The 272,246-nt window shown below is 38.7% G+C and overlaps 1 protein-coding gene across 1 annotated transcript; it reads left to right on the top strand.

The window, feature by feature from the left end:
• The first annotated feature begins 47,470 nt into the window (after window positions 1-47,470).
• DISP1 (dispatched RND transporter family member 1) lies at window positions 47,471-253,561 on the top strand. Its single transcript, XM_059997946.1, has 8 exons — window positions 47,471-47,571; window positions 202,451-202,976; window positions 233,743-233,772; window positions 240,312-240,435; window positions 241,250-241,377; window positions 241,723-241,820; window positions 243,823-243,920; window positions 249,950-253,561. The coding sequence occupies exons 2-8, from the start codon at window positions 202,468-202,470 to the stop codon at window positions 253,559-253,561; spliced, it is 4,599 nt and encodes a 1,532-aa protein (XP_059853929.1). The 5' UTR covers window positions 47,471-47,571; window positions 202,451-202,467.
• The last annotated feature ends 18,685 nt before the right edge of the window (window positions 253,562-272,246 follow it).

The following is a 272,246-nucleotide window of genomic DNA, read 5'->3' as shown; positions in this document are numbered from 1 at the left end:
GGACTAACTGGTCAACCAGTCCCCTTCAGACTTGCCGCCTGAAGAGACCCCAGGCTTCTCCTGCAAAACTATAGCTCTCGTGTCTCTTATTAGAGGACACACCCGTCCCCCACCCGCCCCCCACCGCCGGCCTGCCCTTGGCCGTGCAGTCCAGTATCCTCCAGCTCTGCCTTCAAGGGGAATATGCGCATTTGTGTAGATTAAGCCTTGTCCCTGGACATTCTACTGTCGTAACCTGGCCTCTCCTAACCCTTACAGTGTCCCAGATCCCTGGCCATCCCGAACTGCTCGGCACCCGCATGCGCAGTACGCATGCCGTCCGCAGACCTGGGACGGCGGGGGCGTCCAGGTCTGCGGAGGTCTGCACAGTCACCACAGCAACCCCTCACCCCCATCACTCTGAGTGGGCAGAAGCAAGTTGGCGACAGTCCACATTTGAGCTTGCTGCCTGATTGGCTCCGGGCTTCTCCTGCAACCAGGACTCCGGGGTGACTCTTAACTGGAGGATTCCCTGGCCTGCCCGCCGGCCCCGCCCCTCCCCACCCCACAAGGCATTCGGGTAAGCTTGAGCTCTATTCCCCATTGGGGAGGCTAGGGTTTGCTATTAGGCGTACGACTTGTCCCCCAAGAGTCCCCTCCTGTGTCCCAGCCTCTCCAGACCCCTTTCCTGTTCCAGATCCCTGGCTATCCGGAACCACACAGCAGGTGCCTGGGCAGTACACACCTTTTCAGGAGGCCTTGGGAAGCTGGGGCCCTTCAGGCCTCTGATAGCATAGCCTGGCCTAACCACCCGGATATACACCTCTTTGGAGGCGGCCCACTTGAAATGCATTTGATACTGGGCTGCAAAGGTAGCAACAGTAATTCCCTAATTTGGTTTTGTGGCTGATGGGGCGCTGGGCCTCTCCAGGAACAAGGGATCCCCCATTGCATGTCATTCCTGGAAGCTCTGCTCCCATCAATCTAGACTTGAGAGTTCCTGGGATGAATGGCTTCAGGTTAATGGGAGGCTTGTGCGGGAGCTGCACACTGACAGGGTTTTTTTAGATGATCTTCCTCCAGCCCTAGTATGACTGCAGCTTCAGCCAACGACAGCTGCCTGCAACCTCACCAGATATTCTGAGCCCGAATCTTGCAGCTAAGCCACTCCTGGGTTCCTGCCTCAGAGAAACTGTGACATAATAAATGTTTGTTTTTTTGAGCTGCTAATACTGGGGGAATTTTTTTACATAGCAATGAATAACTAATAGGTTTTTTTATTCCTAAATATGCATAAGGACTCCAAAGTTACTCATCCAAGAATCACAGTGCTCCCAGAGGGCCAGAATTTGGCCTTACTCCTCAAGGCTAGGCTGATCTTGCTGAGCTGTATCAGTTATTCCTCCTGTCGTATTGTGTTGTGTTGGGGCTCATCCAGGCAACCGGCTCCTGCAAGTTTAGTCTGGCTGTTTCATTTGCCACCACTGTTCGTTCCTATATTTTCCACCTGGTTATTTACCCAGGTGGATCTTCAGTAGACCAGGAAAACACTTCTCTGATATATTAGTCATGAGCATCCCCAGCACAAAAAAAAAAAAAAAAAAGGAGCCTCCTAGAAAGTACAACTCTTTAGTGATATTACAGACCCATAGCCATTTTCCCCAAAGCACAATCATAATGTCAAATTGACTTAGTAGGAAGGGATTCTACCATTAGCCATACTCTATACCCAGAACACTCCCCGCCAACAATCTAGACAAAGATATAATGCTTGTCAGCAGTCCGGACCTCCCCCGCTTGTATAGCGGGTTTCCTCTTGGGCCTTTATTGTCCTTTCATGCCACCTAAGCTTGGTCGGTATCATCTCTGTTCATTCTACCCCATGTTTTTAACTTTGAACCTTGGAGAAGGAGTGCCAATCCTAGTCCTTTTCCTCCCAGGAGGCATCTTTGCCTTTTGTAGATTTATGAATGCTAAACAGTATGTGGAGGAACAGTAGTGCCCAGTTCTATCTGGCAGCTTCCACGATCCAATGATACGTTGGGGAAGGGCTAACTAACTTCCCCTTCCGATGATATTTAAACCCTAAATTCTTGCCAGCCAAAAATATCCTCAATTAACAAATTATGTAGCAAAAGCCTGTTGATTTAATCAATAAACTAAATTTAAATGATTCTCCTGATTCTTGATGTTTTAGGTTATTACCACCACACTTCCTTGTGCGTAATGTAGGCAAATTAAAGTTAATTTTATTATTTTTCTTTTCTAATAATGGAGTCACCCTAAACCTTAACCTTTAGTGTGGAAATTCAAGAAGTCTGAAGTGATCAGGGAAGCTCTCTGGCAAATGCACACAGGCATTTATCTCCATATCTCCAAACATCATTTGAGCATCTTCCCGTGGATGAACAGCCTGCCAAGAATTGTTTGGGTCTTTTTCATCTTTGCAGGCTTGTTGGTGATGATACCTTTCAGTTATTCCTGTAAAAGTTTCTGCCCTCTGCCAAATTGGACCATCTCCAACCACAAGATATAATTATTTCTTATACCTACAGCAAAATGAAATCAATCACACCTTTAACCATTTTGATTCTCAGGCAAATTATGCAGGCTTGCCAAGAGCTAGCAAACACGATAGTCAGCTTTTCAGACAAAAGACGGGAAAAAAATGCTGAAATCTCTTTAGGGAAAATCTTCTGCGTACGATTTCATTTATGTTGGGGACAAAGTGGGAGTGACATCAGTCTGAATTTAATTTGGGTGGACAGTATTTACACTGAGAAAAAGAAGATTAAGGTCCCCCAACAAATCATTTGAAAGGAAATGGATACAATTTACCTGACACATTTAGTTTGTCATCTTCAAGGCTGCCTCCGGCTGACCAGCTGTATAAATCAGGGCAAAGTGGTAGAAACGACATTCTATCCAGAATTGAGTGAATTTCTGTATAAGTGACAGAGCAAGATGACCCCAAGAACAAGATGGCTCCCAAGAATGTGTTGATGGTGGGATTCAAATTCTAAGAAAGGTAGCTCTTGAAACTTTATATACGAACTTTATTAATGTTAATTTTAGGCAATTGATTGAAATGTCAGTCTTCCTCATTGGCTCATGTGATGGTTAGTTTTATGTGTCAACTTAGCCAGGCTCTAATGCCCAGTTATTTAATCAAGCATTAATCCAGGTGTTTCTACGAAGGTATCCTGCAGATGTGGTTAACATCTAAAAATCAGTTGACTTTACGTAAAGGAAATTACTCTCAATAATGTGGATGTGCCTCATCCAGTTGGTTGAAAGGCCAGAAGAGAACAAACTGGGGTTCCTCAAAGAGGAAGGAATTCTGCCTCACGACTGCAGCATCAAATGCAACCTGAGTTTCCAGCCTGCCGGCCTGCCCTACGGACTGTGGACCTGCCAGCTTCCACCATTGAGTAAGACAATCCTTTGAAAAAAAATCCCTTCCATCCTCTTTCGCTGGAGAACCTTGACTGATACATCTAGTATCCAACATACATTTAGGAAGCTACTGCTACCGTATTTAGCTAACTATAACACCGCCAGTTGGTCGGTGTTTCCATTATGCAATGTGCAGGAACGGCTCTCTTCTCTGCTTCATGTTGTTTCATGCAGTCCCAATTTAAACACACTTAAACGTTTACATTTTTATGCAGAAAACTGTCATCTTGGCTCCCCGTTGCTTCCAAATGAAGTTCAGCATCCTAATATTTATGAAGAAGTACCTGGGCTGGAGTTCACTCCGCTCACAGATTCACTGTGATCACGTAGAACTGCATAACTGAGAACCAAAAGTCCTCCATTCCGTTGACTGGGGCACAATGCGTGGATGAAATACCCAGCGGATCCCAACAGAGGCTTAAAGCTAATGGGAAGGGAGCATATCTTGGTGTTTAAAAGGAAAGCTTAGTGAGTATTCAAGAGCCAGGAACCCTAGATTTCAATTCCGGTTTCTCCAGTCATTAGCTGTAGCCATAGACAGGCCAAGCATCAGGCTTGTCCTCAAAATGAGGATAATAAAAAACCACCCACCCCCAAGAATGGTGAGAATCAATTGATATCCGAACTTGAGCTGCAAAAGTGTTCCAGGAACGGGGACCCGTGCCAGGGCCCAAGAGTGGGCTCTTGTCTAACACTCAGAAATGAATTGTCTGAGAGACACACGTACTGACAAAGCAAAAGACATTATTGGAAAGGGGCGCCTGGGTGGAGAGCAGCCGGGTAAGGGACCCCAGGAGAACTGCTCTGCCACGTGGCTCACAGTCTAAGGTTTTATGGTAATGGGGTTAGTTTCTGGGTTGTCTCTGGCCAATCATCTTGCTTGGCCCATATTCAGTCTGACTCAGGGTCCTTCCTGGTGGTGCTCGCATCTCTCAGCCAAGATGGATTCCAGTGAAAAGGATTCTGGGAGGTTGGTAGGACATATTATAGACTGGCATCTCCTCCCTCCTTTCGGCCCCTCCCAAATTCTCCTGATTAGTTTTCGGTGGCAGCACCGTGTTCCTTATGGGGACCTCTTGCTGCGAGAAAACTCATGTGAGTGGTTATCGTTGTGCCTGGCTAAGGCGGGTGGTTTCAGTCAACGCTTCCCTAACAAAAGCACCATTCAAAGTTCTATTCATAAGCTTCCATCAGTGTTACCTTATTCCCTTTGGTCCCCTCAACCCCTGTGGGATAATACCCAGAAGCAGAAAACTGTACAGTGAGAATGTATACTAAAGGTTATTCCTATGCTCTCCTCTGCTTTAGTTCCTGCTAGAGTTATGACTCTATGGAAAAGGGAATATTGTATATTTAACACCTCCAGACACACACATTTATATGCAGCCATGGATGGTTCAATTTAGCTGCTATCTACTGAGATGTGTCATTGTGTGGAAAACAGAAATATGACCCCAGTTGCTGCCCTCAGGAAAGTGGGATCTTGTTGAGATAGATGGTACAATTCTATACCAAGGGTAGCTAAGCTGAGGGACCTGGCCAAGAATGTGCTCCCAGGAGCTGCGCTCAGAAAGCTGTCAATGTGCAGGTCCTTGCCTGCTGGGATCAGACTCCACGTGAAGGAGGGAGACAGTACCAACAATGAAAGAGGATTTGTCCAGAGAGCAATGAGCCCAAGGAGATGGATGAGGGGATATTCTTAACTTTGAAAGGAACAGTCATGGTTTCACAAAAGAATGGATTAGGAACTCCATTCTGAGTCAGAGTAAAATGGAGAGGTTTCCTCTCAACTGGTTCCCAAGCACTCAGCAACTTTTATCTTTCCCTAGAAAGATAGGAAGGGAAGGTAGAAAGGGAAGTTAAGCTCTCCACCCCCTGTGATATTGCAATTTATAATAAGAAATATATATTTTGTCTTTGTCCCCATTTCTGGCACAGAGATCCTAAAACCCTTGGAATTTCCTGTGATGAGAGGGATAAAGGCGCCTTGTGTTATATTAACAAGGTGGCTTTTGGACCCACCTAAGTATGGGGCCTGGCTACCAGAAGGACCAGTCATGTGATTAGAGGATTGGAACTTTCAGCCCCACCACATACCCTTTGCTTCCACACCGCACCTGAGACTCCCAGGGAGGGGAGAGTTCAATCACCAATGCCCAATGATTTAATCAATCTTGCCTATGTAATGCAGCCTCCCTAAAAACTCCTGATCTACAGGGTTCAGAGAGCTGCGACATTGTGAACACGCGGAGATACGGGGAGAGTGACAAGCTCAGAGAGCATGCAAGCTACACGCCCTTCCCCATAGCTTAACCTGTGCATCTCGTCCATCTGGCTGTTCCTGAGTTAGACTTTTATAATAAACCAGTAATCTGGTAAGTAAAAATGTTTCTCTGGGTTCTGTGAGCCGCTCTACCAAATTAATGGAACCCAAGAAGGGGGTCATTGGAACCTCCCACCTATAGCCAGTTAGAAGCACAGAGAACAAGCAGCAGAAACTGGGTGGGCAATCTTGTAGGACTAAAGCCCTTAAGCTGTGGGATCTGACGCCATCTCCAGGTGGACAGTGTCAGAAGTGAGTTGAATTGTAGGACAACCAGCTGGTGTCAGAGAATTGCTTAGTGTGGGGAAAAAAACCCATATGCTGGAGTTGCATGCAGAATCATACCACTCCTTGGGGGTGTGAAGGAGCCTCCTGCCTGAGGTGGGAGGAGATCTGAGAGAAGAGGGCATGATTAGACATATGGAGTCTTTTTTTTTTTTTTGCGGTTACGCGGGCCTCTCACTGTTGTGGCCTCTCCCGCTGCGGAGCACAGGCTCTGGACGCGCAGGCTCAGCGGCCATGGCTCACGGGCCCAGCCGCTCCGCGGCATGTGGGATCTTCCCGGACCGGGGCACGAACCCGCATCCCCTGCATCGGCAGGCGGACTCCCAACCACTGCGCCACCCGACATATGGAGTCTTAAACCCTCTGGCTGATTCTAGTTTAGGAAAGATACACAAATCACCTGCGTATGAATTAGAAACCCATATTTGGTCTGACTCAGGGTTCTTCCTGGTTGCGCACACATCTCTCAGCCAAGGCGCATCTCTCAACCAGGGTGGATTCCAGCGAGGATTCTGGGAGGTTGGTAGCACATATTATGGGCTGGCGTCTCCTCCCTCCTTTTGGCCCCTCCCTAATTCTCCCCGTTAGTTTTCAGCGGCAGCACTGTGTTCCTTATGGGGACCTCTTGTTGCGAGACAACTCATGTGAGTGATCATCATTGGGCCTGGCCGAGGTGGGCGGTTTCAGTCAATGCTTCCCTAACATCTCTGGGCCTGGTTTTCTAATCTATGAAGTGAGGAGTTTGGACTAAGTTAGGTTTGGGGGAAAAAAAACGTTCTTCTGAATATTAATAAATTTTATATTTAAGAAAGGTCTGAGAAACTTAATTTAAGAAAATGAAGGAACGTTCTCTCCTGCAGAAGGTGCCTTGTCAAGGTGTTTAATATGTTACTGTGCATTGTGAAGCGCCAAAAGGCAGATATAGTATACAGTATTTCCCAAGGGATTTGCTCATAAAATCACATGTGCATGGAGCCTTTCAATCAGTAGCAATCTGAGGAACTTACTTTGAGAAACACTAAACTAGATAATCTGTAAAGTGTCTTTTAATTCTAATATTCTTTTTTTTTTAACATCTTCACTGGAGTATAATTGCTTTACACTGTTCTGTTAGTTTCTGTTGTATAACAAAGTGAATCAGCTGTATGTATACATAGATCCCCATATCTCCTCCCTCTTGCGTCTCCCTCCCACCCTCCCTATCCCACCCTTCTAGATGGTCACAAAGCACCAGCTGATCTCCCTGTGCTGTGCGGCTGCTTCCCACTAGCTATTTATTTTACATTTGGTAGTGTGTATATGTCCATGCCTCTCTCTCACTTTGTCTTATTGTATCAAGCTGGAATGGGATGAAGAAAATGGGCCTGTGTCAGGTACATTAATGACATGCTAAAGTGGGAAACATGTTTCATATTTACCAGTATCTTCTTTAGACTTTTTTCTCTTTCTAATGGCAACACCATTCTCACTGTCAGCCCAGCTGGAAACTTCAGTACTTAACAGGCAACCTTGACTCTCAGCTGTCAGTCTATCCATTGCTAAATCCTGATAATTCATCCTTGGTGTTATCTCTGAAACTCATTTCCAAGTCAGTAACCATGCCCCCAGGCTTTACTCACGGACCTGTTTCTTGATTGTTGCTTCACTGGTAGAAACACTGAAAATCTCTGTAACTTATGAGGGCATGAAAAATCTCCTTCTCTCTGCTTGTCTATTCTTTACCACGAAGCCAGAGATTTTTCTTCTAAACCATGAATCTAATCAGGTTACTCACCTTCTCAGAAATCTTCAAAGGTCCCACAGTTGTTACAGAATAAAATTTGAAATTCTTCAAGGTCATTCATGCTCTAGCCCTAACTTACCCTACATTTCCTATCTCTACGAGCCAAGTTCACTCCTCCTTAAAAACATCTTATTTCATGCCTTTTCGACTCTGTTAATATAATTTTCTCTCTTGGGATTCCCACCTCTCTTCTCTTGTTATCAAAACATTTGTCTCCCATAAAATATTAGTATGATTCAAGACAGTTCTATCGCCGCCTCTTCTTTGAAACTTCCCCTGAGCCCTTATTTAGCCATGCACTCTCCCTTCTCCATATGTGGTTAGAACCTCCTTTATCTAATGAGTCCCCCGCCGGTATTATAGTGATTTGTAAACTCATGCTAATCATTTTTCAAAGCTTTTTTTAAAGCTCTGCCTCCAGTTCCATTATACCTGATCCCATTCATTTGCTCGCTCATTCAACAACTATTTATTGTGTACCAGGCACTGTGGAATATAAACAGGGGTAAGATCCTGCAACCAGTCCCTTTGTTCCCCGCAGGACAGCTCCAGGTGTTTGAGGGGAGGCTCCAGCGGGCAGCCCATCAACGATCTCCCACGTCCTTCCCAAGCAGCTATGAGCAGAGCGCACTGCGCAAGCCCCGAATACCGCGCTGTGATTGCTCCTTTGGCCAAGGTGGTAAGATTCTCTCCTTTGAGATCCTTAATGATCCTTAGAACTCAACATTAAAAAAACACCTGTCCTTTGATCAAACCTCCAAAGCCTCATTTTCAGATTCATCCTATTAAGGCTCTGAAACAAGCCTATACTCAACACGCTGCAAATCCTCGCGCACTTACTAGAGTATTATTTACTGTAAAAGTGTGCGATAAACACACAGAAGTCCCCAAAGCTGAAGGCTGGAAAGATGCAGTAGGAAGATAAATAAGCTTTGATGATGATTTCAATGGATGGTAATTTCTTGCTTCCACGGATACTCCACAAACACAGCTGTCAGAAGTGCGCTGTGTAAATCAGATGCTAATTAAATTAAATTCCCACTAGAATTAAGGCAGCAAAGCATTTTGTCTTGTTTTCTTGCAACCAGGGCTCTCAATCAAGACAGCTGGGGCACTGGCATTTCAGGTCCGTGGAGGAGACAGCTGCCATGAAGCAAAGCAACTGCGCTCATAGTTAAATTGCCATCGGTAACAGGAAAGTAGATGACATTTTTGACAACACTAGTAACGTTTAAAACGTGAACCAACTAGTGGAAACAGGGCTGGTCTAGGAAAGAAGGGACCTGGGTTCTGATGCAAGTTTTGGCAAAATCATTTTACAACTCTAGCTTCAGTTACCTGCTTCCTGGCCCCCACCTCCCATCCGCCCGTCCTTCCTTCTTTCCTTCTACTGAATATTTATTGAGTGAAAACTACTGACAGGCCATGTAGTGGGTCCTGGACATACAACAATACAAAAGACACTCGCTGTCCTCTGGATGCTCCTGGCCTTTTTGAAGAATTAGGAAGTGGAATTCTGTGATCTCAGCATCTTCTGGGACTTAGAGCTTATCATTCCAAATATGATCTTTAAGAAACAAACAAAAAAATATGATCTTTCATTCAACCAGCATTTAGGTAATATCAACTCTGTTTTTCAGAGTTCCATCCCATCTCTTTGTTGAAGGATACGGAAGACACATCCCTGCCCTTGCCTTTAGTTTTTAGAGTATGGTTAGAAATAAAAGCACGCATGATTGAAACAACATTTGAAATATTCCACAGCTACAGATAAGCAGATATAAGAAAAATATTACATATATTATGTAGAGAAGTATTGAGGCTAAAGCTTGGGCAAGGAGTCATTCAGTGAATGCTTTTTTTCACTCATTTATTCATTCATGAAACATTTACTAAATACCTACTATGTGTCAGATTCTGGGCTGTGTGCTGGGGACACCAAAGAGACAGTCTCTGCCTTCAAGGAGCTTCTAGTTAATTGGAGAGGCAAATACATAAAAAGTTAATTATAATAAAATGTGGTTACAGCAATGATAGAATCATTCGAATAGGATGCACAGGGAAGATAAGTTTTCTTTAAAAACAAACAAACTCAAAGGACTATTGAAAGTATTTCAACTCCTCCATACTTTCAATTGCCTCTAGATTTTGTGTTCCACAAATCACTCCCCATCAATACTCTAAGACAAAATTCTGGTGGAAGGTAACCATGTATGGTATATTTACAAGAAAGACCCCAGGATAGGGTAGCAATCTCCCTCCCAAACACAGTCTGATACAAATATTAATATTTACTTATTCAAGAATACATAATGTTACAACAATAGAAAAATGGAAAATCAAACTGGGATATTCATAAAATGGAATACAACCCAGCGATCAAAAGGGATGAACTGCTGATATACACAACAAAATTGAATCTCAAAAATATTGTGCTGAGTGCAGCAAGCCTTAAACAAAGAGTACGTACTATGTGATTCCATTATTATAAAATTTATTTTATAATATTATTATGTAAAATATTTTTATATAATTTTTTATTATTTTTATTTGTTTTTTATTATTTTTATTTATTTTTAAATAATTTTATTACAAAAATCACATACTATGTGATTCCATTATTATAAAAATCTAGAACAGGCAAAACTGATCTATGGTGGAAAAAAATTAGAATGGTGGTTGCCTCTGGGAAGTAGGAGAGGGGATTGATTGGGAAGGGGCATGAGGAACCCGGAGCGGGGGTGTCATGGTAATGTTCTGTACCTTGATAGTGGGTTAGATCATGTACACAGGTGGAGTCATTGGATTACACAATACATAATTAAGATTTGTATTACCCTAGATGGAATAAACCAATATTGAACTCGAGGTAATGATCTGCATGCTGAAGTATTTAGAGGGACGAGTGCTGATGTCTGCACTTTACTTTCAAATGCATCAGAAGTAAGATGGATTAATGGATCGATAGAGGAGTGAATAGGTGGATAGAAATAAAGCAAGTCTAGTAAAATATTAATGGTACAATCTAGCCAGTGGATATCAGGGTATTCACTTATAATATTCTTTCAACTTGACTGTATTTCATAATAAAATTTGGGAGGTGGAAAGGATACATGATGTTCTCAAAGAGTGGGAGTGACAGCTGTTTGGCACTCTCTTCTAGAAACCGTGCATCTCCCTAGAGTCCTGGTATAGGATCGAGCCCCTGGACTCCTGTGAGGCAGTGGTTCTTAATCCTAGGAGCATATTCCTACCGCACAGGAGAATCCCCTGTGGGAGTTTAAAAAAATCCATATATCAGGGGCACACCCTTGGAATTCTGATTTCAAGAGGTCTGGAGTGGGGACCCAGATACCTTTGTCTTTAAAATCTCCCTGGATAAGTTTTATAGGAACCCCAGGTTCCTTCCACCACAAGGAATGAAATTCTCTGTCCACTGTCCACCAAAGGGGTCCCCAAATAGAAAGCATCCATCACAATGGCTTTCTTAAGCCTCCTCTGGGGCCCTTCCTTGCTTAGTAGTTACCACGCTGAGAAAATAACTAGACAGAGTGATGGAGGTGATGGTGTGATGGCTCCCGCCAGGAGCGTGGGAACAGGCAAGTCAGAGGAGGTGAAGAATGATGATGTTGTGGTATCTCTTTCAGCTCAGGATGCCTAATTCCATGTGAAAGGCAGTGCTTAAGGCTGGAGATGAAAAGAGGAGAACTTGTGTGAGAAGTTTAACCAGCTCTAGGTTTTTGGTGGCTTATTTATATTCCCTGACTTCTAAGTGGAAGTAAATTCTTCAAGTTCCCCTTCTTGTTTTCGTTTCTCTTTCCCCATCCACTGTTCCTTCACCCCTCCTCCTTTCTCCTCTATCACTTTAAAATGCAAACACAAAGACATTACTTATATAGCTATGTTGATGTCTGCTTTCTGTCCCTTTCCCTCCCACTCAGGCTCTGGAAAGTTATCCTGCTCTGTTCATGCTTATAGCATCCATAACCTCTAGCACAAGACCTATGCAAATAGCAGGTGTATGAAAGAATTTAATTCAAAGAAAGGTTGGAGGTGAAAAGTAGGTGGGGACTATTTTCTACCTTGTTTAAAGATGGAATGAAAGTTTTGACAGCTTCCCTGAATGTCCTACCATAAATCAATTCTTTATCATCAGGAGCTATTTTTTTTCCTTTTTGCCACATATTTTTGAAATATAACCACTCGGAAATTATCCAGTAGTGACATCTAGTGAGCTGACTTTAACTATTATGTAGAGTTGAGAGCTTTCTTCAAATACTGTCTTTCTTAGTTCCCAAAAAGGCTGAAAAAAATATTGCTCTGAGTTGGTATTTCTGCAGGGAGAAACTGAAAATGGTCCACATTACTCGAAAGGAAAAAACAACATACAGATCTACCTGTGAAACCCATTTCCAATGGTTAGTGTGACTCCATACCTCTCACCCCAGTCCACTTAAGAAGTGTGTTATAATGTTTGTCTTTGCCTAGGAACTCAAGCTACAAAAATATTACACACCATTTCACTGGAAGCTGCCACAGACTGATTCCTGAGGTGAACATCTGGACATGTGTTCCAGAACTGATGGGGAAAAAACCTTCCATGGGCCATAGCAGAAACAAAGATGAAAATCTTAGACTGGGTGGTTATACATTAGAGAGTGAATAATAATGTAGTGTGTAAAAGGATGAAAAAAAAAAGTGGATTTAGAGAAAGGTGAGCTACTTCCAAGAAACAGCAGAATAAGTGACTCCCCAAATTCATAGAATATTGTGACTAACTTGGCATTTCCTATTGCATGATCAAAGCAAGAGAAAACTTTGTCTCTTGGTTTATAAGCCAACATATCTTTTTTTTATATTTTAAATCTTAGTTCTATGATTCTTGATGCATGAAGAGCAAAAAATAAAACTAGAACAAAACTGCCACCTATGGTATAAAAATGATAACTCAGAGGAGAGACTAAGAGACACAATCTGAAGGAAAAGCAGACTCTCAGGATTCTGGGCTTTGAGCATAATGAAGGAAATGCTGTCACTGCAGACACTGATTGATAAGCTGGCTTTTGTTAAGAGCCTACTATGTGCAGGCAGAATGCACAGCGCTAGGAGTTTTCACTGTTGAATTATCACACTATAATCCATTTTCCAAAAGTCTGTGGAGCAAACAATGTACAAGTGTTCTATTCCTTACCATTTCAGTGTTTTATTTCTCCATGAGAAAGATGCATCTGAAAAGGTAGTTATCTATTTCAGAGTTCCTCAGTATCAGGGTCAGGACTCAATAAATTGTGAAATTGATTAAATGAGTCTTAAACATAAATTTTTTAAAAAGAAATGAAGTGGAGTAAAAAAGAAAATATCAGAGAGCAGGTAATAAAAATAGGTAGTCTCATGAAATTTTTGTTTTAGTTTTATAGATATGTGTATATACTGGATCTCAGTGAAAGATGTGTTTCTTTCTGTGGATCAAGCTTAAAAAGTTTGAAGAACACTGATCTAGTTCATTGCTCTGAAATGTACAATGGTTTCCATCCAGTGGACAAATCAAGAGTGAATTTTGTGTAAGAATAAAAATCAACTACAAGAAAAGAACAGCAAAAAGCACAAACATGGGGAGGCTAAACAGTATGCTACAAAACAACCAATGGATCTCTGGAAGAAATCAAAGAAGAAATTAAAAAATACCTGGAGACAAATGAAAACAAAAACACAACGATCCAAAACTTACGGGATGTAGCAAAAGCCATTCTAAGAAGGAAGTTTATAGAGATACAAGCCTACCTCAGGAAATAAGAAAAATCTCAATTACACAACGTAACTTTACACCTAATGGAACTAGAAAAAGAAGAACAAACATAACCCAAAGTTAGAAGGAAAGAAATCATAAAGATCAGAGCAGAAATAAATGAAACAGAGGCTAAAGAAACAATAGAAAAGATCAACAAAACCAAGATTCTTTGAAAAGATATATAAACTCATTTATTTAGCCAAACTTGTCAAAAAAAGAGAGCCCATATCAATAAAATCAGAAATGAAGGCAAAATTATAACTAACACCATAGAAATACAAAGGATCATAAGAGATTACTACCAACAATTATACACCAATAAAATGGACAACCTAGAAGAAATGGAAAAATTCCTAGGAAGTTATACTCTTCCAAGACTGAGCCAGGAAGAAATAGAAAATATGAACAGACCAATTGCCAGTAATGAAATTTAATCAGTAATTTTAAAACTCCCAGCAAACAAAAGTCCAGGACCAGATGGCTTCACAGGTGAATTCTACCAAACATTTAGAGAAGAGTTAACACCTATCATTCTCAAACTATTCCAAAACATTTCAGAGGAAGGAACACTTCTGAATTTATTTTATGAGGCCAGCATCACCCTGATACCAAAACCAGACAAAGATATCACACAAAAAGAAAATTACAGGCCAGTGTCACTGATGAATATAGATGTAAAAATCCTCAACAAAATATTAGCAAACTGAATTCAACAATAAGTTAAAAGGATCATGCACCATGATCAAGTGGGATTTATTCCAGGGATGCAGTGATGGTTCAATATCAGCAAATCAATCAGTGTGATACACCACATTAACAAACTGAAGAATAAAAATTATATGAACATCTCAAGAGATTCAGAAAAAGTTTTTGACAAAATTTGACATCCACTTATGATTAAAAAAAAAACTCAAAGTGGGTATAGAGGGAACATAACTCAACAATATAAATGCTATGTATGATAAACCCACAGCTAAGATCATACTTAATGGTGAAAAGCTGAAAGCATTTCCTCTAAGATTAGGAATGAGAAAAGGATGCCCATTCTTACAACTTTTATTCAACATTTTTGGAAGTCCTAGCCACAGCAATCGGACAAGAAAAAGAAATAAAAGAAATCCAAATTGGAAAGAAAGAAGTTAAACTGTCACTATTTGCAGATGACATGTTACTCTACACAGAAAATCCTAAAGACACCACAGAAAGACTACTAGAGCTCATCAATGAATTTGGTAAAGTTGCAGGGTAAAATATTACTATACAGAAATCTGTTGAATTTCTATACTAACAATGAGCTAACAAAAGAGAAATTAAGAAGACAATCCCATTTACCATTGCATCAAAAAGAATAAAATACCTAGGGATAACTCTAAGGAGGTAAAAGACCTGTACTCGGAAAGCTACAAGACACTGATGAATGAAATTGAAGATGACAAAAGTAGTTGGAAAGATATACTGTGTTCTTGGAAGAATTAATATTGTTAAAATGACCATTCTATCCAAGGCAATCTACAGATTCAGTGCAACTCCTATCAAAATTCTAATGGCATTTTTCACAGAACTAGAACAAATAATTCTAAAATTTGTATGGAAACACAAAACACCCTGAATAGCCAAAACAATATTGAGAAAGAAGAACAAAACTGGAGGAGTCATGCTCTCTGACTTCAGACTATACTACAAAGCAACAGTCATCAAAACAATATGGTACCAGCACAAAAACAGACATATAGATCAATGGAAGAGAATAGAGAGCCTAGAAATAAACCAATGCACTTACAGTCAATAAGTTACAACAAAGGAGGCAAGAATATACAATGGGGAAAAGATAGTCTCTTCAATAATTGGTGCTGGGACAAACTGGACAGCTACATGTAAAAGAATGAAATTAGAATATTTTCTCATACTATACACAAAAATAAACAAAATGGATTAAAGACCTAAGTGTAAGACCAGAAACCATAAAACTCCTAGAAGAAAATCCATGGCGAACACCCTTTGACATAAATCATAACAATATTTTTTTTGAATCTGTCTCCTGAAGCAAAGGAAACAAAAGCAAAAGTAAACAATTGAGGCCTAATTAAACTGAAAAGCTTTTGCACAGCAAAGGAAACCACTGACAAAATGAAAAGACAGCCTACTGAATGGGACAAAGTATTTGCATATGATATGACCAATAAGTGGTTAATATCTAAAAAATATAAACAACACATACAACTCAACATCCAAAAAACAAACAACCCAATTTAAAAATGGGCAGAAGACATGAATAGATATTTTTCCAAAGAAGACCTACAGATGGCCAACAGGTACATGAAAAAATGTTCAACATCACTAAACATCAGAGAAATATAAATCAAAACCACAATGAGATATCATGTCACACCTCTCAGAATGGCTATCATCAAAAATACCACAAATAACAAATATTGGTGAAGACGTAGAGAAAAGAGAACACTTATACACTGTTGGTGGGAATGTAAATTGGTGCAGCCACTATGGAAAACAGTATGAATGTTCCTCAAAAAACTAAAAATAGAACTACCATATCATCCAGCATGTCCACTCCTGGGTATATATCCAAAGAAAGGGAAAACCCTAATTTGTAAAGATACATGCACCCTAATGTTCATAGCAGCATTATTTATGATAGCCAAGATATGGAAGCCAACCTGAGTGTCCATCAACACATGAATGGATAAAGAAGATGTGGTATATACATATAATGCAATACTATTCAGTCATAAAAAATGAAATTTTGCTATTTGCAACAACATGGATGGACCTGGAGGGTACCATGCTTAGTGAAATAAGTCAGACAAAGAAAGGCAAATACTGTATGTTATTACTTATATGTGGAATCTAGAAACTAAAAAAAGGAATGTATATAACAAAACAGAAACAGACTCACAGACATAGAGAAAAAACTAGTGGTTACCAGTGTGTAGGGGAAGGGGGGAGGGGTAAAATAGGGGTTGGGATTAAGAGGTACAAACTACTATGTATAAAATAAGTTACAAGAATATATTGTACAGCATAGGGAATATAGCCAATATTTTATAATAACTTTAAGTGGAGTATAATCTATAAAAATTTTGAATCAAGATTTTATACATCTGAAACGAATATAATATTGTAAATCAATTATACCTCAATAAAAAACAGAGTGAATTGTGTGTAATAAAATCTTGTTGAAAGGAGGGATTATCTGGTATATTTCTTTAGGGATATTTTCAAAGATACTCTCAGAACAAATAGATGGTAAAGAATAAGTAGACTGAAAGATTTCTGATCCAACTGAGTTTCCCTAAATAATCACTTTCCTGAACGGTGCATATCACGTGCCAGTTGTTGAAGCTCAGAGTAAACTTTTTGTTCAAGCATATAGCTTTTCTTCACTAAGTACACCCATCCTTATGTCATTTATTACATCACTAGTTATAAACCACCTTCTTCCTCTTCTCTCAAAAGAACCCTTGCTGTATTTCTTAAGCCCACATGCAATTATCCGAAAACACATTTTGTAAATCTCTGGAGTGAGGAATATGGTTGTAACAGATGACAGAATTGTGTTATGAATTATTTAAGGCAGCATACATCACGAGTGCCTAAAATGAGAATTCAATGGGTAATTGAAAACCAAAATCCCAAGAAACGTAAAACATAAAGCATGATACGATTCCTGCGTGTGGTATTTTCAAATATACTGCTGACCAGCTTGTTTGTATAAATCATTTTCCAACACAGGAAAGCAACAGAATCTTGCAGAGTGGGCAGAACGATTTCCTAATCTTTTGGTATGTGTCTTTTGATTAGAAGAATGGTACTTCTATAACTTCAAAACAGATTTTCAAGACCTTGTGTCCTCTGGAAGCTCCAAGATGCAGAAATGAATAGGCCATCAGTAAAGTGAGTGGAAGGTCTCAAACTGCCAAAATCTCAGAGGAAGGATGGTAAGCCAGAAACCCAATAGTTTTTGTTTTCTTCGTCTCCCAACTTTTAATTCCAAAATATATTAAACCTACAGAAAAATTGAAAGAATAGCACAATGAGCATCTCTATAGCCTTCATCTATCTTGGTTCGCTAATTGTTAACCTTTTGCCATGTATTTACTTTCTCCTATAACTAGCTAGCTAGATATATTTGATACAGATATAGATATATAGACATACATATACAAAGATATAAATATATACTAAGTTGCAGACATCATGACAATTTACCCCTAAACACTTCAACAACTGTCTCCTAAAAAAAAATTATACTCTCCTATATAAGCATAATATTTAACACTGAATCAGTAACACCTCCTAGTACACAGCCCAATCTAAATTTTTCCAGTTGTTCTGGCACCTGGTATTCTTGATCCTGTGCCGAGATTCTATTCCTCAGCCCTGACAATTCTCAGAACAAGCAGTTCACGTAAATCCACAGCATAGCTTCCTTACCCCACGCAAGGACCAAGCCCCATAGCCAGGACTATACATTATTAGTCAACACCCCAACCCCCATCAGAGTCAAAGGATGGAAGGACCGTGAGTGACATAATGGGGAGGAGCTGTTACTGGTCAGGAAGGCCTCTTGAGAGGGCAATGTTCTCCTCTAACTTTACAATGATGAACCAGGGAGCTTTGAGGTGTGGGATTTTCTTTCCAAACAAGCCCCGAGGTGAAAGGTCTGATGTGTTTGGGGGATGTTTACACCTAATGCTGAGGCCAAGCCCACCCCCGCTTCCCTGCCCCTACTATGGCATACAAGGCCCTTCATGAATGGGCTTCTGTTTATCTCTCCAGTCGCCTCTCCTTCCATCGCCTACTCTCCATCCGCCCCTAAAAAATGAACTCCCCTCTGACATCTAGGCCACTGCAACGAGTTTCTTCTGCCCAGATGGGGATTTCTCCCATTTCACCCCCAGTCTCCTCCAAGAACCCCTGGCTTCCTGCGTCTGAGTAAGCTGTTCCTCCTCTATGCTCCCAGAGCTCCTGGCGTCTCCTTTCTGAAGCACGGTACTCAGCTATCATTGCCCATTTATTGTCTGTGCCTTCCCATCAGTAAGCACCACGTGGGCAGAGCTGTCTCCTCCATCGCTATCGCAGGGCCAGCCATAGTAAGTCTCAAGCAGTATTTTTTTTCAGTTTTAATATTGCTTCAATTGAAGTATAGTTGACGTACAATTTCTCCTGCACAGCAAAGGGACTCAGTTATACATATATATACATTCTTTAAAAAAAAATTCTTTTCCATTATGGTTTATCATAGGATATTGAGCTTAGTCCTCTGCGCTATACAGTAGGACCTTGTTGTTGATCCATTCTATATATAATAGCTTACGTCTGGTAACCCCAACCTCCCACTCCACCCCTCCCCCAACCCCCTCCCTCTTGGCAACCACCAGTCTGTTCTCTATGCCCATGATTCTGTTTCTGTTTCATAGATGAGTTCATTCATGTCATATTTTAGATTCCACATATAAGTGATATCATATGATTTTTGTCCTTCTCTTTCTGACTTACTTCACTTAGTATGACAATCTCTAGTTGCATCCATGTTGCTGCAAATGGCATTATTTCATTCTTTTTTATGGCTGTGTAGTATTCCATTTTATATGTGTACCACATCTTCTTTATCCATTCATCTCTCAGTGAACATTTAGGATGTTGCTGTGTCTTGGCAACTATGAATAGTGCTGCTATGAACATAGGGGTGCAAGTATCTTTTGAATAATACTTTTGTCTGGGTACATGCCCAGGAGTGGGATTGATGGATCATATGGTAATTCTATTTTTAGTTTTCTGAGGAAACTCCATATCAAGCAATGTTTATTAAGTGGGTTTATTACATGTTGCTTGAACTCTCCTTATCAAGGAATTAGGCCCTGTGGTTTATGCATTCCTTCACACCCTATTTCATGCTAGGTGCTCAATGGATAGTAAGTATTATATGATGGGATCCTTATCCTCAGGGAGCGATGCTCTAGATAGGGAAGCAAATCTGGTACACACAAAAGGCTGAATAGTAGTCCTAGAAAACTGGGTGAGAAATGGCTGACACTGTTGCTTTCCAGATCTTAATGTGCATCAGTCACCCAAGGAGACTTGCTAAAAAACATGGATCCCTGGATGATTGGTTCAAGATGGTGGAGTAGAAGGACGTGCGCTCACTCCCTCTTGTGAGCGCACCAGAATCACAACTAACTGCTGAACAATCATCGACAGGAAGACACTGGAACTCACCAAAAAAGATACCCCACATCAAAAGACAAAGGAGAAGCCACAATGAGGCAGTAGGAGGGGCGCAATCACAATAAAATCAAATCCCATAACTGTTGTGTGGGTGACTCACAAACTGGAGAACACTTATACCACAGAAGTCCACCCACTGGAGGGAAGGTTCTCAGCCCCACGTCAGACTTCCCAACCTGGGGGTCCAGCAACGGGAGAAGGAATTACTAGAGAAACAGACTTTGAAGGCTAGCGGGATTTGATTGCAGGGCTTCGACAGGACTGAGGGAAACAGAGACTCGACTCTTGGAGGACACACACAAAGTAGTGTGAGCATCAGGACGTAGGGAAAGGAGCAGTGACCCCATAGGAGACTGAACCAGACCTACCTCCTAGTGTTGGAGGGTCTCCTGAAGAGGTGGGGGGCAGCTGTGGCTTACTGTGAGGACAAGGACACTGGTAGCAGAAGTTCTGGGAAGTACTCCTTGGTGTGAGTCCTCCCAGGGTCCGCCATTAGCCCCACCAAAGAGCTGAGTAGGCACCAGTGCTGAGTCGTCTCAGGCCAAACAACCAACAGGGAGGGAACCCAGCCCCACCCATCAGCAGACAAGCAGATTAAAGTTTTACTGAGCTCTGCCCACCAGAGCAACACCCAGCTCTACCCACCACCCGTCCCTCCCATCAAGAAAATTATACAAACCTCTTAGATAGCCTCATCCACCAGAGGGCAGACAGCAGAAGCAAGAAGAACTACAGTCCTGCAGCCTGTGGAACAAAAACCACATTCACAGAAAGATAGACAAGATGAATAGGCAGAGAGGGCTATGTATCAGATGAAAGAACAAAATAAAGCCCCAGAAAAACAACTAAATGAAGTGGAGATAGGAAACCTTCCAGAAAAAGAATTCAGAATAATGATAGTGAAGATGATCCAGGACCTTGGAAAAAGAATGGAGGCAAAGATTAAGATGCAAGAAATGTGTAACAAAGACCTAGAAAAATTAAAGGACAAACAGCTAGAAGAATTAAAGAACAAACAGAGATGAATAATACAATAACTGAAATGAAAAATACACTAGAAAGAATGAATAGGAGAATAACTGAGGCAGAGTAACAGAGAAGTGACCTGAAAGACAGAATGGTGGAATTCACTGCCACAGAACAGAATAAAGAAAAAAGAATGAAAAGAAATGAAGACAGCCGAAGAGACCTCTGTGACGACATTAAATGCAACAACGTTCACATTATAGGGGTCCCAGAAGGAGAAGAGAGAGAGAAAGGACCTGAGAAAATATTTGAAGCAATTATGGTTGAAAACTTCCCTAATATGGGAAAGGAAATAGCCACCCAAGTCCAGGAAGCACAGAGAGTCCCAGGCAGGAGAAACCCAAGGAAAAACACGCCGAGACAAATAGTAATCAAATTGACAAAAATTAAAGACAAAGAAAAATTATTAAAGGCAACAAGGGAAAAATGACAAATAACATACAAGGGAACTCCCATAAGTTTAACCCCTGATTTCTCAGCAGAAACTCTACAAGCCAGAAGGGAGTGGCACAATATATTTAAAGTGATGAAAGGGTTGTAGGTACAACCAAGGTTTCTCTATCGGGCAAGGATCTCATTCAGATTTGACAGAGAAATCAAAAGGTTTACAGACAAGCAAAACTAAGAGAATTCAGCACCACTAAACCAGCTCTACAACAAATGCTAAAGGAACTTCTCTAAGTGGGAAACACAAGAGAAGAAAAGGACCTACGAAAACAAACCCATAACAATTAAGAAAATGGTCATAGGAAAATACATATCTATAATTACCTTAAACGTGAATGGATTAAATGCTCCAACTAAAAGACACAGGCTCACTGAATGGATACAAAAACAAGACCCATATATATTCTGTTTACAAGAGACCCACTTCAGACTTAGGGACACATACAGACTGAAAGTGAGCGGATGGAAAATGGTGTTTCATACAAATGGAAATCAAAAGAAAGCTGGAGTAGCAATACTCATATCAGATAAATAGACTTTAAAATAAAGAATGTTACAAGAGACAAGGAAAGACACTATGTAATGATCAAGGGATCAATCCAAGAAGAAGATATAACAATTATAAATATATATGCACCGAACATAGGTGCACCTCAATACATAAGGCAACTGCTAACAGCTATAAAAGAGGAAATTGACAGTAACACAATAATAGTGGGGGACTTTAACACCTCATTTACACCAATGGACAGATCATCCAGACAGAAAATTAATAAGGAAACACAAGCTTAAAATGATGCAATAGACCAGATAGATTTAATTGATATTTATAAGACATTCCATCCAAAATCAGCAGATTACACTGTCTTCTCAAGAGCACATGGAACATTCTCCAGGATAGATCACATCTTGGGTCACAAACCATGCCTCAGTAAATTTAAGAAAATTGAAATCATATCAAGCATCTTTTCTGACCACAACTCTATGAGATTAGTAATCAATTACAGGGAAAGAAAACATAAAAAACACAAACACATGGAGGCTAAACAATATGTCACTAAATAACCAAGAGATCAGTGAAGAAATCAAAGAGGAAATAAAAAATACGTACAGACAAATGACAACGAAAACATGACGATCTAAAACCTATGGGATGCAGCAAAAGCAGTTCTAAGAGGGAAGTTTATAGTAATACAAGCCTACCTCAAGAAACAAGAAAAATCTCAAATAAACAATCTAACCTTACACCTAAAGGAACTAGAGAAAGAAGAACAAACAAAACTCAAAGTTAGCAGAAGGAAAGAAATCATAAAGATCAGAGCTGAAATAAATGAAATAGAAATAAATAAATCAATAGCAAAGATCAATAAAACTAAAAGCTGGTTCTTTGAGAAGATAAACAAAATTGACAAACCATTAGCCAGACTCATCAAGAAAAAGAGGGAGAGGACTCAAATCAATAAAATTAGAAACGAAAAAGGAGAAGTTACAACAGACACCGCAGAAATACAAAACATCCTAAGAGACTACTACAAGAAACTCTATGCCAGTAAAATGGACAACCTAGAAGAAATGGACAAATTATTAGAAAGGTATAACCTTGAAGACTGAACCAGGAAGAAATAGAAAATATGAAGAGACCAATCACAAGTAATGAAATTAAAACTGTGATTAAAAATCTTCCAACAAACAAAAGTCCAGGACCAGATGGCTTCACAGGTGAATTCCATCAAACATTTAGAGAAGAGCTAACACCCATCCTTTTCAAACTCTTCCAAAAAATTACAGAGGAAGGAACACTCCCAAACTCATTCTATGAGGCCACCATCACCCTGATACCAAAACCAAAGATACTACCAATAAAGTAAATTAGAAACCAATATCACTGATGAATATAGATGTAAAAATCCTCAACAAAATACTAGCAAACAGAATCCAGCAACACGTTAAAAGGATCATACACCATGATCAAGTGGGATTTATCCCAGGGATGCAAGGATTCTTCAGTATATGCAAATCAATCAATGTGATACACCATATTAACAAATTGAAGAATAAAAACCATATGATCATCTCAATAGATGCAGAAAAAGCTTTTGACAAAATTCAACACCCATTTATGATAAAAACTCTCCAGAAAGCGGGCATAGAGGAAACCTACCTCAACATACTAAAGGCCATATATGACAAACCAACAGCAAACATCATTCTCAATGGTGAAAAACTGAAAGTATTTCCTCTAAGATCAGGAACAAAACAAGGATGTCCACTCTTGCCACTATTATACACGATAGTTTTAGAAGTCCTAGCCATGGCGATCAGAGAAGAAAAAGAAAAGGAGTACAAGTTGGAGAAGAAGAAGTGAAACAGTCACTCTTTGCGGATGACATGATACTATACATAGAGAATCCTAAAGATGCCACCAGAAAACTATTAGAGCTAATCAATGAATTTGGTAAAGTTGCAGAATACAAAATTAATGCACAGAAATCTCTTGCATTCCTATACACTAATGATGAAAAATCTGAAAGAGAAATTAAGGAAACACTCCCATTTACAATTGCAACAAAAAGAATTAAATACCTAGAAATAAACCTACCTAAGGAGGTAAAAGACCTGTACTCAGAAAACTATAAGACACTGATGAAAGAAATCAAAGATGACACAAACAGATGGAGAGACATAACATGTTCTTGGATTGGAAGAATCAATATTGTGAAAATGACTATACGACTCAAAGCAATCTACAGATTCAATGCAATCCCTATCAAATTACCAATGGCATTTTTTACAGAACTAGAACAAAAAATTTCACAATTTTTATGGAAACCCAAAAGACCCTGAATAGCCAAAGCAGTCTTGAGGGAAAAAACGGAGCTGGAGGAATCAGACTCCCTGACTTCAGACTATACTACAAAGCTACAGTAATCAAGACAATATGATACTAGCACAAAAACAGAAATATAGATCCATGGAGCAGGATAGAAAGCCCAGAGATAAACCCATGCACCTGTGGTCAACTAATCTATGACAAAGGAGGCAAGGATATACAATGGAGAAAAGACAGTCTCTTCAATAAGTGGTGCTGGGAAAACTGGACTGCTACATGTAAAGAATGAAATTAGAACACTCCCTAACTCCATCTTCATCAGAATCGTCACCTGATGAAAACAAGGTGTAAAGAATCTGACAACACTGTGATCATTACCTAGAAAAATGAGGAGTGGGAGATCTTTTCAGCCAGAGGGAACAGCATTGCAGAGGCCCTGAAGTGGCAAACAGTAGGACATGAAAAGAAGACAAGTATGGCTGGAGCTAGGGAGCAGGAGGTAAGGTGACTATATAATTTTGTCCAAATAGGGACACTTTTGATCATGAAAGTATGTGTTATTAACAATTATGCCAGGACAGTCCTGGGAAAACTGGGATGCATATTAGCAACACACAGAGTAGTGTCCAGTGATTTGGGGCATGAAGATAGAGGCCGCACCATGCAGGGTCTATGGCCCATGGGAAGGAGCTTGGATTTTATTCTAAGTGCAAAGGGGAGAAAGCCTTTGGTGGGTTTTAAGCAAGGCAATGTCGTGTTATTTTCCAATTTATGCATGTATGGGATTCTCAGGTGAGTGCACAAAGGGTAAAATTTCACAGGCCGGTGTATGATGCTTTGATATTCATCACTGCCTTATTCTGGATGCCCCTGAAGTAGTATGTAAGCACTTGCTCACATCTCTTCAAAGTGTTCCATAGCTGCACATAAGGAGGTAAAATAAATCAGGGTCATTACAGTATATCTTGGCATCTCAGAACATGTAAGAACATTTGGCTTGTCAAGTGAATCCCAAGAAACACAGAAACCACAGAAAAGCAATGAATCAAACACTATTATTTGCCTTAAGCCTCCCACTTCAAGGCCACCAAACCTTGGGCTGTGGCCACCCAACCGAGGGAGATGATTCCAGATGTGAGATCCTCCAGTTAGCTTAGCAGGCAGCACATGTTTGCAACACTGTAAAAAGAGTATCTGTACTGACATGAACTTCTACAAGGCCCCAGGAGTCAAACACTGGGTCACTGGCTGTCACAGATGGAATATTTGTGATCCCCCACCCGTTGCCCAGAAATTCAAGGGTTGAAACCAAACCTCTAGGGTGATAGTATTAGGTATGGGAACTTTGGGAGGTGATTAGATCATGAGAGTGGAGCCCTCATGAACCGAACTAGTGCCCTTATATAAAGACTACTCCACAGAGCTCCCTAGACCCTTCTGCCACGTAAGGACACAGCAAAAATATGGCCACCTGTGAACCAGGAAGCCCTCATCGGAAACCAAATCTGCTGGCACGTTTGATCTTGGGCTCCCCAGCCTCCAGAAGCTTGAAAAATAGATTTCTACTCTTTATAAACCACCCAGTCTATGGTATTCTGTTGCAGCAGCCTGAAGGGACTAAGACACAGGCTAACCAACTAGCCATTTTCCAAAGAAGTGAATCCTAGTGAGGCAAAGCTCCCTAAGCATTTCCCAGATGTTCAAGGCATTTATGGGTATCTACGAAGTACAGGCACGATGCTTGGTGCTGAGGGTGAACTACAAAGATGAACAAATCATGGTACCTGCCCTCAGGAGATAAAAATATAGTAAAGAGAAAACTCCACATAAGCCAAATGACGTGCTAACGACTCCAAAGAAGTTTCAGATGCAATGCTTTTGGCAACAGAAAGAGGAAGAAACTAATCTACAGGGGAGGACTGGCCAAGGCTTAATGGGCTAAGTGGAATTTATCCTGAGCATTGAAAAAGAGGTAGGATTTTGACAGGTAAATAAGGCTGGAAAAGACATTGCTGGAATCTTGGCTCTGTGACCAATTAGCTGTGCAAACTTAGGCAAATCACTTAACCTCTCTAAGCTTTAATTTCTTTATCAGTAAACCTAGGAAAATGATGATGCAAAGTGGTTGTGAGTGAAAAATGAAATGATGTGCATGAAAGCGCCCACCATAGCATCCAACACCTAAAAGGTGTACCCAGCCATCTATTCTGCTGATACTATGTTAAGAGGAGGAAATAAGGTGAGTGACCTGAAGACTTTTGGGGCAAATGATAAACAGCCCCATTTGAAAGGAAGGTAGCGTGAATGGAGAACACGGCTGGAAGCTGGTCTAGGCTTAAGTGAGAGTAGCTCAGGGCAGAGAAATCTGAGGAATTTGCCTTTCATTTGCCATGTAGTGGTGGGCGTAACTGTCAGAATCCAGTCAGGACACTGTGACCAACCAATCTGAATATTCCATAACTAAAGATTAAGTTGTAAAGCTTACCTCCCTCAAAATTAATCTCCAACAAAAATTAACCACAACAGTTCCTTTAAGAGCAACGACTTAATACAAAGAATTATTAAGTAGGAATTGGGGAACTAAAAAAGAACTAAAGTAACACAAAGGGAGCAGAGTTTGGAGTTACTGAAACTTGGAAGTTTGGGACAGTGTGTTGTTCCTTAAATAATTGAAAAGAGAATTACCATATGATTCAGCAATTCTACTTCTGGGTATATGCCCCAAAGAAATTGAAAGCAAGGTCCCAAAGAGATACCTGTACACCCATGTTCATAGCAGCACTATTCCCAATAGCCAAAATGTGGAAGCAAACCAAGTGTCCATCGATGCATGAATGGATAAACAACATGTGCTACATCCATACAATGGAATATTATTCAGTCCTAAAAAGAAAGGAAATTCTGACACATGCTTCAGCATGCATGAACCTTAAGGATATTATGCTCAGTGCAATAAGCCAGTCACAAAAGAATAAATACCGTATGATTCCACTTATATCAGGGACCTAAGAGTAGTCAAATTCATAGAAACAAAGTAGAATGGTGGATGCCAGGGGCTGGGAGGAGGGATATATGGGGAGTAATTGTTTAACGGGTATAGAATTTTACTTTTGCAAGATAAAAAGAGTTCTGGAGATCGGTTGCACTGATAATTTGAATGTTCTTAACACTGTGGAATTGTACACTTAAAAATGGTTAAGATGGTAAATTCTATGTTATGTGTATTTTACCAAAATTAAAAACAAACCAACAACAAAAACACACTTAGAAATTTGGAAGAGGACCCTGCAGAATTAAAACTCAGACCACTGAGGGTTGGTGTCTCTGAGCTCAGAGGAAGGGCCCTGTGGCCCTGGGCCCTGGACATCTGAGAAGGGGGCAGTGACCAGCTGGTGCTGGTGTCTCTAAAGGGGTCACAATGAAGCTGGTGCTTCGTGTTGGAAAAAACTGCAAACTGATATCAAGTGGTGATACTGGAATGAAAGGAACCAAGGGAACTGCTGGTGCTGGTGAAGAAGGGTTGCGGTGGTGACACTGACAGAAACAGGAAGCGGAAAGGAGAAATCCCTTTTCTTCTTTAGCGGTTCAGTCTCCCTCTAGCGCCCTCTCTTGGCGGAGCCTAACTTGGCGCCATCTGGCGAGCAGAGAAGCTGTTTGCAGAGTCCCAGTCCCAGCAGCACAAAGCTGAGGATAGAAGGGTGGTTTGAAGATGAGGCGGTGGCAGCCACAGCAGCTACTGAACGTTTTTGAGCAAGCAAGTGGCATAATCAGACTTTTAGAAAGCTAACTATGGTGGCTGTGCGAGAATGAATTAACACCAGGAGAGACTTAGGAGACCATTGAATCTGTCCAGGAAAGATACAGGGATAATCCAGTGTTGGGTTTGCTCCAATTCTGACATCAAGTTTTTCTGCCCTATTCCTGACTCCTGAATCCTGTTTCCCTCTTTATCCTTTGTTCTAGTAAATGGATCCCTTTCCAGTTTCCTGTTTCTTCTCTTGACTTTTCAGCCCACCCAAGACTGCCCAAACTCAAAAGCTGGGGACAGCTCAGAACCCTAGACTGGAGAGCCTGGCTGGATCGCCTAATATAATCTGCCTTAAGTATTGTCAGGGAGGAAACTTTTTTCCTTTACCTATCTTAGGTTCTTGGCTGGGGCTCTGTAATAAACACAGGTTAGCAAGAGAAAAACAAAAGTTTATTAATATCAACATGTAGATCTCACATATATGTGGGAGAAACTAAGGGAAGAGTAACTCAAAGAGGTGGCTTAGAATTCAGGCTTATATGGTATCTTTAACAAAGAACAATAAAGTTGTAGAGAAGTGACAGGACAAAGGAAAATGGTTTTAGACTTCCAAAAAAGGAAATTGTGGGAAGGTAAATATATGGGAGGAAACTAATGGTAGATAAGTATAGTCGGTAACGTTCGTTATGTAGATTTTGCTAGTGCCATCTCCAGACTGAGTCTAAAGTTGCCTCCCATGATTCCCTTTTGTCTTTTCTGATAGAGAGGGAGGAGAGACACCTTTGAAAATTTATGTCCTGCCTTTAGTCAAACAGGGGAAAAGCAAGGAATTTTTCCAGTATCTTCTTCTTCTTGACTGCCTTCAGTTCAAAATAATCCTCATGGCAAAGTGGCATATTTTGAGGTGATATATTTTGATTTCCTTCAATATCATCATGTTCTACAAAACTGTTCAGATATCCTGCTACTCCTCTGAAATCCCAGAGACTAACGGCTTACCTTGACCTACTACATCCATACGTGTTAGGGTTTCAGAGACAAACAAAACTCTACACTCGAGGAAACCAGGCCAGGAGAAGAGAAAGAAAATGTAAATAAATAATTACAAACTAGTGATTAAAAAATAGAAGCTAACACTTATTATAAGATAGGCATGTTTAAGGGCTTGAGATACATTAACTCATTTAAACCCCACAACTAGACTTCGAGGTATGTTCTGTGATTATTCCCAATGTATAGATGGTGAAACTGAGACACAGAGAGATTAAGCAACCAAGTTCATGCAGCAAGGAAGTGCTGGAATTGACATTCAAACCCCAGAGCAGCCTGGCTCTGGAGTTCAGGGCTTTAGGGTTGAAAAGGTTTAGAAAGATTGCTGAGGGAAATTCAAGTGGAAATCAACAGAGGGCTTGAAAAACTGGATTCAGTTTCCACCTGAGATTAAAGGGAAAAAAATGTGTATGTGTGTATGTGTGTGTGTGTGTGTGTGTGTGTGCATATGTGTATGTGTGTGCCTGTGAGTATGCAAGCACATGGTGGGCATGCAGTTGTGTGTGTGTGTGTGCGCGTTTGTGTATGTAGCTGTTTGGCTCTCCATGGAGCTATTTATTCCAATAGTGGTGAGGGATTGCTGTGAGTCATCCCCTTTCTCCTGTCTGCCACTTCTTATCATGCATCATTTCTGTGACAGAGAGCAGAGGGTATTCAGCCATGCCAAGCAGCCCAGACCCCAATCCTCTTCTCTACATCAGCCTCAATTTTTATTCAACAATATCTATCTCAATTACCAAATGAGATAATGTATAGGAGAGTGTTTTGCAAATTATTAAGTACCATACAAATATTAGTTATTATTGTCACTACCACCAGCAGAGCTGGTCAATTACTGTAACTTTCCTTCCCCACATGGGAAAGTGCTGCAAAAATCCTCACGAAGAAACTCATTGAAAAGTCCTCATGTTGTTTTTGGAACTGGTCACTAGGTGTTGCTATTTGTTAAGATAACGTATTACTAACCTTTTCCCCCGGGCTACAAAATGCCTTTTGGTAGAGGTACTGAGATTGCTTTTCTCTATGTGATTTTGAGAATAACCCATTGTGTTTCCCATAATTTACAGTGTGATAATTCAAACTCAAGTGAGGGAGATTAAATGTCCTTAGACTTTACTTCTTTTTCCTCCGTTCATGCCGTTGGTTTCAACAATGATTTGTCTGACTGCAATGCCTGCAAGGTAGATCACTCCTCAATCCCCATTTCAGTCATTCAACAAATATGTATTGAGCATTAGATATAGGCCAGACATTGAACCAGGAGCTGCAGAAACAAAAATTAAAGAAAGTTGTATCCATCATGCAGCTTACTCTGCTATCTCTTTCTCAGACAACAGACCCACATTTCCAACTTTCTGTTGGGAAACAAACTAAACAAATGCACATGTCTTTCTAGTTCCTGCATTGAAACTCTCCCACAGTAGCATCCACGTAGCTCACCTGCAACTCAAACTCACTGTGTTCAGCTTGAGTACCACCTCTTGACTTGAATGGAACTATGCTTTTCTGTCATCAAGCTCAAAAACTTCACTTTTCTCCTTTTTTCCCCTCTCGCTTCAAATTGATTGTCACGTCCAAGCTTTGAAACAGGTTTTCCCCTCATCTCCTTCCCCAAAGCCCCTAGCATTCAAATCTTCGGTCCCCCTTGCCTGGGCCACAGTGAAAGACTCCTAATTGACTTTCCACTCTCCTTTTCCTCTTACCTACAACAAATCCTCTACTGTTGACAGAGTGATTTTCTTGAAGAGTGCTTCATTGTATAGCTCCGACCTTCATTCTTTATTCTAAACTATTTAAACCTCTCTTTAGCGTCTAAAGCTCTTCTCCATCGTCTGACTTCAGCCTATATAATCTGCACTCTACCCCTAAATTAACAAAAAGTGGGTGAAAAAATATTTATGTGTCAGCATTGGGTTAAGGCACGTGGAGTAGAGAGATGAACAAAACCAGACCCCTTTTCTCAGGCTAAGCAGAAGAAGGTTATTAAATAAGTGTTAAGGACTGAACTGTGCCCAACCCACCGCCTCCCCCTGCCCCCGACTCCTATGATGAAACCCTAACCCTCTGTGCCTTAAAACGTGACTGTATTTAAAGATAGGGCCTTTAAGAGAGGTGATTAAGGATAAATGAGGTCATATGTGTGGCCCTAATCCATTATGACTGGTGTACTTATAAGAAGAGGGAGTGACACCAGGGAGGTGCCCACACAGAGAAAAGGTCATGTGAAGACATAGCAAGAAGGCAGCCATCAGCAAGTCAAGAGGAGAGACTTTGGGAGAAGCCAAACCTGCTGACGCCTTGATCTTGGATTTCTAGTCTCCAAAACTATGAGAAAATAAATTTTTGTTGTTTAAGCCATCCCGTCTGTGATATTTTATTACGACAGTGCTAGCAAACTAATATAAGTAAATACAAAATATTTTTGGAAAAAGATTACTGGCCTGTATACGGGACTACAAGGAGGAAGTAGTTAACTAATTTCACTTTTATAAGCCCAGTGGTGCATTATTCTTTGTTATATTATTTATTGCTCTCCTAATACGTCCAACTTTATCCAGTCTCCATGGCTTTGCCCTTGATATTTTTTTTCACTTGGTACACTCTCCTTTCCATCCTATCTCTGCTATCAAAATTTTACTCATCCTTGAAGGCCAATGCCATTATCAACACTTCCACAAAGTCCTTCCTCTGTTCTGAACTTGATTTGATTTGCCTTTCCTTTTGGCTTCTTTACTATTTGGGGGGTATCTTTCCGATAGTCTTCATCTTCCAAAGATTTATTTATGAATCTGTCATTTGACTTATCTATTCTTCCCAATTATAAGTGCCCTGATAGAAGGAAATGTCTCTCACTTATTTTTATATTCCTTATGGGACTTACTGCTGTGACTTGCACACAGTAGATGCTCAATAAATATTTATTTAATTTGAACAAGAGGGGAATTCTGCTAGAATAGAGAGAATGATACATTTTTGCTTGACATTTTAATGAAGATATATTGTTTGTTCTTTTTCTGTAAAAAACAAAAATAAAAACAAACCTACAGCTTCTTTTCTGTTCTCTTGATCTCCTGAAGGAAGATTCAGCCACCTTGTTGGTTCTGCAGCTTCATCAGTTTCTCAGTGTGTTCCCTCTCCTGATGATATTGGTGAAGAAAATATTTGGCCAAGGTCTTCAAAGCCATGTCATCATGGTCAAAGTAGTAAGATTTAAAGATTTAAAGGGAATGATTCAGCTGAAGCTGTTTCCAAAGCAAGCCTACTTTGGATAAAGCTGACTATGCAAATTTCTAAGTCTTGAATTGTCAGTTTATCCAAATCTAGTTAAAGTTTGGATTAAACATACAAACTCAGGGGCTACCCTGGTGGCGCAGTGGTTGAGAGTCCACCTGCTGATGCAGGGGACACGGGTTCGTGCCCCGGTCTGGGAAGATCCCACATGCCGCGGAGCGGCTGGGCCCGTGAGCCATGGCCGCTGAGCCTGCGCGTCTGGAGCCTGTGCTCCGCAACGGGAGAGGCCACAACACTGAGAGGCCTGCGTGCCGCAAAAAAAAAAAAAAAAAAAAAAATACAAATTCAGAACTGATCTTCGGCACACTACTCTGTGAGTATGATCTCTAAGATCTAAACAACAGTTGATATTGAAGTTACCTTGGAAGTTTAGCTTCTGGAGAATGAGAACTCTTACCTAGAAGTTGAACTCTTTCTTTTCTCCTAGCCTCTAAAATTATGACCTCTGCTTCTGAGGACCTTTTCTTCTACTTCTTTTGCCAAAATTTCTTAAGATCTAACCTCCACCTTAAAAGACTGCAGGGAGTCCAGAGAAGAGCTTCCGAATTCCCTCACTTAGTCTCAATCAAAAACAAGTAATCTTAACCCTAAATGTTTTCTTCTTCTTTTCTATCTTTTAGCTAATCCTTAACAAAAGTGTAATTAAAATATCCCTAAAGAACTTCAGAAACTCAAGCATGAGTAATCCTGGAATTAAATAGGAAAAAAAGCTATCTGTTTTGCTCTGTTGTGCTGTGAACACAATAATCTTCATATAAAACTAAGCTAGGGAATCTTGTTCTCATTAACTCAATGAAATTCTATACTACAATGAAAAGGAATGAACTAAAGTTACTCCCAACCATTTAGATGAATCTCACAGACGTAATGTTGAGTGAAAGAAGCTACTAAAAGAGTACAGACTGTATTATTCCATTATTACAAAGTTCAAGAATAGGCAAAGTGAATCTCTAGTTATTGCGAGGGTTAACTGAGCAGATGCGTGCAAAGTCCTTGGAACAGTACATTAATTGAAATTGATCAATAAATGTGAGTCACTTTTATTATAATGGGGGACAGTCACTAAAACCTCTCTGAGATAAATTGTACTCATTAAAGGGTTTTAATGAAGAGCCTTAAAGTTCCCTGATGAAAGAATGACAAATGAGCCTCCACTAAGGTTAAGTACTCAGAAGCAGAGTATCCAGACTTGAAGGCAGAGGTGATGCTAGCAGTGAAATGAGGCTCATTGTAAGACAGGGGGCAGAGAGGGGTTGGGGAATAAAGATCAACGGGAAGCCTTGCCTGGCTCAGGCAAGGGGTGGAAGGAGGGTGGCTAGCAAGTTATTTCTGAGAGAAGAATGGGGAGGGTGGGAGAAGCAGGAAAGCTTGTGTAGGAGAAGCTCCAGAGAGAGATTTAGAGGACCGTCACACCAGAGCGCCATCAGCCTTCCCCCAGCTACTCCAAATAAGTACAATCTAGGACCAGCACTTTTTATAGCTAAAAAAACCAAAACCAACACAAAACAAAAAACCCCCACAGGCTTGCTTTGGAAACAGCTTCAGGAAAAGTCCTCTAGCGCTAACCTAACCAGATCACTGCCAGAGCCTCCCTCCTTTAAACAGAATCCTGGATCCCTCATTCCATAAGGCATCAGCCTACTCACTCATCCTGCCTCCAATGCTCTGATGAGGCTGATGTGATGGATAGGACTGCAGCCCTTCATCTGGTTCCATTTATGTTCCACAGCTGTATGCTCCATTGTACTCAGGCTGGCTACATACTGAGCCCTCAAATACATTGCTCAAGGTTGGGTCCCTTTTCATGTTCTTTAGGAAGACTATGCATGCTCAGAAATGTTGCATAACAAAAATACCATTTTTTTTTAAGTTGGAACATTTCTCCCTACTTATTGTTCTCCTTTTCCACCTACTCTCCTTTTACTCAGGAATTTTCAGGCTCAAAGAAACTAAAATACTGGTTTGGGGGTTTATAATGCTATCAAGAAGGCTTTGAAAGTGCTTTTTAAAGTACTACATTCCTAAAAAGAAAAATACTACATTCCTTATACTTATATTTCAATAATATAAATGTAAAAATGTCTCCATAATGTGCCAAACTGCACTTAAACTGTCATTGTCAACTTAATGGACAATCGTAATCCAAAAGTAATTATAATCTTCAGTAATTATCATGGCACCATTAAGTTCTTCACATATCAAGATTTGTTCTACATGAGAATAATTGTAACTCAATTATCCTTCAACAACCTGGGCCATTACATAATCGCACTCTGAAACTCGTGACTGGTGACACCACAGATATTTAACAAATACGATTTGATATTCTTATCCCGATCATGTTTCCTTCTTCCTCACCTCTAAAAAAAAGTGTGATGCAGGGGGAGAGTATGGGCTTGCAGAAGGAAGAATAAGCTATTCAGGAAATTTTTCAAAAGAAAGGACGAATTCAAACTATGTTTTGGTAATAGAAATGGAGCCTTAGGCAAAAATCTGTAGAGTGGTTGGCGTTCCTGTATCTAAAATAAGTGAGATCTGAATCTTTCACTCCGTAAACCTTGAAAATAGGCTAAGGTGAGCAGACATCTTGGGTTGGCTCAGACGGAGTGGGTTTCTGAAGACTAATCTCACAAAACTTGCCCCCCTAATAAACAGCTGTGTTGAACCATACATTTCAAAGACTTCATAAATGCAGGGTATTCTTTGTCTCTAATATATTGGGTCAACTTTGTCTATATAAAGTTTCTGAAAATAAGACCCAAACCACAGGACTGTCCATGAGCACACACAAATTGTGTATTAAATTGTGTGTGCGTACACGCGTGCACACTAACGCTTTGTCTTGTGGGAAGAGGTGTACATTTTTCATCATGTTCTCGGAAGGGGCCGTGACTGAAATAAGGTTGAGAATCACTGGCCTCTGGTGAGGTCCAGAAAAAACAATAACAAGCAGCCCCAAAGCAAAGGATGCTCCTACAGAGACAGCTGAAGGGGTGGCAACCGCACAGCCACTGGTCCTGCAGCATTAAACTGGAAATAGCTGACCAGGAGCAGAGCCACTGGCCCTCCAAAACAGAATTTGTATATTTTAAATACTCTGAGCTCAATTTGCCAGAATCAATTTTTTTTTTTTTTTTTGGTCAGGCTCACACAAATTATTCGGGTCAAGACTCTCCACCCAAGCCCTTTGGAGAAAGAGAAAATGCCTGCTGTGGACCGTGGGCAGGTAAACACTTCAGCAAACATGGATGAGGGGGAGATGGCCTGGCGGAATTCACAAGCTTAGACCTTAACCAGGAATGGGATAAGGGGCTCGTTGTATAGATTGATCATTTCAGGTCTTTTGGATTTATGATCTGGACAGAGGCCATCGTTCTTCAAAGTTCCACATCTTTTTTTTAGGCATCCAGTCTCAGGTAGGAGCTTAAGATACATGGTGACACTGGAACAGCTGCGGGAACTTGGGGGCGGGGGAGGGAGGAGAGGACAGAGGGAAAAGGGAGGTTGGCAGAGGGATACTGCAGTATGGAACTTCACACCTCCTGCTGGGAAGGATGGAAAGGCCTGGGACTGTAGCGCTATTCTGGTAAACTGTATGAGCCCGCTGTTACAGCTTCGTTTATTTATTTCCTGAAGTCATTTTTTAAAAAGAAATATTTTTTCAGGGAAATAAAAATATCCCTGGGAGGATCACTGTTTAAGACTTCTTCAGCTAACACCTCAATTATGAGTGAATACAGTAACAAGGGCTGGAAACAGGGAGGAAAAATGGGAGGGCTGACAAGTATGTTTCATAATTGAGCCTAAGGAATCCATCTCTCTCAGAATTCTTGTTCCAGCAACATTAAAATTATTAGTGGCCTAAATGTCAAGCGTTCAGTGATCATATTTTTGAAATAAAAATTTCCTCAAGTGATCTGACAAGTCTAAGTATACTTACATGGATAATGGGATAGGATATTTGAGATTAGAGTGAACTTTAGCCAAAGGTGGCTGACTCCCATTTAGTTTACAGGGTTACACCCTTCCCAGCCTACAATTAGATCTGCTGGCTGGAGGCCACATGAACTGTAAGACAGGAACTTTTCCTCCGCTTGAAAATTGTAGGAAAATTACTGCTTTAAAATTTGGAATAATATTATACTTTTTATTTGGGCACTCCTGTTGAAAGACTTTCATTGAAAAAAAATTCTATTTTATTTTCATATAATTCAAAAATTCAATTAAATTAAATGGGTATATTTCAAGAAAAAGTTATGACCGGCTGTAATAAATTCATCTGAGCCGCTAAGGATGAACTCTTAAAGAAGGTTCAGTGGATTGTTCTTGTTGTTTTGAAGGACATGTGAAGGCCTGGAGTTCTGGGAGAATCCTGAAGCAAGTCCAGTTTTCAGAGAAACGGATGGTTTCTGAGGTATAGAAAGAATGTTATCTACCTCTGTAAATTGAGATCTCTTTGGGACCTTGAAAAGAAAAAAAGCGGGAAAGTTTATCTTTCTCTTTAGTCTATGAATAAACAGGAAGAGAAAAGTGAAAACTGAGTTAACTGGGTAACCTAATATTTTAAGTGTGTCAAGTTGATGTGGCCAAAACAGTCTATTATTTTTGTTAATTAAAAAAAAAAGCTACATTTCACATCATGGCTGAATGCTTTTAATATTTTAAACATTCACTTGTTTTGTTAAAGTCACTATGAGTGATTGTATTTTCAGGCTTATTCTTTAATGTCTGCGTTTTACAAAATGATTTGTGTCACGCTTGTATGGAAAGTCCTCCACTCTGAAAAAGGGAGTAACTTCTTAAATGAAAAGAGGTATTTTTCAAGCTATGTATACTGTATATCAAGGCAAAACTGCTAGTGTTTTTACTGCTTGGCTTTTCTCATTTTATGTATTATTTAAATAAACTCATTAATTTTAGATTTGGAACTGTTTGACAGCTAGCTTTTCTGAGTCATCTAGAGTCACTCACTGTACACCTTACTGTTGAGTGTCTATTTTTTCTTGTAGTCCCACTGGCAGTTCCTTAACTCTCTCCTTGTAGCACCTACGTTCTTCACCTACCATTTTATCATTCTTCTCTCTCTGTATTTGACTTTCTTTAGTAATAGGAAGGGATTAAATTTGCATTTTTCAGATCTTCCAGTTGGAAGAATGATCCCTTGTGTGTAATACAAGTAAAGTTGAACTCTTCCTTCTGTGAACTTCTGCAAAATTCGTTAGCTTGAAAACCGTGGGAATTCCCTGGTGGTCCAGTGGTTGGGACTCTGCGATTTCATTGCCAAGGGCTTGGGTTCAATCCCTGGTCAGGGAACTAGGATCCCAGAAGCTGCACAGCACAGCTAAAAAGAAGAAGAAAAAAAAGAAAACCAATTTTTGGTATATTGTACATATATACACATTTCTTTTTAGTTTAAAAATTGAGTGACAAGATGAAATGCTAATATTAGAGTCCAGTTTGAGTTCATTTACATCAAGCAAAATATATTCACACATACACACACAAACTTTTCCCTGGATTCCTCTTAGAATCTTAGGCTCAGAAGTTAGGTTATCTGGTTCAAACTCTCACCCACTTCTCATTAAAGTAATGTGGCAGATGGTCACTCAGCTTCTACTTGAAGGCTTCAAGTAATGGGCAACTCCTTCTGCCTGTTTTGAGTTGTATTTCATTGTTGCACTTATTTGTTCATTTATTCATCATTTATTGAACACATACTATGTCAATCACTGTGTTACGGCACTGCTGTGAAAAAGATTTTCATCCTTTTTGGTATATTTCCTGCCCCCCAGGAAGTCTGAATTCCTGTGAGGAGAGACACATATGCAGATGTGTGAGATGGCATATAGTGTGGTCCTTAAGTCTTCAGAGATATGAAGCCCTTTAGTGACAGGAATCATTACCTCTTCTTGGAGGGCATTGGGAAGCTTCAGAGTGTGACATTTGGGATGGTCTTGAAGGTTGAGTGGGTGCGTGTCAGTTGAAGAAGAGGCAGAAGGAGGACATTCCAGGTACAGAGGAAAACACACGCAAAGACATTCAAAAGAAAAGATTGGAAAGAGTGGCGGTGGTAGTGGTAATAGTGGTGGTTAGAGGTTCATCTCATGGAACCTTCTAGCAGGAAAGAAGGTTTTGTCAGAGGGGATGAAGAGACAGGTAATTACAGGGGAAAGTAGAGAGGAGGAAGGTGGAGGATGAATCTGGAAAGAGAGCTGGATGTTCTGAGTAGGAAAACCCATATCTGCTTATGAACTGAATTTTAACCCGTAAGCAACAGGAAGCCAACTATGTTTTCAAGTGTGGTAATAGTCTCTATCACCTATATTGCAGTTTCAATGTGCTAGGCATTGTCTTTTTAGATTCGTTAACTTATTTAGACCTTATACCAATCCTGTGAGGTAGGTACTGTTATTATCCCCATTTTAAGCTGATGAAACCAAGAACAGAGAGGTTAATCAAGTTACCTAAGGCCACACAGCTGGGATATGACAAAGCTGAAATTCGAATTAAGTAAGGGAGCTTCGGAAAAATAACTAAGAGCAACGTGGACTGTGGTCCAGGGTTAGTGGCAAGAAGTCCAGTCTGGAGGCTATTATAATAAATCAAAAAAGAGAGTTTATACTGAGACAATGGCTGGGATGGAAAAGTACATCAAAAGGATTCTGTGCCAAATTCTCTCTCACATGCTAGTTATGGGATCTAAAGCACTCTGAGTTCTCCAGGATGATTTCATCCTAGATTACAACCTTGATGAAGAGTCTCATTAGAAGAATTTAACAACTATGTATTACATGCTTGCTATGTGCAAGGCCCTGGGCAACTTTGTTTTACTTTCAGGTATCATTTGCTTCATTTTTCTTACAACTAAATTTCCTTGCAGGAACATAGTCTAGCATTTAAAACGTGGCATGGTATTTCCTCAGTGCACAAGTATTCCTAGAGAGATGTTCTTTTATATTTTAGGACCAAACTAAAATAAGCTGTTCAGTATCTTGCTATGAATTCCTGTCAGAAAGTGGCTAGGGTTTTGGCAGGGTTTTGGTGGGCAGTAGACCAAACACTAATGCTTTTGGTAAATAATTTTAACCCAAACACACTCTTCTTGTTTCAAAATCTCCCTGGGCTAGCGGTAGCCTAAGGACTGATTGTTCCTGACTGCATTCTCCGCCCATGCCCTCTTCATTCTGCACAAACTCCCTCTGCGTAGGGGATGGGAGTGGGAGGTGGGTGTTTCTGCTCACATCGCCACCCTGCAGATGGTCTACTTCGGCAAGACAGACCAAGGCAATTTTCTGAATACTTAAGGGGATAGCTGGGTTTGGGTGTCACGTGTCCAGGCATTGGTCTCAATTTACTTTGTCAGTGAGTGGATATGATATTTGTTTGTTATTCTTTCAACAAACTTTGATTGAGCACTATTATATGCTAGGTTTTGTGCTAAGTGCTTGGAGTCAGAGGTGAATAAAAACATGGTTTGTGACTTCCGGAAAGTTACATTCCAGCTCCCTTATCAGTCAAGTTCCAGTCAGGAAAAAGAAACCATGCAAGTTATCTTAACAGAGAGAATTTAGTATTGTGAATTCATTAAATGGGTGATGGACTGCTGGAAAGGGAAAAGGGAGCATTGAAGTCATAGGGAGACAGTAGCTGCAGGAAGCAGCTCATGACTTTAGGGCTGTGGAAACAAAGAGAGAAGCAGAGTCTACAGAAGTGAAGCCTGCACTCAGAGGTGAGGCTGCATTTCTGTGGCAGATACTGTGAGGGGCCTGATGAGGCTGGCTTTGGGAGTCGGGTTAAAGGTGGTAACTTGTCGTAACAGCCATTTCCAAGGTGAAGGGCCATCATAAATGATGCTGACAGGAAACAGGAAATAGACAGGAAGGAATAAGTCCCTTTCCTGCCTCTGGGCTTCCAATCTCCCTTTAATGCCCCCTACTGGCAAAACCTAACAGAGAGCAACCGCCAAAGGAGAAATTCTGTGGGGACATATTTATACACGTGGCGACAGAAATGCAAACAAATCAGTCATTCTAGCAGGGAGTCCAGGGTGAGCCTAAGCTGGAATTGAGCATGTTGGAGCATGTTGCAGGCTTGAGAGTTGGATTTCCAGAATTTTATTTCCGTGCTCTGGCCTCAGGGCCTTTGCCCTGGCTATTCTTTCTGTCTCTGTATACTTTTCCCCAGACATGACTTTTTTTCGCTTTTTTCAAGCCTCTGCCCCAATGTCACTTCTTTTTTTTTTTTTTTTTTTTTTTTTGTGGTATGCGGGCCTCTCACTGTTGTGGCCTCTCCCGTTGCGGAGCACAGGCTCCGACGCGCAGGCTCAGCGGCCAAGGCTCACGGGCCCAGCCGCTCCGCGGCATGTGGGATCTTCCCGGACCGGGGCACGAACCCATGTCCCCTGCATCGGCAGGCGGACTCTCAACCACTGCGCCACCAGGGAAGCCCCCAATGTCACTTCTTGATGATTGTAATTGCAATCCCCACCTTTTTATTGGGCCCTGTTTTTTTCCTAAGGTATTTATCACCATGTTAAACAAGCATGTTAGATTACATTAAACATTTATCATCGTGTTAAATTAATATGTTAAATTGTAATAAATTTAACATTTATTTATTGCTTTATTGTTGATTTCCTTCTCCCCAACCGCCCCCCCCCAACCCTGCCACCTTCCCATGAGAATGCAAGCTCCACAAGGGTAGGAATTGTTGTCTCTTCTGTTTACCAGTGGATCTCTGGATATTTGTTGAATGAACAAATGAATGGATGTATGCTTAGTTGAGGAAGAGTAAGAAAGTTGTGTGGGACCAAAGGCTAATAAGACTGATTTAAAAAGACTAATAAGGACAGGTATGGTGAATTAGATATGTTGATTTCTCTTCCATGTGGAAAGAGGAGTTGCAGGAAGAAGATGAAGATGGTGTTTGACGAACTGTATTTGCAAGATGGTTTTCAGCAGTTCTCTTTTGTGTTCAGGGGATAGAGCAAGACCTGGGTGGGGAGAGGACGTGGGCAAGTACCTCCACATTGAAGCCTCAAGGCCTGGCATCTTAGATGATAGATGTAGGCAGGTTCCTTGGGCCAGGGCAGCAGCGATGTCTCAGAAACTATATGCAGTTTGTCTCTGTTGGAGCGAATGTGGAGGCAGAGAGGTCAGCAGAGTCCATATCTATTTGTTAATGGAGTCTCACTGTTCCATTTTCCAAAAGTGCCACATAAATTTCTCCAGCATTCTTTGGGCTATACTCCTCTAATACCAAATTTCTACTTGATTGCCAAAAGAAAAAAAAGAATAAAAAATATAGAACATGACTCAAAAACCAAACAAATAAACAACCAAACCCACCCTAAAGAAAAGTACTTTAAAAGTAACTACAGTGAAAAGACTAGTCTGGTTCAATAGCACGTGTCCACTCTGTGCTCAGGTAAACTCCTAGACTCACATACTAAATAACAACCAATCCATGAGTTATTACCTTATAACCACAGGGAGATCAGATCAGTTTCTCTGATTCAGTCTTACATATTTTCCATTTAATTTTTAACAATATCCATCACAGATCTTTGGTCTTGCTTCTCTTTTTTTATTGTAAAATATTAAGAAGGATACAAAGGTGAATAGTTGTCATGTAGTACATCAACAGTCCAATGTTCTATTCATACTTTGGTGGGAGAAAAGCTTTGATGTATTTAAGAAATCTTTCCTTTAGAAATATTTAATGAATCTTGCTTGTGTGCCATAGGGTTACCAGATTTAGCAAATAAAAATACAGAATACTCAGTTAAATTTGAATTTCAGATAAGCAATAAATAATTTCTTATTAGAAGTATGCCCCATGCAATATTTGGGGACATATTTATACGAAAAAATCTGAAACTCAAATTTAAGTGGGTGTCCTGTATTTTATCTGACAACACTATGTTCAGGGTAGTTTCTTGGGCAGTAAGTATTTGCAGTGGAGAAGATCTGTCTCAGGATGAAAGACCAGAGGACTCAGAAATAACCCTCTATGATTCTGTCATGTCTACTCAAGGCAGATATATCCAACCTGTACAGTATTGTTTGATTTTTAAAGTTTTTAAGAGAATGTTAAAAATAAAGGAAGTGACTTCTTACTAATTAATCAGGATTCTTTTGTAGAGAAGGCATATTCCTCTTTAAGACATAACATCAATTGTTTTCACAGGGAAAGTTTTGCCTCAATCTTCCCAGCCTGTAGCTAATTTCTTCTTTGGAAATAGTTTGTATCATTGAAGCTCAGAGCTGAAAATTCAGTCTACCTAGTGGTGAGATTTTCAAGTTAGGAGAGGAAATGTGTGCCTATTTCAGTTACCAAACTGGGGAGTGAAATCATTATTGAAGAGGAAAGGCTTGTTTTCCTAGTCCTGTTGGAATTTAGCAGGTGAAGCTTTCTCTGGCAGGAGCATTCCTGCTTAGTTGTGATTTTTTGGGGAAGAAAACAAAGTGTGGTTTGTGCCCCAGTCAGATCTGCGGAATGCCCATTGCTTTTGCAGAAAGAAAAACAAGGATTGGAGTTTAAGATCATTAACTGTATAAAACTCCTTCCAAACACACCCACCCAAGCTTTCTGTTAATGAGTATCATGTCAAGTTTCCCTGGTGTGTTTCTCTTTTACACATGGAATTCCCATTGGTGTGGGTTTTAAAGAGGTAGAAATATCTGATCATTATACAATGTGTCCCTGTGGAAATCACGTTTCATTTAAATTCCACAAGGGAAAAGAGGTGAATAAGACACTATTTTATTTCTATTTATAAATATGTTTACCTCAAGAGGGTATGAATCAGTGTTGAAAATATTTTAATGGGATATACAAACCTATAAAATTGACCAAAATTAGACTTAAGAAGGAATGGGGAGTTATTGTTTAATGGGTACAGAGTTTCCTTTTGGGAAGAGGCAAAAGTTCTGGAGATGAATGGGGGTGATGATTATTCAACATTTTGAATGCACTTAATGATGCAGAAGTGTGTACTTAAAAGTGGCTAAAATGGGACATTTTATGTTTTATATATTTTACCACAATAAAAAATTTAGACCAAAATATCGAAAGTCATGATTTTAAATATTTCAATTGAATTGAAACATTCCTGGGGCAGCTCCCGCTTTAGGAAGAAAACACCACCCTCAATGTAATAAGAGTCATGTTTCACTTTAGCCTAAGCGATGTTTTCGGATCACAGAAGATTGAGATCTTCATAGAAAATACCTTGCTTTTGGTACCCTGCAGTAGAGTTGGGAATTATTAACTGGAGAGCCCTGGATGACCTTAATTCTCACTGATTCATAATCTTTTACTAATATAATTTTACACCAGACTATTTATACCCCAGGGAACATGCTGTTGTGATTACCTCCAATTATAGACTAGTTTATTTTTCCACAAATGACTAAACTACTGCATTAGTGTAAAGGGAAGAGGATGTAGTTTTAGATGTAATGGCTACTGATGTTGTTGTTTATGTTGGTGGTCAAAAGAATAAATAAAGATAAGAAAAACACTCATGTATGAAATAAAGCAAATGTAGAATGTGTAAGTAAACTTTTTAAACATCTAACCTTATTAGCTCTGTTAATTAACCCCTCTATCTGTCTGAACCAGTCAGTGAGTACTGAAAAAATAAGTAGGAAATTTTGCCTTAAAAATGTTCTCTCCTGGTTCACAGGAACATGTCTATTACCCACTGTTACTCACAAGTGTCTCCTGAATAGTTGTCATGGTTCTGCAGTCAGGCTGATATCATTATATAGATATGGGTAAACTCCAAAGGCCAGGAGGGAGGTGGGGAGGAAGCTGGGTAGTAGTACAATTTTAAGGATTTCACAATAGCCTCTTGGGGGTATCGGCCTCTATCCACACCAGATAATCAGGTAACTGTACTGGGAGAGAGAAGATTTTGAACTAGTCCTGTCTCTGGGACCATTGAACTATTAGACCTTAGAGAAACCACTATGTCTAGCTGGACTTTAGCTCCTGCCTCTGTAGGATGAAGAATTTGAAATACTAGTTTCTAAAATCTCCCACCATATTTGTATATTGATGGTATGATTTGCCTCATCCATCAACCCCATGGTAACTCTGACAGTTTTCCTGTAGGGACCAGGTAGCAGTGGAGGTGTGAAAATCTTCCTCCTGCCATTGGCCTGGAGAGAGAAGCTGACTCCAAAGTTCTGGTGAGAAGACAGTGATGCAGAAAAGAGAATGCGCAGGCAACCTTGCGTCTTGTGAATTGATGTCTTGGTGTTTCATTGCTAGGAATAGAAACCTACTAACACTAACCCAAGTCAAATGGGAAATTTACTTGAAGGACATAGAATTTTCATAGAATTTAAGGACAGAAAGTTTAGCTGGACCACATGAGGGATTGGAATAAAAAACTGGAAAGATGGGAGCTAAGGTGACCCTCTCTGAGATAATTCTGTCTTCTCTTTCTGCTTCTTTATCTCTTCCTTATCCTTTCCCTCTCCTCTTCCCTCTAGTTCCCCTAGCTGTTTTTTCTCTACCTGCATGGGATACCTTGCTCATGCCTAACTCAATCCTAGGCTTACCTGACATTTCTATTTCAACATGAAAGAGAGACCAATTGGAGTGCTGTATGTCAACTCTAAAATCCATGCATGAGAGACCAACTTAGCCTATTTGGGTTGTGTCTACATCCACTTCAGTTTGCTGTGGCAATGAGGACGGATCATTTGGCTCAGGGGCTCTGGGAGCAGATTATCTTAAGCAAGATTACTTTGGTTGCAAGTAGCAGAAATCTTTGGCTAGTCAGGCAAAAAAAAAAAAAGTTTTGGAAGTACACAGGGATATCTCCTGTAATCAAAGAAAACAGGGCAGGTCCTGGGTCCTTCGTAATGGGTGTTAATAGATCTTTTCTTTAGGGCACTGCCATTTATGTGACTCAGCTCTTATGGCCATCTTCTGTGTTTCCCTATGCAGTGTTTAAAATTCCCTGAGGGAAGAGTCTAAATGCCCTAGTTTAGGATGTGTTCATATCTGGATTAATCTGTTTACAGGGGACATGATAGTGCGACCAGTTTTCCCAGGACTATTCCAGTTTAAGCACCAAAAGTTCAGCGTCCTGGGATGCCCCTAAATCCTGGGCAAACCCTAGAACATGATCACTTGTGCATGAATATATGGCCCTTTAAGGGATTGGCCTATGTATTGGGGCCATTCCTACAAAAAGAGGAATGGTGGTGAGCTACAGGGAAACATCTCATGGAGTGTCTATTATATTTTATTTCTTGGTGGCCCAGCACACACACACACACACACACACACACACACACACACAGACACAGACACACCCTCACCCACACAAACCCCACATACATCACACCACACATACATACTCTCTTCTTCCCTTTCTTTCAAAGACACACCTCTCTACTATATGATTCAGTTATTTCACGTACCACCACAAATGGACTGCTAACCTTCCCAGAGGGAGAATGCTCAAAGCTGTGTCTTTCTACTCCATCCACAGGTGATACTGTGCCTTCTAAGTACAGACTTTCTACATGATGTCCAGTCTTCCTTTTATTTTACCATAATCCTATCTCCATATATTGCAATATAGTTTGTTGCTGGCAAAAGGAAAAGAATTGGAAAAAACTAATATGCCATTTCTTTCCTTTTCTTTTCTTTTCTTTGGCGGTATGCGGGCCTCTCACTGTTGTGGCCTCTCCCTTTGCGGAGTACAGGCTCCGGACGCGCAGGCTCAGCGGCCATGGCTCACGGGCCCAGCCGCTCCGCGGCATGTGGGATCTTCCCGGACCGGGTCACGAACTCGTGTCCCCTGCATCGGCAGGTGGACTCTCAACCACTGCGCCACCAGGGAAGCCCCCATTTCTTTTTAAAAAGGAAAAATGGGCTCAGTGTGCAAGAGGGTATTTATTAAACAGTAGTAGCAAGCAAGGAAATAGAGGCAACGGCTCTCATTACTGTAGCTGGTAATGAACTTTCTTCCTCCTTGGCCCATTGATTCCATGGTTCCCTAAGGCTTCAGCTGGCAACTCAGTTGGTTGGGGTGATTTGCCCAATGGGCAACCCCAGGGGTCTGAGCCCTGGTGGTCCTGCCTTTATAGAGTTGTAATCATCCATTGTTTTTAACATCTGGGTATGACAGTTTGAGAAAGCACCCTCACTGGTAAAATGTTCTCTCCACGATTTTTCAAGTTCTTGTTTTTCTTTGATGACTAGGTCAATCATCCTAGTCAACCCCATAACTCAGTATTTTGTCTGTTCCCCTAGAGATACGCACTGATTCCCTGTTACATGGAGTCTAAAGTCCAAATCTCTTAGCATAATACACAACAGTCTTCCTGATCTGGGCTTGCCTCCTTTCCTTATGCTTCCTCCTGCCTCTCTGACCGCAGACCTTGCTAAATTAACTGTACCCTCCTCCAGCTCCCTGATTCAGCCAAGCTCTCTCTGGCATCCTTCTCCTCTGCATGCCCTTCCCCACCTTGTCTGACCTTTAACTCTTATTCATCATTCATTTCGGTCTCAACGGAGGAGCCATTATCTTTAGAGTCTTGGGTCTGCCCAGCTCCCTGCACCACGCGACTGCCTGCAGCACGGCCATAGCTCCTCTGATGCTCGATGGTTTCATTGCACTTGTTTGCCCATATATCTGTCCCTGTACTACCTTAAGCTTCCCGAGGAACAGGTAGTTGTTTGATTTATTCTCTGCCTGGTTCATTGCCGTTAGTGCCTCCCTCGCTCCATAAGATAGGGGCTTTCGTCTGTTTACAGCCTACTTGTTTAATGAGTGATATATAGCAGGTGATAAAAATTTGGATTAAGGAATGAAGCAATACTGCCTTGCGGTGTGATTAACCTCTGTTTATATTTTTGTCAACTTTCAACTAGATTGTGAGGGCAGGGGTCAGTGTCTGAGTCATCTTGCTCCTCCAGGTGCGTGAACACAGGAGACCCTTGATCAACCGACTGCAGGTCGGTTGGCTGATCCGCTGGAAAGAGAAGCAGCAGGGAGAAAGACTTTTGGCGCCTCGGCCCTTCAGGGTAAGCCCTTCTGCTCCCGGCCGACTGCCGGCAAACCCCTCTCTCCTCCACGAATCCTCTCTGCGATCTAGTGAGACCCCGCTGCCTCGGCAGGCAGAGCGCTCGCGGGGCGGGACTTCCGGTCCCGCTCGCGAATGCCTTCCGGCGCGAGGCGGAAGCCCGGCTCCGGGTCCTGATCGGAGCCGGAGAGTCCCAGGCACTTGTCTCCTCAGTGGATGCCTCTCCGCCCCGCCGCCGCCCCGCGCCGCGGGACGGGGGAGACCGGGTAGGGACGGGAGAGTCGGGACACCTCGCGCGGGCAGAGGGAGAACCGGGACCCCAGGTTTGAGGGAGGGGACCAGGATTGGGGGTCGGGGGACGGGGGCAGCCCTGAGGGCAGCCGTGAGGGGCTGAGGAGGGAGGCACCGGGGACACTGAGGCCGAAGAGGCCCTGAGGAGGGGAGGAGGGTGGCGGGTGACACTGTGCAGGAGGCATCTCGGAGGAGAGCAGTCCCACTTGGGGGAGTGTCCCGGCACTTGGCAGATTGTCTGTGAGGGTGGCACGAGTTGGCGAAGGTTGACTTCCAGGGGAGGTTGGAGAGGAGGGAGGCAGTCCTTCTCTGAGGGTCGTAGATGAGAAGGACGTCTTGACCTAACGGATCAGAAAGATGACCAGCCATCTACGGGATGCTGAACTCGTATTGCCTCCTTTGCAATTAATACTGGCTTTTTGATGTGCCTTTTATTTATTTATTTATTTATTTTAACCTGTGTGGATTTCGGGGAAGAATTTACATTCCCAGGGAAAACTTGAACTCTTCCTCACCCAGGTCCAACTTATGCTGCATTTCTTTGTGAAACAGATAGTGCTTTAAAGTTGTCTTCATACCAGCAAACCAACCAAAGTTTTCCTTTTGGAATCTTCTCTACCTTGCGGAGTTTAAGTTATTTCCTTTGTCGTGGAATGAACTTGTAAATGCGTTTGGAATTACAGTGATAATTACATGGAAAGCCAGTGCCGTCACGTTTGCAGTTACTATTCATTGTTTTTCTGCCTAACTTTCTAATATAGTTTTACTAAAAGTTATCCTGTTGTATTTAGTTTTTGAGTTTAACCAGTAAAGGCAATTTTAGATTAGGGTGCAGCCAATTACTAGCAATTCCTGTGGATTTACTGTTACTTTTTATTTCTGCTACAAAGAAAACGTATATATTTGCCATTGGTAGATTGTTAAAAAGTATTGATAACCCATGTTCTGTTGTTATATACACATTAGCATATTTAGTTTTCCTCATTGGCCATCGTGTACTATGTGGGCTCACCTTTATCATTACCAGAGGTTATTATTAATTTTAGTTATTGTCTACATTTTATTCATGTTTTATTTACTTGCAATTAATATGTACTTCCTAATCTACATCATATAGTATCTCACTTCTGCATAATTACAAAGACTGTTTTAGCTTTAGATAGATGGCAAATTTGTATTTTTGTCACAAATGGGGTGAGGTACCTAGGGAGAGCCCTAACATTGTCATTGGTGGACGGTGATATCTGATGGTTGAATCTTTTGCTTGTTTCAAGTGTTTCATATTTCAAGTGTTAACATTTTTTATTTTTAAAACTACTGTATTCGTACAGGTATCTTTTAGATCTGATTTGGTGGTCTGTCTTGCTCTAATTCAAGTAGACTAGAACAGTTTATGTTTATTGATGGCTTGGTGTCTTGCTAGCTTGTAAACTTTTTTCCCCTAGCTTTAATGAGACATAATTGACAAATCAAAATTGCATATATTTAAGGTGTACAACGTGATGATTTGATATACGCATATATTGTGAAATGATTACCACAATCAAGCTAATTAACAAACCATCACTTCACATAGTTACTAATTTCTCTCTTTTTCTTTTTGTGGTGAGAACACTTAAGATCTACTGTCTTAACAAATTTAAAATATACAACATAGTATTATTAACTATAGCTTATAAACTCTTGATGGCCTTGAAAATTTATGCTTGAGTAAGATCATTTCCTTATGTTTAGGGGCACAGCTGATACTTAAAAGTGGAAAGCATCGCCTAAACATAAACAATGCTGTAACATGGAAGTGAGCAAATTGAATAGTTTTTCAAATTAGAAAGTGAAAAGATGACACTGACCTTTAAAGTTATTCAATTAACTGCTATGTAGATTTCTATATGTCTTAATCTTATTTCTTTAAAGTAGACAATACTGTTTTTCTGAAAGGTTGATCTGATTTTTCTATATAATCTTGATTTAAAAATGTGTTCTTCCCCCTTTTCCCTTGGTTTTGGGAGAAAGCCTGTAGGCCATTAGATGTTAGTTCATAGGAGAGGATGTGATCATGTTGAAACACAAGAGCCCTGCATTCTGTGGCAAGTTTCTAATTATATATCTGAGTAGTATGTTTGAAATTTGATTGCCTTGTGTTCTGGATAATCTTTGGAATTTTTGTTATTTGTTCTAATTGTTGAGTACATTTCTTAGCCTTCTCTAGATAAATTCTGTTTATTCTGTAGGATTTAGATGTATTTAACAGTTTAACCAAGGGTGGCATTTTTTTTATCAGGGTGCAGCAAATTACTAGTTATTCTTATGGATTTACTATTTCTTTTTATTTCTGCTGCAGTGAAATATGTATCTGTGTATTGGAAGAACGATTAAAACAGCTGTAGTCAAAAGTGTCTTCATATACACATACTAGCACATTTTGTTTTCTTTAATAACCCGTTTGTAATATGTGAAGTAACTTGCTATATTGAGTTTTTGGTTCTGTACTCTCTGAATATCAATTTTATTGTTATCTAGTCCATTTTCAGTTATCTGCATACCCTAGTGAGAAAGGCATTCCCTGCCTTTTGATAGAATCGGGAGGATTTGTTACAGCTGAGGAATACAGCTGGACAGGGAGATACCAAGCAGAGTGCTGTCGATCTGCTGATTTACCATCCAGCTCCTGCATTGCCTTTGATGCAAGATGGCCCTCAACAAGATTGGCCGAGACATAGTCGATCCCTTCTTTTAGTATCTCTTTTTGTCCTTTTCCTTTCGCTGAGTTAGACCTTTTTTCTCATAGTGTCTAGGATGACCTGGCCCTCAAAGTGTGATGCAGGGCGATTAGAGCAGCCATAAAGGACTGCAGTTATGTTAGTAGAGCCTTGTCTATTCTGCTGAGTCTGATCCCATAAGTCTTGGCAAATTTTCCAGCCTCCAGGCATTAAGTGATGGCTGTGAACCATTTGTTTACATTACTGTCGTTTGAAAAATAGTATTAATACTAAATCGTAATTGATCTGGATTATATAAATGGACTCTACTTAGTTTTGTTTTGAGTGAGGCATCACATTAAATTATATATGAGCTTTTCTATTAAAGTGATAATGATATACCTCACAATTACCAATACTGTAGATAATACACTGATTACCTTTAGTCTTTGTTGTTGTTATTATTAGTTTTTGTTTTGTTTTTAATTTGAGATCCTGAGGAAAAGAAAAACTATTGGATAAAAGATTTTGGCAGAGGTTGGGAAGGCTGACCATTACTGGTGACATATTAAGGGGTGATGTTTGGAGCTGTCTGCAATGGTTGGAAGGAGTGTCTCAACACTAAGGTTGTTTCTAATTGCCAGTGCCTGGTGATGATAAAAGGCAGAAAGACTTTTAGTTGCTTTTATTATTGTTTTAAAATACCCTACAGACAATGTGCTCCCTCTTTGCCTGCAGCTGGCTGGGAAAGAAATCCCTCCCACCTCTCCCACCTCCTTGAGAATGACCTGGCAGAGGCTGGGAAGTCAAAGTTTATACGGTTATTAGGAGTCTTGGAGAGGTTTGAGGGAAAGGTTGAAATGTGAATAAAAAACAAATACTGAAGTTTATTTTCAAAATTGAGAGGATGAAGGCATGGAGATTGATGAGAACATTGTATATGTGAGAAAACCAACCACTGTATATGCGTGAAGGTGTCTTAATTACAGCAGAGGAGGGAGGGCAGGCCCTAGGAAGTGATACATAATCAAGTTCTAGACTTCCCCATAAGCACTAGTAAGATAAGAAGTATCATTCAACTCCTAATATTTTAAACCTAAATGATGACTATTTCACAGTAATTGAATAAAGTTGCAAAAATCAAGATAGTACAGGGAACCACCTGTATACCCTTTATTCAGATTCACCTATTTTTAACATTTTATCTCATTTGCTTTATCACTTAAGAATAAGAGCACTTCTTTTTTTTTTTTAACATCTTTATTGGAGTATAATTGCTTTACAATGGTGTGTTAGTTTCTGCTTTATAACAAAGTGAATCAGCTATACATATACATATATCCCCATATCTCCTCCCTCTTGCATCTCCCTCCCACCCTCCCTTTCCCACCCCTCTAGGTGGGAGATATGGGGATATATGTATATATCAGCACCAGCTGATCTCCCTGTGCTATGCGGCTGCTTCCCACTAGCTATCTATTTTACGTTTGGTAATGTATATATGTCCACGCCACTCTCTCACTTCATCCCAGCTTACCCTTCCCCCTCCCTGTGTCCTCAAGTCCATTCTCTACATATGTGTCTTTATTCCTGTCCTGCCCCTGGGTTCTTCAGAACCTTTTTTTTTTTTAGATTCCATATATATGTGTTAGCATATGGTATTTGTTTTTCTCTTTCTGACTTCACTCTGTATGACAGATTCTAGGTCCATCCACCTCACTACAAATAACTCAATTTCGTTTCTTTTTATGGCTGGGTAATATTCCATTGTATATATGTGCCACATCTTCTTTATCCATTCATTTGTTGATGGACACTTAGGTAGGTTGCTTCCATGTCCTGGCTATTATAAATAGAGCTGCAGTGAACATTGTGATACATGACTAATAAGAGCACTTTTGATTAAAGTAGAAAGCTCATATAAAATATACTCCCAAGTTCAACTGCTAACTTTATTTCTTTTCCTAATAAACAGTTATTTATTGGTTCTAATTCTCTGAGTTCTAGTGCTGGAAAGGACCTCGGGAGACAATGTGATTTGACTCCCTTAAGGCTAGTAAATGTTGACCAATCCAGGACAGGTAGGTTTTGAATTCTAAATGTCCATAGCCTCTTCCAGGGTCTTATCATCTTGATAGGTAGGATTCCTTTGTCTTTTTGTTGCTTTGTGGCTTATACATTTTCATTTGATGAAAACAAGTATGTAAAATGTTATTCCCTAGACCTAACTGAAATCTCCCTTGCATTCATTTAATTCCACCTCTTCTCATTCTGAATCTTATTTCTTCTTCCTGTAGAAAACAACTGAACATCCTTTTTAAGAACACACAACCTATTCTATAATAAATACCTTTTACCTTTCCTTGGGTAAGACTTTTTTTCATGAGGATTTCTACCTAAAACATGCTTTCTATCTCTTTAGTCAAGTTACAAGGCTTTATCTTGGTTGATCTATTAGGATTCTAGGTTTTTCATATCCTTTTTCTTTTAAATTTAATTTATTATTATTTTTTTATACAGCAGGTCCTTATTAGTTATCTGTTTTATACAAATTAGTGTGTATATGTCAATCCCAATCTCCCAATTCATCCCCCCAACCACCACCACTTTCCCCCCTTGGTGTCCATACATTTGTTCTCTACAGCTGTGTCTCTATTTCTGCCTTGCAAACTGGTTCATCTGTACCATTTTTCTAGATTCCACATATATGTGTTAATATATGATATTTGTTTTTCTCTTCTGACTTACTTCCCTCTGTATGACAGTTTCTAGGTCCATACACATCTCTGCAAATGACTCAATTTAGTTCCTTTTTGTGGTAGAGTAATATTCCAATGTATATATGTACCACATCATCTTTATCCATTCATCTGTCTGTGGACATTTAGATTGCTTCCACGACCTGGCTATTGTCAGTAGTGCCGCAATGAACATTGGGGTGCATGTGTCTTTTTGAATTACGGATTTCTCTGGGTATATGCCCAGTAGTGGGATTGTTGGGTCATATGGTAATTCTATTTTTAGTTTTTAAGGAAACTGCGTATTGTTCTCCATAGTGGCTATATCAATTTACATTCCCACCAGCAGTGCAAGAGGGTTCCCTTTTCTCCACATCCTCTCCAGCATTTGTTGTTTGTAGATTTTCTGATGATGCCCATTCTGACCGGTGTGAGGTGATGCCTCCTTGTAGTTTTGATTTGCATTTCTGTAATAATTAGTGATGTCGAGCAGCTTTTTGTGTGCTTCTTAGCCATCTGTACATCTTCTTTGGAGAAATGTCTATTTAGGTCTTCTGCCCATTTTTTGATTGGGTTTTTTTTTTTTATATTGAGCTGCATGAGCTGTTTATATATTTTGGAGATTAATCTTTTGTCCATTGATTCGTTTGCAAATATTTTCTCCCATTCTGAGAGTTGTCTTTTCATCTTGTTTATAGTTTACAGAAAGTTGTTAAACTTTCTTTTAAGTTTCATGAGGTCACATTAGTTTATTTTTGTTTTTCTTTCCATTACTCTAGAAGGTGGATCAAAAAAGATCTTGCTGTGATTTATGTCAAAGAGTGTTCTTCCTATGTTTTCCTCTAAGAGTTTTATAGTGTCCTTTGTTACATTTAGGTCTTTATTCCATTTTGAGTTTATTTTTGTGTATGGTGTTAGGGAGTGTTCTAATTTCATTCTTTTACATGTAGCTGTCCAGTTTTCCCAACACCACTTATTGAAGAGGCTGTCTTTTCTCCATTATATATCCTTGCCTCCTTTGTCATAGATTAGTTGACCGTAGATGCGTAGGTTTATCTCTGGGCTTTCTATCCTCTTCCATTGATCTATCTTTCTGTTTTTGTGCCAGTACCATGTTGTCTTGATTACTGTAGCTTTGTAGTATAGTCTGAAGTCATGGAGTCTGATTCCTCCAGCTCCATTTTTTTCCCTCAAGATTGCTTTGGCTATTCAGGGTCTTTTGTGTCTCCATACAAATTTTAAGATTTTTTTGTTCTAGTTCTGTAAAAAATGCCATTGGTAATTTGGTAGGGATTGCATTGAATCTGTAGATTGCTTTGGGTAGTATAGTCATTTTCACAAGATTGAGTCTTCCAATTCAAGAACATGGTATATCTCTCCATCCGTTTGTTTCATCTTTGATTTCTTTTTTTTTTTTTTTTTTGCGGTACACAGGGCTCTCACTGTTGCGGCCTCTCCCATTGCGGAGCACAGGTTCCAGACATGCAGGCTCAGCAGCCGTGACTCACGGGCCCAGCCGCTCCGCGGCATGTGGGATATTCCCGGACCGGGTCACGAACCCATGTCCCCTGCATCGGCAGGTGGACTCTCAACCACTGCGCCACCAGGGAAGCCCTCATCTTTGATTTCTTTCATCAGTGTCTTATAGTTTTCTGAGTACAGGTCTTTTACCTCCTTAGGTAGGTTTATTCCTAGGTATTTTATTCTTTTTGTTGCAATGGTGAATGGGATTGTTTCTTTAATTCCTCTTTCTGCTCTTTTGTTGTTAGTATATAGGAATGCCAGAGATTTCTGTGCATTAATTTTGTATCCTGCAACTTTACCAAATTCATTGATTAGCTCTAGTAGTTTTCTGGTGGCGTCTTTAGGATTATCTATGTATAGTATCATGTCATCTGCAAATAGTGACAGTTTTACTTCTTCTTTTCCAATTTATATTCCTTTTGTTTCTTTTTCTTCTCTGATTGCCGTGGCTAGGACTTTCAAAACTGTGTAGAATAATAGTGGTGAGAGTGGACGTCTTTGGCTTGTTCCTGATCTTAGAGGAAATGCTTTCTGTTTTTCACCATTGAGAATGATGCATGCTCTAGATTTGTCATATATGGCCTTTATTATGTTGAGGTAGGTTCCCTCTCTGCCCGCTTTCTGGAGAGTTTTTATCATAAATGGGTATTGAATTTTGTCAAAAGCTTTTTCTGCATCTATTGAGATGATCATGTGGTTTTTATTCTTCAATTTGTTAATATGGTGTATCACATTGATTGATTTGCATATATTGAAGAATCCTTGGATTCCCTGGGATTAATCCCACTTGATCATGGTGTATGATCCTTTTAATGTGTTGGATTCTGTTTGCTAGTATTTTGTTTCATATCCTTTTTAAAGTTTGGTGAACAGAGCTTAGAAGACTCTGATCAATGTAGAATAATAACAATGGTAATTTATGTATAAATTATTTAGTCAGTGTGTTTCTTATACAGTCATCTGATCCTTAGGGCAAGACAGGTGGTATCCCTATTTCTGAGGTGGAAAAACCTGAACTACAGAAGGGTTCAGTGACTTGGCCTACATCCTGTAGAGCTAGGCTGGGTTGGAACTGGGATGCAACCTTAGTCTTCTAACCCTAAATCCAGTGCCCTTTTCCACTGCATCTCACTTTGAGTTCCTTATGTACCATGTACTTTTAAATGTACCTTAGAATCACTTTGGCCCTCTCAATTCTTTTCCCCTTTTACCAGCATAACTTGCTATCAGGGAAATAAAGTGTTTGTTGACTTAACTTGTACTTTTTCTTCCGCCCTTAAAATGATATCATTGCAGAATTGGAGTGAACCTGTAGCAGTCTCTTAATCCAATCTTCTACCTGATTTGGGTACCCTCATAACACTTCTTATCCTAGAGGACTTTAGGCCCTTGCCTGAATACATAGAGAAACAAGGTGTTCACTTCCTTTTTATACAACCTTGATTTGTTGTTGGGTGGCTCAAGTTATAAGGTTATTCTTTTATTTATAACAGATCCAAATTACCTGTTGCGGTTTTTTTTATCCATTGGTTTTAGTTATATCAGCCAGAGAAACATGGAAGATCTATTTTTTCTTTTCTATTTAAAATTTTGTCACATATTTAAAAAACTGTCTCTTATTATCTCTTCTTCAGGTTAAATAATGCCAATACCTCGATCTCTCACTATCCTGATTGTCTTATGGATGCTCTAGGTTGTCAGTATTGTGAAAATATGGCTTCTGTAATTGTCTGCACTATTTTAGATGTCTGATCAAGGCAGCAAATAGTGGGACTATTACTTCCTGTAAGGTGGACACCATACTCTTTCTATTACTGTATATTCAATATTATTGAAGTCCAAAATTGCATTAATATTTAAGCAGACATATCTTGCTCTTATAGTAAGCATTTGGTAAGCCAAAGCTCCCCAGATTTTTGCAGGAACTCTCTGTTAGTCTGGTCCCTGTACTTGTATGGCTGATTTTTAAATTGAAATATATGACCTTACACCTACTCTGTATTAAAGTTTTCCTGCCTGTTTTTCAGCAGTCCAGCATTTTAGCCTGTAGAGATGTATTTTGTTCTTAATGTTCTTGTTTGCTTCTTAGCCATCCTTTTCAGCTGTGTCTTCTTCATTTATAATACTTATCCCTTAAAGCTTGTGTTGAGTTGGGGCTGGCTTTGGGCTGATTATAGCTAAATAGCTAATGCGCCTTGTAGGGTTTAGAAGCAGATCATTTGTGGATAATTTTATACAAAGTTTTCTGCAGAGAAGTGTGACAAGTGCTAGTTCTCTGGACCTGGTTGCCTTATTCCCTGGGAGACCCAAGAGTTACTTATAGGCCATTTCAAAGCCTTTATTTTATTTATTTATTTATTTTTGCTCCCTACCACTCACTTTTACATGCATGTCTCTGAAGAATAGAAAAAGTAAATCATTAGAATTATGTTCCAATATACCTGTCTCTCTTAGCTCTTAAAACTAAATGTCACCACTTAACCTAGAATAGTTGAAAACTTGATTTAAAGAAAGTTTCTGGGACCTGACCTTGCTTATGTTTATGGTTTTGCTTTGGAGTTTAGTCTTTGAACTATATATAGACTCTTATCGACACTCTCTAAAGACTTAAAAACTGCCATGAACTATAAAAAGGTTTTAAAAAAAGACTTATAGAGGGAAACAGTAATTAGTATTCTTGGAAGCTAGGTTTGCCAATGGCTTTAGTCAATTAATATATGTGTGTATGTATATAACATATATATATAAAATAGATAGACTTATGTGGAGATTATTTCCACTTTTAGTCAATGTCAAACCTTTAAGTTTTAAACTAGTAGTCTCTTATATAGACAGTGCAGATATTGAACATTTCTGCCCTCTTGGAAAATGGACTCTCAGTAGGAGCTTTGTGTCTGTTGCTGAAGGGCAGTTGCTTCAGTGATGACTGGGTTCTTTCATTGACTCTGTTAATCACTGCCAGTTCTCTTCACAATTGGGTAGAAGTAATCACAGCGACAGCTCCAGTGTACTGGAGGACTTAGAGGTCCTAAGCACTTGGCTTTCACAGTCATTTCTTGTATATTTTATAGAGAAGGGAAAAGGAGATATGGAAGCTGCACCTATATTGAGAGATCTAGTGTTTTTCTGTAAAAATGGCTTCAGATAGCCAGTTAAAGTTGTGTTTGAACCCTTGAAGCACATTAGATTTGTTTCCAAATTTTGGGCAAGATTTGTGTCTGTGTTAACGCAATTTGGTCAAAAAGGCTTCATTAGTTTAGATTAGTGGTTCTTAACCTGTCAGAGCCAACACTCTATTTTTATAACAAATGTTTTATAGTCCCTCCTTTACTATCCTGAAATGAATTCATAGATATACTGTAACTACTTGCAAACCTGACTGCAAAGAAATGAATATAATGTTCTAACTGTAATATAAAGGAGAAATAAAAATAAAGTCATTAAATACACTTTTTAATATGTATATGCTCTACACATACCAAGCGGTTAACTTTTTGTACCTGTGTCTAGAATTACTGTGATGGAAATCATTACAAATGCAGGCTTATTCAGATAAATTGTACTTACATACACTGAATTATATTGCTGTCATTGAGACGATTTTCCAAAATGGTGACTAACTCTTGGCAAAATTCAGAGAAAAGTTAAGTACAGTCTTACTTTGACTTTCAGAGCAGTTACATTTTGGGAGAACTTAGTGATTATTAAAAATGTGAAAAAGAGAATTCCTGTTTATGTGTTAAATTGAGTTACAGTCTAGGCTTAGATAATTTAAACAGTTTTTCATCCACATCTATTTCTAGTGGGATATTAAAACATCATGGGGGATGTAGGATAATCCTCTGTTGTGCTGTACTGTCCCTAGTGTTGCAGGACACGTGTCATTCCTCAGTACACCAAGTGCCTTCAGTGTCCTCAGTCATTGTCACAACCAAGAAATATTTTCACAAACTTTCAAAACATGCCTTAGGGTTTAAAATTAAACCATATTATTTTTCAGCTTTGTAAACTTAAAGGAAGCCAGTTTCTTTTCAGAGAGTGTGTGTAGAACTATCCTTTTAGATTAGGGATAACAAATATGTTTTAACATCACAATTCTGATTCATTGGAGATGGTTGTCTTGAGTGTTGTGTTAAAAAATTCTGAGGCAAAGGCCAGCCTCACTAGGAAAGAGTATCTGATTGATTAGTCATGTCTGCCATAGGTAGAAGGGGCAATGGCTGCATGGGACAGTTGCCACATATCCCACCTCAGTATAGCTCAATATATCTTAACCCATTGGGTACCAGTACCCCTACCCTATGGGATTTGGGAATATGTGGGGAAAGTTTTGGTTGTCATAGTGATAGGTGTATATTTGTGTAGGTAGCATTTACTCTTCAGGAACCAGGAATGCTAAATGACCCACAGTGCTCTGGTTAGTTCCACACTGTGGGAAAATATCCCATCCTTGAAATCCCTCATTGAGGAATAACCAATCTAGCTTGGAAAACAGTCTGTTTATGAAACTGTTCTGAGCCAGATGGTCACTGGCACTGGATATAGAGGTGTTTTGGCATTGAATGGGAGCGTACCATATGACCTCCAGGGTCTTTTCCAGCTCCATGATTTCATGAGTCAGAGGTCAGCAAACTATGGCCCAGAGGCCAAAGCTGGTCTGTTTTAGTAAATAAAGTTTTATTGGAATATAGCCATACTCATTCATTTACGTACTGTCATTGGCTGCTTTGGGGCTACAATGGCAGAGTTGAGTAGTTGCCAAAGAGACCTTATGGCCTACAAGGCCTAAATACTACTGACCCTTTATAGAAAAAGTTTGTAGGTACCTGGTATCAGTAATACTTTTTGAATGGAACCAGCATGTGAACACTATTGAATACTAAATATGTCATTCTTATGTCCTTAATAGTTTCTGTGTATGTTGTGATTCTAGAATATTTTTCTATGTCAGTGTAGCATGGAGGACTAACTAATTGATGGGTCAACAATAAAACTTAGAGTTGGAGAATTTCCAGCTTGGTTTTGCAGATGTCACTCGATAAAGTAGAGCAAAGTCTACTACTTCTCTTTGTCTGGTTCCTTAATCTTTAAAATTGGGCTGATAAGTGACTTTCTTCATAGTCATGTTATAGTAATGGCTAGTTATGAAACACTTTGAAAGCCATGAAAATGAGAAAAAAAATGAATCTCAGAATCTTCTGAAATCAGTTTTGGAGTTTAAAAATTCCATGTGGAAAACACCACTTTTTTTTTTCTCCCTATGTATTTTAATAAAGAAGAGCACAGTGAGCTGATAGCGTCGCTAATTTGTTGGCATTGTGTAGGAAATACTAACTTAAAAAATAACATTCCGGTTACATATTTAAAATGCTTTAATATTTTAAAGAGGTTACAAGAAACAGACATCTATCTGTTAATCCTCACTTAAAAAAGAACAAAATACCAGTCTGAGTATTCAGTATGTTAGTGTATCAGTCAGGGTTCTCCAGAAAAACAAAACCAATATCATTTGTATATGTGTGTGTTTTTTAAAAGAGATTTGTTTTCATGAATTGGCTCACGACATTGTGAGGGGCAATTCCAAAATTTGTAGGGCAGGCTGGCAGGCTTAAGGTCAGGTTGATGCTTCAGTCTTGAGGCAGGATTCCTTCTTCTCTGGGAAACCTCAGTTTTTGCTCTTAAGCCCTTCAACCGATTAGATGTGTCCCACCCACATTATCAAGGGTAATCTCCTTTACTTAAAGTCAACTTACTGTAGATACTAACCATATCTACAAAATACCTTTACAGCAACACCTAGATTAATGTTTGATTAAGTAACTGGGTACTATAACCTAGCCAAGTTGACAGATAAAACTAATCATCACAGGTAGTATTTAGAATGCTTTTTGTATATTAAACAAATATGTGGTATTTGAAATATTGCATAGTGATTAGTTAATAGGAGAGTGTGTATATTCATAGCCTAGTAGTCTTTTAAGGGATTACCTGGGTTTTCAGTCATGTGTCAAATAAAGAATGGAAAATGGACAATTTAATCAACCTTGTCACCCTTTGAAGTTTAAAAGTTTTTCTCTGTTTTTGTTTTAATATGTTGTGTATTAATTTTTAAAAATCTAAGGTGCCTTAAGTAATTTAAAAAATTTATAACAATTTTTACATTTTTATAAGTTAAGGCTTTTGGTAATCTTTTTGCCTAAAAAAACTTGTAGATCTGGGAATTAGTCTTGAGCTTATTTAGTCTAATTCCCCTTGTTTATGGTTGAGAACTAGTCCTAGAAAGGTGGAGTGATTTGCCCAGGTATCATATCAAGTAGACGAACCAAGATTAGAAGCCAGATCTGGTTTCCAATCCAGGGCCTTTCTGCTACAAGAATAATTACAGTTAAATGATGCTAATCACGGGCAGGTTTTCTGAAGAGAGAGGGATTTTGAGTCTCTATTTAAGGGAGTGAATATGAATTAATAGTTAAGAGAATAGAGGTGAAATTCATGCCATTCAATGACACTGTGGGGAGGGAGAGGGCAGAGATATGACATGGGATACCCCTGGGGCTTGAAGAGATTTTGCTGGTAAATACAAGTGAGCCATTGGATGATTCACAGGGGATATTCCAGAGGACCTTAAGAGTAGGGGACACATGGACCAAGAGAAGTTACTGAGAGAGCTTTCTTTGTTGAGAGGTTATGAATAGAGAAACGTGTAGCTGTTGAAACTCAGGTGCTCTCTGTAAGCAGCATAGGGCAAGAGTTTGGAAATCCTCTAGGAGAGGATTTTAAGGACATAAGGCATAGAGAAAATGTTATTGGATGTAAATGGATCCATTTTAGAAGGTTGCCAGGTTTCAGGTGTAATCTGGGCTGCCTTACCTGTAAAATAAGTGTAATAATACCCAATGTACAGAGCTGTCATAGGGAGTAAAGGCGATAGTTTATATAATGTGCTTAACATAATGCCTGGCACACAGTACTCAATAAGCAATAGGATTTATTTTATTATTATTACATCATGGCAGTTGGCTGAGGGTCTTATAGAAGCTATCACTAGAATAAGATCCATTTTTTCCCACTTCCCTTTCCCTTATTCTTTACGTCACCTCCACAGCTCTTTATCATACTTTTTTTCCCCTCTCAACTATTTTTTATTATCCCCCCAGCAAAGGAGAAAATTATATTAAAAGACAGAAATGAGACACTAGGGAACTTTTCAGCATGCTTGTTGCTTCAGGTTTGTTGCTTGTTGCTTCCAGGCAGGTGCATATCTCTGACTCTGTATAGTACTTCTCTAACTCTATGATCCTCAAGCCAGCTCTTTTTTGAATAAACTGTGCACCTTTTGGGGGGCCATATTTCAACTGCAAAATTCCGTTGCATCAAACTGAAAGGATGTACTTTACTACAGCAGTATCTCCAATTAACTTTATTGCTCCTGTCCTCCTCCGCTACACACACTTTGGAATTTAACTATGAAGATATGGTTGGAAAGGAAAATGGAGAGTACAAGATTTTGAAGTAACTTCTCCCTTTCCTCTTCAGAGGGTTATTCCCTTTAGGTTTAAGGAAAAAAAAATATTTGATGGATGTCAACTCCAAAGATAACTGGTTAAACAAAATGATGTTTTCTATGATAATTGTATCTTAAGATACGAAAACACTTAAGAATGGAGACTCAGTGGTAATCAAGTGACAAATTGTTTTCGGTGTATGGACTCAAGGTTGTTGGTTTTTTTTGGCCACGCTGTGTGGCATGAGGGATCTTAGTTCTCTGACCAAGGATCGAACCCATGTCCCCTGCAGTGGAAGCACAGAGTCTTAACCACTGGACCTCCAGGGAAGTCCCATGGGCTCAGGATCCAATAGTGAGATTACTAGATATGAAGCATAGAGTATCTGTCTCAACTTTGCTGTGACTATTTCTGAACCAGACCTGGAAACCATTTTCACTTGTGTTCAGAAGGCTGGTAGAGTTTGCAATTGACTCAGACTGACTTAGTGTGTTTAGTTATCATTCTAAGGAGCCTTTGCAGTGCTTGAAGATCTGTTAAAGAAGGTTCTTTCTTGAAACCTTAAAGCTGAAAGAGGGCTTCTCTGCACAATTTTGTATGTTAGGGTTTTTTTTCCCCAATTTTATTTATTTAGTTTTGGTTGCATTGGCTCTCCCTTGCTGTGCGCAGGCTTTCTCTAGTTGTGGCAAGCGGGGCTACTCTTCATGGCGGTGCATGGGCTTCTCATTGCGGTGGCTTCTCTTGTTGCGGAACATGGGCTCTAGGCACGCGGGCTTGAGTAGTTGTGGCTCGCGGGCTTGAGTAGTTGTGTCTCACGGGCTTGAGTAGTTGTGGCTTACTGGCTTCAGTAGTTGTGGCTCGTGGGCTCTAGAGCGCAAGTTCAGTAGTTGTGGCACACGGGCTTAGTTGCTCTGCGACATGTGGGATCTTCCTGGATCAGGGCTCGAACCCATGTCCCCTGCATTAGCAGGCTGATTCTTAACCACTGTGCCACCAGGGAAGCCCCTGTATGCTAGGTTTTAAATTTAAATTGAGAAATTTGTGTATGTCTACATTCATAAGCAAAGGAGTTCAGAAAAGCTTGAAAGAGGCCTGTAAGAAGTGAATTTGAATGTTTCTTTCTGGTGATCCTTATTTTTTCCAAAGATGCAATTAAATAAACATTACTTTTTGAGTGATAATGATTTTTCTATAGTTTGATCAGAAGATAGGACAACTTCATATTTTCAGACCCCAGTGTTTCAAAGTATGTGGTATTCTGTTTCACAGTCCTACAGTTGATAAGTATTGGTAGTCTATAGTAGCATTTGGTCTTCAGTAAGACACGCTGGCAATTACTGTCTTTAAGAAAAAACAAGGGACTTCCCTGGTGGCTCAGTGGTTAAGAATCCGCCTGCCGATGCAGGGGACACGGGTTCGAGCCCTGGTCTGGGAAGATCCCACATGCTGTGGAGCAGCTAAGCCCGTGCATCACAACTACTGAGCCTGCACTCTAGAACCCATGAGCCACAACTACTGAGCCCGCGTGCCACAACTACTGAGCCCGCGTGCCACAACTACTGAAGTCTGTGCGCCTAGAGCCCGTGCTCTGCAACAAGAGAAGCTGCAGCAATGAGAAGCCCGTGCACCGCAATGAAGAGTAGCCCCCTCTCACTGCAACTAGAGAAAGCCCATGCACAGCAATAAAGACCCAATGCAGCCAAAATTAATTAATTAATTAATTAATTAATTATAAAAACAAAACAAAACAAAAAAACAAGTAAGTGGTGTGTTGATCATTAGTGTTTGTTCTCTGGTGCTTGGTGCACTCTCCTGCAATCTCTTCCTTTCCCGGCTGTTATTTCCTGCATTGGATAATGATGCTTTCTCATCTCACAAGTGCCCCTTGCATTAAAATCACTCATTTCTCTCTTTTGTCCCTTAATTTCTCCTCCAGATGAAATCCATTTCTCTCATAACTGATAGCTAATCCATAATTATTTGATTAAGTTAATTCAGAGTAAGGGTGGAATGACTGATAGACCTAATCCCAAGGTACATTATGTAAGTTATATGTATTTTAAAGTGAAAAAATATGTAAAACTAAACAAAAAAACCTGTTGACTCAAAGAATTAGCAGGTGGTTTAATATATAGAGATTGCTTGTTTGCCTTGTTACTAAGAGAACATATTTCTTCCTTAGAGGAGTTGAGAAGAGGAGAAAGAATAAGGGGAAGAGACAGGACCTTTTCAATTTGACAAATAGGTATAGCTACTTCTTGACTTTTTTCCTTCTCCAGGTCTTCCCTCCATAATCTCACTATGTATTTTTTGTTTGTTTGTTTAAATACTCTTCTTGTGAAATGTAACTCATTTCTTAGTTGAAGGTTCCTATCTCCCAACCTGCTAAAAGAAATTCTCCTAATTTATATGTTGTTAAATTACATGTTTTTTTTATGAAACTTACGATTTTACTTTGTTTTTCAGAATGGTTATAAGTTCTATTGACACAATGGATTTTTTCCATCAAGGAGTAAGAGTCACTACTAAATGTGTCCTGTTGTTGAAAATGTCTCTAATAATACTAGTCTCTATCTCTTGATAATATACTATATGCCAGGCACTGTACTGGGCATTTAATATACATTATATTCAGTTCTCACAACAACCCTTATATAAGGTAAATATTTATATTTCCCTTTTAGAGATGAGGAACCTTCAGAGAGAGTAAATGATTTGTCTAAGTTTATACTACTTATAAATGGTGGAACTAATTTTAAAGCCCATCTGCTTTTGATTATACACTGTTTTCCTCTGCATTTCAAAAGCACCTTAAATATTTTGGTGCCTATACCTACAGTGCTTTTTAGAGAGTGAGCAGCATGTTGAGTCTAGAATTTTTTTGTTTTGTATATGTGCGTACTCCTAAAAGTGTTTTATGATTCATTTATTCCACTTCAAACTTTGATTAATGCAGTCAGTTTATTATTGGTGAATGTTTTTTTTCAAGGATGGTGCTATGTAGCATCTAGCATAAAGTAGTAGATGCCTAATATTGGCCGCATGGATAGAAACAACAACAAAAAAAGAGGTGACAGATAATGTAGGGGGTATTCACATAAAAATTCATTTATTTGGGAATGTGAGGCAGGAATGTTCCTCATATTACAGCATGCTGCAGGGCAGGGTTAGAATGCAAACTTTGATTAAAATCACCCAAAATCTTTTATTTCTTTGCTTTACAACCACAAGTTTTTGCCAGCTGAAAAGAATAATGGAGACTAATGATGAACGCATTTCCATCTGCTGCAAAAAAAACCCCAAAACAACATTTAGACAATTTCATTCTTTTTAAACCTGGATAAAAAGGGTGCTTTGAAATGAAGAGTAAATTAGTGGCTAGCTAGTAAGTAGTTATTAGATTCCTGGGCTAGAAGCCTGTTCAGGTGATACTGACAGTGGTAGCTGCCAGTTAACAGCTCAGTCGCAAATAGTTTCTCCCTGGGGGATAGTATAAGCATTCAGGCATTCTTGGCAGTCTTTCCTTTTCACCCCCAACTGAGAGGTTTTAGTTAAAGGTGTTACTTTCCCTGAACTGCTTAGGTTTTCTTAGGCTGTCAAGGTCAAAAGCAAACCAAACTTTTAGAATTATCTGCAGTAGATCCTTTTACTCATTGGGACATGAGAGAACTAAGGTGTTTTTTTTTGTTTTGTTTTGTTTTTTTTGCTGTACGCAGGCCTCTCACTGCTGTGGCCTCTCCCGTTGCGGAGCACAGGCTCCGGACGCGCAGGCTCAGCGGTGGCTCACGGGCCTAGACGCTCCGTGGCATGTGGGATCTTCCCGGACCGGGGCACGAACCCCTGTCCCCTGCATCGGCAGGCAGACTCTCAACCACTGTGCCACCAGGGAAGCCCCTAAGGTGTTTTTAATAGCTAATATCTCGAATATATTGCCCTCCCTGCCAGCTGCTAAAGCTGGAGGATGGGGGGGAAGATTGAATTGCTGTGTTTACAGAATAGTTTACAGAATAGTTTACAGAATAGTTGATGGTTTTTGATTCTTTTTGACATTGTTATGGTTTTTCATGGTTGCCCCTCAAGATTGATTTCGGGTGGCCTTGGCCTGCAGCGGCTTGAAGCAGGGTGTCGGTTCCTGGCCAGAGATTGAAGTCAGGCTGCAGCAGTGAGAGCGCTGAATCCTAGCCACTAGACCAGTGACCAGTGACAAGGCCCTGGACCTTCTTCAGCTTTGTAGAAATGAATTCCCACAAAGACAGAAAGAAGTGAAACAAGTAAAGTGTTTATTAGGAGGAAAAAGAGTATGTGTGAATAGGCACACACAGGTGGGCTCAGAGAGAGTCCCACCCTCATGGTAGTTTGAATCACTTAAATGGGGCATTTCTTCTAGGTTTCCTCTGGCCAATCATCTTGCTTTGTCTGGTTCTGAGTCCATATTTGGTTTATCTCAGGGTCCTCCCACATGTGTGCACGCATCTCTTAGCCAAGGTGGATTCTAGCGAAGAGGCCTATGGGTAGGTTGACATCACTCCCTTTTTGGCCCAAGGAGCCTTTCTGTGCATGTACAGTCAGGAAGTTCTCCTTGACTTCGAGAATGAGAAATATGTGGTCTCTATCTGTTATCTGGGCAGAGCTCAGCTCTTCTCTTACTCCTGCTGTTTTGGAGTATCTGTCCACAGGGGACAAACTCCAGCTGCCCAGCCTGGGGTCCATTTATCCCCTGCCTCAAGATCACTTCAGCAGCAATATAGTATAGAAGAATTTCATTAGTCCCTTAATACTGTAATCTAATTATTAGTAATTAGATCTCTGGGCTCAAGTGAGTAGATTAGTAGTAACCTATATGCCTTACTAATTTTTAATGATTTAATTTGTGGTTCTTTGGTGTTGGCGTCCAGGTTATTATATTTGTGGAATGTTGTATGATGGGCATTAGGATTATCTACTTTCATCAGGGAGTGAGAACATAATTTCTTTCTTTAACTACTTAAGGTGATTTTGGACACTTCTGCTAGTGTGGTGTTATAAAAAAACTTCAGAAAGAGGATAATAATCATACAAGTAGCTAATAAATACTAAGTATTTACTGTGTGCCAATCATTGTGCTAAGTGCTTTACATCTGTTATCTAATTTAATCCTCATTGCAATCTTATTAAGGGCCATTATTATGCCAACTTCACAGATCCAGAAACCGAGGTATATGGAGGCTAAATAGCTTGCCTAAGTTACACAGTAAGTAGAGCTGGGATTTGAATGGGAGCAACCTGACTTCAGGGCTATAGCCCTTAACTGCTCTGCTATACATCAAACTGATGCTTTCTGTTTTATACATAATATAGCTCTATTATTAAGATTTCCACTCAAAATTCTCCCATGTAGTTTCCTGTTAGAGTCTGTGTGTATAGATTTTCCATTTCTATTCTCATAAAACTTTCATCTTTAGTTTTAGATTCTTGCCAGTTGGTTTCTTGCAAAACTTTTAAAGCTTTTACCATTTTTATTCCAGCTAAGAGGATCGTGTCACCTTGCTGACAATTTAACATATGTGCTTTAAAGTTGAGGGTAGTCAATCCTTCGTTTCGGTAGACATGAGCAGTTAAAGCATTTATACTTTATTTTGGATTATATTATAAGTTTTTGGGCAGATTTGCCACTTGAAGTTTATCTTAGACACATATAGAAATTAATTTTTATTCTGTAAATGTGCAGATGGGGAAATTCTGGAAGCATCCTGTGCAGAAGAGAAAAAAATCCACTCAGAGTTTAAGATAGGTCATGCAGAATTTACAAGGTGGGTGGGGGTATGGATAATCCATATATAGGCTGTTGAATTAGAAGTTTTTTACATTTTTTTGTCCTTAGAGTCAACCTTTATATCACTGTTATTGGGAAATATCTGACTAACTAAGCTTTTACTGAACACTTTAATTCTGGGAGCACAATATCTAAATCCATGAAATAATCTTCATACAACAAGATGTTATTTTATTGTATTTGGGGATTACATGCTCATTCTGAATTTCGACAAATTGTGATTAACTAAACTGAGTTACACATCTTTGAGGTGACATAATTAATAGTCATTTTTTTTTCCCCTAGCAAGTAGTGGATAGGAAGAGTAGGTAACTATTTAATAAAGCAGCCACTGGGTTTTCTTTATCTTATATGAAGTGTTAACCTTTGTGTTTTGCTATGGAAGGGGCATTTGCTTCAGATCGAACTTAATCTTTCTTCTGGAAACCTAAATATGTTTAAGCATAGTTTGGGAGCAATAATAAGCTGGAGGTACTACACATAATATAATTTTATTTAGAAGCTTTTTAGTCCTGAATAAGGAAGGAATATAATAGAAAGCCAAGGAGGCAAGTATGACTGAATTCTATGTAATAGTTGTGGAACTCATGATTAAATGTCTCATTCAGCCTAAAACAATGACCTGCTTATTAGTGAATGTGCTTCAGTGTCATGAAAAGAAGGGAAAGGAGAAAGGTATTTGTGCATCTTTGTGGCAGGCACTGTGCTACTATTGTGTTTGCACGTTAACTCAAGTCCTAGGTTAAAAACTTTGTGTTATTGTCTCTTTTTTTTGAAGATGAGGAAACTGAATTTTAAAAAGCAGATGACTTGTCTGTGGTTAGAACTAATACTTGCAGAGCTGGGACTTGAACCCAGGAATATCTTACTCTAAGGCCTGAATTCATATCCTATGCTTTCTGTCTTCTTTTGGATTTTCTTCTTATTCCATTTTTACCCTTTAACTTTGTTGGAAGTTTTCAGTTTTATTTCTTTTCTTTTAGTGGTTACCCTAAGAAATATTAATATGTATACTTAACAAAGTCTAAATGTAAATAGTATCTTTACCCTCTTCCTGAACAGTAAGATCAACCTCCTTCTGATATAAACTATTTTTATTAGATGTTATAGTTCCAGGACTTGATCTTTTAACCCCAGAAATAACAGAATGACAGTGTTTACATTTACCTATATGCATTTATCATTTCTTTTTTCCTTCTGATCATTTGCACATTCCTTCATGCGTATCACCTGTAAAATGAATTGGTTTTTAGCCATCCCCCCTCCCTGCCTCCCCCTTCCCCACCCCATGGGGCTTTGTGTGGGAGGGCCTCTGCTCTGGCTCTTTACCTTGCATAGGCCCTTAGTTTTGCCTCCTGTTACTGTATTTCATATGGCTTCCATTCTCACCCCAATCGAGTTCTTACCATCAGGACTATGCAGACGCCCCTAGGGCATGCTGGCTTCAGAACTAACTCACCTCTCTAGATTTGTGCTTTCTTATCATTCCTGCCCTGGGAGCATTCCTTTTACTTTATTTATAGCTAGCTCTGCCATACATTTTAAAAAGAATTTTAAAATATTTAATGTAGCATTTTTAGGTGATCTCCACCCATCGGGTTGCCAGAAATAGAAGTTCATATTGTCATTGTGCTTGATTGGAGTGTTTTGCATTGGCCCTGGGAGGTAGGGAGAGGATTTTTGATTTATTTTAGTCTACTGTGCCCATTCCTAGTAACTGGCAAAATTCTTTCATTGAGAGCATAAGAAATAAACTGTTTGAAGGAGAATGATGGCGTTCAGGACATGTTACCCCCCAAATATGGCACCTTGACCTATTGAATATTTTAAGCTGAAGGAATTTGAGAAATGTCAGGTACAGGTCCTGACCTTCCCCTAAGCAGGTCATAAGACACCTCAATGTATGAGGTGTCCTCCCAGTACACTGAGGAAAAGAGCATCCTTATCTCCTAAGACAGAGTAATGACAGAGGAATCTGAATGAACAGTTCTTGCTAAGTTTCCCCCAGTTTACTACTCTTAGCTCATACACATTTTTGTCCTATCATATTTTCCCATGACTCTACTCTTCATCAAACTTGGTATGAAAAGACTCAGGTTTAACTATTTCTTTGGTCTTTATTTCCTTATGAAGGCTCCTGTGTCACTTAAAACTTACATTAAATCAATTTGTATGCTTTTCTTTTGTTAATCTGTCTTTTGTTACAGAGACCCAGCTGAGAATTTAGAAGGGTAGAGGTATTTTTCCTCCCCTACAGTTTCTGGTGACCATGAAGGGATGGCTGGGACACCCCACTCGCTCCAGAAGCTGCATTTGGGATCTTGGGAAAACTGACAAAAGTCAATGAAATATCAGAATTCTTACCAAAGTCAGTTCTTCCAGGTCTCTGTCTATAGTGCTCAGTCAAGAGAGGAAGGTAAAAATTCTTTTGTCCATTCTTTTCCAAATTCAGATTAGCAGGAGAAAAACAGTTGTAAAAATTAGCTCTTTGAAGTTTGACTCTTGTGAATTTGGTTTCTGGTAGCTATTGATTATTAATTCTTTCCCTCCCAGGGACAGCTGTTGTTCTCTTCCTTGTCTCCTGTGTGTCCTTGAGAACTTGACTTGGCTTTCCGCCTGCTGGGGCATTCAGGTTATTAAACCTGTATGTGTGGGTGGTGACCTGTCAGATTGGAGGCACCTAGAATATGGCTGGACAGAAATGTGGGTTGCACCCCATTTGTGGCTAACGTCCCACCCACCACTGCCAGTTCTCGGGTGGGGTAGGGAGTTGTCTAAATCTTTCTTTCTTTCTGCTATCTTTGGGAGTGGCTCTGGATCTTGGGTGGGGTAGGGAGTTGTCTAAGTCTTTCTTTCTTTCTGCTATCTTTGGGAGTGGCTCTGGATCTTGGGTGGGGTAGGGAGTTGTCTAAGTCTTTCTTTCTTTCTGCTATCTTTGGGAGTGGCTCTGGATCTTGGGAGGGCTATATCTTCTGTACCCTCTTTGGGAAAGCCTCTTGTATCCATGATTGAGCCATAAAAGGCTCATTGGTTTTAAGTCCTAAAAAGCTTAATAGTTTTGAGTCAATTAAAATAGGCATACCTTTGGTTTTAAAAAAAAAACAACTTGCAAATATTTACTGTTTGCCTTGTGTTGAAACCTGATGATAAGATATTTGAAAGGATGTATTTTTTCCAAGAGCTCTATGGTCAGAAGTTGGCATAATTGGAAGCTGATATTCAGCACTTTATAGGAGTTTTTGTTTGTTTGCTTGTTTTTTAAAGTCCTCTCTGTTCTTCTTTGGTCCTGCTCCTCCCATGGGAACTTTTCTAAATTGACTAAAACTCCCTTCTGGAACTCTTGCTGACTATATGTTCCAGCAACTCTGTTTCCTTCACTTCTGATTGGCATAATTTTGCTGAGGATAATTTGGAACTTCATTCGCTTCTTTGGGAGACTTAAGATCTCCAACTGGCTCCTCTAGACCTCTTTCTTCCATTGCTTATGCTCCCATTTTCTCCTTTTGCCACCCTTGATCTTCCATTCAATTTCCTTGACTCCTTGGATAGGTCCCTCTTCAAGCCCCTGTCTCTTCCACCCTCTTCATCTCTGCCACACCTTTTCCACTCCAGCACCTCAGTTACGTGAACTTTAGGCTCCTGCTCTCAGGGGACCCAGCGTCCCCACAAAATAGCTATCTGAGGTTGAAGAGGAAGAAGCCTAATTGGATGGAATATTTTATGTACTCAGAAGAGCTTTAGAGACATCCAGCTGCTAGATGTCTCCTCAGTCACTTGCCTAAAATATAGTTCACAGCCTCCATAAGAGTATGTATATCAAGGAAAGTGAAAATTTAAAAAGTCTTCTCCACAAATATTGGTAGAAAGCATTAGCCTCATATTGAGTAAGTTACCTCAACTGGTCCCATTTGACAGAAACACGATTCAGATAAAGATATAAATAAAGTGGATAAAATCCAGTGATTTTGTATTACTGTGTTTTACTGACATATGGCTAAAATTTTAGAATGAAAGCTATAAAATCTTTGTTTGCATTTATCTGTATGTATGTGTATGTCTGTGTATGCATGTTATGTATATGTGCTGTTTTTCTATCTCTGGAAGGTATTACCAAATTAATTTATAAAATCCCTTAAAGGAGTTCTGTTCAAATTGGCTTGGAGATAAATGAGCATTTATATAAATCAAGTATTCCTAAAATTCTCAGGAATATAGAAATTAACCCAAACTTTTTTTAAGTTCACATTATCTGGGCTAAACTTTGGTAAATAAAGCTAGTTTTAATATTCTTCATAAAATAAAAACAGGTATGCCTTCAGAGTTGTCATTATTAAATATATGCAGACATGCCATTTTTTTTTTCTACCTAGGCTTACTAGTCAAACAAGCTTATATTGTCTCTAATAGATATTTAAGATTATGAAACTATAAGTCCAACCTAAGAACAAAATGTGTAATAAAAATAAATTGCTTGATGTATGTCAAGCACAACAGTAAAAAAGAAAAAAACAAAAACGAACAAACAAAATAATCAGGTGGGGAGAATCATGTTTAACTTTTTAGATTCTTTGCATTTGTGATATTTTTTATACTTGCCTGATTTGTCAACAAGAAAAATAACCTAAAATGATGGCTAGCTTTGTTTAATGTCTCATGAAATTTTCATGAGTAAGTCAGGCATAATTGTTAAGAATAAGTGAATTAATTTAAGTAGGATAAAAGTTTATAAGCGAACTTTTCAACAATAATTATATTTTGTAATATGTCTACTTAAAGATAATTTCCAAAATCTTTCTGGTAACTTGAAATATACTAAGTTATGTTAGAATGATAGATATTCATTGAATATCTAGATCATTTCCAAATAAGATAAAATACTGAAACATTAATTTGCTGAACAAAACTTATCTTCTTCTGGCTTCCTAAATTTTGTAGAGACCAAAGATATTTGGTTCTGTTAGCAAACATGTTCTGTGCCACACCAAAAAGCTATACTAAGAGGAAGCGTATGCCTCTAGAAATTGTGAAATGGTGTATTTATAAATTTGCGAAGCTACGACAGAATGTTAGTATGTAGTAGGCATTCACAATTGCATGCTTCCTAGTTTTCACTGAAAATTAGGGTTACTAAAGATTAAGGATTCTTACCAATTATGTCAGTGAAACTACTAGGAATAATGAGGACAAAGAAAAAAAACCTCTGTATCCAAAGTATACAAGGAAAATAGGATGTGTTTCTGGTAAGGAAAAGTATACACAGTATGAAGAATGTGTTTTTGTTAAGGGAAAAAGAAAGTAATATTATCCTAAAATAGAACGACTGGCTGTTCCACAGTGAGAAAGAGGAAAAGTGTGGGACAAAAACAGAGTGTATATAGAAAAAAGGGGGGGATGTAAAAGGTTTGAGGAAAAGGAATTGTATGTGTGGTCAAGCTTCTAAGATTGAATAGATTTATTTATAAGTTAAAGAAAAAAAAGATGAGCCTTAATATCAAAAGTATACTGTGTGTAACTAGAATGACAGAGTTTTCTTGGATTATTGGTTTCTCTTATTAAGAAATTGTAAAAAGGTTTTTCCTTATCTTTCAAGTAATCTGTTTGCAGAACCAAATTTTGTGTCTTATCAGAATGATTTCCTGTACTTCACAGTTGTCTTTACCAGATCTTTGATTACTTAAGATTAAACAAGCTAAGGGTTTGTAAACACCTGTATAATCTTCTATAATCTGCCTTTAAGATTTTTTGTCACTTTGGTTAAGTAGACAATTAAGTATTATTTTATAATCATCTGTGATCCTATTTAATCAACTGCTCAAACATGTTGACATTTTTGACAAACTTCCCTAAATCAAATTCTAAATAAAGTCTTTTTTTTACTTAAACTAACTTTGGGGTTTCCCAGAGGGTCCTCAGAAAATCTCAAAAGATTTGTCTCCTACCTTGTAAAAGAGAAATGTTAAACTAATTAGGTTTATTTGATATATTAAACTGCATGGGAAGAGTTATCAAAGTGATGATAAATCTTCTTTAGGTTTTATTTGTATGGGGACATGTTATTAATATAAGTATTTCAGAAATGGTATGAAGTTGATAGAATTGTCAATACTTGATGTTCAGCATTATGTTATCAGTCAAAATTCTGGTTGTTGTGTTAAAACATTGTATGTCACTGAAATAAACAAATTTCCTTGTCAATTACATTATAATGACATCTCATCAGATCTTTAACCATGGCCATTTCAAAGTCTTTTGTCATTCACAGACAGGTGTGTTTCACTCCTGATTCTTCCCTGAAAGTGTTTACAGTCAGCTACAAGGGAGACAGCTCCATGATGCCATCACTTGAATAACTTTGAGACCAGGCCAATGGACTGAGTAAGAATTTTCTGAAGTAATGAAGAAGTTCATGGATTCATAAAACTGCTAACTCAAGATCAAACAGAACAAGTATTAATTACATGAGATTGAATGAATTGATGGGAATAATTGTAATTTTTTTAATGACTTTTGTTTGAAACATTGCTGCTTCTTTAATGTTTTGTTTTTCTCTTTTAAGCTATCTATAAGTTACAGAAATTTGGTAAAGTATACCTTTGTGAACAAAGATGAAATGATTACTTTTCTCCCTACCTGATCCTTCCAGAATTCAGAAACTCTTATTGAATATTTTTATTTTCATGGCATTATAGTTATTTGCATAAGTCCAATAAGAATCTGTTTTCCTTGTAATAGGACATAATAAAAACACTGATTGTATTACCAAGGCTTTAACTGGAATGTTATATTGGAGAATGATATATAAAATTATATGTGACCAGACAGATTTAAGGAACTAAGGTGGTCTTTATGGAGCTAATGCTTATAAACCCTCTTGGAAAAAAACCCAAAACCCCCAAAAAACCTGGCCTGGTACCTGGTTTACAGGGTACTCAGCATTATAGGTAAGTGAGGAAGGTCACTTCCAGGGAGACACAAGTACCTTAAAATATTTTGGGAACTCAAGAAGAGAGACATTCAGCCAAGTCTATATGTATTGAAGGCAAAGTCTGGTGGCAAGTTTCTGGCTTGGGTACCCAGCCTTGAGAGGCTTTTAAAAGTCTAATTTGAGATTCCTTATTTAAAGGTCTGGCCAAGCAAACTTAAAAAAGGTCTATATGGTCAATCACTATTCTTGCTGCACTTATGTAAATATCAGGCCAAATTGAACAAGACGGCTTATTTTGCAAACAAATTAGTCATTTATTATCTTTGCTAGAAATGGGGGTGACTATAGAGAGAAAAATAATGTTTCAGTAGGAAGCTATAGCACACCCTTATGGGTCTGAAGTTCTAGTCCTGTTCATTGTCTTTAAGGTTTTATCTACCTGTTAATGTGACTGGATCCTGAATTCTTCTAGTTTCCTCCAGTATTTGGCTACAACTCTCTAAATTAACATTTCCAGTTTTTCTCCCACCCTTCTGACTTGGAATCACTGAGAACTAAAACTGTCCTTTCCTGAAGCCCGGAAGCTGAGGCTGGCTGACTTGATTTAAACTTCAGAGAAATCACTACAACAGATCATACATGGGCAACCTTCATGCCTGTTGCTGTGTGGGCCACTCAGAAAGTTCATGGAACACCTGATGACCTCACCAGAGACATTTTAAACTGCAAACCAGGAAAATCCATCAGATTGCTACTGCCTGTCCTCACTGTATCACCTAAAGATGCTTTAAGCCCAACATCTAGAAGTCTTAACTGACTGCCTTCTGGACTCAAAAACTGAGTTTATGTTTGTTCTAACCATCAACCTTTGTGGGGTTTTTTTGTTTCCATAGAAATGCCCCTTATTAAATGCTTGATTACTCACACCATATACTCCTACCTATACCACCACCTCCTGAAATGAGACACAACTGTTTGAATGGACTGACCAATTTCCAGGACTGAGGTTGATTCAGCGGGTTATGGGACATTCTGCCAACTCAGTTTCTGGACTATGAAGCTTCTTGGGGAAGTTTCATATGGAGAATGACAGGGTTTAGGACATGCTACTCCAAAATATGACACCTTGGCATGTTGACTAATTTAAGGTGAAGGAATTTGAGAAATGGCAGGTGCAGGACTTTCTGACCCTGAAGCATGCCATAAGACCCTCATGTGAGTGATGCCGTACCTATGCCCAAAGGAAAAGGGTTAGATGGATGGACATTGAGAAGAATTTGAACAAAGTGGCCTTGCTAAGTTTCCCTGTTTACTACTCTTAGCTCATACTCCTCTTTGTCCTATCATATTTTTCCATGACTCTCTACTCTTCATCAAACCTAGTATAAAAACGCTCAGACTTAACCATTTCTTTGGTCTTTATTTCCTTATGAAGTTTGCTGTGTCACATAAAATTTATATTAAGTAAATTTGTATGCTTTTTTCTTGTTAATCTATCTTTTGTTTTGGCGACCTAGCTGAGAACTTGGAGGGGTTCCTCTCCTACAAGACCAAATGGTTTCCACCAAACCACTTTCCAAAAAACTTTAAAAAAACTCCCTTTACTGGAGGCTTATATTGACTGCCCTCTGGAGGAAGAAAAAAAAAATCTGAAAACAAATCTTTTAATGGGACATTAAGTATTGTTTTCTTTTGCATCTTATTCTGAGGTAAACATGAACTAAGGATTACTTGATACGAGCATGGATTGCCACTTGTAAAGCTCAGGTAGGAGCATATACTCTAAGAAGATTTATAACATTAGTCTGAAATTACACTGAACATGTAAAAACTTTTTTGTATTGGAATTTTGCAGAGTTTGTTCTGTGGACTTCTTCAAGGGCCTCAGTAATCTTCAAAGAGATGATAACCATACTTTATCAGCTCTCTTTATACATTTTAGGATCAAAAATAGTTTTTCCTTTTTTATAAAATATTTATACAAGAGAAATTTTTCTCATGTGTGTTTTAATTGATCGTCAAGTGAGAAAATCATGCATTGTGAAAAATAGTGCCTGTACTATTTTTTACTTGTTCTCCTTATTTAGCAATAAATATTAGGAGGACATCTAGAAGTAGAAAATAACTTTAGAGCAGTGTTTTCTATATTCTTGTCTTTCGTATAAACTTGTGATATGATTATCTATTTAAGATGTATGTGTTTTCCTTTGCTCACTAGATAAACACTGTAAAAATAATATTTTAATTGAAAAGATGCTTAACCCATATTTTTTTAATGGGTTAAGATTAAGTTATTTCTGTAGTGGGCGGTGTTAATTTAGTGTTTTTGGCAGTGACTTTGTTAGTGCTAATAGAAAAGATGAGCATTCAAAGGGAAACAGTTGCTTGCTTTGAGTGGTGATGTTGAGTAATGACTAAGTACATTCATTTGCACAGCCAGTATAAACTCCAGACAGATATTTCCGTGCATTTTCCTCAATGGGAAAAGTGATTTAATCAATGGGTCATGTGATTTGGTGTTTATCACTGACTTGAGTATCTTCAAGTCTTACAGATCACATAACTTGACCATGAAGTGAAGCGGCTGTTTCAAAGGACTCTTTGCAAGTAGATTTCATTTTTTATTTTTTGGGCCATTGCCATGAAAGGAAGATTGTACAATTTGTGTATGCATATTGGAACTTATTTCCCTCCTTCCTTTCCTTTCTTCCTTTCTTCCTCTTTCTTTAAAGCAAGTTTCGATGGAAAGATTTCTATAGTACTTTTTGGTTGGTCTTCCCCTCATGGTCCCTGCCATTAGCAGATTTAGCTTTGTTCCATGGCTATTAGGCCGTTACATTTTTATAAATCTAATAGCGTGTATGGTAATTGGCGGCTGTCTGTTAGAGATGACCGTAAGTCAGCATCTGTGAGACTGCAACCTCTGCATTTTATTTAGATCTGCTCCCTGTCCTTTTGTTTTAGGGTTGATGGAGAAGGAGCCTAATCCCTAAAGAATGGTATCTGAGTTTGTGAAGAACCTGCCAAGGTTGTTGTGGTGACATGTGACTGATGAACCTCTTGGATTTAGATACCTGCAGTGTTTTCAACATATGTTTAGTATTAAAATCGTTCGTGGGTCCTTTCTCTTGCAGGATATGTATACATACTTGTTGTATAGAATCTTTAATACGCTGACCTTTGATTGTACTAAAGTGAAATGCTTCTCTGATGATAATTCCCTTAAAAACTAGGTGATTTCTTTTTTCTTTTTTTTTTTGTCCGAGTTGCTCAGCTTCCGGGATCTTTGTTCCCAGACCAGGGATCGAACCCATTCCCCCCTGCAGTGGAAGCGCAGAATCCTAACCACTGGACTGCCAGGGAATTCCCTAGGTTATTTCAACATTGAGAATTTCAGCATTATTATCTGGTAAAAGCTACTACTCAATTTTAAGTATTACACAGTTTGGCATTTATATATACACATACATATATGGAATTGTGAATTAAAGTTAGGTAAAAAAATGGGAAGATTATATCAGAGGCAGTGGGGTTTTTTTTGATAATAAATGTATCTTAAATTTAACAGATGTATGCTAAATGCCCATATAGACTGTTTGATGCTAGATAGAATTTATAAACAGCCATAACTTCTTCTCCCTTATCCTTAAAGACCCCACAGCTGTACTTGATGAATGTAAGTGTTGTAGTAGTTCAGATGAGAGAGGAATTATCACAGGACAAAGAGATTAGAGAAAACTTTATGGATATAATGACCTGGGCTGGGATTTGAAGATAGGATTTGGAGAGGCATAGGTGTAGAGGAGGAAATACCCAGTAGAGGGAGCTGGGGTGAAGGTGGGACATTGCAGGTGTGTTTAGTGTATGGGACACATGTTTAGGGAATAGGGAAGATAAGATTGGAGCTGGGACATGTAGGACACCGAGTACCATCCTGAGGAAACTCTAAATCTTGTGAAACTGTGAGATGATTGATCATCCATTCATTAACTAACCAACAGAATAGGGTAATGGGTAAGAGCCCAGACCCTGGAAGGCCTAAACTTCCAGGTTTGAGTCCTGATTTACTACTCAATGGCTTAGTAATTTTGCACAGGTGTCTGGACCCGCTCTGACAGGGCTTGGTTGGTTTGTGATGACAAATTTGCTAAATCACTGTGTCATTGATTTTATCAAATTTTCTGATGTTTAAGGTCTTAATAGTTCTTATAAGAAAGAACCTGCATTTTGGGTTACTGATCATAAAATATATAGAAAACTACCTTCTCATCACTAACAAAAATTTTATTATTTTACTTAGCAGTTTTTCAGTTGAGGATTTTTTAAATGAAGGATTGTTTTATATAATTTTGCTTTCTTTTGGATACTGTTGAATTAATTTTAAGTTAAATTTAAAGTGAAAATAAACACAAGATAAATTAGATTAAAATTTTAAGTTTAAATTTAAATAAGTTAAAGATAAAATCGAAAAGCACCCCAGAGGAATCACAGTTAATCCGAACAGTCTTGTACCCATTCAAGGAGTGGAATGGAAACATCGAGGGCTCTGTGTTTGACAACCCTACCCGTACCACATGTAGTGGGGGATAATTTTCACAAAGACAAGGTGGATTGATGTCTGTTTGTTTTGTCATTGCTGTTGTTTTCTTAATCATAAAAGTGAGTTTGGAAAGCGTGCTGGACAGCCAGAATCATAGCCTCAACAGCCCAATACAGACTGAAAGTGGAATAGATCCCTGTCTTTGAGAATAAACCTTTAATGAAGTGGTATGGATAGTTGAGATAAGTCACAAGTACAACCTCGCAGCAGCAGATATTAGAGTGGCAAAAGTGTGGGTATTATGTAGGTCCTTCCAGACTATCTCCTTTTTTGTTCAGGGACACTTCATGGGCTCTGATCTTGGGTTCACAGTATTTAATGTTTGGATAGCCCACAACTACTCTCTTGTACCTTGCTTATTATGACCATAATAATGGTCATACTTTTTGATCTTTAACACTGTTGTTGGACAGTTTAGTTACGTATTCAAACTGCGTGGCGAGACTTGTAACGGAGAGTGGTAAACGGGGTTTGGCCCGCGGAGAAGGGAGTAGGAAAGGCTCAGGCCTGCTGCTGTGCCTCAGTCTTTAGAATTTGTGTCCCTTTGGTTCCTGACCGCTTTCCTCATAAGACCACTGCTTTGCCATGACCGTGTGAAACTATGATATGATGTTGGGGTATTAGGCATTCATTTCATGTTATGAATTGGGGTCTAAATTCACTTGACAGAAACCAGACTCCTCCTCAGAGACCTTAGTGAAGTAGAATTGGAGCCAGAGGACCTGGGCTTGATTCTTGGCTCCTCCTCTTACTATCGGTGTCACTATGTGCAGAACATGTTGTTGTTCTTAATCTATTTTCTCTTTAATAACGGGAAGGATAGTTATTTCTATTTCAGGTTGTTGCAGTGAAACTTAAATAAGATGCTAAGAGAGGATTTTATAAAGTTCTAAAGAGCTATTGAAATGTGAAGTGTCATTGGTAGATTGTGAGTCTTTGGAGGCAGGCAGTGTGTCACAAGTACCCACAATGCTAAGGCACAGGTCTTGAAGTTGTGAGCTCTGTGAGGGCAGGACCTTGTTTGTTGCAGCACTGTGTACCCAGCATTTTTATACAGTTGTGCTTATCTCGTGTTCTCTAAGTGTAAGAACTTTTACCATTTTTTTTTCTGTTTCCCTGTTTCCTCAGAAGTTTGATTATTCCTTCTCCATCTTAGGAAAAAATGATAACAGAGCATAGCACCCTATTCTATGGCTGGATAGATAAGCTAACTAACTCATTGTGGGCTAATCCCTAAAGTAGAGAGGTGGGAAGTTAACAACAGGTTCTCTGTCTGCCTCAGATAAAAAGGAGGAAGATAGTAGATGGGAATCTGGAGGACACACATATTGAAAAGAAAAATGTTAGGGTAAAAGCTAGGCAGACACAGACAGGCTTAGCAGTTCAGCGGAGAATCCAGAAAAGGAGTTTGGTTTGGGTCCAGGAAAGATAACCTAGATCATAACGGGGTACACGAGGCTTTACTGTGGAGACATTCTGTCACAGCCACGTAGTGCAGACTTTGCTTACACATCTGACGTGTCATCCAGGCTGCATGCTTTCAAAATGCTACCCTCTTTGTATTTTTATGTATGTTTACAGTGTTTGTATACTGATAGTTAAGACTTTATATTTTTAAAAACATGCTCCTATGACTCTTTTTAGTAAGCTAAGTATATCCTTCAGGTTAGTTTTCCTAAAAGTGAACTATTGACTCATATCCTGGCTCTGTTACATGTGAGCTATGTGATATTTGGCAAGTTAGTCAATTTCTTTTGAATCTTTTATCAGCTGTAAAATAGAAAAATACCTTGCAAAATTGTTGGGGTGGAGAAATATTTAAAGTGCCAAATACAGTGCCAGGTGCACAGCAGGGATTCAGTTAGTGATGGGTAGTATTTTTTGATCTAGGCTTAACGTCTAACTATTTGTATATCATTTGGCAGTACATTCCATTAATATAATATGAGCGCTAACTCATATGAGTGTCACTCTTGGGAGTTTCAATATTTATTTTTCGATTAAATATATACTGTGTTCTTTCCTAGATTTGTGAGAGAGCGAGACACCATATTAGTTGTGTTGAATTATTTGCAGTAACTCAAAAGGTATATATTAGCTCTCATAAGCAGCTTCATTGAAAAAAAGATAATTTCAAATTTTGAAAGGGTCATTTATTCTTTAATTTTACTTGGGTTATATTTGTATCCCTGACAAAGATAACTAATAGTCCTCTCCAACTAAATTGGAGTCAGGCTATAAGATATACCAGTTATATCATCTTCTCTCTGTACTGGAGTTGTCATCTACTTCCCCCACCCCCTGCCCATCTTTGGTAATACAGTTGATTTTCCAACCCTAATGATCACTACTGTGCTTGATGATGTGGACAAAGTAAGTAAGTTGTTGCCTTGCAAATATTAAAATTTTTTTCCCAAACTATTTAAAATATATTTTGTTTAAAAACAAAACGTCAGATACATTTGGAAACATCTCAGTGCGGACTTTGTTACTAGGGTGGGAAGAAGATAAACTTGAAAGAAATGGTGTGCAGTTGTAAATTTTATACTTCTTTTAGGTAACTTTGGCATCTATTTAGAAATTTAGCTTAATTCAGCAGGCATTATGGATTTCTATTTTGTATTTAGGATAGTAGCAAAAAGTATCAAATAAAGCAAATAGAGCTTGTAGTTAAGTATGAATAATTTTGACTCTTGAGATAGAAGGAATATGGTGTTTCATTCTCTGAGCACCAACTTGGTACTGGGAAATTTTAGTGACCATGAAGGTAAACACAACTGGGAAAAAAAAATCAGGCTTAAATTCTTCTATTCTAATGACGTAAGTGAGCACACTAGAGTTTAGAAATATTAGTACAGGGAAACTACTGTGACAGTGAAGGTTTCCTTCTTTAGCTTTATGTTGGTAAGATAACATTGCTTGATGAATTCTCAGTAAATGTAGAGAAGTAGTAATGTGTGACCAAACTTTAGGATTTACTTGGGACTAAAGCTTTGTTATCACTTGAAAGAAAAAATTATTGTTTAAACCGTTTAACATCTGGGAATGATTGTAATTGTGACAGGACAAACCTTACTTTCACTGGAAGATAGAATAGGATTAGTGAAAAGAGCACTGGAATGGAAGTCCGAAGTCTAGAATCTCTACTTACCTTGTGTATCTCTACTTACCTTGACAATGGTGTGTTGCTGTGCATGCCCAACTTTAGGGCTTGATGGGTCAGATAACACTCAGTTCATGATGGGCAGCTGAAGTCTCTTGGTAACTTGGTAGCCCATGGTCAAGCATTTGGTTTCTACTAAGGCCCAGTAGCAGGCCAAAAATTGTCTTGTAAAGGGAGAATGGTTATCTGAAGATGATGTAGGATCTTGCTCCAAAATCCTAAAGGCCTGTTCTGTGATTCACTGTGGGGACCTGCAAAGGCTCACACAGCATCCCTACCTGCCAGTGACCCTTCAGGCACCATGGGATCTGCTGGATCATTTGCCCCAAGTGGCAGAGCAGTTTGCACAGCAGCCTAAACCTGTTGTAAAGCTTCTCTGGTTCTGGGCTCCCCCCTCAAACCAGCAGCTGTTTCAGCCGCTTGGTAAATGGGCAGGAGTAACACACCCCAGTGAGGACTGTGTTGCCTCCAGAATCCACACTGGCTCCCTAAACGTTGTACCTCTTTCTTGGTTGTGGGAGGGGCCAGATGTTGCAACCTATCTTTCACCTCAGGAGGGATATCTTGACATGCCTCACACCACTGGCCCCTAGAAATTTCACTGAGGTAGAAGGCCCCTGAATTTTAGTTGGATTTATTTCTTGCCTTCTGATATGCAAATGTCTGACCAATTAGTCTAGAGTAGTTGCTGCTTCTCACTCACTAGTCCAGTCAGTGTCAGGTCATCAGTGTAATGGACCAGTGTAATATATTGTGGAAGGGAAAGACAACTGTTAAGATCCCTGTGAAGTAAACTATGACCTGGAGAGTTGATATACCCTTGAGGTAAGACAGTGGAGATGTATCACTGGTCTTACCAGCTGAAAGCAAACTGCTTCTGGTGGGCCTTACGGACAGTCTGGAGAAAAAGGCATTTGCCAGATCAATAGCTGCATATCATGTACCAGGGGATGTATTAACTTACTCAAGCAATGAAACCACATCTAGTACAGCCGCTGCAATTGGAGTCACCGCTTGGTTAAACTTACCATAATCCATCATTCTCCAAGATCCATCTGTCTTCTGCACAGGCCAGATAGGAGAGTTGAATAGGGAGTGGTGGGAATCACAACCTCTGCATCTTTCAAGTCCTTGATGGTGGCCTGATCTCTATAGTCCCACCAGGGATGTGGTATTGCTTTTGATCCACTGTTTTCCTAGGTAGAGACAGCTTTAATGGCTTCCGCCTTTCCCAACGTGATAACCTTCACTCCACAGGTCAGGGAGGAGCCAATGTGGGAATTCTGCCATCTGCTAAGTATGTGTAATGCAATTATGCATTCTGGAACTGGGGAACCCACAGGATGGGTTTGGGGACCCACTAGGCCCTCTGTGAAATGGACCTGAGCTAAAAACTCCATTGGTAACCTGTCCTCCATAAGCCCTTACTGTTGCTGGAGGGCCGTAGTTTTGGGTCTTTCGGAATCAGTGTCAGTTCGGTGTCCATTAGTCCCTGAGAGGTCTCATTATTTTCTTTTCCACCGTCCATAGTTACCCTGGTAAAAGGCTGTAGGTCCCTTTGGGAAGGCTGGGAGAATGATTAACAGTATACATTTTTGTAGTGTATTGGGGTCCTTTCTCAAGGGAACCAGGCTCCCTTTCATTTAAGGGGTTTGGGTCTGTAAACTGGCTCAAGTCTAGGAATTGATTGAGGGGCCATGACTCTGTTTTTATGATTTGAGTTAGAATTTTGTTCCTTTGACAGACTTTTTTGCTTATTCAGATCAAGTAAGAAGTTAGTAAGCTTTCTGTCTATTTCACTTCTAGCAATACCATGATTAGCCAACACCGTAGGTCTGTATGAATCATACTGTTCTAATCGCTGCTTTGACTCTGTTGTCATTACGGTAACTATGCCCACCTTGCCTTTGGCAGCTGAGTGCTGCCACTTGGCCCCTGCCACTCTGGGACCCAATTACTCCCATTACATTTAGGTTTTCTGGTTGAATGGTTGCAGTTCCCAGTGTAAGGTCTGGCTTACAGAGAAGGGTAATCAGAAAGCTCTTCAAGGATGCTGGGGCTCCTCTCACAAATTTATTTCTCAGAGTATTGGTGAAAGGTGTGTCTTCTGGACCCTCCCATTGTGTGTGAGTAGGTCTTATTTGACAATTCACTCTAACATTCCAGTTTCCCTAAGCCTTTGAGTCCCTTGTGCATTAAATCAAAGGGGACCCAGGGGTCAGGTATTTTAAATTTGCTCATGGTGGGCCATCTTTTGATGTTTCAGCCAACCAATCAAACTATTAGAGCCCTTTCTAATGCCCCCAGCTGCAACATTAGATGCAGAATCTTTGCTTAGTGAGCCCATATCAAGAAATTCAGCCTGATTCAACTTTATGTTCCTTGTACTATTATCCCACACCCTTAAATATCCATTCCCAGACATGTTCCATGGGTTTCTGCTTGCATACATTAGAAAACCCAAATAGTTCTTTCGGAGTGCATGTAGCACACCTCCTCATGGGTCACACTTTGTACCTCACCTTTAGGGACCTGCTAGGACTTGAGTCTAGTTATAAATCTAGAAGAAAAGAGGGGTGGTGGAGGTGAGTCAGCATTGTCTTACATGGCAGCTCCCTCTGGGGAGACCATTACTGTTTCATTAGGCAGAGTGGGGTTAATCCCCTCAGAGGTGGAAAGGCTGATACCAATGTGGGTGGAGAGGCTGCTACTGCTGGACACCCAGGACTATTTGGTTAGAACCAATCCAGTTCTGTCACATTTAGCAAGAAATTTTACAATATATATGCATTCCTATTGTTATTTAACATGATTTAGTGGAAATAGTATAGGATCAAGATGGAGTTGAATCCTGGCTTAATTATTTTTAGCTATGTGGCCTTAGGCAAATAGTTCTGATTTTCAGTTTCTATGTTTATAAAGTAGAGATTATAATACATACCTGTGACAAAGACTGCCAACTATGCCCTAAGAGCCATTCTTTTTTTTTTTTTTTTCTTATTTTGAGAAATGGAATCCCCAGTTCCGCCCCAAGTTTTAGCCAGCCATGACCACCGAACTACAGCTGCATTTCTCAGCTAGATGCACCTAAAAGGGGCCCTGTGACTAAGTTTGGGACATTAGGATGTTAAAGGAAGAGAAGTGGACAACTTTTTGGGTCATCTTCTTAAAGAGAAGGTCATTTGCCCTGGATGTCCTCTTTGGGAAATGACAAGAATTGAAGCAGAAGCCTTGGATCCAGAGATGGACGCCAGTTGATGAAGATGGCACAACCGACTGGCTAGTCTGGGTTCCCTGGGGCAGAGCTGTTTACCTGCCCTAGATTGCTCACTTACCTTCAAACTGTTATGTGAGAGAGAAATAAACTTCTATCTTATTTAAACCCTTGTATTTTTGTTTTCCTTTGTTACAGCTGTTAACAGTTTGTTACAGTCTGCCTAAACACTGCCTTAAAGAGCTGTGAAGACTGGAGATTATAAATTGCCTAAGTGTGTGACACATAGTAAGTGCTCTGTCAGTGTTTTCTATAATTTGTTAAATATTTACTTTCTACCTGTTGTGGTGAGGCACAATGCTAAATATAAAGATCATGAAAATGATTTCTATTATCAATGGGTTTAAGAAAATTAAAAACAAGGGGCCTTTCAATTAAAAAGATGTAAAATAACTAGCAGCAACCAGTTAGAGAACAAAATTTTTGTGGTGTAATTCATAATAGTAACCAAAAATATACTTTATCTAGAATGAAATAATAAGAAATGGGCGAGAGGACCTGTATGAGAAAAATTTACAATTTAAGATATAAACGAATGTAAAAATGAATGGAGAGATTAAAATATTTAGTATTAAAGTGTTTCCATTCTTTTATGTTACTTAATGTTATAAAATGTTGTCTCTTACGATGGTTAGTTTGTAAGTTTAACTAATGTTAAAGACTCAAGTAATGAGGTAAAGTGTGTAATGAAAAACATTGATCCTTGGCTAACTCCTTCTCAACCTTGGGTTGTTATCCCCAGAGGCAACTATTTTTAATTCTCTTTTAGCACTTTCTTCTGGTATTTACTTCCATATTTTTCAATGTTACTTATGATCTCATTTCTTAATTTTTCAATTTTAGTCACTCTGTGTTGACTTTTTAATAAGGCAAATGAAGATTTAGCTCTTTTATACCCACCCCCCCACCATCAGTTCTTTCCCTCTCCCCCTCAACTTTCTTCTCCCATAATAGTACAATTTTTGGTTAGTCACTGTCTTCATTATTATAATTATGTATCATTCATAGCTGAGCCACAAAGTGATTATTATGGTTACATTCACTTTTCCCCATAACTTATTTTTCTTGGAATTTATGGGAAATTTTCTTTTATTATATCTTTGATGATATCTTCTGCTCCTTTTTCTGTCTTCTAGAATTTCTGTAGTCTAATATTGGATCTCCTGGATTTTGATCTAATTTTCTAGTGTCTGGGAGATTTCCTCAGCTTTATTTTCAGTCTTACTGTTATATATATATATTAAGTTTCTGCTCTCATTTAAAATTTTCAAAAGCTTTTTCTTGTTTTCTGAGTTTTTCTTTAGGCAATCCCCTGTTCTTGTTTTATGGATACAATTTCATCTCATCTCACTGAATTTTAGATTTTAAAAAACGGTTTCTTTGTGTACTGTATAATTTTTTTTTGTTTTTCTATCTGATTTGGTTTCTTTTTTTTAATGATAGAATCATTTCTCAATTGTTCCTCAAATGTTTAATTAATGCTGAAAATCTTAGTGGAAACTCTGTGTGCGTGGGTTTCACTCTAGGGCTGTTAGTTGAAGACCAGATTCATTTTATTGAGACATCTCTGATTCTTAAAACTAACAACCTTTTCTCTTCGATTGATTTGTCTTCCCAAGGAGGAATCCTTGTCTCCTCCGTAGACAATAAAAGGCTGGCCATCAGTTTATGGCAGTTGAGTAGGAGAAGAGAGCTGGGGAGTAGGGGTTCATCTCTCTGCTTAGTATGTATTTACTCTCCTTGTTTTCAGTACAGTATTTACTCTCCTTGTTTGTATTTACTCTCCTTGTTTTCAGTACAGTATCTTATCCTCACACTCAGTGCCTTTAGTCCCTAAGTCAAGTCTGTCAGATTCAGTTTTACCAGAGAGTAAGTGCTTTTCTCTTGCCAGAGTGAGAGTTAGTTGGAGAATTGGAAAGGAGTGTCTAACTGTTCCTTATGCGAACTTTCTGTCATCCTCCTGATTTTAGCCCCACTCATAACTGCTCCATTCTATGCCTTTCTAGATTCTTTATTGTGAATTATTTTCTTGTTGGCATCCTTCTCTTAACTACAGATAGTTAGGTTTCAATTTTATCTGTTCTGCTAAGTCAGAAAATATTCACCCCTTTGCTTTCCATCTTCCAAAATTTTATTAATTTCTTTTGTCTTTAATTTCCTCCTGTTTTTATCCTAAGTATTTAATACTTAAGCGTTTTTTCCTTTACTGTCTTTTTAGTGGAGTTTTGGGAGCGAGTGGAGATAAATGTATGTATTATCTTTTAACCAGAAATCTTTCAGTTTTTAAAAATAGTAAACAAAGTTTAAATAAAATAGCATAAAAACAAAAAGACTGGTAAGAGGAAGTAGTTTGATGCTCTCTGGGTTTCTTCAGAGGCAAACCTCATTTAAGAATGTCTTGTTTTCTCTCTGGCTCCAGCATCTTTACCCTTTTCTACACAATTGTGTTAGCACATGCAGGACCTCTGGTGTTTGGAATGCTCAGTTTTCCTGGCTCTTGCAAATTGCATTCTTGCGACTACTAAAACTCTCCCATGTCAAGCATATTCTTATTTTTTTTTCCTAAGCCATTTCTGTATGACGTCTTAAATTTCTAGTCTAAAACTTGTATTGAGTCTAAATCAGTGGAAATTTTAGTGATAAATAGTGCTTTAACCTTATATCCTATATATCAGATAATGTTTCTAGTTGCAAATAACAGAAAACCTAACTAGCTAAAACAAAGGGGATTTCTTTCATTTACTTAACTGGAGAGTTTAGAGATAGGTCAGTCTTCAGGTGCTATTTGATCAAGACTCTGGCTCTGTTTCTCTGTAGTTCTCTCAGCTCTGCTCTAATCTTCATGCTGATTTTGTTTTTAGGCTGGCTTTCGTCATGGTTGCAAAATGGCTGTAGCAGTTCTAGGCGTCATATTTCATACCACATCATACAGAGGAGGAGAGGTGTTCTTTCCCAGAAGTTCCCAGAAAACATCTCCAGACGTCAGGGTGAAGTGGGGGATATTACACTGAACACCTTGCACCTGAGTCTTATGCCTTATTGCTAGAGTGAGGGTGGTTGTATTCACTCCAAACATATAGGTTGTGTGAGGCAGGAGTAGTACTACCAAAGCAAAGTAGGGGCCATGGTCATTGGGAAGGCAACCACAGTATCCATTACTGTGTTTAGTTTTAATCTCCCTGCTTTGATCAGTATATAATCATTTTTATATTTTATATCATGCTTTTTATAAATTAATTTCCCATAATTTTTCAAATTTCACTAGTCTTACCCATGAACAAACCATCTTTGTCTTCATCCTAGAGGCTTTTCTTGAGAATTTGTTTCATACAAATTCTTCTGCCAATAATTCTTTCGTCTTTAGAGACTTTTTTATTCTACCTTTTTTTAAAAAATTCTACCTTTTTTATTCTACCTATTCTATTTTAGTCTCTTCTAAAGAAAAAGGAACTTTTCATCTCCGTCCCTCCCTCCTTCTTTCAGTTTTCTTTACCTCCCTTCTCTCATCTTAATGAAGGCTGAGAAGAAAAAGAATTGTATTTTTACTGCTTGACAAGCTGTCTGTCTCCTGAGAGGAAGAAGTGTTCTATGGTTCCTTCTTTCACATGCTGTGTCATCCCATCTCCCTTTCTTTTTTCCAGATGTGCTTATTGAATGACAGTAATATCAGCATAGAGCCTTCTTAATGTCTCACTGTGTTTAATTTTAGTTTGCAGTATACCATTTAGTTTCTTCATCTTGAGGCAGTGTTTTTTGATTGCTTTTGAGATACTCTCTTTGTCTTTGGTTTTTTTAGTTTCTTCATAATGCGTCTTAGTGGGATAGGTTATGTTGGAGGTTCCTAAATCTGATGATTAATGCCTTCCATCATTTTTGGAAAATCCTCACCTATTATTTCTTCAAATATTGCTTTTCATTCTATTCTCTTTTTGATTTGCTGTAAGATGTTACTGGATCTTCTATCCTATGCTCTGTATTTCTTAATGCCATTTTTTCATTTTCCATCTGCACTCAGAGTAATTTTCTAAGCTTTTTCTTTTTTAAATTAATGATTTCTTAAGCTGTGTTTAATCTGCAGTTTAACCCAATGTATATTTTCTTTTTATTTCAGTGCTTATAAAACTCTGTGTTCCCTCCAAAATCTGTCTGGCCTTTTTGATATGTTTTATAATGTCTTCTATGTTTTTAAATAATTTTAAGCATACTTTGTAAGTGCTCTCTGTACTATTAACTGAAGCTTTTATTGTCTAATTCTGTTGTTTTTTGTGTCTTCTGTTTCCCTCATGGTGGCTTATTTCTTCATGTGCTTTGTAAATTTGGATTATAAGCTCATCTTTAGTGAGGCTTTATTTTTCAGAATTCTGTAGGTCCAGAGTACTTTTATATTTGTTTTTGCTAGGTATCCAGGGGTAGTATTGGCCTGCAGTCAGTCTTTTTTATAAGTTTCAAAGCCTCGGATTTCTTGAACTATGCAGGCAGTATGAATTTGAACTTCAAACCTCTGTAAAGGCTGGCCCACAGTTCACGTTCTCAGTGTAGACTTTTTTTTTGGTCTGTTTAGAACCCTGGCCAAGATAGTTAAGCTTCTTTGCTGGGTAACTTGGTTTTATGAGGGGTTTTATTCTAACTCTCTGTCTCTCAAGGTTAAGGCCTCATCTCCAGCTGCTTGTTAGGTGATAAAATTCAAGCCTCTTGATGATAGAAACTAGCATATCTCCCCACAGCAACCACAATCAATTCATGCGTACTGCTCCGGTTTTCAGTTCCTGTCTAAGTTTTGGCCTCTCAGTACTTAATTTCCTTCTGTGTATTTAAGGGAATGTTTGTTCTATTTCATCCAGCATTTGTGAGATGTTTAAGATTGTTTTAGGTCTGGTTCTCCAGGGAATAGAGATTTGAGGCAGAGTTTCGCATGCAGGAGATTTTTGAGGTGATTCTCTTGGCAACAACACCAGTAGGGAAGTGAAGGATTGTGAAGCAGGATTGAGCAGAGGGAGAAGCTAACTCGTAGTGCAGTTGCAACTAAGACTTCAATTCTGTGGGGAGCTCTGGACCTGGGATCAACCTTCAGAGATATCCCAAATCCAGGCATGGGGCCAGGTCTTTGTACCTCAGGGAATCCTGCCCTCTAACAGTATTTCCTCTGGTCAAACTGGCCTAACGAGGACAGCTACCACTGAGCTGAGCAATACTGGTGCCCTTCTCAGCAGTGCATTCCTTACTGCTTTGGGGAATGTAATGACCTCTGGACCCTCCTGTGGAGTATGGTTGGCAGGCAGCTTTTTCAGCCATACCTGGTATATGCTCTCTGGGATCTCGACTTCTCTGAACCTTTCATTGCTTCACTTTACTGTCTGCCGCAGTAGTTCTGGCATTTTTCCATCACTTATTGTGGACCTTCACTTATTCCAAGCTTTTAAGAGCCATCTTAGCTGTGGGGTGGTATCTTTTCCAGGGTCATTGTCAAGGTGTTAAATCTTGTATCATGGGAGGATACCTAGATAGCTCTCCTTTATCCAACTTTATATTCCATCTCCCTTGATCCAGCATCTTCAGGATCCAGCCCTACATGTACTTTTCCAGCTGCTGAGGGTACATGTTGGCTAAGTCAGTCCTGCAGCTCCTTCAGCATATAGTCCCTTTCTTCCTCAGCACATTCAGCCCTTCCCAAGCATGTTATTTGTGATTGGTTTAGAGGCCCGGAGGGGAAGTAGAGGTTGATCCTGGAGGACATAGGTTATCTTGTAAGGTAGAAACCTCTGCATCATCTTCAGGCAAGGGAAATGCTAATTCCTCAGGATCAGATAGTTCCTGGAAATCTGGAGATTCACGATTTTCAAGCACATCACCCAAATGTCCTCATGCTAAGTCTTAGGGTTCCATGCCTTCCTAATCAGAACGCTGACCTTGGTGTAGCTGATTTGAGGGGATTGAAAATTCAGCCTGGAGCTCAGCTACCCTTGTGTTCAGTCCTGGGCCCAAGCTTCAGTTTTTGTTTTTGTTGTTGTTGTTGGAGATGAGAGGCTCTTTATATGCTGCCGAGGACGTCCTTTGACTTTTGTACTGTACCATCCATTGGTGATTAATCAGTCAGTTGCACATTGCACCAGTAGCCCCCAACAAGAGCCATCTGATTGCATAGTTCTTATTATTACTGCTTTCCCCTAACTTCTCAAAGCCTGAGATGTGATATCCATCAGTGCATTCCCCTTTTACTGGTGTTTCATCCCAGATCACTAGTTGTGAAAGTTTTAACAACTGTACTACCCCCTACCAGGGGCTAATAGTACTCCATCTCCCCCTAGTGATGGGGTGCTTTGGGTGAGGGCAATTCCTGGTGTGACTCTTGGCTGTGAGCCAACAGTAGCTAACATTCTTGGCAACTGGGGGATGGAGTCTTTAGGCACAAGACCTGAGCAGTGAACCATAGTGTCCACTGCAGAAGGGTCTCAAGTATCTTAGTGTGCAGTACAGCCACAAATAAAAGCTAGCCCAAGCGTGTAGAACATACATTCTTATGTGGACTCTTTTTTTCTTAGTAGGTAATAAGTTTGGATATGATTTCTTTGAGTCATTCAGTCCTCATCTTAGCAGAAATTTCATTTTCAAGGTGTGTAAATCATTAATCATGTCACTGAAATGAGAGATCATGATTTTGAGATAAACCTAGGCATTATTGATTTATTACTTCAAGGGGTAGATACTACTTTTTGGTGATGGTGATACAATTTCTTTTTTTAGCAAGTTTTGTAATAGTGTGTCACATTGCCAGCTTATTTAAAAAAAAATACTTTTTACAGATCCAAGTCCTGGAGCTTTAACTACTGACATTCCTGAAAAAGAAAAGTCAGAAAACATGATCATACAGTTCAGTGGTTTTTTGTTTATTCGCATTTGGTTGTGTAACCATCACATCTAATTTTGGAAAAAATTTAACACTCCCAAAGGAAACCCTGTACACACTAGCAGTCATTCCTCATTCTGCTCCTTGCCCTTCCTTCCCTGCCTCACCACTAGGCAAGCACTAGTCCACTTTCTGTCTTTATGGGTTTGCCTGTTCTGGACGTTTCATATAAATGGAATCATACGATATGAGACCTTTTGTGACTGGCTTCTTTCACTTAAAGCTAATATCTTTTTATTCCACTATATATTATATATTAATCCTAGTAGTAATTCTCTTTCTTATAATAAGAGAGAGTTAGAACATTGCAGAACAAAGCTGAAACTCTTCTAATACCATCTCTACTTTATGCCACTACTGCTCCATCAGCTGTGGCTTGGTGAGGAGTTTCTAGTTATGGGTAGCAACCATAGTATGTCACCAAAGTGGCTATATTTCAGCAGTCTCAGTATTAATTAATGAATTAATCAGTATGAATTAATCAGTAATTGATGAAGTCATTTTGGTGATTTATTTATTTACTTAATTTATTCATTGATTCATTCATTCACTTATCCATTCAAATTGACTTTGTGGAAGAATAGGAATGAGATATTGTATATATTTCAGCCTGCTCTCAGAAAGAACTGCATTCCAAGTAATAATGGGTAGTGGTTCTGACTTTTTTTTTTTTTTTAAAAAGAAACAGCCCAGGTATTTTTTTTTAAAGAAATAGAATAGTCTCATTCCATTTCTTCTCTTGTTATCTGATTATAAGAGAAGAAAAGTGCCTATTATCATCATAGTTGTTATCTTAGTATCATTTATTGGTTGCTTATAATGTGCTGGACACTGTGCTAAGCATGTCACATGAATTATTCTCTATTATTCTAACAACTTTGTCAGATAAGTGGTATTATCTTCATTTTAAGAAAAGAAAAATGAAACTCAGAGGTTGAATAACATTCAGATTCACATCTGTGCCAGCTTCAGTGTTCATGCATTTCTAGATGGCTGTTGCCTGATTATTCCTTTATAGTCTGTAATATTAATGTTAACCCTTACAAAGCTTCTGTGTAATGCATTGGTCATGATTGAAATGATATCTTCATGAAAGCCAATGGAACTCCGTAGTTTTGTGCCCTACAGCTCAGTAGGAAGGAGTGTTGCTACTTAACAGTGTGCCCAAAGAGCTGTATGTTCAAATTTATCGCCGCATATTAATAGTGTCTTTTTTTTAGGGTAACATTTATTGAGTGTTTATAATGTGCCAACCTCTATGCTAAAGGCATTGTATCATTTGAACTTAAAAACAACTTATGTGATAGTGACTTCTAGTATCCTCATTTTCCAGATAAAGCAGCTAAAGCTTTGAGAAGTTAAGATACCTCCCTTAGGTACCCTAAGTTTATAACTATGAAGAGCCAGCGCTGGGATTTGAACGCATACATTCTAGTACCAGAGCTCACACCCTTAACACACTATGCTATGCTGGTTCTCTCATTGGACATTGGTAACAGTCATTTTTACTTGTCTTGGTGAAGTTGGTCTTTCTTTCCATTCCTGTGCTGTTTCTACTTAGTGATTATCTCCTTTCAAGACCACTGGCCTTGTCTTTTCAATTTTGATAGACTGGTGCATTGATATGACTTATTTACAATTGTAGATTAATTGTATTTTAGGAAGAAAATTTGAAAGATAATGCTTAATCAAGCCAATTTAAAAAATTTTATTCTAAATTTTTTTCCATAGCAGAAATAACACTTTCATTATAAACAAAGGGGAAAACACTGTTAAACCTATTGATATTTCTTCCTTTTCTTCTTTAAATTTTTAATTTTCATTTTAAATGCTTTTTTATCCATAATTATCATAGGAAAGTAATTATCTTCTTAAAGAAATTTTAAACATCAGCAGATAAGTGGAAAGAAGTTATTTTTAAGTGGCTGTGCATTAAAAATTGCACTGTGTATATGTGAAATCCCAAAGGTAAAGCCTGATTTATTGATACCTTTAAGGATGAAGGCAGGGAAGGGCATGCTCTAATCTAGTTTCTTTCCCTTAATTCAGATAGCCTTTGGCTCCTTTGAGGAAGATAAGCCCAGAGGTGGAGGTCTGTATCTATTAGAAGCATATTTTTCAGAGGTGCTGGGTGCAGGAGAACATGGTCCTGTTTTTACTGGCTCCGCTCAGAATCTGTACCTTGCAGCCCCTTAGCGTGCATTTGCCAAGAAGGCCCTCTCCCCTTCCTCCCTTCCCTGCTGAGTACAAGTTACACAATCTCAACTTTTCCTCAATACTCCTGGATATAATCAGTCAGTTTCCTGGCACACTTGTACATGTTCTAATATTTAATAATATTTTCTTAAGGAAACCCCTTCTCTGGAATGTTGGAATGCATTCCTGTGCCTCTCCTTTTTTACTGCCTATAAAAATTTTTTGATAAGGAAGTATTTCATTAGAAAACATAAAGGCTGGTAGGGGCTTCACTTATGCTCTTTCTTTTAGCCTAATTTTCTAGGCTATATGAACCCTAAATGTGCTAAAACATCAAAAAGTCGTAATGATTGACATGTTCTCCTTTTTTCCTCTCCTGGGATAATTCATACATGTTTTAGATACGTTAGGTTTTAGAATAGAATCATTGATGAGTGGTTTGAGAGTATTTATCCAAACTTTTAGTACCTGTTCTCTGAACCTTATTATGTGCAATTTGGAGTACCACAGTTAAAATTTTAAAGGGGCTGATTAGAGTTGAGTACATCTTTTTTGCCTGTAAGATACAGAAACAGGAAATTAATGATATAGTCTGTGTGTGGGGGTGATATTCATAATAATATAAAAGAATGGTGAATATTTTGGTGGCATTAAAATTTCATGGGTGAGCATGGTTTGGGGGAAAATGTCTAAAAAGGCATCATAGGGAGATGATAATGAAAAAAGTGGTGAGAAACAATGGTCCAGAGTATAGATACTTCTCATATAGTATATAGTGTACAGATAGTACTATAAAGCAGGACCCACCTGTACAGGGTAATTATTATCTCTTAGTTCATATATACTGTACATTTTTATATTCTGGATGCTAACCTACTTCAAATAGCAAAATATCTAATACTGAATAGAAAACCATGTGATTAAAATATTTAGTTCTTAGCAGTTTTAAAATTTGTTTTTCATAGCATGCATGAACTTGTCATTTAAAACTAAACAGTACAAAACAACAAAAAAACCCTAAACAGTACAGATTTCTTTTTTATTTAGTATACTTATTTTTTAGAGCAGTTTTTAGGTTTACAGAAAAATTGAGTGAAAGTTAAGAGAATTCCCATATTCTATTCCCACCTCCACCAGTTTCTCCTATTGCTAACATGTTGTATTAGTGTGTATGTTAGTTACAATTGATGAGCTAATGTTGTTACATTATTATTAACTAAAGTCCATAGTTCACATTAAGATTCACTTATTGTGTTGTACAAGTCTATGAGTTTTGACAAATGCATAATGTCGTGTGTACAGCATTACAGTTTCATACAGAATAGTTTTACTGCCTTAAAAATCCTCTGTGGTATGTTAAATGAAAGTAAGTCCTTTTTTCTACCCACTTTTCCAGTCTGACTCCAAGAAACTACTGTTAATATTTTCTTGTGTCTTTTCAGAAATGTCTTGCAATTTTACTTTTAATGAAACAATGAATTTTGGACCTCTTTCCATATAGTACATGTAGTTACCACGTATTTTCCAGTGGCAGCAGAGTAAACAATCTGGAAACCTCTTAAAGGAAGGGATTTTTAGTGGCTGTGAGGACCAAGCCCACAGTGCATTTGCTTTGGACCAGTGCTCTTAGAATGAGACTGTAAGGTAGCATAGCTAATGCTACACAATAATGCCACTTTGGTATGAAAATTGAATGTTGTAACATATAATTCAAGGTTTTAGGATTATTGAACACATAATAACATATTATTAACGGGAGATGAAGAAAGTACTCTGACATATGTGCATATGTGTATTATGTTCACTTCATGAGTACCTTTGTCTAAATAGAAGAGCTTTTACTTAATATTATTCAAAAGAATAATAGTTCCTCATTCTTGATATTTTAAACCTTTAGATAGCTTTCAATGATTATGTGATTAAACCCTTGTCAGAAAAAAGTGTATTATGTTTTCTCTTTGAAATATAGAGCTTGAAAAAAAATATGTCAGTCAGTCAATGAGCTTGTAAGGATGTTTCAGGAAAAAAAATCAGGCATATTTTAAGCTTTCGCATAAAATTATAAGAGTATTTGCCACGGAAAAATATTTCTGGAGATTCCTGCATGATAAATTCTTGATACGGATTTTTAGATATCAGAGTTAAATATTGTTCAATTGACCTAGTAGACGTTTAAAACTAGTTATGAAAGAAAGAGAACTTAGTGACAATTCAAATAAGTAAATGGACTTTTTGCCATTTTCTGTTTCCCATTTCACTGAATGGAAATTAGCACCCTTTATTAGAAAACCAAGTGTTGAATTTATTTTCCTTGACTTTCTGTATTTTTCTTACCTTTCATGTGCATCATTGAATAATTTGGTAATATGAACTTTTGATGAATCATTTAATTTACACTCATGTTCATAGCAACATTATTCATGATAGCGAAAAGAAGCAACCCAAGTGTCCATCAGTGGATGACTGGTTAAACAAAATGTGGTATATACATACAATGGAATATTATTCAACCTTAAGAAGGAAGGAAATTGTGACCCATGTTACAATGCAGATAAACCTTGAAGACATTATGCTAAGTGAAATAAGCCAGTCACAAAAAGGCAAATAGTATATGATTCCACTCATATGAGGTAGCTAGAATAGTCAAATTCATGGACATAGAAAGGGGGCTGAAGGAAGGAGAAAATGGAGAGTTACTGTTTAATGAGTGTAGAGGTTCAGTTTTACAGGATGAAAAGTTCTGGACATTGATTGTACACAGTGTGAATGTACTTAACAATACTGAACAATACACTTAAAAATGGTTAAGATGGTAAATTTTATATGTATATTTTACCACAATTAAAAAGTTTTTTAAAGCAATTTAAAGATAAACACATTAAACTAATTTTGTCCAATGGAATAGTCTAGCAAGAAGTAGAGAAGTCTAGAAGTTTGAGAGACTTTTCCTAAGAATGTACTGTCACATTTCCTAAATATTTGGGAATATGTTACTGATTCAAACTGCTAAGGCAGTGCAGAGGGAGAGAATTATTTTGGTAATTATTGTCTGCTCTTAAAAGGATTATAGACTTAAAGCTTAAAAAATTTTCTGTATAAAAGTTTTCTTTTAAATGCCATTTGACCATTTATTTGTATCCATTAGTTTTGGGTGCATGGTGTCTCCGATATAAATAATCTAATCTAGAGAGTATAAGTCTAAGTAGATATAAGGCCAGGTTAGAAAGAAGATACCTATATCAAAATGCTAAGATGCAGGTTGAAAAAGTATAGCCTACCCACAACAAAAATTTGAAGATGTAAGAGCAACCATAAGTTTGCTTCAGAGAAAAGAGGCAAATTGCGTGCTTCAAATTACTCCTGTTCACTTTTCTCAGAGTGATCAAAATTATTTGATAAAAGAAACCAGTATTAGTTTCTTTTAAGTTTAGCCACCAGAACTAGGCTTTCATTTCCAACATTCTTTAATCAGTGCTGGGTTCTGAGAGGAGAGTGAGGAGAAAAATGTGTTTGGATATGCTTGTCCGTCCGTATCACCAGCCTTCAGCTTTTATTTGCAGTATGTTTAGAAGGGTTCTTTAAAAAGTGATGACAGCAACAAAACCACATTACTGTGCAACAAAACCACATTACTGTGCATAGTTATACCATTTAGTTATATACTATATCACATTTTCTTTAAATTCTTAATAAATGCAAGAGTGAGCGGAGTACCTGATTAATCTTGGGTCACAGATTTTATCTTATTTATATTTGTAACTCTAACACTTAGCCCAGTGCTAGGCAAATAAGAAGCTATTAATAAGTGTTTGAATGACTAATGAATATGTACTCCTTTGTGAATTGGGATAAATATCATTTTCATCTGTAAATCTTTCTTTTATGAATATGTTTCATTTGTTTTGCCGAGACGTTTGACTCCTTCCTTTTGAGTTCCATAAATGTCAATCAAGTAAAGTTGGCGACAGTGTTGACAGATCTTCAACATCCTTATTGATTCTATGTCTGCTTATCCTATCAATTATCATAAAAGAAATATTGAAGTCACCAAGTAGAAATGTGAATTTGCCTATTTCTTTTTTCAATTCTGTCCAGTTTTACTTCATATATTTTGAATCTCTTTTTTTATGTGATACATATTTAGGATTGTTACGTCTTTTTGATGAATCAACCCCTTTATCGTTATGTAGTGTTCCTCTTTACCCCTGGCAATGTTCCTTATTCTGAAGTCTACTTTGTCTCATTTTAATAAAGCCAGTCTAGCTTTCAGTAAGGAAATAAATAAAAATGAAAGCTTACTTAGCTTTTTTTAAAGTAATTTTCTTTTGTAATAGGATTCCAACAACTAAATAAAAGTATATTTAACAAAAATGTATATATATAGTGTTTACTTTGTGCCTTGTACTCTTCTCTGTAAGTCATGTAAAACTCATAAAAACCTATGAGGCGGTTATTATTATTAATGTTATCATTCCCTTTACATGGGAAAACTGAGGCACAGACAAGACAGGTAACTTGCTCAAAGTTTTCCAGCTAGTAAGTGTCTCAGCTGGGATTTGAACCCATGTCTGGATTTCGGAGTCTGTTTTTAACCACCACACTAAGCAGACTCCTATTTTTAGCAGATAGCAGCTCTAAAAATTATTTCCATCTCCCTGGAAGACTGCCCATACTAGTGAGCTTATCTTATTATTTATAGTAAATTTTGTTAAAATAGAAATTTTCTAACAGTAATATTCACTGTACTTATCATCAAGCTTATTTAACGAGTATGCTGTGTTATTTTTACAGTTATGTTTTTTATAAACATATTTAAAATACGCCTAGTAATATGTATATTAATAAAATATTGATAGTGGTAAATGGGCATTATTTCAAAATGTAATGGTGTGTTTGTGTGTGACTATTGGGGTGCTTTAACTTTCTGTTGTATTGGTAAAATGTTCTTTCTGCCTGAAACATCTTTTGAAGTGTCAGAGAAGAAATGGGAGGCATGGGATCAGAAGTATTGGAGTTTTTAGACATCTAGCTATTATTTTCGACATCTGTGCTAGATACCAAACAAATTTTGTACCTTGTAACGCCCTTGGTCTGCTAATTGTCTTGGTAACTGTGAACTGGAGTGTATCTGTTCCTTGCCCAGTTCTGTGATCTAGGAAGGAGTTCTGAAGATTCAAGCTCTAGATGAGTTTGAGTTTGATATTTCACAAATCAAGATACTCAATTCACATTTTATTTATGGTTATTGCAACCCATCTTTAAAGCCTTTGGGGATATTTCTTAGTATTTCGGTTGTTTAAAGTCCCCAAATAGCCTACATTTAAAGAAAAAAAAAAAGTCTGAATTCACTGTGGTATCTATTTAACAAAACCTGTCATTTTTTAAAAAAGGAATTATCTGTTATATTCAAATATAGCTACAGCAGAAGGCTTAAATATGGACAGAGCACTATTTGTCTTTTCAGGTGTAACTGTTTTAGAGAGGAATAATAACTACATTTCTTTTTTTTAACCTTTATGCCTTCTCTCTTTCCCCTAACTAGTACTCTTACAAATGTAGTATCTGGCAGAAATTGCTTTATGTTAAAAATTAAAAACAACAACTAATAGTGACCATTTTCTGTATAGTATTTTCCAAAGTATGTTCTGTGGGATCTAGTCTTGGGAGATGATCTGCTAGAATATGGTTTTGTAATCATAAACTGAGGAACAATTGCATAAATACTGCTCCCAACATACACAGATCCATGTGTCACCACACAGGCGTGGAGGAGTTACAGGATACATTAACATATTAATGATACAAAGAAGTCCTATAGTAATAAAAACTTTGTTAGCTTTGTTTGTTTAGCTCAACATTTCCTGCATTTATTTTAACTCAGAACCTTTTTTCCGGTTAATATCAGTTAGATGTCTGATGCCCTTTGTGCGCCACAGACTTCTCTTTGGAAAATAATGCTATCCAGTATAAAAGTATAACAGTATATTATTTTAATGAGGTTTCAAAGTACTGACCCATCAAAAATCTACCATTATTATTTCATTTATAGTTAATAAATTGATATATTTAATAAATATTAGAAATTGTTAGAAACTTAAGATGCAGTGTGCCTTCCCTGAATTTATTACACTATAGTAGCGTGTATTTATTGACATGTTACTTTCAAAGACTTTTAATATCTCTACTTGATAGAATGATAAACTTCATTAATTTCAACTAATTGGGGAATCTATGTGAATCCAAAATAGTGTAAAAAAATACAGAGTGATTTTTAAAGAAATGTAATTTTATCACTGTAAACACTTCATCTAAAATTATACTAACAGAGTATTCCCAAGTGGAAGAATCTGGGTGGAAGTTCTTTAAAGAATAAATAACAGTAACTTGTACTTAGTTCAGGTGCAGATATATAGGTACTTTTGAAATACTGAGATTATTTTAAAATGTTTCTTTCAAAAATTTTAGCTTTTATTACATGAATCTTACTTGTGCTATTTGCTTGCCAAACCATTTCTTTATAGATTAATCTATTGCAAATTCTTAATATGGTATATCTTGTAAAACCATATTTAGCGATCTATATCCCAACTGAGATTAGAATAAAACATGGAAATAAGGCAGAGGAGAGATCTTCTCTAATGATTGCAGAAGGAAAGAAGAAAATCTCTTTTGAGCACTGGTAAAAAAACAAGAACCAAAGACTCAACCATTACAGCTAAAAGGAGTGATTAATAATTAATAAACGAAAAGGGAAGGCATCTGCTTGTTGAGTTCTATAAAAGTCCAGACTGAAGGTCAAGAAGTGTTAAATCGGAAATTGCAATCAAAAAATGACAAAGAGAAAAATGAAAAGATGCTGGAAAAGAAGGATGAGATTAATAGTGGTGGCTGTAGCAACTAGGATAATTAGATGTTGGGAAGGTCCAAAGCAGGTGCCACTTCACAGAAGAGCCATCATCAAAAGGAGCCAAAGCAGCAGCAAAAGCAGATAAATGGTGTCACTGTCATGGTTTCTGCCGAAAATATTGGTGTATCACACCCCTGTTGAGGTGTGGTGTCAGGGCTAGGAAAGAAGCCCAGGGAATTGCAGTAGCTCTTAAAGTGCTATCTTTTTACATGCTAAGCATTCATTTCAAGAATATATCTAGAATAGCCCATTCTCTACTCTTTATTTTTGTATTTTTAAAGTAGCATTTACACATTTGTTCCCTAAAATCTTGTCAAACCAGTGTTCTTACCAGGCTTTAATAGACGTGATGTGTTGAGGTTTCCTCCAAATCCTTTTTACTTCCTTTGATACTTTATATTCCTTTGTGGTACAAGAAAGTATAGTAAAGCATAGTGTAGTATCATCCATTTTGTAGAAATGGGGAAATCAAAGCGAAGGTTAACTGGCTTTTCAAGGAATGGAGGGAAGGAGGCTTTAAATGTAGCTTAGAAATCAGGAGTTTGGTAATGTGCTGCTGAAGGGAGCACAGGAGTTTGGTATTTTTATAGGAAAAAAATATTATGGCTAATTGAGCAGACTTTCTGAATTTAACTTTTTAATGCTTGATTCTACACTTAAGTATTAAATCTTTCAAGTATTATTTATATCAGTACTAACTAATCTGCCTTTCATTATATAATGGATAGCTGATCCAGCCTTTCCTTTTAAGAAAAGCCTTGATATATTAGATCGTTAAAACAAATTCTAACATTTGGTGTTCATTAGTGTTGTAACCGAAACAAAAACATTTTAATGGCTGATCCCAGAGTATTTTGAAGTTAGTATAACTTTGTTGGAAAGGTATTTAAGCGATATAGTATCAGTTGCAAATAGGCCATGAGCCAATTTTCAAAGCTGTTTCTAAGTAAGACATTGAGTATGTCAGAATGCAAAAAATACATAATGTGGCACCATGCCACGTGGCAAGGAAACAGTGAAACAATTACAGTGGGATTTGTATTGATAATTGTATTTCTAAGTGAGTAATTTAAGATATTGTGAAGCAGAGTTTAGAATAACTACCCAGTGTGTTCAACAATCGCTTTGTTTTAGTTGTTTGAAAGAGGTGTTTGGAATATAAAGAAGAATGAGAATTGCTGGACAAACTTCAAGCTAAAAGGTAAAATTTTCACTGAAGATACCTTACTGCTTGTGTTTGGCTGGCCAGAGTTTGGCAAAAGAATACTCAAATAATTTACTTTGCTTGTGGTAAATGCCGAAGAAAGGCACAGTTAATGTTACATGGACATTCAAAATTGACTTTGCACTTCCTTTGCCATTCTAAGGCAAAGAAAAGAAATGGAAGACAGAATGATTAGATTGATACAATCTAATAGTTTATATGTGTGTTTTGACATTTAACCATAGACCTTATTGCTTGCAAGAACTCTTTTTTTTAAAAAAAAAAAATCGGTATTTTTTATTCAGTTGTTTTCATTAGTGTAATTTTTCAATGTAAGATAAAAGACTTAAAAATGACATAACTATTAGATCTGTTTTCAACAAGTGTTTCTGAAACGTGTAGATTTGCAGTGTTATTCACATTACTACAATAAACATTACCTAACACAGTCCGTTATGAGTTTCTGGTTATTTGAACAACATGTTTAGGTTGTTTTGAATTATTTTCATTATGACTGTGAACTGATTTGTTTTTGTGTGTGTATTTGTGTATTTTGGCTTTATCTGGACCTCAGTTAGTTTAATGCCAATTCTATCATAAGATAATTTTGAAGCCTTACTCTTTACTTTTTTTCCCTTCTCCGATATACTTTTTGGTTGGAAATATGTTTTGGGATGTAGTATTTGGAATGTATGAATCACTTGGCATGCTTCAATATTTAGAATAATTTATGGTGAAGCTGAATTTTCAGTGACTGGTCAGTATCCTTTGATATTTTTACTTAAGCTGTAAATTTGTCAGGTTGAATTTATAGGATACTTTGAAAAAATGTTGGTTTTCTACCAGTTTAATTTTGAAAAAAATTCAACTCATTTAAAATAAAGTTTTGATTTTTAGTTTATTAACTTGTTTTTGTGTTGGTTTATTATTTATTTTGTTCTCAATCCACACGATAGATTCTTGCTCTTAGAATAAAATGTCATTAGATCCAAATAGGCTTGAGTAATTTTAAAATCATCCTAGTGATACTTTTGTAACTTTCTGTTGTTTCTTGAGCCTGTTGTTTTGAGTGAATGTTGCCTTCTGATTGTTTCCGTCTATGCTAGCCAGTATGATTTGTATGTAGAGTAAGAGCAGTGGGTGTTCATTAGGAAAAAAAAAGATAGAGGGTGGGTCGATTTTTTTGGAAAGCATTTTCAATGATGTAAACATTGACATACTGACTAATAAAATCAGAATGTCATTTTTATGATGATGAATAAGTATAGGTAACAAGTATGAGAGAGTTTAAGAACTATTGTCAGAAAAAAAAACTATTGTCAGTTTCTGACACTCTTCTAGTCAAAGGTTCAGTAAAGCTGGAAATCTGTAAAGCTATAAGAGGATATGATCTCTCATTTTCTGATTATGATAAATATCACTGTGTTTTATGGGTAATGGCTTATATTTTATATATTTATTTTTAATCTTTTAAAAAATTTTTAATTTATTTTTGCCTGCGTTGGGTCTTTGTTGCTGCGTGCAGGCTTTCTCTGGTTTCAGCAAGTGGGGGCTACTCTTCGTTGCAGTGCGCAGGCTTCTCATTGCGGTGGCTTCTCTTGTTGTGGAGCACGGGCTCTAGGCGCGTGGCCTTCAGTAGTTGCAGCACACAGGCTCAGTAGTTGCGGCACATGAGCTCAGTAGTTGTGGCTTGTGGGCGCTAGAGCACAGGCTCAGTAGTTGTGGCGTACGGGCTTAGCTGCTCCACAGCACATGGTATCTTCCCGGACCAGGGTTCAAACCCATGTCCCCTGCATTGGCAGGCAGATTCTTAACCAATGTGCCACCAGGAAAGTCCCTTGTATATATTTTAGGTTACTTTAAAAAATAGATACCATAAGCACATGGTACAAAATTCAAAAGAAATAAAAGTAGAATATCAGTCTCTCTAACCTTGCCCTTCAGCCAACCATTCCTCTCCTTGGAGGAGGCAGATAATACCAGTTTCTTAAATATCTTTCCAGAGACTTTATGCAAGTACAAGCATATATGTAATGTGTGCTTGTATTTTATTTTACAATTTATTATCCAAATCATAGTACACTAAAAACAGTGTAATATCCCCTTTTTCCTTTTTCCCTATTTAACAACATATCTCGGAGATCATTTATTTGAGAGGTGTTAATTGAGTGAGCATGAATTGTATGGAGAGTAAAGATGAGGCTAAAGCTTATGGTTCCAGGAAACAGTATGGCCTGTGACCAGGACTGGACTACAGCAGAAGGAAAAGGTTTATGATGAATGGACAAGGGTTCTATTTTCACACTATTGAATTATGTGATAGCAGGACATTTAGTCCTTGTCCACATGCACACATGTTGGGGCACAGCCAGATTCTTAGAACATTTCTTTCTTTAACCGACTGTAACCAGTTTTCGATGTGTTACATAGTCTCCATTATGTTAATTTTTATGGCTTCACAGTTTTAAAGTTTTGTAGTGAAGCTACTGTATCTGCTGTATAAAAGAATGATTTGGACTTCCCTGGTGGTCCAGTGATTAGGACTCTGCACTTCCACTGTAGAGGGCGTGGGTTCGATGCCTGGTCAGGGGAGTTCCGCATGTAGCGCAGTGCGGCCAGAAATAAATAAATAAACAAACAAACAAACAAATAAATAAATAAATAAAATGCTGAGAGAAGAGGCTAAAAAAAAAAATGAAAGCACGATTTAAAAATTGTTTCCATGTATTTCTCTCCTGTTTCCATCACAACATAGCCACTAATAAAGATATCTTTCAGTTTTTGTCTAGATATGCAGACATATCATACTCTTCACATAAGTAAGATTGTTATTTTTATTTATTTTGATGCCCAAATTATACTAGGAATGGCCAATGAAAACAGGCTACTTCAAAGCTGACTCTTGTGTCCTTTTGACATGTCCCTGTGATTGAGCCCTTTCTTATATTCTTTCATAACAAAATATTCTAGGCTCATTTTGTACTTGCCCTGCCTAAGCCTTGTACTCAGTCATTTCTCCAAGTAGCTCTGGCTCTTTTTAGTGGAGAATGGTATTTAGAAACAAAGATCTAGATACTAGCATTGCTTTTAGGTCCTGTCAGCAGACAGAGGCCTCATTGCCTTTAGGTCCTGTCAGCAGACAGAGCTTGGAAATTATATATAAATGTGTGGGTATATACACACAGGTATATATATAGAACATATGTATCTATACTTACTTTTATATCAATCCATCTATATAAATAACCATGAGTTTATACCTATACCTTTAATTGTAATCCAATACCATGGGTTTTTCCCCCTAGGCTTTCCTCTTTCTATGTTAGGAAACCTGTCTTCCATTGACTGCAATATATTTACTTATTTGCTCATTTCCCTTATATATCGCAAATCTTCTGGCTACAACTGGCCAAATTTTTGCTCCAGGACATGCTGACTCTTCTCTCCCCAACAGCTGTGCCCAGCCCAGGGGAAGGGGAAAAGGCTGAAAGAGAAGGGAGAGGGAGGAAGGTCCTCCTAGTGAATTTTGGCTCAATTATTCCATTGGATGAAAAGAACTAAAGGAAGAAATTAGCCATATCGAATTTTAAACTTGAGAATAGTAAATCTCTCTTTAAAAAAAAATTGTTTCTGGCTTTCATATCACTTTTTTTGCCTTTTATTTTAAACATTTTAATCTTTACCTAAGATTTGGGAGGATTTATTCTAGGATCTAGTTATATTTTGTTTTTCCAAATGGATAGCTAGTTATTCCAACATTAATATTGACTTATTTATCTTTTCCCCAGTGAGTTGAAATGCTGTCTCCATTGGATTCTGTTTTACGTTGTTCTATTTCTGTACTTTTATGTTCTATTTATATGTTTGTTTCTTCCATTGCATGCCTGATAGTGGGGTAGTGTAATAGTACTTCATAGGGTGATTGTGAGCCTTAAATGAGAATTGCATATAAAATGATTAGATGCCAGCCATATAGTAGAAAGTAGCAAATACATATTAGCCATTATTATTATTATCATCTCAATGTAAAAGGAATCAATTTTTAAAATAGTAGGGGAGTAAACTGCAAAAAAGGGGAAAAAGTATAGTAAGAAATACTGGCATCTCTTTTTTTCCATAAAAACTTAGAGCTCCTCATTTTTTATACTATGCTTATAGAAATGTCAAGAATTCATTCTTTTTATACAGATAAATTATATTAAAAAATGCAACCAAGATTACATGATGTTTATTCAGGATTATAGGTGTTCTAGATTACAAGCTCTTTGAGGGAAGAGACTGTGTCTTATTTCATTTAACAAATGTTTATTGAGCACCTCAGTATGCCAGGCCCTGAGCATAAAACAAGACACAACATCAGCCTTGAGCAACTCACAGTCTAGTTACAGAAACAGTCATATGAACAAACAAATACAAATAATGTGAAAAGTGTATACACACACACCGATGTTTTTAGCTGCCTTCCACTGATGTGGAAATACTTATATCAGAACTGCACACATTCACTGAGACATTTTCCTACACATAGGGGTGGGATGATGAGAATATTTAAATAGTGTTTTTATGCTACCTTCCCATGAACTGTTTCTCAAAGTATATATTTGTCCCCGACTCCCTACCCCCTAATCTTTGTACAATACCAATGACAAAGAAGGTGAAAAGCCACATTTTTGGAATGTTTCTTTTGTATATTTTCTGCTTTTAAAGATATTAACTCTATGTACTCCATGTTTTATCCCGAATAGTGAATGCATGTACTATACTACATATGAACAAAATGATGGTGATTTCAGTACCTCATTCTAACATTATTTTCTCTGAATACTTCCTCTAGTTCTGTGACTAAAATCATGTAATTAATTCATATTTTTGTAGGATCAAGTTGATGCATTTTTAAATCTAAGCATCTGTTCTATATATGTTGCACACCTGTGACAAGATGATTTTCACCATTCACTTATAAAAGAGAAACACGTTTTTAGGAAAGGGTACCCCAGCTTTGAAGCATACTTTCTATTTTTTGCTTGGTAATCATGTGAAAAATACCAATTACTGAAACTCTGAGATGAATGTAGTTACTTGGAAACCTAGGATTCATACCAAAAAGGCCCTCTAAATCAAAACCATACTGCAATGCAATGGACCAAATCTGTATAACATAAACCTTTCAAGACCAATGTAGCTAAAAAATATATCTGTGATTTGGGAAGGCAGCTTTAACAAAACAGTATTGTTAAAAATAACTAAAGTGAAACAGCTGGCAACCAATCTGATAAACATGGACCATGCCAGGAAGCTGTGGAACTCAAACCACCATAGTGAGTATTCAGAGTAAATATTAGTGGACTGTTAACAGGCTGTATTTCTTTACAGTTTTGATAATCTTTTAATGCATTTGAAGTATTTTGACAAGTGGAATTACAGAATTTCCAAAGATTAAAAACCTAAATAAAAGTACCATTTCAGTTGAAATGAAAATCATGACACACATGTTATATGGCAATTGTCTCTCAGTAAAGTTGGGATAAAAAAGAAACTCATGACAATTTCAGATCTTGATGAGAGTGTAATTTAGATTTTGGTATAGTGTCTATTAAGAAAGATAATGTATCCTGGTGTCTACTTCATTATTAGAAAGTTGTCTTTAGGAGGAATACAAATAGAGGTCTAGGCATGCCTTTCAAGTGTCAGAAAGACAGGCTGTATAGCGGGCATTGCTATAAAAATGTAGAGGCTGGCTTTGGGAGCAAACAACAGGTCTGTTTAAAACCTAACTCTGCTGCTAGTCCATTGAACGGCATAGTTAACCTTTCTGTGCCTCAGTTTCTTGAGCTGTGAAATGTATAAAATAGATCCCCTATGGTAGTTGTGAGATTTAAGTGAGTAAATACATGAAAAATGCTTACTGTGTTATTTGCACTCCAGCAAGACTTGGTAAATGGTGACCATAAAATTCAATGTAAGCAGACATCCTCCCCTCGTGCATTTTTGCTCCAACTTTCTTCTCTCCTCTGCTTACTCTCATTTTCCCCCTTTCTCTTTAGTTTTCTTATTTTCCCACTTCTCTTTCTACTCTCCTCGCTCCTATGTTGTTTACTCTTTCTCTCTTTCTTTTAACTCTCTGTTTTCTCCCATTTTACCCCAAGTTTCTATTATCTTTAGAAATTTCCCAATTCCTATTACTTTGTCTGACAGGCCCAGTGGGATACACTTTCTACCCTTCATAGGCCTTCCTGTATCTCTGCCTCAGGGGCTCTTAACCTGAGATCTTTGAATGCCCTTCAGAGGGCCTAAAGAACCCCTGAAATTGTATACAAAATTTTATGAAGACTCATTCTTAGAATAAGGGACAGTTTCCGTAGTTCTTTACCAGGGTTTCAGAGGGTTTCACAAATTCTCCAAGGTTGAAAACCATTTCTCCGTGGGATATAACTACCCTCCCTCCCAGATGATTTGTTGGGCCTTTTTGCCGTTTGCCTCACTGGTATTAGTGTACCTCTCTACATATGGAAAGGTGCTCACTACTTTGTTCTCTATACTCAAAGAGTACATGAGATTTGTACCATAGTATTTATTATAAAGGAACTTAATTCCCAGGTTATTCACTAGTTGTTGCATACTGTGTTGTGATTTCATATTTGTATGCTTCAGCTTTGTTTTTAAAAATGTTAGTGGTTTTAGAAATACAACATTATGTATTCCATAAAATTATTTTCGCTATTTCAAATATTCATGACAAAAATGGCCAGCTTGGTTTAAAACAAAGTAGATATTTCTCAATTTAATTTTATTTTTTTCCATTTCTGGAAACAAAGCACTCAATATTTTAGAAGCTAATTGTATAGTGAAAAAACAGTTGGAATCAGTTATAAATTCACTAGGAAAAAAATCCCAAATTGACAGCATTTTGGGTTTCTTTTAAGCCTTTGAAGGAAGGCATGTCAACTATGACAAAACAGTAATGTAGACTTTTAGTATTTTTTTTCCAGTTGGTCAAAGAGCCAAAGTTGTTTTCTTAACTAAAATCATCATTCACGTGAATCATCGTAACAGCTTGAAAAATTTAGAACTCCTCTAGGAAAAGGAGATAACCAAGAAAGTACCCTAAGAAAGTATCATATTCTTCATATGTCTTATCATGTGTAAAAGTCTAGAGAAGAAAAATATTCCTTTGAAAATAGTGCTTCTTTCATCTCTGTGCTGATAATTCTGACCTCAAAAATAAAATGCCCATTTTCAAAGGCTTTGATTCTACGGGGAGAAATCAAACCAAATTAGCAAACACAAACCCCGTGGCCCCATCTTTTAAAAAAAATACTGGTAATCAATCCTGGCTTAGCTAAGTGCCGTAACTGTGTGAGCTTAGCTAACACAGCGCTATATACATACATGACAAAAATAAATTACGTGCCTAGGTAGGTGCTAGGATCTGGGTGTACAATACTAAACATGGCACCTAAGGTTCTTGCCCTTAAGAAGAACAAATATATATATATATATATATATGTGTGTGTGTGTGTGTGTGTGTATATATACATATATATGTATATGTATATACACACACATATATATTTGCATATGCATATATATGCATATGCATGTATATATGTATACATACTGTATATATTTATATACAAATAGTGCAAAGTGCAGTGAAGAAATGAGTAGGGCCTGAGGAGGGAGTAAATTTTGCTTTATAATGCCACCTGCCAATAGTTATTTGATAGAAAAAGTAGAGCCCTTCACTTAGTGTTGATTAACCTCTTTTCTGTGTTTTAATAATAAAGTTAATGGCAGGCCATGATTTTTGGCTGTTCCACAAAGAAGGAGCTCTAGTCATCTAAAAATTTTTTGTACCTTGAAACATAAAATTTGCTCTGGAAATGAAAACATGTAGATATATATGCAAGAGATGTTGACCACAGTCTGTATGGGGGAGTAAAACTGGAAGAGCTTTATTATTTTTCATCACTGTGTTTCCCTTACTAGTAGATCCTTTAACAAGGCTGAATCATAGAAACTGATGTCCTAGAGTGCCTGTTTTGGAGATAGCTCTGAACGCTGGGCTCTAAGGAATAATTTTAATTTTACCAAAACTAATCTGACCCTTTCACTTTTCAGGTGATAAAGTGGAGTGCTTTAGTGCCCTCCTTTTAGTTGATTAGAGGAGGGTCTTATTGTGGAACCTAAGTATTCTGATCCAGTGTTTGTTTGTTTCTTTTCATTGCAAATGGCTTCCCAGAAGACTGTGTTTTGAAACCTGAGTGTTAAGGAGATGAGTGGGGGTACCCAACTTCTTGAGATGCTGAAGATTTGGGGGACTAGGAGAGTGGCTTCTCTAGAGCTCTAGCAATTCTGTTTGTTTCCTGGGGAACTGAGGCAGTTCAGTCTAAATCATTTTCAAACTTGTCTTGGGAGCTTAAGGGTCCCTTAGAGAACCCTCAGGGTTCGCAATGGGAGTAGGTTTATCAAGAAGGGAGAGGTCTCTGCTGGTCTCCTCTTCTCCTCTCACTTCCCTTAACTAGGGGACTCCTACTAGATACAAAGCAAAGCAAAGAACTTGAAAACAAAAGCAGATTCTTTGTCACAGAACCCTCCTGAGTTAGAGGGTTTGTATACCAACTCTTGAAGATTCCATATGAAAAGGAACCTCATCGGGACCTTTCACCTGGACTCCCCTATTCTTTTCTCCTTCTGCCATTCCTCCTCTGCCCCTCTCCTCACACAGCCATTTTGTACCAAGGGAAGTAAGGAAAAGATATACAACACTTGAACTTTCCACACTGTGGAGCTGTATAATACCATTTAGGAATGATAGATGTAAACAATTAATATTTGAAAGCCCTGAAAGTTATGTTTTTAATTATCTAATTAAATGGGAAAATATATTATCTTCATTAAGAAGAATGTATGTGGAAGTAACCAACACACTGAACTATTTAGAAAGCAACATATTTTAGCCAGTAATGGGTCTTAACCTTCACAGGATTAGCACATGGAAGTCGTTATTATGTACTGGTAGATCCACGCCACCATACTTCTTAAGTCAAGAGCGAAGTCCTCATTATAGCAGGGCATTCTGCTTTTCACAATTAATCTTAGTTGGTTGCTAAGTGCTTTCCATGCTTAGTGAAACAAAATGTAGAGAGATGACTTGCTTAATTTTGCAGTGTAAAATGCTTCCTCCTTTTTATTTCAAAACGTGTTTTTCTCCCTACCTTTTGAGGACATTTTGACTTATTCAAATTTTGCATAATATTAAGAGTACCATAATTTATAAGCTATAATAATAGTATATGATTTGAATGCTTCCTGTCTAATGTGCCTGGAATTTTTCTCCAATTATAGGAGAGGCAAGACCATCGCTCTCCAGTTTCAAAAAAAAGAATGCAGCTGCTTGCAAGGGGAATGCTAAACTAACAGAACATTTAATATTTTGAAAAATATGTCCTGGGGGAAAAGGCTTTTCTGTCCAAAAAGATATTAAATTATTTAATTTAGCTTGGCGGCTCCAGGGTGTGAATATTTTGAGCCCCATCACTGTCATTTATTTTTTGTTGAGTTCAATTGGAAAAATTGAAAACTATTCTGACATGCAGTCCTTTATTAGATATCATATAAACTTTTGGCTGCAACTGCCTACACATTACTGTGATCTGCATAGGCACATTCCATTTTTAGTGGATCAGTGTTTAATTTTCAAAATTCTCAGCAAATAGCAGAGCTGCAGCCAAAAATTCCTCCACTGAGATTCCTTCCGGCCCAGATGAAACTAATAGTTCCAGGCTGTGTTGCTGTCATTCATTACTAATCCAGGTATGGCTGCTTACTGTGTTTAATTTTCGTTTTCTGAACTTAAAGGCAGTGTTTGACTTTTTCCCATGAGAAGCCAGTGATAATGTGCCTGAAATTCCAGCAACTGGAGATAGTGGGGCTTTTCCACACTGACATAACTAGGCTTTGTTTTAGGGCTAGTATAGTTATGACCGTGATGATAGACATAATACAATGGAAGACAGGCTTACACTAGGGTATTAAGGAAAAATAAGGATGTATTAGGGATTTGCCCCAAGTTTTTGAAGTTGGTGTCATAGATAGCAGCTGTTTCCTACCACAAAATATCCTCTGATGCTGCTTGCCATTTTGGGACAGAATGTTGAATTGGATAGGCAATATGTTTTCATTTTTCTTAGAATTCTTGTTATAAAATTAGTAGAACTTTCAGAAACATTCAAAATGTTATCACCAATTATCATTTTGTTAAAGTCAGAATCATGTTGCATTTTAACCTGTTTTCTTTTTTTTTTTTTTCTCGGTACGTGGGCCTCTCACTGTTGTGGCCTTTCCCGTCGCGGAGCACAGGCTCTGGACGCGCAGGCTCAGCGGCCATGGCTCATGGGCCCAGAAAACAGTGTGTAGGACTTCCCTGGTGGTGCAGTGGTTGAGAATCTGCCTGCCAATGGAGGGGACACGGGTTCGAGCCCTGGTCTGGGAAGATCCCACATGCCGCAGAGCACCTAGGCCCGTGAGCCACAACTACTGAGCCTGTGCGTCTGGAGCCTGTGCTCCGCAACAAGAGAGGCCGTGATAGTGAGAGGCCCACGCACCGCGATGAAGAGTGGCCCCCACTTGCCACAACTAGATAAAGCCCTCGCACAGAAACGAAGACCCAACACAGCCAAAATTAATAAATAAATAAATAAATTTTAAAAAAGAAGAAGAAAAAAAACTGTATAATATAAAGATCATAGAATTTGGAATTGGATTAAGTTCTGGCTTTATCTCTGCTGTATCTGTGACCTTAGGTTAGTGTTATAAGATCTCTGAGTCTCAGTGTTTTCATTTATAAAATGGGATAATAGATTATAAAGTTGGTGTGAGGATTAACAATATGGTAGATTTAAAGTACCTATATGAGGCCCAGGGCATATCTGGTACTCAGCAAATGGTAGATTATTATAAATTATTTCTGTCCAGTCTGTCCACCTGCCCACCCACATGCCTATCTACTTATATTTATCTTCTAGTTCTTTTTTTAGGCCTCCCCATTTTTTGTTAATTCAGCTCTATTCTGTTGAAATTTATTATAAATTATCTCTGTCCAGTCTGTCCACCTGCCCACCCACGTGCCTATCTACTTATATTTATCTTCCAGTTCTTTTTTAAGCCTCCCCATTTTTTGTTAATTCAGCTCTATTCTGTTGAAATTTAAAATATGAAATATTCATATTTTCATAAATGAAAATGAATAAATAATGGAAAATGGATAAATGAATCCATTTATCCATTGAATAAAAAGCAAAAGGTTTGCTGGCTATCCCCCAAAAGGCTTGTACGGTTGTACTATTTTAGTGTGACTTTGGTCTGGTGGTGTGTCAGCATCCTAAGTGTAGATATGTCTCCTGAGGAGACTTTACCAAGGTCATAGCCCAATGTATATGGAGTTACTACCTGCTAAAAGGAATAAATAGGATGAGTTTTCTAGCTATCGCTGGAGTATACCTGTATAAGAAGCCATCATTATCAGGAGATTTCCTGAAGAGCAAGGGGATGTAAAGAAGGGGAGTTGGTTGTAGGATTCAGATATGTAGCAGTAAAGGTAAATAGGCTAGATTGACCACATGCTCCATTTTCTGCTCCCCACTGAAATGACTGTAGTCTAATGGAGAGGTGAAAACAGTAGACAAAAGTTGAACAGAATTTTGGAAGATAGAAAGTGGTTGGACTAGTACTTCCTGATTCAGTAGAGCGGAGAATACAGAATCCTAAACATTTGAAGGTTGGAAGCAAATAAGCAAAGTAATTGAAGAGTGGAGCCCTGGAAAACGACGGAAATTGAGGGTACCAGATATTTCTGAAAGCAGGCATGCTGGTGGAGTTGAAAACAAGAGAATTGTTTGAAAATTATATGAGGAAAAGTAAGATTCCTGGGCTCCCGTTTCTGCCGCATGCTGCCAGGTGACTGCCCTTTCCCACTCTGATGGAAGACTAGAGGTATATTTTCTAGAACCGTTGAATTGGGCATAGTTAAGGACAGGGGCTTATACCTGTTATGTGCTTGGCACTGTTATAGATATTGAGGATATATTAGTGATAAAAAACAGACAAAACTCTGTTTTTGTGAGAGGAGTTAAACAATAGATAGTAGACACAATAGTGATTTGTATAGTGTGTTAGAAGGTGATAAATACTTATGGAAAAAGGAAATGGAGTAGGGTAAGGGAGGTTGTGAGTGCAGGGTGGGAGAAGTTGTAGTTTAAAACGAGGTGGCATGGTAGGAGTTATTTGAGCAATGACTTGGAAGACAGGAAATGAGCCATGGGGATCATGGGGGAGAGTGCTGCAGGCAAAAGAACGGCCAGTGCAAAGGCCCTAATGTAGAGGCAGGCCTGAAGCAACAAGGAAGTTAGTTGGTTGGAGGAGAGTGAGAGATGAGGAGCATGGGGTGGGTGGTAGAGATCATGTAGGGCCTTTTTGGCCATTGTAAGGACTTGATGTTCTCAGAATCAGTTGGGGTAACATAGTCTGATTTAAGTTTTAACAGGATCAAAACCAGAGTCTGCCTACTAGTTGCAATACTCTCTACCCACTTCTGGCTAGCACACCGAAGGCTGCCAGGCTTATTACCGCCTCTCTCCCTCTACCCCAACAAACACACACAGGAGAATGGAGGATATCTCTCCAGGGGGAAAGAACAGCTAAAGAAAGAAGAGCTACATGTAAGGACATTGGGGTCCCCAGTGAAAAAACTGGTTTGCTATGGTGAAATCTACTAGTCAGTAAGTTCTACCTTCTACATACAGCTATTGCTCATCGTTTTATTGTCTCATGCTTAACTTGAACAGACATGTTAGAGGAAAAGTCTTTAATGTGAAAGAAACCAAAACAAACAGGAAAATTTTAGAAAAGAATGTGAAAGGAACAGAAACAATGTACGAGCAAAAGACATTTCAAAAACCTGTAATTAAAATCTCAGAGGTAGGCAAGGATGTCACAAAGAAAGAAAACTACAGACCAATATCACTGATGAACATAGATGCAAAAATCCTCAACAAAATACTAGCAAACAGAATCCAACAGCACATTAAAAGGATCATACACCATGATCAGGTGGGGTTTGTTCCAGGAATGCAAGGATTCTTCAATATACGCAAATCTATCAATGTGATAAACCATATTAACAAACTGAAGGAGAAAAACCATATGATCATCTCAATAGATGCAGAGAAAGCTTTCGACAAAATTCAACACCCATTTATGATAAAAACCCTGCAGAAAGTAGGCATAGAGGGAACTTTCCTCAACATAATAAAGGCCATATACGACAAGCCCACAGCAAACATCATCCTCAATGGTGAAAAACTGAAAGCATTTCCACTAAGATCAGGAACAAGACAAGGGTGCCCACTCTCATCACTCTTATTCAACATAGTTTTGGAAGTTTTAGCCACAGCAATCAGAGAAGAGAAGGAAATAAAAGGAATACAAATCGGAAAAGAAGAAGTAAAGCTGTCACTGTTTGCAGATGACATGATCCTATACATAGAGAATCCTAAAGATGCTACCAGAAAACTACTAGAGCTAATCAATGAATTTGGAAAAGTAGCAGGATACAAAATTAATGCACAGAAATCTCTGGCATTCCTATATACTAATGATGAAAAATCTGAAAGTGAAATCAAGAAAACACTCCCATTTACCATTGCAACAAAAAGAATAAAATATCTAGGAATAAACCTACCTAAGGAGACAAAAGACCTGTATGCAGAAAACTATAAGACACTGATGAAAGAAATTAAAGATGATACAAATAGATGGAGACATATACCATGTTCTTGGATTGGAAGAATCAACATTGTGAAAATGACTCTACTACCCAAAGCAATCTATAGATTCAATGCAATCCCTATCAAACTACCACTGGCATTTTTCACAGAACTAGAACAAAAAATTTCGCAATTTGTATGGAAACACAAAAGACCCCGAATAGCCAAAGCAATCTTGAGAACAAAAAAAGGAACTGGAGGAATCAGGCTCCCTGACTTCAGACTATACTACAAAGCTACAGTTATCAAGACAGTATGGTACTGGCACAAAAACAGAAAGATAGATCAATGGAACAGGATAGAAAGCCCAGAGATAAACCCATGCACATATGGACACCTTATCTTTGATAAAGGTGGCAGGAATGTACAGTGGAAAAAGGACAGCCTCTTCAATAAATGGTGCTGGGAAAACTGGACAGGTACATGTAAAAGAATGAAATTAGAACACTCCCTAACACCATACACAAAAATAAGCTCAAAATGGATTAAAGACCTAAATATAAGGCCAGAAACTATCAAACTATTAGAGGAAAACATAGGCAGAACACTCTATGACATAAATCACAGCAAGATTCTTTCTGACCCACCCCCTAGAGTAATGGAAATAAAAACAAAAATAAACAAATGGGACCTAATGAAACTTCAAAGCTTTTGCACAGCAAAGGAAACCATAAACAAGACCAAAAGACAACCCTCAGAATGGGAGAAAATATTTGCAAATGAAGCAACTGACAAAGGATTAATCTCCAAAATTTACAAGCAGCTCATGCAGCTCAACAACAAAAAAACAAACAACCCAATCCAAAAATGGGCAGAAGACCTAAATAGACATTTCTCCAAAGAAGATATACAGACTGCCAACAAACACATGAAAGAATGCTCAACATCATTAATCATTAGAGAAATGCAAATCAAAACTACAATGAGATATCATCTCACACCAGTCAGAATGGCCATCATCAATAAATCTAGAAACAATAAATGCTGGAGAGGGTGTGGAGAAAAGGGAACCCTCTTGCACTGCTGGTGGGAATGTGAATTGGTTCAGCCACTATGGAGAACAGTATGGAGGTTCCTTAAAAAACTACAAATAGAACTACCATATGACCCAGCAATCCCACTACTGGGCATATACCCTGAGAAAACCGAAATTCAAAAAGAGTCATGTACCAAAATGTTCATCGCAGCTCTATTTACAATAGCCCGGAGATGGAAACAACCTAAGTGCCCATCATCGGATGAATGGATAAAGAAGATGTGGCACATATATACAATGGAATATTACTCAGCCATAAAAAGAAACAAAATTGAGCTATTTGTAATGAGGTGGATAGACCTAGAGTCTGTCATACACAGTGAAGTAAGTCAGAAAGAAAAAGACAAATACAGTATGCTAACACATATATATGGAATTTAAGAAAAAAAAAATGTCATGAAGAACCTAGGGGTAAGGCAGGAATAAAGACGCAGACCTCCTAGAGAACGGACTTGAGGTTATGGGGAGGGGGAAGGGTGAGCTGTGACGGGGCGAGAGAGAGTCATGGACATATACACACTAACAAACGTAGTAAGGTAGATAGCTAGTGGGAAGCAGCCGCATGGCACGGGGATATTGGCTCGGTGCTCTGTGACAGCCTGGAGGGGTGGGATAGGGAGGGTGGGAGGGAGGGAGACGCAAGAGGGAAGAGATATGGGAACATATGTATATGTATAACTGATTCACTTTGTTATAAAGCAGAAACTAACACACCATTGTAAAGTAATTATACCCCAATAAAGATGTTAAAAAAAAAAAAAATCTCAGAGGTAAGAGAAGTTATTGTATCTATAAAAAAATATGATACTCTAGAAAGGATCCTTTAAAGAATAAACTCTTTTGAATATTTAAACGATTATTAATTCAGTAGGAGTTTTGAGAGAGAAAATTGGGACTGTCTTCCAAAAAAGTAGATTAAAAAGATGATGAGACAGAAAATAAAATGGAGGTGGAAGAAAAAAGAAAATACAGTTAGAGGAAAACCAGGCTGTCTAATTATTTGACTAATTTAGGAGGAATTCCAGGAAGAGTTTGGCGTAAATTAATATTGTCCCAGTTTGTTATACATTCTAGACTCTAAATTCTGTGAGGTCAGGAATTGTATAGCATCTTGTTCATTATCACAGTATGTGTGCATGATTGATCCTCAGATACCTTGACTGAAATTATCCTCATATCATTGAGATGTATAGAAAACTGAGCAAATTAACAAAAGCAGGGGCAGCTAATTAGAAGGAAGCATTTTTTCAAGAAACAAAATCCAATCATCATTCTTTTAGTGGTTCAGTTGGGAATAATTTTTAGTCATAATAATGTAAAACACCCAATGTTGATTTAACCAGCAGTCATGATAGAACTATATTGAGAAAGTGGGGAGGGGAATGCTATAGACAGCTAAATCCACATCCATCTATAGTTGGAAGTCAGTGTGTAGTGCTTGAAATTTAAAATTGTAAAAGGCAGTTATGAACGTGTTATCTAGAAATACTAGTGGAAGGACTAGAAAGTGATAGCTGGAGAAAGATGGGGCAGGGGACCACTTTTTCACTCCCATTATCTGCCTTGTAGAACTACTTTTAACACTGTAAATGGATTGTTTTGATAAAAATAAAAATTTAAGATATTTAATGGCACTGGGCTACATCCTCCTCCACATTAAGGCAGTGCTTCTCAGCAGATTGTGGCTGTCCTTAGGCAAAGGAACCCTCTCTCTGACAGCCTTTCTGTTTTCTCTCCACTTCCATTGCTGATGCACCTCTCTTCTGAATTAATGTATTTCTTTAGACATGTTAGTACAGTCAATCAAATTATAGCCAAGTGGCTAGGAATATTCTCCCTATAGGTTCTCTTTATTTTGTGGTGACTGCATTTAATTCTGAGGATACTTTTCCCCAAGACTTTTAAGTCATTGATGGTTACGTTATTGTAACTTCTAAGTACTGATAATACATTTCACTATAAAGAAAGATACTAATTTTTTTTAACATCTTTATTGGAGTATAATTGCTTTACATTGTTGTGTTACTTTCTGCTGTATAACAAAGTGAATCAGCTATATGTATACGTATATCCCCATATCCCCTCCCTCTTGCGTCTCCCTCCCACCCTCCCTATCCCACCCCTCTAGGTGGTCACAAAGCACCGAGCTGATCTCCCTGTGCTATGCAGCTGCTTCCCACTAGCTATCTCTTTTACATTTGGTAGTGTATATATGTCCATGCCACTCTCTCACGTCATCCCAGCTTACTCTTCCCCTGCCCCGTGTCCTCAAGTCCATTCTCTACGTCTCTGTCTTTATTCCTGTCCTGCCCCTAGGTTCTTCAGAACCATTTTTTTTTTGATTCCATATATATGTGTTAGCATATGGTACTTGTTTTTCTCTTTCTGACTTACTTCACTCTGTATGAAAGTCTCTAGATTCATCCACCTCACTACAAATATCTCAGTTTTGTTTCTTTTTATGGCTGAGTAATATTCCATTGTATATATGTGCCACATCTTTATCCATTCATCTGTTGATGGACACTTAGGTTGCTTCCACATCCTGGCTATTGTAAATAGTGCTGCAATGAACATTGTGGTACTTGGCTCTTTTTGAGTTACAGTTTTCTCAGGGTATATGCCCAGTAGTGGGATTGCTGGATCGTATGGTAATTCTATTTTTAGTTTTTTAAGGAACCTCCATACTGTTCTCCATAGTGGCTGTATCAATTTACATTCCTATCAACAGTGCAAGAGGGTTCCCTTTCCTCCACACCCTCTTTAGCATTTATTGTTTGTAGATTTTTTGATGATGGCCATTCTGACTGGTGTGAGGTGATACCTCATTGTAGTTTTGATTTACATTTTTCTAATGATTAGTAATGTTGAGCATCCTTTCATGTGTTTGTTGGCCATCTGTATATCTTCTTAGGAGAAATGTCTATTTAGGTCTTCTGCCCATTTTTAGATTGGGTTATTTGTTTTTTTGATACTGAGCTTCATGAGCTGCTTGTATATTTTGGAGATTAATCCTTTATCAGTTGCTTCATTTGCAAATATTTTCTCCTATTCTGAGGATTGTGTTTTCATCTTATTTATGGTTTCCTTTGCTGTGCCATTTGTCCCATTTGTTTATTTTTGTTAGGTCCCATTTGTTTATTGTTGTTTTTATTTACATTTCTCTAGGGAGTGGATCAAAAAGGATCTTGCTGTGATTTATGTCATAGAGTGTTCTGCCTATGTTTTCCTCTAAGAGTTTTATAGTGTCTGGCTTTACATTTAGGTCTTTAATCCATTTTTAGTTTATTTTTGTTTATGGTGTTAGGGAGTGTTCTAATTTCATTCTCTTACATGTAGCTGTCCAGTTTTCCCAGCACCACTTACTGAAGAGGCTGTCTTTTCTCCATTGTATATTCTTGCCTCCTTTGTCAAAGATAAGGTGACCAGATGTGTGTGGGTTTATCTCTGGCCTTTCTATCCTGTTCTATTGATCTATATTTCTGTTTTTGTACCAGTACTGTACTGTCTTGATTGCTGTAGCTTTTAGTATAGTCTGGAGTCAGGGAGCCTGATTCCTCCAGCTCTGTTTTTCTTTCTCAAGATTGCTTTGTCTATTTGGGGTCTTTTGTGTTTCCATACAAATTGTGAAATTTTTTGTTCTAGTTCTATGAAAAATGCCATTGGTAGTTTGATAGGGATTGCATTGAATCTATAGATTGCTTTGAGTAGTATAGTCATTTTCACAATGTTGATTCTTCCAGTCCAAGAACATGGTATATCTCTCCGTCTGTTTGTATCATCTTTAATTTCTTTCATCAGTGTCTTATAGTTTTCTGCATACAGGTGTTTTCTCTCCTTAGGTAGGTTTATTCCTAGGTATTTTATTAAAGAAGGCTACTAATTTTTCACTTTTGTTCTAGTGAGTTATGTATAGTAGACTGTAAATTCTGTGAAATCAGGGATTTTGTTGTTACTTTTGTTCACTGTCTATCCAGTGTCTGTCATAGTATGTGCATATAGAAGATCTTCAGATATTTTGACTGAAATCATCCTCATATCTCATTGAAAAGCAGATTATGTAGTGTTTAAGAGCATGGCTTTTGAGTTAAACAAACCTGGAGTTTTGAATCCCATGTCTATCACTTACTAGCCATGTCTCTCAACTTCTCTTCCCAAACATAGTCTCCTCATCTGTGTAAGGGGGGAATTGTTCCTATCTAATGGAGGTTGTTGTGAGGATTAGGTAAAATAAAGCAGATAAAGTACTCAGCACATAGTAAGTGCCCAGTAAATGTTCACTGTTGTTCTTTCTACCTTATTTTTGAGTGATGTCACTACCATTTGCTCAGTCTTTGAAAAATCCAATCTGGTTGTGAAGTAAGAGTTTTTTCTATTTGTAAGCATTCAACAAGTGTCAATGACTCGAGTATATTTCTTCAGTTCTGTCCTTTTATTCTATGTCTGCACCCATGTCTTAAGTATTATCACTTTTTGTTTCCAATTAACACCTAAAGGCCTCTACTTCACAAATATGTTTTCACTTTTTCATCATTTGTTGTTCCTGATCATTGTGTTATTGTTCTTTCAAATCACAATGAATGATTAATTTGGCATTTAAACATAATATTTGGCATTAATAAAGCAAGTTATACCCCCCAATTCTTTAGTAATGTTACTGCAATGTACATTATATCACAACTCAAATATTTTTTAAAACAAAAATTCTGTCTCTCAGGAGATAGATTTACTTATTTTTAGTAATGTTTATTATATAATTTCTAGTATAGTGGGGAAAATGTTCTAGTCCTTCACAATACATTTTCCTCATGAGGTGTTTTGGCTGCATTAAAAGAGAGTGGTAGTAAGATAATTCTACAACTTGTTTTTTTGAAAGGCTGAGCAACCGTTTTAAGACTGGGATGTCCTCAAGGGTAGGAATCTTGTTTTCTACCTATTTTTGTCCACTGTCTGACATATAGTAAAATCTTAACTGTTAACTGAACGACTACATTCATTAATGAATTAACTATAGTGTTTCATTTGTTTATAACTTTTTATTTGGATATCAATTCAAACTTAAAGAAGAGTTACAAAGTTAGCACAAGGATATCCCATATACTGTTTACCCAGATTTACTAATTTTTTTTAAAATAAATTTATTTATTTAGTTTTGGCTGCGTTGGGTCTTTGTTGGTGTGCACAGGCTTTTCTCTGGTTATGGCGAGTGGGGGCTACTCTTCGTTGCAGTGCATGGGCTTCTCATTGCGGTGGCTTCCCTTGTTGTGAAGCTCGGGCTCTAGGCGCGTGGGCTTCAGTAGTTGTGGCTCGCGGGTTCTAGAGTGCAGGCTCAGTAGTTGTGGCGCATGGGCTTAGTTGCTCCACAACATGTGGGATCTTCCCAGACCAGGGCTCAAACCCGTGTCCCCTGCATTGACAGGCAGATTCTCAACCACTGCGCCACCAAGGAAGCCCACCAATTGTTTTCTAACTGTGAAATTTTTTTATATACGCATAATGTTTTTATGAACCATTTGAGGAAAAGTTGCCAACATGGTGCCCCTTTACCCCTAAATACTTCAGTATGTAGTTCTTAAGAAGAACATTCCCTTATATAAAATACAGTATACTTATCAAAATCAGGAAATTTAACCTTGATATAATACTATTTTCTACTATTTTTTTGAATCTGTAGTCCATAGTCAAATTTGTCCATTGTCTCAATGGTATCTTTTATAGCTATTTTTTTTCCTCAGTCTAGTATTTAATCCAGGAACAAACATTCCATTTACAGTTGACCCTTGAATAATGTGGATTTGAACTATGCAGGTCCACTTGTACACAGATATTTTTTCAATAGTAAATACTATTGGGCTGGCCAAAAAGTTGGTTTGGGATTTTCCTTAAGGTGTTATGGAAAAACCCAATGAAATTTGTGGCCAACCCAAAACTGAGCTTTCAAATGGCAAAAGTAATGGTTTTCTCATCAGTCTCCAATTACAGACTTGAATACACAGCAAAATTACCTGGAGTTTCTGACTAGCCGCAAGAGACACACTGGGCACCCTGGGCCCTATGTGAATAAATTTTGGACTCATGGAGTTCTGCTTTTGGTGAATTGGATACCGAGTTAATATCTGAGTTTGGTCTAGGTGACTTTGGATCTGCCAGATGCCTAGGAATGTTGAGGGAAAAACTATACTTTTTTTTCTGGCTGGACCTAAAATCTAGTTTTCCCAGGAGGTGAGAGTCGTCTTGTATGAGATCCCAGAGGAAATTGTAGGCACAGTGTTTTGTTCAGTGCAAGTCAGGTTTGCTCACTTAGGCACTTGAAGATAAGACCAGCTAGAACTGTGTTCCTGAGGCAGTTTTGAAGCTGTGGACATCTAGCTATCCAATGAAGAAAGTAGTTTGTTCCCTCTAACTCTACATAGAAATACTTGATCCCAATGGCCTTTTACCCTTGATGTTGCTCAGAAGACACAGGAGAGACTTTTGCTGCAGTGTGTTCTTCCACGAAAAGTAATGCAGACGCCAGAGTCCTTCGGGTCCTGAATGGCATACTAGAGTTAATGCACTATATTTTCTAAGGCTTCATGAAATCTCCTGCATGCCTAACTTCGTTGTTAGGAAAAACAGGACCTTACTTTGAGACTATCAGTCAAGTTCAGTTTGCCCCTTAGCTAAAGAGTGCTGTGGGATCAGCTTCTATCAAGGAATTGCAGGCACCCTGTTTTTTTTCGGGAATACTCTTTTTCTCATGTGGCATTCCTGCGGTGAATGGAAGACAGGCAAAAACAGTGTTTTTCAGGCAGTTTTGAGATCGCAACTATTGGCCTGGCCAAAAACTTAGTTCAGGTTTTTCTGTAAGATGTTATGGAAAAACCAAATGAACTTTGTGGCCAACCCAATACAGTACTACACAGTCTATGATCGATGCAGAGGAGCTGCAGATATGGGGTGCTGACTGTAAGTCATATGCAGAATAACACCCGCATTGTTCAAGGGTCAACTGTAATTTTCATGTCTCATTAAGCTCCGTTAATCTGGAAAAGTTCTTTAGCCTTTGTTTCTTTTTTTGACCTTAACATATTGTAAAGGGTAGAGATCAGTCATGTTGTACAATATCCCTCAATTTGGATTTGTCTTATATGTTCTCATGATTAGATTGAGGTTTTGTAGTTTTGGCAGAAAAGCAATCAAAGGGAGGTTGCGCCCTTCTCAGTATCAGTAAGCACATGATATCAGTAAGCACATGATATCAGTTTGTACAAATATTACTGATTTTCACTTGTTTAAATTCTGTCTACCAGGTTTCTCCACTGTAAAATTACTGTTTTTCCTTTGTAATTAATATGTAATTTGTGGGGAGGTACTTTGAAACTGTAAATACCTTGTTCATCAAACTTTCACCCAATAGCTGTAAGCATCCATCATTCTATCTTTCCATATTTATTAGTTGGCATTTTGCTCTAAGGAAGAACTTCCTTTTCCTCTTTATTTTTAATTTATATTATTCAAACTCATAGATTCTTATCTTATTCAAGGAGTTATATTGCATTACTGTCATTAATTATTTTGATGCTTGAATTATTCTGGATTTGGCCAGTGAGACACACTGCTCCTCTTTCCTTTTCATATGTCTTCATTGTTCTTTGAGAATTTCTTACTTTGGTATAACAAGATGTCCTAGGTTCTTTTTGTACTTTCCCTGCCCCAGGCTTTCCCTGACTCAGCCTTTTTCTAAGGTGCCCTGGTTCCTTTTAGTGGAGAATGGTATTTAAAAACTAAAATCTGGGTTATTGGCTCATTGCTACTAATGTGTCACTGGTTCTAACCCCTCTCAAGTCTCAGCTCTCACAGACTGAGCTAGAAAATATGTGTGTGTGTATGTATCTATGTCTAAATTAAAGTTCTGTAACTAATTAAGAGTTCATATTAATTTTTCCACTGAAATCCAACACCCCAGGATTTATTCTAATCTCCCTCTATATTTATAACTTCCATCTCCAACAGTGAGAAACTTAGCTCTGTGGTATTGTTTTGTATCTCGAGTGTCTTGTCCAGCCTTGACATTAAGTGATGAATACTTTAAGTATTTGAGTAAACGAATGAGTACATGAAATAGTTGTGGTATTATCTCTGTACATCCTCACGGCTGTGACCAGTACTTGGCATGAGGTAGATATTGATTAAAGCTTTGTTGAACAAATGGCTCTCTTCTTTCCAATATCTTCATTTTTCACTTTCATACAAGATGAGATATAACTCCATAAGAATATTCTTCTTTTCTACCATTTATAGCATGAATTTAGATAAATTATTCAATGAATATGAAGTCAATCCTTTTTTTCATAAGAAAAAGTCATAAATAAAATTGCTCTATAAGAAAAATAGTTCCTTTGTTTTGTATAAAAACCTTCAAATGTGGGCAGCACCATTGAAAAGGTTTCAGCATTTCTAATTACAAAAATTGTAGCTTGCGGAGGCTATCTGGCACATTTTTCACTTTTGTCAGCTCTGGTAATGTGAAATATGTTCTTCATCTGAATTCTCTTCCTATACACCCTGCCGTCAGGCAAAAAGAATTTCCATTTCACTGCTGCTTGTCATTAAGCTGCTATAAACAAGAATGCTTGAAGATAACTTATGAGCAAGGGACTAGAAATTTCTGATAACCTTAAGAATCATTGCCAAATTATATTACTAACTCTGTGAGTAATCTGGGGAAAAACAGTAGGGTTTCATTCACCTATGCCCTCAAAGGTTATAGATTTACAATTTAGGACAAGCATTAATGATGGTACCTCTTGAAGTGGATTTTTTCCCCCTTAAACCTCAGGAAATGAGGTCTATTTTTCTCTCTGATGTAATTGAAACTAACAACTACTGGCACACAAACTCTTCGTTTATCCCTAGAAACTTGCTTAAGAACTATTCTATTTTTACTTTTTCTGTTTAACTAAATATGTTAAATATAGCATATGTATTGTAACTTCTAGTGTAGAATTCACAATGTATAATTTCTCATGTCACAGTACCAGAAAAGTAGGAAAGAAGCAAGGGGGTTAGTTTTATGTTCAGTATGACGTTTCCATCAGATTGGCCGGGAATTGATTAGTTTCATTTTAAAGAAGTTTTTCTCCAACATAGCTTCTTTAACCCTTTATAGAAACATTTATTTTAAAAAATTTCCCCTGGGCTTCCCTGGTGACGCAGTGATTGAGAGTCCGCCTGCCGATGCAGGGGACATGGGTTCGTGCCCCGGTCCGGGAGGATCCCACATGCCGTGGAGCGGCTGGGTCCGTGAGCCACGGCCACTGAGCCTGTGCGTCCGGAGCCTGTGCTCCGCAACGGGAGAGGCCACAACAGTGAGAGGCCTGCGTACCGCAAAAAAAAAAAAAAAAAAATTTCCCCCATGTATACAAGGGGGTGTCAAGAGTCTGTGTCTTTTAAAATGAATAGAGAAATCAAGATATTTAAAGCACTTCAGTCTGGAAAGCCTTCTCTAAAGAAAAACTTTATAGCAGTTTACCTAAACAGTCTTCTTTCCCAAGATTGAATTGTTGAGGGCAAGGTTTTAAAGAATTTTAAAGGTTCTATGTATTCCTCTCTCCCTTTTTTTTTTTTTTAACTCATGATTATGTTTTTGTTGCAGTCTAAAGGTTATCTTATATATTGTTGTTGTTTCGGACTTTTTATTTTCCCCATCCAGTTTTATTGAGATATAATTGACATACAGCAGTATATAAGTTTAAGGTGTAGAGCATAATGATTTGATGTACATACATCATGAAATGATTGCCACAATAAGTTTAGTAAACATCCATTATCTCATATAGATACAAAAAAAGAAAAAGAAAATGAAGAAACATTTTTTCCTCCTGGTGAGAACTCTTAGGATTTACTCTCTTAACTTTCATATATAACATACAGCAATGCTAATTGTATTTATCATGTTGTGCTTTACATCCCTAGTACTTATTTTATCTTATAACTGGAAGTTTGTACCTTTTGATCATCATCACACAATTCTCCCTCCCCCTCCCTACCTCCTGCCACTGGTAACCACAAATCTGATCTCTTTTTCTATGAGTGTCTTCATTTGTTTTGGAAGTATAATTGACCTACATCATTATGTTAGTTCCTGGTACACAACGTAGTGATTTGATATTTCTGTACATTACAGAAGGATCATCACTAGTCTAGTTATCATTTGTCACCATACAAAGATATTACATTATTATTGACTTATATTCCCTATGTTGTGCATTTCATACCCATGACTCATTTATTTTGTGACTGGAAGTTTTTACCTCTTAATCTCCCTTACCTATCTCTCTCACCCTCAGTCCCCTCTTCTCTGGCAAACATCTGTTTGTCTTCTGTATCTATGACTATTTCTGTTTAGTTATTTTGTTCATTTGTTTTGTTTTTTAGATTCCACATATAAGTGAAATTATATGGTATTTGTCTTTCTCTGACTTATTTCACGTAGTATAATATTCTCTAAGCTCATCTATGTTGTCACAAAAGGCAAGATTTCATTCTTTTTTATGGTTGAGTATACTCCATCGTACATGTATATACCATTTCTTCTTTATCCATTCATCTATCAATAGATATTTAGGTTGCTTCCATATCTTGGCTGTTGTAAATAGTGTTGTTATGAACACAGGGGTGCGGATGTCTTTTCAAATGAGTGTTTTCATTTTTTTTAGATAAGTACCCAAGAGTGGAATTGCTGGATTGTATGGTAGTTCTATTTTTAATTTTTGAGGAATCTCCATACTGTTTTCTATAGTGACCACACAAGTTTACATTCCCACCAGTAGTGCATGAGGGTTTCCTTTTCTCCTCATCCTCATCAACACTGGTTATTTATTGTCTCTTTGATAATAGCCATTCTAACCGGAGTGAAGTGATTTCTCATTGTGGTTTTAATTTGCATTTCCCTGAGGATTAGTGGTGATGAACATCTTTTCATGTGCCTGTTGGCCATGTTTATGTCGGATTTGAAGAAATTTCTATTAAGGTATTCTGCACATTTTTAAATTGGATTGTTTGTGTTTTGGATGTTGAGTTGTATGAGTTCTTTGTATGTTTTGGATACTAGTCCCTTGTTAGATATATCATTTGCAAATATCTTCTCCCATTTAGTAGGTGGCCTTTTCGTTTTGTTGATAGTTTCCTTCACTTTGCAAAAGCTTTTTAGTTTGATGTAGTCCCATTTGTTTATTTTTGCTTTTGTTTCCCTTGCCTGGGGGGACATATCCAAAAAAATTTTCTAAGACCTGTGTCAAAGAGCATACTGCCTATATTTTCTTCTAGAAGTTTTATGGTTTCAGGTCTTAAATTTAAGTCTTTAATCCATTTTGGGTTTATTTTTGTATATGGTGTGAGAAAGTAGTCCAGTTTGATTCTTTTGCATGTAGCTGTCCAGTTTTAGTAACACTATTTATTTAAGGGGATTATCCTTTCTCCATTGTATATTCTCGTCTCCTGTGTCACAGATTAATTGCCCATATGAGTTGGGTTCGTTTCTGGACACTCTGTTCCATTGATCTATGTGTCTGTTTTTGTATCAGTACCATACTGTTTTGAGTACTGTAGCTTTGTAATATAGTTTGAAACCAGGGAGCCTAATACCTCCAGCTTTGTTCTTTCTCACAATTGTTTTGTCTAGTCAGTATTTTCTGTAATTCCATACAAATTTTAGAATTATTTGTTTTGTAGTGTGAAATATGCCATTGGCATTTTGATAGGTATTGCATTGAATCTGTAGATTGCCTTGGGTGGTATGGTCATTTTAACAATCTTAATGCTGCCAACCCATGAACACAGTATATCTTTACATTTGTTAATGTCATCTTTCATTTCTTTCATCAGTGTCTTACGGTTTTCCGAGTACAGGTCCTTTACCTTCTTAGTTAGATTTATTCCTAGGTATTTTATTCTTTTCAGTTGTAAATGGGATTGTTTTCTTAATTTCTCTTTATGATAGTTTGTTGTTAGTGTATAGAAATACAACAGATTTCTTTCTTTCTTTTTTTTTGGGCTGTGTTTTGCGGCTTGCAGGAGTTCCCTGACTGGGGATTGAACCTGGGCCATGGCAGTGAAAGTGCCGAATCCTAACCACTAGACCACGAGGAGACTCCCTGCAACAGATTTCTGTATATTAATTTTGAATCCTGCAGCATTACTGAATTCATTGATGAGTTATAGTAGTTTTTGATGGTGTCTTTAGGATTTTCTATGTTTAGTATCATGTTATCTGCAAACAGTGACAATTTTACTTCTTTTCCAATTTGGATTTCTTTTTCTTGTCTGATTACTGTGGCTAGGACTTCCAATACTATGTTGAATAAAAGTGGTGAGAATGGGTATCCTTGTTTTATTCTTGATCTTAGAGGAAATGCTTTCAGCTTTTCACCATTGAGTATGATGTTAGCTGTGGGCTTATCATATATGGTCTTTAAAATGTTGAGGTGCATTCTCTCTGTACCTACTTTGTGGACTTTTTACCATAAATGGATGTTGAATTTTGTCAAAAGCTTTTTTTGCATCTCGAGATGATCGTGTGATTTTTATTTTTCAATTTGTTAATGTCATGTATCACATTGATTTGCAGATATTGCACCATCTTTGCATCCCTCCTACCCAACTTGTTGTTGTTCCTTTTTTATATCTTTAGTTGTAGAAGAACTTTTCTGCTAGTCTTCTGGTTTTTCTCATCAATGGTTGCTCTGTAAATAGTTGTAAATTTGGTGTGCCCATGGGAGATGGTGAGCTCACTGCTTCCTATTCTGCCATCTTGGCCACTCCTCTGGATTTATATCTTTTAAGTATAGGCATATAAAGCTAAAATCCTAAAATTGTTGTTGAAAAAGTATTTGGGGGTGGGTGGTGTTGTCATGTCATGGATTCCTTGTTGCCTGTTTTGGTTATCTCTGTAAATAGAAATAGCCACTTGATCATGGTGTATGATCCTTTTAACATAATATTGAATTCAGTTTGCATCCCACAGATGCAATGATGGTTCTGTATGTACAAATCAATCAATATGATACATCACATTAACAAATTGAAGAATAAAAGTCATATGAACTTTATTCTCCACAAAGTGGAGAATAAAAGTTCATATGACTGTTTTTTTTAATTTATTTTATTTTATGGACTAGTACCAGATAGAGGCAGCCTGTATCGTTGTTATTATTATTTTTTTGGTTTGCTTTTTTCACCGTGCTGTGAGGCGTGTGGGGTTTAGTTCCCTGACCAGGGATTGAACCCGTGCCCCCACATGGGGAGGCCAGAGTCTTAACCACTGGACCGCCAGGGAAGTCCCCGATACACTTTCTAATTAAATAATTTGTACTTGAAGCTCCCAATGGCAGAATTCTGCAAATAGCTGTAACAACTGCAGACATGCCTATAACTAGCTTCATCCATTTTGTTTGATTCTGTTAATCTTGAGACAAAAGCATGGTCATGATATTATATCTCAATATAGTACCTCCAGATGCCATCAGGTGATCATTGCAGGTCCTGCTTCTGGAGGGCATTTACCTGCCAAGGAAGAAGCGTAGGTTGGCCTCTATGTCCTGGAGATCCCATTTCCGTTTTCACCGGAAGCATTTCATGGAGCCCTTGGGCCACTGCATACACAGCATTATAGACGAAATACCTGGTGACAGACATGGTCATCATGTCAATATTTATTGGCATAAACTCTAAGGAAAAACTAGGTGGGCAGTCTCTAAGTATTCCACAATGAGACCCAGCAAGTGAACAATGCAAGAAATGTTTAACAAAGACCTAGAAGAATTAACAACCACCTAGAAGAATTAAAGAACAAACAAACAGAGACGAACAATACAATAACTGAAATGAAAAATACACTAGAAGGAATCAATAGCAGAATAACTGAGGCAGAGTAACAGAGAAGTGACCTGAAAGACAGAATGGTGGAATTCACTGCCACAGAACAGAATAAAGAAAAAAGAATGAAAAGAAATGAAGACAGCCTACGAGACCTCTGGGACAACAGTAAATGCAACAACGTTCACATTATAGGGGTCCCAGAAGGAGAAGAGAGAGAGAAAGGACCTGAGAAAATATTTGAAGAGATTATAGTCGAAAACTTCCCTAACATGAGAAAGGAAATAGCCACCCAAGTCCAAGAAGCACAGAGAGTCCCAGGCAGGAGAAACCCAAGGAGAAACACACTGAGACACATAGTAATCAAATTGACAAAAATTAAAGACAAAGAAAACTTATTGAAAGCAACAAGGGAAAAACGACAGATAACATACAAGGGAATGCCCATAAGGTTAACAGCTGATTTCTCAGGAGAAACTCTACAAGCCAGAAGGGAGTGGCATGATATATTTAAAGTGATGAAAGGGTTGTAGGTAAAAGATTTCTCTATCGGGCAAGGATCTCATTCAGATTTGACGGAGAAATCAAAAGCATTACAGACAAGCAAAAGCTAAGAGAATTCAGCACCACTAAACCAGCTCTACAACAAATGCTAAAGGAACTTCTCTAAGTGAGAAACACAAGAGAAGAAAAGGGCCTACAAAAACAAACCCATAACAATTAAGAAAATGGCCATAGGAAAATACATATCGATAATTACCTTAAACGTGAATGGATTAAATGCTCCAACCAAAAGACACAGGCTTGCTAAATGGATACAAAAACAAGACCCATATATATGCTGTCTACAAGAGACCCATTTCAGACCTAGGGACACACACAGACTGAAAGAGAGGGGATGGAAAAAGATATTCCATGCAAATGGAAATCAAAAGAAAGTTGGAGTAGCGATACTCATATCAGATAAAATAGACTTTAAAATAAAGAATATTACAAGAGACAAGGAAGGACACTACATAATGATCAAGGGATCAATCCAAGAAGAAGATATAACAATCAAATATACACCCAACATAGGAGCACCTCAATACATAAGGCAACTGCTAACAGCTCTAAAAGAGGAAATCGACAGTAGCACAGTAAGAGTGGGGGACTTGAACACCTCACTTACACCAATGGACAGATCATCCAGGCAGAAAATTAATAAGGAAACACAAGCTTTAAATGACACAATAGACCAGATAGATTTAATTGATATTTATAGGACATTCCATCCAAACCCAGCAGATTACACTTTCTTCTCAAGTGCACATGGAAAATTCTCCAGGATAGATCACATCTTGGGTCACAAATAAAGTGTCAGTAAATTTAAGAAAATTGAAATTATTTCAGGGGGTGGGGGTGATGGTGTGATGAATTGGGAGATTAGGATTGACATGTATACACTGATGTGCATAAAATGGATAACTAATAAGAACCTGCTGTATAAATAAATAAGTAAAATAAAATTCAAAACTAAAAAAAAAAGAAATCAGATATCTTTTCCGACCACAAAGCTATGAGATTAGAAATCAATTACAGGGGAAAAAATGTAAATAACACAAACACATGGACGCTAAACAGTATGTTACTGAATAACCAAGAAATCACTGAAGAAATCAAAGAGAAAATCAAAAAATACTTAAAGACAAATGACAATGAAAACATGATAATCCAAAACCTATAGGATGCAGCAAAAGCAGTTCTAAGAGGGAAGTTTATAGCAATAAAAGCCTACCTCAAGAAACCAGAAAAATCTCAAATAAACAATCTAACCTTACACCTAAAGGAACTAGAGAAAGAAGAACAAACAAAACCCAAAGTTAGCAGAAGGAAAGAAATCATAAAGATCAGACCTGAAATAAATGAAATAGAAACAAAGAAAACAATAGCAAAGATCAATAAAACTAAAAGCTGGTTCTTTGAGAAGATAAATAAAATTGAAAAACGTTTAGCCAGACTCATCAAGAAGAAGAGGGAGAGGACTCAAATCAGTAAAATTAGAAACGAAAAAGGAGAAGTTACAACAGACACCGCAGAAATACAAAGCATCATAAGAGACTACTATAAGCAACTCTATGCCAATAAAATGGACAACCTGGAAGAAATGGACAAATTATTAGAAAGGTATAACCTTCCGAGACTGAACCAGGAAGAAATAGAGAATATGAACAGACCAATCACAAGTAATGAAATTGAAACTGTGATTAAAAATCTTCCAAGAAACAAGAGTCCAGAACCAGATGGCTTCACAGGTGAATTCTATCAAACATTTAGAGAAGAGCTAGCACCCATCCTTCTCAAACTCTTCCAAAAAATTGCAGAGGGAGGAACACTCTCAAACTCATTCTATGAGGCCACCATCACCCTGATAGGAAAACCAGACAAAGATATTACAAAAAAAGAAAATTACAGACCAGTATCACAGATGAATATACATGCAAAAATCCTCAACAAAATACTAGCAAACAGAATCCAACAACACATTGAAAGGATCATACGCCACGATCAAGCAGGATTTATCCCAGGGATGCAAGGATTCTTCAATATATGCAAATCAATCAATATGATACACCATATTAACAAATTGAAGAATAAAAACCATATGATCATCTCAATAGATGCATAAAAAGCTTCGACAAAATCCAGCACCCATTTATGATAAAAGCTCTCCAGAAAGTGGGCATAGAGGGAACCTACCTCAACATACTAAAGGCCATATATGAGAAACCCACAGCAAACATCATTCTTAATGGTGATGGTGAAAGACTGAAAACATTTCCTCTAAGATCAGGAACAAAACAAGGATGTCCACTCTCGCCACCATTATTCAACATAGTTTTGGAAGTCCTACCCGTGGCAATCAGAGAAGAAAAATAAAAGGAATACAAATCGGAAAAGAAGAAGTAAAAGTGTCACTGTTTGCAGATGACATGATACTATACATTGAGAATCCTAAAGATGCCACCAGGAAACTACCACAGCTAATCAATGAATTTGGTAAAGGTTCAGGATACAAAATCAATGCACAGAAATCTCTTGCATTCCCACACACTAACAACGAAAATCAGAAAGAGAAATTAAGGAAACAATCTCATCATTGCAACAAAAAGAATAAAATACCTAGGTATAAACCTACCTAGGGAGGTAAAAGACTGTACTCAGAAAACTATAAGACACTGATGAAATAAATCAGAGATGACACAAACAGGGCTTCCCTGGTGGCACAGTGGTTGAGAGTCCGCCTGCCGATGCAGGGGACACGGGTTCATGCCCCGGTCCGGGAAGATCCCACATGCCGCGGAGCGGCTGGGCCTATGAGCCATGGCTGCTGAGCCTGTGCCTCCGGAGCCTGTGCTCTGCAACAGGAGAGGCCACAGCAGTGAGAGCCCTGCGTACCGCAAAAAAAAAAAAAAAAAAAAAAAAAAAAAGACACAAACAGATTGGAAGAATCTTGGATTGGAAGAATCAACATTGTGAAAATGACTATGCTACCCCAAGCAATCTACAGATTCAATGCAATCCCTATCAAACTACCAATGGCATTTTTCACAGAACTAGAACAAAAAAATTCACAATTTGTATGGAAACACAAAAGACCCCGAATAGACAAAGCAATCTTGAGAAAGAAAAATGGAGCTGGAGGAATCAGGCTCCCTGACTTCAGACTATACTACAAAGCTACAGTAATCAAGACAATATGGTACTGACACAAAAACAGAAATATAGATCAATGGAATAGGATAGAAAGCCCAGAGATAAACCCATGCACCTATGGTCAATTAATCTATGACAAAGGAGGCAAGGATATACAATGGAGAAAAGACAGTCTCTTCAATAAGTGGTGCTGGGAAAAGTGGACAGCTACATGTAAGAGAATGAAGTTAGAAAACTCCCTAACACCATACACAAAAATAAACTAAAATGGATTAGAAATCTAAATGTAAGACCGGACACTATAAAACTGTTAGAAGAGAGCATAGGAAGAACACTGTTTAACATAAATCACAGCAAGATCTTTTTTGATCCACCTCCTAGAGTAATGGAAATAAAAACAAAAATAAACAGGTGGGACCTAATGAAACTTAAAAGCTTTTGCAAAGCATAGGAAACTACAATCAAGATGAAAAGACAACCCTCAGAATGGGAGAAAATATTTGCAAACGAATCAATGGACAAAGGATTAATCTCCAGAATATGTAAACAGCTTATGCAGCTCAATATTAAAAAAACAAACAACCCAGTCCAATAATGGGCAGAAGACCTAAATAGACATTTCTCTAAAGAAGACATACAGATGGCTAAGAAGTACATGAAAAGCTGCTCAACATCACTAATTATTAGAGAAATGCAAATCAAAACTACAATGAGGTATCACCTGACACCAGTTAGAATGGGCATCATCAGGAAATCTACAAACAGCAAATGCTGGAGAAGGTGTGGAGAAAAGGGAACCCTCTTGCACTGTTGGTGGGAATGTAAATTGATACAGCCACTATGGAGAGCAATATGGAGGTTCCTTAAAAAACTAAAAATAGAGCTATCATATGATCCAGCAATCCCACTACTGGGCATATTCCCAGAGAAAACTATAATTCAAAAAGATACATGCACCTCAGTGTTCATTGCAGCACTATTTACAATAGCCAGGTCATGGAAGCAACCTAAATGCCCATCGATAGATGAATGGATAAAGAAAAAGTGGTACATATATACAATGGAATATTACTCAGCTATAAAAAGGAACGAAATTGGGTCATTTGTAGAGACATGGATGGATCTAGAGACTGTCATACATAGTGAAGTAAGTCAGAAAGAGAAAAACAAATATCGTATATTAAGGTATATATGTGGAACCTAGAAAAATGGTACAGGTGAACCGGTTTTCAGGGCAGAGATAGTGACAGAGATGTAGGGAACAAACATATGGACACTAAGGGGGAAAAGTGGTGGGGGGTGGTGGTGGGATGTACTGGGAGATTGGAATTGACATATATATACTAATATGTATAAAATAGGTAACTAATAAGAACCTGCTGTATAAAAAATAAAATAAAATTCAAAAGAAAAAAAAATACATACATCATGGGAAAAAAAAAGAGAAGGGAGAATGATTATGAGGAGCATAAATTATGGTACGTCCGTAGTGTGCAGTGTTTTTATAGGTATTAAAAAGACTGGGTTAATTGTGTGTCTTCTGATGGAAGGCAAAGCCATGATAGCAGTGCAAAAGGCAAGTTGCAGTGTAATATATTTCATTAAAGCTAAAGCAAAACCATATATATATATGTGTGTGTGTATATATATATGTATGAGATGTTTATATATTATTGCATTGACCAAAAAGTTCGTTTGGGTTTTTCCATACAATGTATAACAGAAAAACCCGAATGAACTTTTTGGCCACCCCAATTATTTGAATGAACATGGAAGAATAATCAGGCTATTAGCATTTACTATTTTATGGAGTCAAATTTGGTGGAGGAATGATTAACTATTTCTTCATTTATTGTTATGCTGTTTCACTTGCTACAGGAAGCATCTATTACTTTTGCTATTAAAGAGATCTAACAAAATTTAAAATCAATCTATAGCTTTTTGTATGTATGATTTTTAAAATGAACTTGTAGTTGTGAAGTTAGTTAAGAGAATTTCCCACTAAAGAAGACAGACAGATTATCTGGCCACTAAATTGCTGAACCCTGGTAGTTTCTAGTTCACTGAAATTCTTCAGTAATAACATATATACAGAAAGTAATATCTTGAAGATAATTTTTAGATGTGCTTTCCCTAAGATCAAACTTTTTTAATGCTCATATTCTTGATTTACATAATGTTAAGTATTTTTTCTTATTTTATTTTAGAAATCTTTTGTATTTAGCAGTGAACTGATTAGATTAGTATATTCACCAATGAAAGGTGAATATTGTTTCCATGTGAAAGAAACCACGGCTAAAAAATAATGCCCTTGATTCAGTTAAGACTCAAACCTTCCTTTTGCCAAGAAATGTATATGTAGTGTAATTAAAGTTTTTATTTAAAAAGGGAACAAAATAAAGTCTTTGCATCTTGTGAATTTTCATAAGTTCTAAGGCTCTGAGCCTTCAATAACTCTAAATAAGTGTAAATGTTCTTGTACTTTTCCAGCATTAGAGATGCTTCAGGTCCTAAGAGGTTGTTTGTTTGTTTTAAATCAGAGGTACTAATAAAAGAAAAATATTTTTGAATGTAAATATTTACCAGGAGTCTGTTAGTCATAGGTTTCATGTAACATTAACAAAGCTGTTCTTCACATAAAATTTAAAAACTAGTCAATTTAAAAACTATGAAAAAAAATACCAGTGACAGTTTGAGTGTATTTGGGCTGGAGAAAACAAAATACTAGCCCTTTTCTTGAGTAAGGTGTGTTATGAGTTGCTCTTGTAGAAAGCTTTTATTTTTTCACCAAAGTAGCTCAAAATTAATATCTTTAAGAGACCATAAGATTGTAACCTAGACCTGATTCAAGCACTACATTTTAACAAGCGAATTCTTTCTCTCTGAGGAGCCAGTAAAGCTTGCAGAAACCATGGGCATCTGATCTAAAAGCTCATGATAACTCTAAGGATTAGTTGATTCAGACTACAAAGGAACAAAATAAATTATACATGATGAAACAATTATAAAGAAAAATAGAGGGATCTTACCTTCTCCTTGATTTTTTCCGCATTTTGAGATGTAACTTATAGGCATCTAAATTTGCATAGTTTTATAAATTATAAGTTTGCATAGTTTCCTCTTCAAGTGAAACATTAAAGTTAACCCTTCATGAGTTCTGACCATCTCTTGTACCTACTATTATTATAACTCCACGTGAAAATTAGATATTTATCAGGTCAAAGGAAACCATTACTTTAGTTTACTAATTTTGTGGAGGGGTTAAGGTGAAGATAGAAAATGAGAGAGAATTCTGGGCTTGTAATGGGGTTGGACTGGTGGGTCATTGAGGTTGGGCCTTACATTCTTGGAGGGCCTTAGATTTAAATTTTTAATATTATCCCCCAATAAGGTCATGATATATGATTGTATGTGTTTTGTCTTTGTGTTAAAGACGTTAAACTATAAAATATACTATAAATTATTTAAACTCTATTTTGGCTTTTTTTTCCTTTCCATGTACTAGGAGCCTAAAAAGAGGGGAAATAGCCAGAGCCTCTCTTGATCTGTTAGAGGGACAAAGAGTATTTTGGATAGGGAATAACATCAGAAAACATTTATTAGATGTTTTTATTATGAATTTAAATGTAAACATTCTTGATCTTACTATTGCATTTTAAGATACATACATGATTCTAAAGCTAACCTTGAAGAAAAAAATATGAAAATAGCCAGGAAAATTTTGAAAAGGAGAGTTATGAAGGGAAATTTGATCTATTAGATAATAAAATGCGATAATAATATTTACCTCTTAGGGTTTTCTTGAAGATTAGATGGTATTATTTATTTAAAATTCTCAAAATAGCATCTGACACAGAACAAATGTTTAATAAATTTTTAACTGCTATTCTTACTTCCCTGATTTGGATATTCATTTTATTTCATAAGCATTCATTGCTTGCTATGTGTGTATGGGGAGAGGTATGACTGATTAGTCATGGTGGGGGAAGAAAATAATAAGATTAAGCTTCTGGAGTATATAATGTGATATGTCTTTATTTTTTAATAAATTTATTCTATTTATTTCTGGCTGCTTAGGGTCTTCGTTGCTGCACATGGGCTTTCTCTAGTTGTGATGAGAGGGGGTACTCTTTGTTGCAGTGCATGGGCTTCTCGTTGTGGTGGCTTCTCTTATTTTGGAGCTCGGGCTCTAGGCACTCAGACTTCAGTAGTTATGGCATGCGGGCTCAGTAGTTGTGGCTCACGGGCTCTAGAGCGTAGGCTCAGTAGTTGTGGCGCACGGGCTTAGTTGCTCTGTGGCATGTGGGATCTTCCTGGACCAGGGCTTGAACCTGTGTCCCCTGCATTGGCAGGTGGATTCTTAAACGCTGCGCCACCAGGGAAGTCCCTGTGATATGTCTTTAATCTTTAGTTAGTAGATTAAAAATGAAAGTAGAGTACCAATACTTTGGTGAGCAGTTTTGCATTTTCTATTCACAAATCCTTCTTACCAGCAATTTCATTTCTTACATACACTGGAGTAATTCCTACATATATACAGGAGACATACATAAATAGGTTCTTTACATCACTGTCTATAATTGTAACATATCAAAACTACCTATGTGTTCATCAGAAAAGAATAGGTTAATAAATTTTGATGTCTTTATACTGTTAAGCAGTTAAAAAGAATGAAGTAGAGCTGTGTATGAACATAAATCTCAAAACCAGCATTGAGAAATAAAGTTGCAGAATGATAGGTACGGTATGATAGTATTGTATAAAGTTTGAAAACATGCAAAATAGTACATATATTATTTATAGATACATATATAGTAGTATAAGATAGGCATGGAATGAAAACTCCAAATTTAGGAGAGTGGTTACCTCTTTGGAGGGAAGAAAGGGAATAGGATTCCAGAATGATCGCAGGGCCTCCATTTTGCTTGTAATGTTTTATTTAAACAAACCAAAAAAAAGGCAAATAAGTCAAAATTTTAAGATTTTTATAAACCTGGGAAACAAGTACATGGATATTCATTATATTAGTCTTTATATTTCTCTTATGTTTGAATTATTTTACATGCATGCAAATTAAGATAGATATGTGAAGATGTTCTAAAAGCAGCAAGAAGAAAGAGAAGGAACATGGCCACTGGAGTAAGAGGCGTGGGTTTGTCCTCTCTCTGCTTCTTCTTGCCTCTGTAGCCTTGGGCAAGTTGCTGTTATCTCTCTGAGATTGTTACCTCATCTGTAAAATGAGGATAATAATATCTCCTTCCCAGTTTGCTGTGAGGAATAGATAACATACCTAAAGTACTTTTAGTTCTTGAGATGCAGAAGTGCCAAGCACCGGGAATAAAATATGAACATCAACAGACACTGTCCGCACGCTTACATAACTTCAGTCTAGTTGGGGAAATAAATGATCAATTAATCACCCAAACAAAAGTAAACAGTACCTATGATCTGTGTCTTAAAGGACAGGTGCAAGGTACTATGAATCCTTCTAATAGGGAGTATTATGGACCATGTGTATTTGTGCCCGCCCATCCCCTCCAAATTCATGTGTTGAAACTCTTAATTCTCAATGTGGTGGTATTTGGAGTGGGGTCTTTGGGAAATACTTAGGTCTGAGAGTGGAGCCAACATGATGGGATTAATGCTCTTAGAAGAGACATGAGAGAGCTCGCTTTCTGTCTCCTAACTGCCATGCAAGGAAACCAGGAAGGGGGCTCCCAGCTGAGCCCAGCCATGCTGGCACCCTCATCTCAGACTTCAGCCTCCAGATCTGTGAGGAATCAATGTTTGTTGTTTAAGCCACCCAGTCCACAGTACTCTTATTATAGCAGCTCAAACTGACTAGGACAAGGGGAAGTCATGAAAGGCTTCCCTGAGAAAAGCCTTAGAGCTGGGCTTTGAAGAAAAAGAGCAGGAACTTCAGTGAAGAGGGGAGGGTAGAGTGGTCCAACCTGAGGGAGCAGCTTGAAATGTTGTAGGAGGGAGCACAGCCATTAGGAGCTGAAAGGAGGCTGGCTGGTGGGATGGAGTGGAGAGTTCCAGGGGGAGAGTGGAGGTGCCGCATAATGCTGAAGAAGTAGGAAGGCCAGGTCTGCAGAACTCTGTAGGCCCTGTTGGGTAATTTTGGGTGTGAGAAGAGCAATTGGAAGATGCTGACCACTAAGCTAGAATTTCATAAATCAGGGTGAACAGAAGAAATGCTTGAAGGACAGTTTGGAAACAACTTAAAACAATGTGGCATTGTTAGGGAGTCCTAGCAAATGGTCTGCCTAACTGGCCCAGAACAATCAGAGCTAGTGGTGATGGCCTTTTAGAAGACAAGAATTAAGAAGCTGAAGTTGCATCCACAAACCAATGGGTAGTTTGTTTTAACTTTTATGCAATCAGAAGAGAGCGTTGGTCACCCAATAATCCTATTTTACCAATAATTGCTCACCTTAATGGTCATCTTCTTTAAATATCAACGTAATAGAGTCCTTAGTTGTACAGATTCTAAGTTTATGCTGTATTATACAAAGTTAGAGCCTAAAATAAATAGTGAACCAATACCAAGGAATTTAACAGTATTCTAAATAGATTCCATTGTGTGTAAGCACTGTTACCAAAATGACCACTGATATGCTTACCCCTCCTTCAACTGAAGGGCTTAACACATTAATGTTTAAAATGTTTTCCATACATTAATGAATTAAACAAATACTTGCTGAGGGTTTACTATGTCCAAGGCACCATGCCCTGTGTCACATGGCAGGTGATGGATAAATGAGTTTGTTGGTGTCTTGCTTCTCACTCTGAAAGATCACTCCCTTCCCTTCCCCTGCTATGGAGCTGCTCCCCTTGGTTTCTGAAGCATTTCTATGTCGCCTCCAGCAACAAAGAGGTGACCAGAAACTGGATGAGAGAAGAGAAGGTGTGGGCTGGTTTTTAAAAATAGGTTGAGAAAAGAAAAACATCTCTTTCCTTATTGGTCACATTTAGAGGATGCTAAGGAACCAACTTGTTATTCTGCAAACTGGTAAGTAAAGGGAAAGAAAGAATCAAGGACTGAAAGTATAAGTTTAAAAGTAGAGAATTATGAAGGTAAACATTTTTTTAATGGCTGCATACAATTCTGTTACAGGAAATACCTTTATTTAACTAGTTCCCCATTGATGGATAATTTGTTTCTTTCCCCTTCTCTCTCCTCTAACTTTTTTTTCCCTTCTTTTTCTCCTTCACTAAATAAAGAATGGTACAACAAACATCCTTGTATATGTTATTTTCATGAACTTTTAGTTTAGTCATAGGGAAAACTGTGGTAATTAGGGATTTCTGGGTTAAAGGTATTTTTAAAGATGTATTTTTAAACTATTAATAACAATTACTGTGTTGTCCTCTAGAAAGGTTGCACTAGTTTACATTACCTCCCACAGGTATAACAGTGTACATTTCCCCGCACCTTTGCCAGCATGATATATCAGCAAGCTTAAATTTAGCCTATATGATAAGTTACAATAGCATCTGAATGTTTTGAGTGTAATTTAGTTATGAGTAAGTTAATTTTAATTTATTATTATTATTATTTTCTGGCCAATTGTTCACATTTTTTAGGTGGTGCTTTTTATTACTCATTTCTAACCTGGAGTCCTTAGGTTTAATGCTTAGTTTGGCTCCAAGGTGCCCAGTGACTTTCATTATGCTCACAGACATTCGGCTTTATAAGGAGGCACAGTGGGTGTTACAGAAAGGTCTTGAGGGAAGGAGGTCTGCTCTGTGATTCGCTTTATGGGGAATCATGTCCTATTGTCAGCATAGATGCCCTATGTGAAAGATAGGGGTTATAATGATCAGCTACAACACTTTATGGATAACGCATTTTTGTAAACCCTAAAGTAGTGTGGAAGTATAACATGTTATATTTTTTCTAAGTTTATTTACTTTGAAAGCAAAATCTTCAAATGTTCTGTTTAATTCTTAAAAGATCTTTAAGGGAACGTCTGTAATCTTAAAAAATTAATTACAGGAAAGCTGAGATCTGCCCTTTGATACACTAGCAGTACGATTTTATGTGTAAGGAGATGAAATGTAAATACCTGCTTTGGAGGATATAAATAAAAGCAGCATTTTAATTAGTGTTTGTTTATGTGGCAGCTTGTTTTTTTGTTTTTTCTTCTCTTCTTTTGAACAGTTAAAGACTGCCCTATAATAGAGGAGGGGCTCTAGTAGTTTTACTTTATCCTGAAATTGACTCTCTCAAGGAAGGACTCTTGAAGGCTTAGTTTTTTAATTGCACTTGTTAGTGTAACATTTGTTTTAAAAACAGAAATATTTTATATCTTTTTTTTTTTTTTTTTTTTTTTTTTTGCGGTACGCGGGCCTCTCACTGTTGTGGTCTCTCCCGTTGCGGAGCACAGGCTTCGGACGCGCAGGCTCAGCGGCCATGGCTCGCGGGCCCAGCCGCTCCGCGGCATGTGGGATCTTCCCGGACCGGGGCACGAACCCGTGTCCCCTGCATCGGCAGGCGGACTTCCAACCACTGCGCCACCAGGGAAGCCCAATATTTAATATCTTAAGGGACTGTCTACTCTCTGGCGATAAGACACCAGGCTTTGTTGTTTAAGACCTCAGTGAAATATTTTTACTTTTCCATTTCCTTTGCCATATAAAATATGTTGAAGTGCTTTAAACCCAAACAAGCAAGTTTGATGCCTATTTATCACACGTGAGTATGTTTAGCAATAGTTGTTAAAAAATGTGGAGTAACTGTGTTGGTGAAGGAGGTGGTAATAATGAAATGAGTGAACTATGTCCTGTTTATTTTTTAGTAACCTCATGTGATGACTTGAAGGACTAAAGAAATTTTTGAAATTATATAAGGAATATCCATATATTATAGAATTTGCAGTTTCTGTAAAATACAGCTGTCTACATTTTAACCTATAGATTATGAAGAATGTATTTTAAAGTCACTTTTTTAGGACATAAAAGTTATAAACAAAGGGAGAAGACAGAAAACAAGCTAGTCATGCTGTAGTTGCATCAAAAATGACAAGATTGCTATCTATGAAATATAAATTGTTAAAAATACAGATTGATAAGAAGAAAACTAAAATCTTAATAGACAAAAAGGCAATCACGAAAGAGGACATGTATAGTACCACTATATAACAGAAAAGATTTAGTTTCCCTAGTGATCAAAGAAGTGTACATTTAAAATAAGATACTGTTTTCACCTATTAGATTAACAAAATAAACACTCCATATCGTTGAAGATATGTTGAAATGAACATTCATGCGTTACTTATGGAATATAAATGGGCAGAACATTCAAGAGAGCAACTTTATAATATGTATCAAGACTCTACTTCTAGGAGTTTCAGGGAAATAATAATAAATTTACAAAAAGGTCATGTATAAAGGTATTCATTGAGATTTTTTTTTATTGTAACAAAAATCAGAAGTGATCTAAATGTTCAATCATGGGGGAATGTTTGAATAAATTATAAGGTATCTGTGAAATATGCAACTGTTACAGTTTATATTTATAAAATTTAAATTAACTTGAGAAAGTGATTGTTGTGATATTAAGTGGGGAGAAAACAGAAAGCACAATCTGAGTTATATTTCTAAAAGAGAAACAGACATGGGCCTATAAAAAAGAAAAGGCTAAAAATACCTGTGCCAAGATGTTCAGAGGATATTCAGGCATGGGATCATGGGTGATTATTTCACTGTTCATGCTTTTCTGTGTGGTCCAGTTTTTCTTCAGTTTGCATGTACTACTTTTGTAATCATAGAGAGAATGAACATTGTTTACTCAAAATCATTTATTTGCATGATGACATTCCATGCTAGGGAATGCAGTCTTCCCAGGCTTTCGTAGCAGATTCCTTTTCCATGGTGTAGGCTGTTCATCACAAGGGAGAACTTAGTTTTTTTAAAAAGAGGGCAACATTATCCTCATTGCTTGAACCACTCAAGAATATAGATGGTTCTGTGGAAAGTGTGACTTTCCTGAGTGTGGAGAGAGAAGACCACATGTAACTTGGTGGATAGTCATCCTAAAATGTAATGTCTAGAAGAGTTCTAGAAAAGTGTTATATATAGGAAAATTGGTTTTAACTTGTTTGAGAAAACCGAGAGGCCTACTATATCTTACTAAAGCAGAACTTGTCAATGTCCTTTAGAGTTGTTGATAAAGAAACATTTCAGTTCACATTAGTGGATTTTAATAAAGGAAAAAGATATTCACACAAGTGCTTTTATTTTTTTCTTCCTTCTTGCAGTTCTCTTTACAGTGTTGAAGAGCTGTGTTTGCAACTCTGTAATGGATTTATTGACAAAAGCCTGCTGGCATTAGGGATAGTTCAAACTTGTAAAATTAGCAACATAATATTTTCAGTTGTTTTGCTTGAAGGTTTTTACAGGTCATTTATACCTTTGGTTTAAAGGAAAAATACTGCTTTGACCATCTTTAATTCTAGATTTTGGAAGATATTCCTATTTTAAAAAGAGTGGACTGGAATAATTTTTTTGGTATTATATGTCTTTGTGTATCCAACATGTACACATAAAATAAGACTATTGTACCAAATTAAAACGTTTATGAAGGCAGTTAACAAGAATGGACCAACAAAAGGGAAATTTTAAGGTGGGGAAGGTTATGGATTTTATTTTAACAATTAACATTTAATTAATGTTAATTAATTATTGATTAAAAGCAGATATTTTCATTTCTATAAAAGTGGGATTTTGACAGATCTTTAAAGGAAATGCTGTATGAACATACAAGGAATTATCTAATTTCTATCTGAAATTGACATGAAGAAGTTTCAGATTTTCTTAATTTTTTTCATTATGGTTTATTTACCATATGTATTCATGTTGTGAGGTAATCAAGAATAAAATGCTGTACATTGCAAATAATTTTAAATAAAATGTACATTGCAAATAAAAATAATAATTTAATTTTTGATGATTTTTGTCTCATCTTTTAAGATTTAACCTTTAAATTTAATTCCTCACTTGAAGGCAAATGAGTTTTTCTTTACTTCTAGAGGGCTGTTCTGTCATCTGCACTACAAAGGAGCAGTTTCTCATTCTATTTTAGTAATCTGGGAATGGCAAATATTTAGAAGAACTCCAGTACAATGGCAGAAAGAGAGGGAAATTGAAGTTTGGTGGGATCTTCTCTTGTCTGCACTATATTTTAAAGTATCTTTGTCTAGGGAGGGAAGAAGAAATATTGCAAATTTTCAGGTTAATGTGAAAGAACTAAATTTTTGTCTTTGTAATTTATGAATGAATGGAGAAAAATATTCTATGTAGTTTTCCTTTGTTCCAGTTTTAAAACTTCCTATATTGTATGTTTTACTTTTAGGCCATTTGTCATTTCTCTGACTTGGTTTTCTATGGAATTTGACAGAACAGAGAAAAGAATTTTATGATGGAATTATATGAATTCCTTATCTTCTTATGACATGCTAAACCTACTGGAAATAAATGATGATGATGAGAATTAATATATTAAATATTGGAATAGCATATCCATGTAAATATTTAGAAATTAATATAGTGAAAAAAATTTAAATATCATATAAGCTAAAAAGATAAATTTTTGCAAAGAAAGTTTTCGGAAAGAATGCTGAAGTCTGTCACATGTAAAACTTTAATGAAATGTGTAAGATTATGATTGGACCAGGCTTTAGAACATATATATAAATATAGAAAAAAAGATATAGAATATATATAAATATAGAAAAAGTGTATATCTCCATATACCAAAAAAACTTATGGGATAGTACCATTACTTAAAGAAATGCCAGTTAAAATAAGGTAGGAGAATAATTTCATGTCTTTTAAACTAAATATTTTTTGTTTTTTAAAGAAGATGATAACGCCCGGTATTTGTCAGGTTGTAGAGTGTAGAGTGCAGTTTGACAGTGCAATTTAAGTTCTATAAATATGTTCATATCCTCTGACCCAGTGATTCCAAGCATGAAAATTTATGCTAAGAAAATAATTTAAAAGATGACAAAGAAGAAAGCAGCAACAACAACCAAGGATGTACATATGTACAAAGTTTTTTACAGAAACATTACTTTTTTCAGTTTCCACATTTTCCATGATAAAGATCATACATTGTTTAGAGACAGACTATGCAAGAGTTACAAGAAACAGTTGCATAGGCATAAGCATACATGGGTTTGTAATTATACACATATGATTATAAATGTGCTTGCAAAAGGTTTATTGGATATATACATAAGACTCTGGAAATATACAATGTTTAGTGTTACAATTATATACTGAAACAAGGAAACTTGACAGTATGCTAAATTTGCTTACAAGTAGGCAAAATGCAAAATACATCTTCTGTACTAAAATGGAGGGCAATCATACTATAAGCTGAGCGGGACTCTGACCCTAAGAAAAACTACCAGACTGACAGCTCTTTGATGATAAGAACCCATCTTGTCTTATTCATCTGTCAACTGGAGAGTAGTTGGCTCTCACCAAACGATTACTGATTGGATCTGTCATTTTTTTTTTTCTCAAAATCCTGGTTGCTAATTAGGTTCCCAGACTCCTGCCAGGTGACTACTTCACAATCACTTGGGCTATTTAAAGATGCAAATTCCTAGGTCTCTTTCCTCTGGAATTCTTACTCATTCACCTAGGCTCACGGACTTTCTCTTTTTTTTTTACTTTTAATTTGAAATAATTTAAAACCTTCAGAAAATTTACAGAGAGTTCCCACTTAACCTTCACTTAGGATCATTTGTTACTGTTTGTATTCAGTTTAGCGTTTTATTTATTTGTTTATTTGTATTGTGATTATGTGAAACATCATGATTCTTAGCATCAGACAGTACAAAAAGGTGTCCTCAGAGAAATGTGAATCTATTTTTTAAAAGTCCCCTAGATGATTCTGATATTCAGCTGTTTCAGAACCACTGGTCTAGCCTATCGGGTTTGAAGTCAGACCTGAATTTAAATCCATTTTCTCTCAAGTATGTAATGGGGGTAAGTTACTTTCCCTCTCTGAGCTTCCAGTTCCTACTTCTAAGGATTGTTGTAAGGATATAAAAATATATATAAAATGTTTATGACAACGCCTGCAAAGAGTGAGAGCCCACGTAATAGCTGTATTTATTCTCTCATACATCCATTTAGCAAATATTAATTACATTGCTACTAAGTACTGAGGCACTATACTGTTTCTCAGTGATACAAAATGCCTAATACTTGGTTCATGCCCTTGAGTAGTGCACATTTTATGGGGCTCATAGCAGTTTTTCAGAAAATATAATGATCGTTTCTTAACTGATGTGCCATCTATAAGGCTAAGATAAAAATTAAGTCATGATTTTATGGAAGCTTTTCTCTAGAAAGGCTAACTATCATGGTTAAAAAAAGTCTAGAGAAGCACATAGTTATGTATCTGACTCTGACTCAAATATAAGTCATTTCAGGGTTTTTAAGATGTATAGATATCAGACCATTTGAAGTTGAATTTTCTAGTGAGTGCCCGTAGACAGGTTACGTGTTCTTAGGTACTAGACATTCAAGTGATATATATATATATATATATATATATATATATATATATATCTCATATGTTTTAGAACAGTGTTTTTTATTTTGGCCTTTATAATATTCAGGTATGTTCCCTGTATATCCACTTTGTGAAGTTTTTACGATAAATGGATGTTGAATTTTGTCAAGAACTTTTTCTGCATCTCTTGAGATGTTCATATGATTTTTATTCTTCAGTTTGTTAATGTGATGTATGATTTGCAGGTATTGAACCATCCTTGCATCCCTGGGCTAAATCCTACTTGATCATGGTGTATGATTCTTTTAACATAGTGTTGAATTCAGTTTGCTAATATTTTGTTGAGAATTTTTGCATCTGTGTTCATCAGTGATTTGGCCTGTAATTTCCTTTTTGTATGATATCTTTGGCTTTGGTATCAGGGTGATGTTGGCCGTGGGGAATGAGTTCAGAAGCGTTCCTTTCTCTGCAATTTTTTGGAATAGTTTGAGAAGAATAGGTGTTAACTCTTCTCTAAATGTTTGATAGAATTCACCTATGAAGCCATCTGGTCCTGTACTTTTGTTTGTTGGGAGTTTTTTTATATTACTGATTCAATTTCATTACTGGTAGTTGGTCTGCTCATATTTTCTATTTCTTCTTGATTCAGTCTTGAGAGATTGTATACTTCTCAGAATTTGTTCAGTTCTTGTAGGTTATCCATTATTGGTGTATAATTGTTTGTAGTCATCTCTTGTGATCTTTTGTATTTCTGTGGTATCAGTTGTAACTTCTCCATTTTCAGTTTTGATTTTATTCATTTGAATCCTTTCTCTTTTTTCCTTGTTGAGTACGGCTAAAGGTTTGTCAATTTGTTTATCTTTTTAAAGAACCAGCTCTTAGGTTCATCGATCTTTTCTTGTTTTAGTCTCTATTTTATTTATTTTCACTCTGATCTTTATTACTTCTTTCCTTTTCCTAACTTTTGGTTTTGTTTGTTCTTCTTTTACTAGTTCCTCTAGGTGTAAAGTTAGGTAGTTTATTTGGGAATTTTCTTGTTTCCTGAGGTAGGCTTGTATCTCTGTGAACTTCTCTCTTAGAACTGCTTTTGCTGTGTCCCATAGATTTTGGATCATTGTGTTTATGTTTTCATTTGTCTCCTGGTATTTTTAAATTTTCTCTTTGATTTCTTTAGTGAACCATTGGTTGTTCAATGGTATATAGCTTAACTTCCACAAGTTTGTGTTTGCGGGTTTTTTTCATTTATTTGATTTCTAATCTCATTTCATTGTGGTTGGAAAAGATGCTTGATATGATCAGTTTTCTTAAATTTACTGAAGCTTGCTTTGCGGCCTAGGATGTGATCTATCCTGGAAAATGTTTCTTGTGCCCTTGAAAAGAATGTATATTCTGCTGCTATATGTCTTGGTGTGGACCTCTTTGGATTGATCTTGTGTATGACTCTCTTTGCTTCCTGGACTTGAATATCTGTTTTCTTTCCCAGGTTAGGGAAGTTTTCAGCTATTATGTCTTCTCTGTCCTTCTCTCTCTCTCTCTCTCTGTCTCTCTCTCTCTCTCCCCTCTTTCTGGGACCCCTGTAATGCGAATGTTAGTATGTTTTATGTTGTCCCAGAGGTCTCTTAAACTATCCTCATGTTTTTTCATTCTTTTTTCTTTTCTCTGTTCAGCTTGCGTGATTTTCACTGCTATATCTTCCACTTTACTGATCTGTTCCTCTGTATCATCTAATCTGTTGATTTCTTTTACTGTATTTTTAATTTCAGTTAATGTATTCTTTAGTTCTGTTTGGTTATTCTTTGTATTTTCTAACTCTTTGTTAAAATTCTCACTGTATTCTTCCATTCTTCTCCCAAGTTCATTGAACATCTTTATGATCATTACCTTGAATTCTTTATCAGGTAGATTGCTTATCTCAACTTTGCTCAGTTTTTCTTCTGAGGTTTTATCTTGTTCCTTCATTTCAAAAATATTCCTCTGTTGCCTCATTTTTTCTGATTCTCTATTTTTATTTGTATATTGAGAAGGTTGGTTATGTTTCCCCATCCTGGAGAAGTGGCCTTATGTAGGTGATATCCTATGGCATCTAACAGCACACTCTCTTCTGTTCACCAGAGCTATATTCTCTAGGGGGGGGCCCCAATGTGGCTGTGTTGGCCCTTCTGTCATGGTAGGGTTGACTACTGTGGGCATGCTGGTAGATGTGACTGGCTCCCAGCCCATTTGTTTGCCAGGCCCTGCCTAGTGCAGAGGCTGCTGGCTGCTGGTGGGCAGAGCTGGGCCCTGGGGCTGGCCTGCTTGTGGGTGGAGCCAGTTCCAGGGTGGTTGGCTTTGGGTTCTGGGGTCCCAGTGCTGGTGTTGGCCAGCTGGTGGGTGGGTCTGGAGTTGGGGTTGTCCGAGGGCTGGTGCCACCCACTAGTGGGCAGGGCTGGGGTCTGGGGAGTACTGATCCTGTTGTATGCTGTTGGTAGGCAGAGCCATGTCCCAGTGTGCCTGGCTGCACAGCCTGGGGAGTTCTGGTCCTGGTACCAACCCACTAGTAGACAGAGCTGTGTCCCAGGGTCTCTGGCTGCAGGCCTGGGGGTCCCAGAAATGGTGTCAGCCTGTAAGTGGGCAAGGCTAGATCCCAGCTGCTAGGGGACTCAGGAGCGCCTACTCGTCCTGCTGGCCTGCTAGTGTCCCTGTGCAGGCAGCTGCTTGGCCTAGGGGGCTCCAGGACTGGTGCTGACCAGCCGGTGGGTGAGTTTTGGTCTTGGCATTGATAAGCTAGAGGGCATACTCCAAAATGGCTCTTGCCAGCACCAGTGTCCTCCTGGTAGACTGAGCTCCCCAAAATGGCTGCTGCCAGTGTCTGTGTCATTAGGGTGAGTCCTAGTTGCCTGCTGCCTTCTCTGAGAGGCTCTCCAAAATCAGAAAGTAGGTCTGATCCAGGCTTCTTTCAAATTATTGCTTCTGCCCTGGGTGTCAGAGCATGTGAGATTTTGTGTGCACTCTTTAAGAGTGGAGTCCCTGTTTCCCATACCCTCTGCCTTTCCTGAAAGCAAGCCCTTCTGCCTTCAAAGCCAAATAGTCTGCGGGCTTATCTTCCAGGTTTAGGACCCCAGGGCTGGGTAGCCTGAACTTGGTGTGAGGCATGGGCTCCTTGCTTCATGGGGAAAACCTCTGCAGTTGTGATTATCCGCCCATTTGGGGTCACCTCCCTGGGGGTGTGGGTCTTGACTGTATGTCTCTGCCCCTCTTACCTCTCTTGTTGTGTTCCTTTCTTTATATCTTTAGTTGCAGAAGATCTTTTCTGCTGGTCTTCAGGTTCTCATTGCTAGTTTCTCTGTAAATAGTTGTAAGTTTGATGTGCCCGTGGGAGGAGGTGTGCTCAGGGTCTTTCTACTCTACCATCTTGGCCACACACCCAGTGCTTCTCAATTTTAATATGATTCTCAGATCATATGAGGATCTAATTAAAAAGATTTGAAGTCAGTAGATCTGGCATAGGGCCTGAGAATCTGCATTTATAACAAGCTGCAGGTGCAGTGGTGTGAATTACACTTTGAGTAACAAGAGTTTATTATACTTATGTATAGCCGATTCACTTTGTTATAAAGCAGAAACTAACACACCATTGTAAAGCAATTATACTCCAATAAAGATGTTAAAAAAAAAAGTTTATTGCACTGACTTTGAAACTCAGTTCTTCAACTTCTTAGATACGTGCATATTATTAATGATTAATTTCACTCTATGTGCCTGTTATACCTTGATGTATTAGCTATTGAAGTCACCACTTATGGCATTTTAAGATTTTAAATTAACACTCAGTACATGAAGACAAACCTCTAACAACTAATGGGTAGAATTGAAAAATAAATGTCATGATTTGGTAATGCAGCTAAAAATATGCTTCTTCCATTTGGATCTGTATATAATTTGTGAGATTTTCTCCCCACTGTGACAGCCACTATAAATACCTAAATAAACTGAAATTGGAACCTGACTTGCAAATACCTTTATCACAAAGGGTTAAATCAAGATTTTCTTTAAAAAAGTATATATAACACTGTTCTCACTGTATCAATATAGAAACAATAAAACAATGTTTCATGAAACAGTTTTGGAACCATTAATAAATAAAATAGAAGGCTTACTTTATTATTTCCTTCATCTGTCCTTTTAAAATTTCTAATTTGTATGTGTTTGAATTTACCTAATTTCTTGATACAGAAGTACATTTCTATAATTTATATTCTAAATTAGGGATATGTGCTCAAGAATACTTTTCTAATGGGGGGTAGAAGAAAAAAAGTTTAGATTTTACTGCTACGTAGCACAGAAAAGATGACTTTCTTTTGAAAAAAAAGAAAAACTGAGGGCAGATGTTTATAATTTGCCGTCTCTACTGAATAAAAATCTCCTCAGGGCGTTTCCAGGGTATCTGATATTCAGAAGCTCTTTATGACCACCCCATGTGGTTTAGCTTGAATTTGGCACTCTTCATTCAGAACTAAATATTTATGGCAATACAAGATCCCTTCTTTCCCCCCCACAGCAGAGGATAATGGATCTTTAAGTGACTAATTAGTGTATTACATTAAATTAAGTTACATTGATCTAGTCCCAATTAATGAGAGTTCTGGGATCTTCAAAACATAAAATCATTATTACAGGGACAGGGCTATAAATATAAAAGAATTAACTCACCCAGGCCCTGTGAAAATGCAGGTTGCTTCGGTTTCATTTATTCTGAGCCCACATCTAAGTTTCTGATATACTTCTTTTCCTTAGCACTGTCCTTTCGATCTTTGCCTAGTCATTTCCTACTCTCTAAACCAGAGGCTGTCAAACTTTTTGATCTGTAGAATGCTTTATACTCTTAAAATTGGTTGAGGACCTCAAGGAGCTTTGTTTATGTGAGTCATGTCTATCAATCTTTACCATGGTAGAAATTAAAACAATTTTTAAATATTCATTGTCATTAAAAAAAAAAAAACCTATTGCATGTTAACATAAATAACATATTTCATGTAAAATAACTGTATTTCCCAAAATAAAAAATTAGAATAGTGGCAGCGGTTTACATTGTTTACAAATATCTTTAAGGTCTGGCTTAATAGAAGACAGCTGGGTTTTCCTGGCTACTTTTACACACCATCTGTTGCAATATTGCACATCATGTAGCCTCTAGAAAACTCCATTGGACACTTGTGAGAGAATGAGTGAAAAAGGCACATAATGACTTAATATTGTTTCATGGAAATAGTTTTGATCTTGTAGATCCCCTGAAAGTGTCTCTGGGCCCCCAGGTGCTACCCTTCTTCCTAAGTTAAGGAGGGAGTTGCCATGGCTGTCTAGGACCTCCGAAAGGCTCAGTCTACTTCTCTGAAGAGGTTTGGCAGGGGCATAATTAGGGACTGCTTCGGAGGTGCAGTCATCCCCTCTATTTTACTCTCCCTGATTATGTCATAGTTTCATTCTCAAACATTCATATCTCACAAGCTCCTAGCTTGTGTCTTTGCTAGGTATAGTAAAGGTGGTCTTTTCCAAGTTGGCTGAAAAATGACAAATGGATAGAATTTGCTCAGTTTTGAATTTTTCTCTTATAAGTTTTCATATGTTATTACTTTCTGTTAGTAAACATGAGGTGGGAAGACAAATGAACAATTAAATCATATTATCACTGATAATCATATAAAATTCGTAAGCTTGTTTTGTATTGTGATATATGGACCCTTGGTTGAGTTTTGTTAAAAAATATATACACAGCAATACTGTCTGCTATGAAATTATTCCTCGTTCGTATGACAGAATTAAACATATCCTGTTATATAGCATCTCACCAAGAGTCAGCATGGTATTTCCTAAAAAGCATCACGATTTTCTGGTGCTCTGCCATATGAGTAAGTTTGAAAACCCTTGTAGAGGGCAACTTGGAAGGAAATGTATAGGTTTAAACCAATCTATTTAATATAGCATATAGAGTCCCGCCATCTCCAGTATGAGGAGATAACGGGCTGAAGGAAAAGATTTTTCACTGATGCCTCTCCAAATTGGGTAATGGCGCTGATCCACAAATTCCTTTTATGTTTCTCCTCTACGGTTTTCTGATTCAGACGACAAAGAGAGCTAGCTAGGCAGTGGCAGATCTGAATAGTGAGTGCTGAGAGATCATCTGAGGCAGGAAGCAGAGCAACATCCTGAGGTTTATTAGGTAACACTCCAGATGATGGGAGTGGCTGCCACACCCGTTACATTGCCCTTGTTTTGTACGCTATCAGATTCCGGCATTCATGCATTCACAAAATGTTTATTGGGTACTTACTATGTGCTTTAAATTACACTGAAAAAGTCAACAAAGCTCCCAAACTTATTTTCAGGCAAAGCTCCGCTGACTCTCAGAAGGCACAGTTTAGATCTCTCTGGTAAATAATACCTGCATTTCTTACTTAAGGAGGATTAACTTAGTATCAGAGGCAACTGAGCACTAATGTGGTTGGCTGGGGGCCAGCTCTTTGAAGTTCCTTAACTTGCATAGACTAACCTTGTCAATTCCAAAGGTATAGGAAGCTGGAGTGTACTTTGATGTCAGAACTGTTTTGAGAGACCATCTTCTGTTGCGTTTCCTTTGAAGCAGAGTGACTCAAGGCAATCTTTGCTTACACAGGGCCAATCATTTGACCTAGAAAGCTTAGAAAGAAAAATCCTTTGCCAAAAGGGAGTTGAAGATAGCTACAAGTGATTTGAAACATCATGTTTACTTAAAGAGTTTCCAGAGAGATCATTTGGAATTAATCTGGTTTACCTAAAGGCAGAGGATTAGTGTTCAAAATTATTCCTTATGGGAACTTACAATTCGGTGTAATGCATCTCTCAGAATTCTCAGGCACCAGCATGTTTTAACTGCAGACATTTCTGAGAAGGGCCAGTTTATTGGTAAATGCACAACTATCCGTAAACACAAAGTGTGTAACTGAAATATTTTTTAAAACCAGCTAAAAAGGACTTTGAATGGGAAAAAAAAAAATCACAGAAGCTGAAGGTCCAGTTTCAGAGATACCAAGTTATCAGGTTTCTCCCCTGATGTCAGGTTAATGGGAAATTGGAAACTGAAAGCTGGTGTATGTTACCCTCTTACACCTTAAAATGTTGCTTGTTAAGACAGGCACATTTTTAAAATACCTGTTTGAATACCTGAAGTACAAGCCCTTATTTTCCTGCCTGCTTGTCATCCTTCTGATTGGCTGTTCTTCTGATCATAACCAGAACATCTGGATATTTTTCAGGCAGTTGAGATTAAAAGAAACTTGTCAAAGTATTTTCTTCTCCATTACGCTGAAATTCATGGTTTAAGATACTTGTTAGTTTCAGGCATAATAGTTTCCTGAACTATTGAATAGATAATTATTTATAAATATCACAATTGGTTTTGTTTTTAATATTTTCATTTTCAAAATATTGATGTCTTTGAGAATGGAAACAGAGCATTTGTCCTAATTTAGCAGGCTGGAATGGGGTTTGGAGGTCATAATAGCAGAGAAGTGACATTGCTGACCCGTTATCATTTGATTGTTTCAGTCACTAATCTGAGTTACTGATCCTGGGTTCAGATTGGTACCCTTCTGTGTCCTTGGCTACAAATCCCTAGAATATTGACTATGGGACTTTTAGGAGTTCACAGTTTTGGGTGGGTTTGCAAAGTGGATCTGCCTGAATAGTAGGAACAAGTTGGCATTTCATTTTTAGATGGTTTGACTTTATAGAGTTACTGAAAATAGTCACATCATGGCCCTACTTGAGTTTCCCCCATTCACTTCTAAGTGATGGGTGTGCAATGGAGAGAAAGGCCCGCTAGTAATTTTTAATTTTATACTAGCCAATCATACTAGCCAATCATAATAAGCATCACATGTGAAATATAGGCTGACTACTACATGGATGTGAATGAGATGAAGCAAATCTCTACATGCAAATGTATAAAATACATATTGAACAAACCATCTTTTAAAAAGTAAACATTTCAAGTTATTACATGTGTTGGACAAGCCAATCTTAAAAAGGAAAGAATTTTTAAAGCAAAATTTTCATTTTTTTATTGAATGAAAAGAATTAAAAGTTCTACTTTTAGTCAATTTTTTCTGGAGCAAGGGACTGCTGAGAGTGGGGCAGTATAAAAATGATGAAATTAGAATGTCCACAATAATGGGAGGGTATTTTATTTTATTTAAAGAATTAATTTTATTTATTTATTTATTTTTGGCTGCGTTGGGTCTTTGTTGCTGCGCGCGGGCTTTCTCTAGTTGCGGCGAGCGGGGGGGCTACTCTTCGTTGCGGTGCGCGGGCTTCTCATTGCGGTGGCTTCTCTTGTTGCCGAGCACGGGCTCTAGCCGCACGGACTTCAGTAGTTGTGGCGCATGGGCTTAATTGCTCTGCGGCATGTGGGATCTTCTTGGACCAGGGATCGAACCCGTATCCCCTGCATTGGCAGGCGGATTCTTAACCACTGCGCCACCAGGGAAGTCCTGGAGGGTCTATTTTAAATTTTGAGTTTTTAAGTGTTTTGGGGTTTTTTTTGTCTTTCTTTTTTTTTGGGCTGTGTTGGGTCTTTGTTTCTGTGCGAGGGCTTTCTCTAGTTGTGGCGAGTGGGGGCCACTCTTCATCGTGGTGCACGGGCCTCTCACTATCACGGCCTCTCTTGTTGTGGAGCCCAGGCTCCACACGCAGGCTCAGTAGTTGTGGCTCACGGGCCTAGTTGCTCCGCGGCATGTGGGATCTTCCCAGACCAGGACTCAAACCCGTGTCCCCTGCATTAGCAGGCAGATTCTCAACCCCTGCGCCACCAGGGAAGCCCTAGTTTTTCAGTGTTTTTATCAGAATGTATTCTGATAACAAATTCTGCTGCACATTGAAGATAGCAGATAAATCAGAAAGTGTTCAAATAGTCCTTATTTTCTCTCACAAACTGGGTGAGAGTAACTAAAGCTTTCTAAACGTCAACAATGTTAACTTTTCTCAGAACTATGAAAATCTTAAGATTTCTTTTTATGTCATTTTATTAACTACCTTATCTTGAGTGACTGGTTTTGTTTAGTTTTTTGTGGGTTTTTTCTATTTGAAAGACCTTTTAGAAATTTCTTAGTTTATTTGGTTGTTTACTTCTTTTTAATCTTGAAACATCTAAGATAAATAATTTTTTCTAAGATTCTAATTATTTTAAAAATACATTTTATGTTTTGAGTAGCATATGTATTATATTTCTGATTATGGTGATTTTGGCAAAGGGTGTTGAGATCCTTTGTGAGGTCAAGAATTTTTAAGGTTAAGAATGAGAGAAGGAAAACCCTCAAAATCTAAGGAAGCTAGTATTAAATAAATTGATGTTTAATCCCTTGAAAGCCACGGTTTTGCTTGGTGTCCAGTTACCTTGTGCACCTTGTCTGTTGAATTGATTGATGATAGGTGAATCTGTTTTCCCCCCAATAAGTGCTTTTCTGCAATTCCTAAAGATTCCTGTTTAAAAGGCACTCTTTCAAGAGATTTTCAGATTAGAGGTGACAGAAAACAAACAGTAGCACTTGGGACACTATCTCTTGGCTTTTGTATACTGTTTTTGTTCCAAAATGTAGTTTTTAGTTGGTTTATCATTTTCCCCACGTGACTATTTTTCTTATAGTCATAGCCACATGTTATTCAGCTACATAAAATATATATGCTTTGGATCAAAGGCTACAAGAAACATAGAAAAAGGAAAATACCTATTATATTACAGACGTGGGATAACGGGTGAAAGTAATTTTTTAAAATGTCTTAATGGGGGCTTCCTTGGTAGTGCAGTGGTAAAGAATCCACCTGCCAATGCAGGGGACACGGGTTCGAGCCCTCGTCTGGGAAGATCCCACATGCCGTGGAGCAACTAAGCCCGTGTGCCACAACTACTGAGCCAGTGCTCTAGAGCCCATGAGCCACAACTACTGAGCCTGCGTGCCACAACTACTGAAGCCCGCATGCCTAGAGCCCATGGGCTGCAACAAGAGAAGCCACCGCAATGAGAAGCCCGCGCACCGCAACGAAGAGTAGCCCCCCCGCTCGCCGCAACTAGAGAAAGCCCGCGCGCAGCAACAAAGACCCAACGCAGCCAAAAATAAATAAATAAATTTATTTTTAAAAATGTCTTAATGTTGCTGGCATTACTTCAGCAATACATAGCATTCAAAGGAAGACAATTTTCATTTTTAACAATCTTGAAAAAACTTTTGAAAAGCCTTTTCCATTTTGCTGTTTTAGAAAAGAAACCTTAACGAAGAAAGTGATAAAAAGTTTTGTATCTTCATTCCATGAATTTAAAACATTTTGAGATCAGTCATAGCTGAGCCTTTTGAGAGCTTAGCCTTTTGAGTTCTTTTGTTGGCAAATATTCTTAAATATCAAATATCAACTGAAAAGCAGAGGTAAATTGATGAATAACATATTCTTACTGAAATAGATTTCCTTTAGTATATGGAAGATTACAATCTCCAAACTTTTAATATTTTTAAGTTGCTGATAATAAAATGCCTATCGTTAGTAAATAGGGTCATTCATTCATTCAACATACTATATAATTACTGAGTGCTTTCTATATGACCAACTTTCTATATGTTGAACACTGGAGATACAATCAATAGTGAGCAAAACAGTCATGGGTTCTCGTCTTGGAGTTTATTTATGCCTTAGTTCATTTAATAGATAGTTATTAAACACCAACCATGTACCCAGCACTGTTCTACAAACTGGGGTTTTGCTCTGCAGAGGGAGAAACAAGCCATAAATAAGAACATAAATAAATGATTGTGATCATTTCAGGTGGGGATCAGTGCTTCAAAGACAGTAATGCAGGGAGAATTAATCATGTACCTGTGCTGATCTATTTTATAGACTAGAAGAGGAGATAAATATTAGTACAATTAGTCACGCTGACAAATCTGATAAATGCTATAAGGAAAAGTAAAGAGTGCTGTGAGACCATGTAAGTGAGGGAGGGGGGACTAGTCCATTTTGAGGGAGTCAGGGAAGACTTTCTGGAGGAAGTGACATTTGAGCTAAGACCTGAACAATGACTAGGTGTGTTAGATTCCAAGGGCTGTCATAACAAGTGCCACAGACTAGGTGGCTTAAACAACAGAAACTTATTGCTTCACAGTTATGGAGACTAGAAGTCTAAGATCAAGGTGTCCATGGTTGGTTGCATCTGAGGGCTTTGAGGGCGAATCTGTCCCATGCCTCTGTCCTAGCTTCTGGTGATTTGCTGGCAGTCTTTAGTGTTCCTTGCTTTGTAGACACATCACCCTGATCTTTGCCTTCATCTTCACATGGCATTCTCCCTGTGTGCATGTCTGTGTCCAAACTTCCTTTTTCTATATGGACACCAATGGTATTGGAGGGTCCCACCATACTCCAGTATGACCTCATCTTAACAAATTACTCTGCATCATTTACCAATGAGGTCCCATCCTGAGGTACTGCGGGTTAGGACCTCAACGTATGAATTCTGAGGGCACACAATTCAACCCATAACACTGGGAGTTAGCAAAGTGAGGAAGAGGGGAGGGGAAAACACTTTTTTTTTCAGGAAGAGAGAACAGCATCTGTGAAGGTCTTGTGCTAGAAAGAAGCATGGCTCATTCAAGGAATGAAGTGTAGCTGAGGCATGGAAACTTGAGAGCGAGAGTGGAGTGAGATGATTCCAGAAACATTTTGAAGGTAGAATAGACAGACAGGACCTCACAGCCAGCCAAATGTGGTGTGAAGGAAAGAATAATCAAAGATAACTTCCTACAACTCTAGTCGTGTTGAGTTAAAGTGCTTTTGCCATTTCCAGGTAAAGATACCAAGTAGACAGAAATTTGTATCTGCAGGTCAGGAGAGAGGCTGAGGCTGCAGATAAGCATTTGGGAGTCAACTGCATTTAGGTCAAAGCTGGCTAAAATGACTCAGGAAGACTCTTTCTAGATGAGGGGGCTGGGACTTAACTTAGAACCTTGAAAAGCACCTATATTTAAAGAGGAGTCCAGAACAAAAAGCCAACAAGAAGGCAAAACACAATATGCAATAATATTAATTTAAAAAAACCTGGATCGAATACTACTTAGAAAACCAAGTTAGGAGAGAGTTTTGAGAAAGAGGGACTAGTTATTAGCATCAAATACTACACAGAGGTCAAGTAGAATGAGACCTGAAAAGAGATCTCATTTGTCAATTTGAGGTCATTAGCAACCTGGTAAGACCAGACTCTGCAGCCTGGTGAAAGTAGAAACCAGGTTTTTGTGTGTTGAGGGGTAAAAAGCAAATGAGAAAGCGGAAGGAGTAAATATAGAAAATGTATTTATATGCTATATATTTATATACTTATACTATAAATAATAGTCAAATATGTTAAGAATTGGCAATGAAGGAAATGGGATAAGTAGGGGGGCACAAAGTTATAGAAGATGGTATGATCAAAAGCCAAGAGCAGAAAATCAAAGGTGGGTAGGAGGGGCTGGGGGGATAGGTAGGGAGATAAAGATACCTAAGAGAAATATTTCCATGTGGGATTTGCTTCCTTTTTTCCAGATTCCAAATGGTGGAGAAATCAGGAAAATGGGGAAAGTATAATGATGCTCCTGTAAGAATTAAAGTTTAGCTACCAAGGCAGAGATTGTGGATTCAGAGGAATCCATTGATATCAAGTCCAAAGCAAGAGCGGAAAAGACACACAGAGAGTCACGGGTTAAGATGAACATTTCTGAGACCCTGGATAGGAGCACGTAGGAGAAGAGGATTCACAATCAGTCTTGCCTGTGGCCGTTGCCATGTATTAGTGTGCATCCCCTGCCCTGTCTACTGCTAATTGTTAGTCATTCTTGAAAACAAAATAAGTTTACTCACATAGTCCACATTGTATGATTCCAGTGAGTGACGTCCCAAGAAATAACAAGTTTTGACAGCAAATAAGTTCTTAAATTGGTAATTTGGACGTGTGCTTCTATGTTATATTATTAACCTGCTAGGAGACCCAAACCTTATGTAATTCCCATACTACCTAATAATGTTCAGAGGTTTCCAGTGTTTGGTGTTTGCCACAGGCTATGATTATTTGTAAATACTTTAATAGAACAAATGCAAAGAGACGTGAATGTGGCCACATAGTACTCCAACATGAAATCAGAAACCGATCTATCATCTGAATTACCAAAGTACTGTTGACTTTAATGGCAAAACCAAAAACAGGGCAAGCAGACAAAATAATTTCATTTTTCAAAAAAGAAGCGAGGGCTTCCCTGGTGGCACTGTGGTTGAGAGTCCGCCTGCCGATGCAGGGGACACGGGTTTGTGCCCCGGTCCGGGAGGATCCCACATGCCACGGAGCGGCTGGGCCCGTGAGCCACGGCCACTGAGCCTGAGCGTCCGGAGCCTGTGCACTGTCAATGGGAGAGGCCACAACAGTGAGAGGCCCGCGTACTGAAAAAAAAGAAAAAAAAAAAAAAACAGAAATGAGCTTAAATGAAGCAAAATGTACCTGAATGCCCAACTTGGAGATCACACCATCTATATAAAATGAAAGAAAATTTTCTATGCCTGGAGTGTTTGTCATGAAACAAAGATCAAGACTGTTTTGTGCGTTCTAAAATTTCCATTTAAAAAATGGTGACTTTTATATATCAAATATTTGTGGTATTACCTTTCAATTTTCAAGTGATTTCTATTGGCCATTTGTGTTACTGTTCACTTCATTTAATGTTTTCTATTATTAGATGTCTATATCAGGTACAGATCATTTTTACATGTCGAAATATATAATCCTGTCACAATATATTTTGGTTGATAATAATAATAAACCACACCTTTATTATTAAGTCTCTTGTGTTATATAGAAAACCTCTGAAACTTGTAGTATAACCCTATCATGGAAAAATTATTCACTGTATATATAATTACTGTCACTTGTTATTTACAAACATAAATAAGGGTATGAAAAATACAGAATAACTTATGATATTGAAAATTCCTGGGGATTTCAATTTCTTGTTTTCTGAATCTCAGGAATGCCACCTAAGACGCCGATTTGACCCAAAGGATAAAATTAAGGATATAGGTAGAAAAATAAGCATCTGAGTAGGACCTTTTCTTTTTTCTTCTGCTTCCTTCTTGGGGTGGAACTAAGGATGTGTGGAAATATAGATGAATTTCAGAATCTAAAGGGTGGTCAGTTTTCTCTCTTAAGAAGGAGTGAACTCACACCTCTTGATTGTGATGGGCAAATAGGCCGACCTAGGATGCCAGGGCTGGGTGATTATGGTTAGGAACGGCTGACCAGGGAGGAGGCTAAGGAAGCATGATCCAGCTGAAGGCCAACTGAAGCATAATGGGGAAATTCTGAAAGGCTTGTTGGTGACCTTTTATAGAGCAACCCCTCACCCCTTGGTGCTTTTTTTGCTGCTGTATTAAATCCAAGTAGTTAACTGAATAACAATCAACTCAAAACTAATTCAATACATTTTAGTATTACCTTGGCTTATACTTATTGTCTTAAGAATAACTGATCATTTTAAAGAATACTGAAAATCAAACTTTTGCCATTTTTTTCCACCTGTGAGTTACTATTTCTTTATGAAGGGTTGCTGGGAATGCATCAGCAGTTACCCTGGTTCTAGACTCCTTATTTCAAAATAGAGGATATAATGTACAATTTACTTCTTTTTTTTTTTTTTTTTTTTTTTTTTTTTTTTGCGGTACGTGGGCCTCTCGCTGCTGTGGCCTCTCCCGTTGCAGAGCACAGGCTCCGGACGCGCAGGCTCAGCGGCCATGGCTCACGGGCCCAGTTGCTCCGCGGCATGTGGGATCTTCCCGGACTGGGACACGAACCCGTGTCCCTTGCACTGGCAAGCGGACTCTCAACCACTGCGCCACCAGGGAAGCCCCCAATTTACTTCTTTAAAAGAACATTACTGATAGACAAATGGATCAGTGGGACAGAAAGGAATCTAGGTATAGACCCACGCATATTTGGCCAATTGATTCTTCAGCAAAGGTGCTAAGGTAATTCAGTGGAGAAAAATCAGTCTTTTCAATATAAGATGCTTGGTTATCAAAAACTTACCAAAAAAATAAATCATAGACCTAAATGTTGTAAAACCTAAAACCAAAAATTTTACAAGAAAACAGAAAATCTTTGTGGCCTTAGGGTAGGCAAAGATTTGTCTTGGTTCATTCAGGCTGCTGTAAAAAAACAAAACAAAACAAACAAACAAAAAAGCCCATAGATTGGGTAGCTTATAAACAACAGAAATATAGTTCTCACGGTTCTGGTGGCTATATGTCTGAGGTGAGGGTGCCAGCATGGTCACGTGAGGGCCCTCTTCCAGGTTATAGACTTCTCTTGTATCCTCACATGGTGGGAAGGGCTTGGAATATCTCTGGAGCCCCTTTTATAAGGGCACTAATCCCATTCATAAGAGCTCTGCCCATATGACCTAATCACCTCCTAAGGGTCCCACCTCCTAATACCCTTACGTTGGGCATTAGGATTTAACATACAAATTTTGGGGGGATACATTCAGACCACAGCAATTTCTTAGAACCAAAAAAAGGCACTTTTCATAAGATTAAAAAAATATTTTGATAAATTGGATTTCAAGATAATTACAAATTTTTGCTCTTCAAAAGAAACCATTTTAAAAATGAATAAGCAAGATACAAAGTAGGACAAAACATTTGTAACACAGTGCCTGTAAAAGGATGTGTATGTAGAATACTTTAAAGAACTCTTACAACACAATAATAAGGCAAACAATTTTTTAAATGGACAAAGATGGAAAAAACACTTCAATTATTTAAAACCCACAATGAGATACTACTTACAACCACCAGAGTGGCTTAAATTAAAAAGACTTGGAATAACAAGTATTGGAGAGAAAGCAGAACAAATAGAACATTTCTCATGGGAGTGTAAAATGGCCTAACCACTTGCAAAACAGTTAGGCAGTTTTTTAGTAAACATACATGTACCTTACGATGCAGCAATTCCATACTTTCATATTTACCCTAAAAAAATGATGAACACATATGCCCACAAAAAGACTTATTCATGAATGTTCATATCAGCTTTATTCATGATAGACAAACACTGGAAACAACCTAGATGTCTATCAGTAAGGGAATGGATAAATAAATTGCAATATAGTTATTCAGTGGAATACTCCTCGGCAATAAAATGAACAGAAGACTGATTCATGCAACATTATGGATGAATCTCACAGACATATATTGAGTAAAAGAGACTTGGCAGAAAAGAGTACATAATATATGGTCCCCTTTACAACGTTCTAGAACAGGCAAAAGTAATGTATGAGTACAGAAATTAGATCATTGGTAGCCTAGGGTGGGACACGCTGGGGAGATGGGCTATAATATGGTACAAGAAAACTTTCTGTGGTGGTGGAAATATCTTGTAGCTTGATTGGGTTTGTTGTTACATGGATGTATCTATCCATTTGTCAAAACTCATTGAACTGTATACTTAAAATCTGTACATTTTGTTGTGTGTAAATTATATTTCAATAAAGTTTAAAAATAACATGATAGGGGCTTCCCTGGTGGCGCAGTGGTTGAGAGTCCGCCTGCCGATGCAGGGGACACGGGTTCCTGCCCCGGTCCGGGAAGATCCCACATGCCGCGGAGCGGCTGGGCCCGTGAGCCATGGCCGCTGAGCCTGCGCGTCCAGAGCCTGTGCTCCGCAACGGGAGAGGCCACAACAGTGAGAGGCCCGCGTACCACACACACACACAAAATAATAATAATAATAACATGATAAAATTGTTTTTAAAATAATTAAAATATTGTCAGCATCTAGTTTTGAGTATTTTTGAAAAAGCGTTTGTCACTTAAATTTATGGGGAGTTGGTCTGTATTCCTAGGATGCTTTATTAAACTTTCTAGGAGGCAATTCAGTGATCCTGTCATGAATAATTTAATTTTGCACCTAGTAGTTTTAGTTAAATCCAGAAATAATGAGGTAGGCCCCATTCCCTTAAGGAAACATTTCTTAACATCTGTAGCTTTCACTTTCATTTGAATGGTTTATATTTTTAAAATACATGCCAGTTTTATTATATTTACTCTGCTGTATTTTCAGCGGCTAAAGTATTTGACGGTTTTAGTTAAACTACACATGCTTTAAAAACAAGAGTATGCCATTTTGGACTTACTTTCAAAAATATTCTATATCTAATCTGAATCATAAGAATGTATCTTTTTCAATCCAAGTCTTAAATCTTCAGAGTCAGTAGTGCATTTTTGCTGTCATTTTTTTTCTGCTTTGTGTCTTGATGTCCTGCAGATGAATTTGTTGACATCTGATTTTCACTAGCCATGTTCTTTGAGAAAAAAACATAAGCTTTCTTATTAAATCCTCTTATTTGTAAAGTTCTGGTCACTTTCTCAGGGACTGTAGCTTATAGTATATGGAAGAAATTTAACTGCAGGGACATAAACATTGTTTTGAATAGAAAAAGTCCACACTAGCTGATGTATTATAAAAGTTTAGGCTGGTATCAAAGTTTCTTTTTCAGAGGTGGTAAAGAGAATTATTTTTTTAAAGACTGAGGTCATACAGCAGGGGAAGAAACACAGTTCTTGAAGTTTCAACTTTGTTTTTAAAAATGTGGTATAGAGTGTTCTTTAAAGTGTAAAAGTGATTCTATTGAAAAACAAATGGAAAATTCTTAGATAATTTATAAGTCTTGAAACCCTTCCTGCTGAATTTTTAGTTTAATGATAGCAATAATAATCTTTTTCAATTAAAAATGCTTCATGGTTTAAAACATTTTCAAATGCATCATCTCATACGACCCACACAGCAGAACAGCTCACTGCGGAAGGTACGGTTTCCATTTTTAATAGATAATGTGTGAGGTTGCATCAGGGTTTGGTTGTATTACATTACTTGTATTCCCTTACATCTATCTCTTATATATCTGAGCTCAGCTTTTGACTAGTTTAAATTAAATTATCTAGTTAGTGTACCTGGGCCCAGATCTGGTTTTTCTAAGCACACACCTGATACTGAGTTAGTTTAACTTTTGTGTTGTTTAATCTTTAATGTTTCTGGAGAAAAGATTTAAATGTCTTTTTAGAAAATAAATTGTAAATATCTTTTTAAGCATCTTCTATATAAAATAACACTTTGTATGAATATAGCCTTTTTCAGTTCATTCCTACAGTAAAGCCATGAGAGCCAAAGTTCACAAAAATTATGTTTAAAAACACATCTTTCCATGTCATTGTGCTGTCTCCCAAAATTTTCAACCTGCTGATTTTAGGGGAGAAATCAACAAAATAGAGTCTCAGATTCTAATGCTAGGAGGAAATTTAAAACAGTTTTAAGGTTATTTGCTTTCAGTATCTGCCTGAGAAAGTTAGAATGTCTTCTAAACTGATGAATTATCGTGTGTGATTTCCAAGTTGGTGAAATGGTTAATAGTAATTAAATAAATGGTTGAGAGTAATTATGAGCATTGAATGCCAACTTTTACGTGGACCGAGTATGCAAAATAAAATCTCCATTTTAATTATGTGTTCATTGCAAAGGGTGAGGGCCTTATTTTATATTGTCTGGCTTGAAGGAATGAGATTATTTAACTAAAGCAAGAGGAAACTTAATGCTAAGTACTATGTGTAGCTGTCTGTTGCCTTAATAAAAATTTTCAAAAAACAGTGGTTTGTTTTTAACACCCTCAAAGGTTTCTGATTTCAAGAGTTCAATAATTTTATTATAAAGTTTAATTAAAAAGTATAATATATGCTGTGTAATTAGGTAAATTAGTAAGATTAATTAAAATAAGTAAAATTCAATGTAGTTTAATTCCTAAAATCCTCATAGGATTCATGCATTGGATAGTGTACATTTCCTTATTAACATTAATCCTGAGAATTGAGACTGATAGTACAATGGTTAAGAGTTTAGGCTCTGGATTCAAACTGCCTAGGTTTGGTGATCAGTTCTGCCACTTTTTCATCAAATAACTTGGGACAATTTTTGTAAGCCATAGTTTTCTCATTGATAAAATGAGGTTAATCATAGTACTTGCCTCTACAGGTAAGAATGAGGATTAAATGAGATAATATATGTGAAACATTTATGTCATACATACAAATTTACATGATACAGTTAATTTGGATTATTATCTATATCAGTAGTTGAGATACATAAAAAAGAAAATCCAGTTGATGAGCGGTTTTGACTTTACTACACACTTAATTTGTTGATTTTCAGTACTTCTGTTTTCTTTGTTCTGTTGGAGATCCTATGGAGTAATGGATTAGTCAGAATGTGGGAAAGTAGTGACCCTCAACAAATTTGCAAACTAGGTGATATATAACTAGATAGTCTGAAAGACTGAACCTTGCTTGTAGTTAAGCTTTAAATGAAAATAGCAACAACCAAAATAACCCAGAACCTACTTTTTAAAAAAACAGACTTTTTTCTAGAGCAATTTTAATTAACAGCAAAGTTGAGAGGAAGGCACAGGGATTTACCATATACCCCCTCCCCCCCCCCCACATGCTTAGCTTCCTCCACTATCAGTATCCCCCCACCAGCGTGGTACATTTGTTACAATTGATGGACCTACACTGACATATCTTAATCACCTTAAGTCCAGAGTTTACATTACAGTTCACTCTTGGTGTTGTACATTCTGTGGGTTTGGGCAAATGTATAATGACATGTATTCATCATTATAGTATTATACGGAGTATTTTCCCTGCCCTAAAAACCTCTGTGCTCTGCCTATTCAGAGAATTGCTTGACAGTGTTCTTTAGTAGGTGAAAGGGAATGGAATCTAATACATAAGTGTAGGGGTTAGCCTTAGAAATGAGAACAGTTTATCTCAAGAAACAGGCAAGATGGCAGAAAATGAATTTGTGTACAGGTGCTGGTAGGTGAGTAGCTGTGATGGTTTGCAGTTGTGGAAGGTCTCTTCTGATTGCTTGTGTAGTGAAATAGATACCCAGGTCACGAGCCCAACGTGAAGATAGAGGAGGATTTGTCAGAGGGTTGAAGTATTAATAGTGACTAGAGACAAAAGATAGGTTTCGTACCAAGAATGAAAATTAAGATTGACCCCAGACTTCTTAACAGATGCCAGAAGGCTGTGGAAAAATATCTTCAAAGTACTGAGGGAAATAACTGAAGAGTAAAAGTGAAAAGAAGGTATTTTGGAACCTGCAGAGACTGAGGATGTATACTATTCATAGATTTTTGCCAAAAGAGCTGCAAAAGCATATGCTTCAGCTAGAAAGAAAGTGAACCCAGATGGAAAGCATGAGATGCAAGAATCAATATAAGCAAAGAAATGGGTGAATATTTTGGTATGTCTAAGTAAGCATTAATTGTAAAAAGTAAGTTTTGAAATGTAAAGTTGTATATTTAAATATATCTACTCATATAATAATGTGAAGAATTTGGAACATAGGTTTTCTTATATCAAGTTGGCGTTGTGTTTTTCCCTTTAGAATGAGTGAGAAAACAAAAAACTCTGTAAGCTGGTTTTGAAGAGCTCGTGTTATTTAGACTGCCTTTGTGATCACTGTTTAGAAACCTGAGGTGTAGTGTGACCTTAATCTACACTATGTAAAATTAGAAAGTGCCAGGCATATTTGACATTACCTTCTAAGTATACTGATCGTTAGTACTCTAAATCCTTGATTTATCAGATACCAAAGACATCCCCAGGGTCTGAGAAGGGAAGAGATCTCAGACACTAGGGAAGAGATCTATTCTTGTGTTTTTGTTTTACTTTTCGTTTTAGATATATTTTATTGAAGCATAGTTGATTTACAATGTTGTGTTAATTTCTGCTGTACAGAAAAGTGATTCAGTTTCATACGCACACACGCACACACGCACACACACACACATTCCTTTTTGTATTCTTTTTCACTATGGTTTATCACAGGATTTTGAATATAGTTCCCTGTGCTATACAGTATACAGTAGGACCTTTTTGTTTATCCATTCTATGTATAATAGTTTGCATCTACTAATCCCATACCCCAAGTCCATCCCTCCCTTACCCTCCAACCCCCTTGGCAACCACAAGTCTGTTCTTTATGTCTGTGAGTCTGTTTCTGTTTCGTAGATAAGTTCATTTGTGTCATATTTTAGATTCTACATATAAGTGATATCATATGATATTTGTCTTTAGAAGACTTACTTTGGGATATTCCCTCAGAAGGAGACAGAGTGAATAAATATCAAATTAGTGCTTAAATATATTTTTAAATTTCCTAGTTTGCTTCAGAATTTGTGTTCAGATCAAATAAAACCTAGCATATATGCTGTGTACTCCTGCAATTCAGATACCTTTATGGAAAAGAAATGTAGTCTGCTTATTCCTTTCCCTAATCAGGGAGGATGAAGCTAATAGTTGTTGGACCACAGCTGAAAAATATTCTCATGTCCTTTATGTAAAGGCTTAGACACCTTTAGAAATTACTTGAAACATGGAAGGTGTTTGACTACCTGCCAATGTGAGGTTTTTCATCTATTTTATTTTTCCAAAACTAAAAAGTAATCTCCAAAATATATTTATGGGAGCTTCCTAAGCCTCTGCTCTTAAGTAATCATTCAGCCTTTGGTCTATTACATCATGATGTCATTACTGAGCCATTTGTTCTCACCTATACCAAAGATGTTATTTATATACTAACATATTTCTAGACTTTTTCATTATCAATTAACACTAGCATTCTTGATGTTCAAAAGAGGCTAAAAGTTCATTTCTGACATCTTTTCTCTTAGTATGATACTTTATATTAAATTTAGAAAGGGTAATTTATCTTTAGTTTATTCAGGGGCTCATGTCCTAATAAAGTGATTTCTACTTATTTGATTATATTATTGGAATATTTTATTTACCTTATTAAACTATATTTTACTATGTTACTAGAAAAATATAAAGTATACTCATGCTGCAAGTGATGTTTGCCGGTAAATGCAAATCCTAATTTATTTTGAGGCTGATCTTATTTACTTTTCAGATGAGGATTTTATTGTTAATATTTATAAAATAAAAAAGAAATTAAATAGCTGCCATAAACCCTTTTAGGAGGAAGTTGGAGCACAAAAAATGCAAAAATAAGATGGATTATGACATATTAAGTGTTCTGTTGGGTGAACATTTTATTTTACTGGTAGTTAAATAATTTAAGAAAAATTTCTTCCCTTCAGTGTTAATTCCAAATCAGGCTAGTATGAAATACATATTAGTAATGCTCAGAATGGAAAATATACACCTGTGGTAGAAGAATATGTCATGGTAAATATGTTTATACAGCTGTGTGATAATGTTAGTTATTACAGAGTACATTTACAGAATCATGTAATGAAACTCATTTTCAAACATCCATTAACTTTTGCATAGAAATAGCTAATTAAAGAATAACTTCATTTTTCAAATGCAGACTGTACAAACAGTATATAGTATCACTGTCGCTATGTGAAAACTCTGAATGTATAAATTTGATTATAAGTATATGTTGGCTAATTTCTGAGGAATTATAGACTTCTTGTAAGACTATTTCTTATTTATAATTTATGCTTTCATAGAATATAACTTATTCTTAGTATCAGACTGAATTTCCATTAAACTTTATTGCACTTACATGGACTCTTCTGTCATGCTTTAATAGAATTATAACATGATTTAATTGGGTCTATGTGAAAGCTTCTTTTAGCATTAGTAATTCCATTTATTCCATAGGGTTATTAGTTTTGGATAACTTGTATGGCTTCATTCAGATTTGTACTAGAATATGAATAAATATTGTTTAAAAATTAAGTAAGCATGAGTAAAAGCAAATTTTAAAATGTACTCATAGGGGCTTCCCTGGTGGCGCAGTGGTTGACAGTCTGCCTGCCGATGCAGGGGACACGGGTTCGTGCCCCGGTCTGGGAAGATCCCACATGCCACGGAGCAGCTGGGCCCGTGAGCCGTGGCCGCTGAGCCTGCGCGTCCGGAGCTTGTGCTCCGCAACGGGAGAGGCCACAACAATGAGAAGCCCGCGTACCGCAAAACAAACAAACAAAAACCTCTCATTAAAAAATGAGCCTGCAAACGTAATTGCCAAAAGAACATGTTTAAAAAAACTCCCCTACCTGCCAAAAAAAAAAAAAAAATTAGAACATGAATTCACTACTATGCAACTTTGACCAAGGTTGTAAAATAAGTATATTTGGGATGTTCAAAGAGCAGAGAAGATAGGTTTACAGTTAAACCTATTTTTCACTTTGTTCATAGTTGATCTTTAGACTGAATAAATGCTGATTAGGTATTAGTATAAAGTAAGGATATCATAGTATTGGAGAATATCTTCTCTAAACCAAAGCCTCTTGCTGTTTGCAATTTGAATTGTCTAGGAGACAAAGGTATCTTTGCAACAAGGGGACTGGGAGAATGGATTTACTTTGTTTCAAGTGTAAGTCTGTGTAGAGCAAAGTTAAGGAACTCTGAAAAGGAAGGGTGCCAATATCCCGTGCCTTTTAATTTCTTTTGCAGATGGAAGAGATCATTTTACTGAGGGAGTGAGGTTGTGGGGGCCATCTCAAGAAGTAGCAAGGAGTGGGTGCATGCTGGCAGGCAGCAACCAGCGCTCGTATGACCCTTGTCCGTAGGCCAGAGGAGGCTGACTCCTGTTTCTGGAAGTCCAGTGGTCAGTTATTTTTCATAAACTCTTACTAATGCTTTAATCAAGTACCTGTGTGTACAGCATTATAATGAATGATATGGGGTTCTAAGAAAAAAAGCAGTTGGAATTTCAAGAAGAACCACAGTGTGCAAGAGTGCTTAGTCATACCTTTGCAGTAACTGTAGATACGTGTAATGTTGCAGTTTTCTTCATTTGTTTCTTTTCTCCTATTAAATTGGTTTAAAAGCCCAGATTACTACTCTGTGTTAGATTACAGCATAAAACATCTAATTTTTCTTCCGCCTTATCTATTTTCAGTGTTATATTTTGTCCTCTCCCCTCAGTTTCCTATTTCCCCCTCAGACTGCCTCAGTTTCTGGTTGCTTCGTTTCTTCCCCATTATTTGATGTGTGTGTCTTAAATTTATCACACTGATACTCCGGCTGTTTTCCATTTCCCATGTTCCTTTTACCATCTGCCTTCTGTTGCCCCTCTCCTTACTCTCTCCTCTTCTATCCCTATTGGCTTTAGTTTCCTCATATGTTGAACTCTTTTTCTACAAGGAATTTCTTAATTATAGGGGGTTGACTCATGTATTAATCAAATTGTTCCTTTTAACTTTAATTTATTCTCAGAGCTTATTAGGCAGCAGAAAATAAAAGGTAACCACACTATATTCATAAGCTTCAGTAAACTTTTGTTGAACTTATTTGGTTATTTGAGGTTTCACTAAAGAATGTGAACTAGAAAAATAGCAGTGTGATAGGGAAGTGCTTTCAAGTCTGAGTATTGACATATGACGTAGTGGGAGCAAGAATGAAGTATAGCTGCCATATGCAGTGATGTGATCTTGGAATATGAGGCAATGTGCAGGACTCTCAACCCACAGGACCAGATTTTTATAGCAGGAATGCGAAAAGCAAAAACAAAACTGTACTTTAAAAAACTTTGAACTATACTTCAGAGTTTTAGAATTAAATAAAAAATAGTGACTGGAACATAGTACATTAAAATTTATTCCGATGTTGTAAAAAGTATTGCCCCCCCACCTTTCTCCTTGGTTCTTGGTCACTTGTATTCTCCTAAAAAATTTAGCTGTGAAATGGCTAGAAGTGAAATATAAAATTAAGACTGAATCATTTTATAAAATATGAAAGAATTAAGCAAATAAATTGATGGATTAAATTTATTTTTCATGGATCACATAATTTGCTTTCACATATTAAAATATTAGCTTGTATGTTTCAAAAAAGAGTGGAGCTGTTACTGTTAGACCCATATTATCCAAAATATGAACTTCCACGTTAGAGAGTTTATTTGAAAAATAAGTTGGTTTACAGCATATTAAAACTACTTGAACTATATTCCTTTCTGTGCTTAGCCCAAGATTTTACCCGAGATAGTCTTCCTTTTCCTATTTTCCTCTCCTTTTATTAAAAAACCTTTTGTCTTGAAAAAAGTCGCAAGATGTTAGCATTAAACATTTAGTAAAAGAGTAGATAAGAATATAAAAATGAAATAGGAATCTCTTCTTAGCATTCATCTTTGAGATAACTTTTATGAAATTTGGGATTCAAACACTCCTTGTTTCTGTATAATTGGTACACTCCAGAGCCAAGTAGGGATAACTTATTTTATTCCCCAGTTTGTACTTAAAAGTGATAGTATTTTATTAAAAAAAAATAAGATTCTAAACAAAAAATAAGTGTGGTCTGCTTGTATAACTAATAATGTTATATGTTTCTCTTACCCACGCCACTATACTCTGATGCCAGGTGATCCAAAGGAAATCATTAAAATCGTCGGGCTGTTATAAAATCCCTTGCTTCTCTATCTGAAGTTAGTTTTGATCAAAGGGACAGGAATTTAATTTTTTAAAAGGAACTTTTTAAAAAATAAAATCTCTTTTAGGGAGACTTGTGCAATCCCACAATTGAACCTTCCAAGTATACTAGTACCAGAATCCAGAAATAAATGTGTGTTACTATATACATACTTGACTTTCAAAATATATTATACCAATGGGATATTAGTTTTATGCTTTGAAGTTGGGATCAGAAAAAAAATTTTTTTCTTGTGACATTGTGAGGCCTGTACATTATTACTAATTTGGATTCAAATTTTCTTTGCACCAGTTCAAGGGGCTTTGCCCTCAGAGACAAGATGACATGGACACCAGGACCTTACCTCCTTTTTTCAATCTTCTCACCTCCCCGATTTTTTCACTTACCCTCTTGAAAAGGATACAGAGTTATTTATCACTGTGAGAATAAGCACTGTCAATACTGTCCCCCTCTTAGGAGATATAATGAGAGATCTTGTAAAATTTAGTCTTCGACGGTGTCAAAAAGGGTAATGAAGTTAAGATCACAGTAGCAGAGACTGAGTGTCTATCTCTCATATACTCCTGGCTTTATAAAATCTGAGTTCAGCTGTAGCTGTCCTGGGCACTGTGTTTGGGTACCAGTTGTCAGTGTGTATCAACAGTAGCCATCATTGCAAATATAATCCAAGACTAAGAAAAGCAGTTATTTCCAAAAGTTAGGTTTCTTTGATCTAAGTAAATGGTACATTTATGCAAGATTAGGGATCATTTTAGAGATTTGTGACAGTTCTACTTGTTTCTTTGTAGGGCATCTGAGCTGGATCCTTGATGCTGGGTTTGACTTCTTGCAAAGCCAGCAGGGTGTGGATGCATATTACTAAGGCATTCCACTTGGCAGGGAAAGGAATGAACGCTGCATTGCCTAATATCCCATAGGGATGGCAAGGGGGAGTGCATCATGTTCCTTCACTGTGACTGAGGGCTGTGTTGATGGTGTGCTATGTAAGGGAATGTGGCTTGAAGATATTAAGTAGAGCACATACTTAGGAATTCTTCATCGTTGACTGAGATATCCAGGAAAGCAAAGACTATTGGGTGACAAAGCAAGGCAGACGCCTTAATTTAGGAATAAAACAAAGAACTAACTAGTTCTAATTCTTCAACCCCTCAATTTTTTCATCCTTCATTCTCCTTTAGTATAAGGCACTTTCAGTGATAGACCTTTGTGAAGTCTAAATACTGGAGAATAACATTGTGATAAGTATCACTTCTCTGTTTCTTTTTAAGGCAGAGGTTGTGTGTATGGATGATACAATGACCTGCTTAATAAATAAAGTACTTTCTTGATGCCAGTAATCGTGTAAGCTTATTTTGTTGTTGTTGCTTTGTATTCAGAGTAACGGAATTCCCATCTCCTTTGGTGTTTCTTTGCAAAGGCAGTGCTTGAACCAGTGCTTGTTCCATATTTATCGTGGTAATTTTCAATATACAATTGGGTTGTGAGTTTTGTTATAAAGGAATAAAAATGTTTAAATTCACTTTAAGTATTTTCTCCCCACATTTTTGTCAAAAGTCTTGTGGTCTTAGGTTATTTTAGTGCCTGGAACAGGTTAACAAAGAAAGTTGTGGAATTTTCTTCTCTAAAGATGTTTAAGGTTAAGGACGCCTCAAATGGCTGCTGCAGGTTTTATCTAGCCCCAGTTATAGTATCTTGAGCCTTTTGGGGATGCCAGAATCTAGTAGTACAGGGGTCCCCAAGCCCCGGGCATGGACTGGTACTGGTCCGTGGCCTGTTGGGAACCGGGCCGCACAGTGGGAGGTGAGTGGCAGGCCAGCAAGCAAAGCTTCATCTGTATTTACAGCCACTCCCTATTGCTCGCATTACCGCCTGAGCTCCGCCTCCTGTCAGATCAGTGGCAGCGTTAGATTCTGATAGGAGCGCGAACCCTGCTGTGAACTGTGCATGTGAGGGATCTAGGTTGTGTGCTCCTTATGAGAATCTAATGCCTGATGACCTGAGGTGGAGCTGAGGCGGTGATGCCAGCGTTGGGGAGCGGCTGCAAATACAGATCATCATTAGCAGAGAGGTTTGACTGCACAGAGACCATAATAAATCAGTTGCTTGCAGACTCATATCAAAACCCTATCAGTGAATGGCAAGTGACAATTAAGCTGCATCTGGTGGCAGGCTTTATAGTGGCAAGTGAGTTGATGTACTTCAACTGTACAGCTGCATCTGGTGGCAGGCTTAAAGTCAGAATCTGACACTTATTTTAGTCCGTGCGTGGCCCGCCCATTATTTGATTTACCACTTCTGTCCGTGCCTCTTTCCTGCACTGCACACTTGTCTCAGTCACAGTTTTGGGAAGCCCACAAGCTAACCCTAGCCAAAATGAGTGAAAAACAAACGTCACGGGAGAGCTTCTTTGCAAAGGGGGAAAGACCCAATGATGAGACAGCAGAAGACTCTAAGACTGCCCACCAAAAGCAAGCTGTATTTAAAAGAAAATACCGAGAGTCCTACTTAAATTGCAGGTTCATTGCAACAGGTGATTCACATTCTCCAAGCCCGCTTTGTATAATATGTGGCGACTGGCTATCCAACGAAGCCATGAAAGCTTCAAAACTGCTTTGCCACATGGAGACCAATCACCCTGCATTAAAACACAAGCTTCTGGAGTTTTTCAAAAGAAAAAATCGTGAACACGAAGAACAGAAGCAATTACTGAAGGCCACCACTTCATCAAATATGTCTGCACTGAAAGCATCATTCTTAGTGGCTAACCGCAATGCTAAAGCTAAGAAGCCCTTTACTATGGGTGAAGAGTTGATCCTGCCTGCTGCTAGGGACTTCTGTTGTGAACTTTTAGGAGAGGCTGCAGTTCAAAAGGTGGCATGTGTTCCTCTTTTGGCTAGCACCATAACTAGACGACTTGATGAAATAGCAAAGGATATTGAGGCACAATTGTTAGAGAGGATTAATGAGTCACCGTGGTACGCAATCCAGGTTGACGAGTCTACTGATGTTGACAACAAGGCAACAATGCTTGTTTTTGTGCAATATATTTTTCAGGAGGATGTGCACGAGGATATGTTATGTGCACTTTTGTTGCCAACCAACACCACAGCTGCAGAACTAGTCAACTCTTTGAGTGATTACATATCAGGAAAACTGAATTGGTCATTTTGTGTCAGTATATGCACGGACTGAGCGGCTGCCATGACTGGACAGCTTTCTGGTTTCACTACTCGGGTCAAAGAGGTCGCTTCTGAATGTGAGTCGACGCACTGGGTCATCCATAGAGAAATGCTGGCTAGCCGAAAAATGTCACCTGAACTTAACAACGTTTTGCAGGATGCGATTAAAATTATCATCCACGTTAAAGTATACACCCTTAACTCACGTCCGTTCGCACAGCTCTGTGAGGAGATGGACGCAGAGAACCCACGCCTTCTCTTATACACAGAAGTGAGATGGCTTCCAAAGGGAGATCACTGGCCAGAGTTTCTGAGTTACGAGAGCTGCTCCAGAGATTTCTTTTAGAAAAACAGTCACCACTGGCAGCACAATTCAGTGACACAGAATGGATCGCAAAACTTGCTTCCTTGTGCGACATATTCAACCTGCTCAACGAACTCAATCTGTCACTTCAGGGGAGAACAACCGTGTTCAAGTCGGCAGATAAAGTGACTGCATTCGAAGCCGAACTGGAATTATGGGGGTGATGAGAGAGCCCTGGGATTTTTGACATGTTTCAATCATTAGCAGAGATTTTGAAAGAGACTGAGCCAGGGCCTTCTTTCTTCCAGCTGGTGCATGGTCACCTATCTCAGCTTTCAGAAGAGTTTGAGCATTACTTCCCAACCACAAAAGACCCCCGAACTGGGAAGGAATGGATCCATGACCCATTTGTGAATAAGCCAGGTGAATCGACTTTGTCTGTGCTAGAAGAGGATCAACTGCTTGTGATCGCAAATGACGGTGGCCTTAAAAATTATGTTTGAGACAACTTCATATCTCCATACGTTCCAGATTAAAGTCAAGGTGGAATATCCTGAAATTGAAACAAAAGCACTGGAAAGCCTGCTTCCATTTCCAACATCCTATCTTTGTGAAGCAGGGTTTTCTGCAGTGACAGCAACGATAACAAGATTACACAGTAGACTGAACCTAAGCAACACACTTTGGGTATCACTGTCTCCCATCACCCCCAGATGGGACCATCTAGTTGCAGGAAAACAAGCTCAGGGCTCCCACTGATTCTGAATTATGGTGAGTTGTATAATTATTTCATCATATATTACAGTGTAATAATAATAGAAATAAAGTGCACAATAAATGTAATGTGCTTGTATCATCCCGAAACCATGCCCCCCAACCCTGCGTCTGTGGAAAAATTGTCTTCCACAAAACCAGTGCCTGGTGCCAAAAAGGTTGGGGACAGCTGTAGTAGTACATGTCACAGCACACCCATGGTGGCTTGGTATAGGCATCGGACATCTTCCCTGTTGTATCCACACTTCCCAACACTGGAGCTGGAGCATATACCAGTACATACCCAAGAGGTCCATTCTGGCTGGCAGCCCAGAAAGGTCTACCATTCAGGTATGGTAATGACCACCAGAGCTTGCTTAGACTTTCAGCATTGGGGGTTTGCAAAGAATGTGCCAAAGATGCCTTCTTTCTGAGGACCACCAATCGTTGTGATGATTTTTGTTTCAATGTTCTTGAAGTGGCATTTGTCATGCTATTAAGTTAATATGTTAAATATGTTAAGATAACCTTTTACTAGGATAGAAACAGAGGGAATATTTCCTAACCCATTCTATGAGGCAAGCAGTAGTCTAATACCAAAACCAGACAAAGAATTACAAAAAGAAAACTACAGACCAATATCTCTTGTTAACACAGATGGAAAAACAACTCAACAAATTATTAACAAATTAAATCCAATAATGTATGAAGAGAATTACAGTTGACCCTTGAACAACATGGGGATTAGGAGCCCCAACTCCCTGTGCAGTTGAGAATCCATGTCTGACTTTTGACTTCCTCCAAACTTAACTACCGTTAAGCCTACTGTTCACCAGGAAGCCTTACTGATAACATAAAAAGTCAATTAACACTTATTTTGTATGTTGTTTGTGCTATATACATATTCTTACAATAAAGTAAGCTAGAGAAAAGAAAATGTTATTAAGAAAAATCATAAGGAAGAGAAAATACATTTTAAGTGCGGTACTGTATTTATTGATACTGAGAGTTTGCATTGTCTGTTTACAGGATGAATTATCTGTCAGTACTTACATCAATATTTTCTTATATGATACAAAACACTGTAGATGTTATACATGTTACTAACACTAGACATCAAAAATAAAAGATAATGTGGAAAAAAAGATAACCTTTACTGTCCATAGTAACTAATCCTAGGTTCTAATGCACCCCATTTATAAATGTATTCTTTTAGCCAGGCCTATATTTTGAGTCTGACAGCACTGCCATGTTGAGATATTTTAGTCTTCTAGTATATATCTCATATTCTTATGTTCTGATGGAAATAAATATCCTTACTCCTTTCCCGTTTGTTACTGCATTATTTCTCATCTTTTTACAGCCATCTCACAGAATTTTATTTCATATAAACACATGAAATATGTAGCCAGACATAACATAAGTTTCATAATTTTGAACTTCTGAATAACTAATGAGTGTGTTTTCAACATATAAAATAACTCCCGCCGTTTTTATGAAATATCTAACTCTCATAAACGTCTTCAGTCTTAGAGTTCGGGTAGTTTAAGGTTCTTTCCTTGCCAAACATAATATTACCACATGTTATAAAAAGTATACATAAATAAAATAGGATTAGAATTTTCATTTACTTTCATCCAGACAACTTCATTTTATATCAGAGAATGTGATGTGTCATAGTGTTACTTAATCTAAGCCTTTAGCAGTGACGACAGGTGTTTGTACGCAAGTGACACATATATTTTCCTATAAAGTCTGACTTTTGGAAAATTAACTTGCATGTATTTTTATTTCATGACATAAGTAAAGTAAATGTAACTTTCTCCATAAATATTAGAAGTCTAACTTACAGAAAATTTCAATTTATTGGTCATAATCCTTCTTAACATATGCTGTAATACCACATTCATTTAGATTCATTTAAGGTTTGGTAACAATGCAGCTGAAACCACTAAAATAATGTTCTAATTAGATTAGAGTTAAGACACCCTAGTCTTCATTCTAGGAGTATATTTCACTCTAGGAGCATCTATTGTAAAAGTAAAAAATCTTACTTTGAAATCCTATACTGCAAACCAAAAATATTTTGGAACCTCTCCAGAGCCCATGGCTGCACTGTGCTTTGCTTTTAAATCATCGTGTGTCACCAGATTATATTCTTAGATGATCTATAGTCTAGTTATTTTGTTATGGCTGAAATGATCCAGCTTGTTTTTGATATAAAACTATCAAATCTGAGCCTCCTCTCCTCCTCTAAAATATAAAACATTCTTCATGCTTTGTGTGGGAGAAAGGCTCTCGTGCAGCATGCTGTTTACACTGCTCATGTCAAGACAAGATGTTCCCCAGAATACCAACGTGAAACCTATAATAAACTAACTTGCTTGAGTTATTTTTCACATGTAAAAAGTTCTTTTTAGTAGCAATTTTTTTGTTAGGTCAGGAGAGCTGAAATTTTTGCCTGTTGTTTTGTATTGCATAGTAAGATTTTTTTCCTTCACAGGAACAAGACTACTTTTTCTCTGAACGTTACTAACCTCTGTGCTTTTTGCTTAAAATATATATCCCAACTTCTGATCTTCATTAAAATTTTTGGTAGTGATAAGTGAATTTCATTCTGGATGACCAAAATGCTTTCTGGATTATTGAAAAAATGCACATGGTTACCTAGTTTTTAATCAAACCAAGCAAAGGATGTAATGAATAAAAATTAAGATTTCCCAGATTCACTTGTTTACAAGGCATTTTATCACAGAAATCATATTTGCTACAATAAGATCAATTGGCAATTAAACAGAAAGTCTATTGTCTATTAAAGTGAATGGCTCACTGTGGGGAAAAACTCATTTAATTTCGTTGCTTAAAAATATTTTTGCTCATGCCAAGGAAAATCCTACCTTAGAAACAAAACAAAAAGAAATTTAAAAAACTGCCCAGGAATAAGCTTGCATATTAGTTTCTGGAGTGACGTCTACTGGTTTGGAGAAAAGGGTGAAAAGCCAGTTACTGACATCTCTTAGTATTCTGCAGAAATTTAATATTCAGAATTTAAAAGCAGAGAAAAGGGACTTCCCTGGTGGTCCAGTGGTAAAGAATCCACCTTCCAGTGCAGGGGATGTGGGTTCCATCCCTGGTCAGGGAACTAAGATCCCACATGCCGTGGGGCAACTAAGCCCACGTGCCACAGCTACTGAGCTCGCGCGCCTCAGCTGGAGCCTGCACGCCACGAACTACAGAGGCCACGCGCCCTGAAGCCGGCGCGCCACAACTAGAGAGAGAAAGCCCATGCCCCACCACTAGAGAGCCTGCAACGAAGATCCTGTGTGCCACAGCTAAGACCCGACACAGCCAAAAATAAACAAATAAATAATAAATTTTTTTAAAAAAGCAGAGAAAAGTGCAACATATTGCAGTCATACTTAAAATATATTGAATCTTGGCTGTTGTTTCTTTCCTACAACCATAGTGGAAATGGTCCTTAGGGCCCACTTAAATCAGCAGGAAAATAGGATTTTGTGTATTGAATTTTATTTTGCAGACTACATTCCGAAACTACATTTATTCTGCTTAATAAAGGGTATAGGTCATAGTAACAAATTGTAAAAAATCATTTTTTCAATAAGTATTTGTCAAGTACCTACCAGGTGCTAGATCTTCCTAAGGAATATAAAAATGATAACAAAAGAGCTTGTGCTGTTAGGTATAGATTAAGAGGGTAAGAGACGTATACAAATGGCCATGATAAAAAAAATTAACACGTGCTAAGTGCCATAAGATAGCTCTCAGGGTCAATAACTTAGGAGAGGATGAAAGAATTCCTGGCTTAGGCAATCAGAGAAGGCTTCATGGAAGATATGTTGCTTGTCATGTGTTGTAAAGAATGGATGGGATGGGGCTTCCCTGGTGGCGCAGTGGTTGAGAGTCTGCCTGCCGATGCAGGGGACACGGGTTCGTGCCCCGGTCCGGGAAGATCCCACATGCCGCGGAGCAGCTGGGCCCGTGAGCCATGGCCGCTGAGCCTGCGCGTCCAGAGCCTGTGCTCCGCAACGGGAGAGGCCACAACAGTGAGAGGCCCGCGTACCGCAAAAAAAAAAAAGAAGCCCACATGCTGCAACTAAAAGTTCCCGCATGCCACAACAAAGATCCTGTGTGCCACGACTAAGAAGTCCGCATGCCAAAACTAAAGATCCTGCATGCCACAATGAAGATCCCGTCTGCTGCAACTAAAACCTGGTGCAGCCAAAATAAATAAATAATAAATAAATATTTTAGAAAATGAGTATTCAGAAAGGACCACTGAATTTTGTTTTTGAAGGAACAGTTGTATTAGATGGTGAGTATGATTGTTAGAAGTTAAGGAATGAGAGGAGGTGAGGCTTGAGTATTGCCTGGCAGTGAAAGGAAAGGAAAAAATAGACCTGAACACTAGCAGGCCAAGAGAAGGGTTACTTGTTTAGGTTGGGGGAAAGGAAACATCTTTTCTAAGGATTTAATGAAGGAGCTAGCAAAGAGGAAGAGTTGTAGATGGACTTGGGGAGGGCAAGTGAGATAGGCTAAAGAAACAGGGCAGTGATCTGGAACATGTAGCTCTAGGGGAGCGCTGTCCAATGAAACTTTGCAGTGATGGGCAAAGTTTTCTCTTTGCTCTGTCCGGTGCAGTAGTCACGAGCCACATGTAGCTGTTGAGCACTTGAAATGCAGCTAGTGCAACCTGAGTGCAAAAATTTTAACTGCATTTAATTTTAATTACTTTAAATATAAGTAGTCACATGTGGCTAGTGGCTACCTTATTGGGTAGCACAGACCTAGTATGTAAGTAGTTAATTTAGGAAAGAGGCATGGACATTTTGAGAGATAAGGGATGAGTTCCAGAAAAAGTTTGGGGTAGAGATGGTAATATTTGCGGGCACTCGTGGTCAAAAAGTTTCATTCTTTTTCATAAAATAGATAGCATTTTTCACAGAGAGGGTTAAGGTGGGGAGCGTGGGAAAGATTTCCAGGAGTCCCTGTGGGGATTTCAGTGAAGAATCTGTGATAGATGAGACGAATCTCAGTAGCTCGGAGAACCCTCCAGAGGTGAGAGTCTGCATTTGGTTGAGGTCTCCGCTTCCCTCTCTGGTGACTTTTTTCAGTAACATTCGCAAACCTTGGAGGAAAAAAAAAAGAGTGGGAGAGCAAGTTTAGGGGAGACCTTTGAAAGCCTGGCACAGTAAAAGGCTTGTAAAGTAAATAAATGATGACTATCAGCTCTGTATGAAGAAAGTGCAAAGCAAGGAAAACTAGAAGAAGACACGGTTAAGGACTCCAGGACTGGAGGTTACTATGAGGGTGAAGAGCAGATTCTTTAGATGTCAGACTGTGGAAGATAAGCAAGGCGATAACATTTTCATTTGTAAGAATTGTAGCTTTTGGAGGTAGAGTTTTCAACAGGAAATGAGATTTACAAAGAAGCGATAAGATTTTAAAATGTAAATTCAGGTGAGAGGAATATGTAAGACTGACGCACATATTTCCACCTTGATGGAAAGGAATTTTAGCATCACAGTTATTTTGTTTCTTCTTCAATTTGCTTGCATTATGGTCTTTGCTCCAAACTCACTGACTCAACTTTGACTGTATATTTTTTTTCTTAATCCAAATTTGAATAGTAAAACTGGGATTCGTTTTATCCATTTGAGTGGTATCCAAATTCATAAAAACTGAAATCAGAGTCGAGAGGGACCTGTGAGATTATTTCATCTAATGTATGGACTTTGTAAGTAGGAGGCCCTAACCTCTGGATTAAGTGACTGGTTCAAGGTTACAGAGCTAGTGAGTGGCAGAGCTGAGACTGCACTTTAGGACTCCACTGATTTCCCTGTTCTGGCTCTGACTTGAACAACATAATAATGTTCTGGGCTGAAGTCTCTAGTGTGTACCTAACAATCTGTACTCTAGAAACACTAAAACACAATGTAGAATATTATCTGAAGAACTTTCCTGTCATTACTTTTCTGAACTTGTACTTTCCAATGACAAAGCTATTGACTTGACCCTACTGAAGTAAAAATCTTGCTGAAGCAGAACTCTACCATCTACCTTAGACCACGGTTTATTCATTCGTAACTGTTTTGACATTTAACACACACACACACACACAAAGATTAATAGATGGAACTTCTAAATGTCAATAAATATAACAACATCTAGAATCACATTTTGGACTGAGTTCAGATGTGAAAGAGTTTAATGAACCAGCAGGTGTTTTTTTTCACTTTTTAAAAAGTACTAACTGTTGTGCCTCTCTGGCCAGCTCTTGTCTCTCTGTCCCTCTCCTGTAACCTTTCCGTGTTCCTAGTAATGAAGAAAGATACCTAAGTAATGTGATCCAAGAAAAAAAGGGATACTGTTTTCAGAGAACCTTAGAACTTTGTAAGGTTATTAGCATTTTCTTTTTCACTTTAGTATGTTGAGAAACATACAAAGAGATTGGAAATAATCCTGATTATTATCTACAAAATAATAATGGATTCCATGTGACAATACTAGAAGTGTACTTTAAATTGCACTGTAATTGTATTTTAACATAGACCCATTTTTAAATAAAGTGATTAAATGTACAAATCAGTACCTTTGCTAAAAATGGAAATAAGAATTTACATGTTTATGAGTTGAGTTCAGGTCTTTGGTTTCTGTGACATCTTAACTAATTTAAGAGGTTTCTTGAAGTAATTTATGGGATCCACAACTCTAGAACCTTTGTTTACATCTCTTGCAGTAACATGCACAATGAAATGGGATTAGCTGTTTTAATAAACTAAACCAAAGTACTATTCAGATGATCAAAGAATGTTAAAAATACCTTCATTTTCATTTAAATTCTGTAATTCCTTTTGGGGGATTTTTAGGTACTACAGCATTTGGCATACATATGGCATGAAACCAGCATACCCTAAGATTTCAGGGACTGACTCTTCAATATATTTACTTGGGTAAATACTTCTCCTTTTCCCTCCCTCCCTCCCTGTCTTTTTCATCCCCAAGACTGGCTCTTTTCTAGGTAAATTTAGAAGATACAGAGATGAAAGTTACCTTTCCTACCCTCTAAAAGTTCATACACTGTCTTTAATACACTGGTTCTCAAAATGTGGGTTTCAGACCAGCAGAGTCAGCATCACCTGCGGACATGCAGAAAAGCAAATTCTCCGGCCCCATCCCAGACCTCAGAATCAGAATCTTCGGGGATGAGACACAGCAATCTGCCTCCTCCCAAACCTTCTAGGAGATTCTGATGCACATTCAAATTTGAGAACCATTGGGCTAATGGCTAGAATATTATACCTTCCTTATTTTCCTATCAAGATAGAATCCACATACCATAAAATTCACCATTTTAAAGTGTACAGTTCAGTGGGTTTTACTGTATTCACAAAGCTATGCAACCATGATCACTATCTAATTCTAGAACATTTTCGTCACCCCAAAATAAACTCCAAATCTATTAGCAGTCACTCCCTGTCCTCTGTCTCCATCCCCCAACCCCTGGCATCCACTAATCTACTTTCTATCGCTATGGATTTGACTATCCTGGATATTTCATGTAAATGGAATCATACAGTATGTGACATTTTGTGTCTGGCTTTCACTCAGCATAGTGTTTTCAAGGTCCATCCATGTTGTACCATGTATCAATGCTTTATTCCTTCTTATGGCTGGATAATATTCCATTGTATGTGTGTACCACATTTTGCTCATCCATGCATCATTTAATGGACATTTGAGTTGATTCCTTGGTTGTTGTGAATAATGCTGCTATGAACATTCATTACAAGTTTTTTATGAACATACGTTTTCAATTCTCTTGGGTATATATACAGTCGATTCTCCTCATTTGCAGTAGTTACATTCTTTAAAGTCTCTGCAAACACTGAATTAGTGAATACTGAGTCATGGTTAGGTTTCTTCAAGACTCTGGTCACATTTTTGATATATAGTCAATACATGACCTTGCTTTGTGTGTGTTTCTGTTTAAAGTTACCTTATCTAATATATGTTGTTGATTCATTAACATTGAACTCACATCCAACAGCACCATTAACTCATGCCTAAGTAAACTTATCTAACACATGTATTTTCTCTGTAAGGAACATCACAGCCTTCTTGAGCTTAGGAACACTAGACAGCACTGCGCGTGACACTTTAGGGCCATTTTAAACAGTGAAATTGCCAACAAAAGCACAAAAATGTGAAAAACATGGCACCAAAATAGACTGCAAAAGGAACACTTGTTTTCAGTGTGAGAACTGAAACAAGAAGGCAGTGTGTCACCTTGTTCAACCTCACCTGGGAACATGTTTATTGGAAGACTCAAATTTTCCCCTACTCTGTGTATGTACATGTCTGAAGGACTGAGAAACACCGTGAGGATTATTTTGGGATCACAAATTTTAGCATGTAGGCAAATATGCAAATACGGAATCCACAAATAATGAGGATCAAGTGTACCTGGAGTGAAATTGCTGTGTCATATGGTAACTCTATGTTTAATTTTCTGAGGGACTGCTGGACCATTTTCCACAGTGGCTATACCATTTTATGTTCCCACCAGCAGTGTATGATGTTCCAGTTCTTCCATATCCTTGCCAGTATTTGTTCCCTCCCTCCCTCTCTTCTTTTTTTTTTTTTTTTTTTTGCGGTACGCGGGCCTCTCACTGCTGTGGCCTCTCCCATCGCGGAGCACAGGCTCCGGACGCGCAGGCTCAGCAGCCATGGCTCACGGGCCCAGCCGCTTCACAGCATGTAAGATCTTCCCGGACCGGGGCATGAACCCGCGTCCCCCGCGCCAGCAGGCAGACTCGGACTCCCAACCACTGCGCCACCAGGGAAGCCCCTGTTTCTTCTTTTGATTATAGCTATCCTAGTGGATGTCAAGTAGTTTTTCATTGTGGTTTTAATTTGCACTGTTTAATAACTAGTGATGTTGAACATCTTTTTTATGTGCATATTAGCCATTTGGATATTTTCTTTAGAAAAATCTCTATTCCAAAACCTTGCCTATTTTTAAATTGGATTATTTGTCTTTTTATTGCTGATTTGTAAGTTTTTTATATTTTATGGTTACTAGCCTTTTAGTTATGTGGTTTGCAAATATTTTCTCCCATTCTGTAGGTTTTCTTTTCACTTTCTTGATAATGTTTTTTGATGTACAAAAGTTTTTTTTTATTTTGATGAAGTCCAATTTTACCTATTTTTTCTTTGATTACTCGTGTTATCGTCTTTAATTTTGAAATTGCTATCAGTACAGCCTGTTAAAAGAGTTGTTTATACGTTTTTATTAAAGAAGTCATGAAAAGTTAGATTTCATGGATGCAGTAAATGATCACTTATTTGCCAATGGATGTCATGTGTAAATTTAAAGCATTTGTTTGCAGGTTTTTGTAAGGTTTTTTTGTCGTTGTGGCTGTGAAATTTTTAATACTGGCATCAATAGGACCACAAATTTCTAAAAAAGCAGTGTCAAATTCATGTAACAAACTGTTTTTGTTTAGGAAAATTGAAGAGAAACACAACTGCTTTAAATAATACTTTCCTTTTTAATAGAGAAGACTCTGCCTCTTTTAAAAATTATGAACTTTCTGCCTTAAAAGCAGAGTCTCAAAAGCCATTTGTGAAAGAACACAAGAATCCCCGGAACTTGGAAATAAACACGGATTGGTGTTTATTTGTGTTACTTTAAATGCAGTAGCCCTATGTGTCAGAAAACTGAATCTGTAACACTTAAGTTAGCCTAAGCAAGCAAATAATATCAGCTAGCATGGCTTTAATCTACTAAGTAACTTTAAATCCAAAAGATCAAAGGAAGTTATAACTAAAAACAGTCCTTCGTGCAATTTCCCTGTAGAAGCAGGAAAAGGCTAGAAATTACATGTCACCTTCATATCCTGGCTTGCTGACCTTGTGCTCAGATCAAGCCCCTCTGTATGCCAGCTGTTACCATTATTGAGACCTTGCCCCCAGGGGTTAAGTAGGAGAAAAACTCTCCTGTCCTATAGGAGAGCAAATACGGAAAGTTCCAGCCCCGAACGAACATGCTTAATTCAAAGCAATCTGCATGTGCTTGTCATTCCGTCTGTCCCGCCGCTCCGAGGAGCTACTCCTGAGACTCCCTGGTTGCTCTCTGTGTGCTCTGTTCCTGCGGCCAGTTTCGGCTGTGGCCACTGCAATCATTTGCAGACCAAACTGAACCAGGGACGTTTCTTCTTTTAACATAAAGGTAATACATTTACTCATGCTTCTGTGAATGTGTTATTTGGGGAGAATTTATTTAAAAACTGAACTTTGCTGTGCGCTTCTTGGATTAATTTAAAATTCCAGCTCACAATTTTTTTTCAGTGTAAGCTTTGAACGGCATCTGAATGCATTAAAATCTTACGAAGTTTTTTTGAATGATAGTGTAGCACAGTAAGGTAAGGTAAGTTGTTTCTTAAGGTTTATTCAAATGTGCTTTTTTTATGAAGTTGGGAAGAAACTTTAGATTTCAAGTTGTTTAGCTGTTTCATGATTTGAGATTCTTCTTTAACCACTATCTAGATCAGAAGTTGGAAAATACGTGCTTCTCTCATCGCCAGTTGGTAGAAAAATAGATGTAGGATTGTAGGAATCACTTTAACCACTTTTGTGAATTAAACATTGTAAGAAAATAGTAAAATATTACATCTTCCAACTTATAAAAAGAGAAGTTGAGTGAAGATATACACTTGCGAGCCAAACTTCCACAGCAAGTTTAATTTTTATCAATGTTCATTTTAAATACACATCTCGCTATACACCCTCAATTTGTTTTTGAGGTGATTAAACGTTTTGTGCATTGTATTCATTTTAATGGTGGCAATGACAGCTACATTATAATTGTATTTAGTACATAAAGTAGAAATCAGAATGTATTTGCCATATTTACTTTTGCTTAAAATTAGAATGGATAATTTACATGTGACTAGTAGAAAATTTCAAACTGGTTTAACTTGTGAAATATTTGTATGTTTTGTAGTAAAATGTAAAATTTTTTAAAACCAAGTGGATAAAAATTTGGCAAGAACCAAGGTATTTCATGCAAATCATTGACTGACCATAAATGACTTTCTTCAGGGATAATGCAAGAAATAGAGAGCATACTTTACAATTTGCTAAAATTTTCTTTAACAGGTATTCCTGTCGAAAGGAAAAGAATGACTATGTCCTTTTTACCCACAAGAGGGTTATTTTAGATGATAATTTATAATTTAAGAAAACTCTAATTCCCTTTGATGGCTGGGAAGTCACTAAACTATGTAAATAAACTCTAGAGTGTTCCACTGGTAGTGGCTTTACTACTTCCCATGGTTTTAATGTCTGCTGACACATTTCTACTTTTTAAAATGTTAAATAGTCTTGGCATTATTTTTTAAAAATTATGTCTCTTAATAAACTATCTTAGGATGCTTTCTTTGCCAAATCTTAAATATTGGAGTATTTTATTGGATGATTATACTTCATTTGTCAGTTTTTGTTTTAGTATACAAAGATAAGGCAGAGTATTTTTTATGTATTTCCATGTTTCATATAGCTTACATCTTAGACGTGAATTATAGAATTGTGAGCATGAACTATTTGCATTGATTATGAAAAAATATGTAATGTTTAAGTGTCTGAAATGAATGACCTACAAAGCAGTTTAGTAAATACATGTTAACCTTGCCTCGGTCTGGGAAATGATATATATTATAAAATGGTTTCATTCCACATTTTACTCTAATCCCAGTTGTCTTTTTAGTTTGTATTGAACCACTCAATGCTTTTTTGGCAACTGGGGAAATCTGCTTTTCAGTGTCTGCTGTGTACCAATTCTTTACCTTTCATTCTAACTACTTTCATTTCTGGGATTGGATCAGAGCACCCTCAACAGTTCAACTCTTATAACTCTCTTATAGCTCAGTATGGGTGATGGACAGCCTTGACACACTGACCGTATGAACATTTCCAGTTTTTCAAAAATTACAATTCCTGATCACATCCTAACACGGGAAATAAAACGGTGTTTAGGATCAAGACAAATGAACTGCTTAACTTCTCAGCCTTTTGGAAAAAATATAAAACAAAGCAACTAAATATATGAGAAAAGCAAGACTTGGGGAAGAGGGTGGCCCTTTGTTCTCCCTCTCTTAATTTCTATTCTTTTATCATTTTAATCACTATTCAACAGGCTCACTTATTTCAGGCTCGCATATTAGATTCGAAGAAAACTATTCACAATAGTTTTTATTATATGCTGTCTAAATAAGGACATTCACCTATTTATATTATATGCTGTCTAAATAAGGACATTCACCTATTTAACTGAAAAATACGATTTAATTACCTTTGTGACAAACAAGAATCCCACTTGAACAATGTAGATGGAATTTCAGTTCACCTAATGTATACAAGAAAGCAAACAGCAGAATGCACAAGTATTTATAATAATAATTTAAGTAAGGAATAGAAAAAGATTTATGAAAGGTGTACCCAGACTCTTGCTAAGAGTTACTTTACTGATCCAATTCAAATATTTGATGTTTTTCTAAGCTGAAAGTAAATCTCAGTGTCCTTTAAGTAAAAGGATGTCTTCAATTGTCTCATACAAATACCTTGAGATATGTTTCCCAAGTTGCTCAGTAGACTGAAGGATACCCCTGAGACTTGATTTGCTGGACTCTGCAGGGAAGAACCCATTTGGGGAGCTGCTCTAGGAAATTTGATTTGCTACTTCTCAAACTTCACAAAACAGCAGGGAGTGGAGCCTGGTGTCAGATACTTAGCATTGGTGGGAAAAGCTTAGATAATTCTAAGTGTAATATGAAGAAACAACAGGTTACCATCTAAATCAAACAACTTTCATGTGCTTTATGGTGATTGATTTCAGTTTTTGTCTTTATGGAAGACGTTTTTTAAAAATCCCTTCACATTCTTCTGCCTCATAATACGTGCATGTAGAATTTTCTTATTTTGATTTATCTCGGTGATGGTTTTTTCCTTTGAGCTGCTAAATTTTGAGGGTTATGAGATGTGTAAAGTATTAAACATTCATGGCGTCTTTAGACATGCTTGTGATCTGTTCAACAACATGAGTTAAACTCAGTCATATGATCCTGCTTCTACTGGGGAAGAGCTATAGTGATACAGATAGATTGCTCAATGTTTTGTGATTTTAGTTGAGGCAGAATAATTTCAGATGAAATCTTACGGCCTAAAGCTAAACCTGTCACATCTTGGGGGTCCTGTTTATTACCAAAGCATCTTGTGATTAATTCTTTTTTTTACTAGGATGTGAGGCTAGATAGGAGGCCTGGTGTCTGGAGGTTGTTTGACTCTAGAATTGAAATGTTTAAAATGCTTAAAATGCAATCAGAAGTATTTTTTCTTTTCTTTTGTTTTTCTCTTTTTTTCTTCCTTCCTTCCTTCTTTCCTTCCTCCTCTCTCTCTCTCTCTCTCTCTCTCTCTCTCTCTCTCTCTCTCTTTCTCTCTTTCTTTCTTTCTTTTTCTTTCTTTTTTTGGCACAAAACTTTAGGGAACATCCTCTTTTAATAGAGATGCTTGGGACTTCATATTGGATACTGACCAGGGGTTGGGGAGATATTTTTTCTTGAGGGTTCAGTAAACTTGTTAGTCCAATTGACTATACCCTAAACTCTATCCAAATGATCTATAAGTACTTGAGACTGTGTGACAAGTTGTCTTGTGTTTCCACAACATTGTCCCACATGAATTCCACACTGTTGTCTCTCAAACTAATGTCTTATTAAGGATTTCTCTTCCCTGCACCCTTGTCCCCATGCTTATAATGTCAAGGGTAACCCCAAAAGAAGTAAAGCTAATCCAAATACTATAACACATGTCTAACATGGAGTACCAGGTCCAAATGTTTTTGAATATACAGCAGTATTCTGCATTTCAAGCAATAATTTCTGAACCAATATGGAATATTTTGAGTGGCAGTTGCTTGCTCTTATAAATTGATCAGCATTAATTAAAAGTATAAATCAGTCATTCTGAACCCTAGCTGCACATTAGAATCATCTGGGGAGCATTTAAAACTGCTAATGTCCACACCCCATTACAATATGAATTAAATCATAACATCTGGGGCCAGGGCCCTGTGTCTGTAATTTTTTTTCATATTACTGAAGTGATTCTAGTGTGCAGAATGGGTTGAAACCACTGTAATAGACTTGTAACTTTGTGAATATTTGTTATATTTATTGTGTTCCCTTCAAGACTTGCAGCAGAGTCCAAATGGATGTCTCAGCTGATTCTTGAGTTAAATAACAACTTTTTAGTGGGCTTTCTAGAATTTTTTTTGAAAGACCAGAGATCGACATTTCTGACTATAAAAACTTCTCTAGTTTTATTTTGTATATTCTTAGTTATGCAAATGAACATAAATCTTCAGACTTAGGGTTAAAAGAAATTATTGCAGCTTTATAGAATTGAAACTCATTCATATCTTTGAAATAGGAACTCAAAGATAAAAGAATACTTTCTCTTTCTCTTTTTTAAGGGTATTGATGCTTATGGATATAACACTTGTTGTAAGTGTGGGGAGAAGTGGTGAATATTTTGTGGAATGATAATTTTGGTGGAGGAACTTGGAAAAGAGATCTCTGAAAACTGCTTTAATAACTGCAATATAGTGATACTGCTCTTGAAATATATATTTAGGTAGATAAGTGTTTATGCTAAAAAGATGATGTTCTCAACTATCATTTATCCCAGACTGTAAAAGATAAACTTTTTTATTTTACACCCACATTTCTCTTCCCACATAGACCTTCTACCAAAGGTACATTAAACATGAAACATGAGAAAAATGAGACTGATGTTTCCATAGCCCTGAAATTCCTATCATTCACCCCATAAGTATAAATCTCAGCCTTGACAACCTAATTCATATCTAGCAATAAGACTGCTTTCCAAATGCAGTGTCTTCAGATTGGCTATGACACATACACTATAATATCTTCCTAATGTTTTTTAACTCTTATCTATCAATATAGTTCTGTAAATCTGGGCAAGGGGAAAACTGTATCTGTCAATTTTAATTTTTCTTCTGTATCATTAAGCTGTTTGTAAATATTATGAATGGTTTTTGTAAAAATAAAACATGTAACATTTATAGTTTATCTTTATTGGTGCCTTTACCTATACATCTTGTGTATAATCATATTTAAAAGAGGTTATATAAAAATGTTAGGTATATTTCATTTTCAAAGATGATGTTTGTTAGCATAAGTTGAAACTACCTTCTTGATACTATAAATTTAGGGCTTCCCTGGTGGCGCAGTGGTTGAGAGTCCGCCTGCCGATGCAGGGGACACGGGTTCGTGCCCTGGTCCAGGAGGATCCCACATGCCACGGAGCGGCTGGGCCCGTGAGCCATGGCCGCTGAGCCTGCGCATCCGGAGCCTGTGCTCTGCAACAGGAGAGGCCACAGCAGTGAGAGGCCCGTGTAACGCAAAAAAAAAAAAAAAAAATTAATAGGCGACAGTGAGTTTTCATTGTAGAAGAATGATGATCCCTTATTTTCAGATTTCCTAGAACACAACAGTTTGCTTTCTCGTAGTGTGATGCAAAACATAGTAATACCTAGTGGGTTCTTATTAAATGTTTATTAAGTGGTATAGATTCTCAAACGTATAACAATGTTTCTTTGAGAAAATGGCTTCTAATTTATTGCAGTTTATGATTAAGGGGAATGATAGCAGTAGTACCTAATTTCTGTAGAATTCTTTGCAACGTATAAAATGCTTATAGGTGATTAAATGAAGATACTTAAAGTGTTCTTATTGAAGGAGAGTTTAATTGTAGAAAGTTCATGAACTCAAAGAAAAATAAGAAAATTTAATTCATCTCAGAAGGAGAGAAGATTATGTTTCTTTATTTAAGACTATACTTTTTAGTTCCTTAAGAGGGCCTGATTCTTTGATTAAAGATACAGATTTTGCTGTCAGGTCACAATTACATTATTTTGAAATAGTCCAGACACTACATGACAACAAAGATTCATCCATTGTCTTGCTTTTCAGGTTTGGATAATATGATACATGGGTAGATAGCACTTCTTTTAATTCAGTGAAATATGTCTCTGACACTCTTGAATGCTGAATTGTACCTTTTAAAACTGTCTTGGGAAATACTGAATTCAGAGGATATTTTTCACGTGGACCTTCAGACTGAATTTTATATCAGTAGCCTCTAGTGGTCCCATAAAAGCTAGTTGAACTTGGCATTGCCCTAGAAGCATCTTGAGGTTGGTTGAAAAGCCTCACTTTCAGAGACATCCTGGTCTAAGATTGAATCCCAATCATGTGATTTGCATTAGTTACACTGTAATATTTTTGACCCTCAGTTTTCTCTATAATGGGTTTAACAAAATCTTCATAGAGGTATTGTGAGGAAAGTGTCTGACACAGTGAGATGATAAAAAAACATTTTAATAGCCCTTTGAAGGGAAATAATATTCCTAGAGAAAAAACCTGGCTGATGTCCTTCTACCATCCAGCTTTCACAGTCCCATTCTAGAAGATGCCACAAATATACTTCTTTGTCTGTTTCTCTGGTGCGTTTAGAGCAGCTGTTTTTTCTCTTGCCATAGCACTAGCTATTAATAGGGCATCTTGGTACCAGTGATAAGAAATGAGACCATCATTTTAGGATAAGTATCAAGCAATTTTAGGGGAGCAATTTCATATTAAAACAGGTTTGGTGCATAATGAATACAGGTACTCCCAAACTGCCTTTATAACTGGTATGAAAAAAAGACTTCAGGTATCTCCAATATCTAGTACCACTTGAGAGAAAAAGATTGTCTCACCCAGTTAACTGGGCAAGGTGCTTCAATCCATATACATTACACTAAGAAGATTAAAATCTGATTGGTTGTTATTTCTATGTACACAACAGTTTAGGAGTCCTGAAATAAGCCATAATTAAACTTGGTTATCAATTAGAACCTCTACTATTAAAATTTGTTACTTTTCTGTCTTAATTAGAAAAACAGGACTTTATTTCTCTGTTAACTGGTATCATTTCCCTGCTTGTTGCATCCATTCTGCTTTAATTGAGCATCATTTTGCCATTCCTTAGGCCTGATTCTCTTGTAGCCTCCGCACCTAGTTTGTGCTTTTGCCTTGCTACACAAAGTGTGTTCCAGGGACCAACGGTATGGGCTTGTTGTTGGAAGATTCTTGTCCCACTCCAGATGGACTGTATCAGAATCTACATTTTAGCAACATCCCCAAGTGATCCCTATGTTTGAGAAACACTGTTATCAGTGTTTTGTATTTTGTCTAGTGAAACTGTGTTATAGGGAACATCACTTCTGAAAAAGATGATTGGCTACAATATGGGATCTTGTTTTTGATTCAGCCTTGCCATTTATTGTTAAGTTCGATGTTATGAATCTGATGAAGCAAAGGGTTATTCTGGAATACATTATCTAAGCTTATGGAATGTAGTTAAGCAGAAAGCCTTCAAAACCTCAGCATCAGACTTCCTGGCCTTACCATCTGAGACTCTGTGTCTCAAGTTTTCTTTCGCAAAGTAGAGCGGTAATGCCTGCCACACCTGTTTTTCTGAGGGCTATTAGGAGGATAACTCAAGTGAGATCATGTGTGTGAAAGTGTTTGGCAATACCGCAGAGGTGTACCAGTATAACTGTTGATGCGGATGAAGATGTTGTTCCTTCAGGCTATCTGAGCCCTGCGTTTGTCAAGGATAGTGATGGCTTTGCTGAGTGGTTACTGTGGTAATTGGAACATGTCTGTGTATTCTCGTCCACATTACCTCTAGATTTTAACTTGACAGTTTTCTGGCCACAAAAACAGTTATGGCTTCCAATTGCAAGGAGCTGCTAAGAGGCTTTCATAACGCTTTTTGGATGTTGAGCCACCTAAATAGTTTGATGGCATCTTTTGGGTAAATTGTGTGTCATTAGCATATTTTCACATGTAATATGTTGATGAATAAAATTTCCATAATTCCAGCAGTTCCTACTATGATTATATGACAGCATTTCCAATGAGATACTACTTTTAAGTCTTTGAAGCAGGGTAATTTCCTTTGATCTTATAGGTGTAAGTGTCCTGAGCCCAGAGTAGGATGTAATTGTTTGAACCTTCTAATCACATGAGCTCTGATGACTTTTCTCTTTACATGTGATTGAAATGCCTCTATATTTCTTCTCTGTATTCTCTGTTTAATGCTTATGAAACTAGTCATGATACTTTTGGTTCATAGATAGCTTTGGTCCAACAAATAATGATTTATGTTTCCCAAAATTTGGAAGCTGGGAGATAAGATATATTGAAAACCTTTTTCCGAATAGTTTGTATTCATCTGTTCTTGCTCCTTAAATCCTTTTTGATTTCCTGCTTTATCCAGTTATTTGATAGATTGTGTAGGGTGCTATTGTAAGAAAGCAGATATGTACTGGAAGACAAACAATTAAAAATGCATCCAGTGAAGAGACGACTGTTTACCCTTTAAGGTGAAATAAGTTTGCTTCTGTTTTTGCATTTTAATAATAGTTATCTTCTGTTCATTATTAGTCACTGTGCTAGAAACTTTATATGTTGTTTCATTAATATTTTATTACTATGAAGACGGCACATTTGTAGTAAAAGTTGCAAGCGGTACAGAAGGTAAAATGTGAAAGTCTTCTCTACCCTTCCAAATGGCCCAGTCCAACTCTCCAGCAGGAAACAATGTTAGCATTTTCTTATGTCCTTCTAGAAATTATCTGTGTATATACTAACCATACATGTGTGTTTCCGCCACTTTTTTAATGAAATGGATTCATACCACATAGGCTCTTCTGCAGTGAGGTTTTATTCACACATGAAGATGTACTTTGGACTTCTTTCCCTAGCAATAATCCTGATTTAATTCATTCTTTTTTGTTGTGCAGAGTACCCAAGGTATAGATATAACAGAATTTAAGTCCCCTATTGATAAGTTAGGTGGTTTCCCTTGTTTTTTTTTGTTTTCATTGTTACAAGCAGTGGTGCAGTCAGCATCTTTATCCAGACATTTATCTTTACACATTGTTCAAGTATATCCAAAGGGGTAAACTCCTAGTAGAATTGTGAGTCAAAGGATGAGGGTATTTCAAATTTTGATTAGTAGTGCCCTGTTGCTCTTTTAGAAGGTTGCACCAATTTGCATTTCAAACAAATTTAACTCTAAGAAGAATCAACACTTAGAGACTCTAAGAATGTAAATAACTTGACCTAGGTTCTCAAAGTTAGTAACCTGTAGAGTCAGCTTTCAAATTCAGACCCACCCAGGCCATTTCTTCTAAGCCACAGATATCTCTGATGCCATTTTAAAACATAATTTCAGCTTTGGAACTAGGAAGCATCATTCCATATTTTTTTATATTCTCATCACTCAATCAAGCAATAATAATAATTCTTCCATTGTAAATACATAGCCCTTTATGGTTTTCAAAATATTTTTACATTCTCATAGTAATCCTATGAGGTGGACACTGGTTCCCATCCTGATTTCTACATGTGAAGAGCTGAGGCTCAAAGAAAAATATCTTAAATTTTAAAATGTAATCAAAAGATGGTCTTTGGCCAAAGGCCTTATAGTCAGTCCCCAAACAGCTAAAGCACTCAGGACATAAAAATGCTAGTATAGAAAAGGTGAAATAGGAGGTGTGAGATTAGTGGCTTCGGATGTGTTGATATTGGCATGTTATATTCATGAACAACAGGAAATACACTAAAATATCTGGCCATGGGGCTCCATCACACCTCAAGCCAGTGTCTCAAGAATAGCTTTCTTTTGACAGTCCCTGTGTGTTAGGGCCCTGGGGAAAACAGGTGATTTCAACAAAGCTCTTTTAAAATTGTTCATTATATTTGATCCAAAACTTATTTTAAACTTCCCGCATAAATACTATTATCACTGCATTTATAATCACATAGCATTACATTTATCACAATAATTCATTTTTATGATGTTGAATCTTCCACTCTCTCATCTCTTTTCCTGTTCTCTCTGGCTCAGACCAAATTTTTTTCTCATTTGTCTCATTTCTAAAGAAATAAGGTCTTTCTCTGTGTGGCCTTAAGGTCAACTCTTGACTTTATTTATTTATTTATTTATTTTTTGCCGTACGTGGGCCTCTCACTGTTGTGGCCTCTCCCGTTGCGGAGCACAGGCTCCAGACGCGCAGGCTCAGCGGCCATGGCTCACAGGCCCAGCCGCTCCGTGGCATGTGGGATCTTCCCGGACCGGGGCACGAACCCGTGTCCCCTGCATCGGCAAGCGGACTCTCAACCACTGCGCCACCAGGGAAGCCGTCAGCTCTTGACTTTAGATCGAAACTTTGCTGTTCTCCTGGTCACCTGAATTCTTACACAAATACATCCACTGAACTTAATCTGTAAACATTTCTTAGAACAATTTTTGTCTGCTTTTGCTTTTTTATTATTTTTTACTTATAACCCACAACTTATTTATAAAGTCAATTTGATTGTTCCCATTTTATGATTGAAGAAAGTGAATCATAGAAAGCTTATATGACTTTCTTCAAATACGAGCCAAAGTCAGAGTTCAAATTATTCTTTACTCTCCACTTGTACCTACTTCATTACAAGAAATCTCCAAGTTACAAAACAAGTTGTGCTCCAGAAATCATTCGTAAGTCAGTTATTTGGCACTTGAACTGCATTTTACCACACTGGGGAAAAAATGTTATAAATGGTGATTAGGTCCCTTGGCTGGCCTGCAAAAATCTATTTAACTCTTATGTAACTACAATATGATGCATTTGCAATAAAAATAAGAGAGAATGATAGTTGTAATTCTTGTTACAAAGAAAAAGAAAAATTATTTTTCCTGACGAAAAGCAGATTTAATTAGAAGATAGGGAAACAGATGAAATTTCGGAGAGTCTAGAGAGGATTTCAGGGTACTTTGATGAGTGTTCCGGGTTGATGGCGCTCTGTCTTAAGCCCAGTTTCACTTGAAAACTTTGAGGATTTTTGTTAGATACTTCTCACTAGCGTAACCCACCTGACAGCTGTGATTATAGTTAATAGGGCTGATTGAATTGAATACCAAAAATAGGCTCTCTGAAATGATATTAACCAACCTAGGATGGTCAGAACAAATCGACAAACTAGAAAAAGTCTTCCTTCTATCCTGATGGAAGGGCCAAGAGGAGGTCTTGATTTTCCCATTCAGCCTAGAAGATTGCATCAGCTCTGGTAGCTTGGCTGAGGTCTGAAGAGAAGGCTTGGGAACATGAGTCATGGGTAGAGGCAAGAGAAAGCTCATACCCTCTGTGAGTTCTGTGGAGTATCTGTACAATGAGAGTTTCTAATTCCAAGAAATGGCAATTTATCTCACCAAGCAATTGCTTCTTACATTTTCTAGACTATCTTTCACTTAACCATACAAATAAACATCTTAAATTTCAATTAACTTTTTAAAAACTCTAGTGCCTTTTTAGATGGCCTTTGATTAATATGTTTTATTGTTTTCAGAACATTTGCATACAGCTTTTTCTTTTGTTAACAACAAAAGGGAGGATATATCCTTCAGTAAAAGGAAGCTTAAGGGAGCAGATCTTGCTGAGATGGCACGTTAAGAAAGTGATGGAAAAAAGATTAGAGTTTCTGCCTCCTGGGTCACTTTAGGGCTCTTCCCAGTTTATCTACCTTATCTTCCCACTAGCTGGATAGTACTTTTAACTACCAATGCTTTGTGTTGGGGATATCGTTTGAGTGTTTTGTAGGAGGTGTTTATACCCAGGAGTGATTTACTGAAGAAGAGAGCAACTGTGTTTACTACAATTCAAAATCCTTCTCAGGGTCTTCCCTGGCAGTCCAGTGGTTAAGACTTTGTGCTTCCACTGCAGTGGCTGTGGATTCATTCCCTGGTCGGGGAACTAAGATTCCACATGCTGTGTGGGTTGGCCCCCCAGTAAATCCTTCTCAATGCTCATTATAAAAGGAAGTCGGGATTGGCAGACTACTTTCCAAAGTGACGGTAAGGCTGATGAGAGAAGTAACATCTGCTTGATTTACATATATGTTTTGATATTTATAAATGCTTTGTCTTTTCCACTACAATAATTTATGAAGAAATTTTTTAACGTCTACATTAATTCTTCCATTTCTTACAGCGTTGATGTTTATATAGCTGAATGGCTGTGTGTGTGTGTGTGTGTGTGTGTATGTGTGTGTTTGAGTGTTTGATGAGCTCTATCTGAAAGGAAAATAAGTCAATAATGCTAAATTTGCATCCTAGTACAGTGAGTATCTTCTGGGTATTAGTGTTCACATTGAAACGTTATGCATCATTCTGGCATTCCCTGTTCAGAAATACCCCAGTTGAGCAGTTTATAAATTGGGTGAAAATATGCATAGGAATCTTCCTCATGGGTGACCTGGGTTTGTCATTACATGTACTCAGACTGAGAAGAGACGATTTCTTCTAGTACCTGTGTGTCTGACAGAGATGGGGAGAGACTGGAGAGAGATTTCTCCAGAAGCTGTTTTGTCCACTCAGAAAAATGCCATGCCAGAAGGGTTCGTGAGCCAAACAATGGTTTTCTTTTTTTCTTGTTGGCTTTCACATGTAGGTTAAATAGACCACTAGCATTTGATGACCTATTTTTCTTATTGCACATTTCCACATTTTGTGTGTATGTTGGTCAGAGGGTGATAAGTGGGCAAGGGGAGAGGAAGAACGCTGTCTGGCTTTGCGTTTGCTTGTTGACTGGACAGAAAAATATTACTGGTAATTTGAACACTAATTTTTCATTTACATTGAAGGCCTAGACCCTTTGGTGGAGGGGAAAAACTTAATAACAAAAATCTCACTTGAAGCAAATCCCAGCCATAGTATTCTTTTTCTTATGTGCAAGCATTGCTACCTGTAGGACATAGCATAGAAAACAAATTATTAAGTTCACGGCAACTTATGTGGCATGTTTTATTATTTTTTTAGCATTACATTCATTGGTGTAGGGGATAAAACTTTTGCATCTGATATCTTGGTTGCCACAGTTCTTAGCTTAGCTAATTAGTTTTTATTTTCTTTTGTTTATTCTTATTCTAGGACCTGAGTGACTTAGAGGAAAAATCATATTTTCTTGACATTTTTCAAAGACATAAAACATTCTTAAGATTATCCACATTATCTGAACCTACACAACTAATTGCTTCAGAGTAGCCCTTCATTTTGCCCATTATTCCTATATCAGAACACCCTAAGCATGATATTATTGAAAAGCTAAAGAATGATATTGGTATTTTCTGTCTCTTCTACCCCCTTCCCACCCCCATCCTAAAATGTTCTAATTCTTAACTGAATTGCACATCTAGGATGAGGAGAGAAGACAGGCACTGAAAATAGAGGTGGGGCAGGGAGGAAGTGGTCAGTGGCATAGGAGAGGGTTCTCAAGGTGCATGGTGTAGCTGGGAGGAAAGAAAAGGAGGCCTAACCCATGGCTGGTTCTGTTGCAGGTGAGCTGGGCTTCCCCCAGTGCTTTCACAACTCCTGCAAGAACCCTTGTTTTTAAAGAGCTGTTTTAAAATAGTTTTCCTATCTTCTTTACATAATTGCCTACCTGACTGTAACTGGATGATTTTATATCATTTTCTTTCTTAGGGTCAAGAAATTGGAGCATGGCTATGAACAACGGAAACAACGATTTTGTGGTTCTGAGCAATGGCAGCATCGCCACCAGTGCTACCAGCGCTAGTCCCCCCACCCCCTGTGATGGAGACCCTGCAGCCCAGCAACTCACCCCCAAAGAAGCGCCCAGAGCAAAAGTGAGTCCAAATGGATGCCTGCAAGTTAATGGCACAGTTAAATCATCCTTTCTGCCTTTAGACAACCAAAGAACGCCTCAGATGTTATCCCTGTGCTGCCATCCTTGCCCATACCATCACCCTTTGACTACCCATGACAGTCACCAAGAGTGCCATCCCGAGGCTGGCCCCGCAGCACCTCCTGCTTTGGCCTCGTGTTGCATGCAGCCACACTCAGAGTATTCTGCATCTCTCTGTCCAAACCATTCACCTGTTTATCAGACAACGTGCTGTCTTCAGCCCTCTCCATCCTTCTGCCTGCATCATCCGTGGCCTGACCATTTTCAGCATCAGCCTGTGCCACAGCATATAGCCAACATAAGGTGAGTGGTCCAGTTGTTTTGCTGAACTTTCTCATTCAACTAATTCCACATGAATGTGGTTGTTGGTGTTGATTTCTCCCAAAGGAGGAGAGAAAAATGTATCAGGGATAGGAAACCAGTAAAAGTGCATATTTCAGGAATTCCCTGGCGGTCCAGCGTTTAGGACTCCACATTTTCACTGCCGAGGGCCCAGGTTCAATCCCTGGTCAGGGAACTAGGATCCCAAAAGCCACGTGGCGTGGCCAAAAAAACCCCAAAACCAAAACAAAACAAAATGCGTATTTTTTGGATTGTGTGAAGCCTACTAAAATGCAAATGAAGTAATATTATATCTGTTTTATCCATTAACTTCTTAGTCAATTAAACCCTTCCTTCCATTTTCTCCTTCTGTGAACTGGTTAGATGTCCCTGCTAGGCCTTGAATTATAAAGTTCAGTAAAAGGTTTTATTGTTAGTAATTTCCATTATTAAACATGGGGGATAGATATATTTGTGGTGAGGCTGCCTAAACAGGAGTCTTATATTTGCTATTATTGATAGTGATCAACATTTACAAAACAGAAGTACAAAACCAGTTGCTTCCTTATGGGTGTACTCACAATTTCTATTCATGTGGTTTGGGTGACTGCGTAATATGTTGAGATCGTATGAAGGCAACAATTCCTTTTAGCAGATGAAACCTATAAATATGTAGCATAGGGCTTTAAAAAATATTTTTTGTAAAACGTTTTCAGATCTGGTAGATTGAAATGTACTAGAAAAATCTCTATCATTGCCAGTTCTCCTTCCCATTTCAGGCCATAGTTTCTCTGATATGTTCTTTCCAGCTATTTTTTTCTGTGGGTAAGTTAAATCACATGTACTGCAGGTGAGCGATGGTGATATATTTTTAAAAATACTGAATACTTGATAGAGACCAAGAATTATTTCACATTTTTTGATAATAAAAAGTCTAAAAAGAGCTAGAAGACAGCCTTCTCATTGAATATTAGGGTATAATTTATACACAGGGAAATGCACATATTTAAGTGTATAGTTTGATCAGTTTTGACAAATGTACACACTAGTATAATGCACACCTTGGTCAGATGTAGAACATTTCTGTCACCCCAGGAAGTTCCTTTATGCCACTTCTTAGTCATTCCTTCTCTCTTCACCAGAAGCTCTGTTCTGAGTTCTGTTACCATAAATTATTTTGTTTGCTCTGAAACTTCATATGAATGGAATCATACAGTAGATACTCTTTTGTGTCTGGCAATTTTGACTCATAACATTTTTGAGACTGTCTAATTGCTCTGTGTATTAGTTTCCCTTTTTATTGCTGAGTAGTAATCCATTGTATGCATATAGCATATTCACTTTTAATTAAACAGTGAGTACAGACTTCCAGTTCTAAAATAAATAAGTCATGAGGATGTAATATACAGCATGGTGACCATAGCTAATAATACCGTATTGTATAGCTGAAAGTTGCTAAGAGAGTAGATCTTAAAAGTTCTCCTCACAAGAAAAAAAAATTTTGTAAATGTGTGTGGTAGTGGATGTTAACGAGACTTATCATGGTGATCATTTTGCAATATATACAAATATCGAATCATTACGTTGTACACCTGAAACTAATGTAATGTTATACGGCAATTATATATCAAGTTTTTAAAAAGTCACATCCAGACAGGGATTAAGTAATAAATACTTTTCACCTTCATCAGATTTTAGATGCTGCTGAGATTATCTGGTTTCACTCTTTTGAAAAGAGAGGAAGAGAAAGATGGGGAAAATGACAAGGGGTGGGGGGCAGGGGGAGTCTTCTCGAGCGTGTTTCTACAGTTTCTGAATACATTTTTCCATATTAGATGTGAGAGTCTTTTAGTTTATAGAACTATAATAAAAACACTCACCAAAGCCATTTCTTAGAAGATTAGTCCTGACAGCATTGTGCTACATGGCCAGTTTTAGACTCTTTCCATTTTGAATGAAACAGTGTAAGTGGTTAGTTTTGTAATTATATGGTCATAAATATTGATGTTTCAGAATCATAAATTATATGGTTGCAGGATGTGAGATGAGAGAGAATTCTACATTTTGAAGCTGATCCCTCCTTTAAAAAACTTCACAAAGTAGTAAAACAACGGATAAAGTAACCAATTGTTTCAATATGATAGGCATTGTCAGTATTTTCAGGACTTTGGCTTGGCATTTCTGAATGACCTAATTTTAAAGGAATGAGTGTCCTATGTACATACAACTTTAAATAGAATGGCATTAAAAAACAAACTGATAAAAAGTGCCATATTTGTCCATCAGGAACAGTTGTAGAGGAAACTGGAATTTTATGTGAGAAATCTTTCATATTAGAATTTTATCTCAAGAATTTGAGCCTTTTGATCAACTGCAACAGACATAGAATCTTTTTAAAGATGCCTGCGAAGGAATGGTATGTGTCCAGTTGTGTATATTACATACTTTCATTTTATATTATATATTTTCATTTTACATATTGTAAAATGTGTGCTCCCAGAAACTCTTCCCTATCTGCTACATTTATGAATTTACATAATCAACAATATTTACTGAATATTTGTATGTGCCAGGCACCAAAGATGTAGTTCTAAATGAGATGAGACTTTATTTTTTCCTTCATAGAGCTATAAGCTAGTAGGAAGGGAGACAGAAAAGCAAACAGGCAGCTACAATATTGTGATAAGAGATACCAAGAAGGGACATACAGGGATGAAAATGAAAAACATTACAAATGGAGAGGAGGTTGTCTTGTAGACAGTGGGAATAGTTTGTGGAAAGATTTATAAGGTAGTGTGAGCACAGCTCCAGCATAGCTGAGTATGACTAGGCCCTGAAGGAACAAAGAGTAATAGCAAGGGGAGAGGTATATTGGGATTAAATCCTGAGGGGCATTGTGAATCACATTAGGAGATCTCAGGACTTTATCCTGAGGCCAGTGGAGAAGCAGTATAGATTTTTGTGTGTGCACGACTTTTTTATTATGAAAAAATACATAGAACATAAAATTTATCATTTGAACCATTTGTATGTGTACAATTCAGTAGCATTAAGTAATTCACATTGTTGTGCAACCATCACCACCCTTCTTTCTCCAGAACATTCTTCATCTTCCCAAACTGAAACTCCATACCCATTAAACAATAATTTCCCGTTCTTCCCTCCCCCAGCCCCTGTCAACCACCATTCTATTTTCTATCTCCATGAATTTGGCTATTCTAGGTACCTCATATAAATGGAATCATACAGTATTTATTCTTTTATGACTGTCTGATTTCACTTAGCATACTGTCTTCAAGGCTTATCCAAGTCATAGCATGTATCAAAATTTTCTTCTTAAAAAAAAAAATTTCTTCTTTTGTAAGGCTGAATAATATCCTATTGTATGTATATACCACATTATGTTTATCCATTTATCTGTCGATGGACACTTGGATTGCTCCACCTTTAGGCTATTGTGAATAATGTTGCTATGAACATGTGTATACAATATCTGTTGGAGTTCCTGCTTTCACTTCTTTTGGTTATATACCCAGAAGTGCAATTACTGGATCATATGGTAATCATATGTTTAACTTCTTGAGGAACCACCAGACTGTTTCCACAGCTGCTGTGCACATCCTTGCTGACGCTTGTTCTTTTCTGTTTTTTTTTTTAATTGTTTTATAATAGCCATCCTAATGGGTGTGGCATTACAGATTTTTAAGCAGAAAAGAAACACTATCAGATACACATTTTAGAGAGGTCCATAAACTGCATGGTGGAGAGTAGATTGAACTGGGTCAGGACTACTGTAGGGAGGAAGACCGTTGGAAGACTTGTTATAGTAATTCAGGTGAGAGCTGGTGGTGACTTGATCCAGGATTTAGAAGTAATTTCAGCTAGAGAGATTTATGAGGTAGAATCTACTAGGTCTGGTGAACAATTGGATATGGGGGAGGAAGGGAAGAAGAATCACAACTGATTTTCAGTTTCCTGAAACTGAAACTAGATGGGTAGATGGTAATGTTGATCACTAAAATGGAGAGGACAGGAGAAGAACTCCAAGCAAGCAGAGCTTTTGGGGATGGAGGGTGGGGCAGTAACAGTGGAAGAGTGTGATCCTTTGAGCTTTCTTGAAAGAATGAGGATGCTGAGTAATACGTAACAATTACATTGAGGGTAACAATACTGTTGGAAATTATCCTAGGATGAAAACTGCAGCTTTTAGGTTCAGCCCAGCATGTATTTATTTGCAGAATTGTGCTGTGGGCAAGGAACTAAGCCAGGTGCTGTGTCTGTCTTTCCCAAACCAGTAATATACCCACCGAAGCAAATGTGGACATAGATATAGCTACTGTGTAAGGGAGAGCAGGGCAGTTGGGGATAGGTTATGCGGGATGTCCTCGCTGAGAAATTCTGTAAATGAGGAAGCCATGTGATACTTTGCTGCCTTTTATTAGTTATTCTACCCAACACTTTTAGGAAACTTAGTACGAAGGTTCTAGAGGCTGATCTCTATCAGGAATGTGAACGCTCTAAATCTATTTTCCTTTTGTGATTTCTTGCATGTTGTTTTTTAAAAAATTGATAATCTCAAATACTTAATGAAGTATTATTCAATTAATGTTTAAGATGTATTCATGACTTGATAAAAGTATATTCACATCACTTAAAAAGTATCTTAAAGGTTGATGGCCTTGGAGTAAAATTGTGTACAGATGGAAGATCCTAGGCACTTTCAATTGTTATTGCTCTTTGCACCTACACCACAAATGCGCCCACCTGGTTGGTATTTTGTTTTATTTTATTTTATTTTTATTTATTTATTTTTTTGCGGTACGTGGGCCTCTCACTGTTGTGGCCTCTCCCATTGCGGAGCACAGGCTCTGGACGCGCAGGCTCAACGGCCATGGCTCATGGGCGCAGCCGCTCTGCGGCATGTGGGATCTTCCCGGACCGGGGCACGAACCCGTGTCCCCTGCATCGGCAGGCGGACTGTCAACCGCTGCGCCACCAGGGAAGCCCCTGTTTTATTTTTAAAGTTGTTATTTGTTTGTAAAGTCCTTAAACCATAGAGAATGTTTTAAAGAGTCAAATAGAAAATATAATTTTTTCCCAGGTCATTTGCCGCCTCCTTTCCATCATTCATATTCCCATTTCCCTTTTGCCCACCTCCTGTACTACACTAAGTTCTGTTTCATCCCTTCTTGACTCTTTAAACTGTAATAAATCTATCTAAAAGATTCATTATAATCAACCACTTGTATATGTCTTTTGCTTTTTAAAACTCTCTGTTAAGCTTCTGGTTGATTAAATTAAGACCATTGCAAGGATCACATTTAGAATATTCTCTTTTGATTCCATTTATCACCAAATATTAAGTAGTTCAAATAGATCTCATTTTAAAGCTTCTGGCTTTTTCATTTGTAGATTCCTAGCCTTATACCCATCACTCAGCTGTTAATTAATGTGACTAATTGAGAACACCAAGGAGTTAAAAATGGCAGAAAGTAGTCTCTCCCTACCATGAGACAGAGCCCATACCCGTAAGTCCTAAACATGGCTGATCATCAGGGTCACCAGGGGAGTTAAAGAATAAAATAAGTATGATAATAATAAAGAGAAGTTCCTTTTGCAATAGAAACAATAAAGCACTCAGGAGTTCAGAGGTGAGAAGGATCCCTGGAGGTTAGTAAGTTTAGGGGCAGGCTGAGTGAGAAGAGAGAATTTGAGTGACCCTTGAAGGATGACCAGGACATGATAAAGGGACTGCCTGCAGGACGCAGAACGTAGAAGGTGGGAGGAAGTTGGAAGGGGAAAGCGTACAAAAATAAAAGTCTACTTAAGGAAGTGTAAAGAGAAGAGGATGGCCAGAGTGAAGGGGTCATTTGGCTGGTCAGGAGAGACAGCTTTTCCTAATTTTACATCCTGAATACAGTCAAGTTATCTAAAAGGCTGAATGGTAATGATTTGCTCTTTATCCTACAGAGATCTGGAAAATGCTTCTCAGGAACCAGTCACATTCCATGTGTGCTGGTTGAAGCAAAGTTTTGAATGATTCATTTGGAAACCTTCTTACTGCCGTATTAAAGTGAAAGGGTAATGGTATTATGACACAATTAATAAGGAGTTCTGCATCCAAAAATAGCATACAAGATTTCTAATCCAAACTGTACTTACGTTTTAATTTGGTGTTGCAAAAAATGTTCTTGATTGTAATAGGGGACTCCATAAATGATACTTGGCAATGGCCATAGACTCATTATCATGGTAGGGAACCTGTGGTAGTTTTGGGTGCCTGCCAAATGCATTTTTATTTCTCTGAAGGTGATTTTGTAGACAGATGGTCACGTTGAATGTTCCCCATGGCACCCTGGAGGAATTAGAGCTATACTGAGTTAAGAAGGCTTGGCACAGAGGGGACCACGGAACTCTAGCATTAGCTCAGCCCCTGAAAGCTTAAGTAAACATGGTCCCTGCCTCCCCATACATTGTGACTATATAATTTTTGTAACCTATATTTCCTTTCTCCTCGGGTTCTTTACTAGTTTTCCAATTTCACACTCACTTTTCTCAGAGGTTTTCTTTTTGTTTCCCCTTAGGACACTAGTTACTTTCTATGAAGGGAACTCTTTTTCCTAAAAAGTAAGAAATGAGAATTCTTGTATTATGTTAAAAGAGAGAGAATCTACCACTTGAAATCTGCTTCTTCTGTATATGTTGTATCATAACGTCCAGGGGTAAATTATAGACCTGAGCATCATTTTCCAAAGGGTCTTACTTTGCTACACCTGGCCTGCAATGCTCCACCCTTCCCCCTTCCCTGAGCCCCGGCAGTTGTGTTATTTTAGTTAGTTAGGAAATTTGAACCAAAAATCACTCTGAACACTTCATCAGCAGTGTAGTGTGAACCTTGGCATTAACACCAATCCCAGAGTCTCTGATTTGCCCAAAACGCCAGACTCAACTCAAATGGCTCTTCTAAGATGTCGGAGCAAGGAACGGAGAAATTCAAGGTTGCTCACTTATTTAGCAAGAATTTAATGAATACTTAGTAAGTGTTAAGTGCTGGAGACAGAGGTAAAAACTGCAAACATGGTCCCCAATTTCAAAGATGTAGAGGTAATGTGGACAAGGTAAGATACTTAGATTTCAGCATGGGCTGACCTCAGATAGATAGCCTTCTTTTATCTACAAATATTGACTGCTGTATTCTCTGGAGCACAAAAGTTAAATATCAGAGCTTTTGCAGGAGCACAAGCCAAAAAGAAGAACCAGACTATGTATTGTTTTCTAAATTCATTTTCTCCACTTTTCCTCTCTTACCATTGGAAGGTTACTGATAGCTAAATAATCATTTGTCTTTATATACAATTGCCATAAATAGTAACCAGGACGGCTTGGCAGGTGTCTTTGGCAGGAAGGAATGGTTAAACCGCTTTCTTTAGACCTGTGATGTTCAGGAGGGTCCAATAAGATTAAAAATTCAGTTCTTCTGTCACGCTAGGCACATTTCAAGTGCTCAAAAGCCAGAGGTGACGAGTGGCTACCATGTTGGACAGCACAGATACAGAACGTTTCCATCATTGCAGAAACTTTCATTGGAGGACTATCTTTCTTGCCTCTGTTAAAGCAACTGAGATCCCTTTTTAACCTCTGTGGCAGCAAATGGAGCACGTATGATGTAGAGTAACAGCAGTATTTGGCAGTAAATACCCTTTTTGGTCAGCATAATTCTAATTAATTGGAGCATGATTGCTTGTATTTTGTTTGAAATATAACATTAAGAAATGACAACAGATAAAATCTCTTTTCTTCAAAAATCTGAAAGACCAAAGCCCCATATTATAAAAAATCGTAGCCAGTAGGCAATATCCTTCGACATCTTCTAGAAGCCACAGTTACATCTTACAAAAACTTCTGCAGATCAAGCCAAAGGTGAAAGTATCAATTTATTGAATTTTTAGTTGCCTGGGCTTTTTGTTTTTTGTGTTTGTTTTTGATTGAAGTATAGTTGATTTATGGCCTGAGCTTTTTGTAAGTAGATCTAAAGTACAAATGTCAAACCAAATTTTTTCTGAAAAGTAGATAAATAAGTACAGCTAGCGTCTAGAAGTAATTGCTTAGTGCTGTATTACAGCTCTCACTTTTCTTTCCTCAATCCTTCCTCCTTTCCTCACTACACAACATGAGGTGGGAAGAGCATGGGCTTTAGAAAGGAATCCCTGTGTTTGAATGAATCCTGGCTCTGCCATTGAATAGCTTGGTGATCTTGGGTAAATCTGTCTCTGTAAAAATGGAATAACAGTGGTTATTTTTTTCACATAGCATAGTGCCTAGAACCAAATTATTAGTCTCCTTTCTCTTCTCCTTCTACATTTGTTCCTTTCATTTTCTTCTCTTAAATTTTTGTTGTTGTTGTTGTTCTTTGCTGTGTGCACTTAATTCTGTTAGTATTGTGGCAGAAAGCAAGCTGTTACTGAATCCTGATTTAAATGAATACACGATGTATTGCTTTTCATTCTGATTTATAAATTGCGTACTTTTTACCCCATCGACCTACAGGAAAGAGCAAGTGGGAAAGATGGTCACTAATTTGCCTTCTAGAAGAGGAAAAGGGGGGTTGTTGAGAATAAATGGGCCTCTACAGTCCCAAAGACTCAGAGCCTTTATCCTTTATACTAATTGTAACATCTGATTATGACAGTTAACTTTAGAAGTCCGGTAAGGTTTAATCTTGATTTCACTGAAACCAAGGTGTATTTTTACATTCCTTAAAGTAGTCAAAATTAACTTTTTTAAAACAGGATAATGTTTGTAAAATTTAAAATGTTCCAAGCTTGCTTGCCAAAGTCAGTCAGTTTGGCAGTCAGATTGAGTGAAGGCCTATTTTATTAGTGGGACTTCTTTTAGAGACTTCTTTATACTATAAATGAATTTTAGAGTGTGCTATGCCTCATGGAATGCATTGCACAGTCTGTAATACATTTCAGACTATGAGCCTTGGTCATCTCTTTCTTTAATAATAAATGTCAGGAAACAATACCCTCTTTATTTCTTGAAATTAATATAACATTTTGGAATGAAGCAAATATATTCTTTAATTACCCCCTTTCTGTAGTACTCCTACTTGTTTAGCAGGTTCTAGAGAGTAAAGAAAAAAAAAGAGGAATGGTTCAAATTTTTCTTTTCGGTTAAAAAGGTAAAATATTTAGCAAACAGTAAAACATAAAAGACATTGTTATGGGTCAGACACATCTCTGACTCCAGGAAAAAAACCTACTGCATCTTCTTTCCAAACTTAAGTGGATTGTTAGGTGTAATTTAAAAGACTTTATAGAACTTAACATTTATAGGAGAATTTTCATTGCTATACTATGTTGTGTTCTTTTCAGCAAAATTGATTCTACAAAATTATGTCTTTTTGAAAAAAACCACACAAACCAGAGAGTCAACTACTTGGTATTTTGGAGTTTAGTGCCTGGGGCATAACTGGAACTCAAATATTTGTTGAATGAATGATTATCACTCCTCTTCCCCAATTCTCAGGACATCTTTTTTTACATGAAAAATTGACAAAGTTTAAATTTTTTAAAAAACCTCACAAAGTCAGATTGGTCCCTGCCATCAAGCCATTTATTGTCTAATAGGAGAGAGATGATTGGGGCAAAAATAACCACAGTCTCTGAGAACCAAAATCAGAGTTTAGAGGGTTATGTGAGTCCCAAAGAGGGAGATGGAGTCATAGGATAGCTTAGAGAAAGCGCCATGGGAGATGAAATGGGTCTTTCAAAAACAGACAGGAGACCAACTGCCTGAAGTATGGGAAAGGAGGCCAGCAGCACATGGGCGTGGGAGCAAGTGTGAGGCAGCCTGGCGGGCAGTGTCCTTTGTCTGGAGAAGAGCTCAGAGGAGGTGGCCCAGGGCATGGTGCCTATTGGGTTCATCTCATTCGACCTTTGGAGAACAATATGCTATAGTTAGTCAAAGAAGACTGCTCCCCCAAAACAGTGGATTCCAAATGTTGTGGAATCATCATAAAAAGCACTTATTAAGTGTCTAAGTACTTTATATGCAAATTACATAGTTCTAATACCTTTGATTCATTGATATTTCCCAAGGCTCGTTTGTTGAACCATTTCTTTTGTACTGCTTTTTGTGTATCTCCAGGGCCTACGAAGGTGCCTGGCATTTAGTAAACACTCAGAAATTGTTGAATGAAATGAATAAATAATTGAACATCAGTCAAGTCATTTTTATGCAGAACTCAATTTTGTGTTGTCTTGATAGTGAAAATCAGGCACATTGGTCTTCTGGAGTAAGATATTTCCCAAACAATGGGAGAAGGTTTAAAAGGCTTTGTTCCCTTAAAAACCCTGTTTTATTAATTGTTGTTTGAGTCTGTTTGCAGGGATACCTCCTCCTGTCCTTTAAATTCCCCCCCCACCAATGCCTTGGTTTTTAACTTTAAAAAAATATTACAGCCTCATTCATGAAGACGTAAGAAAGGAAAGGTAAAGCCCCTGTTCACTCCCGCAGCTCCTAAGCTACTTTCATAAATGATTCTGGAGCCCTTTTGAGGAAGACAGAGAGGAGCCAGGAGACTCTGTGCACTGGGGGGAGTCAGCCCAGAATAACCTTTCTGTTTGCTCAGCTCTGGCCATCTCTAGGATATTTGCAAATCTAGTATAAGAGATTTTATAAGCAGTCAGCAGATTATAGAACTGGTGGATGAAACATAAATTCCTAAATAAGAGTTGGGGTTTTTCTTTGTCCATATGTATTTTATGACTTAGAATAAAACGAGAGGGTCCAGGGCCAGATTTGATGCCATATTCTATATGAATTTGCTGAGTTGTTGGTTTAGGTAAATTAATTACTTCTCCCCATTTGAATGGTACAGGGAGGGCTCTGATAGTTATCAAATAGCTTGAGATTCAAGCATGATGATTTCTACAGGAATGTGAGCAGTTTACTCTTTCTAAACACTATTTTGTGTGTCTAGTAAGAAACAACGATGGACAGTTAATACATTCATTCCTTCAGACCCTCTTTGTGCATCTGTGGTCACTTGGGCCTGCCCACCTCCCCCTTCCTAAAACACTGCTTTCATTATGTCACTCCTCTGCTCAGAAATCTTCCATGGTTTCCCCAAACTCCTTGACCTGACAGTGAAGGTCCCTTTAAAGGGATGGAGTGTGTTTTGTGGGGGAAGGAAAGGTAGTTCAGGGAGGAGGAATCTTCTAGCCCTGGTGAGGAACGAGGTGACAGATATCAGTGAATAAGATTACTGTATCAGACTTTTTCCCCCTACACTTTAGAAGTTTAAATAGAAATCTGATTAATGATTGTATCTTCGTTTCCACTTATATATAATCGAGAACTAGACTTAGATACTTTTTTTGGTCCTGGCCAACACTAAATATTCTGGGTCTTTGTTTTCTAGGTATTATTCTGAAACTTTGTTTTTTAGCTGTCAGCCATTGACCTACCTTATTGGCTACCAGAAACTAAAACTACTTCATTGTAAAGCAATCGCCAGGAGAGATTTATTTAAATGTATTATTTGATTGTTAAAAGGTCTCAATCTAATGCAGAATTAAACCCTACATTGAGCTCCAAATTGTATTAATTTTTTTTAACCTCCTTACCCCTGACCTCCATCTCCCAAAGCTTAAAATTCTAAGTGAGCAGCATTAGTATCTGGTGAGTATTTTGGCTTGAGGATTTTAAACTTCATTCCAGCATTCATTCCAGCCTCTTAAGTTAGTTAAGTTTAATAAGATTTTTCTGGCTTTCTTATGAGCTTTCCTTGGATCTCCCATTAGTGATGATTATTCACATCTTATTAAGAAAAGTATATATTACACTCTCATTTAGCATGTTTTCTGTGGGGCTCACAGCAACAGTCTGGCATGAAAAAGTTTGAGTTTAAGGGCAAGTGCTTTATAATTTAGTATAACTTTAAAATGTAACACATGGGGCTGTTTGGCTTATAACCTCCAGCTTAACTATGCAAATTTAACTCCATGGGCTGAGGAAGAATGGTTTCTTTCAAGCAAACCTACTTTTCAGTCATTTAAAAATATTTTTAATTAACCAGTTGTCCTTTTCAGAATGCTAATTGCTTTAAACTGTTTCTTTTAAAAAAAAAAGAAAAAGTCATTCTTAGATTCCTCTTTTGGGGTGTGCATTGCACAGGACCAGAACCATGTGAAATTCTGACCTCCGGTACGGCTCCTTCCTCCTCCCCCTTATAAGTGGCAGAGGCAAAATGTATTTGAATATGAATTTCCCATGCCTTGCTTCCCTCACCGTTTAGTGAACAGCAGAATAGCTGCCCTTTGACTACTGATCTGCTAGGCCTGGAACTCTATCTTCTTAAGAAGAAATAATTATTTAATTATATAAGAGGAAATTACACCCCTCCCTGTTCTCACCCAATTTTGTATAACACAGTTCTTTTCTTGTTTACTGCAATAACTAGAGGAAAAAAATAACATAATTTCTGGCTTGCTTCTTAGGGCCAGGCTCTACTAATAAGAGAATAATTTCTTATTAACTTAAATTGGAACTCAAGCTGTTACATGAAAGCCTGATTTGTTCCAGCTTTACAGAGTTTTGAGTCTGAGTGGGACAGACAGGGAATATTGTACATTATGCACAAAGCATATTTTTCTTGTGGAACATCACACAGAAATGCCTTCATGGGTTACCAGGCTCTGTCACTAATTGATGTAACGTTTAGTAGATCCAATGAGTGTGCAGTTGTGCCTTTCAGCATTCCCATTGGATAGATGTCCTTAAATGTCAGGTATTTTTCTTTTGCCAGCAAGTTTGGTGAAATTGGCATGGGGATTTATAAATATGTGAAAAATGCACATTTTTATCATTCTTCACAGCAGTCTTTTATCACATCTCTGCAGTATTAATGTCTCCAGGGGGAAAACTGTAAATTATATAACAGAGAAATTGGAGGTGAGTTTTTCTTAGCTAATCAGTAGCCACTGGTTGCTTAAGCAATAAAGTAGACCGAAATGAAAGACAGCAAAGGAAATTCAGCAGTAGGATTGCGCATAACCCACGGACATTTCAGCAGTTTTCTGCCTTAGACTGACATATTCCTGTCAGTTATAAAGAGAACATAAATTTTTATATTTAATGTGTAGACATTAATTATTGAAGGTAGGAATGGTCATAATCAGGGGTCTAGATATACCTTGAGAGGTAAATTCAACATGGGTTTAAATATGATTTTAGTATCACATAGTTTAGAAATTAAGTATTTTATTTTTCTTTAGTTAAAAGAACTAATCTCAGATAGTCTGTTTAAAAGTCATGATTTAAACGAAAAACAGTTCATCACTGTGAATTAAGTCTATAAAATTTAAACTTCGAGTACACTTAAATGGAACATTATATGTTTTCCACTGATGAAATCTTCATCAAGATTTCAAAATGGGAAGAGATGAGGAACATTTTGAAGAGGTATATCTCCTCTTTCACCCACAGATATAGGCTTTGCATGGAAATATAATCACCTATAAAGCATTTCTATGTTAATAATGTACTTGACTATATCTGGTCATGTAAGCAATTAAGAATATTTAGTTCTCCATCAACACTGCAATTTGGATCATATTTAAATTATTTCTTATTCTGCTATCACATGAGTATCTCTTTTGTGTAATTTTATAACAAAATAACCTTTCTAAGAATTTTAATAGTAAGTTTTATCATTATTACAAATATTCTAAAATATTCCAAAATAATGAATGATAGTCTCTGAGTATAAAGAATTTTTCTGGAGGGTGGGAGGGAGGGAGACGCAAGAGGGAAGAGATATGGGATCATATGTATATGTATAACTGATTCACTTTGTTATAAAGCAGAAACTAACACACCATTGTAAAGCAATTATACCCCAATAAAGATGTTAAAAAAAAAACAAAACAACAACAGAAAAGAATTTTTCAAGATTGTTAAGTAGGACTTGGTCGTGCATTGTACCTGTATTTGGTGAAGAAAATGGACTTTAATGGCATAAGGTCTCAAGTTTATAATAAGAGTATTAATGATTTTATTGAACCCTTACTATATACCAGACATTGTACTATATTTTACATGCACTCTCTGATTTAATCCTGAAAACAGCCCAAGGAATTCAGAGCTATTACTGTCATTTCCATTTTATAGATGAAGAAACTATGGTTTGGAAAAATTAAATAGTGTTTAAAAGATTAATTAAATGGCTAATAATAACCAGTAGAGCCTGGAATTGAGTCTTGGTCTGTCTGATTGTGAAGCCTTTCCTCTTAGTCACATCTCTGTGCTGCTCAAACGTAAGAGAATGAATTTTTTTTTTTTTTTTGCTAAATTTTTTTAGTTTTAGCAGTAGTTCAAGAAACAATTACTGAGTGCTAGCTATTTAGTAAGCACTTGTGCATATTCATTCTTGAAACCGCAGAGCTGCGATCCCACTGATCACAGATCACACTCATCACAGATCACACAAATAATCATGAGAAGCACAGATAACTTGCCCCAGGCTGCCCAAGTCCTTTTTAGATCACGGAAAGGGTATATTCACAGCGCTTCCTTGCACAGATCCCAAGGAAGAATCCTGCCTGATTTCTCCCATCTGTTTGTACCATGTCCCTAGTGTACTTAAACACTAGTGGGAGGACACACACAAGTAGGTTCTTGGACATGCTAGTAGTAAGAAATAGATTTTCCACATTTTAGATGTAACATTTCCTTTGTGTCTAAACTGAATTCTCTATCTAAATGTCATACTCCATGCTGTCATCTTCAGGGTTTTGGGTGCCTTTGCTCCAGCTCCAAGACTACCAAACAGTGCTCGCTGTGAGAAGACGGAAACTGTAGACCTTTCTTATTATGACTTCATGCAGCCTGGCATAGCTCAGTCCTCACTGCTAACTCCTAAATGTACTTCCTCCAGCAGCTTTTTCCACGTAAGCCTCTGTCTCTAGTTTACTCAAAGCACAGTTTACTCTCTCAATCCCTGAACCATGGGCAGCATCACCTCCTACTATATTATGAAAACAGCTGAAACTTTGGTGGAGTGTAGCATAGAGGTTAAGAGGGTGGGCTGTGCAGTAGATTGCCTGGGTTTGAATCCTGCCTCTAACACTAACTGTGTGAGCTTGGGCAACTTATTTAACCTCTCTGTGCTTCAGTTCCTTGTCCATAAAATCTATACCTACTGCATAGGATTGTTTTAAGAATTAAAAAATAGTTTAGGGCTTCCCTGGTGGCGCAGTGGTTGAGAGTCCGCCTGCCGATGCGGGGGACGCGGGTTCGTGCGCCGGTCCGGGAAGATCCCACCTGCCACCGAGCGTCTGGGCCCGTGAGCCATGGCCACTGAGCCTGCGCGTCCGGAGCCGGTGCTCCGCAACGGGAGAGGCTGCAGCAGTGAGAGGCCCGCGTACCGCAAAAAAAAAAAAAAAAAAAAAAAAGTTTAATATATTGTCAAGTGTTTAGGACAGTGTTTGGCACATAGTGAAATTCTTAAATGTTGACTATTATTATTTTTAATATATCAGTACACTTAATGCTTTTACTTTGTATGACCTCTTTCCTTTTTAATGACTTGCAGTCTTTTACCATCACTCCTTTCCTGGCGATACTGGGGTCAGTGACCTCTTTGAGAAGCTCATCTCATTTGTTCTCCTTAGTTCGAGAGCATGTAATTCCCATTTACCATCTCTTCATAAGCTGTCTTCTTTTTTGCATTTCATGACTCCATGCTTTTCATCACCCTATGCCTTTCCTTCTTATCCTATGTGCTGTGACCATTTCTGCCTTCTCTCACCGTTGATGGAGTCTCCTTTTCCGCCCTTCACATGACTGTCATTTCCATAATACCTTGCTTATTGTTTATTTCTTAACCCTTCTCAACTGTTAAAAGTTTCAGATCCCCATTTCCTGTCTGTAGTTCTCATGGTGATGGAATCCCTATAATTCACAATAGGCTGTAGGACATCTTTATTTAAATATCCTGCCAAACAAAGTATCAGAGGAAGAGCACTTTGTAATCCTTCAACTGAAGCACTTGTACCCTAAGTAAGCATAGCCACGTACTGTAACTAGATATTGTTGACCCAGGAAAGACCTTGAACTTTGGAAGAAACTAAAATTTAAGGAAGCAGAACAATATGGATTTTAAAACATAATCTGTTCAAAAATAACATAATGACAGACAACAATACCAGGACTGGTTTTACTGTAGATCAACAAAGTTCTGTTGCTCATCAAAGGCCTTTTATAGGTAATCTAAGATCTCTACCTTATAAGTCATTTGGACAGGTATTTCTAAAACTTCAAGAGAAAAGATCAATTAAGACTCACTAGGAGTTACCAATTTAAAATGTTACTGGGGGACTTCCTGTTTATCTTATGTCCCTAAACTTCAGCTAACCTGAATTTTAGCTATCTAAGGTACTTAAACTTTTATCTTTGGCTGTCTTAAAAAGGGTGATCCTTTAGGCAAAACTAATCTATGGTGATAGAAGCCTGAATATTGGTTACTTCTGATTATGTTTATTGATTAGAAGGGGCACGTGCGAGCCTTTGGGGCTTCTGGGAAATGTTCTATATCTTGATCTGAGTGGTGGTTACATGGATGTAAAACCCATCAAGCTGAACACTTAAACTTTGTGCCTCTTATTGAAGAGTTGGTGAAATAGGAATGGTTTAAAAGAATGACGTAAGGGATTTAAGGATCTCTCCCCTTTAATTCTAAAATATCCTTTCACCTTCTTGGCCAGTCTGTATACACTTGGAAGGCAGGGATAATGTTCTCTTAATTTTTATATTCCTGATTGTACAGTGGGAGGGAGACTGGAGGCAGGAGGAAGGCTTAAGGGCTGGCATACTCACCTCCTCCCAGGAGAATTTCTTAGTAAACCAAGTTCCACTCTGAGCTACCACCTTGCTGTTTAAATATGTATATATATTTTTTTCCTTGATTTGAAGATAGCAAACTTAAGCTACATTTTTTAAAATAAATTTATTTAGTTTATTTATTTATTTGGGGCTGCATCAGGCCTTCGTTGCTGCGCACGGGCTTTCTCTAGTTGCAGCGAGCAGGGGCTACTCTTCATTGCAGTGCGTGGGCTTCTCATTGCGGTGGCTTCTCGTTGCGGAGCACGGGCTCTAGGTGCGCGGGCTTCAGTAGTTGTGGCACGCGGGCTCAGTAGTTGTGGCTCACGGGCTCTAGAGCACAGGCTCAGTAGTTGTGGCGCACAGGCTTAGTTGCTCCTCGGCATGTGGGATCTTCCCGGACCAGGGCTCGAACCCATGTCCCCTGAATTGGCAGTCAGATTCTTAACCACTGCGCCACCAGGGAAGCCCCTAAGTTACATCTTTTGAGCTTTTATTTTATTTTTAAATTTTTATTTTATATTGGAGTGAAATTAATTAACAATGTTATATTAGTTTCAGGTGTACAGCAAAGTGATTGAGTTATACATATACATGTATCTATTCTTTTTAAAATTCTTTTCCTATTTAAGTTTTTACAGAATATTGAGCAGAGTTACTTGTGCCATACAGTAGGTCCTTGTTGGTTATCTATTTTGCATATATGAGCTGCATTTTTATTTCGGAATCTGAAAAGTAGAGTATTCGGTGACATAATCACATTCTCGCACATATCTTGCCTTATTTACTTTCCCACTTGCATCTTCTGTTAGCCTCTCATCTTCCTATTTTGGTACTTGAGAGTAGAAATTGTATTTTTATTGCTCAAAAGTGCTTAGTGAACTGGAATTTCTAGGGCGGAGAAGAGATGACAAAATGAATGATTTAATAATGCTGAGAAATAAAGGGCTGTCCTTAGGCAGCCTTCCTTAGGGAAGGTAGTAACGCATCTTTCCCATCCTTCTGCCAAAGATTTTATGATAGAGGTAAGCCAAGATTATAAAAAGATTTAAGTTTTCCATATGGAAGAGCCAGATGTAGGGCCAGGAAGAAGGGAAAAAAGGGTGTTTTTAACATTTATGACAAGAGAGAGCCCTTGGATTCTACATATGTAAGCCTTTTCCTCCAAAATACTTCAACCTTTGACATAAGTTAGGTTCTGGGAAAAGTTACTGCACTCAGTTGACTTAAAATTGAATGTGAGTTTACTTTGTAAGAAATATCTGTTCACAAGGAAAGTATATGGGAAACTTGCTGTAATACTGCCCTTGAGGTTCATGCAGTTAGTTGTCTTGTTATGAAGTTGTTCTGAATGAGCTGAAAAACTTTTGAAATTTCCTTTACAATCTTTGTTCTAGACTGTAATTTACCACGTGCATGTCACTGGAGAGTTAAGGTTCTTGTATTTGGTTGGGGGCCCATTTAATAACCTCTTTTGATCTTTCACTAACTGAAATTATTTTCAAGTTACAAATGCAAGAATAGTACTGTAAACCTGTTAGTTCTTTAAAGGGAATTAGAATTTCCTAAATATATTCCATCCTGGGACTTGGCTATCTTGACTCCAGAGTAACTAAAACAGTGTGATTCTGTGAAAAGAATTGGATCAATGGATCCACTAGGACAGGTGAAACAGACCCTAGCATGTTTAAAACTTTAATAAAGTAAAACTCCTTAAAAACTCAGTGGGCTCCCGACTTCCATCTAACCCCCATTCTCAAACAGGGCCAGACTTACCTTATCTTCTGATCATAGGCTGCCCTCTTTCAGGAAGTAGGGAGGCAGAAAGTGGATCTCCATATTTCCGTTACTCTCTCAGCCCAGTTTCCCCAAATCTGGCTAACAAAATAGGCACCGACTAACTGAGAGATTTCTGTTACCACTATTGTAGTCCTGGAAGGAGCAGTCAACCTCTAAATCCACATTTGTCCCCATTGATAATTAAACCCAAGTGAACAACTGTTACTAGATGGCGCCAAACTGTGTAGTAGGACGGATTTGGATGGTTCAGCCAGACCATGGAAATTCAGTCTCTTAGCTGAACAGGTGCATCACGATCAGCTCGTTATTCTCACAATATCAAATGCCATATATTTTATAAAAATGAATTTTTGGACTCTACTTTTCCCCTTAAAGTGAGGCCTTACAGAAAATAATAATCGAAGCATCACAAAGTAATAGATTATTACTGGCCTAGATTATTAGTAAGTGGAATTGGGAAAAACTGACATCTGGATCAAGGATATCTCTTTAACTCTAAAAGTAGTCATCAAATTACAAAGGAAAATTCCAGCTATTGAAAATTTAAAAATGCATGTCAAAAAATCATGTTAAAAAACATATCACAAACTAGGAAAATTTTGATGTTTCAGAGCTTTAATACTCTTATAAGTAAAGAGGAAAGATATATATATATATAAGCAAAAGAGACATAAAGTAATATATTAATGTGATTACAATCATGTATATATATTAAATAAATTTGGGAAATATAATGGAAGATTAATACAGCTACTAAAAATCATGTTTTCAGAAGCTTTTAATTACCTGGGAAAAACTCATAATCAGAAGTGGTAACACTTTATGCATCCAGTATGGTCCTAATTGTGTACATAGTTATGGCGTATATTTAGGCACAAAGGAAAAAATACTGAAAGGAAGTAGATCAAAAAAAAAGAATTACAGAGGTTAGATCGGTATAGTAAGAGTATGGCTGATTTTTTTCTTCATAATTTTCTGCATTTTTCAGGCTTTAAGAAAACTGTATGTTAGTTTTATAATCAGAAAACCAAACTAACATCAAAACAGAAAATACATCTCCTCAGAATAACCCTTTTAACTTGAGCACTCCTTCATGTTTTCTCTTCTGGTAAAACTCACTAGGTTGGTGAACTAGATGATTCCTCACCACTTCTTATCCCACCAGCGTGTTTGATAACTTGGCATGACTTCCTACAGCGTTTTTTCCTCCTTTGATACATACTACCAAAAATGTGTTACTACATCACAGTTCATCCATCTTCATATTTACCTAACATTAGCCTGGGGAACTCTGCCCCATCTTCCTACTTAGCCCTTTTTTTTCATAAACCACTTATCTAGCCATTTAGAAAGCCAGTCTCTCTAGCTATTCCTATAAGGGGCCAGCATTCTCTTTCAAAGCATTTTAAAACACTAGTTCTTACCTACCTTATGGGGGGGAAGGGTTTATTGATTATTCATATGAAGTATTTCAACATGGAATTTTGATGAGGGGGACCTGACTTCCCAGCTTTTGCCATGGCAGAGTGTTGAAATACTTATGTGATGACTTGAACTCTCTGAAATTCCACACGAGAATACAGTAGAATTTCACAGCAGGAAAGGACCTTAGAAGTAATTTAATTCAACTCTCTTTATATTACAGATGAGAAAATTGAAGCCAGAGTGGTTAAAACCCAAGATTAATCCCCAGTTAATAGCAGGTCTTTTTACTTCTCACTGTGGTCTTTTTAATACATTATTCTTAGAATAAGTTCCTCAGCTTAGTTTCATGGTGTTTGGTATGATAGGTTTTGGGATTGCAGACAGAATCTATGCCGTTATGAACTGAATGCAGTGAACTTAAAGTTTTAGCCTAGTTGCCCTAGCACCAGAATGTAACGAGGACCTCACCATAGCTTGAGAACACATGGTCCCACCATGTTGGGGTTTTCCTCATTCTTCTTCAGAAAATTATTGTTTATTCTCAGTCTAATTCTTTTAAGCATAGTTGATTTTTTTTTTTAACCTCAGACTTTGAGAAGAAAACCCTTTTCTGTCAGTATTATTTTTATAAAAACTGTATTAGAGTTTTGCTTTGATCTTTTTTATTAAAGCTTCTGACCATTGAGTTATATAAATTTAACTTTTTAGTTAAAGGATAAATATGAGAACCTTTAGTTAAGGAAGAAGAATCAATTTCACTATATGTTGTTGTTCTTAAAAGCATAACTAAAGAATTTCTATAGAAGTTGAGGGAATAATCTATCCTCATGGCCAGTAAAATGAAGATATCACAACAGCTGCAAGATATTGGTTACACTGTTGGAATTCATTTTGATACAGTGGATTTTTATTATTTTTTTAACTTCCCCACCCCCCCCAAAGCTTTTTGGTAGCAGGTGTGACTTTTAACCTTCCAAACTCAAACTTGTATGATACTGAATAACTTGGTGGGGGCCAAAATATGTGGGAAATGAATTTTAAAAAGATTAATAATCTTGTAACATGGAGCTCAAATAATAGTTCTTACATTGAACAAAATGCAGACATGTTATACTAAAAATTGAAGACCAGAAATGTTGGAGAAAATAATTGGCAGGTTTGTGAATTATGATTATGTTTATAATTTTGATCTCTAGTCTAATTGATGAAAGCCTTGTCCTATTAATAAAATAGATAACTTATTTTCAGGAATGCAAATAGACCTTCACTGAGGTGTTTTTATTTTTATAAATTTATTTATTTATTTATTTTGGGCTGCGTTGGGTCTTCGTTGCTGCGCGTGGGCTTTCTCTAGTTGCGGCGAGCCGGGGCTACTCTTCGTTGAGGTGCGCGGGCTTCTCACCGCGGTGGCTTCTCTTGTTGCAGAGTACGGGCTCTAGGCATGCAGGCTTCAGTAGTTGTGGCACGTGGGCTTAGTAGTTGTGGCGTGCAGGCTGGAGAGCGCAGGCTCAGTAGTTGTGGTGCACAGGCTTAGTTGTGCACTAAGTTGTGCACTTAGTTGTGCACATTCTCAACCACTGCGCCACCAGGGAAGCCCTTTTACCGAGGTTTTAATTAACATACGAACTCTCATTTGTATAATTTGTATACTTTGTAATGAAAATACAAAACATTTTTACTTTTTTACAGATAAGATCCATAAAATTTTGAAAGTGGAGAAATTTTTGTGTATCTTTCTTATCTTAATGAAAGTAATAAGATATATTTGTTGAATCAGGCTTAATGTAAACCCCCAAAACATACTTGTAAAACTGTGCCTTCAACTTCCAGATTAACCTCTGGACAACCCCTTTGCGTTGTAATTCAAAGTATCACTAGCTTCATTTCAGTAAGCACCACAACTATTTTTAATTCATTATATAGAGATAAGTTAAATGTAGTTTTAGGCATTTCTAATTGTACTTAAAGTACATCATTATATATAAATATTAAACAACTGAGAGTATGGAAGTGTGTTATACATAGAATATATAAACCTTGGTTTATCCAAAATTTCACCAGAATTTTTCTTGTAATATATAAATTTATTTTAATATTATTGATTATATAATTATATATAGTATATTAATTGTATTAATATATTTTATAATTATATAATATTATGTAATAATTATATAATTAATAACATATTGATTATACAATTAATTAAGAATACTATATATTATTATATAATACTATATTTGTGACAATAGATACTCATATTTTGATTCACATATGTATGTATAAGGTTCTCAGAGGTCCTCTGAATCATTAAAGGAAGTTTAAAGTCTTTGCCATTTCTTTTCCTCTCAGTACTGTACACCTAGAACTCTACACTAGCTCCCAACCTGATCTTTAGTGTTTCCTGCACCTTGCCACCAGATCATTTATCCTAAAATAGTGTTTTCATTGTATCCATTCTCGCTCAAGAAACTTTAGCAGCTTCCTATTTCTATTGCTTGCTTCCTGCCTACTCCAATAAGCTGCCCTTCACACTATTCCCTCCTAAGTCCTACTGACATTGCTCACGCTTCTACGGGAAGGTGTCTGACATAGGTCTTGGCACAATGTTTGTTTCCGTTCCCTCTGCTTCCTGTTTATCTGCCTGAAATCTATCTGTCCTTCAAGATCTAGTTCAAATTCTACTTACGTCAAGTTCAGGGGCTACTCTTTGGAGTACTCTGTTCCAATATTATCTCCCTGTTCCCCATTCACTTAACATTTTGTACTATACCTTTAAGTTCCAATTATTTTCTTATATTATTCTCTAATAATTGTTTCTTGTCTGGAAGTCACATTTTCCTGGCAAATTGTCCAAAGCAGTGGTTCAAGCTCTGACTGTGTAAGCTCTATTCCAGAACCTACTGAACCAGATCCCTGGGAAGGACCCTGGAAATCTCTTTCTTTATTTAAGCTAACCAGGTGATTCCAATGAAGATCAAATTACTTGGTGTCATTTGAACTATGCAGTAAATATTTGAATTGAACAAAATTAACTATAGATTTTGTATTAAATGTATTTTGTTTTAAGTTCTTTGTTTTTTTTTTTTTTTTTTTTGTTTTTTTTTGCGGTACGCGGGCCTCTCACTGTTGTGGCCTCTCCCGTTGTGGCCTCTCCCGTTGTGGCCTCTCCCGGACGCGCAGGCTCAGCGGCCATGGCCCACGGGCCCACGGGCCCAGCCGTTCCTCGGCATGTGGGATCTTCCCGGACCGGGGCACGAACCCGTGTCCCCTGCATCGGCAGGCGGACTCTCAACCACTGCACCCCCAGGGAAGCCCTGTTTTAAGTTCTTTGAAAATTTATGATCTGTGTCATAAATTTAGGTCATAATAGGTAGTGTTACCTATTTTCTTCTAGTATATAGTTACCTGGGAGACTTCCATTCTCCCCAAATTCTGTATCAGTGAGAGAACTTTTCAAAGAAAATATTTCAATCACATGTACCTAAATGAATGCATATATAATTTCCCTTTATGAAGTTCTTTTTCACTTCTTTTTAACTTTACAGCTAATTCATGAATACATTCTCATGAAGAATTCAAAAATACAAAGTAAAACTCACTTTTGATTCCTTCTCTCATGGTAAACAAGACTGTTGATTTGCCATGTTCCCTTCTGAATTTTTAGCATACATTTACATATTTTGTATATCATTTTTCCCATAAATGCTGGATGAATTATTTTGAAACTTCTCACCTTGTCTTGGTGCTCTTTCCATATCAGTATGTGTATGTGTATGTGTATGTGTACGTTTGTGTATTCATTCTGTACAGTGTTCCATAGTATGGATGTACCACCATCTATTTAAGCATCCGTTAAAGATGGACCTTTAGGTTGCTCTCACTTTTTTCCTTACTGTAAACCACACCTCAGTGAACATCCTTGCATGTGCACTTTCGTGAACACATACCATTTGCTCTTAAATAAGATCTTCCTGTTCTGCCCTCCTTTTCATTTTTGGCTCACAAGCAGTTTCTCATAATCTGCATTAGGGTACTCTCTTCCAGGTTGTGGCCAAAAAGTACCGGATCAAGTCAGAAAATTTGCATTCCAGACCTGGCTCTTCATTGACTTGCTCTGTGATCTTGGACCTTTTTCTTCTTTGTTAATGTGAAAACAAAGATTAGAGGGATGACTTTTAGGGTTTCTTACAGTTCTAATGATTTCTTGTTCTAATTAGGCTTGTGGGTGTGATACCATTTATTTTTGTTATACTCAGCTAGTAGCAAGCGCCATTTGAATCTTGTAAAGTAAATCATAAAGGTTCACGGTGCTTATGAATAGAAGGGCATTACACTTTATTCCTCATTAGTCTTCTGCGTTACTGCTTAACTGATGCTCAAATGCCATTTCCAGATGAACTACTCGTAATGGTGGTGGTGATGGTAGCAGAGGATGAGGGGAAGGGGAAGGAGGGGGAGTTAGACCTTTTTTTCTTTGGATAATGCTCAACAGTTTACAGAAAACTGTTACTCATACAGCTCACTTTCAGGTATTATCCATTTCTCACAAATCCTGCGAAATTAAAGGACTTGTTCAGATCATTCAACTAATGAGTTTCAGGGTCCAGACTTGAGCTCACATCTTTTTTCTCTCATATATATATATATTCTTTTACAGATTCTTTTCCATAATAGGTTATTACAAGACATTGAATATAGTTCCCTGTGCTATACAGTAGGTCCTTGTTGTTTATTTTAACTCACATCTTTTGATTACTTAGTTCACTACTTTCTTAAAGACAATTTCCTCATGCTCAAATATTTATTTAATTTATGCTGAATTTCTTTTTTAACATTTATAGAGAGATTGGTATTTATTACATGCTCTTTAAATATTAGTCCTCCACTCCCAACCTTATCCTTGGTCTCCTAGTTTATTTTATATTTTGTGTAGTAGTGGGACTCTGGTCGGTTACAACAGTCTGAGACAGCAAGATGACCAGTACTTTTGAGTCAACAACTCTTGAGCATTCAGGACATGCATTACGCAAGTAGTTGTGGTTATTGTTATCCTTCAAATCACTTGACACAGACCATAAACATTTAGCTCTGGTGCATGAAGATAAATTAGAGACCGAGCTTAGCTTGTCTACAGGGTATCTGTTTCATCTTCACGGTAGACCCCAAGTGTGCCAGTGATGATTCATGGAAATACTTAGTGATGAAGATTGGTTTTGTTTTTGTTGGAAATCTTTTAAAGAATGCTCATCAAAGTGTGGATTCTTTATTTTCAGATACTTTCTTCCTAACATACCAGCAATGAGCTAAAGATATTGCTTGCAGAATACCCTTTTACAAAAAGGCAATGTGGCACAATCCAATGGGACTAAAGTATGGGACTCTTGAGACTAAAATGTGCTACTTTAAGCACTTTCTTATTTAAATTTGGTTACTACCATGAAGTAGAAAATATATGTCCTTCATAGCATTTTAGTTTTTCAGAAATATACAAAGCTCTTTTCTTCCTAGCTTTGATTTTCCTGAATGCTAGGAAGAGCTATTTGGAATTTGTGAAACTTGATACTGCCCCTTTCTAAGTCGTGATATTAATTCTGCAGCTATGTCAACAATTGAGTTCTCTAGAGGGGTAGCATGTTTTCATGTTTTAGTGGTCCCATTTCCCTCTGTCTTCCCAAAAATTATCAAAAGAGAGAGAAAAGTTGAGGGAAACCGAAAAAACAGGCCCTTTGTAGCTTTTCTACATTTTTTTCTGTTTCTTGTTAACTTTTTCCCTCACATACAAATTACCTTTTAAAAAAATCTTCCTTGCCTCTGTGCATCCCCCAACCCCCATTTTCATGATTACCCCACTCTGCACCCCGCACCTTCCCTCCTTCTGAGAACTTTACAGTGTCTTTAGTTGGTCCCTTGACCGATATATGTGCACATACCACAGTTCACTGGTCATCGGAGCTGGAGCCAAGGTTCTCAACTGCTGTTACAGTTCTCAAGTGTGAGGTGCCAGGGGCAATTAATTACTTATTATGAGTACTGAGTTATAAGTGCCTTATTTATTTTTTTGAAAGCAGAGTTGAGCTTAGCCCTACAATCATGTCAGTGTCATCCACTCGCATACAGAAATGCTCTCTTGAGTGGGAGAGAGACACTCCAGCTAGTCATCTGGGGATTGTGCACAAGCAAGCTTATTTACGCTACAGCCTGTGGGAGTGTCATGGGGCATGCAAATGTCATCTGCCTTGGGGCTTTTTCTCAGCAGAAAAAAGGGCTACAACCCTAACCAAAGAACAAGCAGATGTTCCCAACTAAGATGATTATTTTTTATTTGGTTTTTTTTTTTTTTTTGGCATGAGTTTTGACCAGACAGTATTAAAAAGGTGAATGAACCTTCGAAAAACATGGTTTCTCTCTTGTTTGTTTTTACCAGTTGTTATTTAGCAACACAAGACTGAAGTTAGGGGGAAAAAATCATTCTGCAGATTTTATTAGATAGCTATTAAAAGTAGCAAATCGGAAAGAGGGTACAGATGGAGGAAGGCTATTTTTTTTTTTTTTTTTTTTTTGAGGCACGCGGGCCTCTCACCGCCGCGGCCTCTCGTGCCGCGGAGCACAGGCTCCAGACGCGCAGGCCCAGCAGCCACAGCCCACGGGCCCAGCCGCCCCGCGGCACGCGGGATTCTCCCGGACCAGGGCACGAACGCACGCCCCCCGCATCGGCAGGCGGACCCCCAACCACTGCGCCACCAGGGAAGCCCGAGGAAGACTATTTTTGATCATGAAAGTATGTGGTGGATTCCCTTGTTTGCCTCCTTAAACAGGTATGTTCTGGTAAGAGATTGTAGGGCAGAATTCAAGATGGTAACATCATGGACTTCCCTGGTGGCGCAGTGGTTGAGAATCCGCCTGCCGAGGCAGGGGATGCAGGTTCTGTGCTCCGGTCCGGGAAAATCCCACATGTCGCGGAGCGGCTGGGCCCGTGGGTCATGGCGGCTGATCCTGCGTGTCTAGAGCTTGTGCTCCCCAACGGGAGAAGCCACAGCAGTGAGAGGCCCGCATACCGCAAAAAAAGAAAAAAAGATGGCAACACCGTAAACCATAAATCAAACAGGTTTCATGTTTTACCTGCAGTTGTGGTTTTGGTGTTTCAAACATCTGTTTGTCATGTCCATTAGTATAAAAACTTCAAAGGGAACTTATGTTTTCCCAGGAGGTATCTTTGTGGTAACCTTAGTTTTTCTTTTTCAACTGATGTCAACAATTTCTACTTATTGTCTCCAATTTAACATAAAATGAGGTCTTTACTCAAGCAGAAAGAATGTGATGAATATGTACTTGTTTCTGTCTCTTGGGAGCAAACTAGTCATAGATCCATGAATTTCTCAGTTAAAAAAAAAGTTAATGGGGGTGAGTAGGAGGAAAAAGAATATTTACATTTGTTACAACCCAAAATGTATATAATAAGATATTTTTTTGCAACTGCTTGGTATGATTTACCCGAGAGCCATGGCTCTGGGGATCACCTTGGGTCTAAAGACAACAAAATCTGTTAACTTCTTGTGGAAATTCAAGAGACAGTTTTGAGGATGTGTAACTTGAAAACCGGGAGTGAAAAATTAAGACTTTGTGTACAAGTTAAGTGATTGGCTTCTTTGGTCAGTGTCTTACTCTCCCTCTCTGTAAAAAATAAAATTTCTCGCAAAGCTCATTAATAGCTTCATCGTTGGTATTCAGATAGCATGTTCTTTAAAAAGCAGTGTGTGGTTGTGGTGATGGACACACAACTCTGTGGAAGTACTAAAACCCATTAACTCGTACAGTTTAAATGGATTAATTATATGGTATGTGAATTATATCTCAATAAAACGTATATTTAAAGAATCAATATATAATTATATTTGAGAAGATAGTGGGGTGTTTCCCTTGGTAGATTTACCCCCCAAAACGAGTGCTCTTCATGAGTTCTTCAGTAGCAGACATTTTTATTGAAAGCCCCATTTGTGTAGAGCAAGTTTTCAAGTGCTTCACCAGCTCCTGGGGTTGTAGGTGTGGTCTTTCCCTCTGGGCTCAGATGGCCTGGCTCGACCACATCCACAAAATTGATATTGAATTAGGCATGAGAGAAACAACTGTAAAAGATTTGGGGGGGAAATCACCAAAACTTAGATTATATATTGTAATTAGTGAACTCAGGCTATTCAAAAGTATCTGAAGTCTTCCAAAACTGGAAATCATAGACAATGCAGTATGATAAGTAAGAAAAGATTGGCAGCTGAGTATACATTTAAATTTAAGTTACAGTTAGATATTTAAGGAATGTATATGGCACTTTTTTAGAATTTTTTACTTTAACCTTTCTGATTAGCTATAAATGAATGATTCCTGCAGCACTGAGGAATAAGAGGGCCTCTATTATAGGATTCAGAGGCACAAACGAAAACTTAGAAAATGTAGTAAAGTGGTAAAGGAGCTTAGGACTGGCAGATAGGAATGGGCTGAAGTTACAAAGTGCGTGTGTGTGTGTGTGTGTTTAATAGAAAGAGAGATAAACAAATAGAAAATAAAACTAAATTTTCCTATGTTGATATTTATGTCCTCATTTTCTTGCTATCCATTGACTACTGACTTCAAAGCTGTTGAACCTGAGAAAAGTAATAAAAGATGCTCGTTCATTAATCAGCAAACTCTGATCTGACATCCACAAAGGACCATACATTCTACTAGGTTATGGAGATGTAAACACAAATAAGATGTGGTCGCTGGGTATGATTTAATGTCAGTTTTTAGCTTTTAAAAGTGAATTCTCTTTATTGTACATATATAAGAAGAATGCACTTTAGGGGGATTTCTTTAGTAATGCTGTGAATATTCGGTCTCATACTTGCTCGTAAAGCAACAAGTTCTCTTATGCTCTTCTTACTGGAAACTCTGACTTTAAATTCCACATCTCCCAAAAGAAATAATACTTCCTTTCCTGTATGACAGATGAGTATTTTATGATTATCCCTATGTCATTTCCCCCCCGGTATTAAAGACCGACACACACAGGACTGAGAACAGCAAATTAGGAATCAAGAAACATGAGTTCTCTCTACAGCTCTGCTCCTACGACCCTGAATGATCAAAGGCAAACTGAGGCCCATCTCTACAAATAGGACCGGGATGAAATTGGAATGTGTCTCTTCTCTAACATTGTTCCCAGTGCTTGCAACCTCTGGAGTTGTTCCATCTCCTTGAGTTTAGTATTTTTAAGGGGCTTAAACTCATTAACGAGGACATGTACATAAAGCATGAAATTTAGAACATATGCATCTTTCATGTAAACAGATTAATGCAAAGTGCGTTCTAGAATGTAAGTTCCATGAAGTTTGGGACCCTGTTGGTCTCATTCATGGCTATAACAGGAGTTAAATATTTTTTTTTTAAGAATGAATACATGTATATTAGTGAGACATGTAATCGAGAGGGAAAATATGAAAGGAAACTTTAGATCTCAAAGAAATTCTAAAATAGGGCTCTAACTACTGGAAGAGTAATAACTTGAAGTAGAAAGACTAGAAGATAGATTTTTCATTTTGTTTTATTTCCTCAAAGTATGGGACAGCCTGGTGGAAGATTTCAGGTTAGGAGAGAGTACACAGATAGGAAATTTATTCATTTATTCAGCAAATATTTAAGTAACTCTCAGTATTAGTGTAATGGTGATCAGACTTTTTGATCTCACGACCCCTTTACACTTTCAAAAATTATTAAGGATCCAAAGCTATTTTGTTTATGTGGGTTGTATCTGATATGTGCCATATTGGAATTGAAACAAATTTAAAATTTCTAATTTAACTTATTTGAAATAATGACAGTAAGCCCTTTATGTGTTAACATAAATAATATTTTTCATGAAAAACAATATCATTTCCAAAACAGAAAAAAAAAGTTTAGTGAGATGATTAGTATCATTTCACATTTTTGCAAGTCTCTTTGATGTGTGGCTTCAGAGAAGACAGCAGGATTCTCATACCTGCTTCTGCAATATACTGCAGTCTGCTCTTCGGTTGAAATATACAAAATTATGGAGAAAACCCAGCTTTAAACAGGTATGGGGGTTAGAAAAGGGAGACCCTCACAAACTCTGTGAAGGATCTCAGGAACTCCCAGGGATCTTCATCCCACACTGTGAGAACCACCGTATTCCAGAATGGTGAAACATGAGTAGCGATTTGTAGCTGAAGAAGGAATACAATATTTCTAGTTGAAGAAGGTATTGATGTCCTATTTAAAAAAAAAAAAGATGTTGGGGGATCCTTGATAAGTAAGAAGCAGCCTGGATTGGAGACCTGTCTGTGGCTTCTTGTTGTGAGAGAGATGAGGGAGTCTGTAGCTGTAGGTTTGGGGAATGTTACATGGTATGACTATGATTCCCTGAAGAGGGTGTGATAAGAGTCTGGTAAGATGCCACCTACTGGTGTACAAGATGGTCAACATTCATTGTTAAATCCAAAATCTCTCAAATAGAATCCTTTTTAAGCCTTCCAGGATTTTTTTGTAAAGAGAGATAACAAGTAAAATGTTAAATACATATATAAAGCATGTGTTTATATTACAATGCCTGTTTCTGATTGTTTTTTCTTTGCTTTTTTTCCAGCCCATCCAGACCTTTCAAGTTACCAAAAAGGTAAAGTAGTTTGGATTTTCTTATTAAATAAGTATGTGCTTTTCCCCTTTTAGTATTTTCTTTACATTTTGCGGCTGTTTTCACCTTCCTCGTTCATATTTTTGTGAAGGAAAACTAAATTTCTCTGAGTTGGCTGCTTGAGGAATCCTAGACCTCCAAAAGTGGTTTTAATCCCAAGGTTGACATTTAGCCTTTAAATGCTATTTGGGTTTAATCATTTACATTTACATAATTATTTTGAATCTTTCCTGTAATGGATTGGCTTCTCAAGTGTCCTACTTATTAAGAGAAAAACTGTTCAGCCAACTACCATGACTTAAATTCATGGCCGTTTATTTCAGCTGGGTTGTCTGTGTTTCTAAACATTTTGCTATCATGTTAAGATGGAGGTATTCTTTTATGTGGAAAATTTTAATTTTAGTTTTATAGTAGAAAAGCAAAATTTTAAATGGACAAGAGGTTCTGAAAAAAGCATTGTCTCATCAGCTGTCCTTGTACATTGTGTACATTGTGGTTCCAGATATAATATTATTTAAGAAATTCTTAGTGATCTTTGAAATTCATTTGCTAAAGAAGCTCAGATGCTAATAACCCTGAAGCCTATCTCAGGAGAGTCACCCTTTCTTTGGAGTAAAATTACTACATAAATTTTAATTAGAAACTCCTTCCACATTTAAAAAATATTTTTTAAATTATAATAAAATAGACATAGCATAAAATTTACCATTTTAACCATTTTAAAGTATACAATTCTGTGGCATTAAGTACATTCACGTTATTATACAGCCATCACACCATTCATCTCCAGAACCTTTTTCTACTTTTCAAACTGAACCTCTATACCCATTAAATAGTACCTCCTCATTTCTTCCCCCCCCCCCACCAGCTTCTGGCAACCACTATTCTACGCTGTCTCTATGAATTTCATTACTCTAATATGTACAGTACAAATACTGTACTCTGTGGAAGAGTACAGTATTTGTCCTTTTGTGACTGGCTGATTTCACTTAGCATAATGTCCTCAAGCTTCATCCATGTTGTAGCATGTGTCAGAATTTCCTTCCTATGTAAGACTGAACGATATTCCGTTGTATGCATATACTACATTTTATTTACCCAATTTTGCAAAAAAATTATGGAAAAAAGATGAAGGAAAGAGGTTTTACAAGTAAATATGGCATATGAAGAAAATGAATTTCCATTTTTCTAGAAATAATAGGGTCTTCTTAAGTGACCAGAAGTTTTATATTTTGAAAGGTTCATATATATTTGTCTCTGTTAATAGATTGGTATTTTTAAAAACCTGAATTTATTCTTTTCAGTATATACACATAAAAATACAACTTCTTCCTAAAATTAGCCTTTTCTGAGTCCCCTTTCCTACCCCAGCTGGAAGTACTAGCTTCCTTCATTGAATTCACAAAACATTTTATCTGTATCCTTCTGTTGACCTGATTTCGTAGGTATCTGTGCACCTGTCTGATTTTCTGAATTAGGCTCTAAGTTCCTTGAGGGTAATATCCATGTCTGCTATTATTTTATTCCCAGAATGTCTGCCTTCTTACTATGTAATGTTAATTGTTGAATGAGTTTATTACTTCACAAGAAAGAAAGAGTTCTGTACTGTTTTCCTCTGTGAAATTCCATAAGCTTCAATCATTCCTCCCACTAAATTGATAGTTGATGCCACTAGAAATGTTATGATTAATGACATTTAGAAATGGGTACCTTTAAAGGCCAAGAGGAATAAGGGAGAGATATTAAAGGAAACAGAAAGAAAGAAACCGAGGAAGAAGAGATTTTTTTAGGAAGCAAGCAGTAGCTAAAGTGTTAAATATTGCTCAGGTCCAAGAAGATGAAAACCAAGAGAGTTAGTTGACTTTGGCAGTTTCAGAAGAGTCACGAGAGCAAAAGCCAAGCTATCGGGGGTTAAGGATTGGGTGGTTGGTCAGGAAAAGGAGGCCTCAAGTCCAAGGTACTCATACTCTCTAAAGCCTGGCTCTCTGCTCAGAAAGGCAGGGGTGAAAGAGAAGAGTGTTTCCAGAAAGGCAGCAAAGGGCAAAAGAAAAAAGTCTTTGTAAGCTGAGAGGAAAATTTGCTGTGGAGGGCCTTATTGTAATACAAATGGCCCATTTAAAACAGGCCCCCATGTAATGTCCCTACAGCATAAGTTAGCCCTGTAAGACACTTCATTTGTTTTAACAGTTATTTCTGATCTTTTCCCAGAATAAACCCGATAATAAGGTGGCTGAGAATCTATGAGGATATTTGAGGGACTTCCCATTGGATCCTCATGAAAATCCATCATGGCAGGAACAGCCTGGATCAGGGTGCCACACAGCCTGCCCACTTACTCAGATCCACAGTTTACCCACAAACGCAATCCATTCATTCTGTGCTTCTGAGTCTTACATACCTGTACTATTTGAGACTTAACCTACTGAGAAGTGCTACGGATACACTTTTTTATAGAGCAGTGCCATGGATAGCAACTGCGGGCCTAACCTATGCAGCTGATACAGCAGTAGGGCCTTGAGGAAAACTGTTCCCTGGTCAGTCACTGGAAAATGACTGCCTGCTGTCACCCAGCAGTTACAGAAGTGGATTGCGTTTACAATTATGCTGTATGGTCTGAAGAGTTACAAAATCGAGATCAGGCAGATGAAAGACAAGTACTACATGGTACGCAGAGGAACATACTATAGTGAGAAGAGTGGTCCTTTGGAAAATTCTTCCAATGCCCAGAAAAGCATGTGCAGGTTCTTTATTCAAATTTAAACTTAGTTAGAATATGTACCTGGAACCCAGACTCACCATGAAGGGAATTAGCCAAAAAATATAGCGATAAAATTTATAGGTCATTTTTAATTTCCTTTACTTCTCCAGTTTTCCTGCTTTATTAGATGTTTTCCTTAATATTACAACCATTGTCTGGGTTTTGTATTATACATGAAACTTTTGTTTCCCACGTGGTGCCCATAGTTACGCAACATCTTAGAACAGACAGCAGGAAGCAGAAATAGCCTCAGCAGTTGTGTGCTATTTAGGAGAAACCCTTGTCTGAATGACATTTACTCAGAGTAGCTGGGGCTTTCCCCCATGGTGCTTTATGTCCTCAGGATGGTGATTCCATTTCTTAAGTGCGAACAGTTGTCTCTAGGAAAGGTTAGCACATGAAACATCTGCTTTGTGAGGAAGTGGACTTGTAATATAGTAAGGTTAAACGTGTTTGGAAGAAATGTGCCGAAATCACTAATGCCGTAAAGTTTCCATATGTAGTCAATGCATGGATATGGTATAGAGCAGTGCTGTAAAATCAAAACCAAATGTTTTCAAAGGCAAGAAAAAGCAATTATTGAATGAGGTTTTGAAGGTTGCTATGCATGTGTGCAGATTCTTCAAGAACACAAACAAAAAGTCATTATATGGGTAAATTAAACCACAGTATGAAAACTAAGCAATTTGGGGCCCACTGCCCTCTATTGATAACATGTTTGTAGGTAAAAATGCATAACTTCTGGTTCATTTGAAAGAAAATTGATCCGTTTAACATAAAGTGTAATGAGTAATTGTGTAAGCCTGGGGCCATTTTCATTTCATAGGGCTGATATTTTAAAGGTCTAAAATGTAAAGGACTCTTTAAGTCTGATGCAATGAAACAGAAAGTCTCAAATGGGCTATTGACAAAGGACTTTATGGTTCAAACCGGTTACTTTCATCTTAGTTTGCATTTGGTAGAAGAGGAAATGAAGTATAGCGAATATAAGCTTTGGGTGTGTTCTAGAAATAGGAACGCTTCTGACCACTTGGTGTTTACATTTGAACAACTACAATCAGCGTATTGTGATTTATTTGTTTTCACTACATTCAGAATTGTTCTTAAAAAGTTATTCCATCTCATCTAGCATAATTTTTCCTTAATGAGTTTTTAAATGCAGAATTTACAGTCCAGTGAATAATGTTCAAACTTGAAGTCCTTTGGGTCTAGGTGATTTTGCATAGAGAAATTAACTATAGGTGTGGTTTAGGAATTTAATTTTCAGATGACAGTTTGGGGAAGCATCTGTTTGTGGCAAGTTGGCTTATTCCTGATGTTTTCTGTTTCTCTTGTGTTTGAAGCAAGAGATGATATCATAGTGGTTAAGAGGCCAGACTCTAGAACCAGACTACCTAGGTTCCTAGCTTTGTGACCTTTTTTTTCTTTTGAGATATTATTGACATGTAACATTATATTAGTTTCAGGTGTATAACATAATAATTTGATATTCATATGTATTGCAAAATAATCACCGCAATAAGTTTCGTGAACATTCATCACCACACATAGTTACCAATTTTTTTTCGTTCTTGTAATGAGAACTTTCAAGATCTACTCTCTCAGCAACTTTCAAGTATGTAATACAGTATTATTAACTATAGTCACCATGCTGTACATTACACCCCCAGGACGTGCTTGTTTTATGAGCTGGGCCAGCTTGTGACTTTGAACAAGTTATTTAGCCTGCGTGTGCCTCAGTTTCATCTCATAAAGTTGTTGTGAGAATTATATGAGATGATAATCTATGTAAAGCATGAGAGCAACTGGAACTCCTAGTGGGTGCAGGCTATTATTCTTTATTTTCCTAAGGTTGCTTTTAAAAGAACAATAATCAGGGCTTCCCTGGTGGCGCAGTGGTTGGGAATCTGCCTGCTAATACAAGGGACACGGGTTCAAGCCCTGGTCTGGGAGGATCCCACATGCCGCGGAGCAACTAGGCCCGTGAGCCACAACTACTGAGCGTGCGCATCTGGAGCCTGTGCTCCACCACAAGAAAGGCCGCGGTAGTGAGAGGCCTGCGCACCGCGATGAAGAGTGGCCCCCGCTTGCCACAACTAGAGAAAGCCCTCGCACAGAAACGAAGACCCAACACAACAAAAATAAATAAATGAAAGAACAATAATGAAAGATGCCTGTGCGAGTGCTCCCTTAATGCATAATTATGTTATATTTTAACTTCCTTATTAAAATTTAATTTGAATATCTCCGCAAAGGCAGATCTATGAATTTGAGAGATCAGAATATAAAAACCAGCCCTCTATTCTTAGAGACATATCATAGTTTTTTTCAGAATAATGGTTAGAGCCACTAGCTTTCTTTAAACTGCTAGCATGATTTTGAAGAAAAACTCGAAGTATATGAGCAAGAAGCCTATTTCAAATGAGCCAGAAATAGCCATCAGAGCAGCTCAGTGCGCTAAATAACACTGTTGAGAATTTGAGAATAATTGTCCACAAGTTAAATGTTTCATTTTTTCTCTAATAAAAATTCAAGAAATCTGAAGTTGGCAGAATACATTTTGGGTTTTTTTTTTTTTTTTTTTTTTTTTGCGATATGTGGACCTCTCACTGTTGTGGCCTCTCCCGTTGCGGAACACAGGCTCCAGACGCACAGGCTCGGCAGCCATGGCTCACGGGCCCAGCTGCTCCGCGGCATGTGGGATCTTCCCGAACCGGGGCACGAACCTATGTCCCCTGCATCGGCAGGCGGACTCTCAACCACTGCGCCACCAGGGAAGCCCGGCAGAATACATTTTGAATTTTAGAAAAGTTCAGTCTAGTCAACTTCTATGGAGCACTCAGTTCTTATAGAGATCTGGAAGCATCAGGTTAGGAAGGCATGGTCCAGGATCTTATGGAAGGGCCCAGAAACAGATATTTCAGTGGAAGGTGGTGAATGAGGGTGTGGGAAGGGTGTTGGAAGAAATGGCTTAATGGTGGGATTTGGTAACAGAGAGGAGTTTCTGAGGCATAGTAAGAAACTAAAGCCAGCCTGTGGTGGTTAGAGAGTGAAGGGAGGATAGGTACATATATGGGTGTTCATTCATCTAATCAATAGATAGTTACCAAGCACCTTTTAAAAGGCACTGTTCTAGGCACTGATACTACACTAAATCAACCAGTCAGTCAATCAACAGTCTCTGCCCTCATGGAGCTCACAATCTAGTGGATAAGTTCATTATAGTTTTAGCTAAATGGAAGGTTAACAGGTTTATGGGGAGGTTTCAGTTTGGTTATTCTTATGACTTACACTACCTGAACCTGTTTATGGGCTGAGCTCTTTTTCAAGAACTGATGGAGTAAAAGTAGGGAGAAAGGAATAACTGGAGAAACAAAAGTTCTGAAAGAGACTGCAAGGAGGATGGAGCCTCTGTTAAAATATATTTCTTTCCACTTAGAAAGCGTAGATTTAAGAGCTTCTTTTTCCCAGGCACAGATGTAGCAGTGAAATGTTATTTGTCAGGAATGGACATTATTCTTACTCTCAACAGCCTGTAGCATCTGACCACTGCTACTTTATCACAAATAATGAGAGGACAGTGATCTTCCAATTTTCTACTACAATTATGCGTAAATGCTTATAATCTCATGAGATCTTTTACTGATAAATACCTGTGCTGGGTCTGAAATAGGAAGATTTAACAAATTGCTCTCTTAGGTACCAAAAATACTTTACTCTGCTTCTAAGAGGCTTTCTTTGTGATCTCTCTCTGCGTTTGTAGTTATGCAGCCCTGATAGCAGACTGGCCTGTGGTTGTCTTGGGCATGTGCACTGTGTTCATCGTGGTCTGTGCCTTGGTTGGAGTATTAGTGCCAGAGCTTCCTGATTTCTCTGATCCATTGCTGGTAAGGAGAATTGCACTAGTAGAATCTGTTTATTTTCTTTAGCCCTAAATCATCTCAAAAGATTAAGTATTTTAAGACATGTTGCGTTATGTTATTTAGTGTCCCATCTGTTTTAAAAACCTTCTCAAGCCATCAGTAAGTATACAATTCTCTTTCTGAAAAGTAGAGACATGTCTGTATTCTCAGGTTCTTAAAAGGGGTCAGGTAACTTGCTCACCATCAAAAATCTGGAAATTTGCTTCTTGGTCTCCATGTTTAAACTAAAAAGCAAAAAATTGGAGAATCTGCAGACTGTAAAAACGTCTTCAAAAAGTCTTGAAGACTGAATGTCACCTTTTTTCCCAAAGACGTTAAAGGAATTTCAGTATTACTGAGAGATTGCAGGGTCTGTTTTTAAGTAAATATCCCTCAGAAGTGGAATAGTGAGGAAAGTAGGAGCAAGGATAATGATAAACTCTTTGTAAAACACTGTTGCATGCATAACACAATTTAATTTGACCATAATTTTTTTATAACATAAAAATAAATGCCAGGTATGAATTTGGAAGAGAAGCTTCAGATAAGTTTTTTTTTCCTCTTTCCTGAGACATGTAACATACCAAAGAATCAAACTGTTTGTCACAGTAAATAGGTGATCATTATTATGTCAAGTCATCTTGTCTTAATGCAGTTCGCCTCTGGAGTAGCTGTGAGGAACGTGTATATTTTCTGTTGAAAGCTATACATCACCTTGACATTGCCTTCCCAAGCTGTTATAACTATACTTAGCCTGAAATGAAGTACACTAATGGGAATTTGTAATATTTTGCCTTAGGGTTTTGAACCAAGAGGGACTGCAATAGGCCAGAGACTGGTCACATGGAATAACATGGTGAAAAATACAGGATACAAAGCAACATTAGCAAATTACCCCTTTAAATATGCAGATGAACAAGCCAAAAGGTAATCATTTATTAACTTTTAGACAAACCACTGCTAACGAATTCCACTTTTAAACATTGCCTGAGCAAAAAGATTACATCTAAAATGTGTGGCTCAAAATCTTTGCACTGAATTTGTTGAAATTGTCATTGTCTTTTAAGATTTTGTTGTATATTAGTGAGGGTTTGGGGTTTTTCTTCCTTTTACAGAAGTGAGAAAATTAATGTTGGTTGCTTATGGTCATCCTTCTGACTTAATATCAAGCGCTTCATAGGTTATGACTTTGAGGTTGTATTGTTACCAGTAGGCTTCTCAGCCTTGAAATAGTGAGGACTTGATTGAAGATCAAACTGTGTTCCATTTCAGCCATCGGGATGATAGATGGTCAGATGATCATTATGAAAGAGAGAAAAGAGAAGTTGACTGGAACTTCCACAAGGACAGCTTTTTCTGTGACGTTCCAAGTGAGTGGCTTCGTAGATGACAAACCTTTCAGTTTCCTGGGATTGAACATGATTGATAACCTAGACTGTCAAGAGTAGGTGGCTGGTCACACAGCTTCACTGTTTCTATCGTGCTTAAAGGGGTTTTAGCCTAATTAACTTGTAATTTTACTTCTCTAGGTCAGTCAACCACTAATCTGAATTTAGTTACCTAAAATTAAAAATTAATGAGAGATGATTGAGTTATATTCAGTTTTAAGAAAGATATAAATCTAATAAAATTCTTGACCTTGCCCCAAATCTCAACACATTTAAAAAAGTCCTTGTACATTTTTTGGATTGAACCCTGACATAATCTACAGTATTATCAAAAATTTATATCTACATTGTTGATTCATTCAAAAAGCCTATATTAATAGCCTTCTTGTGCCAGCCTTGTCATTAGACATTACAGATAGCGAGATGAACAAAATAAAGTCCAGAGGTCCAAAGCTTGAATGCCTCAGGGACCTAGCTCATATATGAATGAGAAAAGTGAGCTGGGTTAAGAATGCAGGAAGTGATGGTGATTGAGGAGAATGCAGCAGAATGTGACCTTGAAAAAAAAAAAAAAAAAAACGAGGGCCCAAAGATTGTAAGAAATTCCCAGAGGCCAGGAATCCAGATTTCAATGTGGAATCACCAGATCTCTAAATGTTGGCAGCAAATTCACGAAATAAAATTCGCTGTAGCCTAGAGTCAGCCTGGTCTCTGTGCAGCTGCCAGGAAGGAGTAGTCCTCAAGGAAACATGTGTCAGTTTGAAAGTCATTGATTAGCCCTCATGGTTACGGATGAGGAATTGCAATAACTCCAGTTTCTGATTAAGTGAATATTAACATTGAAGCTCTTCTGGTTTCACCTTTTTGTTGTTGTTGTTGAAAATCCTTCTAAAATTTGTTTTTTCTCTATCTTCTTAGATCACTAGAGGACCTGATTGGGTCTTTGATGTTTCTAGATCTTGTCAAACCTCAGGGTCTTTATTTGTCTTGAAGACAAGAGTTTACTAAAGAAAACTTCGTGACCCTGAAGTTTTTCATGTAATAAAGCTTTATTCATAAATTTGCAAATTGATTTTCTTTGTCAGCACCATTAGGCATTTTAGATCCTATAAAACGAATCTACTCTGTTTCAGTTGGTTCATATTAATTTTTTTAATGTCTGAGGAAGCAGAAACAGTACTTACTGAGCACCCGTTTTTCAGTACCTCATTTAATTCTCACACCTATTTGGGAAAGTGTTGCTGTCTTTATTTTACAGATGAGGAACCAAACCGAGGCTCAGAAAAGTTGTTAGTTGCCTGAGATCATCCAGCTAGTAGATGACAGAACCTGGTTACACCCAGTTCTAACTCTAAAGACCATGCTCTTTCCAGGATATCACACAGCCTCCCTTATTCAGAAATATATTTTGTATTAGTATAATTTTCAAAATGTTTTTTCTAGAACTCTGAACACTCAACCAGAATGAGGAGTATGTCTGTGATCCTGGCCAGCGTTCTGTGTTTAGTTGGCTGTTTTTAGTGCTTTTAAGCTGATCACTTGCCGTCTTTGCTCTCTAGTTAGCTGCCAAAGAGAACATGCTTATAATCCATTCCTGATACTCCCTGGTGCACCATTCTTTGATTTTATATACCATTGGGGTGATGTGTTGTGAAATGAAGAGGGAGGCGTTCAGTTGATTTTCTGCTGAAAGTTCCTATGGGTTGCTCTTCCTAATTACAGTCTGATCAGAACTAGATATGTTACATAACTTCTACGATTTTTAAGATATAGTGAGTAGACAAAGGCTTTGAGCTAAAGCAATATTCTAGCGTTACTCTTTAAAATTTTTTTACATTTTTCTCCTGGAGTTTAATGAAAGACAGGATTCCCTACTGCTAATGAATTCCCAGGTGGTTTCCCAGTTTGAATTCTTTCTGAACGCGGAGTCTTCTGAAATAAATGAATAATTTATAACCCTTTTTCTTTTTTCTCCTATCACCAGGTGACCGATATTCCAGAGTAGTATTTACTTCAGCTGGAGGGGAGACATTGTGGAATTTACCTGCAATTAAATCAATGTGCAATGTAGATAATTCAAGGGTATGTAAAGTAAAACTGAAATATGTTTAGCACAAATAAGGTTATACTTTCGAAACTCCTTTTACTGCTGACCCTGGTGCCTGATCAGATGAAAGCACTCAAGTGGCTTACCTACCGAGGAGTAAACACCAGCAGAGTGGCTTCGCATTCTTTCGGATCCCAGGATCAAAGTGTCTCTGCTTCCCCACCTTTAAAACAAACCATCTTCCTTAATAAAGAACTCTTTTTCTTTCCCACTCATGTTTTTGTCCATGATAGTCTTTTGTATTATTTCACAGCTTATTTCCTTTCAGGATAATAGTTAAGCCTTTTTTTTCTTCTTCTTTTGTTGTATTTTATCTTCCTAATCTAGTTTCATTGTTCACTCCATTTTCCCCCTGAGGCGATTGTCAGCATCTTAATTATGCAATGAAATGCTCACCTTTCTGGCAATCAATGGGTCCTTTGGGCCGATGACCTCAAAGGAAAATTTAGGGCACAGGCTAGGAAAGGGGACAGCAAAGGGCATAAATACAGTATCTATGGAAATGGCCAAAGTAATCCAATCCAGATTGTTCTGAACTCTAAACACCTTGCTGCTTTACAAGACAGAAAGATGCAAGAAGACAGCACCAGAAAGTGTAGTCACCTACCGAGCTTGGAAGAGCTGTCAATTTCCTGTGTTCAGAGGCAGTTTCTCCAAGTAGAAACTGCTGTCTGATGTCACTAGTGGCCTTGCCCAAGCACAGTAATCAGGTAGAAAAGGAACTCGTGTTCTTAGCATAATTCTAAAATGTAAAATCACTGGTCAGTTGAAAATCTAATCACACGCCCTGCTGAGAGCTAGACTGACAATCCAGTGCAATGACCTGTTCTATCAACAGGGTTTCTTAATGGAACAGGAGGTAGAAAGGACTCTTTGAGATAACCCACAGACCAGCATCTCATTGTGCTGATCTAAGTACGTTCTGAGAACTGAGTGGCTCACCCAGGTCACCTAGTTGGTTGGTCCCAGATCTCCTGACTTTATTCTTCATTCTGAAAGCCTCTTTATATATTTTGAAAATAACTTTTGCATTGATTAGGATATCGGGATTTTCTGTGAGTGACATCTTGTCTCTGTGCAGCTCCAAATAGACCAAAGTCACAAACTATCTATAAACAACCCAAAGTTTCTTCATCAGTGGTCAATTTTTATTTGTCATATTTTCTTCTGTTCTACAGCTATCAGTAGGTTATTTAGAAGCTATGAACATACTTCTTGTTGTGGGTTACAACCCTTCTCATATAGAAAGTTAACTCTAAATTAGTGTGTATGTAGAGCACTTGCTATGTGCAAGGCTTTATGCTGGGTCCTTTACTTCTCTCACGATGGACCTGTGACCTTGGAATAACACCATTTTTTTTTTATTGGAGTAAAATTGCTCTACAATGTTGTGTTAGTTTCTGCTGTACAATGAAGTGAATCAGCTATATGTATACATGTATCCCCTCCCTCTGGGACCTCCCTCCCCCTCTCCCCCACCATCTAGGTCATCACAGAGCACCAAGCTGAGCTCCCTGTGCTATACAGCAGGTTCCCACTAGTTACCTGTTTTGATGCATTTGCAAAATTTAGGCTATCGAAAAGAATCGATATCTGCTTGTCTGAGTTTTTTTTCCTACTGGGCTCATAATAAGGATTGGATAGCTGTGAGTTCAAGTCTGTAATCCCTGGCAAGAACGTAACAATTTGTGATCCTCTTGTGAAAATTTGAGGAACAGACCCAAGACACGTACATCTGAATGAATGGTCAAGCCAATTGTAGATCTACACCAATAAATGAATAAACAGAATCAAGGCCCCCAAATACTACCTCAAGGAGCATGGTTGTAATTTTAACTTTTTAAATGAAATACTTTTTTGCCAGTTGCAAATGCCCTTGTATTCTAGTCTCAAACTCTGCTATGAACCCAGAATAACATATGTTTCTCATAGAGATAATGTATTCAGTGATATCTTAAATAATAACTATTGGTCAACAGTTCAGATTTCAGACTATTACTGTACTTTTCTGAGTCTCCCAGCTCAAGACCCTTTGAGGATTTTTATTTGTTATGGCGGTTTGAGCAAAATGTGTCCTGAGGCTACTTGGCAGTCTTTCCCTTTTTTCCCCCCTCAAATCCTAGCTATTGTACCTAACCACTTAGTTATTAACAACTATCAAGTTGAATGGGACACACACCAAATGGTACAGAGCAGAAGAGCTTAATTGTTGGTGGGTTGACTCCAGAAAGCATCTGGTAATCAGTGTAATGTCACGAGACCAGGTCTTCCAGTGGCCGCCTGCCTGTGTTGATAATACGTTGAGTTCAAATTCCAGATCCCATGTAAATTACATGCCACTTACACTCGTAGTTCAGATGGGCGCTGGTTTCCAGAGTGAAGAGCTTCTGTTTCTGATGCTCGTCTACCTCCTCACAGAAATGCTTGGGTTTTTTTTTAGACTCTTTCAAAAGGAGCCTCAGTTGACTCCCCTGATCTCCTTCACTACTTTTTTCTGCACTTTGGCATTCCTACGGGACACACTGGCAGAGAGTCATTAATAACAAAGAAGTGTGTGTGTCTCTAATCTTGACTCTGCTGGAAGCCCTTTACCCTATTTCTTAGTCTTTGCATAGTGTAGATGTTGGAGTTCAGAGGAATCAGCTTGTAGAAGGGATTTGGTGACTAAGACCCATTTTACTCAGGTAGCTTTTGTGGACAGCTGGAATGTCCCCCTCACACGCTTACAGGACCCCAGAAATGTGTTTCCTGATGCTTGTTTTAAAGAGAGCTGTGGAGCCCTTGCTTTCTTCCTCTCTAGGCTCCCTTCAACTTTTAGTACATGAGGAACTTGGTCACGTGGGAAAGGAGTGTCTAGCAGTTGATTGAACCTGGTATTAAGGGCTTAATTTTCTTCCCTTTTTTCTTCCCTTAGCTTCTTAACATATCTCCAACTTGGCCATTAGTTTTGAAAGTTAAGGTATCATTTAAAACCCTGCTGGTTTCTTCTTTTTCTCTCCTCTTCCTTTACTCTTATTTGAAGCCAACTCCACCCCTGCTACTATCTAACTAGGGAAGTGTGCAAAGACGTGTTATCACCACATAAGCAAAATGATCCCTAAAATTCCTGTTTGTGAACACCTAGAATGAAAAGGGCATTCCTCCTAAGAGTTGCAAGAAATTGCTCTCGTTAACTCCATCCTTATTTTTATAAACTTCAAAGATTTTAAAATCATTCCTGTCAATCCCCTTTCCCAAGAATATGGCAAAGATGCAGCTGCCTTCTGCATAAAGATACACCTGCTTGCCAAGCTCCTCAAGCCCCACAATATAAAATATGACTCTGTGTTGAGTTATCTCAGTCCCAGATGACTAAGTTGTGCCGTTATCCCATCGCACTTACAGACCTTGGCACTCTGTCCACAGGTTCACATAGACCCTTACACATAGTATGCTGCTTCTCATGTTGAATTGTAACGGTTTGTCTTCTTGTCTGATTTCCCTGCCTCACTGTGAGCCACTTGAGGGCAGGACCACTTTGCCTTATTTGTCTTGATAGGTGCTCAATAAATATTTTTCCTTCTGGATGGATGGATGGATGGATGGATGGATGGATGGATGGGGACATACTCCCTGAAAGCCTAGACAATCCTTGAGCTCCATTCCTTTAGATTCAGGGCACTGGCATCCAACTCAGGATAAATGTCTTCTCTCTGTCCTTATTTCTTACCCTGTAAAAGAGTCCTCAGAAACTGTTTTCCAAAGGTTGTACATCAGCCATCACCTTTGAATGTGAGGACTGGCCCTCCAGAGGCTCATTAGCATTTATTTTTGATAGCAGCCATCAAAGTAGTATTTGGTCTGTGTTTGTCATGTCCAACTTTTAAATCTTTGGTCAGATACACACATAAAAAACCCCTGCAATTCTTTGAAAGGGTTATTCAAGGACAGAATTGTGTGCTTTCGTTTCCAGTTTTAGCTGGCAACCCTATTTCCTTTATCTTTGGCTTTTGGTTATTTGAGCAAGTACAAATATGGTCCTTCTAGCTGATAGTGGGTTTCGTAATGGATACAGTTCATTTTCTTCCATCTGAAAACTGTCAGACATTGGGGTTGCGTTACCTTTCTTTCAGTTCACCAGGCTGACCCCAGGGACTTGCCTGTTATTCCTTTGTGGGGTAAACCTGGTTATCTGAGACATGCTATTCCAGGGTTTCCTATTATTTATTAGGTGGTTCAGTTTCCCCTGAGTTAGCACATGTGAATATTTTAACCTAGAAACAATTAAATATTAATTATCCTATTTTATGAAATGTCAAGTAATTATCGCTCTTTAAAAATGAGCTTAAAAATTAAACCTTTGTTAAGATCAACATTATTTTAGTACACTTGTATAATAACCCTTTGACTCATTTTTCTTTACTCCCAATAGAGTATCTTAAAAAAAACACCCAACTTTTTTTTTTTTTTTTTTAACACCCAACTTCTTATTATGGAAATTTTCAAACAGAGGCAATAGTAGAATGAATCCCTATGTGCAGGTCACCCAACTTCGGCAATTCACAATACGTGGCCAATCTCCTTTCATCTACACCTTGCCCCTGCAGAATAAGTCCCAGTAACGTGTCTTCATAGCCAAGTTACAAGTAACTTGGTTCTTGGATAAGTCTAAGTTCTAAAGAGGTGAATTGTGCCAGCTTCTCTTCTACTTTGAGAAAATATTTCAACGCATGATTGATAAAGCCAACTTTAATAAAAGGGAAAGGGTGGTTTTAATCTTATTAGAAAAAAAAGAATACTCATGCCCTTCTTGAACTTTGGAGTTTCTTCCCTGGAACAACCTTTGGTAAATAGAGATGAGGGAAAGTGATAGGAGTGGGTCGTCTTTAGCCCTGGCACTTCCGGAGAAGTCTCTGGACAGGCTCAAGAGCAGGGGGGTATTTCTTATTCTCACCCTCAGGGAAGAGGGGCCATTTGTAACTTACAGATTTTTAAGATGATGGGATTGTGCAGGCTTCACTCTAATCTTAGCAATGCCAGATTTGACATTGGAACAAATTTCAATTTTCTATAACAAGAACAGCCATAAGAAGGAAAGCCTTCTCCAGGAATAGTGTTCTAAATGAAATACTATCCACGTTAAATCCAGAATTGTTCTACTTACTAATACGCAGCAGACCCCTGTTTACCAAAACAGAACATTCCCCAAAAGGGGGAGTTAGCCAACTTGAATAAACTTTGAAAGATGTGGAAGAAATAATTAAATTCCTATTGAAGTATTTTATTACTTGTGTATGTTTATTTAAAATCATATATATGTGTATATATATATATATATATATATATATATATATATATATACACACATATAATTTTAATTTAGAAACATTTTCCCCCTCTACTCATGTATCAGGAAACAATTTTATTCCAGGTTTTTCATGCGTCTTTGGCATCACTGCTTCTGATATTACCAGAATCACTTTTTTGAGTCTGACCGTTATCTAGAGACTATCATCTTTGCCTCCAAGTTGATTGAAATATAGTACCTTTGTCACCAAAAATTTCACGCTGATTACCAGAAATTTTAGGCAAAGCCACAAATTCGTTTTATATATCAATCGGGCAATTGTTCTCTTAATTAATCCCATAGGTATACGTACATAAGCTTCACAGCCTATCCACTTTATTGCTTTTTAAAGTGACTTTGAAAAGGCTTGTTTACTAAAGAGGTGTTAATTTTACCTCCTTTTTGAAACCAAACTGGCATTGATTGAAATTGTTTCACACTTGTATGTCATCCCCAAATAGGAGTTCGTTGTTCAAAATGAAGTAACCTAGTGAGCCTTCTGCAGCAGAAGAGAGCAGATTTGGGGGGAAAACTCACCTTGTGTTCAAACTGGTACCTAATTCAGAGGATGACTCTATAACTTCTGTAACTTTCCTGTCCCTCAAGGCCACCGTCATTCAGACCTTTCTGTGAACTGATTTTAAACGTCAGTTCTTCCGCGTGTCTCTGTCTCTGCAGATCAGATCTCATCCCCGGTTTGGTGATCTCTGCCAGAGGACCACGGCTGCTTCCTGCTGCCCCAGCTGGACGCTGGGGAACTACATCGCTATTCTGAACAACAGATCATCCTGCCAGAAAATCGTCGAGCGAGACGTTTCTCATACCTTGAAGCTACTTCGGACCTGCGCCAAACACTACCAGAACGGCACCCTGGAGCCAGACTGCTGGGACATGGCGGCCCGGAGGAAGGACCAGCTCAAGTGCACCAACGTGCCACGGAAATGTACCAAGTACAACGCTGTGTACCAGATCCTCCACTACTTGGTGGATAAAGACTTTATGGCCCCAAAGACAGCCGACTACACACCCGCTTTAAAGTACAGCATGCTCTTCTCGCCCACAGAGAAAGGGGAGAGTATGATGAACATTTACTTGGACAACTTCGAAAACTGGAACGCTTCTGACGGCGTCACCACCGTCACCGGGATTGAGTTTGGGATCAAACACAGTTTGTTTCAGGATTATCTTCTGATGGATACCGTGTATCCTGCCATCGCCATCGTGATCGTCCTTTCGGTCATGTGTGTCTACACCAAGTCCATGTTTATCACTCTGATGACCATGTTCGCCATCATCAGTTCCTTGATTGTGTCCTATTTTCTCTACCGCGTGGTGTTTAACTTTGAATTTTTCCCTTTTATGAACCTCACCGCGCTCATTATTTTGGTGGGCATTGGAGCGGATGACGCTTTTGTCCTGTGTGATGTCTGGAACTACACCAAATTTGACAAGCCTCACGCGGAAACCTCAGAGACAGTGAGCATCACGCTGCAACACGCCGCCCTCTCCATGTTCGTCACCAGTTTTACCACAGCGGCTGCCTTTTACGCTAACTATGTGAGCAATATCACAGCCATCAGATGCTTTGGGGTATACGCGGGGACAGCTATACTGGTGAATTACGTTCTGATGGTCACCTGGCTGCCGGCCGTGGTTGTCCTGCACGAGCGGTATCTTCTCAATATCTTTAGCTGCTTCAAGAAGCCCCAGCAGCAAATATACGATAACAAAAGCTGCTGGACGGTGGCCTGTCAGAAGTGCCACAAAGTCCTTTTTGCCATTTCGGAAGCGTCTCGAATTTTTTTTGAAAAAGTATTGCCGTGCATCGTCATTAAGTTTCGCTACCTATGGCTGGTCTGGTTCCTGGCCTTAACTGTGGGCGGGGCCTACATCGTCTGCATAAACCCAAAGATGAAGCTGCCCTCTTTGGAGCTGTCCGAGTTCCAGGTGTTCAGGTCGTCCCACCCTTTTGAACGTTACGACGCCGAGTACAAAAAGCTTTTCATGTTCGAGCGCGTCCACCACGGAGAGGAGCTCCACATGCCCATCACGGTCATCTGGGGTGTGTCCCCAGAAGACAATGGCAACCCCCTAAACCCTAAGAGCAAAGGGAAGCTGACCTTAGACAGCGGCTTTAACATCGCCAGCCCAGCTTCCCAGGTCTGGATTTTGCAGTTCTGTCAAAAACTGAGAAATCAGACATTCTTTCACCAGACTGACGAACAGGACTTCACCAGCTGCTTCATCGAGACCTTCAAGCAGTGGATGGAAAACCAGGACTGCGATGAGCCTACCCTGTACCCGTGCTGCAGCCACTGGAGCTTCCCCTATAAGCAAGAGATTTTCGAACTGTGCATCAAGAGAGCCATCATGGAGCTAGAGAGGAGTACGGGCTACCATTTGGACAGCAAAACCCCGGGGCCGAGGTTTGATATCAATGATACCATCAGGGCAGTCGTGCTAGAGTTCCAAAGCACCTACCTCTTCACACTGGCTTATGAAAAGATGCACCAGTTTTATAAAGAGGTGGACTCGTGGATTTCCAACGAGCTGAGTTCTGCTCCCGAGGGCCTCAGCCACGGCTGGTTTGTCAGCAATCTGGAGTTCTATGACCTCCAGGACAGCCTCTCCGACGGCACCCTCATCGCCATGGGGCTCTCGGTGGCCGTGGCCTTTAGCGTGATGCTGCTTACAACTTGGAACATCATCATAAGCCTTTATGCCATCATTTCGATCGCCGGAACTATATTTGTCACCGTGGGTTCTCTCGTCCTGCTGGGCTGGGAGCTAAACGTTTTGGAGTCGGTCACTATTTCGGTTGCGGTCGGCCTGTCTGTAGACTTTGCCGTCCATTATGGGGTTGCTTACCGCTTGGCCCCGGACGCCGACCGAGAAGGGAAGGTGATCTTCTCTCTGAGCCGCATGGGCTCTGCCATCGCCATGGCCGCGCTCACCACCTTCGTGGCTGGGGCCATGATGATGCCCTCCACGGTTCTGGCTTACACCCAGCTGGGCACCTTCATGATGCTCATCATGTGTATCAGCTGGGCTTTTGCCACCTTCTTTTTTCAGTGCATGTGCCGGTGCCTTGGGCCGCAGGGCACCTGTGGTCAGATTCCTTTACCCAAAAAACTCCAGTGCAGTGCCTTCTCCCACACCTTGTCGACAAGTCCTGGTGACAAGGGACAAAGCAAGACACACACTGTGAATGCTTATCACTTAGATCCCAGGGGCCAAAAAGCTGAAATGGAGCATGAGTTTTACGAATTAGAACCTCTGGCAGCCCACAGCTGTATGGCCTCCGAGAAGACCACTTACGAAGAGACCCACATCTGCTCTGAATTTTTCAGCAGCCAGGCAAAGAAGTTAGGGATGCCTGTACACACAGCTTACAACAGCGAACTCAACCAAAGCACCAAAAACGAAGCCAGCTCTGCCTTGTTGCAGCCCTGTCTTGAACAGCACACCATGTGTCACTTCTTCTCTCTGAATCAGAGATGTAGCTGCCCAAATGCCTACCAACCTTTGAAATATGGCCTGCCGTCTTGCCAGCAGGTGGGTGACTGCTTGTGCCACCAGTGCGCTCCGACTGCCAGCAGCTTCATGCACGTCCAGAACGGCCTGGCCCCTCTGAAGGCTGCACACCAAGCCCCCGAGGGCTTCGTGCATCCCATCCCACACATCCACCACTGTCCCTGCCTACAGGGCAGAGTGAAACCTCCCGGAATGCAGAATTCTCTGCCCAGGAGTTTTTTCCACCACCCGGGTCAGCACATTCAGGCCCAAGAAAAACTCGGTAAGACCAGCGTACACAGTCTTCAGAGCCTAGAAGAGCAACTTCCAAAGATGGCAGAGATGTCGTCATTGGTCTGCAGAAGCGCTGGAGCTTCACACAAAGCGTGCTGTGCTCCTGAGACACACCAAAGGGAACTCTGTAAACACAGAGACATCGGGAACGTGGAGGGCAGTGGAGGGGCTGCAAACAAGGACTCCAGTTCCGTGAGTCCGACCGACAAGGCAGAAAGGCAAGTGGAGCCAGGCCTGTCACAGACTGATGTCATCGTAAACTCAGAACACTTGAGTCAGAATGAACCCCAATTCATCTTTAACCATTTAATGGGGGAGGCTGGTTATAGGTCCTGCCCAAACAATCCACAAAATCGTGGCAGGATTGTGAGAGTTAAGTGCAGTTCTGTGGACTGTCAAATACCAAACATTGAAGCCAACGTGCCTGCGGTATTAACACACTCGGAACTTTCTGGCGAAAGTTTGTTAATAAAAACACTTTAATAAATATTGTATTAAACCAATGCCTCAATTGTTCCTTTGAAATGGAAGTAAAATCCATAAGTTTAGAAAGGGAGTCCAAAACTACAGGAACAAGCATGTTTAAGTTTGTCAAAAACCATGAGATATTTTCAGATTCCGTAAGAACAATCAACAAACTTACTTATCTAATAAGCGTTAGCCATTTGGGATTTTATATTTTCAAAAAGTACAGTTGTTTTTTTACATTTATACCCAGCTTGAAAAGTTATTATCTCTTTCTCTCCACCTTCCCACAGCAATGAGTCAGAGATTTAGAGTTTGAACTATCTAGAACTTTCATTTCTCCCTGGCAGTTGTATTTACCTGATACCCTTATTCTGGTGCCTTTGTTTGTCAGTAATAAGGACTTTTGATGGCTCCAAACAAACACTGATTTTAAGAGAGCTACTTCAGTTGGGCTCTAGTAACTAAACAACATTAAAATTTCTATTTTTAGTGAGGCTTCATTCAGAAATGACTCGCCAAGCATTTAAATAGTGCATTCCACCTGTCTGCACAGGTAGACTTTACATGAAGCCAATGACCCATTTATATCTAAATTGGTATCTTTTGTCCACATTAGCCAAAATGTATAGTTGTTCCATGGTTACATCTATTCACCCAGGAATCATGGGCACCATCTTGTGTCAGGCGACAGTGATGTTAGTGTCACAGAAGGGAAAGCACAGATGAAGAGAGGTGATTACCTGAAATTGTGCTACATTTCTTAAGATAAGTTGCCTCTTGACCAAGAGAGCCCCAGGTCAGATGAGCCCCAGCCCCCTGAAGCAGTCATAATAGAGGAACTTGTTCTATGCAGGCTTGTTTCCATCTCTGCCCCTCAGGGGATGTGTTCAGACGGCTGCTTTCTCCTGGGTTCAAGTGTCTCAGGATGTGCACGGATGATTTTACTGGACAACTAACACCTGGAAATGCTGAGCCTGCAGCCAGCATCTTAAATGACACTCATACGTCTTGTATTAGCTCAAGCTCCAGTCCTTGAGCTGTTGGAGCACACTTTCTGGGTAATTCTTCAGATGACATAGCCTCCTTACAGGGTGTCATCTGATACTGTGTGCATTCCTGCCCCAGACAGGGAGAGTTCCACTGCATTCTTCTTCCTTCTGGGAAGTTTTGTCCTCTGAAGAATATTGGAGGGAATATTTCTAAATACAATGTTCTTTCCAAAAGTTATTTTCTAAGGATGGTTTTCCAACTTATATCTGCGTGTTATTCAGGACCTGAAAACAGCTGTCAAGAATTGGGAAGGCGGGCTTCCCTGGTGGTGCAGTGGTTAAGAATCCGTCTGCCAATGCAGGGGACACAGGTTCAAGCCCTGGTGGGGGAAGATCGCACATGCCGCAGAGCAACTAAGCCCGTGCACCACAACTACTGAGCCTGTGCTCTAGAGCCTGCGAGCCACAACTACTGAAGCCCATGCGCCTAGAGCCCGAGCTCTACAACAAGAGAAGCCACCGCAATGAGAAGCCCGCGCACCGCAACAAAGAGTAGCCCCCGCTCGCCGCAACTAGAGAAAGCCGCGCACAGCAACAAACACCCAATGCAGCCAAAAAGAAATAATAATAAATAAAATAAATATTAAAAAAAAAAGTTGGAAGGGGTCTTGTGATTCATTGACTCCAACCCACCTGCACCAAACCACATTTCCGTTAAGTAGCTTTCCAGCTTTTGCTTGAATACTTCAGTGACAAGAAACTTACTACCTGACTACCCTGGTTGAACTCAACTCTGTTGTCCTGTAGTTTTTCTACACTGTTTCGCCCTCATTCTGTTCTCTGAAGTGAAAACACACATCTTTCATCTCTCTGCCAGATGACATCCCTAAAGAGATTTGAAAACAGTAATCATGTCCTCCCACTAACATCCCCAGTTCACTCAACTGTTCTTCTCATGACCAGGTTTTAAGCATTTCAAACACTGACTGAGCACTTATGGTCTCTGGATAAATAAGGTTATCAAACTCCCTGCCCAAGTGTGGTACCCAAAACAAGACTCCAGTACAACACAGGAAGGAGGACCAGCCCCAGGAAGACAGGATGGTACTTCTGGTAGTTCACTTAGAGATGGAAATAACTTTTGGCTCAAGCCTTACAGCTGCCTCTCATGCAGCTTCAAGGAAACTCAACCCACTAGGTCTCTCCCACACATACTGCTGCTAAGCTGCCTCTTCGGACCAGTTCCTTTGTAACCCCGACGTTCGGGATCATATGTGCATCCCTAGTGCACTGAATTCTCTTTTTTTTTTTTTTTTTTGTGGCACGCGGGCCTCTCACTGTTGTGGCCTCTCCCGTTGCGGAGCACAGGCTCTGGAGGCGCAGGCCCAGCGGCCATGGCTCACGGACCCAGCCGCTGCGCGGCATGCGGGATCCTCCCGGACCGGGGCACAAACCCACGTCCCCTGCATCGGCAGGCGGACTCTCAACCACTGCGCCACCAGGGAAGCCCTTCTTTTTTTTTTAAAAATGGATTTATTGGAGTCTAATTGCTTTACAGTGGTGTGTTAGTTTCTGCTGTATAACAAAGTGAATCAGCTATACATATACATGTATCCCCATATCTCCTCCCTCCTGCGTCTCCCTCCCACCCTCCCTATCCCACCCCTCTAGGTGGTCACAAAGCACTGAGCTGATCTCCCTGTGGTGCACTTAATTCTGTTAGAAAAAATCCAAGGAAGAGAAGGGAACACTTGAAAATAGGACTCACAATCCCCAACACTAGATTCTTTGTTTTTCTTCTGAAATGTGTAAACATAAAGTTGGCCAGTGAAAATGTAGTGACCCAAAATTTGTTTGTTTTATTTTTTGCTTTTTTTTTTTTTTTTTACTGAGCATGGACACAGATTGAATTGAAGGGCAAAGGAGACGCAAACTTCTTTCCAGAGAGTCCAACCTGAAAGACTTTCAGGTGAGCTGTCATTTCATTTAGAAAATAAAAACTGGAGTGAAAGGGACCCAGGAGGAGGAGAGAAGTCCTTTGTCTTCTCCCTTGGGCCTCGGTCCTGTGCTGCTCCTGACCTGCTCTGCACCTGCTCTGGTTCCAGGATGCCAGGGGGCCCTGTCTTCCCTCCCACGCCCACCCCTTCTGCTTAATTACCCTCAACCTTGACTGTGGCCGGAACCTTTCCACACTGATTTCATCTACAGACTTTGGACTTTAATTTGACTGTATTTTTCATGCAGGAATTTTCTAGAGAATTTGTTACCTGGGGCTAGAAAGCTTTTTTAAAAATATTATTCCTCATTGCTGGGCAGCAAAGGATCACTATTTCTAGCTCTGTTTCACAAAGACATTTCATCCATTGTCCTAGAGGGACTGCAAAGCAGAGAAGAGGCTAAATTGTAGTAGGGGAAAAGAGTCCTTTCACTGTGAACTATTTGTAACTTGAAGGGTATTTACTTATGACAAGGATGTTCTTACTCTCTGTTACTGCAGCAGAACACACCTCTGAGTTTCGATTCCATGTTACCAAGTTTGTTCCAGACTTCTTCCTTGCAAGGTCACTTTTTTGCGGGCCTCTCACTGCCGAGGCCTCTCCCGTTGTGGAGCACAGGCTCCAGACGCGCAGGCTCAGCGGCCATGGCTCACGGGCCCAGCTGCTCCGCGGCATGCGGGATCTTCCCGGACCGGGGCACGAACCCACATCCCCTGAATCGGCAGGCGGACTGCCAACCACTGCACCACCAGGGAAGCCCGCAAGGTCACTTTTTAAATCCCTACTTGATTGAAAAGTGTAATAGGCCAAGAGCACAAAGTTTTTCACAGAGAAGAGCTGTATTGTTTGAAATAAACGATTCAAACAATTTTGAATCGTTTATTCAAACCTATTTTTTTCCTTTTTTTTCTTGCAAGATAATATACACAGCCTCATCTGTGTAATATTCATTTCTTGCGTATAATTGCTATAAAATGCACATCCTCCTAAAACAACGTCCTTTAAAGTTTGCTAAGCTGTTATTATATTAAATTTCATTACGATAATCTTTGCCCCAGCCTTAATCATTCCCAATTTTAAAACTTTTGCAACGGGTGATTTGAAGAGTAGTTTTACAAATGTGGTCTTACAGGAGATTAGGAAGTGTTCCTCGTTCACATAGTCTCACATGGAAACCATCTTTCTGCCAGGGGTTAGGACGGATTCTGAAGGAAATATGAGGAAACAATGAGTTTGAAAACAGCTGTGTCTTTTCTCTTTAATGAGGAGAGTCATTTTAGAAGAAAAAGTTAAGCCTATGGTAAAAAAAAAAAATCCAAAGACTCCATTGGGTTTTTTTCATAAGATTCAGACATAATCATGAAAATAGAAATTTGTTGAATCTCCAGAGGAGATTTTTTTTTTTAATGCAGAAAGAACTATCGTGTTCAAATACCCTTTATACCCTGGTGGATATTTCCAAAATGTTTACTGGCATTTAGTTTATCTCTAGTTGTTATGTTAAATCTACAGTGTTTTTTTTATAAAACAGCCACTTTCATTAATGTTTAATTTCGTACACTAAGAAGTTTCCTATCTTTGCATTAAATATACAGGAAAAAAAGATAAGTAATGTATATCCATGGTTGATTAGTGGAATCTTGTGCCTTTTGTTCTTAACAATATTTTAACTGCCCTAATTTTGGATTTTTCATGGGAAAAAAGTGTCATTTCTCTTTTCATCGGCTTTTGAAACCACAGCACGCACACATAAAAACAACTCATTAAGTAACCAAAATCAACACAGTTTCTTTCAACTCCCCTAATCCATCAGTTAGAATGTGAACTTGACAACACAAGTGCCAACTAGGACATGGTTTCCTAACTCAGCAGAGCCTAATGGATGTTTGCTGCCCATAAGTCTGACTTACTGAGATTGGGGGCACGAGAGTGCTGTATGAAGTTGGGAGTGGGGCAGGAAATAAAGCAATGATGTTCTGAGTTCAGAAGTCATAGTATAAGAAATGACTCTTCCAACCCTGGACGTTCCACAAGGATTTTCTTTTAGGGAACCTTGGGAACCATATACTTTTAATTTTCAGTAAGAAGGTTTAATTTTCAGTAAGAAGTAAGTCAGTCACCCAACTCGTTAATAGGAACTCTGTAGAGCACTTGCCCTCTTCTTAGGGGATTTAAGCCACCGTTTGAAATACTGGTCAACACCTCCACCGTTCTCACCTGACACCTAAAATTGGATACATTTCATGATTTTGTGCTTATTATTAAAGACTCTGTGGTATTCCTGACCCTGTGACTATTGTGGTAAAGCTGGAGTTGCATTTGATGTCCTCAAATCTACTGGAATAGCTATACTGTGACATTTACCCATCTACTCATATTTTTTTCCATGTAATTTTCTGTAATGTAATCTACAGCTTCCAAAAAGTGAAGGGTAGATTCTTTGCAGCAAGAGATACTTTTCTTTGGAACCAGGTAAGGCTCTTATAAGAAGAGCTGGTTTTAATTTGCAACAAAGTAACAATCAGGGTAAAATTTGCTCAACCTCTATCCACTAATTGGACATTTTTGATCAATGAAATGGAATTGAGTTTTCCACTATTTAAAGGGGAAAGGATTTGCTACATAAGTCAATAATCTAAACACGATTACAAAGAGCCCGTTCAGCCTGCTTAAGAAAACCAACCTCTAAGAGTTTAAAAAACTACTGTAGTGTTACTGCCTTTGCAACATCACATGATCATTTACAAATATCACTGATTTAAAAAAAAACAGGTCCAGTAGGAGTATCTCTAAGCAAAACTTTACCAGATGTTTTCAATACTAGTTGAGAATATCAAATAGCATCTGTTTTTAAATAGTCTTAAATGTGATCTTTGTTGGAGGCTCCCCACTCCCGTGAGAGCCATTGTTCTACCTTGGGAAGCTCTCTGGTCTGCGGGGTGACCTAGTTCTCTGCGTTCTGGCAGCAAGCAAGTGCTTAATTCAATGTAGCCTTAAAGGACGAGATGTGTAAAGCCACAAGCTTTATCGTCCCTCCCGCACAATTTCCTTTCCTGCAGAGATCTGAGGAAAGGCTTTGAGAAACATGCAAATCTCTGGCAACGTCCTCACTCAGACTGAAGTTCACTCATGTTTGTTCTTTTCTACAGTTTGATCTCTTTACCTTCAGTTTTCTGAAGAGTGTATGTGTTATTAGTCGCATATATCAGGTAGGACAGATAGATACTGAATAATCTTGAATTGCTGAATAATTCTTTCACAGATCCCAACTTGAATTTCTTTGCCCTGCCCTGAAAAGGACCCTAGGCTGTGTGTGATTGGTAGGTTCAGTAAATTTCCTTTGATGAGTGACTTCCCGGCCAATCATGACAAATTATACAGCACTTTGATAAATATCTACACATTGCCATCAGAGAGTAAGCAGAGGTTAGAAAAGCCCATTTGGAGACAAAATTCAATCCTTCCTCTGAATCACTATGATCCAGAAAACTAATTTAGGCACAAATCCTGCCTTGGTAACAAAAACTGCGATTTTTTTTCATCTGTGGGTTGATTCTTTAGAACCACCCTGGGCTGGGAGAACTCATCTTGAGCCCCGTCAGAGATGGAGGGAAGGTTTTATATTCTGTGTTTTGATGTCATATTTGGGTCTTGGGAGACTCCGACTAATCAATCTTTTTAAGCAGTTTGGGCCATTCTGAAGGGAGCTACAGGTAATTAGAGTAGGGAGTCTCTCTGATACCAAGGTTTGCTATCTGCTTCCATCACCTGCTATTATAATTGTCTGATTATCTGTCTCTCCCACTAGACTAAACTCTTGGGATCAGGCACTCTTCAGCACCTTGCTGTGCTGAAGTAACAAAACTTTACTCAAAGTCCATTGCATTCAGGGCACAGCGGAGGGCCTCTGATGATGCAGAACCTCGGACCTCGGCTTTCAAGAAAGCTACAGTCCTTAAAAAGCAAAATTGATGCCCTCCAAGAAAAAGGAATTTGCACAGCAAGTAATTGCACAAGTAAGACTTTTTTTTTTAGTGGGAGATATGAAAAACATTGAAACTAGGATTCAAATAAACTGAAACAGTTTTAGAATCATCCTGATATGAAGCAGCAAAGCCTTAAAACATATCAAGGGATTTGGAGTTTAAAAACCAGAGACTTAGGTTGAAGAGCAAGACGAGCCACTTTTGAATACCTCAGCTTCCCCATCTATAAAGTTGATAATACCTACCTCACAAGGTTGCAAGGATGAAATGAGAGGAGACCTGGTAAAGCCACCACTTATAGACATCACTGTCCCGGGAGTTGTTATGCCCCTCATGTCATTCTGGTCTCATTGGAGCACAACCTGCAAAGACTGAGCAGCCATCCTTGGTGAGCTGATTCTGTGTCACACAGATGCCATCTATATACCTGCCTGCATTGCAACTATTATGTATATTGTAGAGTATATAAATGTGTGTACATACCTATTTTCAGTATATATATTTGTGCAAATACTTCAGTATAATAAAAACTTTATCCCACTCCAGCCTGTCTCACTATGACCATCATCGTGTTTTAAATAAGCTGTATTTACTTATGTTCCAAAAGTTGTATCAATGTTTTCATCCACTATATTCTTGGGGAACCACAGAAATATTTTCTACTCCAACTTTATAACCTATATTGTTTAAAGTTATCTTTCATATTATGGTTGTAGAATATTTGTTCATAGTTTGTAACTTACCTTTACATGATCCTCATTTAAATTAATTCAACCTACACTGTGAGGTGTCTGCTAAGTTTTGAATGAATGAATAAGTAAACTGATGGATGGTTGGTTGGATGGATGGATGTGTTACCAAGCCCAAGCTCGTGTTGCTCGCCACACCAGAGGCCAATAAATTGAGAGACGAGTTGTTGGGGCAAGGAATAGTCACTTTATTCGGAAAGTCAGCAGACCAAGAAGATGGTGGACTAGTGTCCCAAAGAACCATCTCGCTCAAGTTAGAATTCAGGCTTCTTTTATACTAAAAGGAGAGGGGGTGTGCCTGGTTGCTGCAAACTCCTTGGTGCGAGACTTCTTTGTTCTTACATCTGTCCACTTGAGTCAGGTCATGATGTTCCTGTAAACCTCCAACAAGAAAATATTATTCCCTTTTCTGCAACTTTTTATCTCTATATGAATGGAAAAGTGTTATACCTTTAGAGGTCAGAGCCTTGAGAATGGGCTATCCTGTGTATTTCAGGCTATAGGCAACACTCTTAACTTGGAGCAAAAGCAATAGAATACAAAGGTTAAAGTAAAAGAAACAGAGCCAATATGGAGTCAGATTTGTTCTTCCCTATTACAGATGGATGGTTGAAGTAGTCTAGACAGATATTTTTGCCCTATTTAATGATGAAATTGAGGTTAAGGGACTTAACTTCATCACTCAACTGATAAGTGCCAAGCTAGGAGTCCAGGGTATTTTCCAGGATATGAACATACCATGATTAAGTCATTTTTAAAAATAATTAATCATTCCTTGATATTATCTTAATTTTAACAGCCTGTATGACCACTCTTATGATGCAATTATTCATTAGCCTGTTAATCTTTATTTAGTTCTTATTCAAGGTAGATACATATTTTTCTAGGTTTTTTTTTTTTTACTATTTATACACGTGAATACTGCCACATAAAATTCGTTTCATATTTATTTTGAGGGGTTGAAAAACAAAACTCAAGATCCACAGTGGTTTTTACTGCAGTGAACTGAACTGAAAATGAAAACTTCAGAAAATGGAAAAACACTATTCACATGTTTCAGAAGATACACTTTATTTTAAAATCTCCTAACATGGAATTTTTACTAAAACAGACTGACTTTTCCTTGACTTGCCTGCCATCCATCGTATAATAGATTCACTCATTTATGCAACAGATCTTGCTGAGATCCTGCACTGAGCCAACTGCTGTCTCAGGAGCGGTACCTGCAGACAATAAGGTCTGTGCTTTCCAAGAGCCCAGAGGAGTAACCAGATCTTTACAAAAGACAAATGACTGCCTGGAGGAAAAAGCAGTTTCATAACACCTGTAACAGATGGAGGATGAATATCTCTATCATACAAATGGAAAAGAAAAGGACCCCCAGTTGAAAAATGGGCAAATGATATAAACAAGCACTTTAAAGAAGGAGGAATATAAATGGACAATCTGCTCACTAGATGACTTACCATTTTAACCAATCAGGTTGGCCAGAATTTTAAAGATGGATAAGGTCCACTGTTGGAGAGAATGTGGGGAAAGAGACACTGTTTGGATGAGTGAAAAGCAACACGATATTTTGAAAGGGCAGATTCTGACAATGATTGTGAATGTGTATAGTCTGTGATACAAGAGTCCCATCCTAGGAATCTTTCCTTCAGAAGGGACAGCATGAGTATGATGCAGATGTTCGTGACAAGAATCTGAAACCAACTTAACGTCCACCAATAGACCTCTGGTTAAACAAAACTATGCAATTCTTTGTATTGCCCTTAAGAGATGATGCAGATATTTATAAGCTAACTATGGTATATTGTTAAGTGGGGAAAAAATAAAGAGTTGCGAATAAAGTGTTTAGAATGACATACACAGACCTTTTAGCAGAGGGTGCACTTGGGGAGTAGAGTCCAATGTGGGACTAATTATTAACGAAGGAGTAATTTCGTGTTATTTATATACTTTTTTCAATATGTTTATAATATAAGTGATTTTAACTTTGTTTTAAATATTTTTAAAATAAGACAATTGGGAAATTCCCTGGCGTCCGGTGGTTAGGACTCCATGCTTTCACTGCCGTAGCCTGGGTTCAATCCCTGGTCAGGGAACTAAGATCCCACAAGCCACAAGGCACAGCCAAAAAAAAAGAAAAAAGAAAAACATTAAATGTCCAAAGCCCTGACATACAAAGAAGATTCTAGTCACTGTAGGTTGCCGTGCCCTAGGGGAGTCTTATCTTAAGGAAAAAAACCTGAGATAGATTTTCCGCTGCCCAGAACAATTTAGGAGAGCAGGGCCTGTCTGCTGGGATTAGTGTTGGGCCTGGAGGGGGGATTAAACCACGTGAGGCCAGTCTTGTGTGTAAATGATTCTCTAGATATCTGTCCTCTTTGGAGTTAGAGGCAGAATTATTTTTGTTTATTTAATGAGCAAAGTTTTGTTAAAACAAAAACAAAGACTGAGACCAGCAATTGAATATTGAGTGGGACAGTTTTATTGTCCAGTAGGGAACCCAGTTCATCAGCTGAGGCTCAGGACAAGAAATGGGGTAGATCTTTTAAGCCAACAGCCTGTGACCTGTCTCTGCCACATTAGGAAAGCAAAGACTGGCGTCGCCGGCTTGCCTAAGGGTGAGCTGGACAGAGGAGACAGAGCCTGCAGTGTCCACCTGGGTCACAGGAATCTGCCTGTGCTGGATCCAGGAGGTGCCAGCCTGGCAGGCCATCTGCTGCTGCCCGGCTCTGCCTGGTGCTGTTACCGAGTCCAAGCTGGTTCTGCTCGCCACAGCACAGCCAATAAATTGAGAGACGAGTTGTTCGGACAAGGTATAGTGACTCTATTCAGAAAGCCAGCAGACCAAGAAGATGGTGGACTAGTGTCCCAAAGAACCATCTTACTCAAGTTAGAATTCAGGCTTCTTTGTACTAAAAGGCGAGAGGTTGTGCTTGGTTGTTACAGACTTCTTCGTGCTGGAGTGTGCTGGAATGTGCTGGAATCATTTGCTCTTGCAGCTGTTAGTTCCGAGATCTGGTCACAGTGTTCCCGTAAAGCTTCAACAAGACGATTGCTATTCGCTGTTCTGCAACTTTTTATCTCTATGTGAATGGAAAAGTGCTATGTCTTTAAAGGTCAGAGCCCTGAGAATGGGCTCTCCTGTGTATTTCAGGCTATCGGCAACATTCTTTTACAAAAGGTGCAGAGCCAGCATGACTAAGCCCCAGGCCACAGAGCACAAGGGTCAGAGCTAAGGGAATAGATCCAATATGGAGTCAGGTTTGTTCTTCTCTGTTACGGTGTCAGCTGGCTGGGTGGCCAGTGGGGTTGGTCAGCTTCTTATCTGGGCTGCCGTCAGGTGCAGAGGTAAGGCGGCCTTGGAGGGGGAGAAGGGGCCTGTCTTCTGCGGAAAGTGATGTGGTTTACTGTGGGTTCATTCTTACAGGATGCCCGGGGCCATGCTGGCCTGGGCCCTTTCTCGCCACTGTCCTGCTTGCTGGTACTTGCCTTGGACCCCCCCCCCCGCCCCGTCCCCTGCTTTCTCACACTGAAGGCCCTGTGGCGCCCACCAGACCCCCTGGGAAAAAGCCCACTGGGAAGCGGCTGCCTGGAGTCGGGCAGGAAACGCGCAGGGCGCCAGGAGAGAATGGGCTCCTCTTCCTTATCTATGGGCCGGAGCAGGTTGCGAGGAGTAAACAGGAGGCCGCCCCAGGCCTGGAAATTCCTGAGCCGCTATTTCTTTTTAACTGGAAAGAAGGGATATCCTGACATTGATCAGCGAGATGGGCCCTGCTCGGCATCTTTTCCAGACCCACAAGAGGAAGGGCCGGGACACGGGCTTTGTCCTGTGAACCGAAGGCCAGGACGCTCCCAGGCCAGGCTTGGAGGGACAGCGCAGAGGGAGACCAAGGGCCTGGGAGCCCTGGCCGTGGGGATGCAAGTCCGGCTCCACCCCCCTCACCACTGACAATTGAAGCCCATCCCTTCGCCTGCCTGGGTCTGGGCTGTGAGTGGGAACAGTGCTGCTTGCCTTCCCAGGCTGTGTGTGACCTTGGTCCCAGGTGGGCATCCTCTAGGTCACCCACAGGCTTGTTCCCCTGTCATTCAGAAGCAACGTCTTGACTGTGAGGGCAGGAACGTGAATAGGGGCCCCCTGTCCCAAGGCACTTGGTCTCTCCACACTGGTCCCTCTTCTGCAGAGACCCTGGAGGACAGAGCCGAAGGGGACATAGTGGCCACCTGGTGACCAGGAACTGCAGGTCTGGGTTGGAGCCTGGGTGGAGCTGGGGACACCAGCTGGGAGCTGGCCCACATTGCTGGTCCCTGTTAGACACACGCAGACCCCAGCCAAATCTGGAACAGGGACCCTCTGAGGACGCAGGGAGGACCCCCGAGGAGGGGGCACGAACCTCTACTGCGTCTGGGCAACAGGGCAGAGCTGGAAATGAACAGTGAGGCCCGATAGCCACCAGCCTCCGGTGTCTACTGAGCACTTAAAATGTGGCTCAGGCGACGGAGGAACTGAATTTTGAATTCTAATTTATTTCCTCTTAAATGGCTACGCATGGCTAGCGGCCGCCGCAGTGGACAGTCCAAGCCAGGCCTCAACGGTTCTCAAACTTTCATAACCATGAGCATCACCCAAGCAGCTCGGTGAAAAGTGGGCCCACAGTGGACTCTCAGCCCCTGGGTTTCCGCAGGTCGGGAGAGAGGCCCTGAGGGGTTGGTGACGAGCCGTCCAACGGACTCGGGTCACCGTCCAGATGCCCCTCCCCCTCCTTCGTTTCTCCCAGGCCCCGGCCTTCTCTGTCACTGTCTTCTTTCTTCTTTCCCTCCACCACTTCATTTCCGTTCTCCTCTGCAAATCTAACTGAACGGGCCAATGAGTGCAGAAGGGCTGCGATGCAGGCTTGATGGTGGAGGACTGAGGTGCGGAGGCCAGACTGTGCCTGCTCAGCCTGGGCCGGTGGAGTCAGATGGACTTGTGAGGGTGGACACTAATTCTCTGAACCTCGGTTTCCTCATCTGAAGAGGAGGGTTGCAACACTTACGGTCCAAGACGTCTGAAGGGCTCCGTGGCCCATGGTGGAATCCAACAGTGGCAGGTTCCTCTCTGCACCCCTCAACTCCTCGCTCTTTTCTGGTCCCTTTCGGTGAAGCGGCACCCCAGCAAATCAGGCATCTCACCTCGTGCTTCTCGTTGGATCACAGACCCACCGCTCAGCATCTTCTTTGGGCCCATTGTAAACACTGTCTCTACCTGCCCCTCAACATGTTTGAATTCTGAACTTTTGGGGTTTTCATAAGAAAGGGCTTAGCAGGTAAACTGAGGGTTTGGGCTGGGAAAAGTCCTGGGCTTTCTCCAGGAGGCTGGAGAGCATGCCCCTATCATGGTAGATCAAGGGAGTCTGAAATATCCCAAAGGCCTTGGGGAGGCCCCGGGCATTTGACGAGGGTATCTGGGTGAAGTCAGGAATGACAAGCATTCTCAGAAACCAGGAGCAACTGACTGGAGCCTCAGGACCTCAGAAACGGCCACTGCGTCTCAGCAGTTTATGGGGTGAGTCTGGGTCCCGTCGTGAAGTCTGGCAACCATCCGTCCCCTGCTCTAGGGCCCCCAGGTCCCTGCTTCCCGACTGAGAGAGAATCGCTTTGCAGTGAGGAGATGACTCTTTAATCCCAGCACTGCCCCCTCCCCAGGGTCACTGTGGAGGCTGGTGGTTTCTGCCTGCCAAGCTCTTCTCAATAAATTATAGGCTTCTCAGCTTTCTCAGAGTGATCTTATTACCCCTGGTGTGTTTCAGGTTCAAATAATGCAGTCCACCTTCCTGGAAACTGGATATTGGGCTATCCCAGGGCCAAAGCACAATTGTTGCCTGATGTGGTGAAGGAGCCAGGGCTGGGAGGCGGCAGGCGGCCTCACCTCGGGTCAGGGGGCCAGAGGAAGCCTCGGATTCCTGAGGAAGGAGGGGAGCCGGCAGACCTCATGGGATCCAGACGCCCCCCTGGAGCTAGGACCAAAGTCAGGTCCGCCTGTGATCCTTGCACTCCTCTTGGCTCCCAGGACCCCCCTGGAGAGAGGTGAGAGGTCGCCCTCCAGGAGAGGAAGGCTGGGCATCCCCAGAGCTGGCCTGGCCTCTAGGCCCAGGACTGTCAAGCTGCGCGGCCTGGGGATCTTACAGGAGTGATGCCCTGCACAGACCAGGATTTCCACCTCTTTCAAATTCAAGGGGAAGATTTTTGTGCGAGGAATCGGGGTGCCTCACGGAACCCTAGGGGAGGCTTCCCCAGGGGCTGGCACCCAGACAACTACCCCCAGCCAGGCTCCATCTCTATCTCTGGGGTGGCACGATCGCCTGTCTCTGTGTCGGCCTCTCTCCATCTCCTCTTGCTTGGTGTGAATCCGCTTCCTCTGCCCTCCGTACAGGCTGATGGGGCCGCCCCGAATGTGTCTTCTGCCCTGAGGCCACAGCCCCAGATGCTCCGCGACCCGGGCTCCCAGAGTCCCAGCGGTACGCTGCGTACCTGACAGCTGGGTGGGCCAGCCCGGCTCCCGGGGCAGGTGGGCCCTCCTGTTCAGTCAGCCCCATGGCGGGGAGCAGAGTCACCAGGATGTGGCCTTGGCCTCTCCCCGGGCCGCATGGGGGAGCACGGCAGAGGAAGGAGGGCTGTGAAGGCGGCAACAACACCGAAAGGGGCCTGTTGCCGGAAGCTTCCTACACCCTTTCAGCTCTAAAAGCACAGAGCGCTTACCTACATTTACCTGTCAGCACACCAGCCAGGCCCTGACAGGGCAGGGAGAGCAGCAGAGCAGGGGGCGGATGGCCCTGCCTGGTCTCTCCTTATGGGCAGCAGGAAGCGCCCTGCCCTGGCCTGTTGCTCCCTTACTCTCCCAGCCCCGTTCAAGGACTGAATTCCACCCCAGGTCATCGGTCTCCGGCTCTCCCGGCACCGGGTTCTGACCCAGGGTCAGCAGGTGTTTCCCCAGGCACTTCCTCCTGCAGGGCCGTTTGGGCTGGGTTCAGGGACCAGCCCATCTGTGTGCTTGAGAATTCCCCGGAAGCTGCCTTGGTTGTTGCCTCTCCCTAATCCAGCCCCAGCAGTTGAGCTGCCCCCAGGGGATTCCCTGGCCTGTTGCCTGGCCTGGCCGGCAGTCTCCCCAGGGTCCCAGCTTCCCGGGGAGGCAGCTGCCTCTGTCCATCCCCTGCTGCGTGGTTTGCATCCCAGAGGCCCCGGGAACCTCACAAGGGTAGGAAGGCAGAAGTGGGGGCCCCCAGGGGCAGGAGGAGGCACGCGTGTGTTTCCAAGCTCCCCAGGCAGGGGCAGGATGGAGAGCCCACGTATCAGGCCCGTACTTCTCAAACGTTACAGGGTGTGTGCGCATACCCTGGGGATCTTCTTAAAAAGAAGATTCTGAATCAGTAAGGTGGAAATAGGGCCTGAGATTCTACGCTTTCAACAGGCGCCAAAGTGATACTTCTCCTGCCCGGTCCTTGGGCTCCCTGGGGAGAGAGAGGGACCGTAACAGGGCGCCCAACCAGAGCTTCAGTGGCTGCCGGGCAACAGAGACCAGGATGGGGTCCCCACGGTGTACCCAGCCTGGGGCGTCCCTCCTCTTCTTCTGCAGGGATTGGGCCACAGCCCTGCAGCATCTCACGGCTGCATCCTCAGAGCTGGGGCTTCTTGCTGGACAGGCTGGGATTGGGGCTTGACAGGAAAAACAGCTGGAGCCCGAGGCGTTCACACTTGCTCAGATTTCACACTGTTGTGATTTAGGATTAGCAGGAAGGAGAGGCAGATCAGATGCTGCCATCATTAGAGGCTTATCTCCCCCGGGGCCAGCCCTCAGCCCTGCCCTTTCCTCCTTCCTGGCTCCTCTCTTAGCTGCGCTGGGCCCACCCTTCCTCAGGGAGCACCAGGGGGCCACAGCTGGTGTGGGTTTCAGCTGCAGGATGTGCCTTTCTGAGTCTAGTAGCCTCGAAGCTCTGGCCCCAGGGGTTCAGGCAGCCAGGTGGGCTCTGGGCTGCCCACAGAGAGGATGTTGGGTGCCGCCCACAAGCAGGAGGCCCCTGGGTCTGCTTGGGGCGGGAGTAGCCGCAGGACTATGGATTTGGGCACTTTGAAATTCATTCCGTTCAGTTAATTACTTGATGCCTGCATGCATGCGGCGATTGAACACTACCTTGTGCTATCAGTGGGGGGCTCCGTGGTGAGCAAGGCTGTGACCTGGCCCACAGTCTGGTGAGAAGGAAACCAGCAATCAGAGTGTGAGAGGGCCCAGCTGGGGCTGTACACAGGGCAGTGCCCCCACATTCCAAGTATAATCTAGTGCCTTAAGTGAGCCCGAGGACCGGGCAGGAGTAGTTTCACTTTGGCGCCTGCTGGAAGTGTAGAATCTCAGGCTCCATTTCCTCCTTACTGATTCAGAATCTTCCTTTTAACAAGATCCACATGGGATTCTCACACACCCCGTAACGTCTGAGAAGTATGGGCCTGGTAGGTGGGTTCTTCATCCTGCCGGGGAGGTTGGAGACGCACACATGGCCGGTTCCCTCCCCACAGATTCGATTGAATTGGTCAGGATGCAGCCCTGGCATCAGGGTGTTTGAAAGGTCCCAGCGTGAGTCTATTATGCAGCCAAGGTGAGAACCACCGGTCTAGAGGGACATCCTTCTGGAGGAAACGACATGCAAGCTCACTGACTCGCTCGTACACTTTCCCACTCTTTCGTTTGAACGGCACCATTGATTCAGCGTCAAGAGGGTGACCCTTCACAGCTCATGAGCGGATCACAAGCATTACCAGAAACAACGAGAGAACAGAAGCAAGGGACAGATTTTAGGGCACAATTCACAGAAAGTTTAAAGCCCCCAAGGCAATGCAGTGAGTCCCACGGGCGGCAGTGGTCAGGAGGGAGGTCAGGGCGCACTGGGTCTCCTGGCCAGGGTCATGGGCACAGAGAGAGCTGGGGCAGCATAAGCACAGTCGTGGGTTTGGGATCTGGGAGGCTTGGGGCGGGGTTGGGGAACGGGATCCACTTATTCCAGGCTGCGGTGGATGGGAAATGGGCACCAGAGTGAAACTGCCCAGTGGGAAAGGTCTCGAGACCTGGTCTGGACTAAATGGGGCGGGGGGGGGGGGGGGGTGGTGGGAATTGTGGGCTGGCAGCCACGGGCTCACTTCTCTGGCAGAGCCGATCAGGAAGTTTCCCTTCCACACCCAAGATGTTCTGTCTCCTTGGCAATGAGCAGCAGAGAAGGGCTGAGGATCCCCTCAGCCTCATCAGCCTCCTGCTGCGGACTCAGCAACCCGGGGTGTCTGGTGTGTCCTTAGTCGGTGACGTGGGCAGTGGGGCCTCACGTCACTGGCGTGGCTGTTCCAGAGCGCAGCCTCTCTTGGCTCTTCCTTGCAGAGCCCCTTGTGCTCCGGGCACAGCGAATCCACCGCTGACTCTAGGGCCCGGACCAGGCCCATCACGGACAGCTGTTGGAAAAATCCAAGTGGCCAGTAGCTACTGCTTTCCAATGTCTCTGTGTACCTGACACTTTATATCCATTATTCAACTAGGCACTAGAATTTCCATCTCCAGATGAGGAAATCGGGGCTCTGAGAGGGAAACCGGCTTCCCTAAAGACAGAAGCAATGAGAGCCAGAGCTGGGTTTCGCACCTGGATTTGTTTTCATGGCCCGTCTTGTTTCCACCCAGTCTCTCGCATACTGAAGCCATTAGGTGCTCCTGTACTGGCTCCCACCCGCTTCCCCTCCCCATCTTACTCCCTTTTCCCATACTCACTCGTCTCTGGAGGGAGCACCGTGAGTACAATGGGCTGCCTGGGAAGGGCCATGATCCGGCCCCTGTCACCAGGTACCTGGCTGAGAAGGGCAGAGGGGCTGGGGGCCCTAGGGCTCCCCACTGGCAGCTTCCCCAGCCCTCGGCTTAGCAAATACGATATGGGCCATATTTGTACCCCCCCCCAAAAAAATCGGTTGTTTATTTGATATTCGGATTTGACGGGGAGTCCTGCCTTTTACCTGGCCGCCTGGCCCTGGGCCCCTACTCCCCTGGAGTCCTGCGGGGAGGTGAACCCCAGGGACAGGCAGGGAAGGAGCAAAGGAGCGCAGGGAAGGAGAGGTGGGGGCGCGGAGGGCAGGAGGAAAGAGAGGCTGAGAGAGGAGTGTGAGATGACTCCCCGTGTCCAGCCCGGTCCCAGTCTCTCCGCAGGCCGGCAGGGCTGGGGGCTGAGCTCGCTCGGCACGCCGAGGGTGGGGGTGGGGGTGGGGCTGGGAAGACAGCGCCTCCGCCCCCCGCGGGGCCTTCTCAGGGAGACGATGGAGGCGGGGCGTCTGGCGGGCAACGTCTGGGGTGTGCACTCCAGTTGCGCCGGGGAGTTAGTGCCACCCAAAGAGGAGGGCCCAGGAGTTGTGCTTGCTTCCCTCCTCCTGCCAGGGAAGCAGTTCCAGGGACAGAGCAGGGCCAGTGAAGGAGGGCTGAGCGTCCGGACCGGCGACGTCGGCCCCGGGGCTTTCACCCCTCGTCTGAGCTGGAACAGCCTCCGGTGGGCCCTGGAAGAGGTCCTGCGGGGCTGGCTCAGGGCGTTCCTGGCCTCTACCCTCGGGTCCTCCGCAAGTTCCCTTTGCTCCCCCTTCACCTGGAAACAGTCTCTGCAGCTTCCTAAGGAGTGATTACAGGTTGTGCCCTGTGGCTTTTTCGTCTGGGTGTTTCTGCATTCAGACAAAATTGGGAGGCTTCTGAGCCTCTGGTCCCTCCTCTCTCTGCGTTGCTGTGTTTGTGGGATTCCTGTAACCAGGCAAACCTATTTCCAGATTCAGGAAAGGATGGCAGCCCGCCTGTGTAAATGCCTTTGCCACGTGACGGCACTGGCCCCAGGGCCCAGCTCTGTGTCGGCTGACCGCCTCCCCCCCCCCCCCCCCGGCCCCCAGCATTTCCTGTGAGGCTCACAGGCGTCCTCTGTATGGCTGGCAGCCTCCAC

The sequence above is a fragment of the Delphinus delphis genome, chromosome 1 (assembly GCF_949987515.2).
Source record: "Delphinus delphis chromosome 1, mDelDel1.2, whole genome shotgun sequence".
Classification (NCBI taxonomy): Eukaryota; Metazoa; Chordata; class Mammalia; order Artiodactyla; family Delphinidae; genus Delphinus; species Delphinus delphis.
This window is presented reverse-complemented; position numbering and strand designations above follow the sequence as displayed.

Bases quoted from the DNA above. Each gene is read 5' to 3' on its own strand.
- DISP1 (XM_059997946.1), top strand. From the start codon at position 202,468: ATGGCTATGAACAACGGAAACAACGATTTTGTGGTTCTGAGCAATGGC. The intron at 240,436-241,249 runs GTAAGGAGAATT...ATTTTGCCTTAG, and splicing joins ATTTCTCTGATCCATTGCTG to GGTTTTGAACCAAGAGGGAC. The intron at 243,921-249,949 runs GTATGTAAAGTA...CTGTCTCTGCAG, and splicing joins GCAATGTAGATAATTCAAGG to ATCAGATCTCATCCCCGGTT.